A 288,358-nucleotide genomic window follows, 5' to 3' on the forward strand; every position below is an offset into this window, starting at 1 on the left:
CCATGTGGGGCAACCTGATCATGTTGTATCCTCCCCAGCGCTTAGAACAGTGCCTTGCACATAGTAAGTGCTTAACAAATGCCATTATTATTATTATGTAGCTATTTCTTTCTTTCTCTATTTATAGTAATGTCTGTGTCCCCCTCTAGACTGTGAGCTTGTTGTGGACAAGAATGTATTCATTTGTTGTTATATTGTACTCTCCCAAGCACTTAGTACAGGGCTTTGTACACAATAAGTGCTCAGTCTACCAACTGTCAGCTGTGTGACTTTGGGCAAGTCACTTAACTTCTCTGTGCCTCAGTTACCTCATCTGTAAAATGGGGATGAAGATGGTGAGCCCCACGTGGGACAACCTGATCACCTTGTATCCTCCCCAGCGCTTAGAAGAGTGCTTTGCACATAGTAAGTGCTTAACAGATGCCATTATTATTATTATTATTATGTAGCTATTTCTTTCTTTATTTATATTAATGTCTGTCTCCCTCTCTAGACTGTGAGCTTGTTGTGGACAAGAATGTATTCATTTGTTGTTATATTGTACTCTCCCAAGCACTTAGTACAGGGCTTTGTATACAATAAGTGCTCAATAAATATGATTAAATGAGTGAATGAATGATAAATGCCACTGACTGCTACACATGTGAGCTAAGTGTGGCTGATGGGAGGATTTGAGTGGCAAAATGGGGATTAGTACAAAAATGCTTCCTACAGGATATCAATTGATCGATCAATCAATGGAATTTATTAAGCACTGTGTGCAGAGAAGAGTAAACATGTTCCCTTCCCACAAGAAATTATGATGTGATTTTTTTAAGCAAACCACTCATCAGGAGGTTGGACAGATTTGAGGGGTGAGAGATTAATGCAGCAGGAAAGGTATGAGTGATGGGTGAGTCACTTGATTAGTAGTAGAAGTAATAGCCTCTATGAGGTACCTACTGGTTTCAATGAGTAATAATCGGCATTGGGACAATTCAATAGGAACACAAGATAATTTCTCACACCAAAACAGCTCCCAATGTAGTGAGATGGATTTAAAATATTTACAAAATAGTGGAATTGGAAAAAAAACTGCTGAATGCTCAATGAAATTTATGATTACATATGTAAGTGCTAGAGGATGGCTATAAATAAAGGGAAATCAGTAGTAGTAATAACAAGTGTTGACTATGCAATTAATCAGTGGTATTTATTTAGCTTTCACTATGTGCAGAGTCCTGAACCAGATGCTTGGGAATCAATCAGTCATATTTATTGAGCCCTCACTGTATGCAGAGCACTGCACTTGGGAGAGGATAATATAACAAAGTTGATAGCCACATTCCCTGCCCAAAATGAGCTTACAGTCTAGAGGGGGAAAGCACAATAGAGTTAGTAGACAAAATCAACGAAGTTTACAGGCTAGAGGAAGAGGTCCTGAACTCTGAATTGGAAAGAATGTAATCAGATATGGTCTCTGTCTCCAAGGACCTCACAGTCTAGGAATGAGAGAGGGTTTTAGCCAAGCCATAGATGGTTACCAGAATGGTACAGTCCACACCTATCCACCTGTCCAGGGTTTTTTGGAATGATCTGGGGAGTACATGGGTTTTAGTGCACACGGGTGCGTACTTTCCCAAGCACTCAGTACAGTGTCCGGCACATAGCATCAGTTCAGTAGATGCCATTGATTGATTTGGGGAGAAAAACCTCATGGGTGGGCTTTGGGGTGGAGCTGAGCCTCTGTGGTAAGAGAAGACCATCCATCCCCCCTTCTTACCTCCTTCCCTTCCCCACAGCACCTGTATATATGTATATATGTTTGTACATATTTATTACTCTATTTATTTATTTATTTTACTTGTACATATCTATTCTATTTATTTTATTTTGTTAGTATGTTTGGTTTTGTTCTCTGTCTCCCCCTTTTAGACTGTGAGCCCACTGTTGGGTAGGGACTGTCTCTATATGTTGCCAATTTGTACTTCCCAAGCGCTTAGTACAGTGCTCTGCACATAGTAAGCGCTCAATACATACAATTGATGATGATGAAGAGAAAAAGCCTAGCTCTCTTCAGCTGGTACTAGGGAGGAGGTAGCAGGTTTCTGAGTTCTGTACTGGGAAATGTAAGGCCTGTGATCAGCTTTTTCTGTCCCAACCAGCAACATGGGGAATAAAAAAGGAAAGTTAGTGTGGATGAACTTGGTTAGAGGCAGAGCTGGTGGATAATCCACTTTAAACTCAGGTTTTCAGGGATTTATCAAGTAACTCAGGCCTGAATCCACGCGGCCAGCCCATTTAGATGTATTTCTATGAGGACGATCTGTTAATCAGTCGTAAAACCCTACAGGGGTTGCAGATAATTACCTTTCAAGTTTCCCTTTCACTATTCCTTGTTAGCTTCCTTCAGTTTATGTTCTGAATTAAACCTTGTTTGTTCCTCTTGCCTGTGGTACGTTTGCTTCATTATGTCCACTGGAGCATCAGCCAATCAATCTGTGTAAATAGCTCTGTGCCAAGTGCTTGGAAGAGTACAATATAAGAGACCGCATTCCCTGCCCACAATGAGCTTACGGTCTAGGGCTTATATTGCCTTCTTTGCAATTACCACTTGTTATATGAAGAAATACTTCAAGCAGCATGGCTCAGTGGAAAGAGCATAGGCTTGGGAGTCAGAGGTCATGGGTTCAAATCCCTGCTCCGCCACTTGTCAGCTGTGTGACTTTGGACAAGTCACTTAACTTCTCTGTGCCTCAGTTACCTCATCAGTAAAATGGGGATGAAGACTGTGAGCCCCACATGGGACAACCTGATCACCTTGTATCCCTCCCAGTGCTTAGAACAGTGCTTTGCACATAGTAAGTGCTTAACAAATACCATTATTATTATTATTATTATCATTGTTACTATTATTATTATTCCTTTCATGTGTTTAGAACCTACCAACTTTAGGCTTCAATAGGCTCCTTGGTGCTGTGGAATTTGATGAAAAAAAGTCCTTATTCAAGTCTGTCTGCCCATTTGGGATTTGTATACTTCAAACCTGTCCTTTCTCAATCAATCAGTCAATGGAATTCATTACTGTCTCTATGTGTTGCCAACTTGTACTTCCCAAGCACTTAGTACAGTGCTCTGCACACAGTAAGCGCTCAATAAATACGATTGATGATGATGATTGAGTACTTATAGTGTGCAGAGCACTTCACTAAATACCTTGTAGAGTACAAAACAATAAAGTTGGTAGATACAGTCACTGTCCTCAAGAAGCTTCCAAACAAATAAACAAAAAATCCCAAGTTTTATAGCCCATGGTCAAATCCTTCTGGTGCCCATATCTAAAAATCCTCTGAATTTAAATAACATTTCTGATGATAAGAGTATATCAGTATAGGTAGGAATCCAGGTGTGACTGACTGTCCTACTTGTGTGTCTGGAAAGATTGTCTCTTGCTTCACATTGGCATTTGTTGCCCAGAGTGGCTTTTACCCTGAGTTGCCCCTTTTCTGATTACTTTTCACGAGACTGATCCATCTTCTCATAATAATGAAAATGATCGTGGTATTTGTCAAGGGCTCACTAAATCTCAAGCACTGTCCTATGCACAGGGATAGACTCAGGATAATTACATAGGATCCAATCCACATCCCACCCAGGGCTCAAAGTCTAAAGGGAAGGAATGACAGGTACTGAATTCTCATTTTACAGAAGAGGAAGCTGAGGCACAGAGAAAATAAGTGGCATGCCCCAGAGTCACATAGCACATCAATGGAAGAGAAAGCATCAATAATAATAATAATAATAGCATTTATTAAGCACTTACTATGTGCAAAGCACTGTTCTAAGCACTGGGGTGGTTACAAGGCAATCAGGTTGTCCCACGTGGGGCTCACAGTCAGTCCCCATTTTACAGATGAGGTAACTGAGGCACAGAGAAGTTAAGAGACTTGCCCAAAGTCTCACAGCTGACAATTGGCATAGTCGGCATTTGAACCCATGGCCTCTGACTCCAAAGCCCGGGCTCTTTCCACTGAGCCACGCTGCTTCTCTAAGCATGACCTAGTGGATATAGAGTATGTGCCTGGGAGTTAGAAGGGCTTGGGCTCTGATACTGGCTCTGCCACACGTGAGCTGTGTGACCTTGGGCAAGTCACTTCACTTCTCTGTACCTCGATTGCCTCATCTGTAAAATGGGGATTAAGACTGTGAGCCCCATTTGGGACAGGGACTTTGTCCAACCTAATTAGCTTGTATCCACCCCAGCGCTTCGTACAGGGCCTGGCACGTAGCAAGCACTTAACAAATACCGTGATGATGATTGTTATATCCAGGTCTCCTGTTTCTCGGTGCTATGCTCCTATGTTCTTTCTATTAAGCCATACTGCTTATCTAGAGATTCATTTGTTCAATCGTATTTATTGAGTGCTTACTGTTTGCAGAGCACTGTACTAAGCGCTTGGGAAGTACAAGTCAGCAACAAGTAGAGACGGTCCCTACCTGACAACGGGCTCACAGTCTAGAAGGGGGATGGCCACTGTAGAGAAGTAGTTGCACTCGTGAATAGAGTAGCAGCATGGAGAAGCAGCATGGTTTAGTGGATAGAACATGGGCCTGGGAGTTGGAAAGTCATGCGTTCTAACCCCAGCTCTGCCATTTGTCTGCTGTGTGACCTTAGGCAAATCACTTCACTTCTCTGGGACACTGTTACCTCATCTGTAAAATGGGGATTAAGACTGTGAGCCCCAGGTGGGGCAGGGACTGTGTGTAACCCGATTTGCTTGTATCCACCCCAGTGCTTAGTGTAGTGCCTGCCACACAGTAAGCACTTAACAAAAGCTCTAACACCGACAACATAAAGCAATTCTACAATGATTCAAGCTGCTCCCTGACAACATGTAAAACATATCTGGAAGCTTTTCAAACCATCAGGGTGTCAGACCATAAATGACTACTTTAATCCATTAGGCGACTCCAACAGTGCTGAACAAATAACTTGGAGTGGCTTATTCAGTGGGAGAATCAGGCAAGCTATTTATAAGACAAGCTACCCTTGGCACCTTCATTTACCAGACACCAAAATCTCTAAAACTGTTGCTCCATCATCACTGGTGTGCCACACTACCAATCCATGAATGGTATTTATTGAGCACTTACGGTGTGCAGAGCAGACTAGGTAGATGTGATCCTGTCCCACAAGGACCTTATAGTCTAGAAGGGGACAAGAACATTAAAATAAATTACAGATAAGATAAATGGCACAATATAAAGATATATATGTGCTGGGATACTGGGGATAGGGTGACTGCATGTGTTTGAGAGGTATAGTCCAAATGCATATCATAGCGGTTAGAGCATGGGCCTGGCAATCAAAAAGTTGTGGGTTCTAATCCAGGCTCTGCCACTTGTCTTTCTGTGTGACCTTGGGCAAGTCACTTCACATCTCTGTGCTTCAGATTCTTCATCTGGAAAATGGGGATTGAGACCGTGAGCCCCTGGTGGGACAGGGACTGTGTCCAACTCGATTTGCTTGTATCCACCCAAGCACTGAGTACTGTGCCTGGCACATAGTAAGTGCTTAACACATACCAGAATTATTATTATTATTATGGGCAAATAGGGCAAATGGCTTCATCAGATCTCTTGGAGGAGATCTGTTTTTAGAATGTTTTTGAAGGTGGCGAGGAGTAGTGGACTTTGGAATACAAAAGTAGAGGGAATTCCAGGCCAGAGGGAGGATGTGGACAAGGAATTAGAGGCAGAAGAGATGAGATTGAGGTACAGTGAGTAGGTTGGCATTTGAAGAGCAAAGTGTTCAGGTTAGGGTGTCTTAGTTCTGGCCCACTTGCCTGCTGTGTGTCCTTGGCCAAGGCTCCTTACTTCTCTGTGCCTCCATTTTCTCTCTGTAGAAATGTGGATAAGAAAGCACAGGTGGATAAGAAACCTATCTAGATTGTTAGCTCATTACAGGCAGGGAATATGTCTGTTTATTGTTCTATTGTACTCTCCCAAAGTTTAGTATAGTGCTCTGCCCACAGTCAACACTCAATAAATTAGATTGAATGAATGAATGAACCTCATTCTTAAGACTGTGAGGTTGTGGTGGTTCTGGAACTCTGCCTTATCTGCTTATATGACATTTACCACAGTGTTTGGCATGTAGTAAATGCTTGATAAACTATTATTATCGAATTAATGCTGAGCAGAGTTGGGTCATGACTGGCTAGAAATTCTCTCCAAAAATACATCTCTTTTCTTGCAGCCCTGACTGCCCAGTCAAGTGAGTTTCTTGAAGGTAAACTTCCAAGATGAATCCATCAATCAATGGTATTTATTGAGTGATCATTGTATGCAGCGCACTGTACTGAGAGCTTGGGAGAATACAATATAACAGAGGTGGTAGACACTTTCCCAGATAAATGGATACAGAAAGTGATCAGCATACTTAGATAACTGCTCCCAATTATATAATAATAAAAATATTTGTTAAGCACTTATTACGTGTCAAGCACTATTCTAAACACTGAGGAAGATACAAAATAACAAGGTTGAACCCAATCCGAGTCCTTCGTGGGGCTCACAGTTTAAGAAGGAGGGGGAACAGCTATTGAATCCCCATTTTACAGATGAGGGATCTGAGGCACAGAGAAGTTAAGTGACTTGCCCCAGGTCACACAGCGGGCATGTGGTAGAACAGGAATTAGAACCCAGGTCTTTTGACACCCAGGCACATGCTCCTTCCGCTAGACCACACTGCTCCTTATCCTATCTCTAAACTCATTTCAAACTGCATTAGATCAGACCGGTCCAGTGGGCAAGTAATCTGACGGACAAGTATTGACCATTATACAAATCAGAAGCCTTTTGGCCAAAAACCCTACTGGTTAAATTCAATCCTTGCTGCCCTGTGGAGAAAAACACCAGATCAATTTCCATGGGGTCATGGCAGGACAAGGGGGACAGAAATGCATCTTGAATTACCCTGGAGCAGTTAAGGCTGTTAACAAGATGGGCTCGAAGCTGACCACTCTGAAGAAATTAGTGGGGGGAAAGTTTCACTGCATTTGTGATTTGAGCAGTGATTTGAGTCCCAAGGGTAAAATGGGAATAAAGTTGGAAGATTAGAAAGACCCTGAGTTTTACTCAAACCTGATGAATAGTAAAGCAAGGCTTGATTAATAAAAAATACCATAAGCCTCGAGCAGCTGCAGAGACTATAAAAATCACTGAACTAGAGAAAGCTGAAGTAGCTATAAGCAAGATGTTTCCATTAACAGGAACTTTTCTTCTTCTCTACAACATATAATACAAAAAGATTCCATATACATCATGAACTATAAACGTGCTATAAAGCAGGTAAAGCTGTTACAAAAAAAAATACAACTCCCACATACAAATGTCTCTCTTCCCGCAAACTAGAAAGTGAGAAGTAAAAAAGAAAAAAGAAATAGGAGAGTCTGCACCTCCTTTGAACAATTAGGGAATTTTGATTGTCCATTGGAGGGTAAATGTTTTCATCCACCATTGGCTTGTCAATGAGGAGTAAATGGGAGGATAATAATAATGATGGCATTTTTTAAAGTGCTTACTATGTGCAAAGCACTGTTCTAAGCACTGGGGAGGATAGAAGGTGATCAGGTTGTCCCACGTGGGGTTTACAGTCTTAGTCCCCACTTTACAGATGAGGTAACTGAGGCTCAGAGAAGTTAAGTGACTTGCCCAAAGTCACACAGCTGACAATTGGCGGAGCCAAGATTTGAACGCATGACCTCTGACTCCAAAGCCCGTGATCTTTCCACTGAGCCACACTGCTTCTCGATGATGATTGTACCTTTCAACAATATACAATTAAAGAGCAGGAGGGGAACTGAAAGAGTAAAAACATAGATTAAAAGCCAGGAAACATTCAGATCAATAAACAGGTGAAAATCAGACTTCTTTTTTTTTAATGGCATTTGTTAACCACTAACTGCATACCTATCACTGCATTCATTCATTCAATCCTATTTGTTGGGCGCATGCTGTGTGCAAAGCACTGTACTAAATGCTTGGAAGAGTACAATATAGCAATAAACAAGAATAGATACAAGCTAATCAGGTTGGATACAGTCCACAGACCAAATAGGGCTCACAGTGTTCCATTGTACAGATGAGGTCACTGAGGCACAGAGATGAAGTTAAGTGACTTGTCTCACACAGCAGGGAAGTGGGGCCGGGATTAGAATTTAGGTCCTTTGACTCTCAGGACCGGGCTCATTCCACTAGGCTATGTTGCTTCACCTGATTCAAACGATTTGGAAATTCTAGTTGAGAAACCATGGAAACAAGCTCTGATCTCTCCCTCACAAGAATGGAAAGATGGCATTTTCAAATCTTCTGTCTTGGCAAATAAATCTGCACCCAAATACCTCAGCATTACTAAGAACATTTGGTTCAACCTTTCATTGATACACTGAGATTATGTGTGTGTGTGTATGTGTGTGTGTGTGTGTGTGTGTGTGTGTGTGTGTGTGTGTGTGTGTGTGTGTCATCAGTGGAATAGACCCAAAAGAGTCCTTATTTTATTGTCTATGTGTGTGCATGTACATAGACAGTCTTAATCCCCATTTTGCAGCTGAGGGAATTGAGGCCCAGAGAAGTAAAGTGACTTGTCTAAAGTCACACAGCAGACAAGTGGCAGAGCTGGGATTAGAACACAGGACCTTCTGACTCCCACGCCCATGCTCTACCCACTAGACCACACTGTTTCTCTAAACTCCTTGAGGACGTGGAGCATGTGTAACAACTCTATTTCATTGTACTCTTTGGAGCACTTAGTACAGTGCTTTGCACACAGTAAGCACCCAACAAATACCACTAATTGATTAAGACTGGCATTTGAGAATTTTCTTTTGACTCTTTCTCTAAGTGTACTTTACTTGTGATGGAGGAGCCAGCAGGAATACCTGAAATCCACTGATAATCCACAAATCATGTTTTAGCCATAAATTCCAACTGTCTGCCCTGCCAACTTTTTACTAGATCTGCTAAAAAGTAGCAAAATTGCCGGGTCTTGTATTTTCCCTGCCCGACCTTCTGAATCGAACCAGTAAGCACTGAAACCACCCAAAGGCAGATAGCCAGAAGGAAAATGAGCAGTCTATAAACTGACTAATCAGCCTCTGATAAATCAAGATCTGACTGCATTTGCGTAGGCTGCAAAAAGTTATCACGACGATTATTTTTTGGTTTGAATTGCAAATACTGGGAAAGGCATGCATAATGGAGTATATTCAAAGGGGGTTGTTATCTTGTTTGTGAGATGCACCGTGGGCAAAAGTAGCTTCTGGTGGATAATAGCAACAAGGGAATAAGAAAATCTGATTATAATTATATTTAATGATAATAATAATGGCATTTACTATGTTCCGAGCACTGTTCCAAGTGCTGGGGTAGATACAAGTTAGCTTATACACAGTCCTTGTCCCACATGGGACTCTCACTCTTAATCCCCATTTTACAGATGAGGGCTAGAGAAGTGAAATAATTTGCCCAAGGTCACACAGCAAACATGTGGCAGAGCCAGGATTAGAACTCATGACCTTCTGACTCTCGAGCCCATGCTCTGGCCACTAAACCATGCTGCTTCTGTACTTTGTGCCAAGCACTGTACTAAGTACATCTGGGGTACATCCAACTTCACTTCTCTGTGCCTCAATTACCTCATCTGAAAATGGGGATTAAGACTGTGAGCCCCACTTGGGACAGAGACTGCACCCAACCCAATTATTTTGTATCCACTTAAGTGCTTAACAGTGTCAAGCATATTGTAAACACTTAAAAAATTGTAAACACTTAAAAATCATAATTATTATTATCATTATTATTATTCAACAGGGAGAGCATAGATACCATGGCTGGTGGAGAAGAAGGTCTGCAACCCTGGCTGTGACCGTGATGACTGACAGCCAGTGGGAAAGACAGAATTTCTCTGGTCTCTCTCTCTCTCAGTGCCCCTTAGGCATTAAATACAATGAAAGGAAGAACTCAAAGGATAAATGAGCAATCCAGGAGTAATAATCTCTCCCCCACCATCGTATCTAGAGGTGGCAATTTGGGGATGATAGGCAATCTTTTTGCTCTGGAATTTTAGATGGCACCATATTAAATATGTATTGCTTACCAATATTTGCCAAGTGGAAAAATAGCTATTAAAGGTGACTTTTTAAAGTGCTCAATTTTGACTAGAAAATATCAACAACTAAGGAGGTTAGCCTTGGAATACCTTTCAATAATAATAATAATAATAATGGCATTTGTTAAGCGCTTACTATCAATCAATCAATCGTATTTATTGAGCACTTACTGTGTGCAGAGCACTGTTCTAAGCGCTGGGGGGATACAAGGTGATCAGGTTGTCCCACGTGGGGCTCACAATCTTAATCCCTATTTTCCAGATGAGGGAACTGAGGCCCAGAGAAATTAAGTGACTTGCCCAAAGTCACACAGCTGACAATGGGCAGAGCCGGAATTTGAACCCATGACCTCTGACTCCAAAGCCTGTGATCTTTGCACTAAGCCAAGCTGCTTTCAATGACATAGTATTTGATAATTAACCAATTATCCGGTATTAAAATTGCATTTGAGAAATACTGAATTCACAGAAGAACGTTTTGACATATAAAACCTAGAAAAGTAGTCACCAGAATTGAAGACATTTAACAAGTGTATAAAAAGAATCGCAGTGCTTATTGTTTTCTTTGTTTCAAATTAATCCTTTTGGCAAACTAAAATAATGAGACATCATCAGGGGTAATTGGAATTTCATCTTCTAAAATTCAATAAATTCTCCTAATAAATCATTTCTTAATAGATTTCCAAAGCACCAATAATTTACCACTAATCTCAAAAATTCTTGATTTTCCCATCTAAAAGACACCTCACAATCAATCAGTTGGATTTATTAGGAGCCTGCTGTGTGCGGTGGATTGTATTAAGCAAGTAGATCAAGTAAGAGACAATGCCCTAGAGGGGTGTGTGATCTAATGGGGGAAACTCACTGACACAGCTGGAGAAGGTGGAGAAGAATGTTACAGTATCTGAGAGAGAAGGTGTACCATAAGGATAATAAAAAGAGTGTAAGCTCATGAAAGGCAAGAATATCCACAAGTGAAAAGGGAAGGTGAATTAATGGCAGATGGGCGCTGAGTGGGAAGGTGGAACTAAAGCACAGAATATCTTTTCTCACTGGATAGTGAGAAATAGCATTATCATTACTTTCGACTTTGAGGAATTCAGAGAGAGAGCAAGAGTTGAACTTTGGCCACAGGGTAAAACCAAAGTTCAAGATCCCCCAAAGGTGGTTTTGATCTTACGCTCCCACCGATTCCCAAAGCACTTGACATTTTCCCTTGATGCCAATTATAGGATCTTAGGTAGTTTCTTCTTTGGGCACTGCCTAGTCAACCTAAACATTTTAATATTGAATCATGTGAGGAGGAGGATCCGCCCTTTTTGATTATTACTTGCCATAAAACTGCAACCTCTTGGGATTTTTTGCAACACTCAGGGCTACCCGAGTGGAAAAGAAAAAGTTCAAACCAGTCACCGGATCCAAAATTAGCATTTTATTCAGAACGCCAGGGTGAGAGGTGGATCATTTATATTCTGGTACACAATACAGAGGCAAAGCTGTCAGAAGTCTCTCCAGTTTAAAAGCTTTTTTTTAAAACACACATTTAGCCTTGTCACCGGTATCAGGACACCCTCTTCTTCTTTTTTTTTTTTTTGGTACAAATTATGTAAAACATTTGTGCTAAGAACTTTTCTCCCTCCCCAAATCAAAAACAAAACAAATAAAATAAAAAAATTTAAAAAATGAGTATTCTAACTACAGCTCAACAATGAATCAATGTCACTTGTTTAAACCTGTTTTGTAAATACTTTACCCATAACGAAAGCTATAAACATGCAAAAACTGGAATCCAAAGTTCAAATAATACATACATGTTCTGAAGTTTCTGCACTTCTCCATAGACTATGCCAATAAAACATTATGTACACATACCATTTTTACAGTGATGTGAAAAAAAATACAAGAAATAAAAAAGTGTACATGGATTAAGACCAAAATGTCTCTAACATTCTAGTTTACGGAGAAAAAAAATCACAATTCTGCTACACACTGGTGATATGAAAACTCCCTTTATTTGCCACCAGCTGTTTTTAGAATTTTAGTGAAAAAGAAAATCTAGATCTAAAACTAGAAGTGATGTACAATTTTTCTCTCTCATGGCCTCCACCCCATGATAATAAAACCGCTCCATGAGGTGTTTTTTTTTCATAATCTGTATTTTAATAAAAGCAACACAATGTAACAAGAGCACGTTGAAGCATATCACGGTTTAACTTACTGCTTCCCATTTCAAAAGAGCTTCTCTTTTACTCATCATTTCAGAAATCAGTACCATTAAAGCCTTAAACATAAAACTAATTCCGTTCTGAAAAAGGTACAAAAAGGCACATAAAATCCCAGTGCTTCTGTACTGTAAAATTCAAGTGTAACTGAGCTCAATATTTTGTTTTTTTCCAAACGGTATTGGCTTACTGATATTCCACTGAGCCCGAATTGGTTTGCAGCCTATGCCAAAGCCTTTAGCAAGCACTTGTGCTAGTAGACTACAAAGTTAAAGCCTAGCTCTGTACGCTTTTGGGGGAATATCAGTTGAAATGTTTGTACTTGTCCAAAAACCAAGTTCCAGCTGAAGTTCAGTCGTCACCCCCGCCGTACATGTCGGCGAGTTTCTTGAAACGTGGTCCCCAGTCATTTAGGTAATCATAGTCTTGCTCACCGCCGCTACTTGAGGAATTCAGGGAACTTAAAGACCCTGCGGTGGAGCCGCTGCCTTCGTAGTCGAAGACTAGGAGAGAGTCGTAGGGCGGTGCTGTGGGATCGTTGTCCGCTGCTTTCAGTCCCTGCGATTGGGAAGAAGGAGAGGCGTGGTGAGGTGCGAGGGGGAAGACCAATAATAATGCTACCAAGGGCTCTTATTAATCACCAACAGTGGGCTGAACGCTGTGAGAAGGGCTGGGGTTCATACAGATCGCTGTCATGGTCTAGGGGATAGAGAAAAGGCCTGAGAGTCAGAAGGACCTGGGCTGTAGTCCCGGCTCTGTCACTTCCCTGCTGTGTGACCTTGGGCAAGTCATTCTCTGTGGCTCGGTTACCTCATCTGTCAAATGGGGGTAATGACTGGGAGCTCCATGTGGGATCTGGACTGTGTATCCAGCCCAACACTTAGAGCAGTGCCTGGCACATAGTAAGCATTTAACAACTACCATAAAGGGGAGGGGCGGGGGCTCCCTGCAACAGAGAGCAGATTTCATCCCCATTTTACAGAGGAGGAAACTGAGGCACAGAGAAGTTAAGTGACTTGCATGAAGTCACACAGCAAGTGAGTGATGGAGCTGGGTTTAGAAGCCAGATCCTCTGACCCGAAGGCCTGTGCTCTTTCCACTAGGCCTCACTGCTTCCTGAGTCTTCTCTCAGTTTACCTAAGATGGCCATTTTCATCAGATTCCTCTCACCCAGAATCATCCATAGTTAGAGGGTGGGAGGAAGAGGAGGAGCCTGAGAAAGATACTGAGAAGGAGTGTCGGAGAGATAGGAGAAGACCCAGGAGAGGACAGCGTCCGTGAAGCCAAGAGTAGATAATGTTTCCAGAAGAAATGGGTTATCAACAGTGTCGAAGGCAGCTGAGAGGTAGAGGAGGATTAGGATGGAGAAAAGGCCATTGGATTTGTCGAGAAGATCATTGATGACCTTAGAGAAGGTGATTTCTGTGTAGTGAAGGACAGAAACCAGATTGGAGGAGATTAAGCAGAGATTTGGAGGTAAAGAAGTAGAGGCCACTCACTCAGGAAATTTGGAGAAGAATGCGTGAGCATGTCTGAAAGCAATGAGAGAGAAACCATTGGAAAGTGAATGGTTGAAGATAGCAGTCAGGGAGGGAAGAAAGGAGGGGGCAAGTGTTCTGATAAGGTGTGAAGGGATGGAGTCAGAGGCAAAGGCAGAGGGGATAGAAATTCAGAGGATGGTGCTGGGAAAAATGGGAGAGTTGAAGAATGAGCACAAGGAGAGAGAAACCTGAGAGAATCAGAGGAGATTTATTCGGAGACTGAACATGATGGATACATTCTCCATCAACACCCACTTTCTCAGAGAACTCATTCACTCCCATGGCTTTAACTATCACCTTTATGTGGGTGATTCCCAAATCTACCTTTCCAATCCTGACCTCTCTTCTCCTTTTCAGTCTTGCATGTCCCTCTGCCTGCAAGATATCACTGCTTGGATGTCCTGCCGACACCTCAAACTTAACATGTTCAAAACAGAATTCACCTTTGCATCCATACCCTGTCCTTCCCATCTTTCCCAAAACCGCAGAGAGCATTATTATCCTCCCTCTATCCAAAACCCATCAACTTGGCATTATCCTCGTTAATCTCTCTCATATCATCACTAAAATCTACCTTTCCTCTCCAACCAAACAGTGATCTAGGGACTTGTTTTATCCCAACTTGACTACTGCATTAGCCTCCTTGCTGATCTCTTCACCTCCTGTCTCTTCACATTCCAGTCCAAACCTCTCTCTGCTTCCAAAAACAAAACAAACAAACAAAAATGTTCAGCCCTATTTCTCCACTCCTCAAGAATCTCCAGTGGTCACCCATCCATCTCTGCATCAAACAGAAACTCCATACCACTGGCTTTAAAGTACTCCATCACCTTTGTCCCTCCCATATTATCTTGCTGATTTCTTACTGTATCCAGACTATTCACTTCATTATCTCTGTGCCTCAGTCTCATCTACTTCACCACAACCCCTAACCCACTTTCTCTCTCTGGTCCATAACTCCCTTCCACTTCATAGCCAATGGACAACCACTCTCCCCACCCTCCAAGCCTTATTAAAATCACATCTCCTCCAAGAGGCCTTCCCAAAGTAAATCCTCAGTTCCCTTACTCCCTCTCCCTTCTGTCACCCCGACTTGCTCCCTTTATTCACCACCCTTGTCCCCAACCCCAGCTCCACAGTAATTATGTACATATTTGTAAGTTATTTATGTCTGCCTCCCCTTCTAGATTGTAAGCTTGCTATGGGCGGGGAATGTATCAGTTATATTGTAGTGTTGTACTCTCCCAAGTGCTAGTACAGTGCTCTGCACACAGTAAGCACTCAATAAATATGATTGATTGACACTTGCACTTGGATTTGTGCCCTTTAAGCACTTGACATTCACCCCACCCTCAGTCTCACTCACTTGTGTAGATATTTTAAAGCCTGTTTCCCCCTCTAGACTGTAAGCTCCTAATGGGGAGGGAATGCATCTTCCAACTCTGTCGCATTCTACTCACCCAAGCACTAAGTACATGGCTCTGCACACAGTAAGAGTTCAATAAATGCCATTTGACTGATTCATTGATTTAGAGTTCTAAATCTGCCCATTCAAGATAACCACCCAGACACACTATTATTTCCTCTTTCATTCCCTAGAAAAAGAAAATGCCATTCTCGTCCTCTAGACTGATGCTCATTATTGACAGGGGACATGTCACAAATTCTATTATATTGTACTCTCGCAAGCACTTAGTACAGTGCTCTGCACACAGAAAGTCCTCAATGTATACAATGATTGATTGATTGATTGATTGAAAAAGTCTGCCTTTGTGAGATTAATACATGCAGGATGAGGGGCAGGCAAAACCTGGGTAGGCTTTGCAGAGCTAGAAGACTGTCACAATGATCGATCGATTGATTGACGTGAAAGGAAGAAGGTCAATGATGTGAAGTAGAAATGGACTGGGAAAAGGCTTGAAAGCAACATGGAAGACATGAGGGAAAAGCAGTGAAAGAGGGGAGGAGATGGGCAGCGAATGTTTGAGATCATGGCCAGTGTGAGCCTCCATTGATTCATGATGAGCAACAGTAACAACTCTTAATGCAGGTGGTAGGGTTAAGGCTTGGAAAGCAGAGAGTGTGTCCGTCTGTCAGTTTTGAAGTGGGAGGAAGCTGTGTAGGGAGAAATATCAGTTGATTCAAAGGGGGTTTGGAATAAATTCCTATACAAAGAGTCCAAACTAGTGATGTTTTGTTTTTTTTTAAATGGCATTTGTTAAGTGCTTACTATGTGTCAGGCACTATTCTAAGCTCTGGGGTGGATACAAGATGACCAGGTTGGACACAGTCCCTGTCCCACATGGGGCTCACAATAGTTGAGTCCAGGGGTATGCTAAGGATAGGAAATCAATCAATGTACTCATGGAGTGTTTACTGTGTGAAGAACACTGTACTAAGAGCAAGGCAGAGTACAAATATAACAGAGCTGGAAGACATATTCCCTGCCCACAAGGCACTTTCAGCCTCACTAGCCATGAAGATGGCTATCCAGAAAGGGAACCATCTTTATTTACCCATCTTCTGCCCCCGCTGCCCCACACCAAATTCCAGAGGTAAGGGGAAAATCTCAAAAGTTGCTAGGCTAAGTAATAATAATAATGGCATTTATTAAGCACTTACTATGTGCAAAGCACTGTTCTAAGCGCTAAACTCTCTCCTGAGGACCCCTCACTGAGGAAAAGCTAAGTACTTCAGCACCAGGTTCTTAGAGGCACAGCTAATTAAGGGGGAAATGGCAAATGGATGACTGGGCTAGATAATTGAGTTAGAAGCAGTCTCTCTGCTGTTAGTTGGAATTGGTGATGAAAATAGTATTTAAGTACTTACTATGTGTCAAGCTCTGTTTTAAGTGTTGTGGTAGATACAAACTAATCAAGTTGGACAGAGTCCCTGTCCCACGTGAGGCTCACAATCTAAATCACCATTTTACAAATGAGGTAATGGAGGCACAGAGAAAGAAGTTAGCAGCTTGCCCAAGGTCACACAGGAGATGAGTGGCAGAGCAGAATTAGAACCCAGGTCCTTCTGACTCCCAAGCCTATGCTCTATCCACTAGGCCATGCTGCTTCAGGTATCCTTGGGTTAGGATGCAGGTAAAAAGAATCTTCAGATTCTTTTGGTCAATTCTACAGAGCTTTGAAAAGCAAAAATACACTTGGCAACATTATCAGTGGGAGATTATGCTTAGTTTGGAGTACTTTCACTGAGCACTCTAGTTCCATGGATCCAATTAAGAACAGTAACAGATAGAGTGGCACTCCTCAAACCATTTTGCAATTGCTCCAAATAGTTTCCAACTTGCTTACCCCTTAAAGTGAGGAAAATTAACTGGAGATGGCTTAAGCCTCGCTACATTTCACTCCGACTTCTTAAGGACTACTATCTTGAACTAAGACTAAAAAGTTTTCAGATGGAAATTTGAAGAGATGAAGATGGTTACAGCTTGAACTTTTAAAAGTTTTCAGTTCTCAGAGGGGTGCTTCTCAAGGCTAATTAAAAAGAACTCCAACAGACCCGTTTTGGCAATAAATCGAGCTGGGTAAATTGTGATAGGATACATACAAAACACTTCTTGCTTCATTCTGCCAGTTGTGTGTCAGGATTGTATTGATGGAATGTCTTTTTCTCTGAAGAAGTGCAGTGAAAAGAATAGTTACAGCAAAAGCTGGCCCTAATCACTTAGATAAATGGACCAATAGATGATTTCCTGTGGATCCATTTAGACTGTAAGTTTCTCTGCTAGATCGTAAAGGCCTGTTTACTCCCAAGCACCAAGTACAATGCTCTGCACAGAGTAAGTGCACAATAAATACTAATGATGTTCATTAAATACTAAATATTTATTGATTGAGCATCAATCAAATGATGCTCAATAAATACTAACGATTCCACCCACCTCCACCCTACTGAAGCCCACCTCTTAAATGGAGTAGACAACTTAACTCTTCATACCCCACTGTACAATCACTGACATTGTACAAGATTTCATTACATCACTACAGTTTTGGGAAATTGGTAATAAACCACAAGTAACTTGAAGTAGGAGTCTCTCTATTCTGTTGTTAGACTATATGGTCAAGGACAGGGACTGCATCTTTTGGTATAACTGTACTCTCCCAACTGCTTAGTGCAGTGTTATGCACACAGTAGGTGATCTGTAAAAATAATTTAATGAATGAAAAGAGGTCTGAGAACCTGGGTTCTAATACCCTCCCTGGCACTTGCCTAAGATATGACTTTGGGCAAGTTATTTAACTTCTCTGTACAGTGCTAAGTGCTTAGTACAGTGCTTTGAACATAGTAAGCACACAATAAATACGATTGAATGAAAGTACTGCAGAGTCTTCATCTGTAAAATACCAGTTCTCCAGCTTTCTAGAATGTGAGCCCATGTTTCGACAGAGACTGTGTCCAACCTGATTCACTTATGTCTACCTCTGTTTAATACAGCACGTGGTACACCGTAAGTACTTAAATACCACACTTATGAAATATTTTCTGTTTGTTAGAGTGCATTAGAGTCCATTAGAGTGCATGCTCCTTGTGAGCAGGGATCATGAAATTTCATTATTCTGTATTTCCTAAGACCCTATTACAGTCTATTGGACTGGGTGTGGGGGCTGGGGAGAGGGATATAGGGATCAATACATGTACATGCTGCTACTGTTATTACTATTTTTTCTAAAGAAACTGTCCCTTCAGTGACCCTCCTTCATGAAATGGGAGACTACTGCTGGATCAGTCCTAAAGGAATGAAGTTTTTAGTACTTGTACCTTGAGACCGCACCTCTCAGGGTCGCACCTGGAGAGTTTCCAGTCCTCTACCAGTCTCAGCTATGGGAGGGAGAGTCAAGAAGAGGCCTACCCATTCCATTCCGAGCTTGGACAGTGGCTAGCGAGCAGAAGGCAATCTGCTACAAGTCAAAACTCATCTGTGCTGGGCAGCAGCGTCACAGGAGAGTCAAGGGCAGAGACTCGAGTTTACTGTGCGGAAGCCACTTCCAGATTTTCACCAAAAAAATTCTATGGATACACTACCAGAATGATTGCAGATGGAGAGTGGGGCGTTCTGGGAGAGATGTGTCCATGGTGTCACTATGGGTCAGAAACAACTCAACGGCATAAGACAAGACCTTGAGACCACAACCTTGGTTAGCACATTCTCATATACTTAGATGCTGAAGATCTCATCTCCTTTTCTCTCACTCCCTTCTGTGTCTCCCTGACTTCCTCCCTATATTCACTCCTCCTCACACCCTCAGCAACGGGCTAGACTGTGAGCCCATTGTTGGGTAGGGACCATCTCTATATGTTGTCAACTTGAACTTTCCAAGTGCTTAGTACAGTGCTCTGCACACAGTAAGCGCTCAATAAATACGACTGAATGAATGAATGAATAGCACTTTTGTACTTACCCACAATTTTATTTATTCATATTACTGTCTGTCCCCCGCCCACCCCCAGCTTGTAAGCTGTGGGCCATGGGTGTGTCTGTTATATTGTTATATTGTACTCTCCCATGCGCTTAATACAGTGCTCTGTACACAGCAAGTGCTCAATAAATATGATTAACTGATTATGGAAGGAGACAATGCCACGTAGCCTTTCTACATCACTGGAGAATCCCACTGCCAGTAAGGCCCGTGTGAAGGTATTCTTACAAACTGAACATTTCTTTTCAAATATTGTCCCATTAAGAGTTAGCTTTTCCTAGTCCCAATATTTGCTTCCCACAACCAGTGTGTGAAGGACCAAATACCTAGGGGACTCAATGATCATTACATTTATGGGCGCAGGGGATGTTTTCTCCAATCAAAAAGATATATTTCTAGTCCTGAGTACCTAATTGTTTTTGAGTTTCAAATTGGCATTTAACTGTATCACCTATAATTTTGGAGTGCTTGTAAAGCAACCTGCAGAAGCCAATTTAAAAGAATTGGGGATAATAGTTTCATTAAGCCTGGATCTTAAGCTGCTCTTGAAAGAGGTATTTTAAGGTCAGATATTTTAAAATGCGTCAAAATGAATTTTATAAGTTGGAGGAAAATGCAGAGTAGTCCACGTTGACTATGGAAAATTAATTTTAAAAGTATTTCATGTGGACACAGCAGGATTTATTAAATCTTTGCTGCAAGACATTTCTTGACAGAGAGATTTGGTTTTAAATTTTATTTTTCATCTTGTCTGAACCAAATTTGAAACATTTACTAAATATATTGGAATGCATGTTGATATTCACTGTTTAGGCAAAATGAGTTGAAGTTGTTTTAATTTCCCACTCTGAAGGTCATGTTTTAAACCCTCAAAACAATATGAATTCCTACATTTGACATTGACATACAACTTTTCCACTTTGTTTACTGAACTGAAAATAAGTGAGTTATCTCCTTTGGATTAGAGGTGACATATTTATCCAATTAAGTAAGCAAAGCAAGAAACTTCCCATATAAATTTTGCTTATGTCTCAAAAGTATTGTGTTATATTTTTGTTGTAATCCCAAATTGTATTACAGCCTCCTTAGGAACAGGCTTTCTATATGCCTGCATGTGTTTGTTTTAAAAATATTAAATATTTGGATATTTTATGAATTGATAAATCATCCTCAATCTGCCCAGTTACATTTGGATAAAACACATTATAAACATGAAAGAAGATTGTAGGTTCCTTGAGGGGCAGAACCAAGCCTTATTTTTGGTGTATGCTCCCAAAGCACATAGCAAAATGCTCTACACACAGTAGAACTCAATAAGTACAGATGAAGGTGATGGCAACCAAAGAGTTTAGAACATCTTGTCCTGCACAGGGTGTTCAAACTCTTAGTATAGAACTTTGCACTCAATAAGAGCTCAATAAATAGCATGGATTGACTGAGTGAACAGGAGATAAATGACACAAATCTAGGAATACCATGTCTTGAGAGAAAATTGATGGCGTACAAATGAGTCACAAAACATTCTTAGTTTCCAAACCCAGGCCTCACACCCAGCATTAAAAATACCTCTTATCAATCAATCAATCAAGGGTATTTATTGAGCACTATATGCAGAGCACCGTACTAAGCATTTGGAAAGTATACTACAACATAAGTCCAAGGTAATGGTAACCAAATCTGTCATAATAAAAAGATCTAGATCATAAGTAACGTGGATAAATGCATTCAGACATGAGTTTCATTCATTCAGTTCTATTTATTGAGTGCTTACTGTGTGCAAAGCACCATACTAAGTGCTTGGGAGACTATAATGTCACAACAGACATATTCCTGCCCAAGCCTTGTCAGTCTGAGAAGCTTCCTAAGAATCTTTTGAACAAGCCATGCAAATGGATTTATGCATTTATCAGCCCTCCAAAACTGGACCTGCGAAAGCACTGCCACTTATATGGGATGAGTGACAAAGACGCTGAGAGGGTCCAAGAGAAATCAAAAAAGAACGGGAGGGAAACTCTGGTTTCAGGAGCCTGGGGGAAAATGGAGAGTGGTGATGGCCGCTAAAGGAGACCAGCTGAAGGAGTGTTTTCAATGGCTGTGGGGATGAGGCCGGTGGAATCAAAGGAAAGCTGAATTTGAGATATGGAGATGAGCAGGCTCAAGAGGAAAAAAAGGAAGTAAAAAACAGAAATTAGGGAAGAGAGAGAAAGGGATGAAGGACAGAGAAGGAGAGAGGTTTAAAGACCTAAAATAGGTAAAGGGTAGAAGCAACCTGGTTTATTTTTGATTATACTCCCATCCATTTGGGCATGCTTCCAACCTCCAACAAGTTTGCTCACTCATCCACCTCCATCCTTAGAGTGGGTAGAAGAGAGTCTCGGTCTGCAAAATTATGGGAGACTCTTCCCACTAACTGTTACCCACTAGCCAGTTTCTCCTATACCCTCCTGGATGGTAAATTCAGTGTGGGCAGGGAATGTGTCTGAGAAGCAGCGTGGCTAGAGAAGCAGCGTGACTTAGTGGATAGAGCCAAGGCCTGGGAGTTAGAAGGACCTGGGTTCTAACCCCGGCTCTGCCATTTGTCTGTTGTGTGACCTTGAGCAAGGCATTTCACTTCTCAGGGCCTTAGTTATCTCACCTGTAAAGTGGGGATTAAGAGTGTGAGCCCCATGTGAGACAAGGACTGTGTCCAAACTGATTAAGCCAACTCCTCACTCTCAGCTTCAAGGCTCTCCATCACCTCGCCCCCTCCTACCTCACCTCCCTTCTCTCCTTCTCCAGCCCAGCCTGCACCTTCCACTTCTCTGCCACTAACCTTCTCACTGTGCCTCGTTCTCTCCTGTCCTGCCATTGATCCCTGGCCCACGTCCTTCCTCTGGCATGGAATGCCCTCCCTCCACACATCCTCCAAACTAGCTCTCTTCCTCCCTTCATAGCCCTAATGAGAGCTCACCTCCTCCAGGAAGCCTTCCCAGACTGAGCCCCCTTTTTCCTCTCCTCCTCCCCACCCCCCAGCCTACCTCCTTCCCCTCCCCACAGCACTTGTATTTATTTGTACGGATTTATTACTCTATTTATTTTACTTGTACAAATTTACTACTCTGTTAATGATATGCTTATAACTACAATTCTATTTATTCTGATGATTTTGACACCTGTCTACATGTTTTGTTTTCTTGTCTGTCTCCCCCTTTTAGACTGTGAGCCCGTTGTTGAGTAGGGACTGTCTCTATTTGTTGCCGACTTGTACTTCCCAAGTGCTTAGTACAGTGCTCTGCACACAGTAAGTGCTCAATAAATACGATTGAATGAATGAATTAAGTAAGTATCTTCCCCAATACTTAGAATAGTACTTGGCACATAGTAAATGCTTAACAAGGTACTATTATTATTACTCTCCTAAGTGCTTAGTACAATACTCTACCTACAGTAAGCGCTCAGTAAGTACAATTGACTGAATGACTGACCTTTCTGACCAACGACATGCCAGTGGACAGCATATTTTACTGCAGGTGTTTTTAAGGCCTTTCCAGTTCAACTGATGGAATCGCCCAGTTCAATGTGCTTAGTGTCCATTTTCAAGAATGATCCCTTCTTTTCGTTTCAGGAATCAGACACCATCCTGGGTATTCCCAGAGATATTCCCAGGACAGAACTTCTCCGTAGTTCATTAATCTCAGCTGGACATTAGTATCAAATAGACATTGCTTTGGGGAGGTACTGTATTTCTGACAACAAAGCCAAGGAAACATCAATTCCCTTCTAGAGAAACAGCGTGGCCTCGTGGATAGAACACGGGTCCAGGAGTCAGAGGACCTGGGCTCTAAATCCGGCTCTGCCATTTGTCTGCTGTGTGGCCTTGGGCAAGTCATTTAACTTCCCTGGGCCTCCATTTTCTCATCTATAAAATGATGATTAAATCCCACTCCCTCCAACCTAAACTGCGAGTTTCTCGTGGGACAGGGACTGTGTCCAAACTGATAATCTAGTATCCACCCCAGAGCTTAGAACAGTACTTGGAACATAGGAAGCACTTAAATGCCAAAATTATTATTAAAAGACCACACAGCGGGTCTCCCTACCTAGAGGCCTCTCTGTCCAGCCAGTTCTAATCTGGCTTGTTCCCCAGACTCTGGGTCTATTTTTAATCCGGGTCTAGGTTATCCCCTCCAGAGTTGCCCCCCATTAATCAATCAATCAATAATGATATTTATTGAGCACTTACTGTATGCAGAACAGTGGGAAAGAAAGGAGCAACAGATGGAGTAAATAGTCCCCTGCTTTAGACACTGTCTAGATCTCTTTTAGCCAGGTCTGCAGAAGGTGTCAGGAATTCTGGCATATAGTGTCCTAGGTGGGGGGTCTCAGAAGTGGTAATGGGCAGGCGTGTTAGCAAGAGGGGTCTGGGCTCACTATTCACGCCCATGTTCTATTTATAAAAAGGCCCACAAACCAGCTCAGAGAAGAGCTTTATCACTTTTGGAAAAAAAAAGAAAGCTGTGCCACGGGAGAGAAGGAATAGATCTTATTGCTTCATCTATTTCTGCTTTGTGTGACGAAGCTGGATTGTTAAATGTAACGGCGGTCTTGGCCAATGGTGAAAGAAAATGGCCCAATAAGTTTCACAGTGAAAAATCATAACTGTTTTATTCAGCAGAGAATTAGCTTCTGCTCCCAGAGGCTCTTAAAACGCAACAAGACAAGTATTTAAAGCACTTACATAACATTTAATTCGGCTGCTCTTCTCACTAATCTTATTTGATGGAACTCTTTGGTCTTTCGGAAGTGAGCAAATTTCTACTATTCTTGGGATTCAGAGGGTAATATGTGAATCAACATCAAAATGAACGCCTCCCATTATTAAATTAATCTGCACTAATAAGTGAATTTAGAGTACACTAATTTTGTTAGTCTATTTATTACTCGGAACCCAGGGAATAATCCCTTTTACAGATATTGTGGCTGAGTGATAATATATTACGAATGTAATTAATGCAGCTGTATGAAAGTTAATTGATATATAGTCGCTTTCAGTTTCATGATTCAATTAAATTAGCCTGCTTTAAAGAAGACCATATTTACTTCCCGAGGAAGATAAGCTAAAGAGAGGCAGCGGGTTTTTAAATAAACCTTGAGATTCAAGTCCTAATTTATCTATAGGTCAGAAAGAGTTTTCTCTTTGCTGAAAATGGGACTCAACCGATCTTTTGGTTATCTCTCTTTGTCCGCCCGGCGGGTTCTCGGACTCTGTTACCTCATTAATGAAGTCGCCAATGTCACCGGGGTGCGGTGCTGCTGATCTGACCGGATACTGAGGTTCTGCGTGAATGGGTCTCTCATCAAGCCTTCTGATCCCAACAGGTTTGATAGCGTCAGGTTCCACAGTATCAGGTTGCTGCAGCTGGCTTAAGTCATAGTCCTGCAAAATACGAAACCAGAGTCACATCTACTGGGGTTTTAACCAAAAAAGTCCAGGTGCAGAAGGAAGCTGGGAGCCTAATATATAACAGAAACTCTCCAAACCGAAGGCAACTTAGCATAATAAAAAAACCTGCCACTAGGCTTTTTCCGGGTTATGATTAAATGTTTCTTTCACACAGTTCTTTCTCCTGTGTTTTTCATTTCCATGGTCCGTGTCCCATCTGCTTTTAAATGCTTCTCATCAATTTTCCACTAGGAAACAGCAGAGATATGAGGTAGCACTATTAAATGACTAAAACAATTGCCTAGACACTAAAGATTTACAGGATGAAGCACAGATACTAATATAAAATCTCTCCTAGGTTTTCTGAAAACGAAGCTCTTTAACTCAGAGACAGAAACAAGTTCAGAGCCCCACATGCTTTTAACCCACCCTAGAAATACTTCAAAATGGCTTATATGATTGGAAAATGTGGAGGCGTAAAGCCTTATTTTTCCTGACTTGCCCTAAATCTGTCTAGACTAGACATTACCTGATTGTCAGGTATTTGCTTTAGTCAGTTTATGCTTTAGCTGGCTTTTGTTATTCTTCACCAGAGACAGTAGTGAAAACAACAACAAAACAAAAACACCAAAACATCAACAAAAAGTCAGTCCGCGCTATTGTAAATAAAAGCATTTAGGTGTGCACAAAGGGGAAGGGAGTTCCTAAAATAATAACCATGATGATAATAAACAACAACAGCGATAACAGTAATAATGGCTAGCTATGTGCCAAGCACTGGGGAAGTTACAAGATAATTAGATCAGACACGATTCCTGAACCACAAAGGGAAGAGGGAGGGAAAACAGGTGGTTAACAAGAGGAGGAAAATGAGGCCCAGAGAACTTAGCTGAGTTGCTCAAGTTAACACAACAGGCAAATAGCAGAACTCGGACTACGACTCAGGGTTTCTGACACTCAACTTGGTGCTCTATCCATTATACCACTCTGACATGCACTGGGTTTTTAAGCAATGCACTCACACATGATGCAACACTGTCACTTAACAATGGAATTTGAGCTCTTACTGTGTGCAGCGCACTGTACTAAGCACTTGGTAGAGTACAACATAATAAAGTTGGTAAAAAAATCCCTGCCTCTGCTGAGTTTGCAGTCTATTAGTGCCTGTCTCACTCTCTAGACTGTAAGCTCATTGTGGGCAGGGAATGTGTAGGTTTATTTTTATATTGTCCTTTTCCAAGAGCTTAGTGCAGTGTTCTGCACACAGAAAGCACTCAATAAATACAAATGACTGACTAGTGGGAGTTCACAATCTCACTAGCAATCTTCACAATCAAGATATCTGTATATATACACTTGTTTGCCTAACACAGATTTTCAGGATGAATGCTAACCCTTAAGTTTATGGTGTGTTCAAATGATTTCATTCATTAAGAAGCAAACTAAGCATCACTTTACATTTACATTTAGAGGTTTCTGTAGCCCAGAATTCCTGGGATCTATGCAAGACTGACTAACATCGCCAAGATCTGCCCTTTCCTCTCCAACCAAACCACTACCCTGCTGGTTCAATCTCTCATCCTATCCTGACTGGATTACTGCATTGGCCTCTTTTCTGATCGCCCATCCTCCTGTCTCTCCCTGCTTCAGTCTATACTTCACTCTGCTGCCCAGATTATCTCTGTACAGAAATGCTCTGGGCATGTCACTCCTCTCCTCAAAAATCTCCAGTGGTTGCCTATCAACTTTCAAATCAAACAAAAACTCCTTACTCTTGGCTTCACAGTTCTCCATCACTTCGCCCCCTCCTACCTCACCTCTCTTCTCTCCTTCTATAGCCCAGCCCACACACACTGCTCCTCTGCCGCTAACCTCCTCAATGTACCTCATTCTCGCCTGTCCCACCTTCAACCACTGGCCCATGTCCTACCTCTGGCCTGCAATGCCCTCCCTCCACACATCCACCAAGCTAGCTCTCTTCCTTCCTTCAAAGACCTATTGAGAAGCTCACCTCCTCCAGGAGGTCTTCCCAGACTGAGCCTGCCCTTTTTTCCTCTCCTCCTCCTCCCCTCTGCCCTTCCCCCTTCCCCTCCCCACAGCACTTGTGCACATTTGTACATATTTATTACTCTATTTTATTGATGTGCATATAGCTCTAATTCTATTTATTCTTTTGGTATTGACACCTGTCAACTTGTTTTTTTTTTTTTTGTCTGTCACCTCCTTCTAGATTGTGAACTCATTGTTGGGTAGCGACCGTCTCTATATGTTGCTGACTTCCCAAGACCGTCTCTATATGTTGACTGTACTTCCCAAGAGCTTAGTACAGTGCTCTGCACACAGTAAGTGCTCAACAAATGAATGAATGAATGACTTATTGTGAGGCCTTGGGTTAATCTCATCATCAGCCAAATGGAACGGAACATACAAATTAATTAAGAGATAATTCAGGCTTAGTTTTGAGCATGAGTCAACCTTTATATTTGAATTGTCATTCATCCATTCATTCAATCATAATTATTGAGCGCTTACTGTGTGCAGAGTACTGTACTAAGCACTTGGGAAGTACAAGTTGGCAATATATAGAGATGATCCCTATCCAACAACCGGCTCACAGTCTAGAAGATAACAGTAATAACAGCATTTGTTAAGCGCTTACTATGTGCAAGGCACTGTTCTAAGCCCTGGGGAGGATATAAGGTGATCAGGTTGTCCCACATTGGGCTCACAGTCTTAATCCCCATTTTACAGATGAGGTAACTGAGGCACAGAGAAGTTAAGTGACTTGCCGAAAGTCACACAGCTGACAAGCGGCGGAGCTGGGATCAGAACCCATGACTTCTGGTTCCCAAGCCCATGCTCTTTCCACTGGGCCATGCTGCTTCCCCTATAGCATCATTGGATAAAGCCAACTGGTACTGTTCAGTAATCAGTTCTGGTTGAACAAGTTCTAGAACAGCAGACTGCTGTGAGGCTTTCGGAGCCCGACACCTTGATGTCTGATCTTTAAATTTTCAGCTCTGAGCCTGCCGCCTCGGTTCCTGTCACCAAGATCCTTAGCTCTGATGCTGTGCTAAACATCACACTGATCTTGTGGGGGAACGCAAAGATCTTGGAACAAGTTGGGAAGCTCCGAAGTCATTCCCAATCTGAGAAATTTGCTAAGATTGCCGAAAGGCTGTGTTCTTCTGGAAAATGGTGCCTGGGACTTCATCATACTACACTACTTGAACGATGGAACACATGTGATGTCATGAGCATTTTTGTCCGGTCTTGGGTGTGCCTGGCTGTGGAATGTGTCTGCTTGTTGTTGTATTCAGAGAAGCAGCGTGGCTCAGTGGAAAGAGCACGGGCTTGGGAGTCAGAGTTAATGGGTTCAAATCCCGGCTCCACCACATGTCTGCTGTGTGACCTTGGGCAAGTCATTTAACTTCTCTGAGCCTCAGTTAGCTCATCTGTAAAATGTGGATTAAGCCCCACGTGGGACAACCTGATCAGCTTGTATCCCCCCAAGCGCTTAGAACAGTACTTTGCACATAGCAAGCACTTAACAAATGTCATCATTATTATTATTATTGTACTCTCTTAAATGCTCAGTACAGTGTTCTGCACACAGTAAGTGCTCAATAAATATGACTGACTGAATGTCCCCTAATAATAAATACCTGCTTCAACCACTGCTCTCTGTAGAGCACAGTGGGAGGACTAGCTCTACAGGATTGAACATTTCTTTATTTGATGGGATTATTTTCAATACCCACCTTCGTTCATGTGGAAAATATCCTTATGGGAGATCATTTTTACTTTCTAATCACCAAACACTTTGGGCAGTGTAAACTTGCAAATGGGATTTAGAACCTAAAAAAAAAACCCTCAAAAAACCTCTGCAACACAAAGAATTTGAGAATTCCGACACTGCATGGCAAAAATTGTGTATATTTTCAGTGGAGAGGAGCATTATAGAAGCCACCCAATCAATTTTGGGGTTCTCAGATGGAGTTTGTGGCCTGTGGATAAAACTGACTGCCCTCTTAGGCAGGATCAAGGTTGATACTAAGGGCAAGTGTTAGTGGCAACTTGAATGTATTACAATCAATCAATTAATAGTATTTATTGAGTACCTACTCTGGGCAGAGTTCGGGAAAAAGCAATGTTAAAATACAGGATCCCTGACTTCTAGTACAATCCAGCAAGAGGAGACCAACACTAAAATGAATTACAAGTAGTGGGGAGTAGCAGAGATAAAAGATTTGTATGTAAGGCTCACGGGGGGCGGGGGAAAGAGATGGCTATAGATCAATCACTCAATCAATCATATTCATTGAGCACTTACCATGTGCAGAACACTGTATGAATGTTTGGGAGAATACAATATAACAGTTGTTAAATCTATTCCCTGCTCACAGGGAGCTTACAATCTAGAGAGGTTTAAAGGAATTTATATGCCAGTTCTCCCTTTCCTTTTGTGGGACCAGGGGCTCTTTCTGACCTGATCATCTGGTATCTATCCCATTGCTTAGCACAATGTTTGGTCCACAATAGGAGCTTAACAAATACTCCAATTATTGTTATTATGTCTTGAAGAAAGAACTGACAGAGTTTTGTGACTATCGATTAAGGGGGTTGAAAGTGAGAGATAATTGGAAGATAATGCCAGGATTTCGTCTCTGAGAGATGGGGAGGATGGTGATGGTGTCAATAGTGATGGGAAAACCAGGAGGAAGAGAGGATTTGAGAAGGAAGATGAGTGCAATTTTTAACATGTTAACTTGAGATACAATTGGGGCACCCTTTAGAAATGTCCCAGAAGCAGGATACGTGAGATTGCACAGAGGGTTAAAAATCAGGACTGGGGAAACAGATATGGGAGTCACTTATATAGAGGAGGAAGTTGAAGCTGTGAGAGAGGATGAACTCCCCAAAGGAGCAGTGTTGTCTAATGGATAGGGCATGGGCCTGGGAATCGGAGGACCTGGGTTCTAATTCTTGCTCCTTCACCAGTCTGTTGCATGACCTTGAACAAGTCACTTAACTCCTCTGTACCTTAGTTACCTCGTCTATTAAATGGAGATTAAGACTATAAGCCCCATATGGGACATGGTCTGTGTCCAATCCGATTAGCTTGTATCTCCCTCAGCACTTAGGACAGTGCCTGGCACATAGTAAGAACTTAAATACCATAAGAAAGGAAGTGAGTGGAGATTGAGACTAGAAGGGGATATTGAACTGGAAACTGGGGGACCCCCATAGTCAGGGAGTGGGAAACAGGAAAACCTTGCAAAAGTGAACATAAAGGAGTCATCAGAAAGGTAGGAGGAGAGCCAAAAGGGAAATGTAGGAGAAAAAAATGTTCCCAGAAAGGGGTGGACCACAGTATCGAAGGCAGATGAGAGGTCAAGGAGGATTAGAGTCTGTTGGATGTGGTGTAGAAGAGGTCATTGGTGACCAATTAATCGGTCACATTTACTGAGTGCTTACTGTGTGCAAAATATTGGGGAGAATACAATATAACAAAATAATCTTAGAGTCTCTGTGCCCTTGAAAATAACAGTTTCTGGGGAATGGATGGGGCAGAAGCCAGATTGTGGAGGGTCAAGGAGGGAGCCAGAGGACCAGAAGTGGAGACAGTGGGTATAAACAACCTGCTTGAGGAGTTTGGACAGGGATGATTAGATGGCGCAGTGCAAGAGAGGGTTTTTTTTGATAGGATGGGGCATGGCAGCATATTTGAAAGCAGAAGGGAGAGCTCCATCAGAAAGTGAGTGGTTGGAGATAGTGATCTAGGAGAGAAGAAGAGTGGGTGAGAATATATTTATACGGTGGTGGAAGTGCAGGTCGAGGGGGTGGATTTCAAAAGCAAGTGGGAGATCTCCTCTTGAGAGATGGCCTGAAAGGATGAGAGAAGGGAGGAGAGATTAAGAGGGACCTGGGGAGGTGAGGGGGAGATTTTGAGTTCGAGCCTGATGGTTTCAATTTTGGAAACAAAGTAGTTGGTGAGGTCATCTGGGGAGAGAGAGGTAGGGGGTTTAAGGGAAGTGTAAAACAGCAGGCACTTGATAATGGATGACAGTCTTGCTGAGCAGAGAACAGAGTGTTCTAGCAGGATGGAGAGGGAATGCACAAAGGGAATCTGAGACTCTTTTTCATTTCAAAGCATACGGATGACTTTAAGGCTAGCTATGATCATTCTACCCAATTCATTCCCCTCTGAATTACCAACGGATTGTGGTAGATTGTTGAGCGGACAGGTGCAGTAGGGGAGGAGACTGTCCTCCTGTTTTCATGGTACTTAAAGGATGGGAAGTTCTGATTTTATCTGTGGCTTTTTTCCCCAAACACACTGTACCTATCTAACCAGTCTACTATGCTCTCTAGAAAAGACTTTCCCACTTATCTTGTTAAAAGGCTCTAATGACTTTACAGATGGGAAGTTCTTCCTAAGGGAGAGCTTTCTATGCCGAAAGGAAAGCTGCAATGAATTCTTAACGCAAGCTTAGCGACTGCCATGTGGGAAAATCTAATATCAGAAGGACACCATTTTTTTTTAAAGGAAGTCACAACTGCATGATTGCTACAAATTAATTGATTAAAAATGCTCTTTCTGCTTTCATAGCTACTCTTTTGCACCGGTAGTGCTAGATTTTCTGTCATAGCTGCTAACCTTTTTTTAATCCAGTGAGGAAACTGAAAATATCTGTGAATAAAAAAAAAGTTTAGACGTGTGGGAAGCAACGTGACCTGGTGGAAAGAGCATGGGCCTGCGAGTCTGAGGGCCTGGATTCTAACCCAGCTCTGCCACTTGCCTGCTGTGTGACTTTGGGAAAATCACTTAACTTCTCTGTGCCTGATTCCTCATCTGCAAAATGGGGGTTAAATACTTGTTCTCCTTCCTACATAGACTGTGAGTCCACTGAGGTACAGGGACCCTGTGTGACCTAATTATCCTGATCTGCCCCAATGCTTGGGACCCCAATAAGCACTTATCAAATGCCATCATCATTATTTACTTCTAGTAGTGAGATGGCAATTCTTTTTTTTTTTCTGTTAACATTGAAGATCAGTGGATTGAGCATAAACAAAAAATCAACAGCTTGTGCCTGGAAAAAGCACACGCTTGATGAGGAGCCATTGTGTGCCTTAGGAAATCTTTCTCAGAGTGTCTGGTGGTTGAAAGGATAATCCAGTTCTCAATTCTCCTTTAAGGAGTGGGTTTTTGAAGACCTTCACGTCAAGGGACAAAACTCATATTATATCCTGATACTGTATTATACCAAAGGTGCATGCACATAACTGTTTCTATAACAGTATTCTATCTACAGTGCATGGTGAAAACGCGTTCTATAAGAGACTGATTGTATAAGACTGAAAGTAAATAGATGTACTCATAAGAGTTTAAAAAAATCAGTGTCATTGAAATAATTGTACCAAACCAGAGAAAACAGGTTTTATAACCAATTGGGAAAGACTGTCGAAATGCGAGGTATGGGGAAGACTAATTTAAATATTCCTTTTAGCTATAATGCATGCAATCAATCCAGGAACAAGTAATAAATACTCTAATGAGACGCTAACATCATCCTAGCAGTTTCTTCATAATGATGATAATCCAAATGTCTAAGGTAATTCAAAACCTTTAGATTGATGAATTTTTATTAACGATGTCAGTAAAAGAAAGTCTCAATTTTATGCACCATGAAAAGAGAGCCTGAAGAAGAGAGAAAATTGAGTGAGTTCTGAGGGGGGAGAGTTTTGAAAAAAAAAAGTGTGGACTAGGCACAAGGGACTTCTTTATCAAAGAAGGAAGATGTAGCTGGAAGAAGAGGCAGAATCAATCAGTGTTACTTACTGAGCGCTTACTGGGGGAAGAACACTGTACTAAGTGCTTAGGAGTGTACAGTACAATAGAGTTGGTAGACAGTTTCACCACACACAAGGAGCTTACAATCTAGAGGGGGAAATGGCCAACATTGCAGCCCTCTTCTCCACCACCCAGTTTTCCAAGGATAAGGAGGGCTTTATAAAATGCAAGTGGGACAAATGACACCGGATTGTGATATTTTTGCATTGCAAAGCCAAAGGAGTTGGGATTTGGAAGTCACTGCAGTGAATTTCCTCGTGGTTCTTCTATGGTAAATTTTCCTAACTCCTCTGCCTTTCCCCCTCACTGCTGTTGCTGGGCTTCAGGTCTAAAATCAGCTTGACTGTCGAGATGCCATTAGAGAAACACTCCACCGAGATAGCAGGTTGGCACATCTTATGCAATGCTGTTCACACCCCGTTCTTTAAATATTTCTGACACATTTATTGCCAGTCTTGACATTTAATCTTAACATGCTAACGTTTGACACGGTTCCTTTCTTTAATGTTGAGCCTGGATAGCTAACGCTCGGTGAAGATCAAATTTGGTGTGAATTTAGTGGAGAAATACAAACAGCTGCTTGGGAGCGATGCATCGTACTGCTCCCTAGGGACTTAAAAGAGCTAATTCACCAGGACTTCTGCTTTTAGCGGCTGAGGAGAATGGTACCCAAAGAGGATTGGGGTTTCATCATTCATTCAATTATTCATTCAATTGTATTTACTGAGTGCTTACTGTGTGCAGAGCACTGTACTAAGCACTTGGGAAAGTGCAATACAAGGATAAACAGTGGCATTCCCTGCCCACACAATGAAAGTACAGGACCTGATCCGACGTCCAACCACCTCATCATCCAAGCATACTGTGTCTTCAGGAATGGGGGACAAGAAAAGTGGGTTTGAAATGTAATTGGAACATTCTGGCTTTGCTGCTTCTGATGTGGGGAGGAGAGGGCTAAAGTTAGATTTAATGCTTGAAAGCTATCTTTTATGTGTTTCTTCCACCCATTAAATTGCAAGCTCTTTGTGGACAAGGATTATTGTCAATTCATTTGTTTTAGGTGCATCTCCGAGCACATAGTAATAATAAAGTGTAGTGTTTAAATGCTTATTTTATGTCAAGCATCATGGCTCAGTGGAAAGAGCACAGGCTTTGGAGTCAGAGGTCATGGGCTCAAGTCCCAGCTCTGCCAATCGTCAGCTGTGTGACTTTGGGAAAGTCACTTAACTTCTCTGCGGCTCAGTTCCCTCATCTGAAAATGGGGATTAAGACTGTGAGCCCCCCTGGGACAACCTGATCACCTTGTAACCTTCCCAGAACTTAGAACAGTGCTTTGAACATAGTAAGTGCTTAATAAATGCCATTATTATTATTATTATTATTGTTATTATTACTAAGTTCTTGGGTACATACAGGTTAATGAGGACCCACATACAGCTCACAGCTTAAATAGGAGGGATAACAGGTTTAGAATCCCCATTTTGCAGATGATGGAACTGAAGCACAGAATAATAAAAATAATAATAACAATAGTAATAATAATGATGATAATAATTACCATATTTGTTAACTGCTTAGGATGTGTCAGGCATGGCACTAAGTGCTGGAGGAGATGCAAGCTAATTGGGCTGGACACAGGCTATGTCCTATGTGGGGCTCATAATCTTAATCTCCATTTAACAGATGAGGATTAGAACCCAGGTCCTTCTAATTCCCAGACTCTCCATGTTCTATCCACTAGGCCAAGCTGTCCAAGACCGTACAACAGGTAAGTGGTGAGAAGCCCGCTGTGGGCAGGGATTGTCTCTATTGCTGTATTGTACTTTCCAAGCACTTAGTACAGTGCTCTGCACACAGTAAGCAGTCAATCAATATGATTGAATGAATAAATGAAGCAGCATGACTTGGTGGATAGACTACAGGCCTAGGAATCAAAAGGACTTGAGATCTAGTCCCAACTTCACCACTCATCTACTATGTGACCTTGGGCTAGTCATTTCACTTCTCTGTGACTCAGTTACCTCATCTGTAAACTGGGATTAAGACGGTGAGCCCCATGTGGGACATGGACTGTGCCTGACCTAATTATCTTGTATCTACCCCAGCACTTAGAATAGTGCTTAGCACATAGTAAGCACTTAACAAATACCATAAAAAGCATTTGGTTCTATACCAGATGGAAAATTTTCACCTCAGATGCCTCAAGTGATTTTTGACCAAGGAACAGAAAAACTAATATAGTATATCTCCTGGAAATGCATTTGCCTCATTTTATATCAGTGATAAGCCACTAAGTAGTGAGACCTTAAAAATGACCACATCAAAATTGTGTTGGCCTAAGAAATAAATGGGTAATTCAAATCGTGGCCAGAGAATACGTCCATTTCCTAAGACCTGAATGCTTGGTAAGGTCATTTTCTGAGTAAGTTTGGGCATTCTTGAGAGGGTCTTAAACTGGATGTCCTCAAGTAGTCTGAAATTTTAGCTAGGAAAAAAAATAATAAATTGGATTGACGGCTGCACAGATAAAAAGTTGTAATTCAAAACTCACTTTTTTTTTTCATTTTTGATCAGAGCAGTTATGCAGGCTGGTGTGCTACCATGCAAAAAGTATTTTGACACTACACTTTACCCTAAATTATGTGTCCAGAGAACACAAATATAGGTACACTTTATATCATCATATACTGCTCTCTCTCTCTTACACCCGATTTCTGTTTGGTCTAATTCCATCCAAGAATGTTACACAAGAGAACTTGTGTAGTGTTCAGTTGAGAATTGAAAATAGAAGGCACAAGATGGGAGCCTGGAGAGATAGAGTTAAAGATAAGAGAATATTTGCAAAGTAATAGCCAAACCCTATGAAGAGAGAGGATCCCAGGAGACATGAATGATAAGGGAGGAGAGTGCGGGTTACAGCAATTTGATGCGGCATTTAAGTTGAAGCGACTGCTCTGTGGAGCTAATTATAAAGACCACGAAACGATGATCTGTTTCATCATGCGATTGAGGCGGGTGTTTGACTTTGTGAGCCAGAGTGGGCAGAAAGGAACCGGGGGAACTTTTGAAAAAAGACAAAGGACTAATCCAATCCTTTAGATAACTGAAGCTGACCCATATTACCAGGATGAAGGGCAGGTGCAAAGAGGACTGGGAAAGTAGAACATCTGAGGATCTCTAGCTATGAAGGAAAAAAAGAAAAACACCACCAACAAAGTGGTTTTGTATTATGAGAATGCTCCTTCACTCTAGGGAAGAACATCTGCCTTTGCCAAACTATCTGAAGGAAACCAAAAATCAGAAGCAGCATTGTCTAATGGAACGAGTCCTGGTTTGGGAGTCAGAGGACCTGGGTTTTAATCCCTCTTCTGCCACTTGGCTCTTGTGAGATTTTAAGCAAGTAACTTACATCTCTGGGCCTCAGTTACCTCATCTGTAAAATGGGGATTAAAACTGCAAACTCTATATGGGACAGGGACTCTGTCCAACCAACTAACTTGTATCTACTCCTGTGCTTAATACAGAGCCTGGCACATACTAAGCACTTCACAAATATAAAAAAAATTCAAAAATCAATGGGGTGAGAACATGCATGCCAATAGGTAAAGGTAGAAATGTGCTACTATTCCATTCTAAACACTGGTGTGACTGAGGCGGTGAATGAATGTATCAAGGAACAGAGAGAGAGGAGATAGATTGAGGGATGTCAAAACTCAGGTTTCCTAATGGGGCTACCCTAAAAATCTGTGGACAGCCCCCTAGACTGTAAGCCCATTGTGGATAAGGAATGTGTCTACCAACTCGGATATATTGTACTCTCCCAAGCGCTTAGTACAGTGATCGCCACACAGTAAACACTCAATAAATACAATCAATCGATTGACAAGGACATTACTTCTCAGCCTGTAATCAAGGGGAAAATAATGATAAAAAGTTGCCAGACTCAAGCAGGATTTAAGAAAGTTAAAGGATGGAGGTCTAAAGATTGACTGCAGGCTGGGAGTCAGAGGACCTGCATTCTAATCCCTGCTCTGTCTCTTGTCTGCTGTGTGATCTTGGGCAAGTTACTTAACTTTAATGTGCCTCAGTTTCCTCATCTGTAAAATGGGGATTGAGACTAGAAGCCCTATATGGAACAGGGATGGCGTCCAACCTGATTATCTTGTAACAACCCCAGTGCTTAGCCTGGCACCTAGTAAACAATTAACACCACAATTATAATATAATGTATTAATAATAACAATAACCCTGGCTTTGCCACTTTCCTGGCAAGTGACCTTGGGCAAGTCACTTGATTTCTATATGCCTCAGTTTCCTCATCTGTAAAATGGGGTTTAAATCCCAGTTGTCCCTCCCAGTTAAGACTGGGGGCCCCAAATGGGACGGGGACCATATCTGGCCTGCTTATCTTATATCTATGCCAGTGCTTAGTACAGTGCTTGGTATGGGTTTAACAAATGCCACTACTATTATTATTGTTATTATCTGCAGGGGAGATTTGGAGAAATTTGAGAGCAAGGATGACTGACATGTATTTTTTAAACACTTTCCCCAAGATGTATCCAAGACAGGATTATGCAATCAAGGCACATTTTCAATCAATTGATCTCAACTATAAGGCTTAGTGGAAAGATCATAAGACCGGAGTCAGGAGCCTCGGCCATTTGCCTGTTGTATCATCTTGGGCAAGCCAGTTAGTGCCCCAATTTCCTCATCTGTAATTGTTTCTTTGGTGGGGTGGATGTAGATACAAGGTAACAAGATTAGATATAGTCTCTGTCCCACATAGGGCTCACTATCTTAATCCCCATTTTACACATGAGGTAAGTGAGGCTGAGAGAAGATAAATGATTTGGTCAGGGTCACACAGCACATAAGTGGAAGAGCTGAAATTAGAACCCAGAACCTCTGAATCCCAGGCCCAAGTTCTTTCCACTAGGCCATGCTGCCTAGTGAAAGGCCTGGTCTTCCTCCCTCTTTAGATCAGGAGCCCCACATGGGACCGGAACTCTGATTAATTTGACTGTTTATCTACTAAGTTCTTAGAACAGTGCTTATGGTTGTAAGTGTCCAACCTGATTGTCCTGTGCTTACCCCAGTCCTCATTATAATAAGCACACACTAAACACTTAACAAATACCATCATTATTAAATGCTTAACAAATATGGTTATTAACTAGAACTCCCACTATTTACCTGGGTAAGGTACTTGTGCAACTATGACAAGGAAAATGTTATACCTATCGGATCACAGACATCCGTTCTCTCTCACCCATCTGTTCCCACACATTTCTAGGTCTACCAAGGTGAGAAACTGTGTGAATGAACTCTTGGCCATTCTTTACACAAGAGGTTCAGAGCTACCAAGGTGAGACACTGTGTGAATGAACTCTTGGCCATTCTTTACACAAGAGGTCCAGAGATCAACAACTCATATCTGAACCCTTGACTAGGATGAAAGTCTAGTCTGTCTCTAAAATCGAGAGTGCAAGTAGGACCGGATCAGATGCTTTCCAACAGAAATGTGCTTCAGGTTTTTGTATGAATGAGGGCACCCAGTCCTCAGAGAACACGGGAATTGTGTTTTTGTAAAACTCTGCATTAAAGAAAGCTTACACTGCAGCACTCACCCACTCTGATCTAATTTCTCCCGCTACCACAGTGTGCTGCCCTCAAGCAGGCTTACGTTAGCAGATGGACATTTCCCAATCCTCTGACAATGTTCTAGCCAAAATATGCAGTGAAACCACATCTTGCAGCAGAACTGCATAGGAAGCGATGAGACAGTAGAAAAAGCCTGGGCCTCAGAGAGCCTAGGTTCTAATCCCATATTTGCCACTTGTCTGCAGTGAAAACTTGAGCAAATCACTTAAGTTCTCTAACACTGTTTCCTCTATAAAATGGGGATTAAATCTTACTCTCTCCTAATTAGACTGTGAGCCCTATGAAGGACAGTGGCAGTGTCCAACATGGTCATCTTGTTTCTACCTCAGTTCTTAGGACATAGTAAGTGCTTCATGAGTACCATTAACCCCCCTCTCCACCCCAAAAAGTGTATCTTATTTTTCTCTCTTGGAAATCTTTCAAATGGGGTGGTAATAGGTAGACAGATGCACCCTTAGGGAACACAAGAGTTTGGGAGAGGTACAAAGGTACATTTCCATGGAAATACCAAGATCTCTAAACACTAGAAAGAAGGAAGGGAGAATGGAATCACCCAAGCTGGATTTTTGGCCCATAAAGCACAGTCCCCATTCTGGAAACAAGTTAATGTTCAGGCATGGGAAGAGTGGCAGTGGAGTGTGTCTTCGAAATGATGGCCATTTGAGTGAGCGATGGGATGTAACCCAGAAAAAACATACCATTGTGGATTAATGTTCTGTTCTGGGAAAGAATTGGCACCATGTTCAGTGATGGGACAATAAAAAGGAAGGTTTATGGTATTATGAGCCTCACAAAGGACTTTCTGCTTCTGCAGTGACCTGTTGGGGATGAGTCAACAAACATACTCCAAACAACTTAAAAGTTCTCACCTGGTCTTCTTCTCCACCACCTTCCTCGTCATATTTTAAGATATTGTCTCTGACGTCATCTTCAGGATCAATCAGAAGCTGCTTGGCCTGGCGTTCCTTGTCCCGACGCTTCATCCATACAACGAACATCAAGACCAGGACTAGAAAGGATAAGCGGAAGGACACAAGGAGAACAGGGTTACTACTGCTAATTCCTGAGCCGTTCCACAGTGATTATTTATTTATTTATTTATTTTTAAGCAGAGTGGAAGGTATTCCTTTCTTCGATCAAACCATGGTGCTTATCCCAGTGAATAGGCAGAGTTAAGTGAGGGCTGGAATAAAAGCTGAATCCACTCTTCATTCTAGAAAGGCTGAGAGACTTCATGATATCAAAATCAGGTGATGTGACATAACTAATGCAGGAGTCCCAGCTTCCCTCCCTGAGCTCAAACTGACTTATCCCAACTCTAGACATTTAGGGACAAGTCCTGCCTCAGATCAGAGAGCAATTTATCTCTAGAACCTGAAGAAAAATGAAACCCTATTTTAGCATAATTTTAATATTCATCAGAAAACAACACTACCAACTTTTTAAGTAAGACACTTGATTACAATCGGCATTGCTCTTTTGACAAGTCTCTCACGTGTAAGAGTTTAGGATAGCATGTAGGTTTCATATTGCAGCCAAAGTAATCTCCAGGTACAAAGTCAAAACGTCTGTGGCTAACAGTGATTTCTGGAAACGAAGGAATGGAATTTCAATTGCCAGATCCCCTTATAAAGGGAGGAAACATGAAGTTGGGTGCTTACTTTTTAAATGTTTTTCAAGATCCATGTCCAGTAAACCAAATCCCCCTGCTATCCTATAACTCAAGCAAAATCCCTGGAAATTGGTTTTGAATTCTTAGATGTCATGTAAAAAATGCTTTTAACGGGTTAATTTCATATATTCTGATGGCGCCGAAGATTGTAAAATGACTTTCAAATAAGCAACTTGCAGAGAGCAACTGTCCCTACCTTTCCTTCACATACTCTAACTGAGCTCAGCTGGGTAATCATTTCCATTATCAACTGTTCAAGTTATAAAATATAAGTGCTATAATTTTGTTTCCTAATCAGAAGATAAGTGCCGGAAGTTAGGGCTGCTCCACACTTGCTATGAAAGCCACTAATAGCGATCCACATCAGGAAATTTTTTGGCAGCTCCTGAAATCCACTGGCTTGAATACCAACCTCGCATCATTGTAGTTTTTGAGAGTTCAGGGGGAGAACAGCCACTGGGTGCTATGCTATAACCAACGGACACTCTGTCTCTGCTAGGAGCTGATTATAATAATAATAATAATGGTACTTGTTAAGAGTTTACTATGTGCCAAGCACTGTTCTAAGTACTGGGCTAGATATAAGTTATTCAGGTTGGAGGCAATCCCTGTCTCACAAGGGGCTCACACTCTTAATCCCCATTTTACAGATGAGGTAACTGAGGCCCAGAGAAGTGAAGCGCCTTGCCCAAGGTCTCACAGAAGACACATGAAGGGGTTGTGATTAGACTGTAAGCTTGCTGTGGGCAGGGAATGTCTGTTAATTGTTATCTTCATTGAGTTGTATTTATTAAGTGCTTAATGTGTGCTGAGTACTGTACTAAGTGCTTGGGAAAGTACAGTACAGCAATACTTGTACTCTCTGAAGCTCTTATACTACAGGGCTCTGGACACAGTAAGTGCTCAATAAATATGATTGAATTAATGAACCCAGGTTCTTCTCACTCCCAGGTCCCTGCTCTATGGTGGTCAGTTTTGATTTTTGGTAAACTCTTCCGGCTGTGGTACCGGTACCACACATAGGGGTAAACTCTTCCGGCTTTCATTCATTCAATAGTATTTATTGAGCGCTTACTGTATGTAAAGCATTGTACTAAGAGCTTGGGAGAGTATAATACAACAATAAACAGACACATTCCAGGCCACAACGATCTCACAGTCTAGAGGGGGAGACAGACTTTAACATAAATAAACAAATAAACAGATATAGATTCTCAACTGACATTGGAAAACAGTCAAGCATGAGTTCATTCTCAGTGCATGTTTGAATAACATGACTGGGAATCTACTTGGCAGGGTGTCATGGCAACTCATTTTTTACTTGGGAATCTTCCAGCCTTGGTGGGAGGGAACTTGAGAGAGAAGGGGGCAAATTTTCCACAGGGATTTTTGTAACGGGAAAGCTATTTTGGGGTGGGGTTTTCTCCGGAGAGGCACTTACAGGGACCTAGGTTCTAATCCCAATTCTGCCACTTGCCTGCTTTGTGACCTTGGATTGGTTGCTTAACTTCTATGTGCCTCAGTTTTCTCATCTGTAAAATGGGGATTCAATACCTGGTCTCTTTCCTCTTTAGACAGTGAGCCCTGTATGGGATAGTGAGTGTGCATGCCTGACCTCAGGGCTTAGGGCAATGCTTGGCATGCTTAACAAATGCCACAGTCACCATCATTATTATTACTCTGTTGGGAACATTATTGAGCTATAGTTTGTGAACAAAATAATCTCACGGGAAGCTGCAGCCTTCTTCCAGGACTGTCTCCACCGCTCATGAGCAATGGAGTGCAGGTCTCGGTTCTCATAGCTACTCGGTAGAGTGGATCCCTCCCATGGGGCAAAGAGCCAGACCCCATGGCACTTACGTCCATAATTAATTCATTCCTATTAATGTCTGTCTCCCCCTCTAGACCTTAAGCTCATTGTGGGAAGGGAATGTGACTGTTAGATTGTTATATAATGATAATAGTAATTGTGGTATTTGTTCAGTGCTTACTATGTGCCAGGCACTGCTGTAAGCTCTGGGGTAAATACAAGATAATCGGTTGGACAAAATCCCTGTCCCACAATGGGGCTCACAGTCTTACTCCCCATTTTACAGATGAGGGAACTGAGTCACAGAGAATAATGATGAGGATGATGATAATAATAATAATAATAATAATGATAATAATAATAGTTGCAGCATTCGTTAAGCTCTTACTATGTGCCAGGCACTGTTCTAAGCATTAGGGGTAGATACAAGATTATCGATTTGGACACAGTGCCCGTACCACATGGAGTTCACAGTCTTAATGCCCATTTTACAGATAAAGGACTGAGGCAAAGAAAAGTGAAGTGGGTGTCCGAGGTGACAGCAGACATGTGGTGGGATTAGAACTCAGGTCCTTCTGATTTCCAGGTCCGTGGTCTATCTACTAGGCCATTCTGCTTCTCTCCCAAGGGCTTAGTGCGGCTCTGAAGACAGTAAGTGCTCAGTAAATACGATTAACTGTCTGCTGACTGGCAAATCCCCTTCCCCCCAACACTCACTGAGTAAAATGATGATGCAGAGGAGGATGGCGATGATGGCACCAGTTCCCAAGCCCGCCCCCACGATCCGGTCGACATCCGTGCAATCGCCGTTGGAGTCGCACTGGCAGACCTTCACCCGCAGAATCGAAGTGTTGGATTTGGGGGGATTGCCGGAGTCTGTGATGATGATGGGCACTTCATAGATCCCGGCTTCCAGAAACTTGATCTTCAAGTTAAGTTGAGCAAAATCACCTGCCATAAAGTAAAACAAACAAACAAAAAAATGATGTCTTGCAATCAGACGCCTACCATAAAGTGAGTCGTGTATGGAATTAGCCCCACTGAGGACAGATATGGTGTTCAATTTATTCATTCATTCAATTGTATTTATTGAGCATGTACTATGTACTAAACACTTGGGAAAGTACAATACAGCAATTGACACATGCCCTGCGTCTCATCTATAATAACAATGATGACATTTATTAAGCACTTACTATGTGCAAAGCACTGTTCTAAGTGTTGGGCATCATCTCCCAACACTTAATACACCCATGTAGTGCTTAATAAAAAGCACTACTACTACTCCATATTAGCTGTAGTCAGTATTTTTTTTAAATCAATCAATGGTATTTGGTGAGCGCTTTTTTGCAGATCATTGTACTGAGCTTTCGTGAGTGTACAATACAATGAAGTTGGAAGACACATTCCTTGCCCACAGTAGACTAGCGGTCTAGAGGACTATATACAATATATGATAGCTTACATAATTTATAAAATGAATAAAACAGAGTTACCATCTTCCTGGTTCCTCGGCTCTAAGTGTTCTTATCCACCACGAATGGCCCCAAGGAGAGAGTGACTGTGAGAGTGAAGTTCCTGGAACTCGGGCGCGGAGAGGGAGGTAGCAATCGATCAATCATATTGATCATATACAGCACATTGCTAAGTGCTTGGGAAAATACAAGATAACAGAGTCGGTAGACCCGTTCCCTGCCCTCAGTGGGCTACCAGCTTAGAAGGAAAAGAGCTCGGTGTCTCTGAGTTGGAATGTGGGCCTTTGACCCTGCTTTGCCATTTGTAAATTTGGACCAGTACTTTAGACACACCACACCTTACTTTCCTCATCTGTAAAATGGGGATAATAATCCCTGGCAACTCTGTACTCTAAAGGGATGTGGTGAGGAGAAAAATGAATGAATGGGACAGCACTTTGGAAAATTAAACTGCTACATAAAAAAACTCAATAAATAACAATGTATATTCTAGGAGCCGGCATGATTCGCTCTGGCCTCTGTCAGCTTGGAAATCTGGAAGAAAGTAAAAATGGCTATGACACAGGGGCCAATTATCGTTTTTTTTTTCTCTTTGCCTCCTAGCCAAAGTTTCAGCCTTATTCTGCCTCTCAAAAGAATGGCTGGCTAAATCCCTGGGAGGAAGGCTGGCTATTGACTTCCTCCGTCTCAGTTGTCCAACAGATCACTAATCCAGCCTTGGCCTCAGGTCCAGCAGGAGTGAGCCACCCAAGGCTGGTAGCCAGAGTCATGCTTTTGGCTGAGGGGACCTAGATGGCAGCTACAATGAGGACCTGAAACTACAGTCATTGCCAAGGCTGATATTACCCACAGTTCATGCCAACATTATTATCATTATTATTATTATTATTATATGCATTCATTCAATTGTATTTATTAGTGCTTACTGTGTGCAGAGCACTGTACTAAGCACTTGGGAAGTACAATTCATCAACAGAGAAGCCATGTGAGGTAACCGTGACATAAACTCTGGGGAGCTAACAGCTGAGTTCGTGCTGGTCAAGGCAATGGCAAAGACTGTGGCTTCTTAGGTGTTCAATAAATGAAAATGAATGAATTCTCCCACCATTGCTAGTCCATCCTTAGCAAAGGTTTCTACTTTCTGTGAATGCGGAAGTGAAAATGTGTTGTCGAGAGGTATAGCTTGGCCATTTCCCTCTGTAGCTTTTCTTCTCTCATATCAGAGTATATATATATATGCACACACATATACAATTAGACAAATTGTTGGAATCCACTATGGATTAGGTACGTATACATATATACTGCTAGGAGATTTACCTGGGACACACACACACACACACACACACACACACCGCCCACCCACTCACCCACCCCAGGTAAATCTCCTAAAAGCGTTGAATCCAAAGTGGATTCCAACAATTTGTCTAATACTTTAAAAATTGTCCTATTTTTCATGTCAAGAGTGCTTTCTCTAAACCTTTGAAATTCCTTATTGTATTTATTTTAAGCTATGACTTTTTTTAAAAAAAAAATATTAAATTGACATAAAACTAAGCAAAGCACAGAACACTTTTTCTGGGACATCAGCTCCCCAAACTCTCACACTTGCACAGTAACCCTAACCCTTCCCCTCTAGACTGTAAGTTCATTAAGAACAGGAACCGTGTCCACTAATTCTTTTGTAAGGTACCCTTCCAAGTGCTGAGTATGGTGTTCTGCACATGCTAAGTGCTCAATAAATACCGATGATCGATCGACTGGCAATTCATAAGACTTTACCATTGAGACGGGTGATAGTCCAGTTCCTCTTAATGGTAGCAGGATTCATGGGGAGATCAAAAGCAAATGGTCCAGCATTCGGATCAATGTCATAGTCGAGGGCTGTGATGTTAATTGAATTGGGGTCTGGTGTTTCACAGGTTTCAGCTTCTTGAGGTAACACTTGAGGAGCGTTGTCGTTGATGTCCAGCAAATATATCTGTAGCGTGCCAGTTCCACTCATTGGAGGAATTCCTTCATGGAGACAAAAAACAGAGTGACTAGATTGTAAGCTCCTTGAAGGCAAGGATCATGTCTACCAACTCTGTCTCTGCCAAGCGCTAAACACAGTGCTCTGTACTCAGCAAGTGGTCAATAAATACCACTGATTGAATGATTTGAGAGCAAATAGGAGGCAGATAATAATAATAATTGTCATATTTGTTGAGCACTTACCATGTAACAGGCATTGTACTAAGTGCTGGGGTAGATACAAGCAAATTGGGTTGGACACAGTCCCTGTCCTACGTGGTGCTCACAGTCTTAATCCCCATTTTACAGATGAGGTAACTGAGGCCCAGAGAACTGAAGTGACTGGCCAAGGTCATACAGCGAAGAAATGTTAGAGCTGGAATTTGAACCCAGGCCCTTCTGACTCCCAGCCTATGCTCTATCCACTAAGCTAAGCTGCTTCTCTGCAGTTATTATGCAGCCTTGAGAGATGGCTGTATGCACCTCGGGCAATGTTTAGACTTTCGTCTCAGTCATGACTTTTAATGCACCTTTGAACATATGGAGAATTCTAGAGGCCCAGGGCAATGAACAACGCCCTGTCTCTTGTCTCACTTAACCCTTGTCGGCACACGCCATCTTTGGTGGGTAGTGAGACACAGTGCTTCCCAACTGAGAAGCATCGTGGCTCAGTGGAAAGAGTGTGGGCTTTGGAGTCAGAAGTCATGGGTTGAAATCCCAGCTCCGCTAATTATCAGCTGTGTGACTTTGGGCAAGTCACTTAACTTCTCTGGGCCTCAGTTCCCTCATCTGTAAAATGGGGATTAAGACTGTGAGTCCCCCATGGGACAACCGGATCACTTTGTAACCTCCCCAGTGCTTAGAACAGTGCTTTGCACATAGTAAGCACTTAATAAATGCCATTATTATTATTATTATTATTATTATTATTATTATTATTATTATATCAGCAGATTCTCCAGATCTTCCATAGTCCAAGGGCCCCCTGCTCTATTAGTTCCCAACTTCAAGCAACTGTTCTCACACCTTTCTCTTTTTTAATGGCATTTGTTGAATGCTTACTATGTTCCAGGCACCATACTAAGTGCAAGAATAGATACCAGCTAATTAGGTTGAACACCGTCCCTATCCAACATGGGGCTCACAGTCCAGTTTACACTATCTTAACACCCAATTCTAGAAAAGCAGCATGGCTAAGTGGAAAGAACACGGGCTTGGGAGTCAGAGGTCATGGGTTCTAATTCCGGCTCCACCACATGTCTGCTGTGTGACCTTGGGCAAGTCACTTAACTTCTCTGAGCCTCAGCTACCTCATCTGTAAAATGGGGACTAAGACTGTGAGCCCCACGTGGGACAAGCTAATCACCTTGTATCCCCCCAGCTCTTAGAACAGTGCTTTGCACACAGTAAGCACTTAACAAATGCCATTATTATTATAGTTATTATTATTAGTCGCCTAGGGAAGTAGCATGGCCCAGGAGAAAGAGCATTGGCCCGGCAGTCAGAGGACCTGGGTTCTAATCCCTCCTTGTATTTTATACCTGTTCTCCCTCACACTTAGTCCTTGAGCCCCATGTGAAACAAGGACTGTATTCAACCTGGTTATCTTGGATGTCCCCCAGTGCTTGGTACAGTGCTTGGCACATAGGAAGCACTTAACAAATTCCATCATATTATTATTATTATCCCAGATGGCAGCAGAACCCAAGTTCCAATTCTGATGTCTGTCAGCCGAATCCTGGCTGGATGAACCAGCAGTCTGCTGGATAGCAGAGTGAAGTATGGACTGGACAGGGATAGACAGGAGACTCGGAGATTCACCAGAAGACTGATACAGTAATCAAGCCAAGATATGACAAGTGTGAGGGCCAGAGTGGAGTCTTTTCGGGCCCTTTAAATGTAGTAGAGAAAGAAGAACCAATTTCGTCCCCTCCTGCTGTACATTCGCAAGTGCCCAAAACAACTTTCTGCACACAGGAGGTGCTCAATAAATACTAAGGAGCATCCAGTCATAGCATTGGTTGTGTCATTTTCTAGTAAGCTCGGGAAATTGTAAGAGCCAGTGCTGCACTGTGATCATGAACCACCAAACAGATAACACTGCTGACTCTCTCCTGAACTAAGCTATGTTTCCTTTGGGATGAGCTTATATCCTGGTCATGGAGAAAAAAAATTCTCTCCCTACCCTCCCAAACAGGTGAATGCTGGGCAAGCCACCATATCAGCTAGACCGCTGTTAAGAGAATCATGGAAAGTCTGTCCGACAATATGAGCTTGTTTGGATCAAAGATGCTGTGGTATTGAAAGAAACAGGTTTGTTATGGTATTTGTTAAGTGCTTACTACATGTCAAGCACTGGTTTTAAGCACTGGGGTAGATACAAGTTTACCAGGCCATATTCAACATGGGGTTCACAGTCCCAAAAGCTCGTGTGTGTGCATAGGTGGGCTACAGTGTGGGCTTTTGTGAGCAGTCAACCCCCACATTATAGGACAGCTGGGTACATTTCCCCGGTACCCCATCCCACAGGGGGAATTCAGTTATGGAGAGGGAACAAGGGAGGAGACTAAATGATACTCTCTAGTTAAAGGCTTACCATTGTCAGTAGCGAGGAAGGTAGCATTGTACATATTGCTTTTCACATTTGGGGACTCTCTATCCAAAACCGCGACTGTAGTTATTTGACCATTGATAGGATCTATTTTTAGCCAGTTGGCAGGGTCTGACAGCTTGGTATACCTGCAAAAATGATCAGCAATTTGGTTACTCCTCTCTGAACCCCTGGAAAAAAAAAACTGTCAAAGATTTAAGTTTGAATTTTACTGAGTATCTATTCGTATTTACATATGTTGATTTGGATTTCTGTCAAGCATGGATACAAATAGGAATTTTAAACATTAAGACCTTTGGAAACCCAGGAGCCATGAGATAAACAGTTATACATATTGGTAAAAATCATAATCAAATAGGCCATAATGGATATCATCATCATCATCAATCGTATTTATTGAGCGCTTACTATGTGCAGGGCACTGTACTAAGTGCTTGGGAAGTACAAATTGGCAACATATAGAGACAGTCCCTACCCAACAGTGGGCTCACAGTCTAAAAGGGGAAGAATATGGCTGCTCAGCTATTCTTCCCAGATATTCTCTGTAACAGGACAGTAAGACCTTTTCATCTACAGTGCAAGAATAATGTAGAACACTTTCCTAAGCACTTGAAAGAGTACAGGAGAATTAGTAGAAATGATCCCTCTTCTCAAGGAGCTTAAAGCAGAGGAGATCGTTATTAAAATACATTACAGATAGGAAGTGATAGAGTATGTACGATAAGATGATAATGACATGTTAAGTGCTTGCTATGCGCCAAGCACTGTACTAAGGGCTAGGGTAGATATGAGATAATCAGATTGGACACAGTCCCTGTCTCATTTCAAGGCTCACAGTCAAAGTGGAAGGGAACAGGATATTGAATCTCTATTTTACAGAGGGGGAAACTGAGGCTCGAAAGTTAAGTCATTAGCCCACGGCCACACACAGCAGGCAAGTGGAAAAGCCGCATTAGAATTCAGGTCTTCTGACTACCAAGCCCATACACTTTCCACTAGGCCACATAAAGTGCTAGGAGAATGAAGGGTATGAACTGGTTTGTAGTGGGAGAAGGGAGTAGATAGTTGGAGGGAGAGATCAGCTTTTAAAGCGAAGGTCAGGAGTTTCTGCTGGGGGTGGAGAGGAATAGGAAAATATTGGAGATTTTTGAGGAGTGGGGAAACATTCACATGATCTGGACATCAGAGTGAAGTGTGGACTGGACAGAGAGAGACAGGAGACTGAGAGATCAATCAGAAGGCTGATGCAGTAGTTGAGCCAGGCTATGACAAGGTTTGGTCCACTGTGGTTTTGGTTTGGACCTTGGGAATGTTGTGAAGAAAGATTTCTTCTTCAATTTCTTCCGCTAATAGACCTTAGAAGTCTGCAGATTTTTAAAACTTAGCTGCAAGTCATAAACCAGAGATAGGAAAGTTAAAAAAAATCCCTTCTGGTGTTCCTAACAGACGTACTTTTCAGAATTCACAGAGTAACAAACTCTCCCACTTGATTTTGTATTAAACTGTGAAAAAGTATCTTATTCAATTGCCAGATTCTGCCAGTTCTTCCTACGTAATATTTACCAGATCCATCCTTTCCACTTCAGCCAAAGAGCTAACCACCCTGGCCCAAGCTTTACTCACATAACCTCCTCTCTGGTCTCCCTGCCTCTCTCAGCACCCCACATCCTATCAACTCACAAGCCATCTCTTGCACTATGTCACTACCTTTCCTCATCCTTAGGCCTTTTTGTATATACTTCCATTCAACAAAACATGCAATTATTTCTTTTGATTTCTCTGCACTCATTTTGATGTCCATCACCTTTAAAAGAATGCAAGCCCCTTGTGGGCAGGAAATGGTCCCTTGCTTGTTTGCTATTTCCCAAGCACCTGGTAAGGTGCCTGCCACACACTGAGTGCTCATAAATCCTACTATTTTTACTTCCTAGTGGAACATGATGGCTCTCAAAAACTGTGACAAAGCAGTGGGCAATTAGAGCACAGCAGTACTCAGACCACTAGGAAGGCAGCAGTCATGAAAGGACTTTCCTCCTCAGGCTGTGAGTAAAGGCAGCAGACAGATTGGGGAACCAAGAGGTGAGCTTGGGAGGAAAAAAAAAAAGGATTCCATCTGGAACAAGGCCTTTGGTCCAGATGGGATCTGTGCTATGAAAAAAAAACCCACCTATCCTCCCCCTCTAGACTTTAAGCTCGTTATGGGCAGGGATGCAAGTACTGCACTTTACCAAGTGTTTCATATGGGATTCTGTACACAGTAAACATTCAATAAATACCACTGATTGATGAAAACACTATGGAAGGACGTGTCCATCACCCCCTCACGTGTAGGCATGTGCATGTTCTCACTCCCCCCTCTAGACTATAAGCTCACTCTGGGCAGAGACTGCATTCACCAACTCTATTGCACTGTATTCTCCCAAGTGCCTAGTAATAATAATAATAATAATGATAGCATTTATTAAGCGCTTACTATGTGCAAAGCACTGTTCTAAGTGCTGGGGAGGTTACAAGGTGATCAGGTTGTCCCACGGGGGGCTCACAGTCTTAATCCCCATTTTACAGATGAGGTAACTGAGGTACAGAGAAGAGAAGTGACTTGCCCACAGTCGCACAGCTGACAGTTGGCGGAGCTGGGATTTGAACCCATGACCTCTGACTCCAAAGCCCGGGCTCTTTGCAGTGAGCCACGCTGCTTCTCCATAGTAGTGCTCTTAGTAGTGCTCTGTACACAATAAGTGCCCAATAAATACCATTAATGATGAAAATGGAATGTGTGTATGTGCGCTTGCCCACACACATTGGAGCAGAAGCCCTTCATCGGGGTATAGTAGTCTGCTCAGAAAATCTGCCTGGTGATTTACAAAGCTGGTTCATCTGGTCTTCCTCTTTTGGTGCCGTACATCGGTCCAAATGCCTGCCGATGTTTCAGCTCATCCTTGGTGGTCTGCTCAGAGCTCTACCCAACACGGCTATAGTAGCCTCCACATCTTTCATGCTGCTTTGAGAAGCAGCGTGGCCTAGTGAAAACAGCATAAGCCTGGGGGTCAGAGGACCTGGATTCTAATCCTGGCTCCACCACATGTCTGCTGTGTGACCTTGGGGAAGTCATTTCTCTTCTCTGTCACCTCATCTGGAAAATGGGGATTAAGACTGTGAGCCCCATGTGGGACAGGGACTGTGTCCAACCTGATTATCTTGTATTACCTTGTATCTACCCCAGCACTTAGAATGGTGTTTGGCACATAGTAAGCGCTTAGCAAATGCCAAAGTTGTTATTATCACCTTTCAGGTTTCGGGATTGAACGAGGTCATGATCAACACAGAACAGTTGGGCTTGTGGGTGGAACTTTGTCACTGGCCCATTGAGCACACAACAGTGAGGTTCATTGCCACAAGCACAGTAAGCACTCAATAAATACGATTGAATGAATTGGCGGTAATCAGTTATTCAGGGATTAATGAACCAGTTTATGGATGATCCCAGCCCTTTGCTTCTTCCTTCATTCCTCCTCTTAGTTTTTTCCACTGCTCACATGAAACCTCCATCTGTGCACATTGGAGAAATGGAAAAGAGGAGCACTTAAATCCATCAGTTTTGCTACTAGAGAAGCAGTGTGGCTTAGTGGAAAGAGTCTGGGCTTGGGAGTCAGAGGTCGTGGGTTCTAATCCCGACTCCGCCACTTGTCTGATGTGTGACTTTGGGTAAAATCACTTCACTTCTCTGGGCCTCAGTTCCCTCATCTGTAAAATGGGGATTAAGGCTGTGAGCCCTATGTGGGACAACCTGATTACCTTGTATCTACCCCAGTGCTTAGAACAGTGCTTGGCACATAGTAAGTGCTTAACAAATGTCATCATTATTATTACTGCTTGGTCCTCATGTTTAAACTCTGTGTCGGGATGGATGCTGAATCCTTTGCCTACAATGAGAGTTTGGATTATTTTTGGATTATTCCATGTCTTGTTCCCCATGTCTGGCTGCAGGAAATCTGTACTGTCACTCTTCTGAGATCCATTAACTTTTATCCAGGTTATAGAATCATTGCTGGTCTACATACCCAAGTTTCCTTTTTGATAGAATCCCGTTTTTGATAGAATCAGCTTTACAAGGTTGCTTTTTCTTTTTTCTTATGATATATATTAAGCATTTACTCTGTTCCAGGCACTGCACTAATAGCTGGAGTACATACAAGCTAATTGTATCCGTAACTGTAAACTATTTTAGCATCTATCTCCCCGGACTAGACTGCAAGTTCCTCAAGAGCAGAGATAATTCCTATCCATTCATTCACTCATTCAATCATATTTATTGAGCCCTTACTGTGTGCAGAGCACTGTACTAAGCACTTGGGAAGTACAAGTTGGCAACATATACGGATGGTCCCTGCCCAACAGCGGGCTCACAGTCTAGAAGGGGGAGACAGACAACAAAGAAAACATATTAACAAAATAAAATAAATAGAATAGTAAATATGTACAAGTAAAATAAATAGAGTAATAAATCTGTACAAGCATATATACAGGTGCTGTGGGGAGGGGAAGGAGGTAGGGCGGGGGGGGATGGGGAGGGGGAGAGGAATGGAGGGGCTCAGTCTATTATCTCTATTGTATTGTCCCAAGCATTTAGTCCAGTGTTCTGTACTCGGCAGGTGCTCAATAAATACTATTTGTTGACGGAGTCTGGCATCCTGGGGGTGCTCAGTAAATACTGGCTGGGGGAGCCAGCTGGTGGGAAGCGGGTCGATAATTGTAAATTTGTTTTCCTACCTAATGCTCTGCTGCATGTAACGATCTGGATCCTGAGCTGTGAAGGTTGTTAACATGGTGCCAGCCCTGAGTCCCTCCTCCTGACGCACGAGTTTGGGGTTCGGGACAAAATAGGGGTTCTCGTTCACATCGATGACGGTGACAGAGACGGTGGCCGTCGACTGGGGTGGATGCTGAATACCCTTGGCTAACATCACTTGGTTTTCCGCAGCTACAGTAAGTACAAACATTCGATTGGTCTCAAAGTCGATTGGCTGGCAAAGCAAGAGGGGAAACACCATTAGCAATTACACGCGAGCCGGTGAATCTGATGAATATTTTATTTTTTCAGTTTGCTACAGTTGTAAACTACCAGGACAGAAAACGTGGGGACCATAAATGGATCTCCCCCTCCTCCCCCTCTCCCTCCCCCCCCCATTACCTCCTTCCCCTCCCCACAGCACCTGTATATATGTATATATGTTTGTACGTATTTATTACTTTATTTATTTTATTTGTACATATTTATTCTATTTATTTTATTTTGTTAATATGTTTTGCTTTGTTGGCTGTCTCCCCCTTCTAGACTGAGCGCCCACTGTTGGGTAGGGACCGTCTCTATATGTTGACAACTTGTACTTCCCAAGCGCTTAGTACAGTGCTCTGCACACAGTAAGTGCTCAATAAATGCAATTGAATGAATGAATGAATCTCCTCTACAACTTTCACCACTGTTTTAATAACGGCTATTCTGACTCCCGATCTTGAAAGGCAGACAGGGTAATTTCAGGGACACTTTTCTACTCTGGGTAAACATCTCATCCTCTTTCACTTGGATGGAGAATGGCCTTTCCAATCATCAACATCCCCTTTTCCAGATAGAGTAGTTAGATTGCTGGTATGGGAGGAAGTCAAGGGATGAAGGGGTATTGAGGAATAGACAGCTGATTCAGTGATGACCCAAGTAGCCACCGGATCGGGGAGGGGGTTGGCAGAGAGGAAGTCACCAGAACAGTGACAAGGCTCCCGAGTCCTTTATCAAAGGACCCATAAATCCATGACCTGCTTGGATTTTCTTTGTTTCACCCTCTTCCTCAGTGTGTAACCAGAAAGCACTTACAAAAGAAAAAAAAAGGAAAAATTATTTGCTTTTATCTTCTTCCCCCCAACTCTGCCCACCTTATCCAAATGGCAGAGGGAAGAGCAGGAGCAACTAGACCTGGAAAATCCCCGAATTGGATAATCATCCACCGCTAAGATAATTGAAGCATCAGAAGCTGCACCAGAAAGCAAATGACTGGGGATCGGACAATGAGGCAGTGTCTTAGCCCAGACCACCCCGAGAATCCTTCAGTTCCCGGTCTTTTTCTCTAACTACAAGATTGACCAGCTGCAAACCTAACCTTCAATTATGGCTTATTTTATTGAGGCCAGAGAAAGAAAAAACTCAAAGGTAAGATCACGACTGCTATAGGTTGTGGGTTTTTTTTTTTCCACAGAAGTATCAAAAAAGACCCTTTACAAGTCACCATTCCACTCTCTTCTAAATTAGCGCTCTGCCATTTTACACTAGAGTGCTGGCTCCTACATAATGCAGCATTTGGGCACGGAGAAGAAAACAAGGGGGGGTGGGTGTGGGGGAGGGGGGAGAGGGTGCTTATCAATGAGAGACAGGAGGAATGGGAATGTACTTTAAAAGGCTTTTAAATTATAGAGCTGGGTATTTATCATCACTTAAAGAGCGGTCCCCTTCTCTCCAGTAGTCTCTTGGCTGGCAATTAAGGACAAGTGAACCACTCCTTAAAAGGCTTTAAAATGAGGGTTAAAAATATCCACATCATTCCTGAAACCTTTTTTCAAGAGCAACCATCCCCCCTGACCCTCCTCACCCTCTAATCCCCCTCGCCAATGCCCCCCACTGTGATATAAACTGGCCAAGATATGACAGGCCAACCATATAAAAGAAACCTGCGGGTGTCCTAATGGCCGTTCTTGACAACGCTCCTCACAGATATCACACTAAAAAGGAAGAATTCAGTCGACTGACTACGAGAACAATTAATATCCAGCATGGTTTAGTGGATAGAGCATAGGCTTGGGATTCAGAAGAACCTGTGTTCTAATACCAGCTCCGGTACATGTCTGCTGTGTGACTTGGGGTGAGTCACTCAGCTTTTCTGGGCCTCAGTTACCTCATCTCCAAAATTGGGATTAAGAATGTGAGCCCCATGTGGGACGGGGCTGTATCCAACCTGATTAACTTATCTACCCCAGCACTTAGAACAGTGCTTGACAAATAGCAAGCGCTTAAGAAGTACCATAATTATCATTATTAACTTTAACCTTTTCCCAGGTTAAGGCTTCACAGAAATAAATCCATCCAGCCTATATTAAACATAAAACCCCACCCAAACCCATTTTTTAAAAAAATTCAGACAGTAGCTGTGATTACCAATTACCAACAGCAGTACTATAACAACTGATGACAGTCTTACAGAGAAAGTGTACATTCATTTTATTTTAGCATTTACGTAGGCTGACCATATGTCATGAGGTAGTTCGGACAGTTCCAGATTCCTGTCTGTAGTTTTGGGGTATTTTACCGGGATATAATGGAGAAGCAGTGTGGCTTAGTGGATAGAGCACAAGCCTGGGAGTCAAAATAATAATAATAATAATAATAATAAATGATAATTATGGTATTTATTAAGTGCTTATTATGTGCTAATCACTGTTCTAAGCTCTGCGGTAGATGCAAGGTAATCAGGTTGTCCCACATAGGACTTACAGCTTTCATCCCCATTTTGCAGATGAGGTAACTAAGGCCCAGAGAGGTGAAGTGGCTTGCCTAAGGGCACACAGCAGACACGTGGCAGCCAAGATTAGCACCCATGTTCTCTGTCTACCAAGCCCGTGCTCTTGGGTTCTAATTCCGGCTCCAGCACATGTCTGCTGTGTGACCTTGGGCAAGTCACTTCACTTCTCTGTGATTGTTACCTCATCTGTAAAATGGGAATTAAGAGCGTGAGCCCTATGTGGGACAGGGACTGCATCCAACTGGACTGACTTGGCTCTACCCCAGTGCTTAGAACAGAGCTCGGCACATAGTAAGTGCTTAGCAAGTACCATTATTATTATTATTTTAGAAAACTATATGCCTCTCCTGGAAATGGGAATGTTCCAGCTAAACAGGTCAGCCTCAATGGCACCTATCCCCAGGTGCTCTTGATCTCTCTTTACAATGCCCAGGCGACAATTCACTCTGCACACTCTCATTTTAAGTCCCCAGGATTCTGCAACTTGAAGTACAGATATCCTAGAATGCACCGAGGTTACCACCATCACCAAACATGAAGGGGAAAATGCACATGCCCGGTTTGATGTTATGATTTGGAACCAAATGAATGTGGCCATCTTACATAATAATAATAATAATGATGATGATGATGATGATAATGGTACTTGTTAAGCACTTACTATGTGCCAAGCACTTTTCTAAGTGCTGGGGCAGATACAAGGTAATCAGGTTGTCCCACAAGGGGCTCATAGTCTTAATCCCCATTTTACAGATGAGGTAACTGAGGCACAGAGAAGTTAAGTGACTTGCCCAAGGTTACACAGCAGACACATGGCGGAGCTAGGATTAGAACTCACAGCCTGTGACTCCCAAGCCCATTCTCTTTCTACTAAGCCACGCATCTAAGCCTGAAGCGTGTCCCCGGATTCATCTGAACATTGCGGGGTTCAGCATTTACTCCCCCCGGCCCCCCATATGAAGAATAAGAAAGCAGCGTGATAATTACCTTCACAACCGTTACTAAGCCGTCATTGCTGTTCGGGTCGGTCTGAATAGCGAAGCGCCCTGTGGGATCCCCGCCCGTGATTCTGTAAACTGCATTCCAGGCGGGAGTGTGTGGTTGATCCTTATCGGTCACAGTTAGATTGGCTACTATGACATCCACCCTGTTTTCAGGGACTTCACCATAGAACTATATGCACAGAAAAAAAGGACATCAGGAAGAGGGAAACATGCAACGTGACTCTCCCCTTGATGGGACACCGATTGCAAAGCACATTTTGTAGGAGGCCGCGGTTGGGTGGGGAGGGGAGAGGAATTGGGGGGGCTCACTCTGCCTTAGGCAGGGTAACACAGGATCTGATTCAAGTGATCGGAACTCTTTTTACTAGGAAACCTTAGATGCACTTCATTTACAGGCTACACAAGAAATTGGGCAGGATCATTGCTGGGTTAAAAACAGTGGTGCTTTCCAGTCCAGAATGCTGTCTCTGAGAGCAGCAACAGAATGCTGAGAAGAGCTTTGAAATTGTAGCTCAACTGGGCATCCATCTTTGGATAACAATGGGCCTTCAAACATTCCACTCTGAATAAACCCAAATCCTCTTAAACCTACATATAAGAACATAGAAATCATCCCACCAGCTCCTTGTAGTTAAAAAGCAAACAGTTCAGTGCTCTGCACATTTTAAGCACTCAATAAATACCACTGACCGATTGATTGAAATTATTGATCTGGAGCCCATCTGAAAATCAGCATCTTGGTCATTAATTTCAAGGCTTTAGGGGTAAGGGCTTTTTGAACCAGGATTCATAATGCTTCTGGTTCACTAGACTAGAGGAAAATAGATTCCCTTCATGCCCCAAACACTTCTGGAATGGAACTTTTTATGGTTTTTCGACCAAAATTTCTTTAGCGACTTCTCCACTGAACTTACAGTCATAGCGGTGAATTCTGGAGGATTGTCATTGACATCTGTCACTGTGATGATGGCAGTTGCTGTGTTTGAAAGACCATATGTTGGATTTCCTTCCATGTCTGTAGCTTGAATTATTAACGTATACTGCTGCACTTTCTAAAACACAAAGCGACACCAACACAAATTAGCAGAACTAATGTTCCAAGAAGACAACAGGTGCTTATAAATGGTGCTTTATTACTCATGGAGAATAAGAACCCTATTCATTCTATATCATGGCTTGAAATGGCCTGAGTGGCTTTTAAAATACTCAGTGTGGAACTCAAGAATCCAGGGAGAAACATTCTGACATTTTTTGCAGACTCTTGGCTCCCAAACGTACCAAACGGAAGTATGGCACTGACTCAGAGCCACAGATAACACAACACTTCATTCAGACTCTGGTTTCTGCCTTCTTCTCTATAATCCCATATCCTTTTCTGAAACTTCAATTCAACCTATAAGATATGGCACAGCCAGGATGTTGGGTTATCACAATCCAAATGTGGAATCCAGACCATTCCTGAGAATCAAAAGCCAAGGGGAGAATGGGGTGGCAGGAGAGTCTGGATTCTCACCCCAATACCCAAGGCTTAAGCAGTTTTTTTGCTAAAATTACCACATTTTTCTTCCTTTGTGTATCTGTCCCCTCTGCACTACACCTATATTGGAAGTACCCTAAGGGCTAGTTGGCAACTATGCCTGAATCCATCTCCTCATTGCTGAAGAGAAATACAACAATGCTAAAATCATATTTCCTCCAGGAAGTCTTCCCTGACTAGCTTCCCATAACCCCACCCTATTTGCCCTTCCTCTACCCTTTAAGTACTTCATCAATCATCAATCGTATTTATTGAGCGCTTACTATGTGCAGAGCACTGTACTAAGCGCTTGGGAAGTACAAATTGACAACATATAGAGACAGTCCCTACCCAACATTGGGCTCACAGTCTAAAAGGGGGAGATAGAGAACAAAACCAAACATACCAACAAAATAAAATAAATAGAATAGCTATGTACAAGTAAAATAAATGAATAGAGTAATAAATATGTACAAACATATATACATATATATAGGTGCTGTGGGGAAGGGAAGGAGGTAAGATGGGGGGGTTGGAGAGGGGGACGAGGGGGAGAGGAAGGAAGGGGCTTGGATATTAACCCAACCCCAGACCCATAGCACTTATATACTTATCCTCTTGGATCATGTGAGCCCCCTGAGGGGAAAGGACCATGTCTAATTCAGCTGTGTGACCTTGGGCAAGTCACTTCACTTCCTCTGTGACTCAGTTTCCTTAAGTCAGTGCCTGTTCTCTCTCCTAGACTGTGAGTCCCATGTGGGACAATAACCTGAAATAACTTGGATCCAACCCAGTGCTTAGAACAGTGCTTGGCACATGATGAGTGCTTAACAAATACTGTTACTATTATTACTATTATAATTGCGGATTATTACACTGCTTCATTACGGACGAAGCAGCGTGGCTCAGTGGAAAGAGCACAGGCTTGGGAGTCAGAGGTCATGGGTTCAAATCCCGGCTCTGCCACTTGTCAGCTGTGTGACTTTGGGCAAGTCACTTCACTGTACTAATCCTGGCTCTGCCAATTGCTTGCTCTGTGCCCTGGGGCAAATCAGTGCTTAACACTTAGAACGGTGCTTTGCACATAGTAAGTGCTTACTTAATAAATGCCATTTTAAAAAACCACTTCACTTCTCTGGGCTTCAATTACTTCACCTGGTAAATGGGGATTAAATCCTCCTCCCTCCTACTTAGACTGTGAGTCCCAGGAGGGATAGGGACTGTGTCCCACCTGCTAAACTTGTACATACCCCAGTGCCCAGAACAGTGATTGACACGTAGTAAGTGCTTAACAAATAACATAAAAAGGAGAGGATTATTCCTATAAAAGCCCTCTCTTTTCAAGATTCAAACTGATTTTTTAACACTGAAAACCATCTGGGCTCTTTAGCCCATCCAGGAAAAAATCCTGAGAGTCTGCAGTGAGCATACAAGCCTTTCTGCTAGAAAAACAACAACACCACACTACAAAAGCATTATCTGAAATGATTTGAATTCCCCGTGGAAATCTGAACATTTCCATACAGGCTAAAAATATTCCAAGCCACACACTCCTGCCTCTTAGCAGATTTAACCATCACAGCAAATTTCAGTTGCTCATTACCAAATGCAGAAATCTTGCTGAACCTCCAATTCTTAACTCACTGCTGGAGCCCTGCCCAAATATATCAAACTTTAGGCTTAGTTTCAGCTAGGGGAGGGGAGGGAAAGGGGGAAATTCAAATCTCACCAATCAGATCTCAAATTGTGTGCCAGACCACATTACTTCACTTGTAGAGGGAGGAGAATTGTACTTTTCAACAATAAAACACGGCTTCCCGAATCTCCTATGTTTTTCTCCACCTAGAACTTCTAACTGTTATAGTTCTGCAGGTTAAAATGTTTATCAGTGACTTTCATTTGGGATCCAGAATGCCATTTCATCTTAATGCTCTTGTGGTTGGGGGGAAATTATGATAGGGCATTTAGTTCAAGCTTCCGGCAGAAAACCATAAAGACGGGCATTTGTTAGGACTTGGAAATGTCCCTTTTGTTAGCTCTTGTTGCAGCACCAGAGGAAAACTCACAAAAATAAGACAGTTAAGGAAAAAGATCAGGGATTTTTATTTCATAACCTCCAACTGCTTGTTAGATATAGGAAGGATATTGTTAATTACTTTAAAGAAGATGGGGAATTCAATGAGCATTGGAAAATGCAAGACAATTCTTTTAAATGGAAAATTCAGTGAAGTAGTGGTCACTTAAATGGCTTAATTCTCAGGAAGTTTGAGTTTCCCAGTTTTTCTGAAATTTTCCATTCATCCACGTTCCGGAGCACACTGTGTGTGATCAAACGCGAATCTATCCTTCACATTTATATTTTAACGTCCATGTTTCAAGAACTTCCAGGAGTGAGGAGGAGGTGAGTGTCTCAGATTCAGGAGCTCACCCAACCCACTTCATCTAGAGATGCAGGGTAGGTATTTGGTGCCATCGTGCAAAATGTGAGCATATGGGACCTGGTTTTCAAGTCTGCATTTTACCTCTCAACTGCAATAAAGATCATTAGCCACATGGCTCATCACCTTTGTCTTCCCAAGAGTGAAAAGTAAAACATATGGTCCCCTATCACCCTCAGAACATTTGAGGCCAGGGAATTTGGGGGGTAACCCAAAGTCCTGCGAATAATGATAACAACAATTGTGGCATAATAATAATAATGATAATTGTGCCAAGCAGTGTACTAAGAGAAGCAGCTTGTTGTAGTGGATAGAGCCCAGGCCAGGGAGTTGAAGGTCCTGGATTCTAATCCCGGCTCCCCGACTTGTCTGTTGTGAGACCTTGGGCAAGTCACTTCACTTCTCTGAGCCTCAGTTACCACCTCTGTAAAATGGAGATTAAGACTGTGAACCCCACTTGCAATAGGGACTGTGTCCTAATCCTGACTCTACCACTTATCTGCTGTGTGAACTTGGGTAAGTCACTTCACTTCTCTGGGCCTCATTTACCTCAATTTGTAAGACGGGGATTGTGACTGTGAGCTCTACACAGGACAGGGACTGTGTCCAACCCAATTTGCTTGTATCCACCCCAGTGCTTAGTACAGTTCCTGGCACAAAGTAAGCACTTAATACCATAATTATTATATAGGAGGTATTCAGGTTGAAAGCAGTCCCCGTCTCATCCAGCATTCACATTTTCTTTTATGGCATTTCTTAAGTGCTTACTACATGCCAGGGACTGTACTAAATGCTGGGATAGATTTTTTTTTTTTAATATTAAGCACTTACTATGTGCCATGCACTGCACTAAGCACTGAGGTAGATAAAAGCTAATCAGGTTGGACAAAGTCCCTGTCCCACATGAGGCTCAAAGTCTAAATTTCCATTTTACAGATGAGGTAACCGTGGCTCAGCGAAGTTAAGTGACTGGCCCAAGGTCACATAGCGGGCAAGAGACAGAGCCGGGATTAGAATCCATGTCCTCCCAACTCCCAGGCCCATACTTTCTCCACTAGACACACTTCTTTTGAGATTCCCAGAGCAGGGCTATTCCACTAAATCAACAGTAGGGTTACGATATTTATAATAAAAACTAAAGTAGCCCAAGAGAGTAACGAGCCTTGCTCTGCCACAAACTTTCCCAAATAGGTGACACTCTCTTCCTCCTGAATAGGCCTTTACCCCAAATTCCTCACTAATCATTCTTGTTTTCTCTCCCCTATCTTAGTTGGGGGGAAAAAAAATCTTCCTTCTTGAAAGTCTGTATTGGACTATCTTTTACCCTACTGTCCATTATGGTACCTCATTGAAGAACTGAAATCAGCTAGCCACTGTCACCTATTTTGGAGTTTCGATGATCAACTCTTCAAAGGCAGAGGCTGAATCTTGGTCTTCCTTATCTATTTCCCTTTCCACCTCAATTTTAAGTGCTGCATACAAGAGACCCTCAATAAACACACCTCAACTGCCTGATATACCTGATGATTGTTACAGTATTACTTGAATCATCTGTTATTCCCCTTAAATAATATTTTATTTATTTTTATGGTATTTGTTAAGTGCTTTCTCTGTACCAGGCACTACACTAGATGTTGGGGTAGATGAACGTTTCTCATCATCTTCAAATATAAAGGGCAGCTAGCCATGGCACACATCTAACACTGCTTGTGTCCCATGATTTAGAAGTAAACCCAACAATTCCTGGGCTCCCTTTTACTATCAGAGTAGCTTGTGTTAATTCCCTTGCTAATTACAATTCAGGCAATCAGTTCAACTAAAACAAAATGACCCTGAATCTTGTTTTGTAAGTCCTACTGGAGGGCATTATTTTATTTTCAACATCATTTGCTGGGTATACACATCAAATTATTCAGATAGTTCAGTTCCCTCCTATTTAGACTGTGAGCCCCATGTGGGACAGGGACTGTGCCCAACCTAACAATAATAATGAGGGTGCTTGTTAATCCTTACTATGTGTTAAGTACTGTTCAGCTAATCAGGCTGGACACCTGAGGATTACCATTTTACAAATGAGGTAACTGAGGCACAGAGAAGTAAAGTGATTTGCCCAAGGTCATACAGCAGACAAGTAGCAGAACCGGGGTTGGGAACCAGATCCTTCAGACTCTTAGGCTTTGGGCTCTATTTACTAGGCCATGCTGATCTACCCCAGCATTTAGCACAGTGCTTGGGACATAGTAATTGCCTAATAAACACCCTAATTATTCATTATCATTTGTCCCCACCATTGGTTATCAGGCCAAAGTTAGGTTTTGATTTTCCAGATCGTGTGGGTAGAAGTGCTCAGCGTGATGCATGACATGTTCAAACTTTGGGCATTTTCTGTTTCTGCCTTTGTGGTCAGGTGATGGGATTTTACCTTGACATTTAACCAATAAGATGATTCTAGGCTTTAATCACCATGACGAACAACTATTTACCTAGGTGTCAATAATGACCAATCTGTTGATTTCACAGCAAGTAGCGGTGGAGCTCTTAAATAAATTAATCCCAGAGTCAAGGCGGAAGCTCTAATACAGCAGATGGTCTTATTTGTAGCAAATGGCTTGGGATCACTAGCCATTAGAGAGTGAAATAGAAAGATGCCATCTACCCAGACTTTGAAGGCTCCATTTACACAGATTTTATCTCTCCCTGAAAATACTATTATTACAGGTGATCAAGTTTATTGACACAAGACTAAAGTTGAAAATGAAAATTGAAAATGCAGTGATCTTATTTCTAGCCTGACCCCCTGCTCAAAGCCCTTAATTTAAGTCATTTGGAATGATTACCCCTTCTTTTCAATTAGTCCGTGAAAAGGATAAAGGGCTACCATCTACAGTCCTAACAAATAGCCTAAGGTCATCTAGTCAGTTCTTTAAGGTTTTCTATTCAGGACCCTCATGTTTCCTACTGCATTTCTTAGAGATGAATATTCTTACTCTAGACATTAGAATTGGGGACGGTTTATTTGCTCTGCACACAGTAAGCGCTCTATAAACATGATTAACTGATTGACTCTCTTTGGAGAAAAGCAAGTGTGATTCCAAAAATAAAGAATTTAAAATCAAACCCGACGAATCCTGTTTTTGCACTCACCTCTCTATCAAGTCCAGCCGCCACTGTTATAATATCGCCGGTCTCATTGTTGATTGTGAACATGTTTGGGGAAGGGGTGTTTGGAGCCTGGGACAAAATTCTGTACCTCAGCATTCCGTTTTGTGCGTTAGGATCATCAGCGTCAATGGCCGTTACAGTCATCACGTAAGTTCCTAAAGTCAGGACAGAGGTCATGTAAACTCTTTACTTTGCTTACATAGGTTCCTTTCCAATCCAAGCTTTATGGTCTTCCTTTGAGAAACTCCTCTCAATTTAGTTGTGACTCCAAACAAACTTTTTGGCCTGAGTTGAGCAATAATCAACCCGGTTGGAAAGTCCTTGGTTTTAAACCATGTTCACTTTGTTTATGCTCTTAAGACACTGCTTTCCCTGTGGTCATTGCAAAATCTGACACTGCTGACACTCTTTCCTTTAATGAGGAAAAAACACCGCATTCTTTGGCCGATCCGAAACCCTTCAGTTCAGAATGTAAATGTTTATGATGGCTAATGATAGCAAACACATGTGATAAGTAGAGCTGGGGAAAATGTCCTTTGGAAGAAACTTGTGCTTGCTAAGTCCTTGCTTTGGCAGTATTTTACTCCAATTCCTGAGCATTTGGGATGGCTCAATTTTCTCCAGCACCTAAATTACTCTTTGTCAAAATGGCAGGCACTTCAAGATGCCTAAAATGACCCATTTATGACCGGCATCTTTGACAACTAGAAAGACAGTGCCTTGTCCCATAAAAGTTCAAAGGAACATCTTCAGCTCGGCAGACTTCCCAAGGTAACAAAAATCAATCCCAAATTATCCCTGGCAATCAATCACTGTAATAAGTGCTTGAGAAGGTACAATACCACAGAGTTGGTAGATTCCATCCTTTCCCACCAGGAGCTTACATTCTACAAGAGGAGACTACTATCTACAGCCCTAACAAATAGGCCAAAGCCCATAAAAGCAGTCAACGCTTTAAGGTTTTCTATTCACCATTTTTCCCCTAAAGCTCTCAACCTAAACGAGAGGGAAATTTGTTTATTTTAAGGTCTTGGATTGTGGTTTGGAATTCATCCTCTTCAGAGATGAACTAGAAAGTGTCACCTAGAAAATATTGGCTACTTGGTTGGCTGAACAGCTCTTTCTTTAATAAGGAGAGAGGAAGTCACTTTGGAATTTTTTAATCAAACTCCACAAGTAGACACAGTTAGAGCTTAGCGCAAATGAAGAAACACAATCCTCTTGAGGGTGTGAAAGAGGGAGGTTTCTGAATGACAAAGGGAGGTTTTTGAACACCAGGAAGGAGATCAACCTGTGAATTTGTTTCCTACTTCTCCCTCTAGATTGTAAGGGAATGTGTCTACCAACTCTTCTGTATTATACTCTCCAAAGTGCTTGGTACAGTGTTCTACCCACAGTAAGCATGTAATAAATACCACTGAATGATTGCTTGCTTCTGATTATGGTGGAAATGCAAAAACTCTTACAAGCTTCCTTTCAAAGCCACAGACATTTAAGGGAAGAATCATTATCCTTGAGTGCAGAGATCATATCTACCAACTGCACTCAACTCTCCCAAGCATTTAATACGGTGCTCTGCACAAAATAAGCACGCAATAAATACCTCTGATTGACTGATTTTCATTGAGCTTTGATCTTTAATTTGGAAATAATGCCCAATTTTATAGTAGTGACTCATCCACAATAATGACTAAAACAAACCAGAACACCTCACCTGAGAGAGGTCAAGAAAAATCTTCTTCACGTGTTTCCGACCTCTTTTTTTATATTATTTGTTAAGCACTAGGCACTGGAGTAGATACAAGGTAATCAGTTTGGACACAGTCCATATCCCACATGAAGTTCACAGTCTTAATCCCCATTATACAGATGAGCTCACTGAGGCTCATGAAAGTTAAGTGACATACCCCAGGTAATACAACAGATAAGTGCAGAGCTGGGGATTAGAACCCAATTCCTCTGGAGTCCCAGGCCTGTGGCCTATCCACTAGACGATACTGCTTCTCTAATTCTGCTTTGCCAGATTTGAATTTCCCCACCCTTAACAGTCTGTCTGTAAAGGGATGGGTGTATTCATTTTGATGCTTCTTAAACGTCCTACTTCTGGCCTGGAATGCCCTTCCTCCTCACATTCACCAAACTAGCACACTCCCCTCTTCAAAGCCCTACTGAAAGCTCACCTCCTCCAGGAGGCCTTCCCAGACTAAGCCCCCCCTTTCCTCTGCTCCCCCTCCCCTCCCCATCGCCCCAACTCCCTGCCTCTGCTCTACCCAACTCCCTGCCACACAGCACTTCTGCACATATATGCGTATTCATTATTCTATTTATTTTGTTAATGATTTGTATATATGTATAATTCTATTTATTTATATTGATGCTATTGATGACCATTTGCTTGCTTTGTTTTGATGTCTGTCACCCTCCTTCTAGACTGTGAGCTTGTTGTTGAGTAGGAATTGTCTCTGTTGCAGAATTGTACTTTCCTAGCACTTAGTACAGTGCTCTGCACACAGTAAGCGCTCAATAAATACGATTGAATGAATGCATGAATGAAAATCCTTCATAGTTCTATCATTTTTATCACCCAATCCTGAATATCTCAACACTTAAACTGACAATGTTCCTATGAAGCCATTCTTTTCCTAAGGAAGGCAACACTATTCAAATCAACCTGGAATATTGTGGTCAACAGAGGCAGAGGTCTGCCACCTGTTGCTAGACCTGAAAAACTCAAATCGATTTTACTGCAGATATTTAGCTGCCAAGAGGTTCAGGAGTGAGGCTTGTTAAGGTCACCTTTTGAACATCTAGACCAATCCCCAGTAAATAATATCTCTGGGCAACAGGATAATCTAGGTAAAGGCTAAAGTAATTTATTGGTTCTGTTTAAGTACAAAGTCTTAAATCAGTAGAGGAAGCTTACTTTGTGCAAATTTTATTCATATTTACATCTTTTCTGGGTGGAAATAAAAATACTGGTATTTGCTCAGCACTTAGTACATGAAGCAGCACGGTCTAGTGGAAGCAGAACGAGTCTGGGAGTCAGAGGACCTGGGTTCTAATCCCAGCTCTAACACTTGTCTGCTGTGTGACATTGGGCAAGTCACTGAACTTCTCTGTGCCTCAGTTACCTCATCTGGAAAAGGAAGATTAAATCCTCCTCCGTCCAACTATTTTTTATGGTACTTATTAAGTGCTTACTATGTGTCAAAAACTGTTTTAAGCTATGGGGTAGATACAAGTAAATTAGGTCAGACACAGTCTCTGTCCCTCAAGGGACTCACAGTCTGAAGTAGGAGGGAGAAAAGGTATTGAATCCCTATTTTACAGTTGAGGAAACTGAGGCACAGAGAAGCTCACTGACTTGCCCAAGATCACTCAGCAAGCAATTGGTGGGACCAGGATTAGAACCCAGATCCTTTGACTCCCGAGCCCGTGCCCTTTCCACTTGGCCGCATTGCTTCTCAACAATCTCTGAGCCCTTTGTGAGACGGGGATTGAGTCTGACTTACAGTCTCATATCTACTCCAGTGCTTAGAACAGTGCTTGGCATACAGTATGCACTTAGCAACTACCATTAAAAAAAGTGATAATAAAATGTTGGGGTTGACGCAAGATAACCATATCGGACACGGCTCAAGGTCTAATGTGGGGAACTCATTGAACCTTAGGAAGGGTCCAGATGGGGAAGTAGGAGGAATCATGAGAGGAGGATGGAATAGGGAGAGGGTCAGAGCTGGAGAAGGTGACCCAGGGCAGAGCGTGTGGTGATGGTGGAGGGGCCACAGGAGTCATGGGCTGCTTCTGTGGTCACCTTCTAGGCTGTAAGCTCCTTGTGGGCAAGGAGCATGTTTACCAAATCTGTTGTACTATAGTCTCCCAAGTGCTCAGCACACAGTAACCGCTCAATAAATACCACTGATTGATTGCCAACGGAGAAGGCACGTAACTCCATTTTGACTCTGCGCATTCCCACTTTTAAATTATACATATCGAACCACCAGACCAAACTCCTCCCCTAGATGACTGAGACGTCTTCTTCAAGATTATATTGAAATACATGTGTGAATCAACCGGTCCATCAGTGGAGCCGAATGAACACTTTTTGCAGAGCACTAAACTGCTTGGGGAGTGTACAATAGAGTTAGAAGCCACATTTCCTGAACTCAAGCAGTTCACGAGGTAACTGGGGAGACTTGTCAATATGATTTACAGCCAAGGTGTGGGGAAAGAGTGGAAAGATGGATACATGGGTCAATAATAGGGTAGGTTGGTTGTTAGGGACAGAAGTACAGTGTCAGTAGGTCAGTCAGTCATCCTTTGTTATTGAGCACTTACCATGTGTATTAAGCACTTGGGAGAGTATATGACAACAATAAACAGATATATTCCCTGCCCACAATGAGCTTACAGTCTAGAGGGAGAAACAGATATTTATATAAGTAAATAAATTACAGATATGTTTATAGGTGTTGCGGGGCTTGAAGGGGGGATTAATAAAGAGAGCAAGTCAGGAAGACGCAGAGGGGAGTGGGAGAAGAGGAAAGGAGGGCTTAGTCAGGGAAGGCCTCTTGGAGGAGATGTGCCTTCAATAAGGTTTGGAGCAGGGGAGAGTCATTGTCTGTTGGATACGACAAGAGAAGGCATTCCAGGCCAGAGGCCTGGGCATGGACTACAGTTGGGACTGCAAAAGTACTGAGGTGATGGTGGGATGAAATGGTTTGGGGAGAAGGGAAGGCCTCCTGGAGGAAGTGAAGCTTCAGAAGAGCTTTGAAGATAGGGAGATCTGAGGTCTGGTGGATTGTAATGGAGAGGGAGTTAAAGGCAGGTGGAAAGGGGCAAGCAAAGCTTGGTGACAGGAGACACAAAAATAAGGCACAGTGCATGGGTTAGCTTGAGGGAGAATACAGAGTGTGAACTGGTGTGTACTGGGAGAAATCATAAATTACAAAACACAGAATACTGACCCTTAGTACTTACATAGATTAATTCACATAATGTGCAATCTGCTCAGCCAAGCTTTCTTATACTTATTATCAGTTGAATCTCTCCTTTTCCTCCTCTTATTTACCTACAAATAATCTATTGCTATCTGTCTCACCTGTTAGAAAGTAAGATCCTTGGGAACAGGGATCATGCCTTTTTCCTCCACTGAAATCTCCCAAGTGCTTTCCAATTCTGCACTGTTTTCTTTTCTCTCTCTCTCTCTCTCCTCCCTGCCATCCCAAAGCCATTTTCAAACTAAAAAAATACCCAAACACACATAAAATAGCTCATAGCTTGCTTGGATCCAATTCTCCCAGGGTATAAAGTTACTCCCTGGAAGGAAGCCACACATATATGGACAAGCAAGAACATTTTAGAACATTAAGGACCCTTTCCTGAGGACCCTTCAAATGAGAAGCAGCGTGGCTCAGTGGATAGAGCCCGGGCTTTGGAGTCAGTGGTCATGGGTTCAAATCCCGGCTCCGCCAACTGTCAGCTGTGTGTCCTTGGGCAAGTCACTTATCTTCTCTGTGCCTCAGTTACCTCATCTGTAAAATGGGGATTGACTGTGAGCCCGCTGTGGGACAACCTGATCACCTTGTATCCCCCCAGCGCTTAGAACAGTGCTTTGCACATAGTAAGTGCTTAATAAATGCCATTATTATTATTATTATTCATTGTCGAAAAGAATTCACTGTCTATCAATCAATGATATCTGTTGAGAGCTTACTATGTGCAGAACACTGTACTAAGTGCTTGGGAGAGTACAGTATGAGAGGATTAGCAGATATGTCCCCTAAACATAACTAGCTTAAGGGTTTCAACTCCTCTCATGTTAGCCTGTACGTTTCTTGAGAACAGGGATTGTCTAGTGTATTGTCCTCTCCCAATCACTTAAAACAGTACTCTGCACACCATAAATGTTTAATAAACATTGTTAATTGATTGACTGGGAACTCCTTTGAGCCCGGGAGAACTGTATCCAGCATTAATCATACTGAATCATACTAATCATAGAGAAGCAGCATGCCTAATGGTTACAGCATGGCCCTGGGAGTCTGACAGTCACATAGCAGACAGGTGATATAATCAGGATTAGAACCCAGGTCCTCTGATTCCCAGGTCCATGCTCTTTCCACTAGACCATGCTGCTTCAGTGCTTAGTATGGTGCTTGGCACATAGTAAGTGCTTAACAAATACTATTATTATTATTATTATTATTATTATTATAATTATCATTATTCCCACATCTTGTTGTGGGCAGGGAATACACCTACCAACTCTGCTGAACCATCCTCTCCCAAGAGCTTAGTATATTCCTCTGCACACAGTAAACACTCAATAAATACCACTGACTGATCGCCACTTATGGCTTTTCAGCCAGTTGATGACATCATATCCCTGTTGAACTCTGAACCTGGGTAAAACAATTTATTTTCACCAAAGATATATAGCCACTGCTTTTTTTTTTTTTTTTTTTACCTGGTTTTGATCCTTCAGGAACAGTTCCATTCCAAACCTGGTGTAAGAATTCGGGTCTATTGTCATTCATATCGATAACGTTGATGACAATGTCAATGGGATTCTCCACTTGATTTCCATTTATATCCACCGCATGGGCCCTCAGCTGAAAAAGTAATTAGAAAATCTAAGAACTGACCATGATTAAACTTCTTTCAAAAGTCCCTATTCACCTTTAAAAAAGAAACTGTTTAAGATTCTAGTTCCCAAATTTTTAGAATTATTGCTCATAAGAGAAGCAGCGTGGTTCAGTGGAAAGAGCGCGAGCTTGGAAGTCAGAGGTCATGGGTTCTAATCCTGGCTCCACGACTTATCGGCTGTGTGACTTTGGGCAAGTCACTTAACTTCTCTGTGCCTCAGGTACCTCATCTGGAAAATGGGGATTAAAACTGTGAGCCCCATGTGGGACAACCTGATTAACCTTATATCTCCCCCAGTGCTTAGAACAGTGCTTGGCACATAGTAAGTGCTTAACAAATACCAAAATTATTATTATTATGAAAGTGTCTGACCAGACCATGCCTTTTAATGTGACTTCACTTCCTGCAGTGTGAAAAAGAATTCACATCGACTTTGCCCTTGGTGGTTATAATACAATCACATTCTCTTGCTGTTTTCTACTCCTTTGTTTTTTGGTTTACTTTTAAGCTTTGAGCCCAGTACCAGCCAATATGAGGAAAATGTGGGGACCAAGGTGGTAATCCCAGCAGCCAGGATCCAATTGAAATATGGACTATATGGGTTGTGGCTCAGTGCATAACAACAACATCAGCAGTAATAGCAACAATAATAATAATACTATTCTGAATATAAACAGAGCTTTAAAACATTTCCAGACTGCTTTGGCAACAAATATCCCCATTACATCCCTGTAAAGTAGGGGAGAGATGGGCTTTATTATTCCCACCTTACAGATGAGGAAGCTGAAGAGCAGAGAGGGTGAGCGACTTGCCCAACGTCACACAGCAGGCTAGTGGTAGAAGTGAGGTTTAGAATCCAAGTCTCCTGCCTCCCAAATCCCACCCTCTTTCCAATTAGACCACACCATCTCAGGGGAGGGAGATAAGGCTGTTGGAGCCAACCAACCAAGCTCACTCCTACTCTCATCTCTAGAAGGTGGAGACACTGGATAATACCTAAAGAGGGCAAATGCACTTGGGTGGGAATGGAGAACAGGAAAGAGCAAAAAGAACTCGGGCCTTGGAGTCAGAGGATGTAGCTCGCCTCCGCCACTTCTCGGCTCTGTGACCCTGGTCAAGTCACTTCACGTCTCTGTGCCTCGTTTGCCTTATCTGTAAAATGAGGATTAGGACTGGGAGCCCCATGGGGTACATGGGCTGTATCCAACCTGATTAGCTTGTATCAATCCCACTGCTCAGTACAGGGTCTGGCTGATAGTAAGCACTTAACAAATACAATTAAAAAAAAAAAAAGGACACAAAAAAAGCAGGATCTTTAATCAAGATCAAAGGGCCAGAGAAAGTGATACGTCTTCCTCAGCTTTAGTACACCTTGTCCCCCTTTCAAAAGTCCAAGAGCATGCCCTTTTTGACTTTCTTTGGGGGTCTAGTTAGAGCATCAGTCTGTGTGACTTTGGCAAGTGACTTCGTTCCTCTGTGCCTCAATTCCCTCATCTGTAAAATGGGGAGTACGACTATGGGACAGGGACTTTGTCCGAACCCAGTTATCGTCTATCTACCCTAGTGCTTTCTACAGTGCCTGGCATGTAGTAATCGCTTAACAAAATACCAGAAAGAAACAACATCTCTAATCTGTCACCGATGGCCCTGTTCTCTACATGGAGTAAACACAAGGCAAACACATTCAAACCACATGCAAAAATCTCTGTCAGAAACCCCCTGGCTCCCGGAAGCCGACGTCAAGCTCCCAATGGGCGTTTCCCGGCCATCCCAATCTTACGTGAAAACGTGCGATCAGCTCCCGATCCAGAGGCTTGGTGACTGACAACTGACCCGAGATGGGATTGATGATGAAGATGCCCGTCGGAGGTTGGTCCGCTCCAGGTCCGGTTACGCTGTACCGCAGCGACAGATTTTTATCTCTATCCGATCTGATCTGAGGATCAAGGAGACAAGCACGTTAAGCCTGAAAGAAGCTTGACGAGCTCATTAGGAGAGATGCAATGAGTAACAGCGTGGCCTAGTGGGAAGCGCTTGGGACAGGAAGGACCTGGGTTCTAATCCCAGCGCCGCCACTTGTCTGCTGTGGGACCTTGGGCAAGTTGCTTCACTTCTCTGGGCCTCAGGTACCCATCTGGAAAATGGGGATTAAGACTGTTTGCCTTCTGTGGGACAGGGACCATGTCCAAACTGATTATCTTGTATATACCCCAGTGCTCAGTATGGTGCTTGGCCCATATTAAGTGCTTAACAAAATCCACAATTACTGCTAAAGTGCGGCCCTTCTGATGGATTATTTTGGTTAGGAGCTTGCCCAGGGAGCCATGTGACCATGCCAAAATCATTGATGAGAAAATAATGCACTAGTTGCCAAACCTGGACCAACTGGAACTTTACCTACCACTAACCCTGCCTCTGAACTCCAAAACAGCATGGCGTAGTGGAAAGACCATGGCTGGGAATCAGAGGACCTGGGTTCTAATCCCAGTTCTGCCAGTTATCTCCTAATTCCTTAACTTCTCTGTGCCTCAATTTCCTCCCCTGTAAAATGGGGATCCAATACCTATTCTTCAGCATGACTCAGTGGAAAGAGCGCAGGCTTGGGAGTCAGAGGTCATGGGTTCAAATCCCGGCTCAGCCACTTGTCAGCTGTGTGACCTTGGGCAAGCCACTTAACTTCTCTGTGCCTCAGTTGCCTCATCTATCAAATGGGGATTAAGACCGTGAGCCCCACGTGGGACAACCTGATCAACTTGTATCCTCCCCAGTCCTTAGAACAGTGCATTGCACATATTAAGCACTTAATAAATGCCATTATTATTATCATTATTGTTAATTAATTCATTTATATTAATGCCCGCATCCCCATCTGTACTGTAAACTGATTGTGGGCAGGGAAAATGTCTACGGTCTCTGATATATTGTACTCTTCCAAGCACTTAGTATAGTGCTCTGCACAAGGTGAGTGCTCAATAAATTCAATCGATTGATATAAAATGATATTGTCGGATGGCTGTACTGCATCTCAGGGAAACCTAGAGCCTCATAAAGTAATGACCAGAATCCCTATCTTCAAATTTCCAAAATATTTTATGGCATTCACATTCTTCATGTTTAGTTTCATTAAAAGACATTACGATTCAACATTATGAAATCACACAAGCATAATCATAATGCCTAAAGGATCACTATATGTGAAATCATTGATCTATCCTCTGAGGCTGGAAGTCAGGTTTCTGTCATAATGTTGCACTGCCTGGAATTACCAACCGCAAATGCCACCTTCTACATCGCTTTAGGTGATGTCACTGGTGGGTAAAGAGCCTCCAGTTTATTATAGGGCACGCAAGGCAGAATTTTCAAATATTTGCTTACACCATGTCTTAGTGTTTTTCATGGCTTTATAAAAAACCACCCGAGATAATCTCCAGAGGAAGGCAATTTCTGCATTGTTTCATATTTTAAAAGCCCTCAAGTGTTCTGCTAGAAGTCATAACAAAAGATGATTGACTTTTGAAATCCAGCCAAGCACTATAAAGTTTTCCATAAGCAGAGCGGCACATTGCTAAGTTAATCACATTGAACAGATAAGTCTGCTTTTATTTTGGTGAGTAGATCTGCTCTGCTTTTCATGCCTCATATTTCCCTTTTAATAATCGGGTTTCCAGGCTTGCCTTACAGTATAAAATGATTTGTCAATTTCTTTTTAACATTACCCGTTTAGAAGAACTAAAAGGCCTTACGATATTACACTTACTCTTGCCACACCATTGAGGTCATTTTCTTTCCTGAATTTTGCTCCTATTGTTTGGTCTGCCACTTCAAACTCTCTAAATTTTGGCTTGTGGGTGGAAAATAGTACCAGAACATCTCTATAAACTCCAGTAAACCCAGAAAGAGTCTATATTTACCCATAGGGCTTTGTATTAATATGTCTCCAAGCCAAAGGTCTGGCTGTGGAGGCAAAGCTTCATGTGTGGGGAGATGTGGACTAATGAAAGTGGAGACACGGAGGATGGTCTAATAATTAAAATTGTGGAATTTGTTAAGTGCACATTATGTGCCAAACACTGTACTAAGTGCTGGGGTAAAAGCAAGTTGGACACAGCCCCTGATCCACTTGGGGTTCACAGCCTAGTAGGCGAGATAACTAATATTTCATGCTCATTTTGCAGAAGAAGAAACTGAGGCACTGAGAAATTAAGTGACTTGCCCAAGGTCACACAGCTGACACGTGGTGGAGTCAGAATTAGAACTCGGGTCTGTTCTCTTTCCTCTAAGCCATGCTGCTCCCTTAATTGGTCTAGTGGACGAATCCCATGTTGCCCACTTTTTCTCCCATTGTAGATTCTCACATACATCCTTTTATAGGCCATAAAAAATAGGACAGGAGAGCTAAGCTGTTGCTTCTGGATCGTTTTAGGACCGGACAAGCCTCCACTCAACAATCAATGGAATTTATTGAGAGCTTACTGTGTGCAGAGTCCTTTATCAAGAGCTTGGGAGAGTACAATACAGCGGAATTAGTCATCATGTCCCCCACCTACAGTGAGCTTACTGTCTGGAGCTGCACCACAAAACCCAAGAAGAATTGTTCTACTGATGGATTAGAGCGCGCGTTCTGTTTCAAAATGTCTACCACAATTACGACCCTTTATTTTTAGCCACTGGAAGCAACGGATGTTCTTCTCATGCGGCTGCCATGTCGTGTGGGTTTGAAGAGTCTTACCCTAACGAGTTCCTGAGGAAACGGCCCTCTGGAGTTTTCGGGCAAGTTGATTGGGGGGATCACCCAATCTCTCTTCTGCCTCTGAAGGTGGCCAGTCTGCTTCGGTGGTTGGTGTGGAAATACGATTTCTTCAATTTTCTGTCGTTCCTTTCCATTCAAAGAGTAGAGATTAAACATCAGTGTGCATGTCGAAAAAGAAAATACACATGTTTTCCAAAAAGGTTTTGATAGTATGATGCAGGTTCTTGAAAGGCATTCCCGTTGTGACTTTGCAACAAAATACTATGCTGAAAGGAATACGGGAGTCATAGTGCGTGATACAGTAGAAATCAAATTAGGGACATTTTCCCCCTGCTCTCCTCCCTCCCGTTCAGTAAAATATCAGAAATGCTATTATTTGGGAACGTGCTCACTGGGAGTAAATTGAAATATAAGCAATTTATTAGGTGACATAGCTGGGGAAAGTAGTTCCTTCCATTTCACTGTAACCAAGAGCTAGTAGTTAATATTGAGCAAAATTTAATTTTGCGCCTTTATGTATTTCTTATTAGTTGGAACTACATTGCAGGTGATGTGCTACTGTACATTAAATTTAGATTTTAGTGTGCTAAAATATAATTTGAATCCTAAGAGAAGTTTAATACATACTGGTAAGGGATGTCTCAAATATTTATGACCCCATTAAAGCCCATAGAATTAATAGTGTAATTATTTTAAACCTATGTCAGTCTAGATGGATGGTCCAGATGACCCATTTTGCATATGGGTTATTAATCTCTCTTGGGTGCGAACATTTTTTTGGGGGGGGTTCTCACTGCATCTGAAGACATTTTACCTATTACTATTTTACCTATTTACTACTTCTGAAAAAATGCTCGTTAGTTTGCTACAGCATATAAACTGAACCAACAGAAAGACATGGGTTTTCCTCTCCTTTTCCCAAATGAAATATCATCCTAGGACAGGCCAACTTCAGTGTGAAAGGGTTTCATATACAGTCAGTGTTACAACTTCAGGAATGTCTCCTCATTTCTAACAGCTGTTTAAAAATACATTCCCGCTGATTTGTAATGTGTGCTTTCCAAACCCAAACACAGGAAAATTGATACTTTGTTGTAATGCCTGTCTATAGAATTTTAAAACTCAACAACGAAATAGGCTTAGAGTTACTAGCTTTCCCTTAACTCTTTACAATACTCAACGCACCATTAAGGAACAAAAAACCAACCAACAAACAAAAAACTGGAGGCAATAATCAAAATCTTTGAAGGAGACTTAGCGAACTTCAATACACTGCACTTTTGTTGTTTTATCTCCGTTACAGTAGTTTCCACAAGAGGGAGTACATCTTTCCAAAAAGTAGCAATCGTAGATATAAATAATTCACCCTTCCCAATTTGATTATTAAAGGACAAGACAAAGCCAATGCAACTTGCCAGCAATGCTTTCCTGCTCTTGCTGTAAATCTACAGTACCTTTCTAATAAACCTGACCGATGCCATTTTCCCGAGAACAGTTTATTTTGTGGTTACATTTTAACTGCTTGAATAAATACTAAATTGCCTTCAAGAAATTTGAAACAAAGTTATGACTACCCCCATTAAAGCTCAGGTTATAAATCTCAAAAAGGGGAAAAAAAGCAATTCAACTACAGTCAACCCCTGGAAGCTGAATTTGAAATTTTCACCCCTTCCTTCCTCTCCCCGTCGTCCCCCTCTCCATCCCCATCTTACCTTCTTCCCTTCCCCACAGCACCTGTGTATATGTATATATGTCTGTACATATTTCTTACTCTATTTATTTATTTTATTTGTGCATATCTATTCTATTTATTTTATTTTGTTAGTATGCTTGGTTTTGTTCTCTGTCTCCCCCTTTTAGACTGAGCCCACTGTTGGGTAGGGACTGTGTCTATATGTTGCCAACTTGTACTTCCCAAGCGCTTAGTACAGTGCTCTGCACACAGTAAGCGCTCAATAAATACGATTGATTGATTGATTGATTCACCAGGCTCCAAATTACCCCAAATTGCCCCAAATGTTATTGCAGTGAGTACAGTGCGATGGTTATCTATGTATCAGTTGCACGCTTAAAGGATACCCAAGGAAATGAGTCTTAAGTCTGAAATCGGCTGTCCTTCCTAGAATGTGGTTTTTGGATCAGCTGACCTGTTCTGTGGGGTAGAGGTGCATACCATACCTGCAGTGACTTTTCTGGCAACGAGCTTTCCGTGCCCGTGGGCTCCAGGGTCAGCTTTATTGCCATCTGCCACTTTTCCTCGGTTTCAACGTCGTGAGCATAGATGGTGAATTCTGCTTGCTCCGGAGGCGTCTGAAACCCTCTGGCTGCATAAACCACGCCATCTTCGTCCACCCTGAAATCCGCCGGCTCGCTGCTTGCATACTGTACCCTCCTGTCCCCGTTGCAGTTGTTAAACATCGCTGGAAGACACGGAAACCATTGGGAATAATTAGACGGCTAAGGCAGCTGTTGCTAAAACATCTATGCTCACCTGGTTAAGGTTAAGATTCACAAGGAAGAGCAAAGGCACACACAGAGCCATTTTTCCCGCTGTGTCTATTTCAAGAATGGGAGAGAGGGGAGAACATAGTAGCCTCATTCCCCTGGAGTTTCAGGGTTCAAATCCCCAACTATGGGCACCTTTTGGACCTTGTTTTCTAAACTCACAACTCCCCATGGTTTGTCTGGAGATCTTTCAGTACGTGTTTTAAGATTTGTTGGCAAACTCCCTCCTGCTTAGAACTGAACAGCTCTGTCAAACTAAGCCTTTTTTTTTTTTCAATCTGGCAGATGGCAAATAAGTCTCTCTGCAGTCTAAGGACATTCTAAGGTCCTAAGTGGGCTAGGTTCTTGGAGGAATCCTGACTGCCAACCATCTCCCACCTCTGCACTTAGATTGTTTTTTGAGTCATTGCGCTCATTGGATTGAGGAGATCGGCAGATGCTCTATAGTCTCTTTTGCTTCTCTAGGCACAGCTCAGACCGAGGGGATTTTTATGAGCCCTGACAACCAGAAGCAGATCAGATAGCCAATACCTCAGAAGGTCCCGTAGGTTCTGACCAAGGAAGGAGCGTGGTCGGGTACATAAAACCAGGAGTCAGAAATCCCAGATCCAAGTTCCAGTTCTGCTGTGTGACCTTGGGCAAGTCATTTTACCTCTCTGGACTTTAGTTTCCTCATCTACTAACCCTATTATATTGTGCTTTTCAATGTGCTTACTGCAGTGCTGTTCCCAGGAAATCTTTGGTTGATTGATAATCGCACTAACCTACCTCTTAGATAGTGAGTCACAAATGGGACAGAGACAGTCTCATCTCATGATCTGGAAACTACTCTAAGCTCAGCCCAGTGTTTGACAAATAGAGATGATGATGATGATGATGATGATGATGATGATGATTATGATTATTATTATTATTATTATCATTATTATAATTATCATGAGGCCTTCCTGGATTAAGCCCCCCTTTCCTCTTCTCCAACTCCTTTCTGCATCACCCTGATTTGCTCCCTTTATTTCCCCCCCTCCCAGCCCCACAGCACTTATGCACATATCTGTCATTTATTTATATATTTATATTATTGTCTGTGTGTCCCCCACCCCCAAACTGTATGCTTATTGTGAGCAGGGAATGTGCCTGTTTACTTTTGCATTGTACTCTCCCAAGTGCTTAATAGAGAGCTCTGCACACAATAAGCACTCCATAAATATGATTGAATGAATGAATGAAAAATAATGGCATTTATTAAATGCTGCCTATGGGTCAAAGCACGGTGTTAAAACCTGGGGCAGATATTAGAAAAGCAGAGTGGCTTAGTGGAAAGAACACGGGCTTGAGAGTTAGAGGTCGTGGGTTCTAATCCCACCTATGTCACTTGTCTGCTGTGTGACTTTGGGCAAGTCACTTAACTTCTCTGGGCCTCAGTTACCTCATCTGTAAAATGGGGGTTAAGTCTGGGAGCCCTATGCGGGACAACCTGATGACCTTGTATCTACCCCAGAGCTTAGAACAGTGCTTGGCACATAGTAAGCACTTAACAAATACCAACATTATTATATAAGATCATCGGATCAGACACAGACCCTCCGTTCCATATAGGGTCATCTGTAAAATGGGGATTAAGACTGTGAGCCCTGGGTGAGATAGGGACTGTGTCCAAGCTGATTAATTTGTATCTACCTCAACACTTAGTAGAATGCCTAGCACATAGTAAGCAAATGTGTGTATATATATATCTGTAATTTATCTATTCATTTATTTGTTTATATTAAGGTCTGTCTCCCCCTTTAGACTGTAAGCTTGTTGTGAGCAGGAATGTATCCATTGTTATACTGTACTCTCCCAAGTGCTTAGTACAGTGCTTGGCACACAGTGCTAAAATATATGAATGAACAAATACCATTAAAAATGATATAAAAACCATATTTAACATCATTATAGGGGAACATCCTCTGAATCATACCAAGCTGTTTTGAAATGAGGTCCCCACTCAAAACAATTTGAATTTTGTTCACTTAAGCCCATGATCTCTTTTAGGGCACCACAGAGCCCCATCCTGGGAGAAAATCCTACCTATACTGAGCTCTACTGGCCTGTTATATTGGACCTGCTTGGATCTGCAGTTCCAGTCATTTATCTTTGCCTGAAAATAATAGGAATGAAGATAGAGGCCGTCGACATGAAGGAGAGATGGAAAATCTTGACTTCTCCTCCGATCACTCAGATACTTGAACGTTTCAGCAGCGCTCTAGTGCTCTGTCAGGCTAGCTGACCTTTGAAGAATGGACCGCAGAAATGGCCAATGGAAGATTTCAGTGAAATCCAGCAAAGATTTCAGGTTCCAATCAATCAATCAATGGTATTTATCGAGTGTTTCCTGTGTGCAGAACACTGTACTAAGCACTTGGGAGAATACAAAACAACAGAGATGGTAGGCACATTCCCTGCCCATATATCCACATCATATACAGGATACCTTTATATAATTCACCCATACAAGTGTTGTTCACACGGGTAAGGATTCATTCTTTTTTCCTTGCCTCTTCCCAGTAGCAGAGGCACTATATATATATCTCAAGCACCAATGGGGCCATATGACTGTACTAAGCACTTGTTCTAAGCATGGTATTAAGCATTCAGAATAACTTCAGGGGCCTGCATAACTGATCAGCCCGGTCAGTAGTATTTTGCAAAAAAGAGATTGGCAAAAACTCCAAGTTCAGCTTTTCTTAACTTTTACCTGGTCTATCATCCCAACTAAGGATGCAACGCTCCCTTTTGATCTGGAATCTAACCTCCCTTTTCCCCTGAAAAGCTGGGGTCATTTTCCACAGATTCACTTTGAGGCTGCCTTTTCTCAGAACACAGCCCCGGTGTTAAGTGAGGGTCACCTGTACTTCTCTTTCTGCGTGCCTCATTCCAAAATTAAGGTTTTTGATGCAGGAACTATTTTTCAGACCCTTTAGAGGCTCCAAGGGAAACGTCACTCAGGCAAACAAAAGAAGCACTATTTCGAAGGCAGACTGTTCCCCTTTAAAGCAGGCCAAAATCGTGGAAAGAATGCATAGCACCAATGTAGTTAAGGCAACGATATAGACTGGAGAATGCAAAATATAATCAAAATTGCTCCCATAAGCCTAAACCCAAATCTAATTTATAAACTAAAAAGCCACATTTCTAGGATACCGATTTAGAGGGGAAAAATGCAGATACTTAAATCCTGTATTTGCCCCTCATTTCAATTACCATATTTCCATAAAGGAAAGAGCAAATGCATTAACTCTCAAGCTAATGAAATGCAAAGCTGCTCCTTAAAAGAAATGACTTCCAAACCACCTTCAAAACAGAGGTAACAAAAGATTTTATGTTCTACCGATTGTTGACCCTCATTACTGAGAAAGACCCATTTTAAAATGATATAATGTGAATCCTTTCATGTCAGCAAAGCCATCGATAACCTGTCTCCCATCATCTCCCTCCCACAATCTTCCCCAAAAGGTCAGTACCATTTGTCAGCATATACATATATAGAAACAAAGGAAAGGGAAATATTTCTCAATCTGGGGAAAAATATAGATATATTTTGAAAGTGCTTTTTAAAATGACGATCAACTTATGTTTGGATGAGGGGAACCAGGGTAGAATCTTGAAAGGATGATTAGCAAAGTTTCAAAATGTAGGAAGCGATTAATTGCCATTAGGGTATGGGGGATGGGGAGGCAATTCAGAGAAGAGGCCAAACATAGCCAGCGGGCTTAGAATCACGGATCATGGCAAATGATTTTTTTCTAAACCAAGAGTCTTGTAGTTGTCCATGTTTACGGAGAGGCTCACTGGGTAAGGAGTAGTATGTTAGGCATAATAGTATTTCTTAAGACCTTACTGTGTGTAGAACACTGTATTAAATACTGGGAAAGAATATCCAATTGGGAACTAGATATGGTCCCCGGAGCTCAGAGGGCTCGCAGTCTGACATTCTAAGGAGAAACTGGTCAGATACACACAAATGCACAAACGTACCTACACACGAGTACTATTTTTACAAACATAGACCACCAACTATCGCTATGGCAATAAATACCTAAGTTCTGAGTATCTGAATCGAGGAAGTGGTAAGTGAGAAAGAAACAAGGTCGAACTAACTCTGTGAGGGCTGAGACAAGTCCATGGTCTTTAAAGCCCAATCCCTAGGTCTCCGAATGGTCCAATAACTACGATAATGGTATTTGTTAAGTACGCACTATGTGTCCAGCACTGATCTTTGCCCTGGGCTTGAAACACATGAATAAAGTTGGATATAATTCCTGTCACATATGAGGCTCAGAGACTAAGAAGGAGGGAGAACAGGTATCTAATTCCCAATATACAGCTGAGAAAGCTGAAGCACAGATATGTGACTTGCCCAAAGTCATACAGCAGGCAAGTTTTAGAGCTGGAATTAGAACTCAGGTCCTCTGATTTCCAGGCCCTTGGCCTCTCCAGTTGGCCAAAACCAATCCTTGCAGGATTCAGACATTATTTCCCCAAGGCCGTTTAAGGCGCTGGGAGTGCACTGCGCACGTGTCGCTTCTCATGCATGCACAAGGTTTCTGTAAATTGCTGAGACTGTCCCAAGGTCACGCAGTAGACAAGTGGCAGAGCCAGAATTAGAACCCAGGTCCTTCTTACTCCCAGACCTGTGCTCTATCCAGTAGGCCTCAAGGACTGAAATGATAATCCTTGCTGCTGTATGGACAGGCTACATTCAGTGGGGAAGCTGGAAAATGCTAAATGAAAGTCTTCAAAACATTAAAAACCCAGTGCCGTAGAGAGAACGCTAACGCTTTCTAGCTTATCTTGCTTTACCACCTTAAAAAACTGGAATGCTGACTAAAGGACGAATAATGGAAAATCATGGTGTTTCTCCCATTCTCGAATTTACCGAGCATCGCTATTTATTGTCAAAGTACAGAGCCCTGAACTATGCTGTTGGGAGAAAAAAATAATAATAGACATCCGCCTTCAAGGAATTTGCGATCTAATGAGGGAGGCAAACGTTGAACACACAACCTAGACTGTAAGCTCCTTCTGGGCAGGGAATGTGTCTATGAACTCTATTTTTTTTAATGGTATTTGTCACGCCCTTACTATATGTCAGGCACTGTTCTAAGGGCTGGGATACATAGAAGGTAATCAGGTTACACACAGTCCACATCCCAGATGGGCTCACAGTCTTAATGCTCTTTTTACAGATGAGATAACTGAGACACAGAGAAGTGAAGTTTTTTACCCAAGATCACCCAGCAGACAAGTGGTAGGTGGAACCGGTTTTAGAACCCTGGTCCGTCTGACTCCCAAGCCTGTTTTCTATCCGTTAGGCCATGGTGCTTCCCTAAATTGTACTCTACAAGAGCTTAGTATAGTGCTCTGCACACAGTAAGTGCTCAGTAAATACAGTTGATTGCTATGCTGGGAAAAAATGAACAGTAGATAAGAAATAAGTTGTATTCATTCGATTGTATTAATTGAGCGCTTACTGTGTGCAGAGCACTACACTAAGCTCTCAGGAGAGTACAATACAACAATAAACAGAGACATCCCCTGCTCACAATGAGTTTACAGTCTCAGGTTGGGGTGGGGGGAAGACATTAAAAGATATATACGTAAGTGTATGTAGACATATACACATAGGTATGTGCAAGATGTCCGATGAGATAATGTGATCATGGGGGTCCTTGAAAATGCTTCCTGGAGGAATTGCTCTAGCAGGGCTAAATCCAGGCCCTTCTTTCAGTTCACTGCTCTATCCATTAGTTCATGCTGCTTCTGTATGTTAGCAATCAGTCAATCATTCATATGTGCTGAGGACTGTACTGGGCGTATGGGAGCATCCAATATAACAAAGTTGGTAGACATTCCCTGCCCAAAGGGAGTTTAAGGTGTAGAGGGAGGAACTTACAATCAGTAATTCAACTGCATTTATTGAGCACTTACTATATAAAGAGCACTATATTGGGAGAGTATAATTCCACACAATTATCAGAAACCTTTCCTGTCCATAATGAGCTTACAGTCTAGAAGGAAGGGACAAGGTAGCTGGTTCGAATCCCAGTTCTGCCACTGGCCTGCTGTATGGTCAGCTGGTCCGGTCAGGTCCAAGTCAAACATCAGTTGGCAATCTCTCTTTCCTCTATAAAATGGGGATAAGATAACCTACTCTCCTTCCCTCTTTGACTGACAGGCCCATGTGGGACAGGGACTTGATTTAATTTGATTACCTTTTATCTACTCCAGTGTTTGAGACTGAATACTCACTTAAAATAATAACAGCTTTTCTTTGCAGCACAGCTAACCCTTTGGGGGAGATTTTCTTTCCATCCTTTTAGTTTCTGATGGCATTGTTAAGCATTTACTGCGTACCAGGCATGGTACTAATTGCTAGTGTAGATACAAGCTAATCAGGTTGGATGCACTCTCTGTCCCACACAGGACCCATGGTCTTAATCCCCCATTTTACAGCTGAGGTAACAGACAGAGAAGTTAAGTGTCTTTCCCAAGGTGACACAACAGACAAGTGGCGAAGCCAGGATTAGAACTCATGTATTCTGACTCCCAGGGGCAGCAGGGACCCAGAAGCAGGTTATTTGTTAGTTTAAACCCACAACTGAGAATTGACTTGTATCCATTCCTTTCATTGGTATTTCCTGAGTGCTTACCGCGTGCAGTGCACTGAACCAAGAACATGGAAGCGTATAATACCACAGAGGTGGTAGACACATTCCCTGCCCACAACAAGCTTTCTATTCCTCAAGGTTTCAACTATCACGCCATCATACAACGGTATTTATTGAGCATGTATTAATGCTTACTAGCATGAAAACTCCAAATTTCACCTCCACCTTCCAACGTGATACCAGATGGTGTATATTACAACATTCACACATGCTTGAAAATGGTGTAATTCCACAGACCCAATTCAGGGTCCTTAGAGGCAGGCGTGTAGTAAACTAAACTACTGTACCTCTGTCTCATCTTTCTTGCTGCCGACTCCTTGCCCATGTCCTCCCTCTGGTCTGGAACTCCCTTCCTCTTCATATAAAATAGGTCATCAGTTTCCCCCACTCTTCAAAGTCTAATTAAAATCACCATGTCCTCCAAGAGGCTTTCTGCAACTAATCCCGCATTTCCCCTCTTCCTCTCCCTCCTGGGTCACCTATACACTTGTCTCTGTGCCTTTTAAGAACTAGATATTCAACCCACCCTCATCCCACAGAGCTCACACATATATCCATAATTTATTTATTTATATTAGTGTCTGTCTCTCCCTTGGGACTGCAAGCTCCTTGAAGGCAGGGAACATATCTACCAACTCTGTTATACTGGACCGTCCCAAGGCCTTAGTACAGTGTAACGGTGGACTGAGGTCAGTGACCTTAAACCTATGTTCCAGAAAATCCCAAAGAATTGAATTTTCATACTCATAAACACGGGGATGCCTATTGATAATTTTAATTGTTTCATCAAGCAATTCTATACTTGACCAAAACCATGTTATCATCCCCTTGAACTTTTTTTTTAACTTTCATACATTCAGACTGTACAACCCTTCGAATGGACATGAAAGAGCTACTGTGTAGTAGCTGAAGTTCCATGCTTGGTCATTCACAATCCAAATTAAATGTCTGTTTAAAAATTTAATAAAAAAGAATGCATATTCATTCCTTCACAGATAACTTAGGAGTAGCCCAGGGAATTTTCTCCATCTTGCCAAAGTTTCTTTTCTGGATCACAAGGAGATCTTTCAGACCAAGAAGACATGTTTTCAGAAAGTTAGGAGTGAATGGAAATAAGAGGTAATAGAAGAATTTTATGGTATCCTTAACTACACTATCGTGTTTGCTGCTTACAAAAACACCATAATAAAATCTCAATTGCTTGTTAAAGGCATTGTATGGTTAACATGAGGAATTATATTATACCAAGTGACACTAATTAGCTTTGTTCTGTTAGTTCCTGTGCCCTGACTATTTCACCTACACAACTTGACATTAAACTTTAACCAGATATAGAATTAGATTTCAGAAAGTCATTTTAAATGAACTTGTAATCTAAAAATAACAACGTTAAATTAATGCCAACTATCAAGACAGCATTTTATAACATTCATTAAGAGACACCCAGACTTACTAGCAATTAACAGTAGTACTCAGGTGAACTACAGCATCCCCACACATTATGTATAAAGTCACATTCTCTTTACATTTCTTTACATTTCTCTAACCAGGGGTTGATGAATAAGCTCTGTCCACATCAGTAACTTTTTTATGGTACTTGTTAAGCACTTTCTCTATGCCAAGCATCGTACTAAACACTGAGGTAGATACAAGATGATCAGGTTGGACACAGTCTCTGTCCCACATGAGACTCACAGTCTAAGTGGGGGGAGAAAGATTCTAATCCCATTTCATGGATGAGGAAACTGAGGCACAGAAAACTTAGGTAAATTGTCCCAGCAGACAAGCAGATGAATAGCAAACAAGTGGTGGGGTCAGAATTAGAACCCAGGTCTTCTGACTACCAAGCACATGTTCTTTCCACTAGGTCAAGCTGCTTCCCTAACATTTCCCTTTGTTTTGGCTACAATGAGGTAGCAAATGTTAACCTTCTGGAAATTCATGCTTGTCAAACCTATCCAACAGTTAACAGCTAAAATGTTGACTCTATTCCCCCTGTCTAGAAGTCTGTGCGTTGCTAGCAACAAAGAAACCATATTCATTTTAGTCTGGGGCACACCCATTTGTTTGGTTAAACTTTCACTGGTTACATTTGACGGCTCTTAAATGCTTAGTATAGTGTTCAGTACAGCTAAAACACTCAGTGAATACTATTAAGTATTATAGCTGTGTTGCTAAGGCCCTGGAAACCTGTTTGTTAAATTTTTGGCTAAAGAAACAAGCTTTCAGAGAGACGCCTATATGAAACCATTTTTATCCTTCCGTTATGAATCAATCACCAGTAGAGAAGCAGCTACAGACTCTCTAAGTCTTCTTAAAAAATCCATAACTCACTGGTGAAGGAAAGCTTAACCTGGTATGCAACGCTATCTGAACATTCTGCAAAATGAAGAAGCAAAGGACAGAGACGTAAAGGTTTAAAAAAAGGAAAAACAAAGACACACACAACCCCCCCACCAAAAAAAAACTTTGATACATTTAAGTGGTAGCAGAAGGGGGGGAAAAGCCCAGTAGATTCATTCATTCAATCATTTTACCGAGCGCTTGACTGTGTGCAGAGCACTGTACTAAGCGCTTGGGAAGTACAAGTCGGCAGCATATAGAGACGGTCCCTACCCCAAAACGGGCTCACAGTCTAGAAGGGGGAGACGGATAACAGGACAAAACATGTAGACAGGTGATACAGATAGATACATCCCAAAACTCACAAAGTGTTTTCTGAGGAAGCAAGCTTTAGTACCCATCTCAAAAAGGCTTTTCAGGAACTCATTTCCGACACAAATACTTCCTTTCAGGGAAGATTCAAGGAATTCATAAATGTTGCCGATACATAAAGATGAGAGTCAGGAGAGAGCAGTATTAAAAGGCTTCTGATATCCCAGAAGTCGGGGGAAGACAAAATCTAAACTGCACATTTTTTTTTCTTAAAGTTAAGACTGAAAATGAAAGCAGCAGGAGGCATGGTTAAAGAGAAAATGATTAAGACATCAAAGCGATCTGATGACACTCAGATTTTCAGCTGCTCGATAATGCAATGCATCCAATTTCATATATTAAATTGTTGGAGAAACAGAAGGATTATTGCCATTTTTTCTCCTATGCATTCTAATAACTCAAAGAAATTTAAGCTGCTCTTCGCTTCATTGATATTCTTCCTTCAGGCAACAGAACGCTATGAAATTTAATGCAAAACCCTCTCAACAGCACCCCCACTAAAAATGTATAAAATTTTCAGGGCCCAGTAAGATCGTTCTCTTTATGCGAAGGGTGTCCACTGACAAATTGCAATGGCATATCACTACCCATAATTAAATCATTCGGACAGAGTACAGGTTAGGCGATAGTTGCTTTTTCTCCCCTCTGCAGCTTTTGAAATTTGATTCAGTGTAGTTTTTTTATTTATTATGATTAATACTACTACTAATAATGTTATTTACTGAGTCCTTATAATGTGTCAGGCACTGTTCAAAGCATTGGGATACATACAGGGTAACCAGTTCAGGCACAGTCCCTGACCCACATAAGGTTCACAGTCTTATTTTACTTGTACATATCTATTCTATTTATTTTATTTTGTTAATATGTTTGGTTTTGTTCTCTGTCTCCCCCTTTTAGACTGTGAGCCCACTGTTGGGTAGGGACTGTCTCTAAATGTTGCCAACTTGTACTTCCCAAGCGCTTAGTACAGTGCTCTGCACACAGTAAGCGCTCAATAAATACGATTGATGATGAAGTAGGAGGGAGAACAGGGATTGAACCTCCATTTTACAGATGAGGAAACTGGGGCCCAGAGAAGTTAACTGACTTGCCCAAGGTCACACAGCAGGCAAGTGGAAGAACCAGAATTAGAACCCAGGTCCTCTGATTCCCACGCCTGTGTTCTTTCCACTGAGCCATGCTGCTCCCTAGCACTTCGCTGACTTTGATGTCAACAAAAAGGGGATCATGCGTTGAATGGTGGTCGTTTCTTAAAGTTTTAGTTTTTAACTTTAGTAGAGGAATCTTTTTAATCTAGACTTTGGAAAGAGCACAGGGCAGAATCAAAGAGATCGGAGTTTTCATCGTGGCTCTGCCACTTGCCTCCTGTGTGATTTTAGACTTAATCTGAGGAGAAACAGGGTGGTCTAGTGGATAGAGCATGGGCGTCAGAGGACCTGAGTTCTAATCCTGGGCTCCGCCACTTGTCTGCTGTGTGAACCTGGGCAACTCCCTTCACTTCTCCATTCCTCGGTTACCTCATCTGTAAATTGGGGATTAAGACTGTGAGCCCCATGTGAGACATGAACTATGCCCAGCCTGAATACCTCCCATCTACACCATGGCTTAGAACAGTACCTGGAACATAGTAAATGCTTAACAAAAATCATTAAAAATAAATAAAAATCTCTCTATGCCTTAGTTTCTTCATCTATAGAATGTGGGACAGGTGCATCTGATCTGATTGTATTGTATATACCCCATGTGTAACAGAGTACTTGGCACATAGTACTCTGTTCTCCCCCTTCTAGACTGTGAGCCCACTGTTGGGTAGGGACTGTCTCTATATGTTGCCAACTTGTACTTTCCAAGCGCTTAGTAAAGTGCTCTGCACACAGTAAGCGCTCAATAAATACAATTGATTGATTGATAGTAAGTGCTTCAAATACACTACAGTCTCTCAAATGCTTAGTATCATGTTCTACATCCAATATGTCCTCAATAAATACCACTAATTGATCAATTATTAGTAAACATTACACAATAGGGTAAAATTGGATAGTACCCCCATATCTGAATGAGACAAGCATGCTTTTAGAGGGAATTGTGTGGCCAAAATCTGGAGATAGCCTTTACACTGAGAGGCTGATGATCACTGGGAAGCAGCTTGTTCTAATTATTGCTCTACAGCCCAGCACTGATCCCCTGGTTGCTGTCAGTCAGCCCTTATAAAAACCCTTTGTGTGTTCAATTCTAAGTGGACCGCACCTCTGCCTCCCTTCTCTACTGCTTTTTACACCCCAAATACCAGAGGAAAGGAGACGGACAGGGACAAACAAGTAGGAGGTGCTTCTGATACAAACCATCAATCAATCAAACAATGGTATTTATTGAGCGCTAGATACAGACCACTAGACTAAGCTTTTGGGAGAGTGCTATACAACAGAGTTAGCAGACACAAAGCGCTTATAGTCTAAGACTATTATTGTAAATCTTTTCTATCGGTTAACAGTCTCAAAGTCTGAGGACAGCTCCTCCTCAGACACAAACACAAACACACACATACGCCCTCCCCCTTCCATGTCTCCAAGGCACCGGCCTCTAGGGTTCAAGGATGATGGGAATGGAATAAGTGGGCAACTCAGAGCTACTGATGCCCCCGTATCAGTTATAGATACCCCTGGTTCTTTCAGAAGGCAAGCACAAACAGAAAGACACAGCCTAGGGCATGACTTTTTTATCTGAGCTCAAGAGAGTGTCTCCCGCTCTATCTGCCTTAAATCTGAACAAAGCACTACAGTCTTACAATGCCTCCCTTCAGTGGGTTGAAAAACAGGCTGGTAATGATAATGCTAGTAAGCAAGAGACAAACTGGAAACTTCTTTCATCGTTTTCTCAGCCGTTTGGTTCTGGTTTAGTCATCGGAAGCAGCAACACACTAGTCACTTGAAAGACACATTAGACATCTTCTAAACTTTATTAGGATGCTGAAACTGTCCCCGCTACATTTCTGCAACTCTCGCCTAGAATGGAACAGAAGGTTCAATTATTATGAAATAATTTAAGAAGTAGACTTTAAAGGCTATAAAAGAGTTCCTCAATTAGGTCAATTAAGCCAAACACCTTTAAAATGGTAGTTTTAGTTGAGCAGAGATAAGGAAATAAAGCAAGGTTTATATTATAGTCCTTGAAAGTGTTGTCAAAGTCGACCCTTTTTATTTTCCACCAGGAGAAATGTAAAGATCATATAAAATGATGGACAAAATTTGGACAAAGAAGAGAAGAGCTGTATTTCAAACTCTTCTAGATGTCAGTAATAAAAGGTTTCCCCAATACTACAAAGTTGTACTTCAAATTTAACCATCTCATCATTTGGTGAATCAACGTTGAAATTTGTTGGCAATCTGCAACCCACTGTAGCAACCAGATCTTGAAACTAGGCTTCCAAAGGAGGTTGGATGGAGAACTACACTGCAAAGCTACCGCTATCATGCTGAGATTTAGCTGAGGCTGTGGACATGTTTATAAAGATATCCAGGTATCCAGGCAAATAGTCAGAGTCATTTCTGAACTACTATGAATGATTGAACTATTTTACTGTGATAGGACCAGGTACCATCTGATCAACTGTTAATTTGGATTTCCCAATAAGAAAATCAACAGCATAATCTTCTCAATAAAATTACTGTTACTTCTCAACATTAATACTCATGGGGAAACAAATGAAAAACGTTTCAGTATATAGATCATGACTGGGAATTTCTTAGTTTTTTTGTCACTGTTTTAAACCTGAACATCTCCATTTTTTACTTGTATCTTCATTTCACAAATGCTTTACAGTTGCGGCATTGCCCAGTAAATTACGTAATATCAACAGTGTTATTTATTAAGTACTTACTGTGTGCAGAGCACTGTACTAATGTTCACTACATTTTGATTGCGCATAGAGAAGATTGAACCAAAATGCCTGTTTTGTCCCTCCCTCCAAGATGGCAGCCAAGACTGGGCAAACAGACCCACTGTCATTGTGAATAACTGAACAATCCCCACCAGACATCTATTTTTGCATGCTATCATATGCCATGTTGTTCTTTGAATGAAGTTGACATTTTGTGGGGCAGTAGCCAACTTCCCTTCGCAGTTTTTTACTAGGCAGCATTGAAATTTTAGAAGATCTCTGTTCTCTTTGGTTCAGGAAGAATGAAAGGCTAATACTCATCAGCCTAAGGGTTTGGCCAATCAAACTCCAGCTGAGTTTGGACTCCTTCTTTATAATCTATATATGCCTGCCTCAACTGGACTGTAAGCTCTCTGAGGATAGGGACCACGTAATTTACAGCACTTTGCATATTGTTGGGGCTCAGAAAATCCTGCTGCTACTGATACAATTATGCTATGGGTCACTTGAGTACAATTCCTGGAAGCTCCAAAGAATCACCGACCAATCAGTGGTATTTTGTGTGCAGAATACTGTACTAAGAGCCAAGGAGAGTACAATATAGTAGACACACTCTCTGCCCACAACGACCATGCAATAAATAGGAGTGACAAAATGGCCTTATGAGGTAAGGATTTGGATGTCAGGGTCCCAAGTCCAGTACTCAGTCAACCAATGGTATTTACTGAGCACTTACTGTGTACAGAGCACTATACTAAGCATTTATACAAAGTACAAAGAGTACAGAGTTGGTAGAAATGTTCCTTCCCACAAAGAGCTGACAGTCCAGAGAGAGTCATAAATTTCCTTTCCAAAAACTCAGAATTCTTACCATCAGTTTGAGGTACACATGAAATGGCCAGCAGATATGCCTATTGTTAATTCAAGAGATCTCTTTCTTCCCGTCTTTAGAGATGTTATCAACAAGTGACACACACTAAAATAGAATTGGTCACTACGGAGTCGGGTTTCATTAATCCCAACTTGTCCAGGGAAGGCACACACACTCTCCTCCTTAAATTTCAGGAGGTTGCATGTGGCTTTTTGCATTTCCCAGTAAGTCGGAGCTGCAGAGTTTCCCGTCCGCACAAGTTGACCTTTCCAGAGATCTCCAACACCTGGAGGTTTTATTTTTAATGGAAACTGAATTGTTTCCAAACATTTCAGTGTTTCTAAAAAGGGAACCGTTGTATTTGATAAGTCCCTCGGTTCTAGCCGTAGGGCACGCTATTTCATTCTATGAAGTATTATAGGCTATTTGTTCTTGGTCTTGACAAACCATAAAAAGATTCTTTGATTACTACTAAGTGAGAAATGATACCATTTGTCCGTTCTTTCCGTCTCGACTTCCAGAGATTTTATGGTTTAAGTCGTCAGAGTGGCAGGATTGAATTCCTCCTGTTTCACTCAGAGTTGGGGCAAGAGGGAAGTTAATTCATTACACGATTCCTGGTAGTGATAGGGATAGCCTTCACACTCTTCATGTCCACAGAGCACCGGATGTGGGGGGGTGCAGGACCACAGAGGAGAGCAGAAATGAATCAGAGTGCTATGTTTGAATATTGTCTTTTCCAGACGGTGATCTGTAATGAGGAGAAGTCAAAGCCCGCTTGGTAACTAATGAGCAGAGCTTGTAAATACTCTAAACAAACAAACTCCACCTGAATGTGAAGTAGCTGGAAATCCGTTGATCCGATAAGCCGGGAACAGCCACCGTCAGTTGATGGAGTTAACAGGAAAATTCCCTAGTTTCAGAACACCCACGCCTTGGCAGAAGAGTGGGCAAACACAAGATAATAATAACAACCACCAGTGCTGATGTAGTTTGTAAAAAGCAGAATGGTCTAGTGGAAAGAGCATAAGCCTGGGAGTCATAGGACCTGGGTTCTAATCCTGACTCCGCCATGCGTCTGCTGTGTGACCTTCAATCATTCTCCGTTTCAGTTCCCTCATCTGCAAAGTGGGGATTCAATACCTGTTCTTCCTCAGACAGACTGTGAGTCCCATGTGGGACCCGATTACCTCATTTTCTTCTTATTATTATTATGGCATTTGTTAAGCGCTTACTATGTGCCAGGCACTGTATGAAGCGCTGTGGTAGATACACGCAAATTGGGTTGGACCTAGTCCCTGTCTCACGTGGAGCTCACAGTCTCAATCTCCGTTTTACAGATGAGGGAACTGAGGCACAGAGGAGTTAAGTGACTTGCCCGAGGTCACACAGCAGACAAGCGGAAGAGCTGGGATTAGAACCCATGACCTTCTAACTTCAAGGCCCGTGCTTTATCTGCTACACCATGCTGCTCTTCAGCATATCTACTTACATGATAGATTCATTCATTCAATCGTATTTATTGAGCGCTTACTGTGTGCAGAGCACTGGACTAAGCGCTTGGGAAGTACAAGTTGGCAACATATAGAGATGGTCCCTACCAAACAGTGGGCTCACAGTCTAGAAGGGGGAGACAGAGAACAAAACAAAACATATTAACAAAATAAAATAATTAGAATAAATATGTACAAATAAAATAAATAGAGTAATAAATACGTACAAACATATATACATATATACAGGTGCTTTGGGGAGGGGAAGGAGGTAAGGCAGGGAGGATGGGGAGGGGGAGGAGAGGGAGAGGAAGGAGGGGATAAGATAGATATCTTATATCTACTCCCCAGAGTTTAGTAGAGTTCTTGGCCCACAGTAAGCATTAAATACCAGCATCATCATCATTATTATTAAAGTTGTTGCTCTATTCCCTCTCCATTCATATCTGACAGACTACCACTCTCCCGATCTTCAAAGCCTTATTAAAATATCGCATCTCCTCCAAGAGGCCTTCCCTGACTGAGCACCCTCCCCCCACCAAACCTTCCTCTTTACACCCTCTTCCTCATCTATGCAGGTGGGTTTGGACTCATTAGTCACTTTGATATTACCCATCCCTCGGCCTCCAGCACTTATTTACACATTGATCTGCAGTATATTTCAAGGTCTGTCTCCCCCTCCTTGAGGCCAGGGGTCATGTCTGCCATCTCTGCTGTACTGAACTCTTCCTAGCGCTTTGTACAGTGCCCTGCACATAGCAAACACCCAAGAAACAGCAAGTGCTCAAAAATTCCACTGATTCACTGACTACTGAGAATCAAGGAAATGTCCACATGAACCAGCACCAGTGACGGAATCGGGTGGTGGTAGATGAGTAGCAATGGAATGAATGAGAAGCAGTGTGGCCTGCTGGATAGAGCATGGGCTTGGGAGTTAGAAGGAACTGGGTTCTAATCCCAGCTCTGCCACTTTCATTCATTAATTCAATCGTATTTATTGAGTGCTTACTGGGTGCAGAGCGCTGTACTAAGCACTTGGAAAGTACAGTTCAGCAACAGACAATCCCTGCCCTCAATGGGCTCACAATCTAGAATAACAATACTTATGGTATTTGTTAAGCGTTTACTATGTGCCAAGCACTGTTCTAAGCACTGGGGTAGGTACAAGGTAATCAGGTTGTTCCACATGGGGTTCACAGTCTTAATCCCCAGTTTACAGATGAGGGAACTGAAGCACAGAGAAATTAAGTGACTTACCCAAGGTCACACACATAGCAGACAAGTGGCGGATTCGGGGTTAGAACCCATGTCCTCTGACTCAGAAGCCTGTGCTCTTTCCACTAAGCCACACTGCGTCTCAAGAAGTGGGGAAACAGGCATCAAAAGAAGTAAACAGGCACACCTATCTGTTGTGTGTCCCTGGGCAAGTCACTTCACTTCTCTGTGCCTCAGTTTCCTCATCTGTAAATGGGACTTAACTCTGTGAACTCCATGAGGGACAGGGACTGTGTTTAACCTGACAATCTTTTACCTATCCCGGCACTTAGTACAGTAAGTCAGTCAGTCAGTCAATCCTATTTATTGAGCACTTACTGTGTGCAGAGCACTGTACCAAGAGCTTGGTAGAGAACAATATAACAATAAACAGACACATCCCAGTGCCTGGCATGTAATAAGACCTTGGGCAAGTCACTTCATTTCTCTGTGCCTCAGTGACCTCATCTGCAAAATGGGGATTGAGACTGTGAGCCCTACGTTGGACAGGGTCTGTGTCCAACCCAATTTGCTTGTATCCACCCCAGCACTTACTGTGCAGTGCCTGGTACATGGAAAGTGGCTTAACACACCATAATTATTGTTGTTATTATTGTAATTATCAGTAAGTACTTAAATACTGCTGTTTTCTTTTACAGATCTGGGAAGCTTTAGACCAACCTCCTATGAAGAAAGAACCTGTCCCTCAACGGTGATTGGGTTGGAGTTACCCCCCAAGAGTCTCCTCAGCTTGACACAATGCCACGGGCCTCCACTGTTGTGGCTGAACCCCGGGCCTGGGGAATCCCATCCCTCTCGAGAAGCAGGGAGAGCTGCTGCAAATGCTGGGAAACAAGGAGGCGTGGGTGTGAATGAGTGTGCACAGTGGCAGGTCCCAGAGCGGAGAGGAGCAAGTCTCTGGAGATTATTAATAATAATAATAATTATGATATTTGTTACATGCTTACTATGTCCCAGGCACCGTTCTAAGTGCTGGGGTGGTTACAAGATAATTAGTTTTGGACACAGTCCCTGTCCCAGCTAGGGCTCACAGTCTTAATCCCCATTTACAGATGAGGAAAGTGAGGCCCAGAGAAGTGCAGTGAGTTGCCCAAGGTCACACAGCAGACAAGTGGCAGAGCCAGGAATAGAATCCATGATCTTCTGACTCCCAGGGCCATGCTCTATCCACTAGGCCATGCTGCTTAGGACCCCACAGGACCTGTAGCCAATGTCCCAGTGCTTGGCATATAGTAAGCACTTAACAAATACCATCATCATTATTATTATTATTATGTGGAGACCCCCCTTAACAATGGATCGCTTCCAACTCCCTGTTAGCAGGCTCTTCCTAACCCTGATACACCCTTGGTGAGATAAGGAAATAAAACCTTGCAAACCCAGATACCTAAAGGATTTCATCAAGGGTTGAAATTGGACCCGAAAGACGTCAGAGCATACAGATAAGTGAGTGCAAGCACATGCACACCTGATCATGAGGCAAAGCTTCTGCTGCCTTATAAATAAATGACCTAAAAGAAAATTACACCTGGGCACAAGATAAGTATATTTCTGCATCAAATGGGTCATTCCTGTATACTTCTGCTTTTGAGGGACCAAAAACATTACCGTAATAAAGTTTTTTAGTGGCTTGCATTCTATTCTTCATATGGTAAATATTCAAAGTGTACATACTAATGAATGTGAAGCTCATCAAGCCATGTGAGGGACTAAACATACTGTCATTTAAGGGACAGAAGAGAAGCAAACCTTTTCCACAATGATTTAATGATATGAATAATTCATAAATGGCTGTTAGATATGAAAAAAACTAAGCCTGGAAAAGAGGCAAGTTCTAAACTCGTATATTTTACAAATAATCTACAGTGAACCAGTCTCTTTGTACTTTGCAGTACTGTCAATTGCAAGGCAACCTTGAGAAGCACTGTGGCCTAATGAATAGAGCACTGACTTGGGAGTCAGAGGACCTGGGTTCTAATTTAGGCTTTGCCACCTGTCTGCTGTGTGACCTTGGGCAAGTCACTTCACTTCTCTGGATGTCAGTTACCTCATCTGTAAACGAAGATTAAGACTGTGAGCTCCAAGAGGGACAGGGACTCTGTGCAGTCTGTTCCAGTTCTGGCTCCATCACTTGTCTGCCTTGTGATCTTGACAAGTTACTTAACTCCTCTGTGCCTCAGTTTCCTCATCTGTAAAATGGGGATTAAGACTATAAACCCCATATGGGACATGGATTGTGTGCAACTCGATTACCTTGGATTTACTTCAGGGCTCATTACAGTGTAATGATAGTAAGCTCTTAACAAATGCCATGAAAACAAAAAAATCCAGTTAGGGATGGAGGGGACTTTTTCATTTTTTGACTTTTAACATATCCAAGTCATTTCAGCTCTACAGTGCTCCAGCAAGGAGAGTCATGAAAAATTTTAATGATCAAAAGAATCCTGGCAGAAATATTCAAATTTCAACCGCTCCTACTCTATCTCTTGATTAACTGACATTAAAAAATAAAGACAGATAACCAAACAACACTGTGGTTTGACCACATAACCAACACAAACAACTCAGGAAAAACAAATTGTGCATTCTGGATTACTAAACGGTCCATCAGTGACACATTTGAAGCTCTGAAGTTTAATTATGTGACAGCTAAGGTGAGACAAAGCAAAACTCTCTTATCCACCACATCCTTGAGAGAAGAACAGTGGAAGCAAAGCTAATTTGATTTGGAGGTATTGTTGTGGTCAGGGAACATGACTACCAACTTTGTTATATTGCACTCTCCCAAGTGCTTAGTACAGTACTCTGCACACAGTAAACACTCAATAAATATGATTGATTGAACAGACCACAGTCAGAGAAGTGGTTTTGACCTGTAAATGTAGTCATTTCCCAGTGGATGAAATGGACAGCTAATAGAACAGAGTCCCCAGTGCGGTCTTTTTCTGAAGAGCACCAAACTTCTATCAGCTACACTTAACACTTTCCATCACAATTTTCTGGGCAACCTACCTTCTTTTTCCTGGGGCCAAGCAGCCTTTTCTGTAATATGCTTTCCCTCTAAATTCCCTTATGCTCTCTGAAGTAATTTTTCAGTGGTCGGGCAAACTTGGCTCCCACTGATTGAGTGATATAAATTTGGATTGTGTTTTGTGCTCCAATTTCCAAATTGGGTATTTTGTAAAACAAACCAAAATGAATGAGTTTAATTTTAGGTTTCATCTTGCAAAATCCCCTATGGGCTTTGGTTAGCTTTCTCCAAGTCTGAAAAGTTAGCTTAGAAGTACACTTAGAAGATATGATGTTCCATCAGCATACACATAAACAGCAAGAAGAGGTGTTGAATGTTTAGTGAGATAATGCTTTCAAAATAAGGTATAAACATCAATCTTGTTTTGACCCTAGAATTATCATAGATGATTAATCAGAAAACATCCTAAGAATCGTGCAATCCTACAAGTGGTTGGCATTAAGTCCATTCTGGGCAACAGATGTTTTGTTGGCAAGTTTCAAAACTGGATGGCAGTGTATACAGAGCATCATATTTAAAATGTATTCAAGGAAATTTCTCTAGGCTTCCACTGCTTAAGGATTCTGAACGGGGAAAGAAGTCAATGAGGAAAAAAAAAATCCTGTTTCCAAATCTCCTAAATCTGAGTAGAAAGTTTTTCTGGGCAGTTATTTATGAGCTTAATTTCAGAAGCAAGCTCTTTCATTTGCTCTGAAACATTTCTTGTCAAGATTAAAACTAAGTAAAAGTTTCCGTTTAAAGCTGTTTTGTTTCCTTCCCCTGTTAACTCAATCACTGCGGGAGGGAACAAGGCAATTTTTGCTACCTGTAAAAGTAGTACCGCGTGATTGCTGGATCCTTAGATTCACAGTGAAAGACATGCACAGTTCTTCAATAAAGCATGTCTCCTGGTTTCCATTCCCCATAATCCTCCTTGATTATTGAACAAAGTCATAATAGGTATGTCAGAATGAAAATAGGGATAAAGTTCTTTCAAGTCAACGGAAATGCCTATGCAGCTTTTCAAAACTGAAGTACTGGCCATCAGCAAAACACTGATTTGGTGCCTTAAACAGAGCCCATATTACATCTGATCCACTGATCCCTTTCAGAATCCTGCCCCCTACCACTGAGTGACCAAAAATCTTCCTGATCGCTGATGTGCCTTTTGTCTGTTTTTCAAAACAACGTGGTAAACTCTTGGGAAAAGCACATTTATGCTTAGACAAATTGCTTTTGTAGCCATTGATCATTGTAGATTATTCTAGTAGCTTCCATCGTTTAATATACTGTTGATAAGTAGGGGCCTCTATATCCCCGCAAAGTTCCATTGGGGCTTTTGCTAAGTGGAGTGAGTTAGATAATAAACGACGTTTGTGTGCTGAACAGCAAATAATGCATTTATTACTTAGTCCAGAGTCACAGAGGGTTTTTTTTTTAGGAAGGTCTACAGCATGTGTGAGGGAAATATACGTAAAATAACAAATCATTCTATTGTGAACCTGCATCGCAACGACTGAGAATACTTGTTTAAATTCAATTTGCTAAATTCATTCATTCATTCACTCATACTTATTGAGCACTTACTGTGTGCAGAGCACTAGGGAAAGTACAACGCAACAATAAAGAGAGACAATCCCTGCTCATAATGTTCTCACAGTCTAGAGTCATACTCGTAATAATGTGACATTCGTTAGGCACTTGGTGTGGGCAAATACTGTACTAAGCACTGGAGTAGATATAAGATAAACAGATGAGAAAGAGAACCTGTCCTAAATGGGGTTCATACGGTCTAAGTAGGAGGGAGAACAGATATTGAAGTCCCATTATTAATGAGATAAGCACAAAGAAGTTAAGTGATTTGCCAAGGTCACACAGCAAGCAAGTGAAGGAGCTGAGATTAGGCTTTTCCTAAGAGTTAGGAAAAGTGAGTTGGACAAAAACACAGGAATAAATGACATTAGTGTGCTGAGCAGCAAATAATTCATTTATTACTAGGTCTAGATTGACAGACAGTTTTTTGTTAGGAAGGTCTGAATGGCAAGCAAGAAGAAAATAGAATCTGGACACACTTTTCTCTTTTCAGAAACAGAAACTGCTCAAGAGTCAATAAAGTAGTAACTTTTTGTAGAGTTTTAGCTCTGTACTAAGCAATTAAAACAGGACTCAAGTTCTTAATGCAGATCTCAGCACACAGTAAGTGCTCCATAAATACCATTAATGAATTGATTTCAGAGCATAAGTTTTGAATCAGAGAATTCTACAGCTATAAAGCTACAAGGGACCCCAAAAATTGGGGAGACAGAGTACAAAGAGCATGGGGTGAGACCCAGCTCTGCCACTGAAATGCTGTTAACCTTGGACAACCCCCTTAACCCCTCTGTGCCTTGTTTTCTTCATCTGTAGAATGACTATAAAACAGCTCTTCCCCATCCATATGAGTCTCACCTAGGATAGGGATAGTCCAATCTGATTATTCTGTAAATTCCCCTGCACTTAGCTTTAACGAATGCCAGAACAATAATAATTATAATTTGGCCACTTGTCTGACCAGAGAAAATGATCCTGGGTTTTACTCTTAAATGACTCAAGGAAGAAAGCTTCCAAAATTATTCTAAAAGCTCCCAGATTATCCCTTACCAGGCTTGCAATCCAGCCATTTTCTTCATTTTTAAATTTAGATCATTCTTGTTGCAATTTAAATCCACTTACTGCTGATACATGCTCAATAAAAGATGGTGAATAGCTGATCTTGTCACACTTCCCATATAGGCATAAACTGGGTTGCAGCTTGGGGATTCATCCAGCACTACTTACTGACAAACCCAAGGATCCACACACCGCCTCCTCCAAAGTTACATCTAAATGCTGCAGGTAAATTAATCCCCTCCCTGCTCCCTTCCCACATTCCCCTGTTCCGGTCCCCACACCCCCAAATGAGAAGTAATGTGGACTAGTGGAAAGAGCACGGGCTTGGGAGTCAGAGGTTGTGGGTTCTAATCCTGACTCTGCCACTTGTCTGCTGTGTGACTTTGGGCAAGTCAGTTCACTTCTCTGTGCCTCAGTTACCTCATCTGTAAAATGGGAATTAAGACTGTGAGCCCCACGTGGGACAACCTAATTACTTTGTATCTACCCCAGTGCTTAGAACAGTGCATGGCACATACTAAGTGCTTAACAAATATCATTATTATTATTATTATCACCCTGTCTTGTTTCACTGTTTTCTTTTTTGGCTGTAGTGACTCTGTAAGCCATATGTTTGACTCCCTCGCCCTTCCTGTCTGTAGATCAACTACTGCAATTTCTGCAGTCTCACCCCAGGACTCTTTTCTGTCCACTACTGGAGATGGAGCCAACTGTTTTGTTGAAGACAGATATGCCAAAGATTAGAGGACTCCATGTTCTAGAGAATGATGGTGTTAGAAGTAGAGGAGAGGGGTTCATGGGAGGAAATCCACTGCAAATATCAGAGGGGAAGAGAAGATGTGGAGGCAAGGAGGGGTTTACAATATCGTCTATGTTAAACTGTGGTGTTTAGCTGTTAAACTGGGGCTGGTTTTGGACTCGGCCCTAACTGCATGTAAGTCTACAGGCAACTCCTCCCCATGGTCCAGCCATTCAGAATACAACCACCTGTTCTTGCAACATAACCTGGGTAAATTGTGGGACGGGTCTTTACAACCTTGCCTGGAGAAAGATAATAAGACACCTTTCAGCTTCCTGCTCTCCCCTGGGGATCACCTCAAAAATCTCTTCACCTCCAGTGCTCAGCTCATTTCACTGGTTCCATGACAGCTTTGCCAACTCTGCTGTATTGTACTCTCCCAAAAAACTTAGTACAGTGCTCAATGCTCAATCAATACCACTGATTTGATTCCCCTGCACGTATTGTGAGAATCAGCATGGGTCAGTGGAAAGAGCATGAGCTTTGGAGTCAGAAGTCATAGGTTCAAATCCCGGCTCCGCCAACTGTCAGCTTTGTGACTTTGGGCAAGTCACTTAACTTTTCTGTGCCTCAGTTACCTCATCTGTAAAATGGGGATTAAGACTGTGAGCCCCCCGTGGGACAACCTGATCACCTTGTAACTTCCCCAGCACTTAGAACAGTGCTTTGCACATAGTAAGTACTTAATAAATGCCATTATTATTATTATTGTGAGGTAATAATCGTGAGATCTTCATTTCCTTTATTCTTTGTCACTAACTCCACTTCTGCAACATGTCCCCTTGCAATGATTTCCCAGGTGAATCTGCAATTTACATTTTTGGCTACTGGTAATAATAATGGTAATAATAAAGATAATACTGATAAGAATAATGGTATTGGTTTAGTGCTTAGTAAAGGTGCCCTGGGTGAACAGAACTAAGAATCCTATTAATTTGTTGTTTGACAAAGCATTTATTTCCTAGGTCTATTTTATTATGCACTTTCCAGGTTTGTGAAATCATCTTGAAACAATGTCTTTAGGCCTTGGATAGTCTTAAATCAGTTAACTCACTCTGGCCCTTGGTTTTGAAATTCAGTTTCGTGATGTCAAATAGATTCTTCATATGTGGAAGCAAAACTAAAAACAACTCATCTGATGTATTTGAACACGGTTCCACGATGGGTCTTTGATGTTTCCCTGAAAACTTCTAAAAGCTTCTTGGGTCCGGGGAGTGAGCGGAAGTCAATGGGGAGGGTGGGTGGATAGGCAAACCTCACTGTGTCTCTGGTGGATGTGTCCATGGCAACCTAAAATACCATCACAACTGTCAGGCAATGCTGTTAGGCTCAAAGTGATTAGGAATGGAATTATTCAAGTATCAATCTACATTCTCTCACCCTTACAGACGATGCTTTCTTAACAGGGCTAAGGAACAACTAAGGATGCTTGGAAAATCTCAACAAGTCACCGTTCTACCTGTTCTGAGGATCAATAGATGATGTCTTATTTCATAGTGGCCCATCTGCCACCTCTATATAGCACTCTACTTGAAAAGGTCGTGATTCCATGACCTTGGTGACCAGTATATAACACACTTCAAGTCCCCCCTAAGCAACTTTCGCACATAGTCCCTCCACAGCTGTGAAGTTTGGTGAAACATAAATAGTAATGCTCTCAATTTGCAAGGTACCTTTATTCCAAATATCTCCACGATCTTTAGGTATATTTATTCACTCCACATCTCTGCTAATGCAAGGGGTTAACCCCTCACCCTCATTTTACCCATGGGAAAACTTAAGCAGCTAGAGGATTGTCACATTTTCAACATCACACAATCTGGGGTAGAAACCAGGTGTCTTGAGTCAGCTCCACCAGGACTATGTTTTACTCCTAAAAATGTAGACAAGAGGACAAACTGAACAACAAAAGAGCCACTGAAAAGATGATCAGTCAACCATATTTACCAAGTGTTTACTGTGTGTAAAGTGCTATACTAAGCACTTGGGAAAGGATAGTATAACAGAGCAGGCAGATGTGTTCACTGCCCCCAAGGAGCTTACAGTCTAGAGTACGCCTAATACAGTGTTCTGCACACAGTAAGTGCTCATATAAGATTGAGTGACTGATGCCTACATTACAAACCCTGACAGCTGAGGTTTGGATCTGTAAAACGCTAATCACCGTATGTGTAGGTCCAGTTACAGGGTTTCTGTTTTGAATTCAACTGGGGAGCTTTTCAATGTTCTATTTCAGCATTACTTGTGAGAAACTGCCACCAGATCCCCTATAATATGGAAGTTATGGTTTTGAAGAACTGTGCATTTAGGAAAATCCACATATTGGTGCTCATCCAACGGTCATACCTTCTGACCTGGGCTGAGTTTATTCATTCAAACATATTTACTGAACGCTTACTGTGTGCAGAGCACTGTACTAACCACTAGGAAGCAGAAGCAGCATGGCTCAGTGGAAAGAGCCTGGGCTTTGGAGTCAGAGGTCATGGGTTCAAATCCCGGCTCTGTTAATTGTCAGCTGTGTGCCTCTGGGCAAGTCACTTAACTTCTCTGTGCCTCGGTTACCTCATCTGTAAAATGGGGATTAAGACTGTGAGCCCCCTGTGGGACAACCTGATCTCCTTGTAACCTCCCCAGCGCTTAGAACAGTGGTCTGCACATCATAAGCGCTTTATAAATGCCATTATTATTATTATTAGGAAGAGCACAATAGAGCAATAAATAGACACATTCCCTGCCCACAATGAACTTACAGTCTGGGCGTTCGATGGGGATACATTGTAGGAATAGAATTCCCTAATTTGGCCTCTGTGTTCTCCCAAAATAGGGCTGGGAAGATTGCCGTTATGGCAGAACTGCCTGAAAACTGATGATTAAAGAATGGCAGCTGTATCTTCTGATGAACAGAGTATTGATTCTGCGATGGAGGTAAGTGGTTTAGAATGACTTAACCTAGAGCCCAAGAGAAGATACAGGCAACAAAGTCAACAGAGAAAGATGAGAATGGGAACATCAACACTTCAATCAATCAATCAATCAATTGATATTTATGGAGCACCTTTTGTGCATGCATCCTATTAAGTGTTTGGGAACTTACTGAGGGCAGGGAACATGTCTACCAACTCTGCTGCTTTGTATTCTCCCAAGCACTTATTACAGTGCTCTGCGCACAGTAAGAGCTTAATGAAAACCATTAATTGATTGGCTGAGAGATTACAATAGAAGACAAAACCCCTATCCTCTTGGAGCTTACAGTCTAGCAGGGAAGAAAAATTCAAACTGATTAATAGCTAGATGAGGAAAGAAAAATAGATATGTAGATGAATTAAGTGCATAAATAGGAGGGCATATAAACTGACATGAACTGAAATGCAAAGGATGGGGGTGTTTATAGCACAGATGAGCTAAAGTGGTGGCTTAGGCCTAGCCTAAGGAGAAGAAATAAATTTGAAATAATAAGGTCCTTGTGGACAGAGAACAGCTCTGTTACATTGCACTCTCCCAAACACTTAGTACAGTGTTCTGCACACAGTAAGCGCTGCATAAATAGAATTGGTTGATTGATGATACTGACTTGTGGGGTCACTGCATTATGTCCTCTTCCTCAATCTTCTATGAAGGTAAACCTGGGTCACACATCTTAAATGTCGGAATATTTTTCAAACGTCTTCACAGCACTAAACATGATAGCAAAATAACATTACTAAAAGGCACAAACATAGCTTTTCTACAAAGCTAACTTCATAATTGAAATCCTTGAAAGGTAGACAGTCCGGGCATTGCGATTCTAATGAGATTAATTCTGCAAGAGGAGGACATAACTAATACAACTTCTTTGCAAGATGATCATTCCCCTTTAAAGCTACCTGTTAAAGCCTTCAAGACCACAGGGTTAAGAGAAGTGAACTCTAACAGAGAAGCAGCATGGCTTAATGGAAAGAGCCCTGGCTTGGGACTCAGAGGAAGTGGGTTCTAATTCCGGCTCTGCCACCTGTCTGCTGGGTGATCTGCTGGGTGACCTTGGGCAAGACACTTAACTTCTCTGTGCCTCAGTTATCTCATCTGTAAAATGGGGATTAAGGCTGTGAGCCCCACTTGGGGCAAGCTGATTACCTTGTATCTCCCCCAGTGCTTAGAACAGTGCTTGGCACACAATAATAATAATAATAATAATGATAATAATAATAATAGTATTTGTTAAACCAAAACTCTCTCTCTCACAAGTGGGACAGGGATTAGGTCTGCTCTGATTATCTTGTAGCTACCCCAGTGCTTAACACAGTAATCACTGACACACAGTAAGTACTTAGATACCACATTATTGCTACAAAAGTGTAGAAACTGTTAAACATACTATAAGGTGAGAACTCTTTCAAAAAACAGTCAGGCAGTTGGTTTCTTTTATAAAAGCACCTAATTTACCACCAAGGAGAACAATACAAATGCAAGAGTCTGACAATATTTTCAGTCATTATTGTCAGAGATCCCGCCCCCAAGTTTCACAGTTAATTTTCAACTACAAGGCACCCAGGCGACTCTTCTACAGGAATCATTCACCTGATGATCCTGTATTTTGAATACAATGTAATGGTAGTATATAAAAACGATATTTTATTTTCTGTCAAATCCTTCAGGCATTCCACAAAAGCAGTCACTTCAGAGTTTATTTCAAAATAATCCTCAGGCCTGTATTGCTAATCACTAAGGTGCAATTTCCCCTTAAAGTTCAGGAAACTACTTAGTGTTCTATGGATAGGCCCTCAGGTATAAATGAGAGCATTACCAAAAGCTTCAATTCAAGGAGTGTTTTGTTGCTGGAATCAGCTACGGAACTGCAAAACAATAAAAATGGGATTCAAAATTATAGCCTCAAATATTGGTTGGCGGAGAAGAGATAGAAATGTGGTGTCTAAGATGTAAAACTGAGTCACTAGATAACATTGCACTGCCTTGAAATAAATTCAGGTAGCTGCTTCTGGTATACTGGCTATAGACTTAGATCAATTCCTATTCATTCATTCATTCATTCAATCGTATTTATTGAGCGCTTACAGTGTGCAGAACACTGTACTAAGTGCTCGGGAAGTACAAGTTTGCAATCTATAGAGACAGTCCCTACCCAACAACGGGCTCAGAGACTATGACTTGATCGTCACAGATCTGAATGAATGAGTGTTCAATTAGTCACAGAGAAGTATTAAAGCAAACAAACAGATGAGGTGCCATACTTTTTTGTGGGTTCCAGACCCCACCTGTGGTGAATAAGGGACGTTTTTTAACCTGGAATTTTCACTAGGCTTTGCTTAGTGAAGTGGCCCACACATATTTTATTTTGAAATTCAACTTACGTTGGGTTGGGGCAATGGGTGAAAATGGTAGCAAGTGCGATGGATTAAAGTCAAATGAAAAAACCTCTGTTTAAAACAGCCTTCGCTTTATGGAAGGGATTGGAGAGGAAAATCTATAGGCTCTTGGGTAACGCATATTACAACTGATGTGCTGCTGCAGAGTTTTATGAATGTGGTGATTTCTGGAAGCGTTGGAAATATTTTCCATAACCTAGTTGGCCTGTATGAATTGGGGCAGAGGGAGGAATGGGTGAGGAGAACAAAAGTAAGAGTACTTGCTTCACTTGGTTCAGATTTCATTTGCTGGACTGCTAAGAATTTAGACTGTCATCCATTGTAAGGAACTATCTGCTTACAACCTTGATCTGCTTGAGCTGTATGAGGTTTCTGGCCCTTGGCAAATCTGAAATGCCTAACCCTGGATGAAAGACCCGTGAGAAATTTTCCTATTCTCTCCCTCGCTTCAATAAAGGCTGGCCTGTTTGCAACTGGGATGTGGAATGTTGCTTTCTTCAAAATGAACTCGAGAAACCCCTTGCCATCGCATCTCATCAAGGCTAAATGAGTGAATTGGTGGTCTCTGGTGTGGGACTTTTTCTTCGTTATGGGAAAATTTTCTGGAGCAGGGTGCACACACAAATACCCAGACACACAAGCAAGACCAAATGATCTGAGAGATTTGTAGCACTAGTTTTGTGGCATCTATTCAAAAGCACCAGCCGTAATTTATGATCGTCTTGCCCAGGTCCATGAGGGGCTATTCATATTTAATAAATCTGAGGCACTGTAACCATGACAAGAATTTGAGTCCATGAGTAGCATATTTAAATGCCAAACAAAAACACAACAGTCAAACCATTATAGCAGAAGCAAACTCTCTCAGAAACAACAAATGAGATTTTTCTTGAAACAAACACGGCAGAGCGTGAAATAGCAGGCCACCACCAGACACTGGGAATTTGATTTTCATCAATGGCAGCTCAAGCAGCCTTGCCCTTCTCTCTTCTGGTGGAGCAAATTGGCAGTTCCCTCCACATGTACACAGGAGGACAAAACTTGTCAATCCCACCTCCCAAGCAACAACAGTACATTCAAAGCAACTACAGACAGCTCTTCAGGGTCGATTTTGCTCCCTGAACCTAACCGATCCTCTTGGCTATTGTTCATTCAGAGAAATAAAAAGTAATCTTTAAAAAAAAAATCTACCAATGTCACATCACATGCTGCCAAGATTTCCAACCAGAGAGTTTCTGATTGTTTTGCTTGGGGTCATATTGAGGCGAAAAGTAAAGTTTGAAAAATAAGCACTTGGAACATGGAGAGGGGTAAATCGGAGCAACAGGACGAGTGCTTTTCAGAGGCCCAGCCAGTGACGGTTGCAAAATCATGTGCGAGGAGCATGCTCAAAAGCAAAGAAATCATTAGTTCCTCCATGGCTACGTCCCCTTGACATGTCCCTTCTTGAAGAAGGTTCTACACTGGGTAGGAAATGAAAATTCCACTCCAAGATCAGAGAGTGTCAGCTACAATATAAACAGTCGTGGTTGCAAGGAAAACATTCTTGGGGGAAATTGAGTGAGAAAATATACCCCAAAGATCCTGAGCTGGATTTATCTAGGTGTGTGAAGGCCCCATTGGGATTTTAAGATTTTTTTTCTATGGTATTTGTTAACCCCTTACTTTGTGTCAAGCACTGTTCCAAGCTCTGGGGTTGATACAAGGTACTCAGGTTAAACACTGACCCCCTGTGCCACACGGGGTGCCCAATCTAAATATCTTTCTTGGTCTACAATAACATCAAATGGGGATTACCAGGCTAGTGAAAGGACAGCACAGGAAATCTCCCTCTCCTCTTCATCATCATAGTCATAATGATGGTGTTCAAGCACTTACTATGTGCCAAGCACTGTTCTAAGCACTGGGGGAGGTACTAGGTAATCAGGTTGTCCCATGTGGGGCTCACAGTCTTAATCCTCATTTACAAATGAGGTAACTGAGGCTCAGGGAAATTAAGTGACTTGGCCAAAGTCACACTGCTGACAAGTGATGGAGCCGGGATTAGAACCCACGGCCTCTGACTCTCAAGCCAGTGCTCTTTCCACTGAGCCACGCTGCTTCTCATCATCAAGTAATCAATCAGTCATATTTACTGAACACTTACTGTGTGAAGAGCACTCTTGTTGCCTCAATTCCCTCAGTTGTAAAATGGGGATTAAGATTGTGAGCCCCATGTGGGACAGGGACTGTGTCTGTCACTTAGCTGTGTGACCTTGGGCAATTCTCTTTACTTCTCTGTGCCTCAGTTACCTCATCTTTAAAATGGGAATTGAGACTGTGAGCCCTATATGGGACAGGAACTGTGTCCAACCTGATTTACATATACCCATATCCCAGCGCTTAGTACAGTGCCTGGCACATAGTAAGCACTTAAGAAATATTATTATTATTATGAAGGGTGTGGGAGTTCCAGAACAGAGGGAGGATGTGAGTAAAGGGTTGGCAGCAAGTTAGATGAGATGGAGGTACAATGAATAGTTTGGCATTAGAGGAATGAAGCAAGTGGGTTGGGTTGTAGTAGAAAAATCAGTGAGATAAGATTGGAGGAAGCCGGATGAATGAGTGGTCTAAGCTAGTGGAAAGGAGTTTCTATCTGATGTGAGGGAGGAGGGGCAACCACTGGAGGTTCTTGAGGAGTGGGGAAACACAGATTGAATTTTTTAGAAAAATGATCTGGACAGCAGAGTGAAGTAGGGACTAGAGGGTGGAGAGAGAAGAGACAGAAAAGTCAGCAAAGAGGCTGATGCAGGAGTCCAGGTGGGATACGATGAGAACTTGGCTCAGAGTAGCAGCAGTTTGGATTGAGAGGAAAGGGTGGATTTTAGTGATGATGTGAGGACAGGATTGACAGGATTTTGTGATAGATTGAATATGAGGGTTGAATGAGAGAGATGAGTTGAGTATCATGCCAAGTTATGGACTTGGGTGACCGGGAGGATGGTAGTGCTGTCTATAGTGATGGGAAAAGCAGGGGAAGACAGAGTTTCACTGTACTTCATTTTTACCTCTCTCACCATCTACCTCTCTCCCAAACTGGAACTCCCTCCTCTTTCATATTTGACAATCCATAGCTCTATCCATCTTCAAAACCCTCCTGAAATTGCTTCTCTTCCAGAAATTGTTCCCCAATTAATTTCTGATCTCCCCAGTTTATGATCTCCCAAATTTGGCACCTCATTATTTCAACACCATTAATCACTTAAGACTTCTCAATTTCCTGGAGCATTTATACACATTCCAGACATACCCCATTTCTGATTGGTGTAATACTCCCCTTTTTGTCCTTTCACCTATTTTTAAAATATTTTAGTACCTGTTTCTCCCACCTCTGCTACACTGTAATCTCCTGGAGGGCAAGTGTCTACAAATTCTATTGCATTCTTACAAGTGCTTAGCACATGGAAGGCAGTCCATAAATACTCTTGGTTGATTGATGGGTGAAACTGTCCAATGTGATCATTGGAATAATAATAATAATAATTTTGGTATTTGAGTGTTTACTATGTTCCAGGAACCGTACTAAGCGCTGGGGTGGATACAAGCAAATCAGGTTGGAAACAGAACCTGTCCCACATAGGGCTCACAGTCCCAATCCCCATTTTACACATGAGCTGAGGCACAGAGAAGTGAAGTGACTTGCCCAAGGCCACACAGCAGCCTAGTGGCAGAGGCAGAATTAGAACCCATGAACTTCTTAATCCCAGACCTGTGCTCTATCTCCGCTACACCATGCTGCTTACATCCTCCCCCTTCTAGACTGTGAGCCCATTGTTGGGCAGGGACCGTCTTTATATGTTGTTGATTTGTACTTCCCAAGCGCTTAGTACAGTGCTCTGCACACAGTAAGTGCTCAATAAATACTATTGAATGAATGAATGCTTCCAAATTGCATGCTTGGAAGATTGCACCCCTTACCCACAGTTTCCCAGACCTCGCTAATGCTCCATACTACTTTACAACCACTTTATTAATTACTCTTCAGAAAATCTTTGTGAAAGAGAATGAAATTTCTTATTCCTTTACTGAATAGGAAACTGTAGTTCAGGTAATTAGTCAATGATGAACCTCCCTAGTGAAGAAACTAGTTCTCAGTTTTCCAATTTTCACTGTTTCCCAAATAACTATATCTTACAATCTGAGCTCTTTCATTTTGTGTAATAAAAATTGATTGATATATGTAACATTTAACCTGATGCCCATTTACTTGAAAATAAAGTGAGCTCTTGGGCTGTTTTTTAGGGTGATCTGGGTATTTCATCAATTATCTCGAACACATTCAGCTTCTCCATTCATCCAAGCGAGTGCAGTGATGTGACAGACTGGTTTAGAAGGCAGATTTTTTAAAGAGCTGAATGTCGTGATTGTTTTAAACCACTGAGGGCACAAAGTTTAAATAATAGCACAATATTAAGTCCGAAAAGTTTTTGAATAATAAAGTCTTCCCATAGTTTCATAAGGCAAAACCCAGGAATCCTTTGGGAAAAGAAAGTCTACACATTTCTTAACCTCTCTCAGTGAATCTTCAATCCAAGGAAAAGTAGATCAGCAACTGTTTCTTTTCACTGTCAATTTTTTGTCTTGATTTGATTGGCTGAAATATTTGTTGGCCAGAGACTTTTGACTTTTTTCAGAATATCTTGCTATAACCAAGAGGGAAGGAGTCAGAGTGAAATTAGCCCGTAGCGAGTGAGGAATGCCTATGGCCATCATTCCTACTGTTAGTGCAAATTTTTTGACTGTCCCAGCCAGATCCTGGTCCACAATGGATTAAAAAGACATATTTTTTCTTAGTCAGGCCTGATCAATGTAATTTCTCATGGAAACTGAGATGAGGATCATGGTGTTTTCATTATTATACTCACAGTTTGGGAGGAAATAGAATGATTCTGTTCTGAGTTGGAGGAATGACGGCCTCATTTTTTTTTTTTAGCTTGTGTTTGAAGATTGGAACATTTAGAATGCCTGAGTGAAGGAACAAACTAAATAGTTCTCTTCAAACTACATCTGGGGCAAGTGGAAAGTCACAATTTAAAATGTCTCATCTAGCAGCAAGTGCCCAGCAATAAATGAAAAGGATTTAAAGACATCAATGTTTCTGACTAAAGTGAGAGGAGTCGATTCTTGAGAATAGACCTATATCCCAAAATAATGCTTCTGAGGTTCAAAAGTCTTCTGGAAATGCCTTCCTTCTGCATAGATTAAGAGTTTGAAACTCATTCCCACCACACTCAGAAGGGAAAGGCAATTTAGAGAATATTAAACGGAGCTGTACTTTCAATATGTAGCTACCCCTTTGGATCTGATATAGAGAACTACCTAGATCGGCCTCCTCCAAGTAAAAACTGGACTTAAGACTGAGGGGCAAAGAGAAGAACTTGGATTGGTAACTGATGGGAAAAGTGGAGATTATGGGACAGAATTTCAATCAGGTGAGACTGATTGTATAGAGAGAGCTGAGAAATGTCAATATCAAAAGGAGTGGACCAGTCATAGACATAACTCCTATTTCACTTCCTATGACATGGGAGTTGTCTTCTTGGGACATCTCACGTTAAGGAAAACACATGCTAGAACCTACCTGTTGTTATGCCACAATTTCTCTGATAAGAAGGCACGCTGAGCCATGCTGTTGGAAGAACTTTCCCTATCAATTGATCAGTTGCATTTACTGAGCACCTACCGTGCACTAAGTGCTTGAGAAAGTACAATGAAACCGAGTTGGCAGATATGCTCCCTGCCCTCAAAGAGCCTAAGGTCTAGATGGGGAAACAGACATTCCCTAATTCCAGTCTAGGCAAAATGCATATTGAAAACAGGTACCAATGCTCAGGCCACCCAAATATTGCATGGTCTGGAGGAATCTCCTCTCAAAAATACTGAGCCCTAATCTCCCAAAGTCAAAAATTACTCCCTGGGGATCAGTGAGGAACTCTGGGAGGAGCCCAATCTTCATGAGGGTGTGGGGAAGGGAGGGGTGTTGTACATCATTCTCTATATTGTCTATCCATTTCTACAGGTGCTAAATGGTCCTCACATTAGGCACTGCAGAACTGGTGTCAAAGCTGACCCAATTTTGACCTTTAAAAAAAGAAAAAGCAATCTCAACCTAGAAATCACTCAGAAATTAAGTACAGTGGAAAACTTGACTACTCATTTCAATTTACATTATGTTGAACAGAAAAGTGTTGCAGCCCAGCACACTGTAAGAGAAAAACTTAGAAATAACCTTGATGTGTCATTTCATCTTTTTCTCTTTCTCTTGTATAGCTAGTTTTATCCCAACTGGTAAGATTATTTTGAAAAGAAGAAATAATGCAGGTAAATATTTAACAAAGAGGGTGACATTGCCAAATATTGATCTACTGTCCACTAAATGAAAGAAGTGGTCTGCCTTTCTGTCTGAAAATATTTGTTTTAACTTGAAATGCAAACGATTAATCACAATTCCTGATCTGCCTGGATATTAAAATTGCACATCAAACTTCTCTATCAAGCCTGTTTTGTCTGTTTCATTATTTTGATAGTGCACTGAAGATGAAAACTAATTATGGCCTCAAGGTCCTCATAATTATGGGACTGCGTGCTCATGACATCCATTGATTTAGTAAAACAGTCTCCACAGATGAAACAAATGATTTATTGTACAACTGAATGGATAATGTAGGGCAGACCCATTACTAGTGTGAAATTATGCACAAGCACACTGAAAAACCTGCAAGACCATTTTTCTACAAAACAATGTCCAGGACATTCAAGAAACAGAGTAGAATGAAACCTAATCATCTTTAGTGAAACAACGGAAAGTTTTCAAATGGAAAGTGTTACAAAATATTCATTTAATCACGTAATTTTATTCAGTGACCTATCAGATATCCTTCTTTTTAAATGGGGTGGGAGGGTGCTAGTTCTTTCTATTCTACTTCTTGGAAAAGCAGCATGGCTTGGTGGAAAGGGCATGGGCTTGGGAGTCAGAGGCCATGGGTTCTAATCCTGACTCTGTCACTTGTCAGCTATGTGATGTTGGGCAAGTCACTTTACTTCTCTGTGCCTCAGTTACCTCATCTGTAAAATGGGGGTTAAGACTGTGAGCCCCATTTGGGACAACATAATAACCTTGTATGTCCCCCAGTGCTTAGAACAGTGCTTGGCACATTGTAAGCGCTTAAATACCATCATTATTATTATGTCAGTTTAACTAGAGTTGCCTTCCATATTGGCTTAATTATATCTTTGACTTGCAAGAGTAAAATAGTTTTTGGATAATACTCCAGAGGAAGGAAACTAAATGACTGTTGCAGCCCACTAGTCCAGCTAGCAGAGTAACATTCAATGTTCTAGAATACGGTCCTAGGTTTCATGAAGCAGCATAGCTCAGTGGCAAGAGCCCAGGTTTGGGAGTCAGAGGTCCTGAGTTCTAATCCTGGCTCCGCCACTTGTCAGCTGTGGGACTTTGGGCAAGTCACTTCACTTCTCTGGGCCTCAATTCCCTCATCTGTAAAATGGGGATTAAGACTATGAGCCCCATGTGGGACAACCTGATCACCCTGTATTCCCCCAGTGCTTAGAACAGTGCTTTGCACATAGTAAGTGCTTAACAAATACCATCATTAGTATAATTATTATTATGAGACTAGAAATTAAAAAAAGGAAGCAAAGGTTGCCAGAAAAAAAACTTGTAAAAAATTCTGACAAACAGATTACTTGGCAAAAACAATTGTTAGTCTTTTTGTTGTAAGAAAAGGAGATTGAACAGATTCTGACAAGTTATTTAGGATGGAACTCCCTGCCCTAGCTTCTACCACACACACACACACACACACACACACACACACACACACACACACACACACACACACACACACATCTCTGATTGCTGCCCTCCATTGTATGGAACCCTAAAGCTTCATTAACACATCCTAATAAAAACTTTTCACATGCACAGATTCTTTCATCTGCTTGCAAAACTGAATGTCAGCAGGAGTCCTATAGCTTCAGGAAGCCAGAAAGTGAAGCTTGAACCTATTAATGGTGGGCAGCAGGGTGTCTATAGAGACAAACTCACTTTGCCCCAAGAGATCTGAAAGCATTAGTGTGCATGCAGAATTTCACACTACGATGGTGTGTCACTGAAAGTTTGTCACTGGGCTTTGTGAATTAAAAGACTAACCAAACTTCCCACTGATAATAGGTTTCCTGACAGAATTCTGGATTACTCAATGTGAATTACACCCTTTACAGACCAGAAATAGATACTGGTATTAAATATACAGTGCACAGTAAGTATTGATGGAATTTTAAAGCAAATTATGTAAAAGCAATTCATTCAAAGAACACATGAACTTTTACATTTTTTTTCCAGAAACAGCTGTAGATCTCTCCACTGAAGCTACAGAAATGCAGAAAGTTAGTAAACTTCTCACAACACCCACCAGTGCCTGAGACTAAAGTTTCGGTAATAGAAACAACATTCACATTATCAAAGATTCCTTCTTTGATTCCGTCAATAGCTAGTGTTATTTTAATAAAGGCAATGGTTTCAAAAGCTTTTTCAATTTCCAAGTCATCTATCATTTGTCCTGCTCAGCCCTCCCAAAATAATTATTAAATCTTAGGTGTTGCCTTTGACTCCTGAGGTCTGTATTTCAGATAAGTTAACAAGCAGGGGTTTTGTTTTAATAGAAACCATTCATTAAGTGTTGACAAGGAACTGTTTAAAAAAAGACACTAATTTAGTCCCAACAGCTCATGGAATAAAGGAGCTTTAACTTAACAATGCAAACCATAACTGAATTTCTATGTTGAAGGGCACCAAAGGAAATGTGAAATCTAGATCAATATTCAACTAAAATGGACATTTTGTTCTACATCAAAACTGTTATTTTGCGATTTTAAAGTTCCCACTGTTTTTGAAACAGGAATGCTATTGGTGCAGCCAATGACATCTGTGGAACACAAAAGCTTTTCTGCCAAAAGGCTTTCCTCTGGTCTTTACAGTGGGGGCTTTCAGAACAAACGGTGTGCAGAATACCATAACACAATACCATCCTCCTTTCCAGTGCTTCTTGCTTTGCAAAAACAAAACCCTCCCCTTCCAATTGCCTGCCTCAAACATAAGCATATAATTAAAATAAATCTACAGAGCTTCCTTTTGTTCAGGGGCTATTGTGAATCTGGTTCCCCACCACTGGTTGAATCATTCCCATTATGCGTAACCTAAATCCAAAGTCACAAAGGAAAAGTTTCATTCCTGGATGATTTCAGGCACACTAGGATTCACTGGGGAGGAGAAAGTTCTTATCAGGATAGGAAACAGAGGCCGATTATTATGTCTTGGGATGATCAACATGTCCTTGCTAAAACAAACAGTTGGGGAGAATTTAATTAGCTTTCGTTATAGTGATACAGAAATTCCTCAGACTTACAACCTTGGCTCCTGAAAACTGCATCTTATGCTGAAACCTGTAATTCGGAACCACTTTTTCCCATAGGAATGGTGTTATAAATGGGAGGTTGGTTTCTGACCCAAGGTCACATGTCATCCTAGTTCCATCAATATTACCTAAAATTGTAAACTCAATCAATTAAAGATGAGTTATAGAGCTACCTTAATGTATTTATACAGAGTCAGAGCAATTCCCCGATAGGGTCGTCTACTTTTACTGCAATAAAAGTAAAATGGACATCAATCTTCCCTGAGGACTCCAGCTATTGATCAGGTCATTCTCTCCCTCCCCACACCCCCACCCATCTTTTCTTCTCTGACCCCTAAACACTCTGTAAACTCCCCCCACCTCTTTTCTCCCTAATTCACTGATTCATGCAATGTGGCTTTTCAAATTGTTTCTCCCCTCCCTCAGGTGAATTCTCCCTCCACTTTTCGGTTCACATTCCTAGAGGCAATACCATAAAGCAGACTAGGTATAAAGTCAGAAGCAATGTGTGGCAAAGTTGGAAAAGTTTATTAATTTAGAAACGTTCTATGTGCCATTCACCTTAATTGAAAATATGAGGGCTTCCTATGGATTCTATGAATACATAGTAAGCACTTAATCAATACCATAATTGTGATTATTATGGGGTTTGATCCCAAGCTCCTTCTCTGCTAGAATACCCTCTTCCACCCCCCAATCACCACCCCCTTCAAATCTCCCAGACCTCAGCTCTGGCGACCTTCACAACATTCCTCAAAACCTCATCTTCTTCCCAATTACTTCCCATGATACCAAGTCATCATCATCCCAAACAGATTGTCTTTGTCCCATGCATTTATATCCCCCCTCAGCACTATGTGTATATGCGTATTCAATTATTTCTTTCATCGATTTCATTCTTAAATATCCTTGCATCTACTTGTTTGGCCCTTGTTCTTCCTCCTGCTCCCACTATATGTAAATAATTTATTCCTTTTCCATTATACCGTACACTCGTTAAGCATTTAGTATGGCGCTCTGTACTAAATAGGCGCTCAAATTGAATTGTGGGGCTGCTTTACCTTTTAAAAAATGTGCAATTCCCGATGAAGCTTCCATTTCTCTATGGTGGGAAGCAGAATCAGGCACAATGTTCTCATGTTTAAGACATTATGGAAGCCCATGTACCATTCTATAATCCACCAACATGAAAAGTTAGCTATAGGAGCATAAAATAATTTCCCAGAACAAAAGCAACCAATTGGAAATGATGTGTGTCTCTTCCTTCTTACAGAAAATGCTAGAGTACCCAAAATGTATTAAGAGCATTAATAAAAAGTCCTGCATGCTTTGCATTATCAGTGAATGAATTGGAAAACCTGTAACAAGCCAGTGAGTAAAGTAAATATTTGCAAATTCCCATTTTAAGGCCTCCAATATGCTGAGAATTCTCTCAGTTCTTCGAAGGCCCAAGCCTGCCTGCTCCCGTTAGTTCATCCTAAGGTCCTGTAACTTTCAACCTGGATTTTATCTAGTAGCCAGTCGGAATCTAAACAAAAGACCAAATGTATTTTCTGGGCTTCAGCTCCCCGAACCTCCAGAAATTGGCCTTGACAACTTGGAGGAAAACCGTAAGCCCTTTGGAGATTCATTTCTCGTCCCTCAGATTATATCCTCCCAATTACTACTTTTCAGCACTTCTGCTTTGCACTGGTGTATTCACTATCCCCTTGGAGGTCAAGGATTGTGACTACCAAATGCTTAGCACAGTGCTCTGCACACAGTAAGTACTCAATAAATACCACTGACTGGTTGAATGTTTGGGGCACTTCTCGTACAAATCAACTTTCCCTACTATGTAAGCACTAACTCATATACATACCCACTTCTATTTCTTCCTCTTACAAATCATTTTGATGTCCAGGTCCCCAGCTACATTGTAAACTCCTCATGGGCAGGGATTGTGGCTATCAACTCGACTGCATCCTCTCAAGTTCCCACCACACAGTAGGTGTTCCATAAATGCTATTGATTGGCAGGTCATCATGGAGAAAGCCATGATGTGCGTATTTATTACTCTATTTATTTATTTTATTTGTACATATTTATTCTATTTATTTTATTTTGTTAATATGTTTTGCTTTGTTGTCTGCCTCCCCCTTCTAGACTGTGAGCCCGCTGTTGGGTAGGGACCGTCTCTGTATGTTGCCAACTTGTACTTCCCAAGCGCTTAGTACAGTGCTGTGCACATAGTAAGCGCTTAATAAATACAATCGAATGAATGAATGAAAGCCATTTCTCAATTGGAAAATGAGCTAGAGTTATTGCTGTATGAGCATGGGTACAGAATCAAAGGAAAAAGAGATCAATGAATCCGATTCCTTCTAAAAGTCAGGTGAAGTGTGCCAAGTGTTATAAAACCTTGAGATCCAAATGTTAACACTAATACATATTCATTGTTCATTAAAAATGGAGCAACGAGGCTGCCCAATATCACCATGAATGCAACTTCTGAATCCAAGTCATTTGGAGAGAGAAAGTGAGGTACTCAAGGCAGAGATTTTTAAAACTCTGTAATTATCAAGATGGTTTCACTATAGAGCTCAAATGCTAATATATGTGTATATCTGCACCAAATGATTTTGATTGCATGTTTGTCTAGTCTCCTGACTAGATTGCAAACTCTTTGAGGAAAAGGACTGTGCCCAACTTATACTCTCCAATACAACCAGTGGGCACTCAATTAGCAGTTGTTGCTGTTGATGACATCCACACATCTCATGAATTGAAATCAATGGTACGTAAACAGACTGAACTGAAAGACGTCCTGGTACATTTTTGCAAAATAACTCTCTGATGGTTAGGAAGTCTGTCATCTCTGCTTCCTATTTACAATTTGGTATTTCATATTTCTTAATTTCTTAATTTCTATTTACAGGACCTGTGAGGAAAAGCAATCTCATTTATCTGGTGAAAAAGTAGGCATTCAGATCATTAGTGAGGCTGGGTTATTTGTTTTAGAAAAATAAAACTTGATAAGTAATAACAGAATAGAATTTTAATGACTCCAAGGTTTTGGCATGGCTTGGAATATAGATTATTTGCATTTCCTGTGTTCACTTTCTTTCCTTTCTGCATCCATAAAATTTCAGAAAGTAAAGATAAATGTAAAGGGTGCTGAATAATATTCACTCTCTGAAAGAAAAAGGAAAATGGAGAGGAAAATAAGCCTCCCCACCTCATAAATGTGTAAAAAGGGGTTTCTTCATGTTGAGTCCAGTGAAAAGTCCACAAAATGAAACTGGGAACACAGCTGTTTTTAACAGCCACTTCTGTTTTGCCAGAAGGGCCTAGGGGATAGAGCATTGGTCTGGAAGTTGGAAGAACCTGGGTTCTACTCCTGGCTCAGCCACTTGTCTGCTGTGTGACTTTGGGCAAGTCACTTAACGTCTCTGGCCTCAGTTACCTCATCTGTAAAATAGGGCTTAAGACTGTGAGCCTCATGTGGAACATGGACTGTGTCCAAACTGATTATCGAACATCTTTCCCAGTGCTCCGTAAAATGCCTGGCATGTAGTAAGCGCTTAACAAATACCATTAAAAAAAAAAAAAAAAGAGAACCCTGCCTGATAAAACAGAGAGTTTTGGTTGCCTCCTGAGCCGGAGAGGCGTTCAAAACAAGCAGCCTCATGGCACCTCCAGAACTGCTAATCAGTCTCAACATTATTAACATGCACAACTATAAGACCAACCACCCCAGCCTGCCTCCCCGTCCCCCACCCAACACACCCCAGCTTGGTGTAGTAGTAAGCACGGGCCTGAAAGACAGAAAGTCATGGTTCTAATCCCAGCTCTGCCACTTGTCTGCTGTGTCACCTTGTGCAAGTCACTTGACTTCTCTGTGCCTCAGTTACCTCATCTGTAAAATGGGGATTGAGACTGTAAGCCCCGCAAGGGGCAGTGACTGTGTCCAACTCAATTTGCTTGTATCCACTCCAGCACTTAGTACAGTGCCTGGCACATAGTAAGTTCTTAACAAATACCACAGTTAGTATCATTATTATTGTTTTTATTAGATGCTTAACTAAACCATAATAAGGCAGCCTGCTGGGAGGAATAGTTCTAAAAAAAAAATCAGAAGATAAACAGCTAGATGTTTTGACACAAGGAATAGTGGGAAACCATAAATTAGTGATTCATTTGTAGTATTGGAAGATGGGGTAAGTAAGGAAAGAATGGACTATTTAAATAGAGTAGTGTTGACGATCGCTTATAGGTTGGTCATTGTTGAATATCCCTTCCAGTCTCCTGTTACTGCTCTTCCAAATCCCTAAAATGTCTCTTCCACCAGCCCCTCCAGAAAAACAACCTCAGCTCTCTTTCTCTTTGGCAGCCAACCATGTCTACCCACCTGTCGTGCCCATCATCTCACAGAACCTTTTGATCAGGAGTGATTTATGAACATATCTGTAGTTTATTTATGTTAATGTCTGTCTCCCCCTTTAGACTGTAAGCACATTGTGGGCGGGGAACGTGTCTGTTTTATATTGTACTCTCCCAAGTGCTTAGTACAGTGCTCTGCACACAGTTAAGTGCTCTAAAAATATGATTGACTGGCTGAGTGATATGGAGCTTGGGGAATTGAGCTCTTGTCCAGTAAAAAGTGGGGAAGACAAGTTTACCTCATTGGTCAGACAAAGTTACTGCAAAAATTATCCTCATGAGTCCCATTTATGGGCTACTGAAAGTCTCTAGTCAACCATATTGCATACAAAAATAATAACAACGATTTTGTGGTATCCATGGAATAGTGGATAGAATATGGTCCTGGGAGTCATGGGTCATGTGTGCGTTCTTATCCCGTCTCTACTACATGTCTGCTGTGTGACGTTGGGCAAGTCACTTCTCCGTGCATCAGTTATCTCATCTACAAAATGGGGTTTGAGACAGTAAGCCTCACATGGAAACAGGGACTGTGCTCAACTCAATTTGCTTGTATCCATCTCAGCACTTAGTACAGCACCTGGCACATAATAAGCATTTAACAAATATCATCATTGTTGTTATCATTAATGTTAAGCATTAACTATGTGCCAAGTAACATAAGCAGGTAAGACACAGCCCCTGTCCCTGCTGGAGCTCATATTCTAAAGGTGAGGACAGGTATTTTTCCACAGTTTTTCAGATTAAGAAACTGAGGCACAGCGAAGTTGAGTGATTTGCCCAAGGTCACACAGCAGTCAATTGACGGGGTCAGGTCTCTTGACTCCAACGCCTGTGTTCTTTCCATTAAGCCTGGTTCAGTTAGATGTAATTTGTTGTAACTTCAGGATGATTGACTCAACTAGTGGCTTGTTTTTCATCTTATCTAGAGGATGTGGTCTCCAACCAATCCCAGCACTTATCTGATTTCCCTAGATGTATATCTGTTTCTTGCTGTGCAGTCTGGACCTCTAACTCTAATTAAAACAATAAACCAGCAAGAACAACAAAAAACTCAACTGCAATTTGGACAATTCTTAATCTAGTAAAAGATGATCCCCTGAATTGCTAGCATTGGGGAAAGCAGGCAAAGTGACTTCAGGCTTGACTTTTATCAGGATTTCTTGGAGAGGGACTCATCCCATTTTTTTTCTAGATTCAAAATATGTTGGACTTCTTGTTAATACAAAAGATAAGACTACCAGAAATGTGTTGCCAAATAATTTGAGAGAAGTGCTACCCAACAGCTTGCATGCATTACCTAAACTATTGCTCAGCAGATCAAAAACCAGTTTTTCTAAGATGTCAGAATTCTCTGATAACCAATGCTTGTAATGATACTCAAGATACCTTGGATAAAGGCATTTCCCCTCGATTCAACATGCAATTTACACAGTTTCAATGCCTTCTCCCGCAATACTTTACCTAGCAAAGTGTGGCAGCAAAGGATGGCGGGTAATTCAATCAATAAAAAAATCAATGGTATTTATTGAACCCTTACTATGTGCAAAGCACTGTACTAAGCACTTGGGGAATAAAATATAACAAAATTGGTAGACACATTCCCTGCCCACAATGAGTTTACAGTCTAGGGGGGAGACAAATATTTAATATCAATAATTTATAGTAGACAAAAGACTTCTACTTATTTTTTACACCTCCATTACCTGATCCAACACTTCAACAGTTACAAAGTGCCCCTCTGGGGCAATCTATCTGAGGGAGAATATGATGATTCCAATGGTGAACCATTCTCCATGTTTGAGGGATAGCAGAAAAGACATCCATGTGAGTAACTGCATTTTCTGCCTTGCATACACTTGAATTCTATTCTTAGATCTGAGACTTTTGCCACTCTTTTTGGAGACCAGTGTTGGCTTTGACTTTGCCTCCTCGATACAAAACCTGAGCAAAGCATTTGTTATCCCATCCCTTACCACACCCTGAAAGTTTGCTTCAATGCGTGTTAGAATGGAAGCTGTAAACTAAAAAAAAAAAATCCAAAGTTGACACCTACTGCAATTAAAGTAGTTACCTTTTTCTTCTCGAAAAGCTTATGAAATGAAAATGTTTTCACTCAAAGCATTGCACTACATTTGTCCAGTGATTTTTTAAAAAATAACGGAAATTGAAAAATATACCTGTTCCTTTCTGAGTGAAGATAACAAGCTATGAAAGGTTTCCAGAGAAATATCTTCTCATTCAAGAGAGAAGTTGTTAGTACCCCTAAAATCAAGATTACAATCTTGTAATCTCATTTGCAAGTGAGACCAACTCCTGTTTACTAAATCTTACTTTCCCCAAATTGCCAAGAAAGTAGAGAAGCAGGATTGTCTAATGGATAGAGAATAGGCCTGGAAGCCAGAAGGGCTTGGTTTCTGATCCCAGCTCTACCACTTTTCTGCTGTGTGACCTTGGGCCAGTTACTTAATTTCTCTGTGCCTCAGTTGCCTCATCTGTAAAATGGAGATTAAGACTGTGAGCCCTATGTGGGACAGGGACAGTGTCCAACCTGATTAGCTGATAGCTACTCCAATGCTTAGTACTGTGCCTAGAACATAGTAAGTGCTTAATACCATTGGAATAAAAAATACAGCAGGGCTTGGTGTTAGACCCAGTTCTTTTCAACCTATTCTATGAAGCTCTGCATGGAAACACATCAATTAATCAATTAATTTGTGGTATCTGAGTGTTTACTGTATGCAGAGCACTGTACTAAAGGCTTCAGACTGTACAATACAGAAAAGTCAGTAAATGTAATCCCTGCCCACAAGAAATTTACAGTCTTTAGGGTTTTAGAGCTGTAGAGCCCCCCAAAACTAACAATTAAGTTGGGAGATGTAATTTCTTCCCCCAAGGAATTGACAGTCCTACAGCCTTCAGAGCTGACAGTCTACGCATGGATCCTGGAAGCAGGGTTGGGTTGGGATTCCAATCCTCTGTGAAACTGTGATTTGAAAATCAAAAGTCCATGAATCTCTCATACTTGGACTCCTGTGTGTGGTTGAAAATGTTCAGAAATCCCTCCCAAGAAGACATCCAGATGATTCTTGAACCAATTCCCCAGAATTCGCAATGCACTATGGCTTCATCATTAGTCTGAAGAACACTGAGGTAAAGGACCACTCTGCTTATAGAGCAGTGGTGTGTTTTAGTGGTAAGAGCCTGGGCTTGGGAGTCAGAGGTCATGGGTTCTAATCCCGGCTCCCTCACATGTCAGCTGTGTGACTTTGGGCAAGTCACTTCACTTCTCTGTGCCTCAGTTCCCTCATCTGTAAAATGGGGATTAAGACTGTGAGCTCCATGTGGGATAACCTGATTACCTTGTATCTACCCCAGTGCTTAGAACAGTGCTTGGCACATAGTAGGAGCTTAACAAATACCAACATTACTATTGTTATTATTATTATTATGGAAAAACCAATAAACAGTCAAGAATCTTTTAGAGAGCCACACCTAAGTCTCTCACTGAATCCTACTCAAAGCAGCACATTGTCCTGAAATGCAAAGATAGACAAGAAGATGGAAAACCCAACAAGAAGGGCTAATTTGTCCTTTAGGAAACTATAGACAGATGTGTAGTACCAGGGTGACATCAATCAGTGATATCTATTGAATGCTTACTGTTTGCTGAGCAATGTACTAAGCACTTAGGAGAATACTAGAGTTCATCGACATGATTCCTGCCCACAGGGAGCTTGCAGTCTAGTGAAAGTTCATGTTTTAGACCAAACTGCAGGTAGACAGGATAACTACAGTGTTTATGGGAAGCAGCATGACTTAGTGCACGGGCCTGGAAGTTGGAAGGACCTGGATTTGAATCCCGGCTCCAGCACCTGTCTGCTGTGTGTCCTTGGGCAAGTCACTTAACTTCTCTGTGCCCCAGTTCTCTCATCTATAAAATGAGGATTAAGACTGTGAGCCCCATGTTGGACAGGGACTGTGTTCAAACTGTTTAACTTGTATCTACTCTGGTACTTAGAACAGTGCTTGGCACATAGTAAGGGCTTAACAAGTACTATTATTATTATTATTTTATTATTACCATATTTAAGATTGAAACCTAGATTTACTAGACTAGCCATATTCTATGGGCGGAATTTATGATGAACATTTAATACAGTGCTCTGCACACATTAAGCATTAAATGCCACTGATTGATTACCACAGAGTGGCAAGACAGGTTTATGAACCATAAGTTCCTTAAGCATTGAAACATTTCTGTAGCATTTATTTCTGGAGACCCCCTCTTTCTTTACCACATCTCCAATGGGGATGTCATTTGCCAGGACTATCTTCACCATTTTTCACTGGGTAAAATGGAATACAGAGCTTAAAATAAATCAAAATACCCAAAGTTGCCTAGACACTTGAGGATCATTTTGGTAGATTAGGAAAAGACCTAAAGCCTATAGGCACCCAATTCAAGTCTTTTCCCACTCTAGATCAGATTATTTCCCCAAAATTAACAGGGGATACACAGTGTATTAATATCTCCCCAACACAGCTGAGAATCTGAATGACATCAGGCACAGGAGATAAATATGAGTAATTTCTTATTACAAGGATTCAGATGAAATTACAATGTTAAATTATTTTTGGAGATAACTACTTATTATTCATAAGAGACATACAAACATGCTGCTTTTCCAATTATTTTTTTTTCTCCTGTATCAGCCCTTCCATTCCAAAACCCCCAGGTTTCATCTCAGCTTCCTTCAATTATTTGGGAAAGATGATTTAAGCCTTAGGTTCTCCTGCTATGGATCTCCCTCAGATCATCTGGGGAATAGGTTTGTCTATCTTTCGCCTTTTCAGTGGCCCTAAGGAATTTCTTCACAGCTGGAGCAAGGCCTTGCCTTTCAATGGAGATTTAGGAAACAGGAAGGCAATAATTCCAGAACCTAGACAATCTGTCAAGCTCATTTTCCTTCAAGCTTCTTTGCCAATTATTCTCTTCTTCTTCTTCCTCCACTTCCCCTCTCCCTCTTAATGGAAGATCTCATCTCCTTCACTCAGCTCCTACAGGGACTGCCAAAGAACACCTCTAAGGAAAACTACAGGGAGTGGGGGAAGAGTTCCAGTAGGAAAGCTCTCTTTTGTTCCTACAGATGAGAAATTAGGGATAAAGAATTTATGCACTCCCATATATGTGCACATATACACACTGACAACTCTCTGGGAAGTTGAAAGACAAAAGCCTAAGTGGAAAGGAAGCAGAAAGACCAGACAGGCAATCAATAAATCAATAACTAATGTCACTCACAGGATCTTTCCTCTGGACAAAGAATTCATGATGTGAATCAAAATGCAGACTTGGTTTGCTTTTTTTTAAATCTAAGCTTGTTCTTAGTGATTAATTTTTTTGCAGGTTTTTCATTTTTTAATCTACTTCCCTACTTTCTTTGACAGATTTTTTTATACACAGAACAATATTTACTGAGTGCTTACTGTGTTCAGAGCAAAATACTAAGCACTTGGGAAAGTACAGTATAACAAAGTTGGGAGACACATTCCCTCTCCACAGTGAGGTTACATTTTAGAGGAGAGTTTGGAAAAATACTACTCAGTTCAAACCACAAAGCATATTGGCACTAGCAACAATAACAGAGTGAAGCTGAACTGTAACACAATCTGTGTAATAGTAATAATTAATAAATAGTAATAGTGATAGTTAAACATTTATTATGTGCCTCTCAAGCCCCGAAGGAGAATCTCAACTCTCTCTGCAAACTTTAGGATTTTGTGATAATATGTATCTCTCATTCTACAATGGAAGGAATCCCTAAAGTGTCCATTAATCAATCAATCTGTGTCCTGAATTTATAGACACACTAGTATTTGCAATGATATTAAACTTGATATAGGTCTACCTTAAGGTCACCACAACCATGTCGATGAGATCCACCTTCACAAAAAATCTCATCAGATTTTTTCAATGATTCATTTTGCAGAAAATATAAAACTTTCCCCCATATAGCCTACCTCATTTATAGATGAACATACCACTAATGTGGTTAATTAAATCTCTCAAATATGTCAAAGAAGGCTTTGCAGAACACATTTTGCATCCTTCCAAGGAGCATCACCACCCAAGGAGTTTACACATAAAGTCTTTTAAAAATGTCTGACCTACACCGAGTCCTCTTTAATAATGCATCTTCAAGTTGCTCATCTTTAGAGGGGAGAAATCAATAAAAAAAAAAAAATAGTACTTCTCAATTGGGTTACATTTCTTTAGAAAACAAGTCAAGAACATAAAGGTCAGAAGACAAAACTGGCCTCAAAAACCATTGTGGAAGAGTCTACTTGTAATGCATCTTGGCAATTTAAACTTTTTGTCATTAAACAGAAGTTGGGTGGACTATTGAATATGAAATTCCCCTTAATTTCAAGCTTCTAGATGTTTCTAACTTACTAGGTAATTCTACAATTCCACAGGTTCATCTCTCCCCTGTTCATTTCGACTAATTACCACTAGAAAGTAATCTCCCTATGGGCAGGGAACTTGTCACTTCTTGCTTCAAGTTGTTCATCTTAATAGAGGAGAAATCAATTAAAAAAAAACAAAACTAGTGCTTCTCAATTGGATTAGATTTCTTTACAAAACAAGTCAAGAACATTAAAGTCAGAAGACAGTGTAGTGGAAGAGTCTACTTGTAATGCATTTTGGCAATTTAAACTTTTTTATCATTAAACAGAAGCTAGAAGCTGGGTGGTTTGTTTAATATGCAACTCTCCTTAATGTCAAGCTTCTAGATGTTTCTCTCTTACTAGGTCATTCCACCATTCCCCAAGTTAATTTCTCCCCCAGTCATTTCAACTATGTGCCACTGGAGTGTAACATCCTTGTGGACAAGGAACTTGAGACTTTTTTAAGGGTGTACTTCTGGAGGTCTCTGCACCAAGTGGGTGCTCAGTTAACAGTACTACTACCACCAATCAATTATCATTATTATCCTCATATTTGTTAAAAGCTTACTTTGTGTTGATCATTGTTCTAGACACAAGTTAATCAGGTTGGACACAGACCCTGTCTCATTTGGGATTCATATTCTAAGTCAGAGGGAGAACAGGTACTTTGTCCCCATTTTACAGTTGAGAAAACTGATGCCCAGGGAAGTTAAATGACTAGTCCAAGGTCACACAGCAAGCAATTGGCAGAGCCAGGACTAGAATCCTGGTTCTTGAACTCCCCAGCCCGTGCTTTTTTCACTAGGCTGCATGATCGTTGCTTAGTACAGTGCTCTGCACACAGTAATTGATCAATAAATACAGCTGAATGAATGAATCAATCAATGGTAGTTACTGAGCACTTACTGTGTGCAGAATACTATACTAAGAACTTGGGAAAGTGCGCTGTAACGGAATAGTACTATGACTATTTGCACTTAATATATATATCTGAAATTGAATTAATTTGTATTGATGTCTGTCTTCCCCCTTCTAAACTGTGAGCTTGTTGTGGGCAGGGAATGTCACTGTTTGTTGTTGTACTGTACTTTCCCAAACGCTTAGTACAGTGCTCTGGATTCAGAAAGTGCTTAATAAATACGATTGATTGAATGAATGAAGGGATGAATATGTATTTGAGGCTGGGAAATCCAGCGGGCAAACATAAGGGGCCTACCAAAGTAGAATAAGCTGACTTCTTTTCTGGCCGTGGGCTGTGGGGAGGGGCACCAAGTTTTCCCTTCCCCTGGCCTTCCCTTCCCATGGGGGCTAGCCCTGGGAATCTCAAGCCAAAGCAGTCTAACGGTTGTTCCCCAGCCCTGGCCCAAAGCTGGCATCATCACCTGGCATGAAACGTGGGAGCCCTGGGCTAGTGGCTGGGGCCCTGGGAAGTAGTTTAGCCTAGTGGATAGAACCTGGGCTTGGGAGTCAGGAGGACCTGGGTTCTAATCCTGGCTCTGCCACTTATCTGCTGTGTGACCTTAGGCAAGTCACTTCACTTCTCTGTGCCTCAGTTACATCATCCATAAAATGGGCATTATGACTGTGAGCTCTATGTGGAACAGGGACTGTGGCCAACCTGATTAGCTTATTATCTACCCCAGAGCTTAGTATAGTGCCTGGCACATAGTAAGCTCTTAATAAATACTACAGTTATTATTACCATTATTATTATCGTCATTGCTCACTCACTATGGGCTCTGTCCCTTGACTCTCCCCTTTGATGTCAATGTTAATCAATCAGTAGTATTTATTGAGCACTTACTATATGCAGAGCACTGCACTTAGTGTTTGGGAGAGTACAATACAACTGAGTTAAGCAACACACTCCCTGCCCACTAAAAGCTCACAATCTAGGCAGGAAGAATCAATGAGCTGTGGGAGAGCTGTGTCAACCACCAGACTGCAAGCTCATTGTGGACAGGGAATTTGTCTGTTTATTGTTATATTGTACTCTTCCAAGTGCTCAGTACAGTGCTCTGCACACAGTGAAAAACATGATAAATCCAACTGACTGTCTGCTAATGCTAACATACTCTCCCAGGTGCCTAAGTATAGCACACAGCACCTAATAGGGGCTCAATAAATATTGTTGATTGCTTAAAAAAGTACAAAAACCTCCATTTTGTACAAATCAAGGAACCTGTTTTGCATTTCTTTTTACAGGTACATACTGGTTTTTGGCTTTGATATTTTAATTATTATTGTCATGTCTATCGCTGCTCTTATTGTTATTATCAGTAGCATTAGTTGAGTGACTGGGACCTGTGAGAACTCTAAAACAATTACAGTTGCATGGAAAAAAATGTAAATAAAATGTTTAGGGGTTGAAGAGTTGGCAAAGGGGTGTCCTTTAATGTGTGGGGGAGGGGGAGAAAGGGGAGGAGGATAGGTGTGTGGGTGTGTGCATGTGTGTAAGAAGTGGGAGGTCATGAGCAAGGTGTATTCTCCAGTGCCTTCACTGACTGCCCTAAAAAGGTCATACTTAAAAACTAAAGGAAGAGAAAATGAGAAAAGAAAGGAAGAGGAAAGGTTGCAAGAGGGGATCAAGAACCAGAGAGGTAGGGCAATTTGGGGGGCTGAGATTTGGGGGAATGGGGCAAAGGTGAGAGGAAGAAGCTGACCAGAAAGAAGCCAGAAGACAGCCAGGAAGGGTGAGGCAGTGGGATGAGGAAAACTGAGCTCGGGGATGGACCCCAAGCTGAGGAGAGATCAATCAATCAATCGTATTTATTGAGCGCTTACTATGTGCAGAGCACTGTACTAAGCGCTTGGGAAGTACAAATTGGCAACACATAGAGACAGTCCCTACCCAACAGTGGGCTCACAGTCTAAAAGGGGGAGACAGAGAACAGAACCAAACATACCAACAAAATAAAATAAATAGGATAGAAATGTACAAGTAAAATAAATAAATAAATAAGTAAATAAATAGAGTAATAAATATGTACAACCATATATACATATATATAGGTGCTGTGGGGAAGGGAAGGAGGTAAGATGGGGGGAAGGAGAGGGGGACGAGGGGGAGAGGAAGGAAGGGGCTCAGTCAGGGAAGGCCTCCTGGAGGAGGTGAGCTCTCAGCAGGGCCTTGAAGGGAGGAAGAGAGCTAGCTTGGAGAATGGGCAGAGGGAGGGCATTCCAGGCCCGGGGGATGACGTGGGCCGGGGGTCGACGGCGGGACAGGCGAGAACGAGGTACAGTGAGGAGATTGGCGGTGGAGATGGCATGGCAGTCTAGAATTCATACATGTCGAAAGATACACACGCGCACACACACACACACACACACACACACACACACACACACACACACACACACACACACACAGGTACATACATAATGCCCAGACAAACATGGCTACCTCTCAAACAGCCAGCCAAGCCCAAAACACACACAACATCCACCCCCACAGTCACAGAAAAGCAGCCAAGACTAGCGATTCGATCCAGTCTCAAAGAGAACATTTGGACTATTATTTTTACACTTCACATAAATCAGAGACACTTTGGGGATCTTTCTGGAGATTTCAATGAATTCTCCTTTTTCCATGACTTTCCATTTCTTCGAAGTAGTCGAGTCGGAGTGAGGGAGGGAATTGGGAGGAAGTAATCTTTGCTGCTCTAAACCCAAGAAAGATTACAGGAGGAAGCTATTGAAAGTATGATACCTTAGCTACTTCCCTTATTTCCTTAAGCAGAACAAATACAACTCTGAGCTTGGCAAAATTCCAGCTCATTTGAAATATAGATTTAATGAATAAATTGAATCAAATATTTAAGGCCTGGAACAGATGCTGGAGAAAATGAAGGACTTTAATGACAAAAGAGAGAGAGAAAATCGAGTTCAAAATTGAAAGCTTAAAAGGAGGTGGGGAAATTGAAGTTGTTCGGGTCACCGACAGGCTAAACCCAATCTCTAATACTTCAGGCACAACTCAGCATCACCTGCATGTCCGGCAAATATGGTGGCTGGTTTATTACTAGACAGTCCAGGTTTTAGTAGGCCTGCCTACCAGCAAAATGCTTTTACATCATCTATTTAATTTTCATCCCTGAACCACCATCTGCTGTAACTCCTTCCATGATTTGTGATTCAGAAGCTGTAATAGATATCATCCTGAAGCAGTGTGCCACTGCGGAAAGAGCATGGGCCTGAGAATCAGAGGACCTGGGTTCTAATCCCAATTCTACCATTTGCCTGCTGTGTGACCTTGGGCAAGTTACTTAATTTCTCTGTGCCTCAGTTTCCTCATCTGTAAAATGGGGATTAAATCTTACTCTCTCAGACTGTGAGCCCCTTGTGGACAGGGACTTTGTCCAACCTGATTACCTTGCATCTACCCCAGCGCTTAGTAGAGTGCTTGACACAATAATTACTTAACAAGTACCACCATTATTATTATTATTCTTATCTTGCCCTGGGAGGTGAATGAAAAGGCTCTGGAGTAGGTTTTAGGCTCAGGGGTCTCCCAAAAGAAATTCTCTAAGGTGGCATGAGATCTGTGCTCAATCAACCAATCAATGGTATTTATTAGGTGTTTACTATGTGCAGAGTGCTGTACTAAGTACTTGGGAGAAAAGAACAAGAAAACAACAGAATAAGCAGACACATTCCCTGCCCATTACATTCTAGAGGTTGAGCTTTCAGTCTTTGCTCCTTTCCAAAATGGCACCTGGTGTCATCACCTTACTTTCATTCATTCAATGGTATTTATTGATCGCTTACTGTGTGCAGAGCACTGTACTAAGCGCTTGTGTGCCCAGCATATTGCTGGTGACATCACAGACATTTTCTTGCCTGCCACATGAAAGACTTCTGTGGCTACTGGCAAATCAACAACCTTTAGCCTTCGAGGTCACCAATGTGAAAGTTCAAGCTGGGAGAACTGAGCTATCACTCGTAATTACAGTCTCCTTTAAAGAACAACTTGCGTATATAGGTTTTTGAACTAAAAAGAGACCTGAGGGCATTTAGAAACAACTGGAAAGAAAAAAAAAATAATGTTACAAGATTGTGTAAGAATTAGGGATTTTTCTCTGACAAGTTCACAGGAAAGGAGTTGAATGTAGGACCATTTCCCATTTCCATCCGACAAAGGAAATCTATTCACTTTTCCTAGTAGCCATCATCATTTTCTCCCTAATTGATGCACAGATGGGCATTTTGCTTCCTTGGAGCATGTTGTGCTTGATATGGAAGAGATTCCAAAGGCAAATTTCCTTGAAATGAGCTTTCCGCATTATCAGCCTCTGGATTTGATCCCAAGATGCTGAGAGACGCCCCATCAAGCTACAAGCTCATCTTCTGAAGTGAACAAAAGTGTTACATTAATATATCCCTAACAAATCTGTCCACACCCAAGGAGATTCTACAATCGTCCCTTTCTAATAGCCGATCATCCTTTCTAGCCCAAATCTCTCCTGCAGCCACTGAAATCCACTTCATTCTGTTCTGCCCTCTGAGAAGAAGTACATCTGGCCAGCATCAACAGTAACATCTATCTTCTCTAATCCAGAGTAATTAGCCCTAATTTCTTTAAATTATACTCATAGGGTCCATGTTCTAATCCGTTCTTCATTTTCATTGTTTTTCCTCTGGAACCGCTCCAATTTCTCCACTCCTTTCCTCCAAGACCTGACCTTAATTAAGATATGCAAGAATTACTGTGCTCCCTACCTCTTTCAGAACCCCCTGCTGCCAGTGACATATTTGCTTTCTTCAGTAACCATTAATGTTTCCATTGGTAATGGGAATAACATTATCAATCAGTTAATCAATTATATCTGAGGACTTACTGTGCATAGAGCACTGAACTAAGCACTTGGGAGAGCACAATAGCAATATGACAGAATTGGAAGACACATTCCTTGACCACAGTGAGCTGAAGGACCAGAGGATGGGACAAACATTAATATAAATTCATAACCTAGGGAAATTTACCTAAGTATTGTGGGACCTAGGGAGGGGTGAGTAAAAGAAGCCAATCCAAGAGCATTATATCTATTGTCACCATAACACCCCCTTTATTATGATACTAATAACCTTCAACCCCAGCCTCTCTTTGCACTATACTAAGCACTTGGGCATGCTAGCCAATACACTGTCACCCCATTCTTTTACCAATGAGGATGATGATGGCATTTGTTAAGCACTTTGTGCCAAACACTGTTCTAAGAGCTGAGGTAGATACAGCGTAATCAGATTGCCCCACATGGGGCTCACAGTCTTAATCCCCATTTTACAGATGAGGTAACAGACACAGAAAAGTTAAGTGATTTGTCCAAGGTCACACAGCTGATAAATGGCAGAGCAGAGATTAGAACCCACGACTTCTGACTCCCAAGCCTAAGCTCTTTCCACTAAGCCATGCTGCTTCTCTCTCTAATGGTTCTTGGAGTCTGAGGTCTATTCATTAGGAAATAGAATGCTTAAAAAAGAAAGCTTCTGGTCATAGGAATTGAGTGGGACAAAGTCTATCCCTCCTTGTGGGTTTGGTGCCTCATCAGATAATAATAATAATAATGATAATTACAGTAATAATAATAATAATGCTTGTGGTATTTGTTAAGCACTTGCTAGGTGCTAGGCACTGTTCTAGGCACTGGGCTAGGTACAAGATAATCTTATTGGACATAGTCTCTGTCCCTCATATGGCTCACAGCTCACAGCCATTTTACAGATGAGGGAACTGAGGCACAGAGAAGTTAAGTGAGTGGACCAAGGTCACATGGCAGACAAATGGCGGAGCTGGGATTACAAGCTAGGTCCTTCTGACTCCCAGGCCTGTGGTCTATTCATTAGGCCATGTGATTGCAGTGGACATTAATGAGAGCCAATAAAGGATAACACTGACCTTAAATCTCCACAAGAAGCTGATTCTAGGAGCTGGGTCCCTAGAAGCTGCCAACAGAGCCCACAATAAGCATCATGTAAAGAGGAAGATTTATTTTCCCAAAGGAATTTTTCTTTTTCCCCAAATCATGATAGAACAAGAGAATCTGAGGTCCACCAGTAGCTCAGCCACTTAGAATGATCTCGTCTATTGTCTCATAAGCAGCCACTGGGATGGAGAACATGGGGAAGCAGAGTGGGTAAAGGAGAATAATCTTCAAAATGCCATGAGAACTGGCAAATGTCTTCTTACAGCTGACAAATAAAATCCAATCCTCTGAAATGGCTTTCCTAAAGTACTGTCCACAGACTCCAGGAGCCCTTTGTATTTTGGTGGGGGCCCTGTGTCAGGACTGTATTAGGCTAGTCAGGTTAATTCTGTTCTGATTATGCAGTGTCGCTTACCAAAAAAGTGGTCTGAAAAGAAAGATGTTGATTCCAGGAAACTTACCATAGCCAAAACTACTTACAGCAGCTCTCTCCTGAAACGGCGTGTGGCTTTTTGGCCCAAGTACCTCCCCAGTCTGCCTCTAATGGGGAAAAATTATCTCCTCTTCTCTATTTCTTTACTTCCTTACTCACTTCCAGTTTCCCAAGGGTCAGGTGCCCAACAGAGGCATTAAACAGTCACTTCTTCCACTGCCAGGTTTTCAAATGCTGCCCCTTCTGTTTCAGACCAAACAAATTCAGCAGGATGTCCTGCAACTTACCGCTGGTGCCGTAACTATGAGAAAACCTTAAGTCAGATAAATTTGTTCTTTTGATTCTTTTCGTTTTCAAATCTGAATTATTACCATGTGAAGCTAAGTGTTTTCCTTTGATGCTTTAAAGTCTGTCCATATGGCAAACCTCACTGAGCTTGTAGAGCTAATCACCAAATGAGAGTTAAAAAAAAAAAAAGACAGAACTGAATGTTGACCAGCTAGCTGAGGTTTTTTTTTCTTTAACTAATGCTTCTCTGGATGTGTCAGAGTGAAAAGAGGACAGCGCTGGAAGAGAAAGAATGAAGGGGAATAAAGTGAAATCCCATTAGCCTGAGCACATTCCTCACTGACACATTTTCCTGCATCGACTTCTCTTTTCTGATTATTAGTCATGATTAGCACCATCCCACAAACTCAGGGTATCGTTCTATTTACCACCTCTGTTCCCTTCCCAGAAAATGTCCAAGTGAAAGCCGACTCTAGGTCACTGCCAAACTGATGGAGACTAATTGATTTGATTGAATATTTATCGTTTGAGACGAACACCCCATTCCAAATGTTCTCCCTGCCCACTCAGAAAAATGTTATGGCTACCAGAATGTCTGAGGTAACACTTCTATGGTTGGCAAGCTAGAAAGTTAAAATAAATAAACCTTCCCATTTGCAGTATTTTCTGAGTTTGTTTCATTTGACTGAGTTCCTTATCTACTATCAGACAAAAAGTTCTTTGCCTAGGTGGTGCCTGTCTTTTATGAAAATGATGTAGCATTTCATTGTATTAACCCTTATAGGTTTTCTTAAATGAAGTATAAAATGGAGCACTACATATTACCAAAAAGACCCTAAAAACATACAGCTGTTTCTTATGTAAATATGCTTCATTTTATCCTCAGTCTCAACTATCTTGATCTGTCTAGAATTAATAGTTTCCACCTTTAGGACACAGAAGCCTAAAAACCCCGGAAAAAAAAAGACCAGCATGGTTTTTCATAATACAGATGGAGAAGAGGAAAAGTGTTTTAAGTTGGCAGTCTGCTGTCTAGTGTAAGCCAAAAAAGATCAACACAAAGACCTAAAGCAGATCTTACAAGCAGCCCGAGACAAGGAGCACTGTTTTCAGGGTGAGAAGAAAATAGCAATTTTGCTCATTTTCCTCATGCATTTCTGTAGATAATTCCTTTTTTGGAACAGTCCATTACCTCTGATTATAGTGGGACAGAGGCAAGGATAATGAACAGCCACAGATATTTATAACAAAACAAAAACCTAAACCTCATTTGAATTGGCTGCTTCCTCCTCCTCCTCCCTTTCCAAACCTCTACCAGAACCAACAAAGATTCAGACTGACAGGAAAAGGCTTCATTCTCTTCCCACCCAGCCAATGGTCGTGTTAATGAGCACTTCACAAATACCACAATTATTGCTGTTCGTTGAACGGACAAATCAAGTGAAGCACAAGACATGCGTCATCTAAATCCACTCCCCAAAGAGTCAGGATTGACTGTTAAGGTTGAACAGAGGGCAGTAGTTGGTGGTTGGTCAGCTAAGGCATGGAAAGAAGCCAACGGTTACAGAAAGTAAAAATAAATCCCCACACCCTCTTCTCCTGAAGCCCTTTAGACGTGGCATTCTCATCTTGGACCCAACCGCTTGGGGTCCAACGGTCCCTCACAAACAATCTGGCGCTCGGGGACTGATTTATGCAATCGACACACAATTCAACTTCCATACCAATCCTGTGGGTGGTTGGGTTTTTTTATTATTATTATTCATTTATGTGGCTTAGGTTCTATTTCTGAAATCTTGGGTTTGGCTCGTGATGATCCGGACGGGCCTTGGAGGGCTGTGGGAGGCTTGGCCACACTGATGAGCTAAGCAAATCTGCTCTGATGCCCTTCTGACCGACAGATTCAAATCATCAGGCTATAATGTTACTCTCTGCTTATGCTCTCTGGACATACAAAACCAGTCATATTTATCATACTGTGTGGGTGCTTACCACCCCCTGGGCTCATTTAAAAATATCAGAGAAGGACCGACCCTACCATTATAGCTGACGGTCTAAAAGAGCCACATCAAACAAGACAAGCTTTCCCATGCCAAATTCCACCCGTTGCCCAAATTCTAAAGAATTCCTTTGGTCACTTTAGGTTAAGTGGTTACAGGGGGATGACACATTTAATAAGAACTTGGAGGAGGTAGCTTGATCCTTTCTGTATTCCCAAATATCAATTATCCAGAATGTACAGGACCATCCTAGGCACACATATTTGGATATTTCAATTCAACATGTATTTTATCATGTTGTAAAGGAAGGCCTGAAAACTATTACAAAATAGGACTTGAATATAGTCATTTCTACCTTAACAGAGGTTTTCACAACACAATTTGGGTGTAATACGATGGAGGCATTATAGAATGTTCTTACCATAATACAGGTCTGTTGGCACAAGTAATAATAATCATTATCATCATACTAGTGGTATTTATGGTGTAGATAGAAGGTAATCAGATAGGATACAGTCCCTTTCTCACATTGGGCTCACAGTCAGAAATCAGTGGGAGAACAGGCATCTCCATTTTTCAGATGGTAGAACTGAGGCACAGAAAATAATAATAATGATAATAATAATTTTTGTATTTGTTAAGCACTTACTATGTGCAAAGCACTGTTCTAAGCACTGGGGAGGATACAAGGTGATTAGGTTGTCATATGTGAGGCTCACAATCATTATCCCCATTTTACAGATGAGGTAACTGAGGCCCAGAGAAGTTAAATGACTTGCCCAGAGTCACCCAGCTAACAAGTAGCGGAGCCGGGATTTGAACCCATGACATCTGACTCCCTAACCCTTTCCACTGAGCCACTCTGGTTCTCTAAGACAAGTAGTGACTTCCCCAAGGTCACAAAGCCAGCAAGTAATGTCACCAAGACAAATACTCATAGAAAGATCCCGGGCCTGGAAGTCGAGGACCTGGGTTCCAATCCTGGCTCCACCACTTGTCTGTTGTTTGACCTTGAGCAATTCACTTCACTTCTCTGGGCCTCAGTCCCCTCATCTGTAAAATGGAGAGTCAATACCAGCTTTCCCTCCTTCTTAGACTATAAGCCTCATTTGCAAACTGATATCTTGCATATACCCTATTGCTTAATTCAGTGCTTGGGACCCAGTAAGTGCTTAACAAATACCACTTATTATTATTAGGCCTTGTGCTGGCAGTGGATTCACTGTAAGAAGAATGTTTGCTTGCAGAGGGGATTCTGCTGGGTTTCTGTCACTTGTCAATATTTTATATAGTAAAATAATGAGTAGCAAGGGTGCAGTAGGCATGGTAATACAATACCTGAATTCATACAGAAAAATGTGGTGGCAGTATTTTCAAACCATCCATGCCTTAACCCATTAATTCCCATCGAATAATCGGTTACTGTAATATAATTTTCTCATACGTTGTTTTTCAAGAACGCAACTACCGCGCTACAGCAGAGATAAGGGGAGAGCATTAAAATAAGCACATGTTTTGGGGTGTCCACTGTATGTCACCTCCAAAAGCTGTGGTGGAGTACAAACCAAGAATTCCTAGATAGACAATTTCCAGACAGTGATGCTTTGTACATATGTTACGGAGGAATTAGGGAATTTCCTCCATCCCCTGGCTTCATTGACACCAACTGACACTAACACTTCTCCTGCACTTCCTCTCCCCATCTGCTCCATTAGACTAAGCCCTTCAAGAGCAAGGATCTCACCTTTCGCTTCTTTTGTACTTCTCCCAAGTGCTTACTATACAGCTCTTCTCACAGTAGGAGCTCAGTAAATACCATTCACACTGAATCTGCTTCTCATAAAGGGAGCAGAAACATCACCAATAAATGGGCATGTTCACCTCTGTATTATAAAATTCTGCTACAAACTAATGAAATTCGCTGATCTGGAAATAGCATGGTGCTTTTTAGATTGCTTTAATCCCTGCCTAACGGGAGAGTGAAATTATACCTTCTAGCTATCTTCAAAACATCATTTAAAGTGATAAGCAGCAAACATTGCCACCTTCCTCTGAAACAATTTGTCCTGCAGTTGAGAGGTTAACGCAATAGAGGGAAAGCACTTTATAAACTTTTAAAGAAAACAATTAGTCATTTCTGCTCCTTTGACCTATCAAATTAATTTTGGTTTCTGTTCCAGAACCATGCATTTAGGAGAATATTCCCATTAACCCCACACTGTTTCTGGCCTCTTTTTTGATTTCTTAAGAATTTCAATTAAGATTGATCATGGTCTCTGCATTTCCTGCTCAATCCTACCCTCCACCCCTTGCTCTGTAACTAGAAGTTTGGTTTAGCTTGTCCTTTAATCACATTTCCGATGGGGCATACACCATGTTTTTCCTACCACAAAAGAAACGAACACATCATCAGAAACTCGAGGGGAGAGTAGGAAAGAAGAAGGGCTAAGGAAACATTCTGGGCTCTTTGGGGATTTCCTCAGAGGGAATCTACTTGAGATGTGGAATTGGCCCACCCTATCCGCATTTTCTTTAACGTTCAGTCAAAACACAGTAAAGGATGGCCCCAAGCTCAATACTTCCTTGTACTCAGCTGGTTTTCCAGCCTATGTTCTCATCTCATTAAAATCTCTGCATTCTCCGGTCTTCCAGAGTTCCCGTTACCTTCTTTTGTGCTAGGCAACTAAAGATGGTAATTTACGTCTAATTAACGGAACTGAGTCATAATGAGCTCCTTTTTTCTTAGGCCCCATTTGAATGTCCAAAATAACCAGCAAGACTGGGCTTTGAATCCTGCTTCGGCTTAGGGTCTCCTAGCACAATGGTCTTATTCAGGTTTCCTACTCTGCCTACAGTCAGAGGGCTGGAGGTTATCCTCCGTGTTGTGCAATTCTTCAGATGGCATGCACAAAGGGGTTTAACGGCCTGCCACTGGCTTTCACATTTTTTGCTTAAGCGGCCATGTTGAAACCGGCCAGCTCACCATCTCATCCTTCAGCCTGTCGGTTTCCCCCGTACCTTTGAAATGGTATCCTTCTGCCAGTTGCAGAATTTGATAGCATTCTTTATGAAGGATCCATTTCCATGCAAAAGAGAGGAAAGGCGGGATGAAAGACAAGTTGGATCCAGAGCACACAAAGGCCCTGCATCTGTGTAAAGAAAAGCAGGATAAACAGCTCTTCCCCGTGATCTGATGATGAAGGAAGATGTAATGAGGTGAATACAAGACCTCTGAAGAAAGTAAAAGCTCAGACTGATAAGCGGACATGTTCTAAGAGAAACAGCCAACTGCAGAGAAATCCAAATACACTTCAAAGGATCTCCCTATAAACTCAAAACTGAAATATGTTTGAACAAGCTCTACGTAAATAGTCTTCCTAATAACTGAATCTGAGACCTGAATACCATTAGAGAAGTAGCAGAGAAGCAGTGTGGCCTAGCGGAAAGAGCAAAGGCCTGGGACTTAGAGGTTCTAATCTCAATTTGTGTGCTGTGTGACCTTGAACTGAGTCACTTAACTTTTCTGTGCGCCAATTACCTCATCTGTAAAATGGGGATTAAGACAATGGACAAGGACGTGTCCAACCTGATTATCTTGTATCTACCTCAGGGCTTAGTACTTAGTACTGTGACTGGCACATAGTAAGCAGTAAGCACTTACCATATACCATAAAAAAAATAGCACCAGGTCCTTCTATAAATCCAAATTCAAATACAGATATCCATTAGGATCATGCAGCCTATGCATCTCATTTCCTGCAGGGAAATTAACCTGAGCTTTAAAAGCAAAACAAACAAATAATTAGCATCCCCAGGTGAATCCACAGTTTGAAAGAATACCGTCTAAACATTTTCACCCCGATCAAGGCATCTATACATGAAAAGTAATCTTTACTTTTTAGCCACCCCTATCCACATTATCGATGATGCTGTGTCCTATTGATAGTATTCCCCTGTTGAAAAACCTCAAAAGACAGCTCTCTGACAGCATCACCGGTTGCTCAGGGGCCTCTGTTCCACTCCAATCTTTATGTCCTAGCACTGTCCAAACTTTTGGTGCTTGGAGAGCACTGGGAAGGAAACTGAGAGCTGGGGTGGTGGGAGACGAAAGGACAGGCAGAGCTGGGCTATAAACATTTGTTTTTCCTTAGAGAGGGCAGATTGCATAACTTGCACATGAAGAGAAGCTATGCAGCAGATGCACTAGATTTGTCAAAATGGAAAGATGACTTGACACCTTATTAAGTAAATTGGCTGCTTAGTGAAAATATTAAATCAGACAGTAAAGCAGAAAAAACACCCCACCACTACCTGGACTAATTATATTCTTAATTGGTGAGAAGCACCTAATTTATAATACTAAACTGACAAATAATAGCAAGTTATGTAAAATCAACCATTTAGAATCAGACTGAACTGTGATTCGATTCATTTAGATGCCAGCGCTCAATTAATAAGCATTTACTAGTGCTTTTTCTCCCCAAATCAAAAGGCAGTGCCTAAAATAATTTACAGCATTTTGTTTTCTATTGAGGAAAGCAAAATTGTATTTGGATATATATTTTTCCCAAAGCTACTCAGAGAAGCAGGTTCCCTAAATGCGTGAGAAATCATGGCGGGACTTGTGCAGAATCACTTCAAACTCCTTTCCCCTTTTCCTAACTGCTGTAGCGAGTCGATATTCACACCATTGCAGAAAAATAAAAGTCACTGGGCTTTGACCATGGAAAAGAAACACAGATGTCAGTCAGGGAAACATTGGCATTAAAAGTAGTACTAAACTATTGTCCCCTATGGTAGACCCTTTCAGAGAGGCCATGGCGAATGAAGAATCTGACCCCGGAGGATATTTTCAAAGGCTGAGATATTTTACCGTACAGTCCGATCCATTCTACAGTCAAAAGTCCCAGTTCATAGATGCAGAGCTCAAAATAAACCATGTGGCCTAATGGAAAGAGGAGTCAGATGATCTGGGTTCTAATCCCTGCTCTGCTGCTTGTCTGCTGTGTGACCTTGGGCAAGTCACTTAACTTCACTGTGCCTCCATTCCCTCATCTACAAAATGGGTATTCGATACAGATGGCTTCCAGACAATTACTGTCCCCATCTTCAAAGCCTTACTGAAGGCACATCTCCTCCAAGAGGCCTTCCCTGACTAAGCCCTTCTTTCCTCTTTTCCCACTCCCCTCTATGTCACCTTGACTCATTCCCTTTATTCATCCCCCATCTCAGCCTCACAGCACTTATGCAAAGCACTTAGAACAGTAATTGGCACATAGTAAGTGCTTAAGAAGTACCATAATTATATGAGAAGCAGCATGGCTTAGTGGTAAGAGTCCGGGCTTGGGAGTCAGAGGTCGTGGGTTCTAATCCCAGCTCCGCCACTTATCAGCTGTATGACTTTGTGCAAGACACTTAACTTCTCTGTGCCTCAGTTACCTCATCTGTAAAATTGGGATTAAGTCTGTGAGCTCCACATGGAACAACCTGATTAACTTGTATCTACCCCAGCACAGAGTACAATGCTTGGCACATGAAAGTGCTTAATAAATACCACCATTATTATTATTATTCATTTATTTATATTGATGTCTGTTTCCCCCTCTAGACTATAAGAGAGTATAATATTTTATACTCTCCCAAGTGCCTAGTACAGTGCTCTGCACATAGTAAGTGCTCAATAAATACTGTTGACTGACTGGCCTAATGGAAAGGGCGCAGATCTGGGAATCAGGGGACCCGGGTTCTAGTCCTGGCTCTGCCAATTACTTACTTTTTGACCTTGGGTGAGTCACTTCACTTCTCTGTGCCTCAGCTTTCTCCACTGTAAAATGAGGATTAAATAACTGTTCTTCCTCCTTGACAGTGAGCCTCAAGTGGGACAGTGACTGTGTCCATCCTGATTAACTCATACCTATCACAGCACTTAGAGTAGTGCCTGACAAATAGGAAGGACTTAACATATACCATAAGAAACAAATAAAATACATCAGTGCTTAGAACAGTGCTTGGTTCATAGTAAGCTCTTTAAAAATACCATCATTATTATTACCTGAAAAAAAAATCTTGTGGTGGATAACACCTGGAACACAAGGTGTAAAATTCAACAGTACACAGACATAGTGACAACATTTGTGTTTCTTCACTAGAAGTGGCACGTCTGTGTGATAGTAGAAGACAACAGCAGGGAAAGCCAATCAGTATGGCAGGCGGCAATGGGGTGAGGGGCTACTCACTTGAAACAGTCCCTCTAGACTATAAACTCATAGTGGGCAGGGAATGTGTTTATTGTTATATTGTAATCTCCCAAGCGCTTAGTACAGTACTCTGCCCACAGTAACTGCTCAATAAATATTACTGAATGAATTGAACGGGACAAACATTTCAGGAGGATTGGCAGACTCAAAGACCCCCTCCAAAACAGCAACAAGTGATCTGAGCAGAAAATGCAATATCGCAGCTGAAACCCACCTTTCCAAGCACTGGGTGTGGATTGAATCATCACTGATGATGATGATGATGGTATTTATTAAGCGCTTACTGTGTGTCAAGCACTGTTCGAAGTGCTGGGGTAGATACAAGCTAATCAGGTTGGACACAGTCCCTGACCCACATGGGGCTTTCAGTCTTAATCCCCATTTTACAGATGATGGAACTGAGCTGCTGACAAGTGAAGAGATTTGCCCGAAGTCACACAGCAGAGAAGTGGAGGAGTTGGGATTAGAACCCAAGTCCTTCTGACTCTCAGTCTTGTGCTCTTTCCACTAGGCCACACTGCTGCTTCTCAAATGGACACCCTAGTCTAGTCAGCCATACCACACATGTGGCTAGGATCCAACCATGAAGAGTGGCATCTTTAAAAACCAAGACCAGTGTCTTCTGCTGAGAGTGTCATTACATTGCCTCATTCCACCCCCTTTCCTTACCTGTGTGGTAGATACCAAGAAGAGATTAGAAGAAAAACCCATTCAGTACTTCCCATTTTATAGACCTATCTTGCAAATAAAAGAAACACCTTTCTTCCCTCATCAGCCTGCCAACCACTAAAACACTGCAAAAATAGGGAAGCAGTGTGACCTAGTGGATAGAGCATTGGCCTGGGTGTCAGAGGGAGCTGGATTCTAATCCTGGCTCTGCCATTTTTCTGCTGGGTGACCTTGGGAAAGTCACTTCACTTCTCTGTGCCTCAGTTACCTCATCTGTAAAATATGGATTAAGATCATGAACCACATGTGGGACATGGACTGTGTCCAACCTGATTAGCTTATCTACCCCAGCACTTAGTACAGTGCCTGGTACATAGTAAGCCCTTTACAAATACTATTAAACAAAAAAAAGATAATAGGGATTTAGGCTGAAATTCCAGTGACCAACAACAGGATTCTGGAATGGCATTTGTCTTTATCCACTAGTATCCAGCATTTTAGGGCTGGAGATTGTATGTCTCGATTTTGACGGGGAGGGGGGTCATTAATTTTTATTGCAATGTTTGTCTATTTAATTCTCTGAAGAAAGGTATCCACTTAGAACAATCTCAGCCTAGATGTAGCTGGGTTGACAGTTTTAAAATCTACATGCATGGTCTCAGCTCTGCATATGGACCTTGCCCGGAGAGCTTAGGAAACTGAAAACCAAGTTTCTTACTCAGTTTACCCCGGGGGACTGATGCAGGCAGAAGGTATACCCAAGAGCAGTGCAAATATATGTCACAAAAACCCTTTTCTTAGAGGAATCAGGAAGATAATAAAAAAATAACCCCCTGTGCTTTCATAAATCCCATTCTCGGGCAACTTAACTTAATTGCTAGTTCCATTTTTGATGCACCAAGCACCAAAGTTGATCTGACTTTCTAAAATGCTTACTCCTTTCTACCAAAGGTTTCAACATTCTCTAGAATTCATTTGTTCACCTTCTTCCCTGCTGGCCCTGAGCGCTGGAGGGAGAGAAAGGACTGGAAATAGTACCTTGACAGAAAGGAAATCATCTGCTTCAACAATAAATCCAGGAATGCTATCCAGTCACTCCAGGGAAGAAATCCAAGAAAGAAACTAAAAAAAAAAAAAATCCAATAGGTCCTGGGAAAGCAATTATCAAAATGGGGATGACTTTAGGATGCTCTCTGTAAGGTCTAAATGGAAGCTTTATTTAGGGCCTAATAAATGACATTGGTTTCCAAAGAATAATTACTGGCCTCTCTCTTGGGCTGATTAGCTGGGCTAATTAAATAACTCCTATAGCATCAACCCCACTGGCACAACCAATATCTGGAATTCCCAGGTGGCTGTTTGATGTATGATCTTCTCTGACTGACATTTCAGTAGCCCCTGATTCCCTCTTCCCTGGGCCTCAGACTTTTCCGAAATGTCAGAGGGGTACAAATGGGAATGAGGAAATCAATCAATGGCATTTTATTGAGGAGTGCTTACTGTGTGCTGAGCACTGTACTAAGGGCTTGGGAGGGGACAATAAAATACAACTAAATTTTTGGACACTAACCCTGCCCTCAAGTAGCTTAATAGTACTACTACTACCACCTTTAATACATAATAATAACCGTATTTGTTAAGCACTTACGATGTTCTAAGCACTGGGTAGATACAAAGTAATCAGACTGTCCCACATGGGGTTTACAATCTTAATCCCCATTTTACTGAAGAGGTAACTGAAGCACAGAGAAGTAAAGAAGCTTGTCCAAGGTCACGCAGCAAATAAGTGTCAGCAGACAAGGGTATCCCTCCACACATCCGCCAGACTAGCTCTCTTCCTCCCTTCAAAGCCCTACTCAGAGCTCACCTCCTCCAGGAGGCCTTCCCAGACTGAGAAGGCCTCTCCTCTCCTCCTCCCCATCGGCCCCCTACCTCTTCACCTCCCCACAGCACTTGTATATTTGTACATATTAATTACTCTATTTTATTAATGATGTGGATATAGCTATATTTCTTATTTATTCTGATGGTATTGACACCTGTCTACTTGTTTTGTATTCTGTCTCCCCCTTCTAGACTGTGAGCCTGTTGTTAGGTAGGGACCGTCTCTATATGTTGCCGATTTGTACTTCCCAAGTACTTAGTACAGTGTTCTGCACACAGTAAGTGCTCAATAAATACGATTGAATGAATGAATGAATGAATGAATGAATGAAGTGTCGGAGCTGGGAATAGAACCCACGTCCTCTGACTCCCAAACCCGTGCTCTTTCCATTAAGCCATGCTGCTTGTACACATAAGCTTCTCTGCTTACATATATAGGCTAAGAAAAGTGCTTTTTGTTGTTGGTTTATTTGCTTATTTTTAAATGGCATTTATTTAATTTCCTATTATGTGTCAAGCACTTTTTAAAGTGCTGAGGTAAGTACAAGTTTTATCAAGTTGAACAGTCCCTGTATCCCACGGGGCTCACAGTTTAAGTAGGAGAGAGTAGGGCTTATTACTCTATTCATTTATATTACTCCATTCATTTATTTATTTTATTTGTACATATCTATTCTATTTATTTTATTTTGTTAGTATGTTTGGTTTTGTTCTCTGTCTCCCCCATTTAGACTGTGAGCCCACTGTCTCTATATGTTGCCAATTTGTACTTCCCAAGTGCTTAGTACAGTGCTCTGCACATAGTAAGCGCTCAATAAATACAATTGATGATGATGATGATGATGATTTAATCCCCATTTTACAGTTGAGTAAACTGAGGCACAGAGAATATAAGTGACTTGCCCAAGGTCACACAGCAAGCAATTGGCAGAGCCAGGATTAGAACCCAGGTCCCTGATTCCCAGGCCCGTGCTCTTTCCACTAGACCGCATTGTTGCTTCCCAAATGAGCACCAGTCATGAGTATTAGGATCCATAGTGGGGAAGGAAGAGGAGAGATAAAAGTGAGAGCACAGAAGAACACATATTGGATGTGTGTTATGATAGAAATACTTCATATCGTATATATGAGATTTTCAAGTTGTGTATATAGATGAGGCCTGGAGGACCTAGGCTTTGACATTTGAGAGTATTGTAATAATAAATTAAACCTCAGGAAATACAATAAAGCCTGGTCAGGGAAATAAAACAACTAAATGCCTATGGCTTCTATTTTAAGACCAAGGAATGAATAAAATGAAATGCCAGAAACCTAACCATAGACAACATACTTTACTCCCTAATAATTTTTTAAGCCATACAAAAGCTAGAAGGGAGGGAAAGAAAATACTTTTCTTACTCTAAATTACTTCAAACTAGAGACCAGGTGTTGAGAATTTGATCCCTCGGGTTGAGTGTGGGTGAGGCAGAGAGCTCCAGACTCTAAGGAGCAGTTTGAAAACGATGATCTAATCCTGCTCCTTCTGCTTCTCATGCTCCCTTTGGGAATGATACCAGAAGAATTGCTCTGAATCAAGGGCAGGAAATCATCTTGGGGTAGATCACTGGGGAATTCCCTCAAAAGGGGCAGTAAATACACAATTTTTACTCTACCCCCAGATCCAGTTATGATGCCATAAATGGTGAAACTTTCAATCTGATTTACAGCAGAATTTAGAAGATACAATTTAGCTGACTTTGGTACACTGAGTGGCTATATTTGTAGGGATTCCTGTAATTATCTTTGGCAAAAATTATAGGATGTGTGTTCTTTCTCTCTCTCTCTCTCTCTCTCTCTCCGCCCCCCCTCCCCCCCCCCCCCCCCCCCCCCCCCCCCGCCTCAGCTTTTACTTGGCTCCAAAACAGGTGGAAATGGGAGAGCAGAAACTGACTGGGAAAAGGTGAATTAGGGTTTTTTTTTATATTTCCATCTTGACACACCAGGTTTTACCAAGGGGAAATTTGAAATCTAAGTTTGTCTGAGCTTTAGAGCACTAAGTAACCATCCCCTAGAAAACTCTTAAAAGAGGTGAGGGAAATGGGCTTTAAAAGCATCCCTCCCACTTTTCAATACTTTGTCACTTAAGGGGTGGCTTGAGGTCAATATTTCCAAATCCTGAGGCTCCCTAAATGGGCAGTCAAAACTAAGCTGATGCAAATAAGATCCAAAGGATTTAGCAACATAAGGTTAAGGTTGTTTCCAAAACTGTGTCTGCAAAGATCAAGTGAGGTAGAGACCAGAGCAATTAGCAGGTTGATTTCTCCCAGGAATACAGACCGACCTGGTCTTTAAGTGAGTTTTTGACCTAAGCACTCTTGTTAGGTGGTCCTACACAACACAAATCAACCAAATCATTATTGATTGCCCATTTCATTTGGGCTCTGTGACCCTAGATCTTAATGTTTCGGGAAGCATTATATTTTTCCTAATTCTTTGGCTGCTGATGGGAAGTCAGTTAATGACATTTGAGCACATACAGAGCACTGCGCTAAGCGCTTGGAAGTATACAACAGAGTTGGCATACCCATTCCCTTCTGCCTGTGAGTCTACAGTCTAGAGGGGGAGTACTACAGTACTATAATAGCCTCCTCCTCTCTCTTATTCATTCCATCATACTTATTGAGCACTTACTGTGTTCAAAGCACTGTTCTAAGCCCAAGCACTTAGTTCAGTGCTGTACGCATTATATATGTTCAATAAACACCCTTGATTAAGTGATTGACTGATTTATGTTTAGGCCACTTGTAACAGACTGAAAATTCTTCAGACACTTGATTTGAAGCAACGAGCCACTGCTCCACAACATCCCCCTCTACTCCCCATTATAGCCTACAAAACTCCACTCCCTCAGATGAAATTCCAATCTGTGGGTTTGGCGGCCTTTCCCTAAATTACAGAGGGCACTAAACCCAACTGTCTGGGCTATCAACCCCTCTCGAATAATTATTTTGAGAGCAAGATGTGTGTGGTTGAGGCTGAATTCAAATTTGTAGGTAGAACTTCATTTTCAGAGAATTTCCAGGCCACAGAGGATCATAGCCAGTCCAATTCACATTGTGAAAGGCACATAGCCTACCAGCAAACACATCCACAAAAACAGCACTAAAACTCTTTCCAAAAGCACCTGTAATATCCTCCTCTCAAAGAGGACATTTACAAATTTCCGGAATTCCATGCTCCCCGCAGCCAGAGCTAAACGAATTTCCAGTTTGAATGCAGTGACAAGTTGCCTGAGTGGTAGCCAAGTCCTTAAGATGCAGTAAGCAGTCCTAGTGCTTTAAAGGTTTCTGCCCTTCCAATTTCCCCAATTCCCCTCTGTAGGCTACTGTGTCAGCTTTGTCAGACCTGATTAAGACAGATACGTCCTTGTTTATCCTGTGAAAACCAAGCACAGGAGAAGAAACACCAAATCTGTTCTCAAAAAGTTTTCTGAACCTTAACCATAGGTTCTGGATGAAATACTGTGAAAGATATTAGTCACGCCCATCAGCTCATCAAAATTGAACATGATTGGGAAGTGTTTCTCCAAGTGCTGCGGCTGGACTCTGACCACTCAGAGCTTTCCCAATATCCTGAAGCCACCATAATTTTTCCCAGGCCCACTGACTCTCCATTAGTATACTCCAAGGACAGGAAAACCCTCTAAAATACCAAAATAATTCCTAACAAGTGATGTGGTTTGGTTATGGGCATCCTTCAGCCATCATTTTGGAAAAAAAAAATAAACAACAACAACAAAAAAGAAACAGCATCCTGCTATTATTCACTTTATGGCTTTATAATAATAATTATGGTACTTGTTAAGTGCTTACAATTGCCCAGCACTGTTCTAAGTGCTGGGGGAGATACAAGTCAATCAGGATGGACACAGTCCCTATGCTACACAGGGCTCACACTATTAATTCCCATTTTACAGATGAGGTAACTTTGGTCCAGAGACGTTAAGTGACTTGCCCAAGGTCACACAACAGACATGTGGCAGAGGTGGGATTAGAACCCAGTTCCTTCTGGCTCCCAGACTTGTCCTCTATTCACTAAGACACAAATGGTGATCTGATTCTCCAATATTCAAGGGGAAACTAGGGCTTAGGACTATCATCGTGGCTTTGCCCAATGGGTAGAAGAGCTTCGGGCTTCTTCATGCAGCCGTTTGCCGTGTGCCCATAGTGTACCTCATCTAGCCCACTGTCCATTTGTTCCAGGAGACTGAGATTCCGTATTTAACACCTCTGTATCTCAATTTTCTCATCTGTAAATTGGGGATTCAATACCTGTCTCCCTCCTACCTAGACTGGGAGCCCCATGTGGGACAGGGACTGAGTATTACAATGCTTAGAACGGTGCTTGGCGCACAGTAAGTGCCGAACAAATACCGCTATTATTATTATTGGGTCTGAACAAGGATAGGACCAGAGAACCTACTTTCATTATATTGTAATAATAATAATAATAATGATAATGATAGTACCCAGCCCTTAGAACAGTGCTTTGCACATAGTAAGCACTTAATAAATGCCATCATTATTATTATTATCATGTGCCAAGCACTTGTGTAAGTGTTGGGGTAGATACAAGAGCAGCGTGGCTCAGTGGAAAGAGCATGGGCTTGGGAGTCGGAGGTCATGGGTTCAAATCCTGGCTCTGCCAATTGTTAGCTGTGTGACTTTGGGCAAGTCACTTAACTTCTCTATGCCTCAGTTACCTCATCTGTAAAATGGAGATTAAGACTGTGAGCCCCCCATAGGACAACCTGATCACCTTGTAACCTCCCCAGTGCGTAGAACAGTGCTTTGCACATAGTAAGCACTTAATAAATGCCATTATTATTATTATTACAAGGTAATCAGGTTAGATACAGTCCCTGTCCCACATGGGGCTCACACTTTACTGGTAATTTATATGGCACAGTCCCCAGACATTTCCCATCTGGACAAGTATTTTACTATCTCAAAAAAACTTTCCCCAAGATGAAGTACCGCTCCGACTTATTATTAGAACAAATTAAATCTGAGCACCTCACATACCAAAGCCAGAAATTTAGAACACAGTTAACTCCTTGGGGGACAAATATTTTGATCTTCTTTGGCAGATCTTGATCTGAACAGTCAGTGACATTTTGAAAACAATTAAACAATTAAAATAGCAACAATCAATATTTGCTCTTATTTAGCATTAATGTTTAAAAAACTGACAAGCACAGCATGTTATTTACCCAATTATCCAAGATTACTGTACTGGGTACTGTAATTGGAAACAGGCAAAACTGCTGATTTCTTTGGAAAAGGAAATGCCAGCTACCAATGCAGGAGGAGAGATTACTAATCTATGAAACAGAGTAATTTTGTCTTTATCCTTGGGAAAGCTAAACCTGTGACAGTTCAGTCAGGTTGGACATAGTCCACGTGATGATAATGGCATTTGTTAAGTGCTTTACTATGTGTCAAGCATTGTTTTAAGCATTGGGAGAGATATGTGCTAATCAGGTTGGACACAGTCTGTGCCACATGGGGCTCACAACCTTAATTCTCATTCTAAAGATGAGGCAACTAAGGCATAGAGAAGTTAAGTGACTTGCCCAAAGTTACACAGCAGGCAAGTGGCAGATCAGAGATTAGATCCCAAGTCCTTGTGACTCCCAGCTTATGCTCTACCCACTAGGCCACATGGCTTCTCTAATAATAATGCTCTGGGCATGTCACTCCCCTCCTCAAAAATCTCCAGTGGTTACCTGTCAACCTACGAGTCAAGCAAAAAATCCTCACTCTCGGCTTCAATGCTGTCTATCATCTCGCCCTCTCCTACCTCACCTCCCTTCTCTCCTTCTACATTGCAGCCCGCACCCTCCACTCCTCTGCCGCTAATCTCCTCACAGTGCCTCGTTCTCACCTGTCCCACCATCGACCCCCGGCCCACGTCCTCCTCTGGCCTGGAATGCCCTCCCTCCGCACATCCGCCAAACTCGCTCTCTTCCTCCCTTCAAAGCCCTAGTGAGAGCTCACCTCCTCCAGGAGGCCTTCCCAGACTGAGCCCCCTTTTTCCTCTCCTCCTCCCTATCCCCCTCACCCTCCCTCCTTCCCCTCCCCCCAGCACTTGTATACATTTGTACAGATTTATTACTCTATTTTACTTGTGCATATTTACTACTCTATTTCATTAATGATGTGCATATAGCTATAATTACATTTATTCTGACAGTTTTGACACCTGTCTACATGTTTTGTTTTGTTGTCTGTCTCCCCCTTCTAGACTGTGAGCCCCCACTGTTGGGTAGGGACCATCTCTATATGTTGCCGACTTGTACTTCCCAAGTGCTGAGTACAGTGCTCTGCACACAGGAAGTGCTCAATAAATACAATTGAATGAGTAATAATCCTCCCCAAAATCGGTTCCTGAATGGCTCAGCTGTATAAGACACTTTCATTCACTCATTCAGTTATATTTCTTGAGCACTTACTGCATACAGCATTATACTAAGCACTTGAGAAAGTGCGCTACAACAATTAACAGTGACATTCTCTGTCCATCACGAGTTTACCGTCTAAAGGAGGGGACACTTCCTTCCTACCCCACTGAAAAACTGCACATCTTTCTGAAGACCAACATAAATGCTCGCAATCCTACATGCAAGGTGTCAGTTGCTCACGGTACAGGACCACTAAGTGCTCCTAAGTGTACAGAGCTCTGCCCAGAATAAAAGCTCAAGGCATTTTATGGATTGCTGAACCACTAAAGAGCTCCTTTACGGCAGAGGGGATGGAGAGCCAAACTTTCTGATTGAAAAGCTGGGAAAACGAGGCCCAGAGTAGAATCATGGAATGGTAGATATATGGAGACATGATTTAGGCAACGGGTAGGATTGGAAGCCCATTGAGGAGTAGGGACTGTGTCAGATATTTTTTCCCACTGCTTAGAATTCATTTCATTCAATCGTATTTATTGAGTGCTTACTGTGTGCAGAGCAATATACTAAGCTCTTGGGAGATTATAATAGAATAATAAAGAGACTCATTCCCTGCCCCAAACTGGGGAAGCATCATGGCTCAATGGAAAGAGCATGGGCTTGGGAGTCGGAGGTCATGGGTTCAAATCCCGGCTCCGCTAATTGACAGCTGTATGACTTTGGGCAAGTCACTTGAACTTCTCTGTGCCTCAGTTACCTCATCTGTAAAATGGGAATGAAGACTGTGAGCCTCACGTGGGACAATCTGATCACGCTGTATCCTTCCCAGCACTTAGAACAGTGCTTTGCACATAGTAAGCGCTTAACAAATGCCATCAGCATTATTATTATCACAAACTAGCTTGCAGAGCCTATCGGCTCTGCACGTAAGGAGCGTTTAATGAATACCATTACTACTGGGGTTATGAGACCAGGACAGATGCTTAGGCAGAGCAAGTAGTGGCATTAGTCAAATGCTTACTATGTGCAAGGCACTGCTCTAAGCGCTGGGGTAGATACAAGGTAATCAGGTTGGACTTGGTCCATGTCCCACATAGGGCCCCCAGTCTTAATCCCCATTTTTTACAGATGCGGGAACTGAGGCACCGAGAAGTGACTTGCCCAAGGTCATTCAGCAAACAAGTGGCAAAGCTGGGATTAGAACCCAGCCATGCTCTATCCACTAGGCAACTCCGTTGTTCTACTAGTACAGAGGTCAGACCTCATTTATTAGCACTGTCTGGGTTCACAAAGCCTCCTGAAGGAGGGACTTCGACAGTGGATCAGTCTACCGATCGTACTTCTTGAACACTTACCGTGTGCAGAACACTGTACTAAGTGCTTTGGAGGGTATAATACAACAGGCACATTTCCTGCCCACAATGAGTTTAAAGTCTAGAGGGAATAGCAAGAAAGTCAAGGCTATGCCCCCAGCCCTCATGGATTCACAACGCTCAAATTTCCATCTATCTTATTCAAATCAGCAAAGCACTACGATTCAACTCTATTATCTGTTTGACCAATATTTTCTCCATCAGCTCCCACCCAGGTTTATCTGCAACCTGAATCACAAATCTCCAGGAGCTCTCCTTGCCATTTGGAGTGTGCACATACACCCTAAATTTTTTTCTGTGTACCAACTAAAGCAATTTGGAAAATAGCAGCAAATGATACTCATGTTCAGGGACAGAGGGAGGAGAATAGAGAGCATTAGAAAAGTCTCGAGAAGAATCAACATAATGGTTCCTTTGTTAAGAGGAATCCCTTTACACTTTTAGATACTTAACAAATAATAATGACAGCTCCTGGGCATTTATCATGGACTCAGAACCAGCGTAAAACACAGCACCGGGCATACAAATGGCTGATTAGCACAACCCCAGCTTTTCTGAAGGACAAAACTTAAGCACTTTAGACTCTTGGAAATAAAGAAGAATAATGTAGTAGAGGCAGAAAGCATTTCCATAGATTTGGGAAAATGAGCTCTATTTATAGCATGCAGAACACTTTCCAAAGTACAATATCCATTGTGCTGTGTTTGCATTTGTATTCATTTGGGGTGTAAAATGGTTCCCAGTTGTAGAGTTGCACTGGACCTTTATTTCATTTGATTTGTAGATGCCTCTCGTCACTCCCCACCTCCTCCACGGACATAGTGACTAAAGGAAAATCTCACAGATGGCCTTGTTTGGAGAAGCCAGTCAAGACACAGAAGAGACAAAGATGAGAAGAGCAGAATGAGAAAGGGATAATGGAAGCACAAGAAGCATGGCTGATGGTGAAGATAATGATGAGAAGTAATGGTAGGAAAACAAGGTCAACTCCAAGGAGAGCAGACAGCTAGGGTCATCAGCTGGACTCTGTGCTTTTGGTGGAGGAGACAAGGGAGACAAGAACCGTAATGATTCATGGCTTAAGTGGCCTTCAGTATGAACTGGTAGGTCAAACACCCTTGCACTCTTCATTCTGGTAATTACATTATTTTATCAAGAATGTCTGGGTTTGCTTGGAAACCGGTCAACAAAACAACCTTTCTGAGAACTCACATACTGTTTCCAAGCTTTGCCATGAAACCACTCTATAAAGAGTTTGCTTTTTTGTGGAACCACTGATATTACATGAATTAAAGAACTCTGCTAGTCTCAAGCCCCTTTCAGTGCTCTGCACACAGGAAACGCTCAATTAATACGATTGAATGAATTGAACGAATGGATGAATAAAAGGTGCTCAATAAAAATAACTGATTGACTGATCGACAGCTAGCCTTCAGCCACAATATGCCTCGGTGAAACTTGCTTCCATGTCCAGCAGAAAGGCTGCTGAGCTATGGTGTTGTAGCAACAGAAGCCACAGTTCTGTGACATGAAGAAGGAGCCGCATGGCCTGTTGGAAATCACGTGGTACTGAGAATCCAGAGACCAAGATATCAAGCCGAGCTCAGCCATTTGCCGGCTGTATGACCTTAGACAAGTCACTTAACTGTTCTGTGCTTGAACCTCCTCATTTGTAGAATAAGGTTTCTTTATTTATTTAGATATTAATTGTGTTTGTTATGTGCTTATTATGTGTCAAGCACCGTTCTAAGGACTGGGGTAGATGCAAGTTACTCAGGCCAGATATAGTCCTTGAACCACATGGGACTCAGTCATTTAGGAGAGGGAACAGGTACAGTGACCATTTTGCAGTTGAGGAAACTGAGGCACAGAAAAGTTAAGTGACTTGTCCAGGCACGTGGTGGAGCTAGGATTAGAACTCAAGTCTTCTGGCAAGTAGGCCCATGATTTATCGACTCTGCCCTACTGTTTCTCAGGGTTAAATACCAGTTCCCCGTCCCTTATACGGTGAGCTCCAGATGGGACAGGGGCTGTGTCTAATCTTATTGTTTTGTATTTAGCCCAGCTCTTAGTACAGTGCTTGGCACATAATACCAGAGGGAAGCAGCATGGCTTAGTGGAAAGAGCACGGGCTTGGAAGTCAAAGGTCATGGGTTCTAATCCTAGCTCCACCACTTGTCAGTTGTGTAACTTTGGGCAAGTCACTTCACTTCTCTGTGCCTTACTAAACTCATCTGGAAAATGGGGATTAAGACCGTAAGCCCTACCTGGGATAACCTGATATCTCCCCCAGCACTTATAACAGTGCTTGGCACATAGTAGGCCCTTCTAGACTGTGAGCCCGTTGTTGGGTAGGGACTATCTCTATATGTTGCCAACTTGTACTTCCCAAGCACTTAGTACAGTGCTCTGCACACAGTAAGCACTCAATAAATACAATTGAATGAATGAACAAATGAATAATTGCTCTCTGCCAGGCTGTTCTGCCTGTGGCAGTGGTCTTCCAACAGTTCACTGCTATATTTCATTTAAGAATATTTCTTTATAGCATTTATTCTGCCCTGCCTGGTTTATTTCAGCCTTCTTTCAGTTCACCATATATTAGCTGCCTAGGAATCCTGCTGTTATTCAATCTTCTCAGATAGCTGCTTAGTAGAGCTGTGTTGCTGTCAACACTCTTTCGATACACTACTGTTACTTCTGCTGCTGCCAAAAGCCATGCTCTGATTGGTTCCTGTAAACCTCAGATACCTACAAAGTCCTCTTCAGCTTGTTAGAAAACTTCCCAAAACACACACCAGACTAAAAAACAAAACAAAACACTGCCCTAGCAGGAGTCTGGAATATTCTTCAGTCCTCCCTTGAGGACCCTTAAGAAGCAGCATGGCCTAGAGGATAGAGCAAGGGCCTGGGAATCAGAGAGACCTGGCTACTAATCTTGGCTCCACCACTGGTATGCTTCATGACAATGGGCAAATCACTTCACTACTCTGGGTCCTAGTCACCTCATCTGTAAAATGGGGATAAGACTGTGAGCCCCATGTGGGACATGCTCTTTGTCTAACCAGATTAGATTGTATCTACCCCAACACTCGGCACAGTGCTTGGCACAAAGTGAGCACTTAACAAATGCCATGAAAAAAAAAAAGGGACAGAAGAATCCAAAAGCAGAGCTGGCCTGCTGACAGCAATACCCTGGGGAGGCTGTAAGAGTGTTTTGTGTTTACCTGAGAAATTCAAAGAGTAAGAGTGAGTCCAAACTGTAATGAACACAAATAGAGGCATCGGCCTGTGAAATGTGCCACAATGTCAGAGAAATCCCTAGGCCACGCTTGAGAATATGTTCTTCAAGTTTAAATAAGGAATCCAACTCCACCCAACCCATATAAAAAAAAAAAGACCCTGCCCAGAGCCAGACAAAAATACCTCTCCTTCACTTATGCTCCCAAATGCTGGCCAATTTTGTTTCAACTCTACCTATGATTACTAAACATCTATGGGGAAATGCTATAAAATCTGTCCTGATGTTTCCCTGTGATAGCCTTAGGGTCTCTTAACAGTCTGTGAAAAGTTGAACTCTCTCTCCTGTCCCTCTTTAGTAGGAGACTGAATACTCAGTACTGGGATGATAGACTTCAGAATCAAGAAAATGCAAGTGATTATTGCTTTATTAAGAATGGGGCCTCGTGGATAAAGTGAAGATGGTCTAGAACGTTTTTGCTTGCCACCCCTTCTTCAGGCTAGGCAGCTTGGACTATGAAGAGTAAAAAAAATAAAGAAAAGAAAAAAAAATGCCATAAGACTTGTGGCCAAAGTTAAATAGCGCCTCTGAATGATCCTCAGCAAGTGGATATCTGCAAGGCTGTTGTGAATGTAATTCTCTGGTGAAACATCAAAAATCGAAATACAGGGAAAATCAGAAAGCCTCGTTTAGTGATTTCTGTCAACATTTCTCCCCTTCCCAACTGCCAAACGGAACTGCTTAATCAGGAAGTAAAGGATTGCCCTCCCTCCTGCTCTCCAAGGCATGTGCTAATGAGCAGCAAAGTGATCAAACAGACAGTCTACTGACCGAAAGAGGAAGAAAAGCAAGAAACCGGGTTAATCCACCATCTACACGCTATCAATGCTGGAATAATAATTTTTTAATCCTGTAAAATAGTCATCTCTATCTCTCTCCCGTCTTCCTCCCCCTGTATATTCAGATAATGAAACCCAAGCACAAAATCTGGCTTTACTCTGCTAATTTCCCAAGAAAAGTAAAACAGCGTGATTTTACGTGGGTTAGAAAATACCGTAGATAGAATGATATTCCTTGGGTCTTTGTTTTAAAAGGGGAGAGGAAGTTCATAAATATTCCATAATCTTTCATTTACCAAAATGTTACTTCCAAGTATAGAATAACCTTTCATGACACAAAGCCAATGTTATGACAAGATATCTTTCAATTAATGCAAATTTGAAAGTTACATTTTAAGTCATTCAAAAATAGAGCACTCTGTCAAGATGTTGTGATTTTGAATATTTTAGAACACAACATAGTGACGAGCCAATCACAGCGAATGAGGTATAAAAAAACCACAACACAGTTTTTAGAAGGCCTGGACTTCTGCCACCCGCCTTCTATCCTTAAGTCATTTTCTGCATAAATGCTTTAAAAACACAAGCAGGAACCGACAATTAAAAGAACAGAAACATCTGTAAGCATAACGGAGAGAGGCCATGCCCTGGAGCTATTTTCTTTAATAGTAAGCTCTTGTCATTAGCTCGATAAAGTCAGTTTGCGAGTTTCCCGAGTTGAGCGAGATCTTTGGGGTGAGACCGATGGATATTTCCATTGGCTGCCAACATTCAAGAATGGGCTGTGAGAATAGTAAGCGTTACATATTGGCTTCTAATTTTATTTCCATTCAGATTCTTGAGTTGAGCTTGTTTGCAGACAGATGCAGGGGAAAATGATCTGCTACAAATTAATAGGTCACATCTCTGAATTAAAAAAAAGAAACACCTCGACCATTTCAGGTTGAAAACAAGAACATTGAGGAGGGTCTGCTATCTAGGAGCACTAAAGCGTGTGTAGATTTTGAAGTGCAAAAATTAAATAAGTTACCTGGCCCTCTTAGAAAATATCTTTGACTAGCCTGAGAGAACACTATGTGATCCAGCTTTCATTTATACCATAAAATTCTTTCATATCCACTACCTTTGCCTGCAAATAGTTAATAAGATTAAACGTTTAAAGATGTAATGACTGCAAAAAGATCAACTTCACACTTAGTATAGTGCTCTGTACCTAGTGAGCACTCAGTAAATACGATTGACTATAAAAATAATAATGATGCTACTGTTAAGCACTTAGTATCTGCCTCTCTAGACTGTAAGCTTGTTCAATCAATTTATTAAGTTCTTAATGTCTGCAGAGCACTGTACTAAGCATTTGGGATAGTACAACAGAACATAACAGACAGTCTCTGCCCACGAGGAGTCTACAGTCAATCAATCAATCAATCGCATTTATTGAGCGCTTACTGTGTGCAGGGCACTGTACTAAGCGCTTGGGAAGTACAAGTTGGCAACATATAGAGACAGTCCCTACCCAACAGTGGGCTCACAGTCGAAAAGGGGAGTCTAGAGGGGAAGCTCACTGTGGGCAGGGGACATGCCTACCCAGTGTTTAGTACAGTGCTCTGCACACAATAATTGCTGGATAAATAGAATTGTTGGATTGAGTGTCACACATTGTGCTGGGAAAGATACAAAACAACCAAATCAGACACTGTCCCACTCCCACAAGGGGAACAGGCAGCTTGCCCAACCTGATTATCTTGTATCTACTCCAGCGCTTAATACAGTGAATGACAATGTAATTGTAAGATATTTGTTATCTCCCTGATAAATACTACTGCCTAAATTATGCTTATGGAGAGTTTCTTTTAACACTTAAGGTAATGGCACATATTTCAGTTGCTATTTTTGAAGGAAAGCATATGAAACTGTAGATTTAAGGGAAAAAATTTCTTTAGATGACAAAATAAACATTTTTTTCCAATTGAAAAGTGAAACTTTTATCATGCATTTTAATTAGCCAGCTTGCAAAAAGGAATCAGGTGAAGACTACCAATTAACACCTTCTTGCTGCTAGCTTTGTAGTCTAGCAAAAAAAAAAAAAAAGCAGCACTAGCTCCCACTCCAGGCCATAAACACGAGGCTTCCTCCAGCAGACTGAAGCTCCTGACAAGATTTATCTTCAAAGAGCTGCTTGTTTACAATACAAATTGTCTGCTCCCTTACAAATTAAACCCAATTATCCTGCAAACAGTTTCCATAATAAAACTTGGTAGACAGATAAAGCCAGAAACCTTTCCACTGCCTTTTTTTCTCTCCTCCACCTGAAAGGCTGCAGATTTCAGGAAGAGAAAAACACTCTTGTTTGGAAGAGAAGCATATATGTGCTTCAAGAGCATGACACTGGGTCAAATGATAAATAGCCTCATTTTCTTATGTTTCAGTTCCGGCTTTTGAGGGGACTTTGCAGGACTGAAAAAAAAGGTGCTGGAATCAATCGATTGAGCGCTTACTATGTGCAGAGCACTGTACTAAGTGCTTGGGAGACTACAACACAGCAGAATTAGCAGACATGTTCCCTGCCTATTACGAGAAGCTGGCTGCTGATTATTTTATCTGTAAATGCAAAAAAAAAAAAAAGGAAGAAAATTCCTTTGGGATATGGAGGTTTTTTTGTGTATGCCCTCATTAACTATTTCAGCTCATTGGGATCTGGAGGGGTGAAGGGTGTCTGGTCTCCCCTTAATAAGGTCCATCTGTTAAGACAGCGGACAGATGAAATGCAATCACACAAATCCCCTTAGGGCAAAGTCAACTTCCAAGCAGAGTCTGATAGACTGCAACTTGGTCTTTAAAGAAACAGAGCTGACACCAGGCATATCCTGGGTCCAACTGAACAGTCACATTTTTTTTTTATGGTACTTGTTAAGTGCTTACTATATGCCAGGCACTGTTCTAAGCCCTGGGGTAGATATAAAGTAACCAAATTGGATCCAGTCCCTGTCCCACATGGGACTCACAGTCTCAATCCCCATTTTCCAGATGAGGTAATTGAGGGTCAGAGAAGGGTAATGACTTGGCCAAGGTCACATAACTGATGGGTGGGAGTAAAACCCAGATTCTTTCAATCTCCAGACCACGCTCTATCCACAAGGTCACGCTGCTAGGTTATCCAGAAAAAAAAAGATAACGAAAACTCCTGAAAATAACATCCCCCCCCCCCCCCCAAAAAAAAGTACATCTTCAACACCTCCCAGCCTCCTGCATAGATTTGGTTTCACAAAGTGGGTCCACTCCCCAGTCACTCCACTACAAACTAGACTCCTTCCACTTTGGCAAATCAGCTTTTCCTTCTGCTTTCCAATAGCCATTAGGAGAGGCCACGTTCCCTGTCTACTCTCATAAACCTGACCCTAACTGGCAAGAGTCTCAGAGCCAGCTGAATTATTTATGTCTCAGTCAACACCCATGCAAGCGTGTTCAATTTATGGGTTTCATTAGTTGCCCTTTCCTCTTTCCCAGCCCAATCTAAAACTCTGAAACTTCAAGGTTTAGATGGGACCAAATCCGCGGCTTGGGAGGAGGGGGTCTGTCTATTGAATTACACTCCAGACAGAATGGCATCATCAACATCTATTTGGATGAAGCGGAGGAATTTGGCACGGGCTCTGTCTGTGATCACTGGTTGATGCAAAAATGGTATCTTATGCAGCAAAGGGTAACTCAGAAAGAACAGAGATGCTCAGAAACATCCTTTGGAATGCTCCCCAAAATGTTTTTTTTCCAGACTACTCTGCTCCCACTTTTTTTTTTAAGGGGACTTCCAGGCCGCTGGCCTGGAATGCCCTTCCTCTTCATATCCAGACAGACAATTACTTTCCCCACCTTCAAAGCCTTCCTGAAGACATATCCCCTCCAAGAGGCCTTCCATGACTAAGCCTTCATTTCCTCTTCTCCCACTCTCTTCTTAGTCACCCTGAGTCGGTCCCTTTATCCATCCTTCCTCCAGCCCCACAAGCACTTATGTACATACTCGCAATTTATTTATTTATATTAATGCCTGTCTCCCCCTTTAGATTGTAAACTCACTGTGAGCAGAGAAGGTGTCTGTTATTACATTGTACTCTCCCAAGCACTTAGTACAGTGCTTCGCACACATTAAGCGCTCAATAAATTTGATTGATTGTACTGACTGTATTGTGCCAAAGTAAATGCCAGATAGTCAGGTTGGACACAGACTTTGTCCCATGTGGAGCTCTGAGTCTTAGTTGGAGGGAGGAAAATTTAATCCCCATTTTATAGATGAGGGAACTGAGGCACAGAGAAGGTAAGCAAAGAGAAGCGGCATGGCTCAGTGGAAAGAGCACGGACTTTGGAGTCAGAGTTCATGGGTTCAAATCCCGGCTCCGCCAATTGTCAGCTGTGTGACTCTGGGCAAGTCACTTCACTTCTCTGTGCCTCAGTTAAGACTGTGAGCCCCCTGTGGGACAACCTGATCACCTTGTAACCTCCCCAGCACTTAGAACAGTGCTTTGCACATAGTAAGCATTTAATAAATGCCATTATTATTATTATTATAAGCAACTCACCCACAGTCACACAGCAGGCAAGTGGCGGAATCAGGTGGTCTGAAAATAACAATCGGCATACCAGATCCATCCACAAGCTGTCTCTCAAGCACTTATAAGAGGGCCTTGCCCACAGTGTGTGCTCAATAAATACCATTTATTGATTCATAGCACCAAGATCATTTCATCGAGGCATAAGAGGAAAAAAAATAGTAGCATTTTCTCTTTTCCTTTACTCCTAACACAACATAGGGCCCTGTAGTTAGACCACAGGCCTGGGACTCATTAGGACTTGGGCTCTAATCCCAGCTCCACCACTTGTTTGCTGTTTGACCCTCAGCAAGTCACTTCACTTCTCTGTGCCTCAGATATCTTATCTGTAAAATGGGGTTTAAGACTGTGAGGCCCATGTGGGACAAGGACTGTGTCTAATCTGATTACCTTGTATCTACCCTAGTGCTTAGAACAGTGCTTGGCACACAGTAAGCTCTTAGTAAATATCATCATCATCACCATGTTCATCATACTTGGGATTTAAATGAAAGATGATTATTATTATTATTCAAAACTCCAGTAATTAATACAATGGTGCCCAACACAGCCAGGTTTTATTGCTGTGAAAGCAACCTTTCAACAGGCCTCCAGAAATGTCAGCAAGCTTGTCTGGCTTCTTCCTTTCACCTCTTCTTCAGGCTCTTCCCTCGGCCAAAGGCTGAGGGGAAGATTTAATATGGGATACAGCTTTGATTTAACCATCTGTCTCTTTTTTTTAAAAAATGGCATTTGTTAGTGCTTACTATGTGTCAGACACTGTACTAAGTGCTGGGCTGGACAAAGTCCCTATCCCAAAGGGCTCACAGTTTTAGTCTCCATTTTACAGATGAGGGAACTGAGGCATGGAGAAGTTAAGTGACTTGCCCAGGAGAAGTTAAGTGACTTGCCCAGGGTCACACAACAACAAGTGGCAGAGTAAGGATTAGAACCCAGGTCCTCCGAGTCCTAGGCCCATGTTCTCCCCACTAGGCAACTCTGCTTCCACTGTGTCCTCATGTTGCTAATTTCCTTCCTATTTATATGTGCATGGAAAGCACATTTCTCCTGAATTTAGCCCCTACTTTAATCATGGCACCCACCGCATCCTCAACTCACTAGGAAGTGTCTTCAAGGAATTGCTTAAAGAAAAAAAAAAGAAACCCTGAAACCAGGGGCTTAAAGAGCCAAAAATACTTCGAAATAGAACATCTTTCCAAATCCCTGGTGAGGTATTTAGTTGGCCAGCTGCCCAAAAACCCACTGAGTCTGACTCTCCCAGACATTTTCATGAGCCTCTGGGCTTTTAGGTGCAGGGGTGACACTCCTCCGCCTTCCATAAAATGACTCCCCATTGGCACAAAGATCAAGGCATCTGACACAGGAGTAACTGAGGCAGGCTGAGCTGTGATAGAGTCCACTGACAAATTCCTCAGCACTTTCTGCCTGGAGAGCTTTGACAGAGGTTAAGCGCTTACTATGTGCCAAGCACTGTTGGACACAGCCCCAGTCCTCCATGGCTCACATCTTAAGTAGGATGGAGGACAGGTATTAAAACCCCACATTACGTGAGAAGAAACTGAGGCAAAGTCAGCTGCCCAAGTTCACACAGCAGGCAAGTGGGGATGCCAGAATACTTCATCCTCATTATCATCAACAAAGACCGCTGTACTGAGTCCCCCTCTAGACGGTAAGTTCCTTATGAAAAGGAAATATGTCTGCTTATTGTTCTATTGTACTCTCTCAAGTGCTTAGGACAGTGCTCTGCACACTGTAAGCGCTTAATAAATACAATTGAATGAATGAAGCATTTGGGAGATTACAATATAACAGACACTGCCTCCCCAGAGTAAGTTTACAGTCTAGAGAGGGATACAGATACTAATATAAATTATGTGTATATAATTTACCAGTATTAAACTAAATTATGTGGGGTTGAGGCTGGGTCACTATAAAACACTCAAGGGATTAGAACCAACTCCCAGGCCTGTACTCTTTTGAGTTCTAGTCCAGAAGCAGCATGGCATAGTAGATAGATCCCAGGCCTGAGAGTAAGAAAGTCATGGGTTCTAATTCCGACTTTACCACTTGTCTGCTGTGTGACCCTGGGCAAGTCTTTCACTTCTCTGGGCCTAAGTTACCTCACCTGTAAAATAGGGATTGAGACTGTGAGCCCCTTGTGAGACAGGGACTGTGCCCAACTGGATTTCCTTGTATCCACTCCAACGCTTAGTACATACAGGACCTAGCACAAAGCAAGCACTTAAATACCACAGTTATTATTATTCTAGCTATAAATACACAGTTGTTCACTGGTTTGGCTATCAGAGAGACTTTAAGGTCCTGACAGCTCTCTTCATTTGTGCTAAAGAGGAATCTTGCACATCCTGTCTCTCAGAGGTGCTAGATTTTTCCTCGACTCCCAAGGGTGAGGCTAAAGATTTAAACTTACACAGAATGACAGTGACCTTTCCATGATGATGGAACTCCCTCCTCCCTCCCCCAACCCCAACCCAATAAGGAATCACCTTTGAGCCTCCATCTTCAGGACTGAGAACCTGCCCAGAAAAACCGATAAGAGAGCTAGTGGCTTGTGCAGTGTCACTTACACTCTTTGGTCCCACCAGTTATGATCCTGTTGGGTCACAGCAGCGCCAAAAGCAAATAGCAATTAATAATAATAATAATAATAATAATGGTATTTGTTAAGTGCTTACCATGTGCAAAGCACTGTTCTAAGCACTGGGGAGGTTACAAGGTGATCAGGTTGTCCCACAGGGGGCTCACAGTCTTAATCCCCATTTTACAGATAAGGTAACTAAGGCCCAGAGAAGTGAAGTGACTTGCCCAAAGTCACACAGCTGACAGTTGGCGGAGCTGAAATTTGAACTCATGACCTCTGCCTCCAAAGCCCGTGCTCTTTCCATTGAGCCATGCTGCTTAAAGAGTATGGCACAATAATAATCATAATAATTATGGTATTTGTTAAGCACTCACTATGTTTCGTTTTGTTGTCTATCTCCCCCTTCTAGACTGTGAGCCCTTTGTTGGGTAGGGACCGTCTCTCTATGTTGCCAACTTGTACTTCCCAAGCACTTAGTACAGAGCTCTGCACACAGTAAGTGCTAAATAAATGTGATTGAATGAATGTGCCAGAAACCGTACCAAGCACTGGGTGCATATAAGGAAATCAGGTTGGACACAGTTCCTGTCCCTCATGGGGCTCACAATCTCAATCCCCATTTTACAGATGAGGAAACTGAGGCCCAGGGAAGTAAAGTGACTTGCCCAAGGTCACACAGAAGACAAGTGGCAGAGCCGGGATTAGAACCCAGGTCCTTCCGACTCCCGGGCCTGTACTCTATCTGCTAGGCCACACTGCGTCTCATGAGAAGCAGCTTGGGGTATGGGGACAGTGCCAGCCTGGGAGCCAGAGGAACTGGGCTCTAATGCCACCTCTGACATTTGCCTGATGTGTGCCTTAGGTAAGTCATCCAACGTCTCTATGCCTCAGTTTCCTTCTCTGTAAAATGGAGATTCAATACCTGTCCTCCCTCCCCCTAAGACTGTGAGCCCATGTGGAACAGGGACCATGTCTGACCTTTCATTTATTCACTCAATCGTATTTATTGAGTGCTTACTGTGTGCAAAGCACTGTACTAAGCTCTTGGGAGAGTAAAGATACAACAGTAAACTCACATGTATTACATATTATATTATGTGATATATATACATATGTCCCCATAGACCAAGAGAACGGATAAACTGAAGGTGAACAACTCTGTGTCTCAAAGCCAGCGCTGATCTAAAGAGAAGTACGCTGATTAAGACCGAGGCTTCAGTTCCTCAACCAAATCAATCAATGGTATTTATTGAGAACTTTCTGTGTACAGAGCACTATACCAAACTCCTAAAAGAGAATGGGAGAGCAAGTAGACACGATACCTGCTTTCAGGGAGCTTGCAATCTAGTGGGATGGGGGCGTCAAGATGAGGAAATAAATGTCATGGGTTCTGTTAGTGTTTGGATCCTTCAGGGGTATAACCTAGAGGTGGGTGCCAGGAGTCCAAGGGCAAAGGAGCTTAAAAAAACTTTTGGACCTTAAACAACTCTCCTCTCCCATCAAAGTGGGTCTACTGGTTCCAGGGGTGACTTGGTCCTGCATAAAGCCATTCATCCAGAGGGGTCAGGGGGCTCCCCAGTCATGCCGGGCTTGGGGTCACCACCCCATTGGCCTTTACCTATATCCCCCACATCCACAGGGTCTCTTTCCAAATTATGATCCAGGCACACCATTAGGCAGTTTGAGGATGGCAAAGTCTTTCTAGGAGGTGTTTACCCTAGGGTACAGGAGAAATTTGATTTTCCATTCTAGAAATCCTATTTGCTTGACGAGACTAAGCATATATGTTATCTCTTCCCTCTCAACCCCTAAAAATTTCTTTCAAACAGTCCTGGTGGGAAGAGCAAGTTCAAGTTGGCCTAACAATGCCATTCTCATTGTGGGCAGTGACTTTGTCTCTCAACTCTGTTGTACTGTATTCTCCCAAGCACTTGCTACAGTGCTCTGAATACAGTAAACACTCAATAAATGCCATTGATTCTCCTTGGAAGCATCTTTAAGTTTTTCAGTAGCAAGGAAGGCTCATTTGCAAGTAATGACTACAGATGATTGAATTCTTTGGCCAGACTGCCTCCCTTGACATAAAAACAGAAACAAAGGAACTTGATCTGAAGCTAGCAGACAAGCAGGGAATTCTAATTTAAAAAAAATCTCTTTCTAGAAATCTTTTCAAAAGAGAAAAGGTTAATTATCAGAGACTCTTATGGCAGGACAGATGAGGATGTGACCGATATCCTTGGCCATTTTCTCTATCATTTACTGTAAGCTCGCTGTGGGCAGGGAGCATGTCTACCAACTCAGTTCAACTCTACTCTTCCAAGTTCTAAATATAGTGCTGTGCACACAGTAAGCACTCAGTAAAGATGACTGATAATTTAGAAACTGGAAAAGCTTATTTATATTGTACTCTCCCAAGCACTTAGTACAGAGCTCTGCACACAGTAAGCTCTCAATAAAGATGATTGATACTGTAGAACTGGGAAGAGCTTGTTATCAAGTATGGTTATGCTCTGAAAGGTAAGGAGATAATTTCCCACCAACCCAAATGATAAACTTGTGGACAAATGGAAAGAATAATGGTTCGACCACCACTTTAGAGGTGGCTATAAATTCCTCTCACAATTGCCTCAAAACAGCATTGCCAATTGGATGTCTGTGGCACCATCCCACCTCCTCATCCCCCCTACCCTACCTCCTTCCCCTCCCACAGCACCTGTATATATGTTTGTACAGATTTATTACTCTATTTTACTTGAACATATTTACTATTCTATTTATTTTGTTAATGATGCTGTATCTAGCCTTATTTTTATTTATTCTGGTGACTTGACACCTGTCCACATGTTTTATTGTCTGTCTCCCACTTCTAGACTGTGAGCCTGTTGTTGGGTATGGACTGTCTCTATCTGTTGCCAATTTGTACTTCCCAAGCGCTTAGTACAGTGCGCTGCACACAGTAAGCACTTAATAAATATGATTGAATGAATGAATGAATGAACCAGACTCCTTCGAACGATTAGCCAGGCATTTACATCCCGTGCTTCTGGAGAAAATCATTTTTGACAGGAGGAATTGTAATAGCAAGAACATACAAATATGGGGACATATGGTGTCCTTTCTTGAGATGAGGGGGAAGGGCAATAAAACTGACACTTTTACGATTCTATTCACTTTCTGAATTAACAGCTCGCCTCTGCCCGTGTTGAGACCTGAAATGAGAGCCTGCTCATGCTATACTAATTACATAGGGAAATTTTGCTATTATTTCTCCTGCTTAATATTTTCCCATGCATAATGTTCATTTGCATAAAAGCCAGCCAAAGGCTAATAAACAACATTACCTAATATATCATTTTTTCCACATAATCAGCCATGGTCTCCCACTGCATAAATTACTTTCTGGGCATTCTAGGGGGTGCTTTCGCTCTTTTAAATCATGAGGAGTAAATCACCACTATGATGCAGGTGGACTGATCAGGGAAGATTTAGAGAAGTAGCTTGCAGCTGATCTATTTCTAGGAGAATCCTGAAGGTCTGAACCAGTCTGAAAAGGACAGTGTCAGTGGTGGGGATCAATAATAATAATAATAGCGATAATTGTGGTATTTGTTAAGTGCTTACTATGTGCCAGGCACTGTACTGAGCTCTGGGGTAGATAAATCAATGGTATTTATTGAGTGTTTACTCTGTGCAGAACACTGTTCCCCTCACTTGTTTGAAGGGAGGGGAAGGAATATGAGGAAATTCACCAATATTTCACATGGGTCTCACACTCAACTTTGGAATGATTCCATAATTCCTACATCCACCCCAATCAACTTCCTTACTTCCAGCCCTTGTGCATGTGTGAGCATGTGCACAGACCTCTTGAAATATTTCTCTTTTCCAGGGATTAGATGTAGTTCCCCTACCTATCTCAACTCCCAAGAGAGCTAAGTTTATTATTATTATTATTATTATTTTTGGATATTCTCTTGTCTCCAACTAGGCTATTAAGGGTTACTCCACTGCCACTGAAACAGTTACACTGCAAGCATATGTATTTGATGAAGTGTCTACTTCTGACATGATTTGCAATTTATAGCCATCATCCACCCTTAGACCTTGGAATACTAGAGCGAGAATGAGACAGAGAGACCCAAATTGCTTCTTTCTGACCCATTAGTTCTTCAATAAGTGCCCTTTCAGTTCAAAGATGACACCCCTGACCAGATTTTTATCTAGGAGCATAGGTGTGACTGAAAAGATTGATGCGTAACCAATAAATCCCTCCACACTAAGCACATAGAATGACCTTTGTGGCTTATTATTTGCAGTACCTACCTCTGTTATCAGTTTGTCTCCTACTCTCCTGATCTTCCTGAGTTCTCTGCTCTAAAAGCCATGGCTACAGCACCCCAGATGTGTGGGTTCTCACTGAATGGCTTCTGCATATCCATGCCATTACTTGAGATTATACTTCCCTAAATCGATTCCCCAGTTGGTGCTGTAATTGTTTCCTCCTACACTCCACCTCACACCTCTCCACCCACTCATTCATTTCATTCATTCAGTCATATTTATGGAGTGCTTACTGTGTGCAGAGCACTGTACTAAGCACATTCATTCATTCAATCATTTATTGAGCGCTTACTGTGTGAAGAGGACTGTACTAAGTGCTTGGAAAGTACAATTCAGCAACAAATAGAAACAATCCCTACCCAACAGTGGGCTCACAGTCTAAAAGGGGGAATACAGACATCAAAACAAGTAAACAGGCATCAATAGCATCAATATAAATAAACAGAATTATAGATATATACACATCATTAATAAAATGCATCAAATAATAATAATAATAACAATGGCATTTATTAAGCACTTACTATGTGCAAAGTACTGTTCTAAGCGCTGGGGAGGTTATATGTACATATATACACTGGTGCTGTGGGGCAGGGAGGAGGGTAGAGTAGAGGAAGAGAGTCAGCGTGATGGAGAGGGGAGGAGGAGCAGAGGAAAAAGGGGGCTCAGTCTGGGAAGGCCTCCTGGAGGAGGTGAGCTTTCAGTAGGGCTTTGAAGCAGGAGAGTGAGCTAGTTTGGCATATTTGAGGAGGGAGGGCACTCCAGGCCAGAGGTGGAGAATGGGCCAGGGGTTGCCAGCGGGACAGGCGAGAATGAGGCACAGTGAGGAGGTGAGCACTAGAGGAGCGGAGTGTGCGGGCAAACTCATCTTCGCCCCAAGCCTTACTCTCAACCGTTCTAACTTCTACCCTGTGCTTACTCCATTCTTGATTTCTAGAAATTCCACCCCCAGAATCACTCAATGGTATTTATTGAGCACTTACTGTGTTCAGAGCACCGTACAAAGCATTTGGGAGAGAACACTATAACAGAGTTGGTAGACAAGGTCCCTACTCACAATGAGCTTACAGCCTAGTGGTGGAGAAATCTAGGAATCTGCCACCAGAACGTCTCTTTTTTAAAGCTCTCCTGAAATGCCACCCCTGTGATGAGGCTTTTCTCCAATTAATTTCTCATCTCCAAGCCATATCCTCCCAGTGGCAACTCAACAGCTTTTGCATAGAACTGTCATTTTCTGATGGTAAATCAAAATAGGTGCTACCTAATCTATACAAGTCAAAGTAGTTGAAAGGCTGAGGAGAAGAAAGAAGAGATTTAGGTCAGTCTCACCATTATCCTGAGAATATACATGTATCTACCCCAGGGCTTAGAACAGTATTTAGCACATAGTAAGCACTTAATAAATACCACGATTAGTAGTAGTAATATGTGGGAAAGAATTTGAAAAGTTCGCTAAAAAAGAGCAGCATACTCAGCGGGACTAGATTCTTTTAAATGCTTCTGGTATTCCTTCCTTCCTCCCCACAGTTCAGTTACTAACTTGGGCATTTGGCTATCATCCCATGGGCTTGACTGCCAGTTATACTGTGTTCCAAGACCTCACTGTTTGAGATCTTTTTCCCATTTGATATCACCTCAGGTGACCCTGGCAAAATCTGCTTTAGAAGTAGGATGCAACATCTGTGGTTGATGCAAAATCTCACAGCCAAAATAGCCATCACATATTCATCAGTCTATTCACTTGAGTCTATTACCTAGATCTATCTTCTCACTCAACTGTGGTTTGGTCATCAATTTAGAATTTCGATCTCTCTTAGATGCAAACCTCCTTAAGGGACTTTGTAATAATAGTGATAATAATAATAATTATAGTATTTGTTAAGCACTTACTATGTGCCAAGCACTGTCTTAAGCACTGGGGTACATATAAGATAATCAAGTTGTCCTACATGGGGCTCACAGTCTAAATCCCCATTTTACAGATGAGGTAACTGAGGCACAGAGAAGCTAAGTGGCTTGCCCAAGGTCACAGGGCAGACATGTGGCAGAGCCGGAATTAGAACCCATGGCCTTTGACTCCCAAGCCTGTGCTCTTTCCACTAAGCCATGTTGCTTCTCTACAGTGAGAGAGGATTGTACGATCTTTGAGATTCTAGCAAGTGACCTTGGGCAAGTCACTTCAGTTCACTGTGCCTCAGTTCACTCATCTGTAAAATGGGGATTAAGACTGTGAGCCCCATGTAGGACAGGGACTGTGCCCAACCCAATTTGCTCGTATCCAGTACAGTGCCTGGCACATGGTGAGTGCTTCACAAATACCACAATTATTAAAATTATTATTAGCATGGTGCTCTGCAGTCAGTAGGGGCTCAATGCCTATATACTGTTGACAGGTTATTGGACCAGCCGAAAGAGCATAGCTCTGGGAATCAGGACACCTGGGTTTTGGTCCCAGCTCTGCATATAGGGTAGTGCCTACTAGGGTAAGACTGCCACTGGGGTGAAGGTTTCCCATTGAGGGGTTTTCTAGGATGTTCTGGAAGGTGTGAACCGATGCGGAGGGAAGCCTAAAAGTAGCTGACTAAAATGAGGGGTGGTTAAAACCGCAGAGCCGACAGGGAACTACCTACAAGTTCTTGATGTTTACACACAGCATCGACACTGTGCTGAGGTCACTTTATCTGTAAATAAGTCTCGCGTATAAGTCCTGTGTGCGAACTTGGCAAATTGTTGCCATTCTGCCGGCCTACTTGCTCACTGTCAGCCACTCAATAGCATTTATTGAGCACTTATTCTGTGCAGAGCACTTTACTAAGCACTTGGGAGAGATCAGTATAACAGGAACATTCTCTGACCACATGGATCTTACAGTCTAGAGAGGGAGAAAGCCAATAATATAGAGAAATGACAGATAATAATAATAATGATGATGATGATGGCATTTATTAAGTGCTTACTATGTGCAAAGCACTGTTCTAAGCACTGAGGAGGTTACAAGGTGATCAAGTTGTCCCGCAGGGGCTCACAGTCTTAATCCCCATTTTACAGATGAGGGAACTGAGGCCCAGAGACGTTAAGTGACTTGCCCAAAGTCACACAGCTGACAAGTGGCGGAGCCAGAATTTGAACCCATGACCTCTGATTCCAAAGCCCGCACTCTTTAATAATAATAATAATGGCATTTACTAAGCGCTTACTATGTGCAAAGCACTGTTCTAAGCGCTGGGGAGGGTACAAGGTGATAAGGCTTTCCCACGGGGGGCTCACAGTCTTCATCCCCATTTTATAGATGAGGAAACTGGGGCCCAGAGAAGTTAAGTGACTTGCCCAAAGTCACACAGCTGACAAGTGGCAGAGCCAGGATTCGAACCCATGACCCCTGACTCTAAAGCCCGGGCTCTTTCCACTGAGCCACACTGCTTCTCCGTGTACATAAGTGCCCTGGGGCTCGGTTGTGGGGAGGGGGACGAATAAAGGAAGTATGTCAGGGAGACACAGAAGGGAGTAGAAAAGGGAAAAAGAGGGTTTAGTCAGGGAAGTTCTCTTGGAAGGCTTCATTGCACTCCAGGCCACAGCAGGAATACGAACATGGTACTGCTTAGACCAATAGAATTCCTAAAATCGATTCCTTCACACAAGGAGGACTGCATCTGGCCTGATTATCTTGCATCCACCCCAGAACTCAACACATACTAAGCACTTAACAAAGTACCTTAATTTTCATGATTAAGTTCTCGATTCAGAAGCCTTGGGATCTAGGTCCTCCGCTCTTCTTTAAAGAAGAATCAGCTTGCCCCCCGCCCCAGCTTCTTTAATCAGCTTGCCCCCCGCCCCACCTCACCTCACTGCTCTCCTACTACAACCCAGCCTGCAAATTTAGCTCCTTTAATGCTAACTTATTCCCCGTATCTCAACCTCATCTACCTCTCTGACGACCTCTCACTCATGTGCTGACTCAGGCCTGGAACGCCCTCCCTCTTCACATCCGACAGGCAGACACAATTACTCTCCCACCTTCAAAGCCTTCCCTAAATCCTCATTTCCTCTTTTCCCACTCCCTTCTGCTCCCTTTATTCACCCCATCCCCATCAGCCTCACAGCACTTATGTACACATCTGTAATTTATTTATATTGTCTGTCTTCCCCCTAGACTATAAACTCGTTGTGAGCAGGGAGTGTGCCTACCAACTCTGTTGTACTGTACTCTCCCAAGTGTTTAGCACAGTGCTGTGCAAATAGTAAGTGCTCAGTAAATACCATTGATTACTAATAGACTGATCTCTATCATCGCTGTTAAAAAAATACAGTACTGAAGGCTGGACACCACTGATTCTCTGAAGACCTTCAGTTTGGCTTGACACCCCTCTCTGATTTTCAAAGGACTAGTGACCTTCTTGATTTGGTTTCCAACAGGATAATTAATCATAATGATAGGGTTTTTTAAACGGCATTTCTTAAGTGCTCCCTATGAGTCAATCAGCATTCCAAGTAAGCACTGGGGTAGATACAAGTTAATCAGGTCAGACCCATCCCCTGTCCCACATGAGGCTCCCATTCTAAGTAGGAGGGAGAATGCGCACTGAATCCCCACTTTGCCATTGAGAAAACTGAAGCACAGAGAAGTTAAGTTACTTGCCCAAGGCCATCCAGCAAGCAAACGGCAGAATTGGGATTAGAACTCAAATCCTCTGATTCCCAGGCCTGGGCTCTTTTCACCAGGCCGTTCTGTGAATGAATTAATAGTTATAGTTTTGGCATTTGTTACTGTGTGCCCAGCACTGTACTAATAAGCCCTGGGGTAGATACAAGATAGTCAGGTTGGACACAGTCCCTGTCCCACATGGGGTTCAGAGTTTCAGGGGAAGGTACAAATGGAAAAAGACCTGTACCACAGGCGTCAGCTAAAGGAGAAAATGTCAGTGAAGAACTCCACCATAAGCAGCATAACCTGAACAATATTTTCAATTTGTCTAAATGATGATGTGACAACTTCTCCAGCTGATCCATTTTTGAAAGGAAGTTTACTGGTCCCTGCCTGATTCTCCATCTTTTGAAAGCGTTCCATATACCACATTAATACACTACACGTGACCGTGACATTTCTGACTTTGGCTGCGAATATTTGACCGTGCAGTGGCCAGAAATATATTTAGCCCCGAGAATGCACTCCCTCCCTACTGAAAGAAAGAATTTGGAAAGCGTTGTCAATAGATCACACACTCCTTGTCACCGTTAGATAACTTGTCGACTCTCACCCTATACAAGATAGCCTGTTTCAGGGAAGTGGCCTGTTTTATATTTTGGTCATGTAGCCCCCGACTGAATTCCCTGAAAATTCTGCCTCCGCTGTCCTAGGAGCTAGTTAGTGCTATCTGCTTGAAAGATTTCACACGCTGATCTGAATGCACAGAGAAGCATACAAATGCCCACTTCAGCCCAGCGGATGATGAGAGATTGTTGGAAATGCCTTGGATGCAGATTTCTCTGGCTTTGACACTATGGTGATGGTTTTAGTAAAAGACCTACGAGTTTAGATTTCACTTTATTTCTATATTCAGAGGCTAAGCCCTAAAGAAAAAAACATACAAGTGCTTTAAGACGTTAAAACATGACTTCTTTAATGTGTTCTTTTTTTCTTTTTTCCTGCTTCTTCTAAGAACCAAAACGATCACAAATGCTTACTCGACAAAGGAATTGCTCCCGATTTCTCTTGATTATCAAAGTTTTCTTTGCTTTTAAGGGGGAAGCAGCGTGGCCTAGCAGAAAGAGGACATGATTGGGAATCGGGAGAACTGGGTTCTAATGCCATCCTGCTGTGTGACCTTGGGAAAGTCACTTAACTTCTCTGTGCCTCAATTTCTTCATCTGCAAAATGGTTGATTGAATACCTGTTCTCCCTCCTCAAATAGAGGGGCAGAGACTCTCTCTGATATGACTGTATTATATCTAAACTAGCAATCAATGTTTGGCACATAGTAAGTGCTTAACAAATACCACAATTACACAGCAGGTTTTCAATAAATGCAACTGATGCTGATCTCTACACAAAGATGTCAAAAAGTTTCAGTTTAGAGGTAATATAATCCTTTTTAAAGAATAGGTTAAATATTTCACTGGGTGGGTTGTATTTAACTAAGGTAGGAGTTCTCCATGTAACTATTTCCAAACTGAGTTACGCCATTTCTACAAGAACCTGGGATTAGGTTCAAGTCCCATTTAAACTTTGCCATTCATTTTAAGAGTCTGTGTCATGTAGACATGTCAGAGATTTTGTTTTATAATGACACCTCACGTCAAGTCCTAGTAGAAAGCTGTCATTTATCTAAATGAGGTGTCAGTAAAAAAACTTATACTAATATTGTGTCACATCAGACGACAGTTAGGGTTGCTTAATTTTGAGACCTCAGTGCGAGCCTTGGCTCTGCTCTTCACAGGCACATTCCAACAGCTTTCTCGACCTCCATATCTTCAGAACAGCAGACTGCCACATAAATAATAATAATAATAATAATGATGGCATTTAAGTGCTTACTATGTGCAAAGCACTGTTCTAAGCATTGGGGAGGTTACAAGGTGATCAGATTGTCCCATAGGGGGATCACAGTCTTAATCCCCATTTTATAGATGAGGGAACTGAGGCACAAAGAAGTTAAGTGACTTGCCCAAAGTCACACAGCTGACAATTGGCAGAGCCGGGATTTGAACCCATGACCTCGGACTCCAAAGCCCACGCTCTTTCCACTGAGCCATGCTGCTTCTCTCATTTTAGGATGTTTTAGGATGGAGAGTCTTCCCCTCAGGGAAGCAAGTTTTTTTTTTTTTTGTTAAGTGCTTATTATGTTCCAGTATTATGTGCTGGGACAGAAGCAAGATCATCAAATTCATCATCAGAACCAAGTGCAGAGATCAGGCAGAAGGGAGAGGGAGGTGGGGAAGAGAGGGCTTAATGGGAAAAACATAATTTACATTGTGTTACATAAGGAAAGGTGTCATAAGACAAAGGAAATGATGTTCACAGAGTCTGGGTAGTTCTTGAACTGTCATTGGGTGTGAAGCTGATCCCATCTATTGATCTAGAGCTGATAGATTCATTCATTCATTCAATTGTATTTATTGAGGGCTTACTGTGTGCAGAGCACTGTACTAAGCACTTGGGAAGTACAGGTCAGCAACATATAGAGACAGTCCCTACCCAGCGATGGACTCACAGTCTAGAAGGGTGGCGGGGGCTGGGGGGAGACAGAAAACAAAACAAAACACGTAGACAGGTGTCAAAATTGTCAGAACAAACAGAATGATAGTTATACACACATAAGTGCTTAGTAGTGTTCTGCACACGGTAAGCACTCAATAAATACGACTGAATGAGTGAATCATTAACAAAATAAACAGAATAGTAAATATGTACAAGTAAAATAGAGTAATAAATCTGTACAAATATATACAAGAGCTGTGGGGAGGGGAAGGAGGTAGGGCAGCTCAGAGCCAAGTTTGAGGGAGGCTGAGCATTTAAAAATAGAAATACTTGAGATAAAGGTGTCCATGGTGCCCTATCAATTTGGGACTGAGGCCAAGCCATCTGCAAACTGAACCACCTGGTATAAAATGGGACAAAAGGCAGTGAGGCATTTTTAGGCAGTGAGGACTAGGTTGAATCCCAGCTTTTAGCACAGGCCTTTAGCATCTAGTACACTGTGTGATGAATTACAGTTCACTTCAAATAAAAGTAATTATGAGGCAGCAGCATCGACTTCAAAAGTTAAATGGGTTATTCAGATTTCATTTTTAATTATCTTCTGCAACCTCCAACTAAGGAATCTCAGCACTCTACATATTCTTCCTTCCTCAGTCAGATCCCATTTCAACTAATACAGTAAGTCCTCATGGGAGAGACTAGTCAGCTGAAAGCTCAAGTGACAACAATAATAACAGTTGTGGTATTTGTTAAGCATTTCCTATGTGCTAAGCATGGTATCAAACTCTAGGACTGATGTAACAAATGTAGGTAAGGGACAGTCTGTTCCATACAGGACTCACAGTCTAAGAGGGAGAAAGAACAGGTATCACATCCCCTTTTACAGATGAGGTAACTGAGGCACAGAGAAGTTAAGTGACTTGCCCAAGGTCACACAGCAGGCATGTGGCAGAGACGGGTTGAGAATTCAGGTTCTCTGACTCTCAGATCCTCCAAATGGATAGAGTATGCCCCCAGGAGTGAGAAGGACCTGGGTTCCAATTCCAGCTAAGCCACCTGTCCGTTGTGTGACCTTGGGCAACTCCCTTAACTTCCCTGTGCCTCAGTTACCTCATCTGTAAAATGAGGATTGAGACTGGGAGCCCTATGTGGGACCTAATTATCTTGGATCTACCTCAGCGCTTAGTAGAGTGGCTAGCACGTAGTACATGCTTAACAAACACCACAGTTATTACTATCATTATTATTTCCACTAAGCCATGTGGCTTAGAGAAAAAAAATAACAAAAGACTGATTAGCATAAAAAACAAGCTGTTCTTGACATGGGAGACCACCAGGGCATTCACAGAAGGAAAGACAGGTTTTGAGGCTCGGAATCTCATCGGAAATGGTGACATGGGACCCAATTTCCAAGAAGCTTGTGGATGGCCAAAACATCAGATATCTGCTCAATTCGAACACCACGTCCAGCATTCCGGACAGATACCCACTTGGTTCTCACCCTACCTACCTCCAACACCCTGCCACAGCCACTCAAGGCAACAAAAAAAATCTCAGAAATGGACAGACTGTGGTTCCTCTCTTCCCAGAAAACACCAAGTTCCCATGGGATTGAGGGAGTGGCAGAGTCTTGCAGGAAGGCTGCTTACTATGAGCATATTCAGCTTTAACATCAAGACCCACGTTTAACAAGGGTATCATTTTAAGAGAGGTGTAACTCCCTCCCCAACCCAATGCGATGCCGTGTGGAGTTTGGAACTAGATTGTAAGATCCTTGTGGACAGGGAACGTGTCTGCCAAATCTGTTTTATTGTACTCTCCCTCAAGACTGTAAGCTCATTGTGGGCAGGGAATGTATCTGTTTACTGTTGTATTGTACTCTTTCAAGCACTTAGTACAGTGCTCTGCACTAGTCAATAAATACAACTGAATAGCATTGCTTAGTACAGTACCCTGCAAACAGTAAGCGCTCAATAAATATGATTGATTGGCACACAAAATTCTTGCATGTGATTTGCAGTGAGCTCCATCCCTCTGACCATCTCGTTTGTTGAACCCTGGTAGAGATGAGAAAGTGCTATTGAGACTGTCACCAATAACGTGGTGCAGGATCTTGGCTCTGAAATATAGGACCAAGATTCCCTTTCACTTTTCAATGGGAAAATCCATCAATAATGTCCTTATCGTCATCATCTTCATTTATTGAGAAGCAGCGTGGCTCAGTGGATAAAGCACAAGTCTGGGAGACAGAAGGACCTGGGTTCTGGTCCCAATTCCGCCACTTGTCTGCTGTGTGACCTTGGGCAAGTCACTTAACCTCTCTGTGCCTCAGTTACTTCATCAGTAAAATAGGGATTAAGATTGTGAGCTCCATGTAGGACAGGGATTGTGTCCAAACAGATTAGCCTGTATCTACCCCAGCACTTGGAACAGTGCCTGGAACATAGTAAGTGGTCAACAAATACCATTAAAAAAATAAAATCTTCATATTTTCCTTCTTCATTGTTAGGTTGTTAATAGGAAGGGAAGTGAGAGATATGAGTCCAGAAGGAAGGGAGAGAATCTAGAAATAGTAGTATTAGTAAAGGTATTTACTGAGCACTTATTAAGTGTAATGCTCTGTATTAAACCCTTGGCAATGTACAATTGAAGGATGAGATATGTTTCCTGCCAACAAGGAGCTTACATGCTAATAGGGGAGATGGACATAAAACAGGCCACAGATGCACATTTAGTTTTCTAATACAACAGACAGATCAGTGGAGTCATCAATCTCCTGACTAACGGGAGCTCCGATATCCAGGTATTAGTCATCGTTAGCCCACCGCAATTAAATAATCAGAGAAAAAGAACTGATTCAAACAAGACACTGATAACACGGCAAAGACACCACTGTTAGCATTATCCAAGCCCCAAAAGTGGAAATTAAAATTGGGTGCTGAGTTCTCTCTCATTGTAAGAAAAACTCTTTTTTTTTCCCTCCTTTGATTCTATTTTTTTGTGCTGACTGCAGGTTGTGAGGCAGTAATGAGCACTTGCAGGTTTCTGCTGTGTGGGGGATTTTCAGAATAAAAACCAAACAACACACCTAATGAAAGCTAAGCCAGTACAACCTAATGGTTATTGATGTGTTCCATTATTAGGTATCAAAATCAGCCTTCCGTTTCCTAAGTCTCCTCATAACCTGAAAGAAAATCCAGACCTGTATGCTTTGACTTTTAACAAAACAAGTCTTAACAATCTGAAATGCCACGAGGGAGCGAATATTCAGTCACTAACAATCCTCTCTAAATCCTTTTCTTTAAAGAAGAGCTAGTTATCTTCCCAAAAGAAATCTGCAGGCCAACCATCACCAATATTGCAAATACATTTCTACTCTTCTTACTACAGGAATAACTTTGATGAAAACATGACAGCTGGATCGCTTTATTTTACCACAAAGATACAATCAGTTGCATTTATTGAGTGCTTACTGTGGCAGAACACTATCCTGAGAGCTGGGAGAGTACAGTATAACAGATTCGGTAGACACATTCCCTGCCCACAACACGCTTACCGTCTAGAGACTGTATCACACGGGTCATGGGAAAGACTATAGATACGACAAATCCTCATTCAGATTGTAAGCTCAAATCTAGACTCTGAACTCGCTACGGGCAGGGAAGGTGCCTACCAAATCTGTTGTACTCTCTCTAGCACTTAGTACAGTATTCTGCACATAGTGAGTTCTCAATAAATACCATTGACGATGATGATTTAGAACAAGCTTTTTGGGGGAATTTTATAAACCTCATAGAGCTTTGTTTATGACTCTCCTTCATGCACCTCGTTTGAGATGTCTTTTCTTGTTAAAACGTGTCTGGTTTAAAGTCAGAGTGCTGAGATTTCTCAATTGTCTTTCTAATTAAGAAGAGTCTTATTAAACGTTTTGTCTGTTTAGCAAGAGCTTACTGCCACCAAAGTGTGATGAGCATATAAACCCCCAATACCACTGGATTCTTCCCAAAACTCAGAACGTCATGGGAATCTGTCACTCAGGTTACTACCCTCCCTCTGCACATCCACCAAGCTAGCTCTCTTCCTCCCTTCAAGGCCCTACTGAGAGCTCACCTCCTCCAGGAAGCCTTCCCAGACTGAGCCCCCTCCTTCCTCTCCCCCTCCTCTCCCAGCCTTACCTCCTTCCCCTCCCCACAGCACCTGTATATATGTATATATACATATATGTTTGTACATATTTATTACTCTATTTATTTTACTTGTACATATTTATTCTATTTATTTTATTTTGTTAATATGTTTTGTTTTGTTGTCTGTCTCTCCCTTCTAGACTGTGAGCCCGCTGTTGGGTAGGGACCATCTCTATATGTTCCCAACTTGTACAGTGCTCTGCACACAGTAAGTGCTCAATAAATACGATTGAAAGAATGAAGTTACTGTCATTCAATCATATTTATTGAGTGCTTACTGTGTGCAGAGCAGTGCAGTGCAGAGCACTGTACTAAGCGCTTGTCAAATGGTGTCACTTTCTCTTTCTTCAGATATCAGTCATATTGATTCAGTGCTTACTGGGTGCAGGGCACTGTACTAAGCACTTGGAAGAGTACAATGTAACAGACACATTCCCTGCCCATAACAAGCTTACAGCCTAAAGGCGGAGACAGACATTAATATAAATAAATAAATCACAGATAATGTACATAAATTCTGTGAGGCTTGGAGGAGGGCTGAATAAAGGGAGCAAGTCAGGGTGACCTAGAAGGGTGTTGAAGCAAAGGAAAAGAGGGTTTAGTCAGGGAAGGCCTTTTGGAAGAGATGTGCCTTCATTAAGACTTTGAAGTGGGAGAGAGTAATTGTCTAGGAGCTATCCTTTCCTCTCCATTCCATCTTTCAAGATCTTCGCTGTCACTGGCTTGTATCCCAAGTTCTCCTATGATGTGGGCTCTGCATCCTTGCAGAAATCCTCATCAACAAAGCCTCGCCCTGCAGAAGAACTGTTTCTTTTGCTACCGTTCCGGGCTGCATACCCAATGGTCAGACGAACGCACCTTAATTCGGCCACCCCATTCTATCCAAAGGAAAAACACACCCTGGAAGGACTGAGTGTATTTCTGCACTCTCCTCTTCCACCAACCTAACCCCCAGCCCCACCTGCCCCTCCATGCTTTCTTTTAATTATTGATTTCAATTCTCCCAGGGCAGAAAGGGGTTGCTTTTAAAGAGCTTCGACCCGTTCTATAGACAGAGGAGGGGATGGAGCATGGGGAGGGAGGGAAGTGATGTGGGAAGGGGGTCAGAGGCCATGCTTAACCATCCTCAAAGAGCCCCCTGCTCCTCCCCAGTGACACAACTTGGGGGGAAGGGAGATGGAGGCAGAGACCTCTCCCCAGAACTTAAGTGGATTAGCTTGGGGCTCAGACCAGCTTTGCAGGAACAGCCTCCTTCATACAACCGGCTTCTTGGAGGGAAACTGGCCCAACTTGGAGACTCCAGGAAAGGCGGAACATACCGTTAATTCATTCACTCGGATTTATTGAGCGCTTACTATGGGCAAAGCACAGTACTAAGCACTTGGGAGAGTAAAATATAACAAAAAACAGACATGTCTCTGCCCACAGCAAACTTTCAGTCAAGAGGAGGAGACAGACATTAATATAAATAAATTGCAGATATGTACTTAAGTGCTGTGGGGCTGGGTGAGGGGATGAATAAAGGGAGCAAGTCAGGGCAACACAGAAGGGAGTGGGAGAAGACAAAAGGAGGGCTTAGTCAGGGAAGGCTTCTGGGAGGAGATGTGCCTTCAATAAGGCTTTGGAAGGGGGGCGGCAAGTCATTGTCCCTGCTTTAAGGGCACAGAGTCAAGAAGTTAAGTGCTTAGTACAGTGCTTTGCACACAGTAAGCACTCAATAAATACAATTGAATGAAAGAACCCAAGGTGCTCAATCAAAATTTGAGAAGTGGCTTATTAACCTCCACCCTGTCCTTCCTTTAATCCATTTTTTTTTAAATTGTACTCATCAAGCGATTACTATGAGCCAGGCACTGTTCTAACTGCTGAGGTAGATACAAGCTAATCAGGTTGGATGCAGTCGCTGTCCCATGTGGGGCTTGTAGTCTTACTCCCCATTTTACAGATGAGGGAACTGAGACCCAGAGAAGTGAAGTGACTTGCCCAAGGTCACACAGATGACAAGCAGCAGAGCGAGGATTAGAACACAGGTCCTTCTGACTCCCAGCCCCACCCATGCTCTATCCACTAGCCACACTGCTTCTTAAATGATCGTCAGCTATCCATCTTATTCAACATGCCAGCCCTTTATTCTTAAAACCCAACAATGATTCCACTCTTCTTCATCTTCCTCACCATCACCATCTCATTCACTCGGCTTCCCTCTGCCCCTAGAACTCTTCTGGGTTTAACAACTTCCATCATAGCCCTCCTTTTCCAGAAAAGAGAACATTTCCTTTTTAACCCCTCTCAAAAGCTCTTGTACAGTTTTCCAGTCTGGAATGGGATACTCACTTCGACTGTGAGCCCCATGTTGGACAGGGACTGTGAAAGACCCAATTATCTTGTATCTATCTTGCTGCTTAGTACAGTGCTGGGTTCATAGTAAATAATTAGCAAATACCATTATTATCATCATCACTCCATGCCTGAGGCATCTCTATTTCAATCTGCCAAGGCCTTATCCTTCCTATACTTAAAAATAAAATCAACTCAAAACTCCCCTCCCTGAAGACTTCCCAGTGTAATAACCCAGCCCCAAGGATTCAGTGAGGTGCTTTCTCCTGAAGAGGTTGGCATTCCACAAGTGCTAAACTAGGAGTCACCCTCCGACAATCCCCACTATGTCCATAAATACACTTGAGAAGCTGTATTTTTGTAATGAGATCTCTCTTTCTGTCTTCCCTGCAAGAGGATTTTCTGTGTTGGATGAACTTCTGTCTTCTCTGCCTCCTGTGCTGGATTAATACAGAATTTGGGTGAAGATCAGGAAAGAAAAGTGCTACTTGTAAAAATCAAGAAATGGTTTGCTAAAAATGAGTTTGAAACACAAATGATCCTTAACAACCATCAGAAAGTGAAAAAACAGTCCATACCCACATAAGCAAAACGTAAACTGATTTGCATCATAAGTAGTGTGCCAGCCTGCATATTAAGCGTGATGCAAGCCCTATAACCATATTTTAAATGCATTAAAGAGTCAGGATTTGGCCCATGGAAAAAAAGACAGAAGAACAAAAGAAATGAAGACACACACCAAAAATAAAAAAGAAGTGCCATGTCCCTACATAGCGACCAAACATATGGCTCTTTAGGGACCACATCCATCCCAGTAAGAATTCTAAACATAGAAGCAAAAGCATATTGTTAAAGAAAGTATCAACCACCCCACCCGTCCTCCAGGCTGGAACAAAAAGACAGACTGTAGTCATACACAGTCATTTTTATTGTGACCAAGGAAAACTCTTTCCCACTTAGAAAATTTAAATGATTGACAATCACTACAATGTACTGCACAGACAAAAATCCTTTGGGCCCAGCTATCCTTCTGGCATTGGGTTTTGCCCAAAGGCATTGCGATGCGTGGTAGCTCATTATGAGACAGGGACAAGTAGAGAAATTCAAGGAAACCACTATGAGAATCACTAATTGTCCTGGGTTCAGATTGCACAGCTGCACATCCAGCTCACCAGGACTCACCATGCTACTTCAACAAACACCTGCCTTTCTGTGAATTGGAAAGACCCATTCACTCTTTGGCTTTCTCTGGCGTTAGCAATGGGAAGAGAAGTACCGTGAAGTATTGGAAAGAGCACAGGCCTGGGAGTCTGAGGATCTGGGTTCTATTTCTGGCTTGTCAAATGCTTGCTGTGTGACCTCGAGTGTGTCACAACTTTTCCATGCCTCAGTACTCTTGTTCTCCCTCTTACTTAAATTGTGAGCCCCATGTGGGACAGGGACAGTGTCCAACCACTTGAGTCTACCCCAATGCTTAGAATAGTGTTCGACACAAAGTAAATATTTAACAAATACTATTGAGAAACATGGCAGAGCTGGGGTCAGAACTCAGGTCTTTCTGGCTCCAAGGCCTATGCTTAATCCACGAGGCCGCACTGCTTTTTCACTTCAAATAAGAGTTCAGACCCCAAACAGCTGATCCCATGGATCTTCTGAAACCTTGAACAAATGAAAATCCCGCATTCATTTTCATCAGAATTGTGAAGTTTGAGTGATGAGAAATCCCTCTTCACCTCTAGACTGCAAGCTCATTGTGGGCAGGGAACATGTTTAGCAAGTCTGCTGTAGTTTGCTCTCCCAAGCACTTAGTTCAGTGTTCTGCACATTGTAAGAGCTCAATAAATACCACTGATGCATTGAACATTAGCATAGTCACTACTCCTGGTTCCACTGTCTAAACTTTTTGGGGGTTGTATGTCAATTAATGGTACCAATTGAGAGCTTACTGTGTACACAGCCCACTCGGAACAGTACAGTACAATCACACATAGTGAGCCCTTACTATGTGCAGAGCACTATCCTAAGCAGCTGGGAGAGCACCATACAACAGAATTAGCAGACATCTCTCCTGCCCATAACAAACTTACAGTCTAGAGGTGGAGACAGACATTACTATGAATACTCATTTTTTCATTCAATCCCATGCATTGAGTACTTACTGTGTGCAGAGCACTGTACTGAGTGCCTGCGAGACTACAGTATAGCAATAAACAGACATTCCCTGCCCACAAGGAGCTTACGGTCTAGAGGGGATTAATAAGTATAAGTAATTTACAAATAAATGCAATATACAAATAATTTATAATGTATATTTTAAAGATATGCATTTAAGGGCTGGGGGTGGGTTGGATATCAACTGCCCAAAGGTCACAGATGGAAGTGCCTAGATGAATGCAATGAATGCAATCCCTGCCCACAAGGCAGTTAAAATGATATGTACATACTGCTGGGGTGTTGGGAGTGAATATCAGGGGCCTCAATCTGTTGTATTGCACCTCCTGAGTGCTTAGTATAGTGCTCTGCATATAGTAAGTGCTCAGAAAATGCCAATGATTGATTAAGGTGTGCAGATCTGCATGCACAGGCAATGCAGAGGGGAGGCCTTCTCTAGTACAGGCTGATGCATCCCTTCAATCAATCAGCCAATTGTATTTATTGAGCACTTACTGTGTGCCAAGCACTGTCCTTTGGATTTTTCTATCTCAATCATCAGCTTGTAGCTCTTGGGTGATTCAGCGAAGAGCTTTAGAATCGACTGCATGTCCTTGTGCAAAATCTCCTATCTACCCCAAAACTTAGTACAGTGTTCAGCACATAATAAGCACTTAACAAATACCACAATTATTAATTATCCTTATTATTCCTGTGCACAGTGGTTCTTGAATGACTGTTTCCAAGCTTTGGGATGTTTCTCTATGACTGTTGAAATGAGTTTCCCACGTGAGCGAAAGCCCATTCTAATACCTCTATCCAGGTCTTTTGAATACTTCAGCATGGTTGTAACAGACAGGTTGAACAGGTGGAGCATGAACTATACGCCCATGCTTTCCTCCACTAGTCTCCATCCCAGACAGCCATGCCACCCGAAGCAATCTCAAGATCTCAATGAGCTTTAGGGCAGCCAAATTTGCTTCAGAGTTTCCGGAGCCCAGATATGCCGATGCTTGGTGATGTCTATGAAAACTGTAACGTCCTAACGCCACCCTCCGCGCTTCTGCATCTGAAACGCACCAAAAAAATCATGTCCGCTGAGGTCTGGAGTCTCGTCACGACTCCGGGAGTGACCTGTTGATGATATTTCTTAAGCAGGTGATCTAGGACACTGGTGAGGCTCTTGCCTGCAAAGCGATGGGACATGGCGATAATTGCTGCAATCTGATCAGTCGTCTCTCTTCTTGAAGATGGTGATGATGGGGGCATCTTTGAGATCCTGTGGCATTTCCTCGATGGTTCATATATTGAGGAAGGACTTATGCAGGTGTTTAAGGGGCTGTTCCTTCCATGTATGAAGACAAACAGGTATGCTATTGGGTCCGGGGGATTTTCTGATTTGCCTGGCCCTGAGTCCTGTGTTGACTTCTCCAATAGTTGGTACTAGTCATGTCATCACATGTTGGCAAGTTCCGCATATTTTTCAAAACCAAGCAAAATTCGAACAGAATTCCAACAGGGATGGTCCCAACATCAAAGGCTGAATGTGTTGCTAATTCTATGGTGACTAAAAAACAATCAACTGGTGATGTTCATCTCTGGACTTACTGATTCCCCTCATAAGTCATACTAATGATGGCATGTATTAAGACGTTTACTATGTGGCACGCACTGTGCTAAGTAAGCACTGGGGGTAGATAAAAGAGAATCAGGTCAGACATAGTCCCTGTCCCATACATGGGCTCACCATCTAAGCAGAAAGGAGAATGGGCATATTATCACCATTTATTGAGCATTTACTGTGTGCAGAGCACTGCACTATGCACTCAGGAGAGTACAATGCAACAGAGCAGGCAGACATACTATAAGCAGGAAACAGAGCTCCAGGGAAATCAAGTGGCTTACCCAAGAGCACACAGCAGACAAGCAGCAAAGCTGGGACTATAACCAGGTCACTTGACTCCCAGGCAATCAACCAACCAGTGGTATATATCAAGTGCACACTTTGTGCAGGGCACTGCGCTAAGTGCTTGGGAAAATACAACAGAGTTGGTGGGCACAGTCTGTGCTCACAAGGGGCTTACAGTCCATGAGAAGACACAGACATTAAAATAGATTAGGGGCAGGGGAAATCATAGAGTATAAGAATATCTATGTAAATATTGTGGGGATGGCCCCTGCTCTTTCAACTCTGCTATGTAGTAATGGCCCCTGGTCCCCTAAACATGTTTAAAGCTGAAGAACACGCTCACAGGAATTCCTGTCCTTTTAAATTCAAAACGCCAAGATTCTCAACTCAAAAGAGGCCGGTGAAACGATATCGAAACCAGTTCCCGAATCCATCTGCCTCGATCCTATTGCACAATACAGGAACTGTTTGAAACACAGACAGGCTCACAGTATTCTGGGGTTCATGAGTGACCACACGCTGACACTGTGGAAGGCCGGTCTGATTGAGTATCCATAAGCAAGGTGCTCACCAGAGAGCAATCTGCCACCGACCGCTATGTGTGTGATTTAATTAAATATCTGCCAGTAACATTCAACTCCCATGTTCAAACCAGACCTGTTAATTGATAGGATGCTTTTTTGATGCCTTTCCTTCTCCTGTTTTTCAGGCACGTGTCTTCCAGTGGCTTTACTTGAAGCCACTCTCTCCTAATGTGTGGTCACAATGAACCATCACATGAAGGTCGAGAAGCAGCGTGGTGTAGTGGGTAGAGCATAGGTCTGGGAATCAAGGTCATGGGTTCTAATCCCAGTTCTGCCACTTGTCCTTGGGGAAGTCACTTCATTTCTCTGTGCCTCAGTTCCCTCATCTGGAAAATGAGGATTGAGACTGTGAGCCACACGTGGGACAGGGGCTGTGTCCAATCCAATTTGCTTGTACCCACCCCAGAGCTTAGTACAATGGCTGGCACATAGTAAGTGCTTAATAAATACCATAATAAGGTCATAAAGCTGCTACTATAGGGTGTGTGTGTGTGTGCATGTGTATGCGCAGGTGTGTTGAGTGGTGTTGTGCACAGAGTTCCTGTGTATAGAAGTATAGATATATGATTTTTCCAAATCAATGAAATGGGGACAAATAAAGTATAATAGGGAAAACCTTCAAGCGTAATTTTTATTGCGCTTTATAACAGAAAAACTGATCCTTCTTCTCTCCCCGTAGTGATCCTTAGCAGGGAATTGGAGCACAGACTTCATTATGGTGTATTGATCTCTCTAAATAAAGGGTTCTGAGCATATCGATCAGTTCAGACCAAACCCCTAACTGTTTGTAAGGCCATGCGTGACGTGCAGACCGGGCTGACTAAGGGAGGGGATAACAGAAAGCATTTTTACTCTCAGGCAATCAGTCAACAGCACTCTTTTACAGTGCACAGTGGATTAGCATGGTTCAAATAAAAGGCCACATTCAGCGCTAAGGGAACAGGGACAAAACGATGAGTTGTTTTGAACTCAAAGGCTCCTCAGTTTGCAAAATGATGCAACACATAAGCCAAAGGTTAGGCTGACCTTAAGGAGAAGGCACATCGACTTTAAGCGGTCGTTAAAAAAGAAATAATTGCAATTGACTTACTCAATAATGCATGAGTCCCCACATAAGCTATCCCAATTGTCTGTCTGGTTGACTGAAATTGTCCCTCAAGTTTGCACGGCATTTTTTCCCCCTAATCTGTCACTTTGAATATTATCATAAAGTGATGGTGAAGGGGGAGGGGGCAAAATTAATTTCAAGGTTCGTTTTGTACATCTGCTCATTTCCATTCCCATTTGGGAAGGACATGATTTTCTTTAGTCAAACCCAATTAAGCTGGGTTTTCATTTTTAAAAAAGCCTGAACATACTACCAATTGATCAGTCCTGCCAGAACCCGTTTTTGTCACTAGGCATTTTGGATAGGATGTGATGACAGAAATGGGGAATGTTTTTCCAACAATGTGCAACCAGCTAGAAAGCGGTGTGGTGTCAGAAGCATTCTCTGTGCACATGCCTGTGGCATTGGATAGGGAATGAGTACTCTAATGCCTGCTGTCCAGACTGCAGGTCTCTTCATCCCAACTGCTGCTATGCCGATCCAAGCACTTATTAAATCCCACCTCGACTACTGCATCAGCCTCCTCGCTGACCTCTCTGCCTCCTCTCTCTCCCCTAGTCCAGTCCACATTTCACTCTGCCGCCCAGATCGTTTTTCTTAAAAAGAAAACAACCAACATTTAGTCCATGTTTCCTCACTCTTCAGAAACCACCAATGGCTTTCCATCCACCTCCACATCACACAGAAGCTCCCAAACACTGGCTTTAACCCTGTCATCTTGCCCCCAACTTTATCTTATCTCTAATTTCCTGCTACCACTCATCACACTCCACTGCTTTACTGCTAACCTACTCACTGCATCTCCATCTCATCAATCTCACCACAGACCCCTGGCCCACATCTTCCTCTGGCCTGAACCTCCCTTCCCCTTCATATAGGAAACACCGCCATTCCCCCCACCTTGGACTGGTGGAGGGAGAACAGGCAGTGAATCCTCATTTTACAGGTGAGGAAACTGAGGCACAGAGAATTTAAGTGATTAAAAGCAATCAATCATATTGACAGAGTGCTTACTGTGACTTGCCCAAGGTCACACAGCTGGTAACTGGCAAAACTGGGAGTAGAACCCAGGTCCTCTGACTTCCAGGCTTGTGCTTTTTCCATTAGGCTAAACTGCTCCATATATCTATATCTATATAGATATAGATGCATATCTCTCTCTCTCTCTCTCTCTCTCTCTCTCTCTCTCTCTCTCTGTATATACAGAGAGAGAGAGAACACAAAACATAGGTATGTCCTTCATTTTCAAAATAATTTTGGAGTCAATGGAGACAATCTTCCCATGTACAAGGTGGCTGCAGAGATCTGTGGATTTATCGTACTCCCCACCACATTTTTTCAATGACAGATTATTGCTGCACAAATGGGCTTGGAATAAGTGTTCCAATGCCTTTGAATACGGCACATCTTACCCAAACACTGGGGTTGTGTGTTCACAAAATCCTGGTTCAGGGAAATTTTGTAGGTCTCACAGAACCTCAATCAGGGAACTTCCATTTCTAATAATAGTAATAATGATAATAATTATGGTATTTGTTAAATGCTTACTATGTGCCAGGCACTGAACTAAGCACTGGGGTGGATTCAAGTAAATCGGGTTTCTGCAATCCAATCAATCATTCAATGATATTTATTGAGTGCTAACTGTGTATTGAGCACTATATTAAGACCTTGGGAGAGGACAATACAATAGAGTTGGTAGAGATGATCCCTGCTTTCAAGAGGTTTACAGTCTAGCAGGAGCATATACGTTATTCCCTGCCCACAACGGGCTTACAGTCTGGAAGGGGGGGAGACAGACATCAAAATAAGTAAACAGGAATCAGTAGCATCATTATAAATAAACAGAACTATAGACATACACATCATTAATAAAAATAAACAAAATTATAATTATAAATATGTACATACATACAGAAGAGCTGTAAGGTGGGAAGGGGGTAGAGGAAAAGGGGGACTTAGTCTGGGAAGGCCTCATGAAGGACTGAAAATTAGTTTTACAATATAATAATAATAATAATGATGACGGCAATTTTTAAGTGCTTACTATGTGCAAAGCACTGTTCTAAGTGCTGGGGAGGTTACAAGGTGATCAGGTTGTGCCACGGGGGGCTTACAGTCTTAATCCCCATTTTACAGATGAGGTAACTGAGGCACAGAGAAGTTAAGTGACTTGCCCAAAGTCACACAGCTGACAATTGGCGGAGCCGGGATATGAACCCATGACCTCTGACTCCAAAGCCTGTGCTCTTTCCACTGAGCCACGCTGGCTTGTGTTTTGGGGTGAACGTTCCCGAAACCCCTAACCACATTCTCGCCAAAACCAACCGTGAGAATACACTTTCTTACAGAACCATACTAAGTATTTTGTGCCCTGCCAAGTGCTTAGAACAGTGCTCTGCACACAGTTAAGTGCTCAATAAAGATGCTTGATTGACTTCTCCTTGCCTCAGTTACTTCATCTGTAAAATGGGGATCAAGACTGTGAGCCCCACGTGGGACAACCTGATCACCTTGTATCCCCCCCAGCACTTAGAACAGTGCCTCACACATAGTAAGTGCTTAACAAATACCATTATTATTATTATTATTACTACACAGAATAGGAAATAGAAGTATAATACTCTTCTAACCTTCTTGGTGTCCTTTCTGCAAAATTAGATTACACCAAATTTCTTCCCCAACAGGGCAACCCCCGGGCTAAAGCACCCCCTGCCCTTAAGTTTGTTGAGCAAAGCCTTACCTGGCTCCTGTTTTTCAGTGCTTTTAGGACAGAATGCCATTTAAATCACTAAGAGGTTGGGGACACAAATTTCAGGTCGAGGTTAAGTAAAGATCTGTTTAGTTTAAGATATGAATCAGAGGAGGGAAAAAAGGTGTTTAATGGTCAGATCTCAGGCGCTTGGTCTAAATATCAAAGGACGGCTCTAAGCTTTAGCCACATCAGCGTGGCTCAGTGGAAAGAGCACAGGCTTGGGAGTCAGAGGTCATGCGTTCAAATCCCAGCTCTGCCACTTGTCAGCTGTGTGACTTTGGGCAAGTCACTTAACTTCTCTGTGCCTCAGTTACCTCATCTGTAAAATGGGGATGAAGACTGTGAGCCCCATGTGGGACAACCTGATCACCTTGTATCCCCCCAGTACTTAGAATAGTGCTTTGCACATAGTAAATGCTTAACAAATACCATTATTATTATTATAATTATTATCATTATTATCAGACCTTGTTGTTGGGTATGGACCATCTCTATATGTTGCCGATTTGTACTTCCCAAGCACTTGGTACGGTGCTCTGCACACAGTAATCGCTCAATAAATATGACTGAATGAATATCAGTGACCTTACTAGCAACTTTCCATGAACTATGAATTAAGGGGCCCAGTCTGGCTGCCAATAAAGATAGCAATGTAACACTCTTTATGAGAGTTAGGTAGTTCTGAACCAGCATTCCCTCTCGAACTGTTCCCCGACTTAACAATTTTAACGTTAAATGAAGGCTCACTTACTGGTTAACATCTGCTTGAAGCGCTGCGGATCCAGCAAAATGAGCCTTTTTGCAGCAACCTAAGCACAATATCTACTGCAGACAGACCGTTCCCAATGCACAGGGATAGACAGGCCCTGTGAAAGCACCCAGGTGGTGGTGGATCACAGAAATAGTTGCTGAACCGTCAACTTCCTTTAGACATCAACCATTTTTCTCGAATATGCTGTGTGCAGACCTTTAGAAGGTGGAGGAGGAAGCAACCACTCCACTGAAATTTCTGAGTGTTAGCTTGCACCACCTTTAAATGATGCACGGAAATGAAACACTGGCTTTTTCAGGCCCTTTTGTTCTGGTCCTTTGAAGTGACAGTTTGGTTTAACCCTTCTCCGATGTTCTTCAGAGAGTTCCACCAAACTCCCGTTATTGGGTTAAGTTGGCTGCATGGCCTTCTGCAACATTGTTTATTCAATGCTGCCATCGGTATGCTAGAGGCAATGACCACACATCCATTTGCATAAGGTTTTCTGTTCCCATTTGAAAGCCAATTTGCAAGTTAATTTTAGACACTGTTAAGAGAAACTGTAGAGATAGGTCAATCAGTCAAGTCCATCAAACTCTGAATTCCGAAGATGGAACAAGGGGTTCAACTCTGCTCAAAACAATTACTAAACATTAGTTCCCCATTTTCAATGTGTGCCAGATCCATTTTTTAAAAAGCTTTTTTATTGGAACAAATCCTGGCATTATCATTCTGTCACAGCCTTTGGGTTACAAATGTGTTTCACTGGGATTTGTAATTTGTCCTCTCAAAATGGTTCTGAGTTGAAACTGGCACCCATGATGAATCTAAATATAATATTTTTTTCTGCAAATTTTATTTTTATCAGTTTGGTCCCTAAAAAAAAAAAAAATCACAGCTGCACAAATTGAACAAACAAACACAAACAAAACACAACCACCTGCATGTGAAGCCCTTTCTGTCTGTGTCTTCTGCTAATTGGCCAATTCTGGAAATTACCATAACATTTAGAGAGAGGTGCAGTTCTGAGATTCTTGGCAAATATAATCCAGTTCTGAAAGTATTGACTCAACTTTCCCATAACTCAGTGGGATCAGTCGGATTATGGGGTACAGCACAGATTCATCCAATTCAGAATTGATTCCTATTGCATTCATTCACTCATTCACCCACTCGAATGATCAAGACAATTGAACATTTCTTTGTGCAGAGCTCTGCAATAGGCTTTTACAGTTTGCAGAGGACTGTACTGACTGTTTGGGAACTTGATATAAAAGGTAAAGACAGTCCCGGATCAACTGGTCAATCAATGATATTCATTGAGCGCCTTACTATGTGCAGGCACACACTACCTGCTTCATACTACAAACAACCCTACAAGCTGAAAGTGAAGATCTGAAGGGCACATTATTAAAAGTTAAGGAACAGAGCCGAAAGATGGGCCTACATTTGAAAATCAAGAAAACAAAGATCATGCCTAATGGAAGTTTTAACACACTTGTACTGGATGGAGAGAAGATTGAAATAGTTGAAAATTTTTCTCTCCTGGGATGGATAATCAATAAGGATAATAAGGAACTAGTAGCCAAGAAATACGCCAACGATTAATGTTAGGAAGACTTGTTATGGAGAGCCTGGGAAAAGTCATGAAATGTGCTGATATAACAATTGCAACAAAAATACAAATTGTCAACTCTATGGTGTTGCCAGTGACAATGTATGGATCCGAAAGCTGGACAGTGAAATAAAAGGATAGAAAGAACATCAATTCTTTTGAAATGTGGTGTTGGAGAAGGCTTTTGTGAACACTGTGGACTGCCTGAAAAACAAACAAATGGATTTTGTAGCAAATTAAACCAAGGTGGTCTTTGGAAGGCCAAATAACTATACTTAGATTAGCATATTTTGGAAACATCAGGAGGACTAATTTTCTGGAGAAGACACTACTGCTAGGAGAAAGTGTATCCATGGAGTTTCTATGAATTGGAAACGACTTGACAGCACTTAATAATAATAAAAACTATGGGCAGAGCACTGTTCTAAGCACTTAGAGTACAGTTAGCAGACAAGTTCCCTGTTCATGATGAGCTTACAGTCTAGAGGGGATCCAAAGAACTTCTAGTCTATATTGCCCTCCAGGAACTGAAAATAGTTGCAAAAACTAAACATGATTATTTCAGCAATTCTTTTGAATGAAATTAAATCCCAAATCCTTCTTTCTGCCTACATTTCTAAAGAATCTACTCCTGCACACCCCAAAAGTGCACAAGAATGAGGAGGTTTCTGAAATACCTGAAGTATTAGTGCCTAAATAAGCCATTTGAAAAAAATAAGCCAGCTGAAGTCTTATTTTCAGGTTCTTCGAACTTAAAGGAGAGTGTACAAAACTGCTGAACTCATTAGTCCTGTGCTTGCTAATTTAATCTGCTATACTAATCAGTCAGCTGCATTTATTGGGTGCTAACCATGTTAAGAGCACTGTATTGAATACTTGGGAAAGTACAATATAACAATAAACAGACACATTCTCTATCCTACATGGAGCTTACAGCCTAGAGTGGGGCTATATTATTTGAACATAGGCTCAATTATGTGAATAAACACCTAGTCTAAATTTAAGAAAATCTTATCCATTAGAATGTAAACTCTCTGTGGACACGGATCGTGTCGATCAATTCTATTATATTGTAATCCCCCAAGTACTTGATACCGTGCCCTGCACATAGTATGCTGTCGATAAATACCACTGATTGATTGTCTTTTCCGAATCAATATCTTCATTATTCACCAGGGGAGATGAAAATCCAGAACAACTTCATTTCAAACATCAGATTTTTGAAGTTGTAAAGATTCAACAGATTGTTTGTTAAACCTAGATTGAGGGGAATTGAATTGATTATGTGATAAAACACAAAGATGTGTCATTGTTGAATAATATATCTAGCTCTGATCATATACCATATGAGGTATGAAATTCTACACTAGAGTAGCAACCTGGCCTAGTGGGTAGAACGTAGGCCTGGAGTCAGAAGGAACTAGGTTCTAATCCTGGCTTCGCCACTTGTCTCCTGTGTGATAAGAGCCATGTCCTGATTGATTCCCAGAAACCTCGTCCAGATACCTACAAAGCCCTCTTCAGCTTGTTAGAAAACTTCCCAAAACACCCAACAGATAAAAAGCACTATTAAAGCACTACCCTAGGAGGAATCTGGAATATTCTTGGGTCCTCCCTTGAGAACTCTTAAAAAGCAGTATGGTCTAACGGATACAGCTTGGGCCTAGGAGTCGGAAGAACCTGGGTTCGAATCCCACTCCAGCGCTTGTCTGCTGTGTGATGGCCCAGGTAAGTCACTTCAATCAATCAATCGTATTTATTGAGTGCTTACTGTGTGCAGAGCACTGGACTAAGCACTTGGGAAGTACAAGTCGGCAACACATAGAGACAGTCCCTACCCAACAGCGGGCTCACAGTCTAGAAGGGGGAGACAGAGAACACTTCACTTGGGAAGCAGCGTGGCTCAGTGGAGAAAGCACAGGCTTGGGAGTCAGAGGACATGGGTTCTAATCCTGGATCCGCCACTTGTCTGCTGTGGGACCTTGGGCAAACCACTTAAGTTCACTGTGCCTCAGTTACCTCATCTGTAAAAGGGGGAATAAAACTGTGAGCCCCCCGTGGGACAACTTGATTACCTTGTATCTACCCCAGTGCTTTGAACAGTGCTCGGCACATAGTAAGTGCTTAACAAAGACCATTAATATTATTATTCTCTGTGCCTCAGTTCAATTCAATCACATTTATTGAGTGCTTACTGTGTGCTTACTCAGTACTGTGTAACTGACTTAGTTACCCCATCTGTAAAATGGGGATTAAGACTAGAGCCCCATGTGGGACAATGGTTTACCTTGCATTTATCCTAGCACATTGTACAGTTCCTGACTCACAGTAAGCATTTAAATACCATTCAAAGAAAAAAAAAATAAATTTATTGAACACTTCCTGTGTGCAGAATACTGGACTAAGTGCTTAGGAGAGCACATTACAACAGAGTTGGAAGATACTTTTCCTGACCTCAACAAGTTTACAGTCTAGAAGGTGAACATCCAGTAAGTAATCCTGATTGCTTGATTGGTTGATAGATTGGTAACCACACAAACCCTGCAAATTTGAGGAAATTTGGGGAGGTGGGGAATCCCTGGCCTTGGAACAATGTCTAAATAGGGGAATAATTTCACTGCTCTAGGAGTCTTAGAGATCTAATCCTGGCTCCACCACTTGTCCACTGTGTGGCCTTGGGCAAGTCATTCCACTTCTCTGTGTCTCAATTACCCCATCTGTAAAATGGGGATTGAGATTGTGAGCCCCTTGCGGGGCAGGAACTGTATCCAACTCAATTTGCTCATATCCACCACAGTGCTTAGTACAGTGCCTGGCACATAGTAAGCCCTTAAATCCCACAATTACTAAAATGTACTAGACCCTCTTTTGATTGAGGTACATAGAGCTTGCCCCTTCCTTAACCTGCCTCCCTGCCTTGAACTCCTCAGGGAATTTCATCTTTCTTGGTCCCACTTCCTGCCCCACCTCCATTTCTGTGGACCCTTTCTACTACTGTCCATCATCTTCCTCCTTAACCTCCTGGATGCAAAGTTAGGGAGCTGGATTTGGGCGGGAGGGCCAAGGCAACAAGCAGAAAAAGAAGAGGGGATTAGATGTTGAGCACAGAATCCGGGATTTAGATCTCCACCTCTTCCACTGCTCCCCTCTGCCATCTCCCCATCCTTCCTCAGCCCAGTCCCCAGTCTTGACTCCCAGACTCTTCATTCCTGGGAGGATTGAGGAGGAGGTAGAAGGGAGTTAGGGAGCATGGCTAGGGGACTGTAGGAAGCAGAAGGAGCAGAGGGCTGTGACAACAGCAGCAGTGAGGTTCAACTGTGCTGAAGGAAAAAAAAGTTACAAGGGTAGGCTTAGAATAGAAGGGTGCATGGGGTTAGGAGGAGGATGGAGAGACAGACAGTGGCACAATAGAGAAGACTGGAGAATCAGTGTGGCCTAGTGGAAAGGGCACGGGTCTGGGCATCAGAGGGCCCGGGCAAGAGCCCAGGCTTGGGAGCCAGAGGTCATGGGTTCGAACCCCGACTCCCCCACGTCTGCTGTGTGACCTTGGGCAAGTCACTTCATTTCTCTGAGCCTCAATTCCCTCATCTGTCAAATGGGGATGAAGACTGTGAGCCCCCCGTGGGGACAACCTGATCACCTTCAGTGCTTCGCACATAGTAAGCACTCAATAAATGCCATCATTATTATTATTATCAGCTCTGCTGCTTGCCTCCTGTGTGTCCGTGGGCAAGTCTTTTACCATCCCTGGGCTCGGTTTCCTCACCTGTAAAATGGACATAAAATACCTGCCCTCCCTTTACTTAGATTGTGAGCTCCACAAGGGACAGAACTGTATCTGCCCTGGTTATCCTATATCTACTTCAGCGCTTAATCCAGTGTTTGATACACAGCAAGTGCTTAACCTATACCACAATTATTATTCTCATCATCATGAGTATCTCTTCAAGTTTGCAGAATTCAGCCCTAATCTCACTCCAAATGTTGCAGGAACAGAGAGTTATTTGAGACAGAGTCCACTTGGGCAAAAACAGAAGTCTGGAGATAAAGACAAGGAAGAAGGAGGGAGAGAAATGAAAGGAGCATTTTAAGAAGAAGTGTTTTAGGGATACAGGCTGGGGAGTTCCTCCCATGGATGTGAGGTCTAGTGAAGAAATGGAATGGAGACATGAAAATCCAACCCAAGGAAGGGCCAAGAACGAGATCGTTGGAGGAAATGCCTTCAAAGCAGATATCGGACAGTGGTTTATGCTGAAGACAGTGATGGAACAACAGTGTTTCAGAGTGTGAATTACACCAAATCAACTCTCTTTAAATCAAATCCACCCTATTGTCCATCCAGAAACCAGAATCAGAGACCCATCCATCTGGTATCAGGATGGCTGTCCCTGGAGGCAAACTTGGCAAGACTTTCCCCAGAAAACTAAGCGCACCGTCTGGACTTTGTCTGGGGGAAGTGCACTTTGGATCTCAAGAGCCCCTCATTTGGCTGGAATTTTGGCTTCAGAGCCAAGAAGCAGGAGGTCACTTGGCAAAGGGACCCACAGGCCAATGAGAAGAGATGGGATGGAGGAAGTAGCAGGGAATAGAACCCTGTACAGAATGTTAATAATTCAGAAAAAGAAAAGTGGCCTAGTGGATAGAGCACAGACCTGGGAGTTGGATTCTAATCCTGGCTATGCTACTTGTCTGCTGTGTGACCTTAAGTGGGCAAGTCACTTCACTTCACTGTGCCTCAGTTACCTTATCTTTGAAATGGAAATAAAGACTGTGAGCCCCATGTGGGCCAGGGACTGTGTTCAATCTGATTGGCTTTTATCTATGTCAGTGCTTACTACAGTGTCTGGCACATAGTAAGCACTTAAATACCATTAAAAGAAAAAAAAAACCTGGTCATTTATTCGTAAATTTCTGTTCCTTTGTCTGTATATTCTCAATGTGCACCGAGATCGCTGTTTCAAAAGACAGCACCCAGCACCATGTCACAAATAAAGGGAAGTTTAATGATCTGCCTACCCCAAACCCTGGCAGAAAAACTAGTTGCCCAATTTTCTAGTTGGTCTCTCATCCGTCCGATACTGATATAGCCCAGCACACCTTAATCAATCAATCAGTGGTATTTAATTTACATTTACTGTGTGCAGAGCACTGTACTAAGTGCTAGGGAGAGTACCATACAGAGATGGTAGACATGTTCCCAGGCCACAAGGAGGGAGAACAGCCTAGAGGGGGAGATCAATCACTGGTGTTCACTGAGTGCTAATCGTGTGCACAGCACTATATTAAGCGATAGAACAGTTTAGTAGAAACCTTCCCTGCTCACAAGGAGCCTAGAATACAGTCTAGATTGCCTACCCTCTTCTCCACGTGATATCTGTCCCTTGGAGGACAGAGACTATGTCTGATCTGATTGTACGGCTACCTACCATAGTTCTCAGTACAGTGTATGATACATATTAAGCACTCAACAAATAACACGATCATTCATTATCAATATCCCTGCCTCGGAGTTTGGAAACAGTGTTTGCGATTCAAGGGGGCTTGGAGGGGAGCTCCTCAGTTACCTCATCTGTAAAATGGGGATTCAATTCCTCTTCTCCCTCATACTTTGTGAGGCCTGGGTGTGGGACAGGGACAGTACCCCAGCACTTAGCGCAGTGCTTGACGCACAGTAAGCACTTAACAGATACCACAGTTATCATTACAGTTGTTATGATTTTGGCACTAAAGAAATCCACACTACCCCTGCTGACCCTGTATTATAGCGAACTTAAGCAATAAATCAGTGGTATTTATAGAGTGCTTACTAGGTACAGAGCATTGTACTAAGCACTTGGGAGAGTACAATATAACAAAATTAACGTTCCCTGCATATAAGGAGCTTTCAGTCTAGATGACTGTAAAGAAAAGGTGTCATAAGGATACATACATGGGAAAGTTTTTTGTGCAAGGTGGCACAGTCTTAGGTTCTGACTTGCCAGAGGTTCCCCTGGCTGACATGCTCAGAACCTAAGACTATAAGTTAAATGACTTGCCCAAGGTCACAGAGCAAACAAGTGGCAGAGCCAGGATTAGATCCTAAATCCTCTGACCCCCAGGCTCTTTCCACACTGACCAGGATTTGCAAAACAACACCTAAAGCAAAATGGTCATTTGACAGATCCTAAAACTATGGTCTAGAACAGTCTGGGCATATTAGACGGAATAATGCAGCTTCCCACATCCCCCTCTCCAAAGACGTCATCCTATGTAACTTGGATGAATTGGTTGGGCTGAACTGCCTAACAGTAGTTGTAACAGTAGGTGTGGTATTTGTTAAGTGCTTACTATGTGTAAAGCACTGTTTTAGTCACGGGGGCAGATACTAGACAATCAAGTCAGACACGGTCCCTGTCCCGCACAGGACTTACAACCTACGTAGGAAGGAGATTACTATTATCAAATGCCGTCACGTTGTTTCCAATTCATAGCAACTCTATGGGTGTACTCTCTCCAGAGCACCCTATCTTCTGCTATAATCTGTAACCTTGCTAACGGTTCTTCTGTTACCGTTGTTATGGTTTCTATCCATCCAGCTGCTGGTCTTCCTCTTCCACATTTTCCCTGGACTTTTCCTAGCACTAGTGTCTTCTCCAGAGAATTAGTCCTGCTGATGATGTGTCCAAAATATGCTAAGCTAAGTCGAGTCATTTGGCCTTCCAAAGACCACCTTGGTTTACTTTGCTCCAAAACCCATTTGTTTGTTTTTCGGGAAGTCCATGGTGGCATTCGCAAAAGCCTTCTCCAACACCACATTTGTAAAAAATTGATGCTCTTTCTATCTTTTTTCACCGTCCAGCTCTCGGAGCCATACGTTGTCACTGGAAACACCTTAGAGCTGACAATTTGTATTTTTGTGGCAATTGTTACAGGAGCACATTTCAGACATTTTTCCAGGCTCTTCATAGCAGATCTTCCTAACATTAATCTTCGGAGTATTTCTTGACTACTAAAGGGATTGAATCCCCATTTGATAGATGAGGTGACTGAGGCTGAGAGAAGTCAAGTGACTTGCCCAAGGTCACACAGCAGGCAACTGGCAGAGCAGGGATTGGAACCCAGGTCCTGTGCTCTTTCCACTGGGCCCTGCTGTTCCACAGTTAATGAAACCATTTAATGAAAACTCCCAACTGATTCAACCCCTCATCCCCTTTCCTCCACAGGCATTATTTACAGCCAGGAACACAGCAGCATTTGGCGGAAAGAAGAAAACGAAGCATTTCTTCCTGGATGTAATTAGACCTTGTGTACCACCTTCTTCCACTGAATTTATTTGTACTAACTGTCAGGTATTCAAGGACATTAACTTCACCTAATTAAGAGTTTCAGTAGGATAGGACCTATAATTGGGTATCTGGCTAAGTAAACCTTTCCAAAAGTTTGCCAACAGAAGGAGGAAAACAATGTGATTCACAGTTTGGAAACACATACTTTCCAACAGATCAATAAGACCAACATGGACCTTAGAGTTTGCTCCAAATGTTTGCTCAGCTAGAGACACACAAGAGCTGCGCTCTGGCTTCAACAACAGAACTTACCTCAACACTTCCATCTCACTCACTCCCAGAATGATGAGTTTGATAAGCACTTAGTTCAGTGCACACAGTAAGTGCTCAATAAATACTAGTGAATGAATGAGGAACCATGCTGGAACTAACTAGATAGATGGTGGAAACAACTGTTAAAAACAAACAAATCCAAATCAAAAACATCCCTGTGTCCTTTAGAAACATTCATTCATTCAATAATATTTATTGAGTGCTTACTCGGTGCAGATCATTGTACTAAGCGCTTGGCAGAGTACAATCCAACAATAAACAGACACATTCCCTGCTCTTGTGAGACTGATCACTGAGTGGAAATGACCTCATAACATAAGCTTGGAGAGCTACATAAAGTACACTAAAAATGAGTAATTTCCCCAATCTTGAGGTAAAGATGAACTCACATTTGGAACATTTTGGAACTCATGTTATTTTTTTCCTCAGAGCTACCATTATTTACTGTCTTCAGTAAAGGATATTTACATCAAGGGTGGATTTTGGAACAAACTTGAGGACACTTGGGAAAGAAAACCCTGATAATAATAACAACAACAATAATAATGATAACAATAACAATAATGATATTTGTTGTGTTTAATATATGCCAAACACTGTAATGAGCACTTGTCTTATGCCGTCGAGTCATTTCCGACCCATAGCAACACCACAGACACATCTCTCCCAGAACGCCCCGCTCTCCATCTGCAATCGTTCTGGTAGTGGATCCATAGAGTTTTCTTGGTAAAAATATGGAAGTGGTTTACCATTTCCAACTTGAATCTCTGCACTAGACTCTCTCCTGTGCCACTGCTGCCCAGCATGGGTGAGTTTTGCCTTGTAGCAGATTGCTTTCCACTCACTAGCCACTGCCCAAGCTAGAAATGAAATGGACAGGCCTCTGCTTGACTCTCCCTCCCCGTAGCTGAGACTGGTAGACTGCTGGAAAATCTCCAGGTGCAACCCTGAGATGGGTAATGAGCACCAGGGTAGATAAAAAAAGATAATCAGGTCCAATATGGGACTTGCATTCTAAGAAGAGGAGGAGAACAAATATTGAACCCCATTTTGCTGATGAGGGAATTGAAGCACAGAAAAGTGAGTTACCCAAGGGCCTACTTGTATTGATAACCTGAAATCACAGGCTGAAAAAAAACATCTTTTCACAAACTATCTGAGTGTCAGTAGGCCTGGAAGAACAAAAGGTGAAATCTAGAAGATGAACAAAGAGGTATTTGAGGTGGAGTTTGAAAGGAAAAGCAACTTTCTCCTGGTGTGGACAACTGTGAGAGGCCTCACTGGATGTCTCTATTTAAATTTTGGAACACCAGAAGACACAATCCATGAATATTAGCACCAAAATTGCTCCCACTGGGAAAGAAGCTTGAAGACAATCCATTTTCAAACACGTCTGCAACCCAAAGCACACATAAAAAGGTATCCGAACCCCCTTGGAGATGAAAAAAGAATCAAACATTCAGGGATTTGCCCATGCCAGCTCACTGAAATCCCAACAAAAATAAACTTAAAATAGATGGAGCTCTGAACAATTAAAGCAGAACACCTAAAAGCAAAGCATCCCATTTGGTAGATATTCATAAAGAGAGTTCTGAAGGGGCTTTAGTGTGTACTCAAAGGCTATGGTGGAAACAAAGAGTAAAGGAAGAAAATGGAAATATCTGTGACAGCTAAACCAAGTTTCTATCAGCTGGAGAGAGGAGAGAGTAAAGAGAAAAGGATAGTAGTAACGCAACTTCATGTTAGCAAAAACCTGTGAGCTAGCTGCAAAAAGTGTTTTGATAAATATAAGTCAAATCGGGTTGCTTCTGATTTTTAACAAAAATTATATTTGAATAACAAAAATATACATTTTCTGTTTCCAGCTTCATGGTCTTCTTTCAGGCACTGCCCTATGCATTTAATTCCTCCCCTGACCAAAAAAAAAAAAGTTATCCCAAGACACTTTATTTGGAAAGAATAATGACACATCCATTGTCAGAAGTCATCAAGTACGTGGGAGAGTGAAATGGACTAAGAGATCTTAATTGCATCAAATTCCCCTAGAGAACAGGTGGGCTGGGCCTCTCCATCACCCCTTACCATTAAACCATAAAACCTGCTGAGAGGTCCCCTATCATTCATCATTCATGTTGGGACATAAACGGTGCGAACTGTTGGCAGAGAAACATTTAAATGCAATATATCTTAATTCAGGCCCCAGGAAACTACGATAATAAAGAGAGGTAAGCAGAATGAATCATTGATCACAACTTCTCAATGGTCTTCGGTTCTTTTCTTTTAAAACACAACAAAGGAGATATGGCTTTCCTAATATAATACATTCATGCAGACGGTGAAGGGTCAGTGGGGTCTAGTGGAAAGCTCACAGGCTTAGGAGTCAGAGGACTTGGGATCGAATCCCAGGTCTTCCCACAGTCTGTTGGGTGACTTGGGGCATGGTATAACACATCTCCTCATCTGTAAAATGGGAATAATCATACCTGCCTTTCCTTCTCTCAGAGGGATGATGTGAAGATGAATCGTGAAAGTTTTGAAAAAACCATATTAAAGCACTGCACAAACTTAATGACCACTCAATTCTGCCAAAGAACATCTTCCATACTTATTCTGACTGAAATGCTGCTTCTTTGTACAACCCAAGCTTGTTTGCGTTTTGAATATTTTGAATATTATTGCTGCATTGTTGTTACATTGTAATCTCCCAAACGCTGAGCACAGTGATCTGCACACAGCAAGCATTCAATAAGTACTATTGAATGATCAGAATGAATAAAAAATGCTTATGCTTGTGAACGTGGTGTCAAAATGGGTATTTCAACAAGTTTGCTTGAGCAAAATTTCACCAGAGCACTGCCCTTGTGTAATAGGAGAATGGGTGTATTAAGGGTCAGATCAAATACAAAGATGCCGGTGAACTTCAAAATGACCCTAGAGTTGCCAGACAGAGGATCTGACAACGAAGACAACCTGTGCTACCTAGAAGCCTTTCATTCTGTGGCGCATTTGTTATTCAAAATGGATTCTGCATGCAAAATGAGCTATTCAATCAACCAAAACTGACAACTGAAAATTTTCTTGCCTCTGAATCCAGTTCTCAGTAGTGAACTGAGATCATCATCATCATCAGGTCACTTAAATTAATAAGTTAATAATCATATCACCGCTGAAAGACAGTTGCATTCCCCCTTTAAAGATTATACAGATCTTTTAGACTGTGAGCCCACTGTTGGGTAGGGACTGTCTCTATATGTTGCCAATTTGTACTTCCCAAGCGCTTAGTACAGTGCTCTGCACATAGTAAGCGCTCAATAAATACGATTGATGATGATTACAATTTTATAGTACACTCAAAGTCGCAATAAAAGTGTGCTTTCTAAAAAGCCTTATTTGTACACATACATCAATCATTCAGTGGTGGACTAAACTGTGAGCTGGTTGTGGGCAGGGAATGTGTCTGTTGTACTGTACTCTCCCAAGCACTTAGTACAGTGCTCTGCACACAGTAAGCACTCAATAAATAAATACGATTGAATATGATTGGATGAATGAATGAACAAATGCTTGGAAGAGCACAATACAATGGGAAGAGAGAATGACCGATCACCATCGCGGTCACCGCCACTTGTCAGCTGTGTGACTTTGGGCAAGTCACTTAACTTCTCTGTGCCTCAGTTACCTCATCTGTAAAATGGGGATGAAGACTGTGAGCCCCACGTGGGACAACCTGATCACCTTGTAATCTCCCCAGCGCTTAGAACAGTGCTTTGTACATAGTAAGTACTTAATAAATGCCATTATTATTATTATTATTATTATTATTATCATCCTTAGGTCACTGATTCAATCTGTCTCAAAGAACTCTTCACTTCATTTAGTCCTCCTCTAGTCTGTAGGCTTGTGTGGACAAGGGATGTGTCTGTTTTACTTTCTCCCAAGTGCTTAGTACGGTGCCTTGCACGCAGTAAGCACTCAATAAATATGATTGTGTGGCCGACAACCTATGGTTTGGCGATCACAGGGAACAGAGGCAAGCCACTACAGACAGAGACGTTTTCAAGCCATTGCACAGAAAAGCTGGCAGGGCCGAAGCCTTACGGACAACAGGTAAAATCTGTGGGCCAGTTGTCCAGCCTAACGGTGGGTTTCTCCCCCATCCTGAGGTCCCATCTAATGGGATCAGGATGGCACCCTTGCCCTCCCCTTAGGCTTTATGCCCTCCCCCTCGACCCGAGTACTCAATCATCTTGCCTCTCCCTCTCTCACTTCTATCTCACCACCAACCTCTGGCCCACATCTTGCCTCTGGCCTGGAAGGCTCTCCCTCCTCTCTCCCGTCAGTTCGTTGTGGACAGGGAATGTCACTGTTTATTGTTGTATTGTAATAATAACGATAATAATGGTATTTGTTAAGTACTTACTATGTACCAAGCACTGTTTTAAGCACTGGGGTAGATACAGGGTAATCAGGTTGTCCCATGTGGGACTCACACTTTTAATCCCCATTTTACAGATGAGATAACTGACACAGAGAAGTTAAATGTAGTTAATAGTACACTATTAAGTGTACTATCCCAAGCACTTAGTATAGTGCTCTGCACACAGTAAGTTCTCAATAAATATGACTTAATGAATGAATGAATATCTGACAGGCAATTATTTCCCCCTCCTTCAAACCCTTATAATAATAATAATGGTATTTGTTAAGTGCTTACTATGTGCAAAGCACTATTCTAAGTGCCCGGGGGATACAAGGTGATCAGGTTGTCCCACGTGGGGCTTACAGTCTTAATCCCCATTTTACAGATGAGATAACTGAGGCACAGAGAAGCTAAGTGGTTTACCCAAGGTCACGCAGCTGACAAGTGGCAGAGCTGGGATTCGAACCCATGACCTCTGACTCCCAAGCCCGTGCTCTTTCCACAGAGCCACGCTACTTCTCTATTGGAGGCACATCCCCTCCAAGAGGTCTTCCCTGACTAAACCCTCCTTCCCTCTTCTCCCACTCCCTTCTGCATCACCCTGACTTGCTCCCTTTATTCATCCCCCGTCCCAGCCCCAGAGTATTTATGCGCATAGCTGTAATTTATATATATTTTATGTCTGTTTCCCCTCTAGACAGTAAGCTCACTGTGGGCAGAGAATATATTTATTGTTCTATTATATAAGTGCTTAGTTCAGTGCTCTGCACACAGTGAGCACTCAGTAAATATAATCCAATGACTGACCATAAGGGGAAATTTATGGCTTTGATCCTGGGTAAAAAGGGGCTTGTCGAGTCGTGAGAGATGACTTTCTATGCCAAGAAAGCATGGACCTTCAGGTAGCCCTCAGCCTTCTGTGTTCCCTGCCCACAGTGAGGGAGTAAAGTCTGGAATCTCTTTACAGCATTCATGTTCACCATGCTGGCAGACATCCTGAGATGTCCATGGCGTTCGTATTTAGAAAGCAAATGCCGGGCAGCTCTGCTCTATTTCTATTGTCATCAGCATCATCTAATAACCAGAAAATGGGCTTCTGACAACGACAGTATTTCAAGATGACAACGTAATTAAATTTAAGTCTGAGGCAGGGAGTGATGGACTATATTTCTATGGGTAACCAACAAATTATACGCTTCTAGGCACCTCAGGATCTGGGGGAAGAATTAACCATTACAATAATTCTAGGGAAGACTTGCCCTTCGGTGTTTCGCAAGTTTATCTAAAATGTCTGGCCCTTCCAAACAGCCCCCCAATGTGTGCACAAACACACATAAATACACACATACACACACACTTCTAGGGTTTGGCATAGAACCAAGATGATAAAACTGCTCTCCTACCATAATTTGGAAATGCAAGTGCAGAAGCAGGCATGGCCTAGTGAATAGAGCACGATCCTGGGAGTCAGAAGGACCTGCTCCACAACTTGTCTGCTTTGTGACCTTAGGAAAGTCACTTCACTCCTCTGTGCCTCAGTTACCTTATCTGCAAAATGAGGATTACGACTGTGAGCCCCATGAGGGCTACAAACTGTGTCCAACCTGATAACCTTGTATCTACCCCAGCGCTTCAAACAGTGGCACTTAGTAAGGGCTTAACAAATACCGTAAAAAAACGAAGTGGAGAATTTACATTTTTTCCGATCCATTCCTCCTCAAAAATAGTGTACCCTGACTGGCACCCTTCTGTCAGGGCAGGCTATAAAACACACAAAAAAATGCCCCCATGTTTAAGCAAACTCTAGCCAGGTTAGAACTGAAACATGAGACTAGTAGGAGAAAAGGACTGATTTACAAGAGGCAGAAAGAACATGGCAAAACATTTCCTCAGTGTTGATTTTCTTCATTACACCGGTACCACACCAAATCCACCTCTCAAATCTGCAGGATCCTGCAGAACTATTACAATATTTAAAATTGGGATGTGTGTTAAGGCTGGAGGTTAGTGGAGGGATTTCTAAAGCAATAGTAATAAAACAGCCTCCGAGATAGGCAGCATTCCTCCTGTGTAACTCAATTTTGAATGCAATTAGGTTAATCAATTCTTTCAAGATTCAATGTTGCTGTAGTTATCAAAACACAATAGATCTGAAAAAACTGAGTAGGAAGCTATATATATTCCAAGAGCTGAAGGAAGACTGGGACTTATTTCCCCTTCCCTTTTATATTTCATCTTCTTTGGGGTTTGCAATTGCATTTGAAAGTCTTGATCTGTTTAGCTGGATTTATTAGAAAGGCAGGCAAAGTAAGGAAAAACAGTCACTGAGAGTTAGTTCTCATCAACGAGGTCCTAATTTTTAAGTTACCTAATTAATAATGTCTTCGGATATTTATATATCACAACAGAAAAACCGGAGTCCTATAGTTCTCTCTGTCTCCAGTCTCCTCATTCCCTTTCGTATTTGTGTAAAATTGCCACCAGGAGATGAGATCCACTATCATCATGGTTTAAAAACGCTTGAATTTGAGCCAGCTCAAAAAAGAGCCCATTTTTGAATTCTGCATATCAAGAAACAAAGCGTCACAAAAATATAGTTGGCTAAATAATATGGTATTCCACATTCTAACTACAGAGTGGATAGATTAATAGCTCACGTTAACGTGAGGTAAACTTGCTGTAGGAAATTATGACAGATTTGAGGTAAAGCTTACAAGAACTCACAAACCTTCCAATTAACTACTATAGGAGACCTGTGAGCTACCATAAAGTTAAAGCAAGGTCTCTCCAGCCTCATTATAGTGACTGTGGAAAAATCCATTCTGGTTCATGTAACAGGGATAATTTACAGGTGTATGTGTGCTCTTAGTGTACTTCTATTCTACTGACTGATGTACTTCATAAACACAGAAATTTAAAAAAAAGCAAATTATTTTTGAATAGTACCATTGAGAAGACGTTGTCCTTCACGCATGCCTCTCGATAAGACAGCATTGTAAACATCTTCAGGAAATCCTGTCCTGCAGAATGCTCCTTCACCAGTTGCCTCTACTGGGGCCTGAAAAACAAGATGAAATTTGTGTAATACTTGCAACCCCCTTAGGCCCAGAAACATTCCATTTAGTATAAAACCCCGTTTCTCTACTATCTTGTACAAACACGCCCTTTGTTTCCAAACAGCAGCAATTAGAACACTGAGGGCAAAGGGTTAATCTTTTTGATAACCAGAATGTTAGGAACAAATCTCTCTTGTCCGGTAAGATCTAAATAATCTGGATTCTTCTCCCAACAGTCAAAGCAGCCAAGGAAATTGAAGCAGCATCAGAGGAAAAAGCGTCAGCTTTCCCCCGGAATAAATGTAGCCCACAAGAGCATCACAAACTTTACAGGAATAAGTGGATTTTTAACTATCACTGTGCACCTGTAGTAGCTAGGCAAAAAAAAAAAAAAAAAAAAAAATATATATATATATATATATATAGAAACAATATATAGCTACATATATATATATAAACCATATATCTATATACTATAGTATAGTGTGCATATATATATATATATATATATATACTATATTTATAGTATACATATCCTGCATGGGGGTGCTTTTTATTATTATTATTCCTGATGGAAAGTAATATTTCTTCTAACCTAAAGACCCTAAAGAGGTAGCAGAAACATCTTTCGTCCACTCATTCAATCATACTTATCGAGTGCGTACTGTGTCTGAAGCACTGTACTAAGCACTTGCTCCCCTTCATTTACACATTTGTGCAATCAGCTGTGTTCCTAGTTTCCTTGCATGGCATGGGGTCTTTGGAGATTTATTTAACCAGCTGGCAAAATCCTAAGAAACAGTTTTTCTTAAATGCTGATAAGCATTTACAAGTGTTCAAATAATCACACCTAACATTAGAAATAATCCCACTTAACTTGGCTTCAAATGCCTGAGGTCCCTGGTTACATGCTTAATATAAAGTTAAAGAGCACAGATAACTTATGTCCAGCCACATGAACCAGTGCTTGGAATTCTGGAAGGTCTGATTAGTGTAACTGTCATGCAAATTTTAGTATTTACATTTCATGATAATTATGGTAATTATTAAAAGGTGACTTTGAGCCAGACACTGTTCTAGGTGGTGGGGTAGATCCACGATAATAAGGTTGGACGGAGTCCCTGTTCTACCGAGGGCTCTCAGTCTAGGTAGTAGGGAGGAAAGATATTGAAGGCCTTTTTTGCAGAGAAGGAAGCTGAGGCACAGAAAAGTTAAGCGACTGGCCCGAGGTCACACTGCAGGCAAATTGCAGAGCTGGAATTAGAACCCAGCTCCACTGATTCCCAGGCCTGAGCTCTTTCCACTAGACCACACTTCCATTTTTTTTTTAATTTTAGAAGTATTTGTTAAGCACTTATTGTGCACCAGGCACTATACTAAACATTAGAGTACATAAACACTGATCAGGTTCAGTACAGTCCATTTCTCACCTGGGACTCACAGTCTTCATCCCCATTCTACAGATGAGGTAACTGAGATACAGAGAAACTACATGTCCTGCCCTAGGTCACACAGCAGACAAGTTCAGAGCCAGTATTAGAATCCAGGTCTTTTGACACCCAGGCCTGTGCTCTATCCACTAGGCCATGCTGCTTCATCATCAGTATTTATTTACTGCCAACTGTCAGTAGACACCATACCAGGTGCTTGTGAATACACAGCATTCAATCATATTTATTAAGCGCTTACGGTGTGCAGAGTGCTGTACTAAGCCCTTGGGAGCGTACACTGTAACAATAAACAGACACATCCCTGCCCAGGAGGATCTTACAGTCTAGAAGATGAGCTTCCATGCCTGCCATGCCTCTTGTCTTTGAGGAGCTTACACTGCAATTTAAAAAAAAATCATATCCTCACATTGGGACCTTGAGGATTTTATAAATTCTCACTTCGCTCTTTTTTTAATCTTGACGATATGGACAACTAAAGATTTTTTTCCAAGTAATGTCCATGCTGTGGACTTGACTCCTTGAGCAAGGACCCAGTGTCACTAAAGGTTGATGTTACTTCACAGAGTGCTGAAGGGATAAATTGGACAGGAAATGAACTAGTGAAAGGGAAGGGGCATAAGAACAGAGAGGTAGGAGACAGAGGAAGGAAAGAATGGGGCCAAAGAACAATGCAATGACAAACCCAAATCATCATACTGTGTGATTCCTGATAGGAGAGAAGGGTTACCAGAATATACACCTGATCTGTGGAATCTATATCCAGATCTTAAATTCCCAATATTTTAAGTTTAATCTCACGGGAAACAAAGAAAAATGTACCTATGACCCAGACAGGCAGGGATTGTTTTAAATACCTTGAACTTTGACCTGTAAAACCTCCCTAAGCATATTAGACTGTGAGCCTTATTTAGGACCTATCTTATATCTACCCCAGCACAGTGTTTCGCACACAGAAGCAGTGAGGCCTAGTGGATAGAGCACGGGAATTGGAGTCAGAATTACCTGGGTTCCAGCTTTGCCACTTGTCTGCTGTATGACTTTGGACAGTACTCTTTCCTCACACTACCCTGGCTTAAATTTCCTAACCTTGTCCTTACCCAGCAACAGAAAACAACAAAGTGAGTCAGAAACCATTCTCCTCTCAATTGCTAATCTCACTGACTTCTGTCTCTCCCCACTCCGGGCCATATTTCACTCTGCTCTCTGTATCATTTTTCTAAAGAAAAGTTCAGTCCACATCTCCCCACTTCTCAAGACCTTCCAGTGGTTGCCCATCCACCTCCATAGCAAACAGGAAATTGGGTATTCGCTGGTCACCCCACCCTCTGAATTTCTATATCCAGAAATTATTTACATTAATGTCCATCTCCATCTCTCAACTGTAAGCTTGTTGCGAGCAGGGAACGTGTCTACCAACTCCCTTGTATTGTACTGTCTCAAGTACTTAGTACAGTGCTCTGCACACAGTAAGTGCTCAATAAACACCGCTGATTGAACTGTCTCTCATTTTTGAAATCCTTAAAAGTGGGATTTTTAAAGTATCTTTCTGTCTTTCCAACATGTTATGAGACAATGATAGAACTTATGATACTTTTTTGGTGGTCACAACTATCATTCAAATTTACAATCAATAAAAATGATCGTGCTTCTTGCTATGCCAGAGGAAGGCAAAATGATAGAACAGCAATAAACTTTTACTATAGTAAAGACTCCAGAGAGGACTTAGGGAGCTGATATTTTTAACAAGTGATGAGCATCTATTGATCAATCAATCAATTGTATTTATTGAGCGCTTACTGTGTGAAGAGCACTGTCCTAAGCACTTGGGAAGTACAAGTTGGCAACTTATACAGTCCCTACCCAACAGTGGGCTCACAGTCTAAAAGGGGGAGACAGAGTCACTTGATCGCTGTTAACACACAACTGTGTAGTAGCCTAACTACAGTGCTCTGCACCCAGTAAGCACTCAATAAATACCACTGATTGTTTGACTTTCACTGCTGAGGTCTATGAAATAGAGCTCTCAGATTTTCCAATGACATAAGCCCCAACTCAGGTAATCACTTTCAGGAATAATGAAGTGATCTAACATATTGATGAGGCATTCTTCTTTTGGTTCTACTAGTTCCCTTATCTTTCAGGAACTGCTGGTGCATGCGATCCACCACTCCACAACCTTGTGGTATAGAACACCTCAGACCACCTGAGGCAGGTGCCGCGTGGCCTTAGTGAAAACAGTAGGGGATTGGGAGTCAGAGGACCTGGGTTCTAATCCTGACTCTGCCATTTATCTGCTGGGTGACTTTGCACAAGTCACTTCACTTCTCCGTGCCTCAGTTCCCCCATCTGTTGAATGGAGATTCAATACCTGTTCTCTCTCCTTCTTAGACTGTGAGCCCTATGTGAGACCTGATTATCTCGTATCTATCCCATCATTTACTACAGTGCTTGGCATATAGAGGCATCTAGGCCTAGTGGATAGATCCTGGTCCTGGGAGTCAGAAGGACTTGGGTTCTAATCCTGGCTCACCCACTTGTCTGCTGTGTGACCTTGGGAAATTCACTTCACTTTTCTGGGCCTCATCCATAAAATGGGGATTAAAATGATGAACCCCATATGGGACAGGGACTGTGTCCAACCCAATTTGCTTGCATCCACACCATTGCATAGTACAGTGCCTAACACATAGTAAGCCCTTAACAAATAGCGCAGTTGTTGTTATTAGCATTATTAACAATAATGATTATAATATTTGTTGGATCTGATATAACAGTAAGAATATAGCACTATATAACTATATAACATATGTATAATAACAATATAATTCTAATAATTATTAACAATAATAATAATAATCATAATAACCAGAATTTATCAAATACCTTCATTGGTATTAATGCAGTCCTCTGTGTGCTCATATTGGGACACAGGGTCAGAAGAGAGGGGAGCTATTACAATTATATATATATATAATAATTATAATTATAGTATTTGTTAAATACTGTTTGTTAAATTTGTTAAATGCTATGTGCCAATATATATGTGCCAAATACTATCTCCCCCTCTCCATCCCCCCCGCCTTACCTCCTTCCCTTCCCCACAGCACCTGTATAGATGTATATATGTTTGTACATATTTATTACTCTATTTATTTATTTATTTTACTTGTACATATCTATTGTATTTATTTTATTTTGTTAATATGTTTGGTTTTGTTCTCTGTCTCCCCCTTCTAGACTGTGAGCCCACTGTTGGGTAGGGACCGTCTCTTTATGTTGCCAACTTGTACTTCCCAAGCGCTTAGTACAGTGCTCTGCACACAGTAAGTGCTCAATAAATATGATTGATTGATTGATTGCCAAGCACTGTTCTAAGCACTAGGGTAGATACAAGATTACCAGGTTGGACACAGACCCTGTCCCACATGGGGTTCAGAGTCTTAATCCCCATTTTATAAAGTAACTGAGGCCCAGAGAAGTTAGGTGGCTTGCCCAAGGTCACACAGCAGACAAGTGGAGCTGGGATTAGAACCCACATCCTGTGACTTCCAAGCCCTGGTCTTGCCACTAGACCATGCAGCTTCTCTACTAAGCCTCGTTGCAATCTTAGTGAACCCCAAGAAGCTAATGCCCAGCTCTGGACTGGAGTTACATTCCTCCTGGAGCTTCTCTTTCAACCATGTAGATATTCTAAGTCACTGGGAAGCTACTGTGGAATAGCCACAGAAACAAGAAGAAAAAAACTCCAAAAAACTCTCAGGATCAGATAGATGTGAATCAGTGTTCCTTCTCAGAGAGGGAAAAGGGAATCCTTCAGGAATTCATAAATGCCTCTATATTCACTAAGTTTTCAAATTCAAGGGGGAGAAAGCTCACTGCAGCCACAACAACCAGGCCATCTCACAGCTGGTCCCAGCCAGTCAGATCCAGATCAGAGGCTTAGGGTCAGATGCCTCCCAGTGTGGACAACTGTGTCTTTGGTGACAATGTCTCTAGCAGCAACAAGGTCGTGATGGAAGTGATTTTTGCAACAGTGCAGAAAGACATCAAGAAACCCACAATGTATTCATTGGCTTTACAAACATCCTGGCAGCTATTTATTTATTTTATTTATGATATTTGTCAAGCACGTAGTTTAGTGGATAGAGTTTGGGTCTAGGAATTAAAAGGACCTGGGTTCTAATCCCAGCTCCTCCACATGTCTCCTCATGATATTGGGCAAGTCACTTCACTTCTCTGGGCCTCAGTTATCTCATCTATAAAATGAAGATTAAAAGTGTGAGCCCCACATGGGACAGGGATTATGTCCAACCTTATCTACTTGTATCTACCCCAGTTCTTACAGCAGTGCTTGGCACATAGTCTGCGCTTAATACCGTTATTATTATTGTTATTATTACTATTTGTCAAGCACCATTCTAAGCAATGGGGTAGATACAAGTTAAGTCGTATTCAGTCGTTGTCCCACATGGGGCTCACAGTCTATGTAGGAGGAAATAGGATTTAATTCCCATTTTACATATGAGAAACAGCAAGTAAGTGACTTGCCCAAGGACACACAGTAGCAAGTGGTGAAGCTGGGATTAATACCCACGTCCTTTGACTCTCAGGCCTGTGCTCTTTCCATCAGGCCACTTTGCTTTCTAGTACAGTACATCAGGATTCTGGAAACTCTCAGCGTTCTGCTCTCTTTCATTTCTAACATTTCTGTCCACATCATGATTAATTTCATAATCAATGGTAATGATTACTTTAATGATTGAGTACTTACAGTGTGCAGAGTGCTGTACTAGATAAACGGTTGGGAAAAGTGCAGTACCACAGAGCTGGTAGACTGTAAGCTAACTGTAGGCAGGGAAATGTCTACTAACTTCTGTTATATTGTAGGTAAACTCTTAGTATTGTGCTCTGCAAACAGTAAGTGTTCAGCAAATACCACTGAGTGATTTACACAATCTCTGCCTACAGGAGCTAACAGCCTACAGCCATAATATGAGAAGCAGCGTGGCTCAGTGGAAAGAGCCCGGGCTTTGGAGTCAGAGGTCATGGGTTCAAATTCCAGCTCTGCCACTTGTCAGCTGTATGACTTTGGGGAAGTCACTTAACTTCTCTGTGCCTCATTTCCCTCATCTGTAAAATGGGGATTAAGACTGTGAGCCCACCATGGGACAACCTGATCACCTTGTAACCTCCCCAGTGCTTAGAACAGTGCTTTGCACATAGTAAGTGCTTAATAAATGCCATCATTATTATAATGTGTCCAAACCACTTTCTATTCAAACTCAAATCACAATCCTCAAAACAGTCCAAGATTAATTGTCTGAAGCTTATTATGGACAGGGAATGTGCCTGCAAGTTGTGCTGTATTTTCCCCAAACAGTACAGTGTTCTGCACACAGTAAGTGCTCAATAAATATCACTGAACCACTGACTGATTGAAGGTGAAAGGAGTAAAAAAAGGAAAACTTTTTGTTGTTGTTGTTGGAGAGCTCCAGAACATGAGTGGTAATCTCTGTGGAAGTCAGCTCTTTCCCTCTCAAAAATAGTCCATTAACTTTCCTCTTCCAAGAAGATATGCTCGCTCCCAACCACAGCATCACCACTTCTGTACATATTCATCCACTCTACTATCCAGACACTGATTTACTAACACCCATCCTTTCTTTCTTATTCTCCCAAGTCAGTGAGGAATCAATCATATTTTCTGAGCACTTACTGTGTGCAGAGCACTATACAAAGTCCTTGGGAGAAGACAACACATCAATATAAGACACATTCCCTGCCCACAACAAACTTACAGTCCAGAGGGGGAGGAGGAGTGTTTTTTCTGTCTCTCTACCTCTCTTTCTCTTTCCGCTCATCTGCCCCTCCGACCCCTGAGGATTATAAACTCCTTGAGGGAAGAATTTATTTCTGTACTCTCCCAAGTGCTTACTTCAGTACTCTGCACATGGTAGGGGCTCAATAAATCAATACTATCGGTTGGTAGACTGAAGGAGAGTTTATTCAAAGCAGCAATTATAGAGTGTGACCTTCCAGGTGGAAATGATATCTGAGGAGTGTAGTTAAGGCTTCATGGCCCACTTAGTGAACCAAAACTTCAAAGAGTGAGACAGAATGACAACCAGCTAAGAGACATCAGGAGTAGACAGGTCAGCCTGGCATGCAGCAGTCTAAAATAGAGTTCCTGTCTTGAGAAGCAGCTTGGACTAGTGGATGGAGCACGGGCATCACAGTGACCTGTGTTCTAATCTGGCTCTGCCATGTGTCTGGGCCAGCCACTCAACTTCTTTGTGCCTCAGTTACCTCCTCTGTAAAAAAGGGATTAAGATTACGAGCCCTCTGTGGGACAGGGACTGTGCCCAAACTGATACACTTGTATCTACCCGAGGCTTAGTATAGTGCCTGACACGTAGTAAGCACTTAACAAGCATCATTAAAAAAAATACAACAGATGGTAATATCAAGAGGGAAAAATATAACCAGCACCAGGCACTGTGGGTAATAATTTAACAGTGCAGCAAGGAACAATCTTTCCACACCCTCAAGAATATGCAAATTGCTTAAACTACACTTGGCAAAAAACACTTTTTTTTAATACTCTGGCTGTACTTTTCTTTCCTCTATCGCTGTAAGTTTCCTTCAGGACAGTGTCAGGCTTTTGTTTAATTTTCTATAGCACAAGTATAATTCTTGGTGCTCAATACTTAAGTTGTTCTTAGAGCTTTAGCTCTAAATTAAACACCTTGGAAGCTCCTTTATCTCGTTCAGAAAGCGGACAAACTGCAGTAAGTTATTCCTCGGGAACAAAACCTGTAGCCTGTTATATAGCACCCTGAAAGAGATCATGATGATAATAATACTAGTAATATTCATACTAATAATAATGATGATGATGATCATTGTTGTGGCATTGAAGTGCTTTCCCTGTGCCAAGTCCGGTATTAAGCATTGGGTTAGGTACAAGTTCATAAGGCCAGACATTCATTCATTCACTCAATCGTACTTATTAAGCGCTTAATGTGTGGTCTCAGAACACTGTACTAAGTGCTTGGAAAGTACACCGTGGCTCATTGGAAAGAGCCCGGGCTTTGGAGTCAGAGATCATGGGTTCAAATCCCGGCTCCGCCAATTGTCAGCTGTGTGACTTTGGGCAAGTCACTTAACTTCTCTGGGCCTCAGTTATCTCATCTGTAAAGTGGGGATTAAGACTGTGAGCCCCCTGTGGGACAACCTGATCACCTTGTAATTTCCCCAGTGCTTAGAACAGTGCTTTGCACATAGTAAGCGCTTAATAAATGCCATCATTATTATTATTATTACAATTCAGCAATAGAGACAATCCCTGCCCACACTGGGCTTAGTCCCTCTCCCACAACCAGACTCACTGTCTAAGTAGGAGTGACAGCAGGTAATGATCCCCATTTTGCAGATGAAGACACTGAGGCCCAAAGAAGAAGTGAAGTCACTTGCCAAAGTAAGACTAGGCAAGTGGCAGAGCCCAGATTAGAACCCAGTTCCTATGACTCTCAGGCACATGCTCTTTCCACTAGGCCACACTGCTTTGAGTTGGTGTTCCTTCTGGGGGTAACACGCTCACAGCCAGGAAAGAGTTCAGAGTCCTGGGGAAGTTGGGAGAATAAATATTTTTTGAAGGAAAAGATACGACGGAGGAGGAGGGTCTTGAGGGAATGAAGAAATGGAGATGGGCCTACTCTGCATCCTCTGGGCAAATGCAAGACATTTCATATCTGAATAAAGACTGAAGCCCACATTTATATACATTTTTTATAGTATTTGGCATTTTAGTACTTGTGCACTGGGGTAGATACAAGCTAATCAGGTTGGACAAAGCCCATGTCCCACATGGGGCTCACAGTATTACTCCCTTTTTTCAGATGAGGTAACTGAGGCCCAGATAAGTGAATTGCCCAAGGTCACACAACAGACAAGTGGCAGAGTCAGAATTTGAATCCAGGTCTTTCTGGCTCCCAGGTTTGTGCCCTAGCCACTGCTTCTCACCCATCACAAGATCTGTGAAGATAAACACAGCTAATGCAGGGGTACTGTCATTATGCAGGGCTAAGAAAGTCAAAACCGCTCCAAAACCAACTACAAATCCCATTATTTAGAAAGCATCAAACCTTTAAAAGTATAGGGCACACTGGATCTTGAGTTTAACTGGCTTTTTTGTTTGTTTTAATGGTATTTGTTGGAGCTTACTCTTTGTCAAACACAGTTCTAAGCACTGGGTCTCATCCTAGCTCACATTTCCAGCCTATATTCAGTGACTTAAATCTGAAACATTTTATGAATGTGTTATGTACTTATTCCCTGGTTTCTATTATATGATCTCTGCTCCCTGATTCCTGCTAGGTGAATCAATTGATAGTATTTCCTGAGTGCTTACTGTGTGCCGAAGACTTCACTAAGTGCTTGGGAGACGACATTACAATAAAGACATGATCCCTGTCCTAGAGAAGTTTACAGTCTAATGGTGGATATACTCATCAGTTTTTGTCTACTCGTTATCACTGATGGTATTTATTGGACACTTCCTATGTGTACAGCACTGTACTAAATGCTTGGGAGAGTACAATAGGAGAAGAAGCGTGGCTTAGTGGAAAGAGCATGGGCTTGGTAGTCAGAAGTCATGGATTCTAAACCAGGCTCTGCCACTTGTCAGCTGTGTGACTTCGGACAAGTCACTTACATTTCTCTGTGCCTCAGTTCCCTCATCTGTAAAATGGGGATTAGGACTGTGAGCCCCTCATGGGACAACCTGATTACCTGGTAGCTACCCCAGCGCTTAGAACAGTGCTTGGCACATAGTGAGCACTTACCAAATACCATCATTATTATTACAATACAGAGTGGAAAGACATGTTCCCTGCCCACACAATGTGCTTATACAATGGTAAGGATTTCATCTTTTGGTGATTTTATTTTATTTTTTTTTGGTTCCTCACTGCCCCAGCACAGGGGCTTAGTTTCAGCTCACTGAGGACAGGGACTGTGACCATTTACTGTCATAGCGTACTCTCCCAAATGCTTAGTACAGTGCTCTGTTCACAGTAAATGCTCAATAAATACGATTGAATGAATGACTTCAATGATACAATTCAAAGTTTAGCAAATGACTGAAAACTTCTGGTCTGTGTATCAGACTAGATGCAAATATGCTTAAACACACAGAATTACCTTTGCTCTTTAAAAGTGTAAACTCATTCAGAGTTACAACATGAGGGGAGAGAGGAGAGAGAAGAAAGGGAGGATGGGGAGGGAAGGCGGGGGAGACAGAGTGGGAGAGGAACAGATGGAGGGAAAGAGAGGGAGAGGGTGTGATTAAGAGAGAGAAATCAGGGAATCCAGGACAAAGCATGAAGAAAAAAAAGAGAGAATTACTGAATGGGTTATGGAAAAGTGACCACAAAAGCAAACCCCAAAATGGAAAGAGGGAAAACTGGTCATTACAGCCACCCTCAGAGACACAAATCCTGGGAAGGCAATTGTGTCCAGAGCAGGTTTTTCACCCCCGCATCATTATGCCTGGGAATCCTTCACCAGACAGAAGCACTATATGTTCCAAACAACCATTATAAACTGAAACAATGCCTGCTGAAACAAAGAGCTGGAGACACAAATAAAAGGAGTTCTTTATTCTTTTCCAGACTGCCCTTCAGTATTTTCTTTAGAAAACAAAAGGACACAACTCTGTTCTCAAATACCAGTGTGTTGAAAAGACCTTCCAAACACAAAAGCCCCTAGAGAGGTGTGTCATACTTTTGAGCAATATCTAACCCTCTTAGTGTAATTGTCTTTTAAATTAAATAAATAAAAAAATCTTATCTAGAGCCTTAGTAAGAACTGGGTCATATTAAGCTCAGTCTGAGCATTAAGCAGCATCAGAAAGCTGACAATCTGTTATCTTCCAACACTGTAACCTGAAGTCTCCAGGCTTCTGGTCAAAGGGGTATCTATTATCATCTTCTCTTTTGGGGCTATGGGTAATCAGATAGAACATGTCAGAATTAAGGGTTTTGCTCGAAGACAGTTCTACAAACATTAACAGAAACATCAAGGCAGTCATCTGGGAAAGGAAATTACACTCAGTGGTCCAAAGTGCTTTGTAAACCTCTGACCCTGTAAATATGCAAGTGACCCTAAACTGAGGTTAAAGAATCCTCCTCTGTCAACAAGTAACTCTGACCAACTACCTGGAACTATTCTCCTCAGGTTTTCCTTCCTCTCCCTCTCCCCACTCTTTCCCTTTCTGCCTCCTCCACACTCCCCTCCCACCTCATCTGGAGAGGTCTCAATAGATTTTTTTCACTTTTGAGCCCATGTCCACTTTTAATCTCCTGAAATCTGACGTGGAAAACTAGTTCATAGGACGCTATGGGAAAAAGCCAGCCATGGACTGCAGAGGGAAGGGGAAAGTTCAGAGGTTGGTTGTAAAACATTGTGCACATGCTATTTAGGGAAGCGGAGTTCCAAAATGAGATACCTTCTCCCCATAGCTGCCTTAAACACAAACTCCAATCTATCTCCTCTACCTTGCTGCTGATCTCTGGCCCACATCCTGCCTGCCTCTGGCCTGGCTTCCAAATACTCTCCCCGTCTTCAAAGCCTTTTGGAAGGAAGATCTCCTCCAAGAGGCCTTCCCTGACTAAGCCCTTCTTTCCTCTTCTCACTCTCTTCTGTGTTGTCCTGACATGCTCCCTTCATTCACCTCCCCTTCCAGTCCCATAGCACTTATGTACATATCTGAAATGTATTTATTCATCTTTTATCTGTCTTCCCCTCTCAACTGTAAGTTCACTGTGGGGAGGGAATGTGCCTGTTATATTGTACTCTCCCAAGTGCTTAGTACAATATTCTGCACAAAATAAGCACTCAGTAAATACTGTTGACGGACTCCAGTAGCTCCCAAGTTCCCAAATTGGAGACTTTTTTGTAAAGACCATTTTGTGCTTTGACAAAATTGAGTATTTCCTAAAAGAAGAGAATTTTCACACATGAATATGCCACTTCAAAGCCTGCTTAATATTGCTCTGAAATGTCACTGATTCCCCTTTAGTTAAAGACCGCAACTTCAACTGGGGGAATCTGCCCACAAGAGGAGAGATCATGTTACAAAGTATTTCCAATACAGCAAACCAGTGTGTGTGCACCTCATCTATCGTCGCAGTGCAGTCACCCTGTTTCTGCAGGATGACAGAAAGACTTACAGGGATAGGGCTGATTTCAGAGAGGACCAGTCTATTTCATTTGAGGAAGGAAAAACCAAAACCAAACAGAAAACCCTTCAATCTGCACACAGTTCTGCCATAAAGTTGTTGCTGTATTGCTGAGTTAGCTTGTATTTTTTGTATTAAGGCCTTAACATCGGTGGTATTTACTAATTGCTTACTATTACTAATACTAATAATAACAATAATGATAATGATTGTAGTATTTGCTAAGCACTTACTGTGTGGCAGGCATTGTACTAAGCCCTGGGGTGGGCTCAAGCAAATCAGGTTGGACATGGTCCCTGTTCCACAGGGGGCTAAGATCTTAATCTCCATTTTACAGATGAGGAAACTGAGGCCCAGGGAAGTGAAGTGGCTTGCCCAAGGTCACACGGCAGGCACGTGGCAGAGCCAGGATTAGAAAACAGGTATTTCTGACTCCAAAGCCCATGCTCTATCCACTAGGCCATGCTGCTTCTCATCCTGTGCTACTTATACTGTGCCCAGAGCACTGTGCTAAGTGCTTGGGAGAGTACAACAGAGTCAGTAGACCCGTTCCCTGCCTTCAGCAAGCTTACAGTCTAAAGATGCCATTTCTGTGCTCGTATCATTTTCATTCTACAGCAAAAATGAGCCTGGAGAATAGAAACTTTGAGAGTTAAACAATCATTTGAGCATTTAAAGAAGAAACTTCCTAAGAAATAGTTGTGGCTTAGTCATACTTACTGTGTGCAGAGCACTGTACTAAATGCATGAGAGAGTGTAATATAACAATATAACAGGGTTTATAGACACATTCCCTGCCCTTCACAAGCTTACAGTTTAGAAGGGAGAACAAACAAAATAACATACTGGCTTTCCCTCAGACTGCCAAGTCACCAAAGCTGACTGGACAGATAAATCATTGCATTTTCTAAACAAAACAGTCACTGAGAGTTCATAGGCAATCCCACACAAACATACAAAAGACCCTGAAGAATAATGTCTTTTATCATATTAATCAAGCACTAAATAACCTCACCAGCACACTGAACCAAAGCAAACCATTTCAGCCACAAAAATAAATCTCCTCAAAGCTCTTCAGAAGTGTAGACTCAGGTGACCATTTTAAATGATTTCCTAAATGCCGTAACCATTCTTTCAATAGTAAGAAGCTGAGATTTGACCTTAAAGTTGCAGGTGCCTTATTAATTTTCCTTAAGCTCACAAACACAAACAGAACTGAATTTTTTTTTTTTAAAAAGGAAAAAGTTAGTAACTAGCATGCATCTTTTCAGGTGCTCTTTTGCCCCCTGCCTGCTCTGGTACTAAAAACTATATTGGTAGCTGGATGGGCTGATTCCAATTACTGCAAAGTAGGGTGTATAATTCTCAGAATTCCCTAAAGAAATCTAAATCCAAGTAGGGGAAACTTCATAAAACCACAGGAAATGAAGGGACACCCAAAAAAAAGCTTGCCAAAGGCTTTTGTTCAAATTAGTGAACAACTTAGAAATCTTGTGAATCATTTTACCTTCCCACCACCTTTTAACAACCTCTGAAATGGGAGATCTTGAAAGACAGGCATTTACTGTGTGTTCCTGCTCTAAGAGCCTTTTTACATTGCTTTTCTATAGGACTAAGGAAAGGGTCCTGGCTGGCCCATGATAAAGTTTCAAGATTTATGATGGTGACTGAGACTATCCCAGCAGTTTTTCAAGACAGGCAAACGCCCTAATCAAGCTCTTAAGGGGAAAATCACGTTTACCTGTAAAAATCCTACCATGATTTTAATGGTGCATAGACTCCTTCACTTCTTACCAACCTCTAAATTCTTCTGTACTGCTTTTATTGCTATCTTAATGCATCCATCCCAGACTCAAAGGTGGGTACATTTTGGTGTTCCAAAGAATGCATAATTTCATTAAGTACCTTTGAAAGCACTTCTGATACTCTCCTAGCATATAAAACAGAATGGAGTAAAAACAGACCACCTGGTATTTCTAATATCAAACTTTATCTAAACAGTGACATAGTCGGTGCTTATCACACACACACACACACACACCTTTGGTGTTTTGAACCAAGACAAAAATTACAATGCATCTTTAGAACTAAAAGACATGCAAATTAACTGAGAATCTCCAGTAAAAATGGAAAAACGAAGCTGTGAGCTTCTAAGTAGCAGCAGTAATAGTAGCAGCAGTAGCAACAGTATCTGGCACCCACTGCAGTACACAGTACGTCTTAATCAAATGTATTTGAGCTTACCCCATGTAAAGCACTATAGTAAGTGCTTAGGAGAGAACAATGGTTAGAGTTTACAATCCAGTGTAATGTACTAGGTGCTTGGGAAATTACTGAATAATGAAGTCTCATGTATCCTACCCACAAGAGCATTATCCTCTTTTAGAGGAGAGAAACATAAAAATAGTCATGATATTTTCAGAATATACTGAGTGGATAGGCATGCTTGCGCACACACACACACACACACACACACACACACACATATTCATTCAGGAGGGTTTGGATAATAATGCTGGAAATAATAATCATCATCACTGTGGTCTTTGTTGAGAGCTTTCTGTGCCAAGCACTGTCCTAAGTGTTGGGATAGATACTCAGACACAGTCCCTGACCCATGGCGGATAGGGGGGTCTTAAAGTCTAAGGGGAAGGGACTACAGGTATTTAAATCTCATTAAAGATAAGGAAACTGAAGCACAGAGAAGTTAAGTGACTTGCTCAAGGCCACACAGCAGGCAAGTAGCAGAGCTGGAATTAGAATCCGGGTCCTGACTCCCAGTTCTATGCTTGTTCCACTGGGCCATGCTGCTTTCCTAAATAAATTCATAAGCACTAGTTTAATAATTGTTTAATAATGAGGATTTCTAAAATTCAGGTAATAAACACAAATGAGGACTTATCATTAGTGCACTCCTTAAATTAATACCAGGTGCACATGCATTTATACATCAGTCTGTTTCCCCCTTCTAGACCGTGAGCCCGTTGTTGGGTAGGGACCGTCTCTATATGTTGCCGACTTGTACTTCCCAAGCGCTTAGTACAGTGCTCTGCACACAGTAAGTGCTCAATAAATATGATTGAATGAATGAATCAGTCTTTGTGCTGAAGCATTTAATGTACTTTAAGAACACAATAGCTTAAGCTTGAATTAAGTTCAAAGACGAAAGGTTGGGGCTTCCTTAAAAAAATGGTACCATATTCCAGAGAAATTCCTTTTGAAGACTATCCTCCCTGGTTCTTATGGTACACAGTTGACCGGTTTCCTTTGTGTTTGAGCCTTTTTTTATGGTATTTGTTCAGCACTTACTATGTATCACCACTGGTCTAAGGGCTGGGGTAGGTAAAAATTAATCAGGACAGACAGAGTCCCCATCCTGTATAGGTCTCATTAAGTAGGAGGGAGAAGAGTTATTGAATCTCCATTTTTCAGTTGAGGAAACCAGCACAAAATAATAATAATAATGAAGGTATTTATTAAGTGCTTAAAAGCACTGTTCTAAGCGCTGGGGAGGTTACAAGGTGATCAGGTTGTCCCATGGGGGGCTCACAGTCTTAATCCCCTTTTTACGGATGAAGTAACAGGCACAGAGAAGTTAAGTGACTTGCCCAAAGTCACACAGCTGACGGTTGGTGGAGCCAGGATTTGAACTCATGACCTCTGACTCCAAAGCCCACGCTCTTTCCACTGAGCCACGCTGCTTTGCCCAAGGTCATACAGCAGGTAACTGGCAGAGCTGGGATTAGAATCCAAGTCCTCTGATTTTCAGACCTGTGCTCTTTCTGCTAGGCCACGCTGCTTCCCATGGCAAAGCATAAGGTTCTGACTATGACAATCAACTCCAGACCAACCACTTGTGAGTAATACCTGACTTAATTAGCTAATTTGCCAAAATCTGAAAAGTCATATTTGCAAATCAGAAAAGGCTGTATAATGGGCACTTATTGAAATAATGTTGCAGTACAATTATTTCACCTTGAAATCCTTAAACCTATTTGAAACTACAATATTTTCCAAAAGGCGTTTTACAGCAGAGAGATAAAACGTACTTGCTCAAAGGAAAAGTTAAAATCCCAAGTGGAAGCTGAATCACCATCTAGTTGTTCTAACTTGATTACTATTTATATTAAGAACCAACATTACCTGATTGCCCATGTTGATTTGGGTAGTTATTATTGGTTACAAATATTGCTTCCCAAATGAGGATTCCATTTGAAAAAAACAAAACAAAACAAAAACCTTAAAGCTTAACACTGACTCAGGAATATGCCTTTTAAAAGCAGACCGCAGATTTGAGTCATTTTGGTTCTAACATGTATTCTAAAGCAAGCTTTACTGTTGCTTTAATTCTTGACATTTTCTGATTAAAAACCCTCCAGCTTAATGAGGCACAACAACAGATTTAAGAGTTGAAGAATTTTAATGAAAAAAGAAAATTGGGGGCAGTTCAACGGAACACATTGACTAGCACCAGAAATCCTTCCTGGGACAGGATCTTCAAAAGGGGAGCTTGTAAAACCGTAACAGTTACAGAAGGAAAATATTTTGTGTGCAGTCACAGTCCAAACTTGATTATGGAAGATCATAAGTGGAAGTTTAGTTTTGGAGGAGGAGGTAGGGAAAAGGGGAGAAGGATGAATGGGAACACCAAAGTGTTTTCCTCAGCAAACAAGGACACAATGTTCCAAAAGCTAGGTTCTTGAGCCAACACCCCCAACTGCAGTTTCTCTTCTTAGAGGGAATTTTTACTCCTGCTAAATGTGGCCTACTTCTGCAGCATGCCCCACGAACATTTTTACACCCTGAAAAATAAGATTTTCCTCAGCAACCTCTTGTCCCTGTAATACTTATTATGCAACTTATCTTGAGAGCTGTTTAAAACTATTTTTCAAAAACAGTCTACCGAACTCCGCTATGTTAGTTAAAAATACTCTAAGACATCCAGAGTAGATATATGTCAATAATTCATTTTCACATACCAGTGAGAAACACCTGCCACAAAGTGGGTCGACAACTTTGCATGACCATTTCAAGTAAAGAAAGTGAAATACATATTCACTCCTAACTTCAGCAATTTGATTCCCCCTTCATCCACAGGCATATAAAAGGTATAAACAAATCCAGGCACTAATATCAAAACTCAAAATATGTCTATCACCTTTATTATGACATGTCAGAGCTAACTTTTCTACTTGAGATTTTCATAGCCTTTTCAGGATGTTTTTCTTCACTGACATATTAAGGATACAGGATAGAATTAGCAAGGGGCCGATCTGAGTTCCATGTTGGTAATATTGTATCTGAAAAACAATCTTGCTTTAAACATCTACATTTCCTAGGATACAGAGTTTTTGATCACTCAAGGCCATAAGGGATTAAATGTAGACACAGAAGGAGGTTAAAATAGGGACTTTAATTGTATATTTATGTGGTCATTTCCTTAGAGTCAATTCTGTGTATCCTCAAATGGGCGTGCATTAAGGCAGGGTACCTAGGTAATTAAGGAATGAACTAGAAAAAAAAAGAGTAGTGATTTATCAACATGATATGGATATTAACAATAAATGGAAATGCATGTAGGCAAGCAAGCCAGTAGTTTTGAAAGTCAGCTTGATTCATGGAGAGTGAAAATCACCATGTTTTGCAAAGTGCTTTCAATCTAACCTGAAATTTGCGAAGACTAAAACTCAGATGGCACCTTTCCTTTGTAAGATTTTATAGCATTATTAATTCCTTAATTATTAGAGAGAGAGAGAGAGAGAGAGAGGCTATTGCGGATCAAGTTCCTATTTAAGGGATGGTACAATCTAGAAAACCCACAAAGCAAAGGTAGAAATTAGCTAGTATGCCTGGGAAGTTTTTGGAGGCCTTTAAAGGAATGGATTGTATGCTGAAATCCAGCACAGCTTATGCTGATTTTAAAATCTTTAACAGGAAAAGGAGAAACCTACCCAAGCACTTCAGATGACTATTAACAATTTACAAAGACATTCTTGGAATGCCCACATGCTAATCCTTTACTCCTCACATAATAGAGGGGCGGTTTGATATTTAACTCAATTTCTTTCACCATCCGGACATCACACCTGCATTCTCTCTTTGCTCTCCCATCTCACGACCAGCGTCTACAGATCTGCGCCCATTCCAGGAGTTTTAAAGGGGAGAATGGATTTATAGAGAAGGCCACCCTCACCTTGAAGCCAGAGATTCCTGTGTGCTTGGGTGTAAAACAGACCATTAGAGCAGATGGACAGGATACAGGACACCTCTGATTCCCAAGTTGCATAAACCGAGCACACTTCCACTTTTATTACCTTTCACATAACTCAATGTTGATTGCTTCATTTACATCACTACTGAGCTAGGAGATCGTCAAATAACTGTGGGGACTGGGGGAAGAGGCTGGAAACCCTCTCACAGTTGCGGTTACAAGGGGCAAAATGCGAAACTTCGGGTGGAATTTGGGATTCCAACTCGGTGCTATCTGAAGCAAAGTTTTTGAGGTTACCTTTCTTCGGCTCACTGTTGATGAGCCAAACCCTGAAGCCTGAGAAGAATACATAAATTGAAAGCCGATTTCTAGGTTCGGATCTAGAAAGCAAATAATAATAACGCTATTTATCAAATGCTTACCACGCTGTCCCAGCCGAGCTCTGGGCCAGATACACGATCGTTAGATAGGACAGTGCCCCAGTTACAGCGGGGGCTCACCGTCTCTAAGAGAGAGAGGGAGTCTTTTAATCCCATCTCAAAGTGAGGAAACTGAGGAAGTTAAGGGAGTTACCCAAAGTCACACGACGGGAAAAGTCGCAGAACCGAGACAAGAACTCGGGTCCTTAGACCCCCCCAACCCCTGACCCAGGCCCTTAAAAAGCCACCTTGCTTCCCAAATTATTTTACCAAGAAACTATCAATAGAGGCCAACAACCACCACAAAACTCCTGACGGATACCTAATCCAGAGCCCCAAACAGGGGGAAAAACTGGATTCTCAAACCTGACCCACTCAGCAATGCCTCGGATTGTGAGTCATCGACAAATCAGCAAGGCCAGCTCCGGCTCTTAACTCCACTCACGCTTGGCTTTAAATTAAAACTGGCCTTGGATTAAAAGAAAAGGTAGGACCGGCTGCTTGGGGGAGGTAGAGAGGGAATTTGTGCTTTAAAAACATTTAATAAACGACAAGCTGCTAAACACAAAGGCAGGAAGAAGCGCCCTATGTTAGGGAGACTAAATGCACAGAATACAGGACATATATTGTTGAGCGTTGATCTCGGCAAGAAAACAAAAAAGTATTCACTTGTACCAGTCATTTCCAAAGATCTGAGATTTGTGTCCACCAAAGTTTTCTTTTTTTTTTGGGGGGGGGGAATCTGTATAAGTCACCCTGACCCCCGAATTGTCTCTCCTCATCTGTCCACGCCAAGGAGGAAAATAAAGAAGCAGCAAATGAAGTTTCAGAGGGAGGGGGAGATGGAGGAGGAAGGGGAGGAGATGGAGAAGAAAGAGGACGAGCCGCGGACCGTTTGTCCAGGAGTCTGGGCAGGATGGCCTCTGAGCCTCTGGCCGAATGGGCGAGATGAAAGGGGGCGGCGGGTCGATGGGGCCGGCCAGGAGCCCCCCCGATGGGTGGGAGGGAAGGGGAAGAGGGGAAGAGGAGAAGGGGAAGAGGGGAAGGGGAACAAAAACTGGGGAGAGAAAGGGAGGCCGCCCAGGCTGGGGAGGGGGCGATGGCTGCACCATGGACAGAGGCTCAGCCCGGGCCGAGCCCCCGGAGGAGGGTGGCAGCGCTGGGCACTGCGGCTCAGGATCCCAGCCCGGGGAGGGAGGTGCCCCCTGCTCCCCCTGCCCCCCCCTGCACCCCTTGAGCCGGGCATTAGTCGGCGGCGACCCTGTCCCGGATTCCTGGGTCCCTCCCCTTGGCAGGAGCCCCCGGGGCCCAAAGTCAACGGGGCAAGGCCAGGCCCCGGGCGGCTGGACCAGTATCCCCAGCATCCCTGGGGGAGCGGGGAGGGACCAAAGTAGCGCCCACAGCAGCGCCGTGCCAAGGCAAGGAGATGCCCGAGCCCCCGGCCCGGGCAGTGCCAGCCGGTCCTCGCTCCATCCTTCCCTCCAGCGGCTCGGTCCCCGCCCCCGCGGCTGGGGAACAAAGAGAGCCGGGGGGCCCCGGCGGCCCCCACCCCGGGACAGCGCGGGCTGCGAGCCCTCACCTGGTGCACAGCGTTCAGCAGAAGCAGCAGCAGCAGCACCGGCGGCGGCGGGAGCCGGGTCCGCCGGGCTCCCTTTCCCGGGCACATGGAGACGGCTGCAGGAGGAGGAGGAGGAGGACGCCGACCGAGACCCCCGAGCCACAGAGGGGAGAGAAGAGCAAGGCTCCCACGGGCCCTCGGCCCCCTCCTCGCCCCCAGAGACGGAGAGAGAAAAGGGGCGAGAAGGGGGAGACCCCACGCAGACAGACAGACACACACACACACACACACACACACACAGAGACGGAGGGGGGCGCAGCGGGTCCCGCAAGGAGCGCAGCCAAAGCGGGTGTCTGTCTCTGTGTGTGTGTGTGTGTGCGTGTGTCTGTGGGATGCAGCGGCGGGCAAGACAGCAGAGCCGGTCCTTTTCTGCCTGGGCGGCGGCAGCGATGCTCAAAGCTGCTGTTCTTCCTCCTCCTCCCCCCTCCTCCTCCTCTGCTGGTGCTCCTCCTCCTCCTCCCCTTGATGCTCCTCCTCCTCTACTGCTCCTCCCCCTCCTCTTGGTGCTCCTCCTCCTCCCCCTCCCCTCCTCTGACACCAGCAGCAGCTGCTGGTGCTCTCTCTCTCTCTCTCTCCCCCTCCCCCTCCCCCCCTCCCCTCTCCCCTCCATCTCTCTCTCCCTCCTCCTCCCCTCTCCCCCTCCCTCTCTCTCTCTCCCTCCTCCTCCCCTCTCCCCCTCCTTCTCTCTCTCCCTCCTCCTCCCCTCTTCCCCTCCCTCTCTCTCTCCCTCCTCCTCCCCTCTCCCCCTCCCTCTCTCTCCCTCCTCCTCCCCTCCCCCTCCCCTCCCCCTCCCTCTCTCTCCCTTCTCGTCCCTCTCTTTCTCTCTTCCCTTTCTCTCTCTGTGTCTCTTTCTTTCTTTCTTTCTGCCTCTTCGTCCCTCTCTATTTCTCTCTGTCTCTCCTTCTCTCTCTCTCTGCCTCTTTCTTTCTCTCTGTCTCTCCCTCCCTCCCTCCTGCGTGGAATGCTGATGCTGCGGTCCCTCTCCCACATCCCTGCCAGCCCTAGGACGGGGGTCCTGTTTTCTGGGGCGGGGAGGGGGGCTCCCTCTCCCTCTCCCGCAGTACTAGGGGTGTGGGGGTCCCGTTTGGTCTGGCGGGGCTCCCCCCCTCCCCGCCCCTCTGCCCCTACAGCCCAGGGTGGGTGGGGGTCTGCCATCCGCAGAAGGGGCTCCCTCTCCCGCAGCCCAGCCGGCCCAGGGTGTGTGGTGCGGGGGGGGGAGGATTTGGGGGGTGGTCCCCCGTCTCTCGCGGCTAGGAGAGCCTGTGAGGGCTGGCGGATGGGCACAAAAGGGCAGAGAGGAAGAGCGGCCAGGACGGCCCGTCTCCTCGCCCCCGGGCTACCTTCGACCTGCGGGGAAGCCCAGTGAGCCCGCTGTTGGGGAGGGACCGTCTCTCTATGTTGCCAACTTGTACTTCCCAAGCGCTTAGTACAGTGTTCTGCACATAGTAAGCGCTCAATAAATACGATTGAAAGAATGGAGGCGACGCCCTGCTCTGGCCAGGCCCGGGGGGAGGGGGCTGGTCCCCTCTTCTCGCTGCTGGACGCCCCCCTGGCCCCAGTGCCCCCTCCCATCCTCCTCCTTCACCCCCCAGCCCGGCTCCAAGCAGGATAACAAAACCAAACCCGCCCATCACTCCCTGCCGAGACTACCCTCACCCTGGCAATCTTTCTTTCTCCTCCTCCTCCCCCTGGCACGTCCAGGGCAGCGATTGCAGCTCGGGTTTTCCCGCACCCCAATTTTCCTGCGGCCCAGGACCCTCCCTGGATGGGGGGGGGGGGGATTTCGGGTTTTGGAAAAGGGGGGACAGAGAGGCCCGGGAGGAATGTCTGCATTCTTTGCAAATAACAAATGTCCCTCCAGCGCAGCTCTATTGTATTAAATCGTAGCAACCCCGGAATGGGGCGGAGATTAGCTGCTGGGGCCGGGCCCAGACGGTCCCCTTCCGCGTCATTGTCTGTGGCTTTTTTTTGGGGGGGGTGGGCTGGGGAAAAGGTCCTTGGACCCCAGCCGGCCAGCTGAGCCACCTGCCGGGCGACCCCGAAGGCCGAACCGGCCAGGACCGGGCCGATCAATTTTATATTTATCAATTTTAAGGACGCATCTGGGGAATCCGGACTCATGCACACACAACTACACGTTTACATCATCATCATCATCAATCGTATTGAGCGCTTACTATGTGCAGAGCACTGTACTAAGCGCTTGAGAAGTACAAATTGGCAATATATAGAGACAGTCCCTATCCAACAATGGGTTCACAGTCTGTTTACACCCACTGACACACACACACACACGCCCTCTCTCGCCTACTCTTTCCACCTAAGGCATTTATTCCCAAAGGGAAAATGAATGAAAAGGGTTAGGGTAGCGGACAATTCCTCCCGTAAACAAGAGCAGAACACGTTGGCATTTTCCCTTCCTCTCGTTTCAGGACGTTTCAAAACCCCAGAGGGGAACAATTTTTTTTTTTTTGAGGGGACTTCACAAGTTTGTGTTCCCCACTGACAGTTCTGTTCGAGTGGCAACTCGTGTCACCTTTTTCTATTGAAATTTTTAAAGTGTGTGTGTGTGGGGGGGAGGGATTTTCTTAATTTCAAGTAATTCAAAATGATTCACATCGCCACGTAATTTAGAACAAATTTACCATCTGCTTCTACTTCTCAATACCGCAACAATGGATGCGTTTCCCGGGGTCGATTTCCCATTATATTACACTGGTCTTACGGAAACGAGGATGAACCTATAAGAATTATCATTCAAATGTCTCTGTGACATAAATGATGACGTTTTAAAAACAGGCCGTACAAACTCGGGAAAGGAGGGGGGAGGCGGGGGATGTTAGAAATTAAACTTTCATAGGGAGGTTTATTCCATTTTAATTAATTGAACCAGAAGTTGTGAGGCCTCTTAAAAGTAAGATTACATTTTCAGTGTTTGGTTCCTGAGCTAATGAGGTTACTGTTTCTAACTCGAAAGCTTCGGCGAGGTTATCTTGATTCAATTAAAAGAGAAAATGCTAAGGAAGGATTGCAGGAGGTAGGACAATGGAAGGGTCCTGTTATCTGCTGATTCCCGACACTGCCCTTTTCCTAAGTATCTTCACACCTAGACGCTTAGGTCATTCAAATCAACAATTGTCCTTTCTGCTAAATGATGCCTTCAGGATCGTTTGGCGCGATAGCAGGGCGAGCACGTGGAATTTGAGCCCATCACCGACAGCGCCTCTTGACAAGACTCATTTCCTAGGCACGCAGATGTGGGTTTGCAAGATGAATGCATGGCCGATAGCCCTCAACACACTCGGTGCTCAGGTCAATCTTTCGCTTAATGTCCTCAGATGCTGCTTGCACGCTCCGTTGCGGTTTAAGACCCAGCTGGCCTGCCTAATGGTCAACACGCTATTTTTGCTCCTCCTGAGCAGGTCTCATTATTGCACGCCACGCTCTCTGCCCGGTACTATCAACTCGTCCCTAGCTTTCAGACATCAAGAACTATGTAAGTAAACCAAAGGATCACCGCTTCCAATTCCACTTCGGAATATCCTTCGGAGCGTTTTCTTCCCTCCTTCGGATCATTAGTCCTTTACCGTTTCGGGATCCTTGGTGGCTTTCATCTCCTCACGTGATCAGCCAGCATTGCTGATGTGCCCCTGAAAAAGGCTTTGATCAGGTGGAACGTCTCTGGGACTCCCTAAATCTTGTTTTTGGAGACCCTGAGCAGACATTTTCAAGTTGAGGAGTGAATTCAGGCCACTTTTTAGAAGCTGAGCCCGAGGTAAGCAATAGATTCTGATTTCACACCTAACACAGCTAAGATGGTTAATTGAAAGTTGTCTAGACACCCTAGACAGGCCAGGGGGTGATTAAAGTATGACCAGCCACGCAGAACCTCCTGACTTCCTCACCTGAAGAGAATCTAGCCCAATTAGCATCATCACAAACCCTCGTGACTTTCTCACCTGAACGGAATCTGGCCCAATTAGCTTCATCTCCCAACCTGGTTGGAGGTTGGGCCTGGAAACGCCCCTCTTCCTCTGCCAATCTGGTCATTATTAGCCCTTGGGGTTAGAGCAATCTTCTGAGCCTAGTGGACCACAACTTTCTCTTCTCCTCCTTCCTCCGACTCAGGGAAGAGGGTGTCCATTAAGCTGTTGGAGCATTAGGGCGTCACCTCAAAGGTAAGCCTTCTTGAGTCGTTTCTGTTCTTCCCACCATAAAGACTTAAACAATTATTTTTTATGGAGTACTTACTCTGAGTCCTACCTTCTTGGGAGAGTGCAATCTAACTCGATAAACATGCTCCCTGCCTACAAGGAATTAAGAAATGCTTATATATAATTATAATTCTATTTATTGTATTAATGATATATATAGTCATAATTTTTCTTATTTACAGTGATGCTACTGATGTCTCTTGATGTCTGTCTCCCTCCCCGCCCCCCCAGACTGTGAGCCTGTTGTGAACAGGGATTATCTCTTCCGAATTGTACTTCCCAAACACTTAATACAGTGCTCTGCACACAGTAAGTGCTCCAATATGAATGAATAGAGGAGATAGACACGAACATAAATCACAGAGATGTACATAAGTGCTGTGGCATTTAGCGTTAAGGACACTGCCCTCTGATACTTCTTATGTGAACTCTGCTTCCCAGGTAGAGTACTATTTGAAGAAACATTAATTTTGGGTTCAGGAATCATAGTCACATTTGGGTATGATCAGTAGGCCTTAATGCTTAATAATCAATCGTATTGAGCGCTTACTATGTGCAGAGCACTGTACTAAGCGCTTGGGAGTACAAATTGGCAGCATATAGAGACAGTCTCTACCCAACAGTGGGCTCACAGTCTAAAAGGGGGAGACAGAAAATAAAACCAAACATACTAACAAAATAAAATAAATAGGATAGATATGTACAAGTAAAATAAATAAATAGAGTAATAAATATGTACAAACATATATACAGGTGCTGTGGGGAAGGGAAGGAGGTACTTTAAATCCCACTTTGAAGTCAGTACTAGAACAGTGCCTGACACATAGTAAATGCTTAACAAATTCTATTTATATAGTTTCCAACTTTTGCCTCCCTTGAACTTCTCTCTCCGAAAGTCGTCAGAGAGGAGTTTTCCTCTAGCTTTTTTCTCATTTATTCACTAATTCAGTTGTATTAACTGAGTGCTTATTGTGTGCAGAGCACTGTAATGGCGCTTGGAAAGTACAGTACAGCAATAGACACACCCTGCCCACAGCGGCTTATCTAAACTTGTTTTTCTCCTGACAAAAAAATTAGCGAAAACAATGCCCCAAATGATGATGATGGCATTTATTAAACGCTTATGTGCAAAGCACTGTTCTAAGCGCTGGGGAGGTTACAAGGTGATCAGGTTGTCCCACGGGGGGCTCGCAGTCTTAATCCCCATTTTACAGATGAGGTTACTGAGGCACAGAGAAGTGAAGTGACTTGCCCAAAGTCACACGGCTGGCAATTGGTGGAGTAGGATTTGAACCCATGATTTCTGACTCCAAAGCCCGTGCTCTTTCACTGAGCCATGCTGTAATCACACCTGTGCTTCATGGACAGCCAGCCATAGGTCCAATCTAGAAGATGTCAGCAGGAGTTTTGTTACTAACTTGAGTAGACTGGGACATGTTTTTTTTGAGACTGCAGAAAAACTCTGGTTACCAACCAGCCCCTCTCAGTCCTGTGCTGCACCTGGCCCTTCTCCCACACCCCACTAAGCAGCATGGCCTAATGGATAGAGCAGGGACCTAGGAGTCTGAATGTCATAGATTTTAATCTCAGCTCTGACTCTTTTCAGCTGTGTGACCTGGGACAAGTCCCTTCACTTCTCTGGACCTCAGTTACCTCATAAAATGGGGATTGAGACTTTGAGCCCCATGCAGGACAGGGACTGTGTCTAAACAGATTTGCTTGTATCCACCCCGGGGCTTAGTACAGTACCTGGCACACAGTACTTAAAAATACTACTATTATTATTATTGTACTTCCCCCCCACCATGGCTCAGCCTGGGTGAAGATATTCTCCCAGTCTCAACATGAAACTGGAAAACGATGTTCCTGAAGCAGCATGGCTCAGCGGAAAGAGCCCAGGCTTTGGAGTCAGAGGTCATGGATTCAAATCCTGACTCCACCAATTGACAGCTGTGTGACTTTGGGCAAGTCACTTAACTTCTCTGTGCCAGTTACCCCATCTGTAAAATGGGGATTAAGACTGTGAGCCCCACCTGGGACAACCTTGTAGCCTCCCCAGGGCTTAGAACAGTGCTTTGCACATAGCTCTTAATAAATGCTATCATTATTATTATTAATTTATTAAGTAGGCACCATTGTAAAACATAATAGAAACAATTAGTGTGTGTTGAGGTGTTTATGGAGCAAATTAAAAAATAAATCCTGATCTCATTTAACAGAGGAAATGAGAAGCAGCGTGGCCTAGAGGAAAGAGCACAGTCCTGGGAGTCGAAAGTCCTGGGTTCTAATCCTTGTGACTCCACCTCTTGTCTGCTGTGTAACCTTGAACAAGTCACTTTTCTGTGCCTTAATTACTTCATATATAAAATGGGCATTAAGACTGTGAGCCCCATGTGGGTCATGGACCGTGTCCAAATTTTTTAGCTTGCATCTACCCCAGCACGTAGTTCAGTGCCTGGCACTTAACAAGTGCCTATCAAATGCAATTTTAAAAAAAGCGCAACTGACCTTTCAACACAAAGTTGGGATTTGCAATGATAATTTTGGTCATATTTAATTGGACTAGTTGAATTCATCTGAGTAAGATGGCTTCCCACAGAGAAGTTAAATGACTTTCCCAAAGTCACCCAGCAGGCAAGTTGGTGGAGCTGGAATTAGAAACCATGTCTCCTGATTCTTTGGCCTGTGCTATTTCTTCTAGGCCAAGCCATCTTCTTAGGGTATTGGTGTCTCCCCACTCCCACTGACTACCTGCCTGGACTTTAGGGGTGCTCTGCTGGTTCTCAGAGTGGCAGTAGGTTTGGGGTATCAATGTTGGGGCTTGGGAAAGCCCTGAACACTATCTCTTAGACTGACATGTTGATATCATGGTTTTCTAGTCAATTATGGTAATAATTGTGATTATATAAGCACTTGCTATGTGCCAGGCACTGTATTAGTGAAGCGGCATGGCTCAGTGGAAAGAGCACGGGCTTGAGAGGTAAAGGTCATGAGTTCTAATCCCACTCTACCACTTGTCAGCTGTGTGATTTTGGGCAAGTCACTTAACTTCTCTGGGCCTCAGTTACCCATCTGTAAAATGATTAAGATTCTGAGCCCCACGTGGGACAACTTGATCTCCTTGTATCTACCCCAGCGTTTAGAACAGTGCTTTGCACATAGTAAGCACTTAACAAATACCATTATTATTATTATTAAGCGCTGGAGGAAATACAAGCAAATCAGATTGGACACAGTCCCTTCTCCACATGGGGTTCACAGTCTTAATCCCCGTTTTACAGTTGGGGTAACCGAGGCACAGAGGAAGTGAAGTGACTTTTCTGAGTTCACACAGCAGACAAGTGGCAGAACAAAAGTTAGAATTCAGGACCTCCTGGCCCCCAGACCCATGCTCTATCCCCTAGGCCATGCTGCTTCTCTGGTTTTGCCTGGAATCCCAATCCTCAAAAAATGATTTTTCTTTCTGTAAGATGCTAACACTTCCTCTTTAAAATGCACTTGCCCCACACAGTTGTATGATCTTTTGTTTTGCTCATCCAAACTATTCCAGTAAATGTCACACCTAAAGAGTTACAGCCTCACATCACGTATGAGGTCTCAAATTGAACTTGTGAGAAGTATGTTACTCCTTTCAAGACTGACATTTATTCTCACTCAAAAACTTTTGCTCTAAATTGCTTTTCTTCAGGGAAGGAAAAAAAGGGGGGAATGTGACTTGGTTTATTGATCTATTGGCATGTTTCACTCAACTTTGACATGAACAGTGAACTCAGCCGGGTAGCATAGTTGTTGTGTTTTGTGAAACATCAAGATTTTGCGGGGAGGCCTTTGATGCGCCCTTATAAAACAAACATTACACCATCCTTGAAAACAGATACAGGTCCATGTTCAGGACCTAAGAAAAATCAGGATGAGTTTAATAGAAATGAGACAATAGTCCAAAGAGCAATTAAATCTGGTTTATTCAAGGTAACTGTATTTTTTTAATGGTATATAAGCCCATACTGTGTCAGTGTTCATTCAGTCATGTATTGAGCACTTACTGTGTGCAGAGCACTGTAGTAAGCACTGGGGAAGTATGTCTGCAATGTATAGAGACGGTCCCTACCCAACAATGGGCTCATGGTCTAGAAGGGCGACACAGACAACAAAACATGTAGACAGGTGTCAAAATCATCAGAACAAATAGAATTATAGCTATATGCACATCATTAACAAAATAAATGGAATAGTAAATATGTACAAGTAAAATAGAGTAATAAATCTGTACAAATATACAAGTGCTGTGGGAAGGAGAAGGAGATAGGGCAGGGGGGATGGGGAGGAGGAGAGGAAAAAGGGAACTCAGTCTGGGTAGCCTTCCTGGAGGAGGTGAGCTCTCAGTAGGGCTTTGAAGGGAGGAAGAGAGCTAGCTTGGCGGTTGTGTGGATGGAGGGCATTCCAGGCCAGGGGAAGGAAATGGTCCAGGGGTCGATGGCTGGACAGGTGAAAATGAGGCACAGTGAGGAGGTTAGCAGCAGAGGGTGCAGGCTGGGCTGTAGAAGGAGAGAAGGGAGGTGAGGTAGGAGGGGGCGAGGTGATGGAGAGCCTTGAAGCCGAGAGTGAGGAGTTTTTGCTTAATTCGTAGGTTGACAGGCAGCCACTGGAGATTTTTTGAGGAAGGGAGTAACATTCCCAGAGCATTTCTGGACACGGTTCCTATCCCTCATGGGTGTCCCAGTATAAATTGGAGGGAGGAGGATTGAATTCCCACCTTATAGATGAGGTAACCAAGGCACAGAGTAGTAAAGTGATTTTCCCAAGATCACCTTGCAAGCAATTGGCATAGCCAGTAATAGAACCCAGATCCTCTGTCTCCCAGGCCTCTGCGCTTTCCATTAAGCCATGCTGTTGCTCTCTTCCCTGCCTGCCTTGTCTACCTCATGACTCGACCTGTATTTGTTTTTGATGGCATTTAAGTGCTTACTATGTGCAAAGCACTGTTCTAATCACTGGGGAGGATACAAGGTGATCAGGTGGTCAGCTATTGATCTTATTTTATCAGTGTGGTAAATGATGATCTCACCCAAAGCAGTGTCATTTTAGACCTGAAAGCCTGATACACATGCACACTATATGCACATATACATACTCACTATTATTTCCCTCAATTGCTTTGCTTCTTCCCAGAATGAAGTTTAAACTCCCCATTCTCTCTTCCTCCCCTTTCCATTACCTCATTCCCTATCTCTAAGCTCTCCTCTAAGTTGGACATGCTCAGTTTCATTTGCAATTAAGAATCTGAAAGAGTAATTAAGTGTTTATTGTTTTTATTTTTTGTTAAGTGCTTACTATGTGCCCAGCACTGTTTTAAGTGCTGGGGGGTATACAAGGTAATCAGGTTGTCCCATGTGGGGCTCAGTCCCCATTTTACAGATGAGGTAACTGAAGCACAGAGAAGTGAAGTGACTTGCTCAAGGTCACATAGCGGACAAGTGGCGGAGTGGAGATTAGAACCCATGACCTCTGACTCCCAAGCCCATGCTCTTTCCACTGAGCCATGCTGCTTCCCTATTGATAGGGCATCACTGATGGGCTCCTAAGCTAAGTAATAATAATGGTTTTTAAGTGCTAACTCTGTGCCAAGCACTGTACTAAGCACTGGGGTACAAGATAATGAGATTGGATACAGACCCTATCCCACATGGGACTCTCAGTCTGAGTGATTTCTGTTCCAGATCCCACTTTGACAGATCTGCCAGGTAAACCAACCCTTCTGCCTCTCCCAGCCCCATCTAAGTCCCATCTGTATCTTTCCCGCAACATTTTTCGCACCCAGATTTACCCCCCTTTCTCTCTGCTACCCTCATCCATCCTGTGGGATTTATATTTTCCTTACATAAATAAAGAAGCAGCATGGTGTAGTGGATAGAGCACAGGCCTGGGCATCAAAAAGTCGTGACTTCTAATCCTGACTTCATTGCTTGTCTGCTGTGTGATGCTGGACAAGTCACGTCACTGCTCTGGGACTCAGTTACTTCATCTGTAAAATGGGGTTTGGGACAGTGAAACAGGGACAGTGTCTAACTCAATTTGCTTGTATTCACCCCAGCACTTAGTACAGTGCCTGGCACATAGAAAGTGCTTAACAAATGCCATCATTATTATTATTATTATTATCATTATTATTATTATTTCTATTTGAAACTTGCCAGTATTTTTTCAACCTGCTGCTGCAGCCTGCACTGCCAACCACCACTAGTGGCTCCTTCTAAACTTTGAAAGATGACTATCCAGGGCCACTGCGTAGGAACAGGGGGCCTGGGCTGGACTGTGCTCTGTCCACTGTGCCATGCTGCTTCCTACAAATGCTTTCTACAGCACTTATAGATATGTACTTAAGTGCTTAGGGGTGATGGAGGGATGAAAATTCAAATGCAAGTGTGAGGCAGAAGGGAGTGGGAGAAGAGGTAAGGAGGATTTAGTCAAGGATGGACTCTTGAAGGAGATGTACCTTCAATAAGGCTTTGAAGGTGGGGAGACTAATTGTCGGATATGAAGAGGAAGGGCATTACATGCCAGAGGCGGGAAGTGGGTAAGGGATTGGTGGTGAGCTAGATGAGATTAAGGTTCATTCAATGGTATTTACTGAGCGCTTACTTTAGCTTTAATTCTATTTGTTCTGACAACTTGACACCTGTCCACATGTTTTGTTTTGTTGTCTGTCTCCCCCTTCTAGACCATGAGCCCATTGTTGGGTAGGGACCATCTCTATATGTTTCCAGCTTGTACTTCCCAAGCGCTTAGTACAGTGCTCTGCACACAGTAAGCGCTCAATAAAGACGATTGAATGAATGTAGGGGGAAAAAGAGGAGGTCAGTAGGGCAGTCACTTTCCAGACCTCCTCCTTCTTCCCCAGCTGACCTCCTCCCCCATCCCCAATGACCACCCACTCCTTTTAATCTGTGGATTTAAGAATTATAATAATTGTGGTATTTAAGTGCTTACTGGGTGCCAAGCACTTTACTAAGCAGATTGCATTGGACACAGTCTCTCATAAGGCTCACAGCCTTAATCCTCATTTTACAGATGAGGTAACTGAAGCCCTGAGAAGTGACTTACCCAAGACCACACGGCAGGCAAGTGGCAGGGCTGGAATTAGAACTCATGACCTTCTGACTCCCAAGCCTGTGCTCTATCCACTATGGCATGCTGCTCCATCCTGGTACTGACCCCACCAACTTTGCAGCTCAGAAAGTTAGTCAATCATACTGAGTGCTTACTGTGTGCAGATCACCCTACTAAGTTCTGGGGAGAGTACAACACAGACACATTCTGTGCACTTTCCACTGAGCCACGCTGCTTCTCAATATCTAGAAGGACAGACATTAATATAAGTAATATATAATATCATTTAAAGACAGATACGTAAGGACTCTGGTCTGGAAGAATTTTGACCTGCTTGAAAGAGCACAGCCTGGAAGTCAGAGGACCTGGGTTCTAATCCCTGATCTGCCAGTTGTCAGCTGTGTGACCTTGGGCAAATCACTTCACTTCTTTGGGCCTAAGTTCCCTCATCTGTAAAATGGAGATTCAATATGTGTTCTCCCCGCTACTTAGAAGGTGGGACCTGATGATCTGTCACCTATGCAACCTAGTAAGTGCTTAATAAATACCATTATTATTATTATCATCATTATTATAACTTGACGGGCAGAGAAATTGGAGTGGGATGGAGTGAGAGGGTGGGAGTGAATCTAGGGGATGGGAGTGAGAGTGTCCTTAGGGAACGTTGGGTGAGGACTGTTAATGTTGCTGGTGTATGTCTATGATCATTTCACAAATAGAATTTCAGGAAAGGTTATTGGCCTGGTTGGCTTATATTGTAGTGCTGCACCCCAAGGCTAGCCACATAGAGAAGCAGAGTGGCTCAGTGGAAAGACCATGGGCTTTGGAGTCAGAGGTCATGGGTTCAAATCCCAGCTCCACCAATTGTCAGCTGTTTGACTTTGGGCAAGTCACTTAACTTCTCTGTGCCTCAGTTACCTCATCTGTAAAATGGGGATTAAGACTGTGATTTCCCCCCCCCCCCCCGTGGGAAAACTTGATCACCTTGTAACCTCTCCAGCGCTTAGAACAGTGCTTTGCACAGAGGAAGCACTCAATAAAAGCCATCATTATTATAGTTCTGGGGGAATGTGCTGCACTACGCATGCTGATACAATGTCACCGATGATGTGGATGTTCAATAGCTGTGAATTGATAATAACAGAATGGAAATCTGGCATTTGTGGAGGGGCTAAAAGGAAAACTCCACAGTGGATTTCATGGATCTTCCCTTCTTCCTTTACATAAACTTTGTATCATTGGTCAGAGTTGCTGTGCCCTGTTTTTCAAACATGAGTGACTTCCTCATCTCTTAAGCATTTAGTGCTGGGCTCTTATCAGCAGAATGACTCTGGTCTGGAGTTCAAAGTGATGGCAGTCCTGGGGAGGGGGTGGAGAGGCATTCAACATTTCACCAGGGGTTCATTCACCAGAAAATATGTTCAGAGAAATACAATCAACGTGCCCGATAACTCAGGGTAAAATCATACAGGTCCATCCCATATTACAACTCACAGTGGAACAGCAAACACACATCTAGCCAGAAAAACAGAGGCTGATGTTATTTTTCAGGGTGGAAGAAAAGAGCGAAGAAATGACACTTCATAAAACAGTGAAACATGTTTTCTGCCTTGCAAAGCTGGGGAGTATTGCAGACGGAGAATAAAGCACATGAGTTGGGCTGCTTATGAATCCTTCCTCAGGGACAGAGAACCTTTGGGAGACTGGAGATGGGGTTTTTGGCACTGTATTGTGTAATAATAGAAATAATAATTGGAGTATTAAGCACTTTGTACAAAGCACTGTGTTAAATGCTGGCTTAGATACAATACGTTTTGTTCAGACATGGTCTTTGGCCCACTTGAGTCTCACAGTATAAAGTGGAGATATGCTTAGAAAATGGAGGACTATTGGATTCTAGCACTTCTCAATTTACACTCTCTCCTCAGCCTTGATCGTATTTATTTCAACAAATCATATTTTTTGAAAGCCTTCTCTATGCAGAGCACTGTACTAAGTGCTTGGGAGAGTACAATAAAAGAGTTGTTTTCTAGCACTTCAGCATTTACACTCTCCTTAGCCTTGATCAATTTAATCAGTCATATTTATCGAATGCTTACTGTATGCAGACCACCGTACTAAGCTCTTAGGAGAATACATTAAAACAGTGGATAGACACAGTCTCTGCCCACAAGGAGTTGATAGTCTAGAAGGGGAATGAATATGTATGTTCACTTTATTTTTAACCTCTTAAATAGTGATTACTTTTGTTTCTCTCCTCCATTAGCATGAACGCTCCTTGTCGGTAGGGGATGTCAGCTTATTTTTGTATTATAGTCTTTCAAGCTCTTAATACGGTGCTCTGCGCATCCACTTTCATTCATTCTTTGTCGTATTGAGTGCTTACTGTGTGCAGAGCACTGTGCTAAGCAGTTGGGAAAGTACAATAGAGTTGGACATAACTGCCCACAAAGAGCTTACAGCCAACTACTACAGGAAGCAGGGGTTGTCAGCTAACTCTAGACTTTCCTTAGCTTTTTGTGCAATCCTCTGTACAGAATAAGCATCCGATAGATACAATTGATCAATCACTTCTACTCATGAAGTGGCGGAAAGAGTGCAATTGAACAATCCACTTGGTCAGCTTGAAGGCAACCAAGAAGGAAGGAATTAGGGCCAGGGTCTTGAGGTAAAAATAAAACTTTGAACAGGTTGGGGATTATAAAGAACAGCCCCTGAATGGAAAGCAGTTTAGGTCCCTTCCCCACCGTGGAAAATCAACCTCCCGTCGTCAGAAGAAGAGTGAATAACAACCTGGGGAATGCAGCACCACCCAATAAGCACATAATTTCACCAGAAGTTGCCTTTAAGTCCCTCATTTTTGCTAACTCATTTCTGAGGTCTCCCTCTGTGATACTCGAGTTTTCTAGAGTCATAAACTCAGACCTGTTGGTTGCACGTGGGTGAACCTTCTGGAGGTTACACAAATCTCCTCCAGTTTCATAGTCAGCCTGGACTTTCTGACACCAGTGGTGGCAGCATGGATCAGATTCCAAATCAGAGGTGAAGATCGTTGGAAGTATTTACTTGTTTCGTTTTATTAACTTACAGCATTTTTTAAAAAATTCTGAGAGATTTTTATCTTTTCAGTCTCCAAAGCTACAAAAATTACAACCAAGCAGAGCTGTATGATTACATTTTGGGAAGAAACTATAAATATTAGAATTCATAAAATATCTGTTGTCGGTTAGAAATTCAGTTCTTTAATCATCATTATGACTGTGAGCTTAAAATACTGCTCATTGAATTTTTGGTTCAAGGAATATGGAAAAGATTATTAGATTTCCTGGCTATCACTTGTCACTATCCCTTTATTTAGAATCTTTAACTTTGTTTTTTACCCCACACATTCTCTCAGGAAACATTTGTTTCTGTCATCGTTCAGCCACTCCTTTAGAAAAACATTGCTAAGGTAATGTATTTACTTTCCATGAGTGCAGAGAATTTTATCTACATTTTTATTGTGAGTGAACCTGATTATTATAACACTCTGCCTGCTGAGATGGCCGGCATAAAATTACTGGGAAAAGAAACTCAGCTACTTAAACGCTAGCTTTTTCAGACGCATTTTTATTTACTTCTCTACCTGTCAAGGGTGTTGTGTGCGCTGATGTTGAAGAGGTGTACCCACATAGTACAGGATATCAATCAGTCTGTGGCATCTATTGAATGCTATGATGATAGTCCACTTGCTTAGTTTTGTTATGCTGTCTCCCCCGCTCTAGACCGTGAGCCCATTGGGTAAGGATTGTCTCTATTTGTTGCTGAATTGTATTTTCCAAGTCAGTACAGTGCTCTGCACACAGTAAGTGCCCAATAAATATAACTGAATGAATGTGCTGGGCACTGTACTAAGCACTTGGGAGAGTGCAATGCAACATGTTTCCAACTTTAACCTTGCTTACCGCTTTTAATTTGGGCAGTTTGGGAATTTGCTCTTTAATTTTGGAAACTTGTTTTTGCTTGATCTTGCTTTTGCTTGTAAAAATTGTCAGACTGTCAGCACTGGAAACTGAAGTTATTCAAAGGATTCCATGGTACTTCTCACTAGGGGACTTCTCTAGGTCTTTATGAAAAACAGGTTGCAACGAAAAGGTGAATTTGGAAGGGGAAAAAACCCCAAAACTTAAGCCTTTTTACATCTGGGCCACATTTAGTACTAATTAGTTTGGAGCAGTGGCCCTCGGGGATTTCTTGAGGATTACCTTCTGGTTTGTGAAATACTTTGGTAAGTGGATAATGCCCCCTTAGCCCATGCCATCTTTGCTCAGGCAATTTTTAAGGGGAATGTTCTCTTTCCTACCTCTAGGTTGTTGTTTTTTAAATGCTCTCACCTAGTAGGCAGAGCATGGGACTGGGCATCAGGAGGCCTGGATTCTAGTCCTGGCTCTGCCACTTTCCTGCTGTGTGACCTTAGGCAAGTCACTTGACTTCTATGGGCCTGTTCCCTCATTTGCAATGAGGGGGTTAAATGCATGTTGTCCCTTCTGCTTACCTTGGGAACCTCATAAGGGGCAGTGACTATGCCTAATCCGAGTATTCTGTATCTACCCCAGAGCCTAACACAGTGCTTAGCACATGGAAAGCACTAAACAAATACCACAATTGTGGTTGACTGTTCTTTTCCCTCTTCTGTTTTACTCACCCATTATAACTGATTGAGTCCCCATCCTAGAAATGCACAGTGGACACCCGGAGCTGGTGAGATAGGGAGGGATGTAGCCCAGGTTTCAGCACAGAAAGGACTGGGGGGAAACTGTGAACTCACTGTGGGCAGGGAATGTGTATGTGTATTGTTATATTGTACTCTCCCGAGCCCCTTAGTGCAGTGCTTTGCACACAATAAATACAACTGAATGAATGAATGACCTGGTCTTCGTCATGAAGCAGTGTAGCTTCTGGGTGTTTAAAGATAATTTTGGCTTTTTTTAATTGTTGTTAGACACTTAGTATGTTCCAGGCACTGTACCAAGTGCTGAGGTAGATATGAGATAATCAGGTTGGACACAGTCCATTCCCTACAGTGGGCTCAAGTCTTAATTTCCACTTACAGATGAGGTAACTGAGTCACCGAGAAGTGAAATTAGTTGCCCAAGGTCACCCACCAGAAAAATGATGAACCTCTGATTAGAACCCAGCTCACCCTGGCTCCCAGATTCATTCATTCATTCATTCAGTCGTATTTATTGAGCATTTACTGTGTGCAGAGCACTTTACTAAGCGCTTGGGAAGTACAAGTTGGCAACATAGACCCTGCTGTTTCACCATAACCTGACACTACAACACACGCTAGCTCTTTCCTAAAACATGTTCCTTTCTTGCATCGTCCCCATCCCCTCCCCACACAAACCTCTCTTCTCAACACCCACTCATTTATTTTGCTTAACAAAACAATGTAAATTATTAGGGAAAATAGAAGATATTAATTTCAATTTTACAGAAATAACAGGATGCTTTAATGATTGAGACAGTGCCATTTAGAATGTCATTGCAGGATAGTTATTTTTTTTCCCCTGTGGCTTAAGTCACTGAGTGTGTTGATTGCTACTTCAGATGAATAGTTTTATGTTTACTGTCATGTTTTACTTTAGACATAAAATTCTAAAAGTATATGGAGGCCTTTAGGTCAGAAGGCCAATATTAATACAGCAGTTTTATGTAGCTAGACACATTTTCTTGATCCATACTAATGGTAATTGTGTATTTGATGGCTGAAGAGTGAAGGTGAAGAGCACTTACATATCTACTTACATATTTTTGTCACAATATTAATGTGATAATTTCCTTATCCTTCGAGGTAAACACACTCATTGTCTCCTACTCTACACTTCTTATGGGCAGGAAACATCATGCCTATGATTCTACTAAACAGTACTGTGCTCAGCACATAGTAGACACTCATAAATACCACAGTTCATTTCCCAACTTGTAGATTTTGTGTTTAATAATAATAATGATGGTATTCAAGTGCATACTATGTGCCAGGCACTGTATTAAGCACTGGAGTGGATACAAGCAAATCAAGCTGAACACAGTCTTGTATCCCACATGGGGCTCACCCTTCCAATCCCCATTTTACAGATAAGGGAATTAAGCCCCAGAAATGTTAAATGACTTGCTTAGTATGTCATTTATTTATTAAGTACTTATTAAGTATATTAAATACTTATTAAGTATTAAGTACTTATTAAGGTACTTAAGTCACACAGCAGACTTGACACACATTACATTTTCTGGTATAAATTTACATATTTTAGGAAAGTTTGGATAGGTATTTCTCAAAGCCCACTGAACTCTGAGGCTTTTATAAAACACAAACTTGGAAATGCCCTTTTTGGCCATAACATTTGGGGCTTTGGGGGGCCGGGGGCACTTGCAGGGTTCATTGACCTAATCAGGGCAGGAATGTATTTTATGCACAGCCTAATACTACTTTCACAAGTGAAATGTCTAGGACAGCGATATCTAATCTCGGTCTTTAAAGTGGCAGGCAGCTTTTTCAAAGTCCAGAATGTGGCTCTTACTGGAGTCGTTTGGTTTTAACAGAGATCCTTTCTCTCTAATTTGTTGCATGGCCATATGGGGAATTCCAAACAAGTGGATCTTTCTCCAAACTGAAAAGCTGCCAGGATGAAGGAAGGAAAAAAGGAGATTTGAAAAGGAGGCACAGAGTACCACAAAATGATCTTGCAGCAGTGCTGCACTGCAATATTTCCATGACGGAATTGTGTTGATCGGAAGTGATATTGGAGGATTGAGTTGTGGTCACAATGCCAACATTGTAATGTAAAGTCAGGGTAGCACTATGGATGTCCTTTATCATACTTGGAGAGTCAGAGAACTACAAAAATATTGACTGTATCTGACCTAAGTAAATAATGAGATCATTATTACTTCAATCGATGGTACTTAAGTGCTTACTCTTTGCAGAGCACTGCACTAAGCACTTCGGAGAGTACATGACAATAGTATTGGTAGATGTGTTCCCAGTCCACAGTCTAGAGGGGGAGATGGAATGCTATGAATATGTACTGTTGGTTGTCTTGTACTCTTCCAAGCCTTTACTACAGCGTTCTGCACAGTAAGTGTTCAGTAAATGCTGTTTTTTTTTATTCATAAGTGCTGTGGGGCTGAGAATGGGATGAATGTCAAGTGCTCAATGGGTCCAGCACTTAGTATATTGTTTGGTACTTAGTAAGCACTCAAGAAATAGAACTGTTATTATTATTATTACAGATCCAAACACATAATTGATGCAGAAGGGATTGGGAGTAGAGAAATGAAGGCTAGATTAAAGAGTTTAGAAATGACTATTTAAAAGAGCCCAACCCTTTATTCATTTCTTTGGCCCTAAAGATTTGCACCTCCTATCTAATATACAAAGTCCTCATACTGAGGGCTTGTTTAAATTTTGTTTTGAGGGTTTGTGAGCTGTTGTAAACATAACCTATTTTCTTTGCTACAAAACCCTATCATGAAATGTGCAGAATATAATACTCAGAAATGTATGCTCTTCTAGACACATAAGTAGAGCACTGTGGGTCAAGGCATACAGTGCCCAATGCGTACAGTGCCTGGCACCAAAAAACCCTTAAAAAATATCATCATTATATTATGAATATTCTACAGAATCCAGGGCAAGGTTGACATGACTTAATACCACTTGATATGGAAAATCCCCCAAATCATTCTAGTACCTATATTTAAGTTTATTTTCATTTTTTAAAAAGAAATGGACATGAAACATATTACTGATGAATACTCTCACTGATCCAATTCCAAAGCCAGATTTTAAACTTTCTATTTCCTAAAATACCTTCTCTCCTGGGGTCAAATGGAATATTTTTCTAGGTAGTAACAGTCCTCCCCACTGGATGATTGTATTGAGGGAACGAGGGGCAAGTCACTTAACTTCTCTGTGTCTCAGTTACCTCATCTGTAAAATGGGGATTAAGACTGTGAGCCCCTCCATTACCTGATCACCTTGTAACCTCCCCAGTGCTTAGAACAGTGCTTTGCACATAGTATTAGTAAGCGCTTAATAAATGCCGTCATTATTATTATTTCAAATGCTTTGTGATGAATCAACACCTTAGCCTGAAGGATCCTTGACTGGATTCTAGTCTCCATTATGCTTCCCTGAACATTGGCAAATCAGCTAAACTTGCTGGGATTCAGTTTTCCTGTTTGAAAAATCTGTTTGCCTCTTTTCCCCCCTCTGGCACACCCTTAATCCCAGGATGTTGTAAAGACACATGAGGCAGATTGTCTTCAGCGGGGTCTAGTGGAAAGAGTGTGGACTGGGAATCAGAAGATGTGGGTTCTACTCCCTGGTCAGCCTCTTGTCTGCTGTGTGACCTTAAGCAAGTCACTTAACTTCTCTATGCCCCATGTAGGATGTGATCATCTTGTATCTACCCCAGTGTTTGGCACAAATCAAGCACTTAACAAATATTGCAATTATTACTAACATCATTATTGTCCTCTCTTTCATGGTATTTAACTGCTTACTATGAGAAGCAGCATGGCTCAGTGGAAAGGGCCCGGGCTTTGGAGTCAGAGGTCATGGGTTCAAATCTCGGCTCTGCCAATTGTCAGCTGTGTGACTTTGGGCAAGTCACTTAACTTCTCTGTACCTCGGTTACCTCATCTGGAAAAGGAGGATTAAGACTGTGAGCCCCCCATGCGACAACCTGATCACTTTGTAACCTCCCCAGTGCTTAGAACAGTGCTTTGCACATAGTAAGCGCTTAATAAATGTCATCATCATTGTGCGCAAAGCACTGTACTAAGCTTTGGGGAGGAGACAAGCAGATGGTGCTGGTCATAATGTCTTGTCCGACACGGGGCACACAATCTTTATCCCCATTTTACAGATGAGGTAATTGACTCCCAGGCCTGGGCTCTTTCCAGTAGTCCACATGGCTTGTGAAGGCACATTTTTCTGAGGCTGCCCACTTGGGAGTCTAATTTCAGCTGCCAGTCTACTGATTCTGCAACCAACCTGGAAAATTGGGAAGGGGAATGTACGTCATATGGTAGGAAGACAACACAGCAACAGAGGAGAAAGGAAAAAAAAAACGTGGAGAGGATAGTTTTTCAGAAGTTCTGGGAGACAACAGGATCCTGTGGTTTAGCGAAAATAGAAAATCCCGGATGAAAATTGTGGTAGGATATGAAAAGGCCACTATGGAATGTTGTTGAGAATTAAGTAAAATAGCCATCAATCAGTTGTATTAAGCACTTTGTTCAGAACACTGTGCAGAGATGAGAGTAGAATTGTAGAATTGCTGGGGACAGAAGAGGGTGACGGGTAGGAAAATGGTGTTGTCCCAAGATTTTGAGAACCCCCAAAATCTCTGTCACAGTTGTTGGCAGTTCATTCTTGTTAATGAGAGGTTTTTCAAAATCCTTTAAATTAGCAAACTACTGTTGATTTGTCACAATAACAAAGATTCATCGTTAACTGATGTCAAGTCCTTGGGTAGGGGTAGGGGAAAAAAATAGGCTTGGAACTGTGGCCTCATTAGATAGAGAAATTTGTTAGTGATTCCACTTGAGATTCTTCATTTTTCTACTTCTACTTCCAACTTCTAATTTGAAAATTCCTCTGGAATTTCCTTTGAGAAGTGACAAATTTATTTTAACATGAACCCAATCCATTCTTCAGTACCTCAGTTCATTTCTACTTGAGCTTCCTTTCATTGCTAAAGAACTGCTTGTCAAAGTGGCTAGGTCTTATAATGAGCACACAAGGTTGTCTTTCTCATTCTGGAGGCCTCCTGTTAAGGATTTCACTGTATTCCTTGGGATAAGAGATGACAGCTCATACAATGGTTCATTTTCAAGAGGCAGCAAGGCTGTCTTTTTTTTTTTTTTATGGTAGTTAAGCATTTACTGTTCCGGACACTGTACTAAACTCTGGGATAGATCCAAGGTAATCAGGTTGGACACAGTCCATGTCCCACATGGGCCTCACAGTCTTAATCCCCATTTTACAGGTGAAGGAACTAAAACCCAGAGAAGTGACTTACCCAGGGTCACACAGCAGACAAGTGGCAGAGCCAGGATGAGAACACAGGTCTTTCTGATGCCTGGGCCCATATGCCACTCTGTTTCTCAGGATCCTATATTATTGTTTGTAAAAAGCACAAAAGTTGGAAACATGATTCCCAGTTCCCAGCTGTTCCATAAGTCTGGGCAGTAAGACCTACTAAAATGAGTTTTGAAAAACTGCTGTTCTTGACTTTTGGGAATGTGGCTTTAATTGTTTTTGGCCTTTTCTTTGTCGTTCTTGAGACCTTCTGAGGTATGGGTTTCCCAAACTGGAATGTTTTCAGTACAGTCATTCTTGGTAGCTAATTCTGGGTTTTAAAAGCAGGGTGATCACCATTGCCAAGGCATCTGACCCCCAGGGTCTGGATCTGAGAGTGGATTGAAAATGACTGTCATTAATCTGTGTCAAATTCAGTGGTAGTGAAGAAATATCCCTTGAAATCAAGTATTGAATGTAATATCTCAATTGTTCATTCATTCAATTGCATTTATTGAGGGCTTACTGTGTGCAGAGCACTGTAAATGCTTCATTTGCTTATCAATTGATCATATTGAGTACTTTGTGCAGAGCTCTATACTAAGCGCTTGGGAGAGTAGAATACAACAGGCACATTCCCTGCCCACAATGATCTTACAGTCTTCAGGGGAAGACAGACATTGAAATAAAATATGGCTAGGGGAAATAGTAGACTATCAAAGTGCTTAAGGGGAACAAGATTAACTCTTTGTGGTGAAGGTTTCCCACTGTCCCCTTCAATGATGTCATGATAGTGTCCATGTGAACTTAGAACTTCTTCATTTAATAATGGTGGTAGTTGTTAAGCAATTACTAAGCCCTGGGGTTAGGTACAAGAGAATCAAGTCAGATTCAGTTTGACAAAAATTTCACATCATGTTAAAATAGAACAACAATAAAATCCTGGAATGCAGTCAGTCCATCAGTTGATAGACTGCTAGTGCTTACTTTCTGCAGAGCATTTGTACTTGGGAGAGTGCAATGGAGTTACTAGGCATTATAGTTATTGAGCACTTAGTGTGTGCAAAGCACTGTACTGAGTGAGCACTTACACATGATCTCTGCCCTCAAGCAATTGACTATTCAGCAGGGGAGGCAGATGCTAAAATAAATTAGAAGTAGGAGGCAGCAGTAGAGCCTCAAGATATGTAACTACAGGGGTTAAGGTTGGGGTGGTGCATCTAAGTGTTTCAGGGCTGAGGGCACAAAGAGCACAGATGACAGAAGTAAGAGAAGGGCGGGATGAGATCAGACAGTTAGCCCTCCCCCACAACCCCGGCCTCAGTCAAGCACCAATAAAACAAGGCTCATTAAATCTCACTGATGGGTATCTCCACATAGTCAACCCATCACTAAATCCTGTCAGTCCCACCTTCACGACATCACTAAAATCAGCCCTTCCCTCTCCATCCACACTGCTACCACGTTAATGCAATCACTTGTTCTATCCCACCTCATTTACTGCATCAGCCTCCTTGCTGACCTCCCAACCCCCTGTCAATTCCCACTCCAGTCCATACTTCACTATGCTGCCCAGGTCATTTTTTTACAAAAACAATGAGGACATGTCTCCCCACTCCTCAAAAAAAGCTCCAACGGTTGCCCATCCACCCCTGCATCAAACAAAAACTCCTCACCACTGGCTTTAAGGCAGTCAATCACCTTGTCTCCTCCCCACCCCACTACCACCTCACCTTTCTACACTCCTACTATAACCCAACCCAGACACCTCATTTCCCTAATGCCAACCTTCTCACTGTGCCTCAATCTCACCACTAACACTCCTGCCTCTGGCCTGGAATGACCTCCCTCCTTAAATCTGACAGATCTCCCCTCCTTCAAGGATTTATTGAAAGCACAGCATTGCCTAGTGGATGGAGATGGTCCTGGGAACTGGGTTCTAATCCTCACTCTGCCACTTATCTGCTGTGACCTCTGCTGTTCTCTGTGCCTCTGTTATCCCATCTAAAATGGGGATTAAGACTGTGAGCCCCATGTAGGATAAGGATTGGGTCCAACCTGATTAGCTTGTCTATCCTAGTACTTAATATGGTGCCTGGCATAGAGTAGGAGCTTAACAAATACCATAAAAAAACAGCTGAGCGGTATCACTAAGGAGAACACTTGCGGGCGGGCTATACTTCTAGGCAGCAATTAGAAATGGGATGACTGTTTGAGGAAAGGCTCTGAGGAGATTGTGACATAATAATTGTCAATCATATTGAGCACTTACTGTGTGCAGAGAACTGTCCTAAGCACTTGAAAGAGTACAGTATGATCCAAGATATTTGGTAGACATGATCCCCACCCATAACGAGCTTACATTCTACAGGAGTAAACAGACATTAATATAAACAAATTACAGATATGTACAGAAGTTGTGTGGTATTTTTTGAAGCACTCACTATGTGCTTATATTAATGTCTGTTTCACCCTCTAGAATGTGAGAATGTTGTGGGCAGGGAATGTGTCTGTTGTTATACTGGGCTCTCCCAAGTGTTTAGGTCAGTGCTTTGCACACATTAAGGGTTCACTAAATACAATTAAATGAGTGAATGTGCCAAACACTTTACTATTTCCCTGGATAGACTCAAGGTAACTAGGTTGGACAGAGTTCATGTCGCTCATTGGGTTCACTGTCTAGAATGGAGAAAAGGCTTTTAATCTCCTTGTTACAGATGAGGAAAGTCAAGAACAGGGATGTTAAGTAACTTGCCTCAGGCCACAGACACATTCTCTGCCCACAAGGAGCTTGCAATCTAGATAAACTGTAGGTTCCACATCTTCAGATATTCAGGTTCCTGGTCTTGTCCAGGCCATGCTGCTTCTCCTGACCTTGAGAGGCATAAAAGAAACCGGTGACAGGGTGAATTCTTCAATGCATGTGTTATGGACGGGACTGACAATTAGGCATCAATCTTATTAGACCTCTCTTGCACCCAGATAAAATCTCCCTGTCAATAATGTCTCCTGGGAGCCCAAAGAGGGATGAGATGAACTCTCTGGCTTGGTGAAGCAAGGCTCTCAGTCATGAGAATGTTTCTAAACTATAGAATTTAGTTCTGAAGTGATCTATGTTGAAATGGGGAATGAAAATATTCTAGGCAAATTTAATCAGCTTCAGAATAACAAAGCTTAATTTATCATTGCCCTGGGGGAAAAAAATCTAGGTCTAAAGTTCATTCTACCCTCAGAGACCTTAAAAGAAATACATTATTTTTTCTGCAGGGGTGGTGGGGGATTGAAACTTCTTCAAACGGTCAGCCTGGTACCATTACAGACTCTGACAGATCATCATTTTTTCCCTAAAATGACACACAGCACTTTTGCAGAGCCTGGAAATAAACTAAATCCATTATAATAATGTTCCCTTTCCCATTTGTGTTTTTGTGCAAAGTAGAATCAATAAATATTTACAATACCCTCCGGTCCTTCATCAGAGTTAAATTTGCCCATTATTTCATTCAGCATTAATTTCTATCAGCACTGCCCACTGGTGACTCCTTTCTAATTCAGCAGTATATGCTGATGGAGAGACCACCTGGTGAAATACTTTGCCAAAAACTGGGAGGCCCATGGGAGAGCAGAGTAGGGAATTATTTGGGCTGGGCCTGGTAATAATGATAATAATGGTATTTGTTAAGGAATTCCTATGTTCCAGGCACTATTCTAAGCACTGGATATGTTAATCAGTTTGGACACAGTCCCTGTCCCACATGGGGCTCAAGTCTTTATCCTCATTTTACAGATAAAGGAACTGAGGCATGAAGAAGTGACTTACCCAAGGTCACATAACAGACTAGTAGAGTGGGGATTAGAACCCAGGTCTTTTTGACTTCAGGCCCACACTCTATCCACTAGGCCATGGTACTTCTGTATCTGAGTGAGGATTCATTCAATCAATCGTATTTATTGAGCACTTACTGTATGCAGAGCACTGTACTAAGTGCTTGGGAAGTACAATTCAGCAACAGAGATAATCTATGCTCACAACGGGCTCATATTCTAGAATTGGGGGGAGACAGACATCAAAACAAGTAAACAGGCATCAGTAGCCTCATTATAAATAGAATTATAGCTATATACACAACAGTAATAAAAATGAACTGCTCAACTTGCCTGGATTGCAGAGGAAAGTGGGGAAGGGAATTGAAAAGGGTTTCTGGCCTGGGGCACTCCCTATCTGGTCACTTAGCCAACTGTGGGTACAGATGGTGACCCCTGCATGCTAGGGCAGCAAGAGCAGCCATGGGCAGGGGTTGCCAGTTGTCCTATTGCTCAGTTGACTGTGGCCACCTTGGGTACAAGTACGGCTGGGTCTGCAAATGGATTTGCTGCTTAATAACGATAATGGTATTTGTTAAACACTCTGTATGCTCCAGGCATTGTTCTAAGCATTGGGATAGTTATGGGATAATCAGATTGGACACAGTCTCTGTACCACATGGGCTCACAGCCTTAATCCCCATCTTCATAGATGAGGGAACTGAGGCCCAGTGAAGTGACTTGCCCAGGGTCACACAGCAGACAGGTGGAAGAGATGACACAAGCGAGGGGTGAGAGGTGGGAAGGCGAGGGTGGCGTGTGCCCAGGAGGTGAACTTGGGAGGAGCCAAGAGGGTGAAGCTGGGGAGAAGCAGGTGAGGAGAGACAAGGTGGAAAGAGTTGATGATAAGCCTTAAACTCAGTGATAGGCTTGGCGCAGAAGTCAGTCAGCCAGTGTTACTTATTGAGGTCAACCCCACAGCACTTACATACGTATCCATACTTTATATTAATGTCTGTCTCTCCCTCTAGACTGTAAATTCCTTGTTTGCAAGGACCATATTTACCCTCTCTGCTAGGTTGTACTTTCCCAAATGCTCAGTAAGTGCTCGATAAATACGATCGATGAGAGCTAAGAGAAAGTGGACTATGTTCTAACACAAGAATAGATAGAACGTGACCCTTTGGTCCAGAAGCAGCATGGACTAGTGGATAGAACATGGCCCTGGGTTCTAATCCCTTGTCTGTTACTTGTCTTCACTTCTCTGGGCCCCAGTTCCTTCAGAAGTCATTAATACTTGTGGTATGTGTTCATTTGTGGCTTACCATGTTCCAAGCACTGGGGTAGGTAGAAGATTATTAGGGTCCATACAGTACGTATATGTGCCACTGGAGTTTGTGAGGATGTGAATGCAAAAGTAGTGCTGAAATGGCAGTTGATGGGAATATAATTTGGGGAGATTTAGAATTTGAAAGGGGTGGACTTCTGGGAGGAGGGGTGTTGTCAAAAGAGCTTTCCTGTGGTAAGGGTGGGGACACTTGGGGTGAAGGTAGAAGAGTTGGACTCTGGGTCACAGTGGGAATAAGTGCTCATCTCAGTTGGCAGGGCCTGTTCACTGTGAGGGGCACAGAGTAATAATAATAATAATAACAATATTTAAGTGCTTACTATGTGCCAGGTACTGTACTAAGTGCTGATGTGGTACAAGCACTTAGGATGCCACCAGAGAAGCCACGTGGTCTAGTGAAAGAGAACTGGTCTGAGAGTCAGAACACCGTGGCTCTAATCCCGGCTCCGCCAGTTCATTCAATCATTTATTGAGTGCCTGCTGTATGCAAAGCACTATACTAAGCAATCTGGCTGCTGTGTGATCTTGGGCAAGTCACTTCACTTCTCTAGGCCTCAGTTACCTCATCTGGAAAATGGGGAGGAGAACCTACTCTTGTCTACTTACACTGTGAGCCCCATGCTGGACAGGGACTGTGTCTGACCTGATCATCTTGTGTCTAACCCCCTGCTTAGAGAAGCAGCTTGACCTAATGGGTAGAGCACAGGCCTGAAAGTCAGAAGGACCTGGGTATTAATCCCAGCTCCACCACCTGTCTGCTCTGTGACCCTAGGCAAGTCACTTCACTTCTGTGCATCAGTTCCTTCATCTGTAAATGGGGATTAAGCCTGTGAGTCCCATGTGGGATATGAATTGTGTCCAACCTGATTAGTTTGTATCTATCCCAGCACTTCATACAGTGCCTGGCACATAGTAAGTGTTTAACACATACCGTTTAAAAAAGGGCTTGCTACATTGTAAATGCCTAGTGAGTACTTAAAAAAAGAGGGTTTTGTGGAGTAGAGCTGGGACAAGACAGCAAATGTGGCCCACAGGCTTTTGAAGAAAGGTGGAGCCAGCTATCTTGGGGAGCGGAATAATCATAATAATGATGGTATTTGTTAAGCGTTTATTATGTGCAAAACACTGTTCTAAGCTCTGGGGGGATACAAGTTGATCAGGTTGTCCCACATGGGGCTCGCAATCTTAATCCCCATTTTACAGATGAGGTAACTGAGGCACAGAGAAGTTGTGACTTGCCCAAAGTCACACAGCCGATAAGTGGCGGAGCTGGGATTAGAACCCATGACCTCTGACTCCCAACCTGTGCTCTTTCCACTGAGCCACGCTGCTTCTCAAGGATCCCCCCGGGGGTGGCCAGAACTGGAGAAGCCAGGCCAGGTTATAAAGGCTCACAGCCATACTTGGGGCAGGACACAGCCCTTCACTCTCTGACTGGAAACAGGTGATTCTGTGGCTTTACCACGGAAAGCACATTAGTTCCCCTGGACGCAGTGAGGAACAGGGAAGAATTCAGGCCATTTTCTTTCCACTGAGTTGCCCCCTGTGCCCCTCATAATGAGTAAGGCTTATAATGGTCACAGGTGCCTAATCATTGATGTATCTGCCAGATTTAGAGCGGTCTGGGCAATAATGCTGGGCCCCGAATCCATCTTGTCTCATTTTCCTCAGTACTCTTTCCAACATTCTCCATCTTTCTTTGAATTTTCTCCATCTAGAGGCTCCTGAAAACCCGAGTAGCAGCCCTTCTCCAGAGTCTGCGAATGGGTAAGTCTGTGACACTGGTGGCTTCTTAAACTGTCAGTCTGAGCTGAATTAATCAAGTGCAAATGGGGAAGATGATTGAAATGAAATAACAAAATGTTCAGACAAAAGAAACGGTTTAACTTTGTCATGATATTGCTTTGTGCTTTCTCTTATAATTGACTTTAGTATCTGGTCACTGCTGGAAACATCCTCAAAAATTAACCCTTTTAGGGGAAATTCCTCATGTTTGATCTTTACCTCCATGACAGTTTGATAGGGGTAAAGCATTATGAAACATCCTAGCAGCATCCAGGCTATTTTCTTTGTTGTTGGTTTTTTTTTTCCCTTCAAGCCTTCATAATGTAGTTTTAATGGTAGCCTTAAATGAGAATTTCCTGTTTTCTGCCCCTCACTAATGTGAAGTTGTACTGTATCTTGTGCCAATGGGAAAGGCAAGAGACAGATATTTGATCTCTGTTCCAGGCCCTATCTTTAAGTACCAGTTTAAAATGACAATATTTCCGTTCTCTAGTTAGTGTTTGTTTCATGCATGCCTTATCAAAGATTCTATTTTAGTTCCCCACCACCCAGTGCTGAAACAAAAAAAAAATTTCTAATCAGAAAGTCCGTGATCACACACGGGTACATAGCCTGATGAGATATTGGGCGGAGGACAAACGTCACAGCCTCATGGGAGTATGGGCCATGGTTGTCCAAAGGCTTGCCTAGCCCCTCCTACATAGACCCAACACCTCCCTCTCAATCCCTGAGAACCATCACAGGGGTGGTAGTGGGAAAGAGGGAGGAAGGAGAGAGACAGCAGGCCACCGTGTTGCTTTTCACCTCAGAAAGCAGGCTCAGGATGGGGTGGGAAGAATGGGGAGTGGCAGTGGACACTTGGGTGAATGAGGAGGTGGCAGGGGGTGGGTCTGCCCTGCCTGGCCCCCACTCAGAAACTGGCTTCCAGACACCAGGAGAGACCACAAGGGTGGGAACGCCTGTCTCTGCCCGAACCATTTTTCATCACAGGAGTGGCTGTTCTGAGATTCTTCCTTAAACCAGAGCTGCATTTCAGCCTGTCCTGGCTTGTGTTCAGCCCTGTGAGCTCTTTGTACAGTGTTCTGCATACAGTAAGTGCCCAATAAATATGATTGACTGCATTCCCCTTTCCTTTCTGCTGAGCAGCAAATCCCAGAAGGCATATCACCTAAAGATGCAGGGTGCGTAATCTTTCCTCTCTTCACCCTATTTCCCCCTACTACTACCCTTCAGCACTTCCATGTCCTCTAAATATTTGAGTACTCCCTCCTGCCCCACCATACAATGTTAAACTCTGTTGCCTCCCCCTAATTGTAATTAATTTTGTCTATCTCTTCCACTGGATTGTCAGTTCCATGAGAGCAGGGACCATGTCTACTAACTTCTTTATGCTATATGCTCCACAGAGTAAGCACTCAATATTATTGATTTACAGTTCTTGTGAAATGGTGTAGCAGCATGCCCTGGTGGAAAGAGTGAGAGGACCTGGGTTCTAATTCTGGCTCTGTCACTTGCCTGCAGTGTGACTTTGTCAGCCACTTACCTTCTGTCATCAGTTACCACATATGTAAAATGGGGATTAAGTAAGACTGAGTCCCATGTGGTCCAACCCGATTATCCTGAATCTACCTCAGCAGTTAGTACAGTGTCTGTCACAAAGAAGTGCTTAGCAAATACTATAAAAGGGGGGGAAAATGTAAACAGTAAGAAATGAAAACCAAAGAATAAAAATGGCAATAAGAATTATATAGCCATTTCCCACTGGAAAGTGACAGGAGTATCAGTAGGTGCTTTGCAGGTGAAGGCAGATGTTAGCTGGGGGATTTAACCTGGGAAGAAGAAAATGATTTGAGGAAGGTCTGTTGGAGGAGGTGGGCTTGACAATGTGTGTGCTGGCAAATATGAAAGGTTATTCCCAATGGGATGTGGGAAAGGAGACAATAAGTGAGGAAGCTAGTTGACAACCGACCATTAGTAATGGCCTTGTATCAATTGTTCTTTTACCTTTGGGCACTACCCTCAGACCCATGGTACTTTATGTACATATCTGTAATGATTTATTCATAATAATGCCTGTCTCCCCCTCTAGACTGTAAACTACTTGTGGGCAGGGAAAATCTCTACCAACTCTATTGTACCGTACTCTTCCGAGTGCTTTGTGCTTTGCACACAGTAAGCACTCCAGAAATACCACTGATTAACTGGGCCTAGATATAAGGTTAAGTGGCTATTCTCCTGTAAAGTAAATTATCTACTGTAAAGTTTTTGAAGAACCAAATTCATTATGCATTTCTGGTTCTAGACTCCCAACATGGATGCCCCAACTATGGACACCTAGCTCATGAATGGAACAGTGGTTCAGATCTGCAGCTCCTAAATAGGGAGATGGACAGCTTGCCTTTCCATGGGAAACATTATGCTTGTAAGAACAGTTGTCATGCTAAAAATATTTCTGGTATGACTCATTATTGAATGAACATATAAAAACTGCAGACCTCTTAGGAGTCATTCCTTATATCATTAAAAACAATTTCTAATTCAGTTGGAGGATTATTTAGAACAAGCTGTCAAGATCAAACAAATCAGTTTAGAAGACTCAAACTTTAAATGTTTGTCCAGTTTGGTAACATTGACTTTTTCCCTTTTTTTGTTCTCATATATCAGTTTTATGGAAGTTTTATAATTTAGTTGAACAATTCTGTACCTTCCAAAATATTATCTCTTTGCCCTTCGACTTTAGTTTTAAATCTGATTGTCTTTGCCGACACCTGCTCTTTGTTGGGGGAAAAAGAGAATCCTTGAAAGAAGTGTAGAGTTAATTGAGTAGAAATTTTGGACAAAGGAACCTGCAGTGTATCTCTTATTTTGCTCATTATCTTTTACAAAAATGGTAATTCACCTGGCCCTCTGGTAATCTCACAAGTCCAGATTGCTGATATGGAACAACTAAAATCTGCAAAGATGGCAAATGGAAAGAGTATAAGTCTGGGAGTTGGGAAACCTGAGTTCTAATCCCAACTCTGCCACTGGCCAGATGGGTGACCTTGGGAGTCACTTAATTTTTCTGAACCTGTTTCTTCATCTGTAAAATGGGGGAAAGATATCCCGCCTCTTAGACTGTGAACTCTGGGTGGGGCAGACTCTGTGTCTAATCTTGTACCCACCCCAAGGCTTAGTACATAGTGCTTAAAATATCATTCAAAAATTATAATGGCTCTTAAACAGTCCTTATATTGCCGTAAGCTCCTTGTGGGCAGGGACCGTGACTACCAACTCTGTTATATTGTACTCTCCCAGGCACTACAGTGCTCTGTGATCAATGGAATTGAGCACTCGGTATGTGCAGAGCACTCTACTAAGCACTTGAAAGAGTTCAATACAACAATTAGCAGTCCCACAACAATTAGCAGACCCACAACAAGCTTACAGTCCAGAGGTGGAGTCAGACATTAATATAAACTATATATGATTTAAAGATTTGCACGTAAGTGATCTGGGGCAAGGGGTCCAAAGTTTATGGATCCAAGTGCATAGGGAGAGCGAGCTGGGGATAAATGTTCAATAATGAGAAGCGTTGCAGCCTAGTGGATAGACCACAGGCTTGGGAGTCAGAAGGAACTGTGTTCTAATGCCGGTTCTGCCCCTTATCAGCTGTGTGACCTTAGGCAAGTTGTTTCACTTCTCTGTGCCTGTTACCTCATCTGTAAAATGGGGATTGAGACTGTAAACCCCATGTGGGACAGGGACTGTGTCCAACCTGGTTAGCTTGTATCCACCCCATAGCTTAATTCAGTGCCTGGCACCTAGTAAGCACTTAGCAAATACTATAATTATCATTATTATTATTATACTCAACATGGTAAATACCACGTACAGTGGTACACTGCTAAGGATTGCTAAAATGAAGGGTTATGGGAAATTAGATCATCTCTACTGGAGTCATTTTGGGTTCTAGGTGTCTCCATTTATGCTAATTTCCTCAGAAATGGTGCTTCGAAGTTATTATGGCTTTTGAACAAAGTGTCAGATAGCTTTAAAGGCTGGCTATAGGTGCTACTTAGCTGGAATATGGACCTATAAAATTGAGTATGATGGTCTCAGTGGAATCTGAGTTTCTTCAGCAAGAATTCATTTAGCTGGCTTTTGGCATGATAAAGGGCCATTAACTTCCAGACAACAACGATGAAAATAGTAATAATCTTTATACCGCCACCAAAACTAAAATAGTAATAATGTATTTGAATTTGTAGAAGACATTTTTATTCTTCCCTAGTGGTTTCACTTCATTGATTTACTGTTGTCTTCACAGCAGACCTGTGAAGAAAGGCCTGTATTATTATCGAAGGACATAATACGGAGCATTCTACCTGGTGGGCGTTCAATAAATACCACTACTATTTCCTAGTCCACAGATGGGGAAGCGAAGCAAAGAGGAGTTAGAAGCCCAAGATCACACACTGCAGGTCAATTGCAGGGTCATATCTATCTGTCAAAAGAAGGGAAGTAGCACAGCCTAGTTGAAAGAGCATGGGTCTGGGAACCAGAGGACCTGTGTTATAATCCTGGTTTTGCCACTTGACTGCTGGATTACCACGGGCAAGTCAATCAATAGTATTTATTGAGCGCTTACTGTGTGCAGAGCACTGTACTAAGCTCTTGGGAAGTACAAGTTGGCAACATATAGAGACAGTCCCTACCCAACAATGGGCTCTCAGTCTAAAAGTCACTGGATTGGGCAAGGAGGTCACTGGGGACCTTTGAGAGGGCGGTTTCTGAGGAGTGAAGGGGACAGAAAATAGATCGGACGGGGTAGAGGAGAGGAAGTGGAGGCAGTAGGTATAGATAACTTGTGGAGACTAGGGGTCAAGGAAGAAGAGGTGACTTCCCGTGAATAATAGAATAAGATGATAAAAAAAAATATTTACTCTTTTAGCTCTTTAGTACTTTTTGGTGGAATTTTACAGGAAAAGTGAAGCCCAGCATTGCGGAAGAATGCATGAGGCAGAAAACTTTTCATCAAGTAGATGTCAAGATGCTTTAAATTCATATAAATATCGACCTACTGATACTAGATCAGTCTGATGGGGTCTTATGCACTTTTCTGTAGTTTTCACACATTTTATTTACAAGGTATTTCATAAACAATATTTTTCTACAATTTGATTAAGGAGTCTTTACTATTGAATTCAGTTTCCCCAACTCTGAATACCAATGAGAGTATATCTTTAACATGTCCTAGAGGGCAGACTGTGTTTAGTGGGAAGGACACTTCAGGGTGAATACTGAATACTAACACCAGGATCATAAAATAAATAAAACAAAATCTTGTTCTCTGTTCAAAATATTTATTGCTCTTAAATTTGGCACATTATTTTTGAATTACCCTCTTACCGTTAAAAATTTGTATTGAGTTTCCATCAAGAGCTTTAGTGATTGTATCACATTTCAAATAACTAGGGTTCCACAGGCCAAACTGTAACCCAGTCACTGTGATTTGCAAAAAAAAAAAATTAGCCCCCTCTTTCTTTTGAAGTCACCTCATGGGTCAGAGAAATGGACTAAATATTAGAAATAATTATTGGCAATAATAGTATTTAAGCACTTACTATGTTCCAGGCACTATACTAAGTGCTGGGGTGGATACAAGCAAATAGTGATGGGCAGTCCCTGTCCCACATGGGGCTCACAGTCTCAATCCCCATTTTACAGCTGAGATAACTGAGGCACAGAGATGTGAAGTGACTTGCCCAAGGTCACCCAGCAGACAAGTGGCAGAGCTTGGTTTAGAACCCACAACTTTCTGACTCGCAGGCCTGCACTCTAACCACTATGCCATGCTCCCCATGTAACCTCGGGCCTTTGTCATCTCCCCCTCTGGGATGTTGCCTGGCTTTTAAATGGATTCTTTCAGGCCACATAAATATTGAACTGCTTGATGGTACTAATTAGTCCTTTTTAAAAAAAAAAAACTACAACCCCCCCCCCCCCCGAAATTATGGTATTTATTAAGCATTTGTCAGGCACTGTACTAAATGCTGGGGTAGATACGAGGCCATCAGATTGGGCACGTCCTTTTCCCACCTGGGACTCTGTCTTAATCCCCATTTTATAGATGAGGTAACTAAAATGGGGATTAAGACTGAGCCCCCCGTGGGACAACCTGATCACCTTGAAAACTCCCCAGCGCTTAGAACAGTGCTTTGCACATAGTAAGCGCTTAATAAATGCCATTATTAAAAAAAAAAGAGAAGTGAAACGACTTGCGCAAGGTCAAACAGAAGAGAAGTGGTAGAGCTGGAATTAGAACCCAGGTCCTTCTGACTCCCAGGTGCATACTTTATCCACTAGGCCACACTGCTTCTCTGATTCTTTAAGTTTCTGAATAAGACTAATCCAGAGCCCAAAGTTTCTGAATTGCTCCTAAAGATAGTAATCGTGGAGCACACTGACATCTGCTTAAGAATAACAGTAATAATGGTACTTGAGCACTTTGCCAAGGACTGCATTAAGCACTAGGATAGATATAATACGATCAGATCAGATATAGTCCCTGTTCCACAAGGGGCTTATAATCCAAGAGGGAGGGAGAACAGATATTTTCCAGGTGAAATAACTTAGTCCTAGAAAAGTTGTGACCTATCCAGGGTCACTCAGCAGGCAAGTGACAGAAGCCTAAAGCCCTCTGTCCCCTTCCCCCTCCCCTTTCCTAGTGGCATTTGGAAGACTCCCAAGACCAATGCGGAAAGCCAACATAGTTGAATGCCCATCAACTCCCACAAACTCTGCTGAATTCTACCATTTTGATCTCAAACTTGGTTTGGTTGTGCTGGGACAGCTGAGTATCTGCAGATGTGGGGCTCACACGTGTCCCCAGGGAGGGGGATCCTCTCCTACTATTCACCTTTGCCCTCCTCTCTCCTCCATCTATGGGATCAGGGTTAGCCTTTCCTTTGACTCTCTCATGCCCTGAATGATGGCAGGTGGGGACTCTGGGAGCAGGTGCAGGATATAGATGGAGGGAGGGATGGGATGGGAAACTGGGGGCTGGATTCCCTCAATTCCAGACTGTGATGGAGATACAGGCCAGGAGGGAATTCAGCTTTGCTTTCCACCTTCTTACCCCCATCCCCCAATGTACTGAACCCCAGAAACCCAAAGTAAGACAATGTGAGCAAGACAGATTCCATTGTTTATTAATTACATGAAACACACGCTATACAATCTACAATCCTATTCATAAAGCAGAAAAGATACAGAAAAATTAAAAAAACTCACTGGATGGATGAAACAAACCAGATAACTGCAGCCGTTAGGGATAACAGAATAGGGAATTTAAACTTCTTACTTTTTGCCTCTTCCCTTTCCTTTGTCTCTTGCTATTAATCTCCTGCTCACACACTCCTTCCCAACTGGAACTCCTCCCTCTTCCCCACACTCCCCACTTAAAAGCCCATTTTAAAATCACATCTCCTCTAGGAAGTCTTTCCTGATGAATCTCTTATCTCCCCTCCCTAGGACAGGAATCAAGGGATCATGTCTACTTTATTGTATTCTCCCAAGTGCTCTGCACAGAGTAAGTGCTCAATAAATGAATCTGTCCATTTCTTTTGGGAAGGATTTCTTTAGACTGTAAGCTCATTCTGGACAGGGAGTGTTTGTCACATTGTTATATACTTTCCCAAGCGCTTAGAACAGTGCTCTGCAAATAGTAAGTACTCCATAGATACAATTGCTTGGGTGTCTAACAGTTGATTTTTTTTCGTTTACTTTTTGGAAAGATGTTCAAGAAAGGCCAAGGATAATTAGGCTTTCAATTGGACTTAGAGGAGGGGTGTGATTTTTCTCCCAGTCACTTGTGGGCAAGGACATCTGGGTGATGTGTGGGCCCCATCTGTCAGTTCAACCTTCGCCTGGCAGGAGTCTGACACGGGGAGAGGTGTGCAAAGAACATCCTCATTTTTAGTTCTCCAGTCGGTCAGTTTCCCCTCAGATCAATAAGCACGTCGTTTAGCAATTGTCGGGAACATCAGCCACATCACGGCCTAATCATCTGTCTTTTCACCATTGTGATAGAGTCCCCTGTTCCCCAAGGACCTAAAAGCTACATGAGAAACAAACGGTGCTCTTGGAGGTACATATTTGGTATGAAAAAGCATCTTGGCAAGGGCAGCAGGAGCAGGAACAAATGCAATTAGTAGGGGCAGCAGAGGTAAAATGCTGAAACCCCGGCTTTCGTGCTTTAGTTCAGTGATTTTGTTCAAACTGAGTTTCCCAATTCCTCCTTCTCCAGGTGTTCTCTATTACCTCTCCAGCCCTGATTTTTCTTCAGCACATTATGTGCCATTGGAATATTCGAGAAAATGAGTTCAGCCCTCAATGATTTGCAGCTTCAAAGAGCATAATATCCTATGATGTTTTCATATAGGAAGGTCTGCTTTTCCCTCTGAAACCCTTTTTCTGGTTTTCTGATAACGCTATTTGGCACTTACATAATTCCTTTCATCTGAGGAGCTTGTCAAGCATTACAAAGATAAACTCATTAATCCCCCAAACATTAGTTGGAGGTAATCATCCTGCTCCTCGTTTCATGTAGGAGGAAACGGGACAAGAAGATGAAGTCACTTAGTTGGGAGTAAATGGCCAGAATTGGGATCATCAAGCAATCAGTGGTATTTATGGAGTGCTGAGATTGTACTAAGCACTTGGTAGAGTACAATATAACAAAGTTAGTGCTCATGAGGAGCAAGTCATATGGCATTCTTTCAAACCACAACTCCTGATCTGCCAAACCTAAAGCTCTTATCCATTAGACTGCCTGTTTTCTGGGGTTACACCAAGGCCCAAGGAGCTATCAGTAGATCCATTGTCTCCTCAGGCAGCAAGGAAAAAGGAGCCGTGTAGGGAAGCAACGTGGCCTCCTGGATACAGCACAGGCCTTGGAGTCAGAAGGAGCTAGGTTCTAATCCCAGCTCTGCACTTGCCTGCTGTGTGACCCTGGGCAAATCACTTGAGTGGGCCTCAGCTCCCTCATCTGTAAAATGGGGATTAAGACTGTGAGCCCTGTGTGGGACAGGGACTGTGTCCAACCTGGTTATCTTCTATCTACCCCAGTGCTTAGAACAGTGCCTGGCACATAGTAAGCACTTAACAAATACCGCCTGGTTCAGTGGAAAGAGCCCGGGCTTTGGAGTCAGAGGTCATGGGTTCAAATCCTGGCTCTGCCAGTTGTCAGCTGTGTGACTTTGGGCAAGTCACTTAACTTCTCTGGACCTCAGTTTCGTCATCTGTAAAAAATGGGGATAAAGACTGTGAGTCCCAAGCGGGACAACCTGATCACCTTGTAACCTCTCCAGCACTTAGAACAGTGCTTTGCACATAGTAAGTGCTTAATAAATGCTATTATTATAAAAAATACCATGAAAAAAAGGGAGGATTGCTGGCAGATTGCTTATACCTAAAGCGAGGACAGAATGAAAAGATCCCAGGTTGCTGTGAACCACGAGGGGTCACCCCTGGGATGTTGCCCAAATCAATCAAGCATTCAATGTCCTGGTCAATGATTGTGCAGAAGACCACACTGATTCTCTGAGGGAATCAGAACACTGACCTGGGTGTCAGAAGGACCTTGATTCTAATTCCGGATTCCACACTTGTCTGCTGTGTGACCTTTGCAAGTCACTTAACTTCTCTGTGCTTCCATTACCTCATCTGTAAAACACAGCGTGGCTTAGTGGAAAGAGCACAGGCTTGGGAGCCAGAGGTCATGGGATCTAATCCCAGCTCAGCTATTTGTCAGCTGTGTGACTTTGGGCAAGTCGCTTAACTTCTCTGTGCCTCATTACCTCATCTGTAAAATGGACAAAGACTGTGAGCCCCACGAGGGACAACCTGAATACCTTTTATCTACCCAGTGCTTAGAAGAATGCTTGGCACATAGTAAGCACTTAACAAATACAATTGTTATTATTATTATTTTTAAAATGGGGATTAAGGCTGCGAGCCCTATGTAGGACAGGGACTGTGTCCAACCTGATCTCGTATCTACCCCAGCATTTAGTTCAGTGTCATGTAATAATAATAATAGTAATAGTACAGTAGTTCCTCATAGTACAAAGTAAGCACTTAACAAATACCGTTGAAAAAGAAAGAGGATACTGGGACAGTGAACTACTTTCTCAAATCTGATTTGCCATCAGGTCTGATGAGCAAGGAGTGTGGCAGATTTTGGACAGGCAATTTTGCCCACTTATCTAGTCTGGGAAACCAGTGACAGGAGGCGATGTTCTTTGACACAGGAGGCAGGGTAGCAGACACACCACAAGCAGATTTGTCTACCAATATAAATTATACTAACGCCTGTCTCCCCCTCTAGACCATAAGCTCAGTGAGGACAGGGGGTGTGTTGACTAACTCTGTTATATTGTACTCTCCCAAGCGCATAGTACAGTGATCTGCACACAGTAAGAACTCAGTAAGTATGATTGCTTGAATCAGATTCAGATAGGGGAACCCTTCTGGGGAAGAGACAAGAGGGATGAATCATAAACTAATATTGGGTTTAGAGATAACTGAATAACAAGGTGGGCAAAAGCTTTTCAATTTTAAGGATGTTGCTCTTTTGCAATCTGTAATATTGTGATGTACTTGGAGAAAATGATCATGCTCAGCAGCATGCTGCTTTCCCTCCAACGACATGTTCTCTCAGTCAGTGGTATTTATTGAGCACTTACTGTGTGCAGAGCACAGTAATAAGCCCTTGATAGAATACAATAGAGCAGAGTTGATAGACATGTTCCCTACCTACTGTGAGCTTCACATTTAGAGGGGGAGATGGATTATACATCAATAAACCATTGATAATACATAACTTATAGATATGTACATAAGTGCTGCAGTGCAGAGGGTGGGGTGAATACCAAATGCCCAAAGTGTGCAGGTCCAAGTGTATAGATGATACAAGAAGAGGGAACAGGGAAAAAGAGGTTTTAATCTTGGAAGGCCTCTTGGAACATATGTGACTTTGATGATGAGGGAGAGTAGTGGTCTGATGCATGGGGAAGGCGAGGGAACTCCAGGTCAGAGGGAGGAGATGGGAAATGGGTTGGCAAGATGGATGAGATAGGAGCACAGTGAGTAAGCTGGAGTTAGAGAAGCAAAACGTGTGGACTGGGCTGTAGAAGATCAGTGTGGTAAGGTAAGTGGGGTAAAATCAGAGTAGATCAGTGAGGTAAGGAGAAGACAAGCTGATTGAGTGCTTTAATACTGATGGTAAGGAGGTTCTGGTGGATGTGGAGGTGGATGGGCAACCACTGGAGGTTCTTGAGTGGTAGATCTTTTTCTGGGTGTGTTTTTGTTTTTTCCCAGGAAAACAATCCTGGCAGTGGAGTGAAGTATGGACTTGTGTGGGAAGAGACAGGAGACAGGGGGTGAGCGAGGAGGCAGGTGCAGTAGTCAAGACTATAGTTGAGAATATTATTATTACCATTATTAAGACAGGATGGGTAAGTGCTTGGATCAGCATTTTAGCAGTTTGGATGGAGAGGAAAGGGCAGACTGTAGCACTGTTGTGGAGGTGGAATCAACAGGGTTTGGTGAACTTGTCCTTCCATTAGATTATACATTCTTTGAAGTCAGGGAAGTGTGTTTGCAGTAGCTGTACTGCAATACAGTGCTCAATAAATGCTATTTATTGCCTATGGTTTGTAGATAATGCCGATAAAATGGCTCTAGCAGCTTGGATCTCTCTTAGTAATAGGTTCACATCTCACAACTATACAAGTTGTCGGGCACCACAACTGGCTTTAAAAAAAAAAAAAAAACACCCTGTATTTAAGTGCTACTTTATGCCAGGCACTATAATAAGTGTTGGGGTACATACAAGATCATCAGGTTGGACACAGTTCATATTCCACATGGGGCTCACAGCCTTAATTCCCATTTTACTGTGGAGGTAACTGAGGCTCAGAAAAATTGTGGGTTGCCCAAGGTCACCCAGCAGGCAAGTGGCAGACCTGGGATTAGAATCCTGGGCCTCTAACTCCCAGGCTTGTGTTCTTTCCACTTGGCCATGTTGCTTCTTAGAGACCCTGAGCTGGTGGCACTTCATCATCATCATCAAACTCTGCATTGTTTATTGTTATGGTATTTGTTAAGCGCTTACTATGTGCCAAGCACTGTTCTAAGCACTGGAGGAGATACAAAGTAATCAGTTTGTCCCACGTGGGGCTCACAGTCTTAACCCCATTTTACAGATGAGGTAACTGAGGCACAGAGAAGTGAAGTGACTAACCCAAGGTCACGCAGCAGATAAGTGGTGGGGCTGGGATTAGAACCCTTGTCCTCTGACTCCCAAGCCCATGCTCTTGTCGCTACTGCTTCTCAATTTTAATAATAATAATGGCATTTATTAAGCACTTACTATGTGCAAAGCACTGTTCTAAGCGCTGGGGAGGTTACAAGGTGATCAGGCTGTCTCGTGGGGCTCACAGTCTTAATCCCCATTTTACAGATGAGGTAACTGAGGCACAGAGAAGTTGTGACCTGCCCAAAGTCACACAGCTGACAAGTGGAGGAGCTGGGATTTGAACCCATGACCTCTGACTCCAAAGCCCATGCTCCTTCCACTGAGCTATGCTACTTCTCTACTGGGTCATGGAGGGGCTTAATTAGTTTGGGCAGTCAATCAACTGATGTTGTTTGAGTGCTCAGGATCATCAGTGTTCCACTGGGCATCTTACGATATGGGTATAAGGGATGACCTGCAGATCCGAAACACAGATAGTCCAAGCGGAAGCATTTCAGACCTGCCAGGTCATCCACTGTCCATGTGTAACTGGCTCGATGTGTGGTTCTTTGGCTTTTTTGTTTAGTTAGAAGCTTAATTTCACCACTGGAGTCCTTACGTTCCCTCCTAATAAGGTCACAGCAGAATAAAGATTGTCAAATTTATAGTGCCACAGTTCAAGCCTCCTTTAAAGCCTCCCCTGAGTTCTGGGGTCACTGAAGATGATGAGGGGGAAACAGCAGCCAGCTAAGTGACTTCAGAGAGTGAAGTTCAGCTTCAAAGCAATTTTTGTCCATTTTATCAGCCTGACTCTCCAACTTTGGCATCAATCACCTTCTCATGTGAGAACACAAACTAGTCAGTGATGAAGCACAAACATGGAGATTATTTAAACCTCTAAGAAGAGAATAACATATATTGTTTTTCCCCTCCTCTCAGGAGCACTTAGAAAGATGTGATCTTTAGTGTCCCTCAAACTTATTTTCCTACTAACATTATCACTGTTAAACTTTAGGGATCCTGAGTGAACTAGTGGAAAGAGCATGGACTTGGGAATCAGAGCACCTGGGTTCTAATCCTAGCCCTGCCACTTTCTAACTGTGTGACCTAGGGCAAGTCACTTAACTTCTCTGTGCCTCTGTTCCCTCATTGGCAAAGTGGGAATTCATTATGTTTTCTCCCTCCTCAGACTTTTTGCCCTAGGTAGGACCTGATTCTCTGGTCTCTAGCTCTGAATACAGTGTTTGGGACTTGATAAGTGCTTAACAAAATCTAGTGTTAATATTATATAATGAAATTTTATAGGTTCTTGTCAGAAATCCTGAAAAAGCAATACACTTTTTTCCCTAAACATTTCTTCTCTGTTTTTACTTATGCTGCATAGCATAATTAGGTTCAGTTGACACATTTACAATGGGATGTTTCTTTAAAAATATGGGGAAAAAAAGGGAAGATTTTTAGCACCTCAGCCAGCATGCAAGGTAACACAGCTAGGTACATTGTATTACAAAACACGGTGTATTGTTTTCAAATCAGTATCAGTACTCAAATGAGTATCTATACAAGCAATGCAGAAGCAGCCCGGCCTAGTGAAAAAAGTTTGGACCTGTGAGTCAGATGATCTGGATTCTAATCCTGCCTCTGTCACTTGTCCGTTGTGTGAACTTGGCCAAGTCACTTAACTTCTCGGTGCCTCAGTTGCCTCATATGTAAAATGGGGATTAACACTGTGAACCTTATGTGGGATTAGTAACTGTGTCCAATTAGCTTGTATCTACTCCATCATGGAACAGTGTCTGGCACATAGTAAATGCTTAAGGAGATACCATCGTATATAACAATTCAAGCAGACAATGTGAGTCATTAAGATCCAAATTTAGATTTGTATTTTCTGACCTAATTTTCTATTTTAATTCATGTATTTTAAGAACACAAACAAGGTTAAGATTTTTCTCTTACTGATTGTATTAACCTGTTTCATTGTCCTGTCTCTACTGCCTATGGGAAACCTACTGGGGAACCTCACATTGTATCAGAGACCATGGTCTAGGTAAGGTTGGAATGAAGCGGAGTGTTCCGCCGGCAAAGAATATAGGAATGTTCAGTGTGGGAAATGCTGGATCTTTTATATGGAAAGATGGGTTGATCGAGATTGTCCCTAAATTGGTAATACCCCATCAGCGATTCATTAAAGATACAGAACCAAAGCAATTAAAGACCACAATGCAAATTAAACTGGAAAACTAGATTAAAATCCTGTTAAATCACTAGCTCAGATGGAAATGTTAAAGCACTAAAGGACTGACCTAAGATGAACTCACTCTATTCTGCTGCAATATTGTGAAGCAGATGCCTTGTGTTTTGATCCAATGATCAGAAGAATCAGCACTACTGGAGCCCAAGAGAGGTGAATTAGAGGAAAAAAAAAAAGAAATCTCCATTGCTGAATTTTTCTGCTCCTGTCACTTTGTCAGATTTCTGACATTAGTTTAGTGCAGTTTCCTTTTATGCATCTTCTCAAAACACTGCTTCTGAAACGAATTTAGAAAGCTGAAAGCTCTATACATTTCACCCTGATCTTTTACCAACATGAAAAAGAGGACAGGGCTATTTGACAGTGGTGCTTTGAATATAGATTTAATAGAGGCAAACACATAGAGTTCCGCTCAAGATGTGTGAGCCCCAGTATCCATCTCAAAATGGCGGAGCATTTATCTCCATAATTTTAAAAGATGTGTGCATAAGATTTCTGGGTAAAAGACATTTTCTGAAAAACATGGTCATCTCAGCTTTTACACTGCAGTGCCAAGCAAACAATGTATTTTTATAAAGTTAAGTAAGTGTCCCCAACAGCATAGCTGGAACCTTGCATTTCTTTAAACCTTGCCAGCCAGATTTCCATCCTCAATCCTGCAGGCTTTTTGCCCGTGGAATGGCTCGAGATTCTGGCATCACCACACCCCTTTTTGAGCCAGAATCAGCACCCCTGGAAGAAGATGTTTTTCCCATCTTCTGCGAAGGATCCCTGCTTCACATTTTGATTCTTTTTTTTTTTTTATTTTGAACAACACAAATAGACCCGACCTACTGCCAGAATAAATCATGTAGAATTCCTAGCCGTAGAGAAGAATGAAATCAATTTAGGCTGCGGGAAGAAGGGAAATGTATCGATTGGAGAATGCCTGGTGCACGGATTGTGCTCGGGGCAGATGGAAATTTCTGTGAGGGACTGCTCCTTCGTGATACTGGAGGATGTCATTCTAGGTCCTAGCTTCATAGGGCATGACTTCTGTACTCTCTTTCTCTGGAACATCTCCCTTTTCTCCCTCTCAGATCTCTAGACTGTAAACTCATTGTGGGCAGGGAATGTCTGATGTGTTATACTCTCCCAAGCACTTCGCATAGTACTCTGTTCACAATAAGCTACCATTCAATAATTGACTGACTGACCTGCATGCACAGCATATGGATACATAATTTTTTAAAAAATTATATTAAGCACTTACTATGTTACAGGCATTGAAGTAAGTGCTGGGGTGGATAGCATGGAGAAGCAGCATGGCTTAGTGGAAAGAGCATGGGTTTGGGAGTCAGAGGTCGTGAGTTCTAATCCTGGCTCCCCCACTTGTCTGCTGTGTGACCTTTGGCAAGTCACTTAATGTATCTGTGCCTCAGTTACCTCATCTGTAAAATGGGGGGAATGACTGTGAGCCCCAAGTGGGACAACGTGATTTCCTTGTATCTACCCCAGCGCTTAGACCAGTACTTGGCACATAGTAAGCACTTAACAAATACCATCATTATTATGCCTGCTATATGAGTTTGGGGAAGTCATTCAACTTCTCTGTGCATTAGTTACTTCAACTGTAAAATGGGGATTTAATACCTGTTCTCCTTCCTACTAATATTGTAAGCCCTGTGTAAGACAGGGACTATCTGACCTGATTAACTTTTATCTTTCCCAGAACTTAGATCAGTGCTTGATACCTAGTAAGCACTTAACAAATATCACTATCATTTAAAAAAAAATTATTATTTGAGGAGTTGGATGGGTAACCCCTGGAGGTTGTTGAAGGGTGGGGAGATGTGGACTGAACGTTTTTTTCAGGAAAAAAAAGTATTTTGGTAGCAGAGCAAGTCAATCAACAGTATTTAAGAGTTTACTATGTGCAAGGTACGGTACTAAGCGCTTGGGAGAGTACAATACAATGGAATTAGGAGACCCAGTCCCTGCCCATAATGGTTTTACAGTCTAATATGAAGTAAGAACTAGAGTGAGGAGAGACAGGAGGCAGGGATGTCAGTGAGAGGGCTGATGCAGTAGTCAAGGCAGAATATATGTAGTATTTGGATAAGAGTAGGAGCTTTTTGGATAGAGAGGAAAAGGTGGATTTTAGCGAGTAAAATGAAATCTGCAGGTATCTGGTGGAGGATTAACAGGCAACTCTGGGTTAGGGGGTTTCTAAATGGAAGATAGAACCAACTCCCCTCCTTTACTTGCTCACCCATCTTCACTTGCCCAGGATTCTGCCAACCCATAGTTCTCTAATCACCCATTATGATACAGTTTAAGGCTAATTTAAATCATACTCATGGAAAAGATCCTTAAGAGGGAAATACCAATGGAAATACTGAATACAATTTCTGCAAGTGCTTTAAAGCTTGAATCTGAGAAGGTTTCGGCAGAATCAGCAGCAAACCTGATTCTGTCTGTAAAACCTCAGTTGCCAAGAGGACAAATCCAGTTTTGAATTCAGTGTGGCCAAGTAGAAAGAGCCCGGGCCCGGGAATCAGAGGACCTGGGTTCAAATCCCGGTTCTGCCACTTGTCTGCTCTGTGACTTTGGGCAAGTCACTTAAATTCTCTGTGCCTGTTACCCCATCTGTTAAATGGGGATTAAAGATTGTGAGTTCTCTTTGGGATAGTGACAGCATTCAACTCAATGTACAGTGTTTGGTATAGAGGAAGTGCTTCACAAATACTGTAAAAAAAATGTATTTCATAATTCCATTGTGTTATCTCTGGGATTCCAAGTGAGTGAAATAAAATTGTTTTGGATAGTCTCTTCAGCCCTAATGAAGACTCAATCAATCAACATTTATAGAGTGTTTTGTGTGCAGAGAGCACTGTACTAGGTGCTTAGAAAAATATAGTTCAATACAGGAGGTAGGCACATGGAGCTGAAGTATAATAGTTGGTTTCTTAGCATTAAGGGTCTGATAGTGTTAATAATAATGGCATTTATTAAGTGCTTACTATGGGCAAAGCACTGTTCTAAGCACTGGGGAGGTTACAGGGTGATCATGTTTTCCCTCATAGGGCTCACAGTCTTAATCCCCATTTTACAGATGAGGTAACTGAGGCACAGAGAAGTTAAATGACTTGCCAAAGTCACACAGCTGACAATTGGCGGAGCTGGGATTTGAACCAATGACCTCTGACTCCAAGGCCTGTGCCCTTTCCACTGAGCCACGCTGCTTCTCTACCATTATGTCATTCAGACTTTACTAATTCACTCAGACATAATGTAAGGGTTCAGCCTAATTGCAGAGGATGGAAATCCATAGCCAGTGGTATATGACTATAATTTACGGCACAGAAAAATCTTAGATTGCCCAGGGATTCATCCTTTGATTAAAAAGGAGAAAGGAAAATAAAGAAGTCCAAAGAAAGATACCAGTAACACCTCAAGCATCTTTTCTCCACTGTAAAATGTATTATAATGATAGTAATAAAAATAATAATAAAATAAGTGCTTACTGTGTCAGACACTGTTCTAACCCTTGAGGTAGATACATAGTAATCAGATTGGACACAGTCACTGTCCCACATAGGGATCACAGTATAGGAAGGAGAACTGGTATTGAATCCCCATTTTACAGTTGAGGGAACTGAGGCTCAGAGAAGTGAAGTGACTTTCCCAAGGTCTCACAGCAAAGACGTGGAAGCACTGGGATTAGAATCCAGATCCTCTGATGTCCAGGCCTGTGCTTTTTTACCATGTGCTGTTTCCCTGAAGGATTCCAATCATTTAAGGAAAATGAAATTGTTCTATGAGTTTTGCATTGTCAAAAGAGATGGATTAGCTAATTTTAGAGGAGATGGAAAAGCTAATTGGTCCAGTCTTTAATTTAATTGGCCAAAATCACCCACTGTGCCTTTTACTTTTGTGGACTGCTCATTAATTAGAATAAGTGAGGACTCTTCAGGCAGAAAGAGATTCACATTGGACAAATGAGGCCTTTCACTTTAACACAGATTTCAAAATACATTTTCACTTCTTACCCTATGCAGTGAATTCTTTTCCTTTACAGTGGAAAAAAAAATTCAAGTTTGTGTTGCCCCTTAGTAGTCTCTCTAATTCAGCTGGTACTTAAAGCATCGACTATGTTGGTATTGAGGTATTGCTAAATGATAATGGTATTTGTTAATCACTTACTATGTGCCAAGCACTGTACTAGGCACTGGGGTAGATGCAAGATAAACAGATCCCACATGGCGCTCATAGTCTAAGTAGGAAGCAGAGCAGGTGTTAAATTCCCATTTTGCTGCTGAAGGAACTGAGGCATAGTGAAGTGACTTTCCCAATATCGCAACAGCAGGCAAGTGGCAGAGCCAGGATTGGAAACCAGGTCCTCTGACTTCCAAGCCTGTGCTATTTCTACTAGGCCACATTAATTTCTACTGATTCTAAAGTCACTCCTCTTACTTTCCTTTTGGGAGAACAGTGTTGTCATTGCTGGTGCTTGGTTTGTCCTGTTTTTTTATGTTCACAGTGATTTTTATTATAAGTTCTGAAAAGGAGTAGACAGAATTTATTGAACTTTTTCCCTCTGCACAGAGCAAACTGGTGGCCAAACATGAATGTTTGGGGAGGATTACTTGGTAGGTGGCCATCCCATAGCACACTGCCAGCTGAGGGGCAAGATTTAACTGTGCAAATAAAAGCTGAGTTTTGGTGGGATCAGAGCAGTAGAATCCCGGGCAGCTTTTTCAATAACCTCAAAGCCTAAAATTATCACCAGTCCAGAAGTTAAACCTGTTCTTTCTCCAATAGATTTAAATATTGAAAAATCAGATAAATTTGTGAGATTTTAAAAAAATGGACTGACACAAAAGTTTCAAAAATTTTGAAGGAGAAAATTGGAGTTTTTCCTGTGCCGTTGAAGGTGATACTCTGGTATTGTAAATAGAGCATTTTCATAAAATGGTCAGGAAAAAAATGCCTATGAGGGGCTCAGATCTACTCAGTTTCTGCCGGAACATGCATTTTCCTTCTGGGCTTTGACTATGATGGCAGAAGTAGGGAAAATTCTCCCAGTGATACAAGCTTGTGTGAATACACCGAGAAGAGGTGTCATGAAACACACCTTCAGGAACCCCACATCCAAAGTGGTGGGATTGTGGGGGTTTGAAGCAGTGTGGTATAGTGGATAGAACATGGGCTTCGGAGCTGAGAGGGCCTCTTCTAATCCCAGCTCTGCCACTTGTCTGCCTTATGACCTTGGGAAAATCTCTTTGCCTCAGCTATAAAATGGGGATTCAATACCTGTTCTCCTGCCTATTTAGACTATGAGAACCCCATGTGGAACAAGGACACTATCCAGGGGGATTAACTTGCTTCTACCTTAGAATTTAGAACCGTGCTTGACCCCACAGTAAGTGATTAACAAATACCATGAAAAAACAACAAAATAAAACATCTTTGATGCAACTTTGGGCAAGTGGCTTAACTTCTCTGGGCCTCCATGTCTTGATATGTAAAATGGGGATAAATGCCCTCTCCCTCTTCTTTTGATTCTGAGTCCTGTATAGAATAGGGACTGTATCTCATGATTATCTTTATCTTATCCCAGCGCTTAGTACAAGGAGAAGCAGCATGGCCTAGTGGAAAGAGCATGGTTCTGAAAGTCAGAGGACCTAGATTCTAATGCTGGCTCTGTTATATATCTGCTGTGTCTCCTTGGGCAAGTCACTTAACAACTCTGTGTCTGTTTCCTCATCTGTAAAATGAGAATTAAGACTGTGAGCCCCATGTGGGACAGGGACTGTGTCCAACCCAATTATTTTGTATCTACCCCAGTGCTTAGTACAATGCCTGGCACGCAGTAAGCACTTAACAAATACCACTGTTGTTGTTGTTATTCTTGGGAGATAATTAACATAAAATAGTGAGTGAACAAATAAAGAAAAAGAGCAACACAATAAGTTATAATAAATTAGATAAAGGGCTAGTTTTCAAGTTCTTCACTGCCCCAGCAAACCTGTAATCAATCAATCAGTGGTATTTATTGATCCCTTACTATGTGCAAAGCCCTAAGCTAAGAGCTTGGGAGAGTACAACAGAATTAGCAGTAAGAGAGTTGCCCTTAAAAAATAATCCCATCTTTCAGACCTGGTTAAAAATTGTGACATTTAACATTAACTGAAAAAATGCTTAATGATGCATTGTGGGTTTTGGCACATAAATCTAATGGGCCATGGCTTCCAGACATGGGAATCTGGAACCCCATTCATCTGAGCTGGAGTTTAGTGGTAGGATCATTTAGTAAAAATGATCCATTTGATATTGAAATTCCAGGAATCTTGAAGATGATGAATTTAAGTTTCTAAGAATTAAATGAAAGAATGAAAGTGCCCTTCATGGAAACTCATTTGATCAGCCTTAACCAGTAAGAGGAAAAAGTGTAATACATCCTTAATTGTTCCAAGCTTTTGCTGAGTTCAAAGAAACTAGCTACTGCAATGGGATGTTGTTTTACTTAAACAGTGTGGCCTAGTGGCAAGACCAGGCTTGGTAGTCAGAGGTTGTGGGTTCTAATTACGACTCTGCCACTTGTCTGCTGTTTGACTTTGGGTAAGTCATTTAACTTCTCTGTGCCTGTTACCTCCTTTTTAAAATGGGGATTAAGATTGTGAGCCCCATGTGGGACAATCTGATTACTTTGTATCTATTCCAGTACTTGGAACAGTGCTTGGTATATAGTAAGTGCTTAACAAATATCATTGTTATTATTATTATTAATTTTCCTTCACGGTGTTTGATTACAGAAGTATAATACCCCACCCAGCATGGGGATGTTTTCCATAAAGTAACACTGAGTAACAGGTTTTTATGGCTAAGTTTTATTATTTGCACACAGGCTTCTATGGAAACCCCAGACTCCAGGAAGAGGTGGTGTTGATTCAGTAAATGCCATTCTTTCTTCGGAGTTAGTGTTGAATCAGTTTCCCTTGTCAAGTGTCAGGGGAGCCCTGTTAATTAGAGGTGTTGTCTTTCAAATGAGATAAGAAGGTAGATCTGGCCACTTGAGGCCCTAGGTGGTTTCATTACACTTTCAGAGCAGAGACTCCTTTTTGTTGCCCTAGCCAAGGTCTTCCCGTCAGATTTCTTCCTCGGGGCAGCTGATCACAGCTCCCCAGAGAGCCAGCCCAGTCTCAGAGTTCCAATGATGAACCACTATCATGTTCCCCACCTTCAGAGGCTCCTGGGATTTTAGCTGAGGATGAAATTGTGAACTCTTGGATGCTCTTGGCTAATTTGCATGGTCAGTGGATTCAAAGTGTCTTTGGATTTAAAGGAGCTTTATAGGACTGCCATTTGGAAAATTCCATTATAAAGCCACACGATTGAAGGACGAGGATGTGTTTAGTGCCTCTGATGAAAATTCCTGATGTGGAGTTGGCCTTCAGGAAGTTTGTCATCCTCCCTCCCCATATGCTCCAGAGCCATGTTTTCCCCCATATACTTACCACTGTGTCAAGTTAGCATTACTCACTGTACCTCAATCTTGTCTACCTCCCTGCCGACCTTTCACCCATGTCCAGCCTCTGGCTTGGAACATCCGCCCTCTTCATATCCAACAGACATCACTCTTCTCACCTTCAAAGCCTCATTTCCTCTTCTCCCACTCCCTTCTGCATCACTGTCACACTTGGATTCACACCCTTTATTCACCCCACCCTCAGCCCCAAAGCACTTTTGAATATATCCATAATTATATCAAAATCTATCTCATTCATTCATTCAATCGTATTTATTGAGCGCTTACTGTGTGCGGACCACTGTACTAAGCGCTTGGGATGTACAAGTTGGCAACATATAGAGACGGTCCCTACCCAACAACAAGCTCACAGGCTAGAGGGGGAGACAGACATTAATATAAATAGATAAATCAATAAATTACAGATATCTACAGATAGATACATATGTGCTGTGGGGATTTATTCATTCACTTGTATTTATTGAGCACTTACTGTCTGCGGAGCACTGCACTAAGTGCTTGGGAAGTACAATTTGGCAACATATAGAGACGGTCATTCATTCTTTCATTCAATCGTATTTATTGAGCGCTTACCATGTGCAGAGCACTGTACTAAGAGCTTGGGAAGTACAAGTCTCCCCCTCTAGACTGTAAGCTTAATGTGGGCAGAGCTACAACTCCGTTGTTTTGCTCTCCCAAGCACCGAGTTCAGTGCTCTACATATAGCAAGCACTTAAGCATGATTGATTGGTTTTGAAGATTACCCGTTCAAAGGCAGAAGGTCTTCTGAGTAGGGAATTTGTCTGTTATTGCTAAATTGTACTCTCCCCACTGCTTAGTACAGTGTTCTGCACACAGCAAGAGCTCAGTATAATTGACTGACTGACCGGGGAATTTCAGGAACCTGATATTTAAGCAGCCATCACGATAGAAAGGAATTATTACCAGAGATAACAGAGAAGCAGCAGGGTCTGAGACAGACCATGGGCCTGGGAGTTAGAAGGACATGAGTTCTAATCCTGACTCTGCCCCTTGTCTGCTGTGTGACTTTGGGTGAGTCACTTAACCTTTATGTCCCTCAGTTACCTATTCTGTGAAATGGGAATTAAGACGATGAGCTCTTTGTGGGACAGAGGTGTCCAACCTGATTAACTTGGATGTACCCCCGAGCTAGTACAGTGCCTGGCTCATAGTAAGTGCTTAACAAGTACCAGAAGAAAAAAGAAAAAAAATGGGAGGGAATTTGAGTCTATGGTTTGGTCCAAGGCAGAAAGCATCTACTGCAACAAATGTGGCCTTAAGGAACAGGCTTCTGAGGCCAGAGGGCTGATTGTCACCACAGGCTTGGGTGGAGGCAAACTGGCTGAGTCCGGATTCTGTGGTTTTTACCCATTCCAAGGTGAAAATGTTGGCCTTGGACCCCTCTTGTGTTCCAATTCTGTTATTTTGTACTCTCCCGAGCACTTAGCACAGTGCAGTGCACCCAATAAGCACTCAGTGAATACCACCGATTGCCCAGTGCAGTATTGTTGCTTTGTGTTTGTGCTATTTCCCTTTGACACAGTAGGATCAGAAAATCTGTTCAGTGCAGCGTGGCTCAGTGGAAAAGAGCCCAGGCTTTGGAGTCAGAGGTCATGGGTTCAAATCCCGGCCCTGCCACTTGTCAGCTGTGTGACTTTGGGCAAGTCACTTGACTTCTCTGGGCCTCAGTTACCTCATCTGTAAAATGGGGATGAAGAATGTGAGCCCCCCGTGGGACAACCTGATAACCTTGTAACCTCCTCAGCGCTTAGAACAGTGCTTTGCACATAGTAAGCGCTTAATAAATGCCATTATTATTATTATTAGGACATATATCTATGAATAATATATCATAAGTTATATTAATGTCTGTGGCCCCCTCTAGGATGTAAGCTTGTGGTTGGCAGGGAACTAAGCACTTCCTGACACATAGTAAGCACTTAAAGACCGTTAAAAAACAAAACAAACAACAAAAAAAACAACAACAAAATACTCTGACTGGAACACACCAAGAGAATGAACCACTGCAGAATACCCAAACGACTGCTGCATGAAGAGGTGAAATTGGGAAACTGAAAGCAAGGTGGATAGAGGAAACATTTTAAAGACGTACAGAGGAACACCTCAGGCAAGACTCTGTCCCAGGTGAAAACTGGGAATCAATTGCCAAGGACAGCATGGCTTACTGCTAACAAGAAAGCAGAGACTCTTTTTGAGCAAAAGCTTTGTAAAGAATGAGAAACAAGGAGGCAAAAACAGCACCATATTTGTCAACATCAAATACGACAACACAAGAGACAGACAGCCTTTTGGTGGTAGAGACAAGATAATTAGGTTGGACACAGTCCATTCCCTACATGGGGCTCACAATCAATCCCGTTTTACTGCTGGGATAATTGAGGCACCAGAGAAGTCAAGTGACTTGCCCATGGTCACACAGCAGACAAGCGATGGAGCTGGGATTAGAATCCAGGTCCTGCTGACTCCCAGCCCTGTGCGCCATCAGCTAGGCTGTGCTGCTTCTCTATACTGACGTGAGCATAGCTGATTCCATTTCCACCTTGATAGATTTTCATACTGTCACACGTGATACAAACTCCTAATACGCTATTTTCCGGAAAGATCCTTTGATTCCAGATGTCGGTCATCGGAGACATGCGTGCTAGCACTGATAATGATAATAATTGTGTTGTTAAGCCCTTACTCTGTGCCCAGCACTATACTATACCCTGGGCTGGATACAAGTTAATCAAGTCAAAGTCCTTTCTTCACCTGGGACTCAAGTATTCAATCAGTGATTTGTGTTGAGCATTTACTGTGGGCGGGGCACTGTACTAAGCAACTGGGAGACTGCAGTGCAGCAGAATTTATAGACATGTTCCCTGCTCACAATGAGCTTGGGGTGGGGGGGGGAGACAGACATTGATACAAATGAATAATTCATAATACATAATTTGTAGATCAATACATAAGTGCTCTGGGGGGTTAAGGGCGGAGCCAATAGCCAATTCCCAAAGGTCACAGGTCCAAGTGCATAAACCACAGTAGGGAGAGTGGGCATTTAATCCCCATTTTACAGATGAGGAAACTGAAGCACAGAGTTGTGACCTACCCACGGTCACACAGCAGGCAAGTGGTGGCGTCTGATTTAGAACAGAGGTCCTTATGCTCTTAGGCCCATGGTTTTGCCACTAGGCCACCATTTTTTATATTCCTTCCTGCAGGTCACTGACCTGATTCTCCCTCATAGATAAGACTGAGAAATAGCATGGTCTAGTGGATAGAGCACGGGCCTCAGAGTCAGAAGGATCTGGGTTCTAGTCCCAGCTCTGCCACTTGTCTGCCGTGTGATCATGGGCAAGTCACTTCACTTCTCTGTGCCTGTTACCTTATACGTGAACATTATGGAAAACCCACCACCAATCCAACCCTTCATTTCCATCTTAGACCATAAAGACCTCTGTCCTCCCAAGAGTCTCCATTGGTGCGGATTGCCCCCTTGGAGCAAGAAAGACCTTAGCCCTCACACATCCTCATCTTTCCTCTTGGAAAATTGAAATAATTTTATTTTAGTCTTAGTCTCAGGCACTCAGGCAGTCTAATTGCATTTGGAAAGCACTGGAGGAAAAGTTTGCCAAATCTTCAGATGATTCCCTCTAGATTTAAAAGCAATGTGTTTACTGTTCTTGCCAGATAAGAATCCATCTTCCTGAAGGCTTGTTTTAAACACGTGTCATTGTTTGTCTTTTTAAAGAACGATACTATGTTCAGAACCATCAACTTTCAAGTGGCTCGAAAGAAAAATTGTCATGGGGAATGTTTGTGTGTGGTGGATGCGGGGAAGGAGGCGGAGATAGGCAGACGGTCAAGGGATTCTGTCCAGTCGTCTCTATCCCATCTTTCCGTAGTCTTTATGGATAAAGCACTGGTCTTCTTAGCCAGGGACTGTGGGTTCACTTCCCACCTGGGGTGCAACAGATTTTTCCCTATAGACTGTAAGGTCATTGTGGGCAGGGAGTGTGTCTACCAATTCTCTTACACTTTTATACTGTACTCTTCTAAGCGCTTAGTATAGTGCTCTGCACACAGCAAGCCCTCGATATTTATGATGAATTGATTGATTAATGGCTCAGCACATATCTGTAGGTGTGAGATGGTAGGGGGTGGTTTAAGCTCATGGGCAGTGAATGTTGTTGTGTTGTATTTTCCCAAGCACTTAGAATAGTGCTCAACACACAGTAAGTGCTCAATAAATATGATTGATTAATTGATTTGGAGGAGGATCTAGGGAATTTCATTTCTAAGAGGTGAGAACCTCAGAAGACAACTTAGGAAATATATTTAAGGATCAAAGCATCTTTCAGCAAAGGTGTGGACAGTTGTTTTACATTCTAAGGTAACACTCCTGCTGGAAGACTTTCATCATCATCATAACAATAATAATGATAATCATGATAGTTATTTAAGTGCAGGGCAGCCTTTCCAAATGGTCAGTGCTCACCCTGAGGAGATATGGGGCAAAAGACTGTCCCTACTGTATTTTCATACTTGGTGTAAAAGATGTTGCCCTTTAAATATACACATGGATAACATTGATAAAGCAGTGTGGACTTGTGGATAGAGCATGGGCCTGGGAATCAGACAGATCTGACTTCCAATTGTAAATCTGACACTTGTTGGCTGAGACACCATGGGCAAATCACCTAACTTCTCTGTGCCTGTTACCTCATCTGTAAAATGGGGGATTCAGTACCTGTTCTCCCTCTTATTTAGACTGTGAACCCCATGTAGAACCAGATAATCTGACACTTGTTGGCTGAGACACCATGGGCAAATCACCTAACTTCTCTGTGCCTGTTACCTCATCTGTAAAATGGGGGATTCAGTACCTGTTCTCCCTCTTATTTAGACTGTGAACCCCATGTAGAACCAGATTATCTTGTATCTACTCCAGCGCTTAGTCCAGTGCATGGCACATAAGCATTCAGAATACCACAATTACTTATTGTGTGTGTGTGTGTGTGTGTGTGTGTGTGTGTGTGTGTGTGTGCGCGCGCACGCACATTACTGAACCCACTGATACTTTGGGAAATGGGAGTAATTTATTCATTCATTTAATCACATTTATTGAGCGCTTACTGTGTGCAAAGCCCTGTACAAAGCACTTGGAAATGGAGTCCTTACCCAACAATGGGCTCACAGTCTAGAAAGGGAGAGACAGACAACAAAACAAGTAGGGAGGCATCAATAGCATATATTTATATTTAGTGCTTAATGCTATTTATATGCTCTGTACGTGCTAGGTGGGTGAACAGCTAGTTTCCTTAGGGTTTGAGATGACTTTGCTAAAATTTTTTTTCTTTTTTAATCCCTGTGGGCATGTGGGGCTGATGGTGCCTGAATCTTGCTGGGATGGATTTTCCAAAAACTAAGTCATTCTGTTCCTGTGAGTCACAAACAAATTCAACATCCAAGAGTTCTGGCTGCTGCAACGGCACAAAGCTGATTCTGCCCTCACACATCGGAGACATTTGAAAGTCTCAAAATTGATCCACTTCTGTTGTTCAGAAACATTTTGGGTGAAGGCGATGAAATGTCTCTTGGAAGCTAAGCTATCTTGCTCGTGACTTAATTTAGTAACGCTGGAGATAGTCTTGGGCTGAGTGGCCACATCTTGAATGAGGACAGTAGTTTTCTGGCTTTATAAGATCGAAGAAAACGGTGCTTTTTTCAGAGAAAGAAAATCTGATACTGAGCGAGCTTTGCAAATACTTTCTAAGTGTCACTGGGCCCAGAAATGTTTGACTAAACTATTCCAATTCCTTCAGCTCCTTCTTCTCTTCCTCTTAACCTTCCCAATGACTTTCTGTCTGAACAACATATTTGCCTCCACTGAATATCCTCAATCTGGATGTTCAAGCTAGATAATAATAATAGTAACATTAATAATGTTGACAACTAAATAGCACTGAGTTAGATGCAGTACATCATATCGGACACAATCCCTGTCCCACATGGAGAGCACACTCTGAGGGAGAGGGAACAGATATTTAATCTCCAGAGAGGTAAAGTGACTTATCCAAGGTCACATAACAGGGAAGGGGCAGAACGCTATTTAGAATCCAGTTCTCCTGACTCCCAGTTCTGCGCTCTTTCCACTGGGCTATACAGCTTCTGTGTGGTCTAAAGTTAATTTTCATGTAGCAAGCTCTATTTGCACGTAACAGGGATAATCAAACAGTGGCACTTATTGAGTGCTTATGGTGTGTGGATTGTTCCAAGTTCTTGGGACAGTGCAATGAGCTAGACTCTAGACTGTAATACTTTATTGTATTGGACTCTCCCAAGTGTTTAGTACTGTGCTCTGCACACAGCAAGTACTTAATGAATACCATTGATTGAGAGACACAATTCTTGTCCTTGAGGATCTGACGGTCTAATGGAATGTGGGCAGACTCTCTTGCCTTGCCAACGATTGCTAGGGAATATTGGGTTGTGGGGTTGGGATTAGCATATTGGTTGATAGAGGGCATGAGAGCCTTTTCCATTCACCACCAGCTGTGCCCCATTACCACCCACTCTTCTGGCTGCAAGCCGAGAAGCAGCGTGGCTCAGTGGAAAGAGCACGGGCTTTGGAGTCAGAGGTTATGGGTTTGAATCCCGACTCCGCCACGTGTCTGCTGTGTGACCTTGGGCAAGTCACTTAACTTCTCTGAGCCTCAGTTACCTCATCTGTAAAATGGGGATTAAGACTGTGAGCCCCACGTGGGACAACTTGATCACCTTGTGTCCCTCCCCCCCCCCAGTGCTTAACGGTGCTTTGCACATAGTAAGTGCTTAACAAATGCCATTATTGTTATTATTAGGTACCCGTTTCTGTCAAGCTCCTCAGCCTGTCTTAGGAGGATATGGGAAGGAGAGTGTGTGTGTGTGTGTGTGTGTGTGTGTGTGTGCATGTGTGCAAGCATGCGAAGGTGTAGGGGACCCATAAACACTATGGGGTGAATTACTGTCTGTTCTCCAAAGCAGATCCTATTTAATGTACAAGCTGATGAATATGCAGAGCATGGAGATGGCAACTAAAAAGACAAAGTTGGGCCATCTGGTTTATGCCAACAGGAAGTAAACTTTCAGAAGCTGTGTGGTCCATTGGAAAAAACATGAGCTTTGGCGGGGGTCAGATGATCTGGGTTCTTGCTACTTGTCTCTAGTGGGACCATGGGCAAATGATTTAACTTTTCTGTGCCTCAGTTACCTCTTCTGTTAAACAGGGATTCAATCCCTCTTCTCTCTGCTACTTAGGCAGTTAGTCCCATGTGGGTCAGGGACTGTCCAACCTAATTATCTTTTATCCACCCCACTGCTTGAGATACTATATGATTATCAGTATTGCCTAGGTCCTTCCAAATACCATTTTACCCAGAATAGGAGAGGAATCCAGAGTGCCCTGAATCTCTGGAGGAAATTCACTTTGTCATACCTATTTCAATTAGCCAACTGACATTTGAGAAGACATAATGGGGGAGGGGGGCAGTCATCATCATCATCATCAATCGTATTGAGTGCTTACTGTGTACAGAACACTGTACTAAGCGCTTGGGAAGTACAAGTTGGCAACATATAGAGACAGTCCCTACCCAACAGTGGGCTCACAGTCTAAAAGGGGGAAGGGACCCTCTCCCTCTACCATAAAAAGCATTTGGAGGAATAAATTGGAAATGGATCAGAACCAAGCAGAGCCCCTGAATCAATGAGTTAAATGTGTGTGGTTGATCCCTCATTTTCTGACCCTAATTCATCCTCCCCTCTGTCATCTGTGCACTTGGGTATGTTACTACTGAAGCACTTTTTTCCAGTATTTAAGTGCTTACTATTTGCCAGGCACTGTTCTAATAATAATAATAATAATGGCATTTATTAAGCGCTTACTATGTGCAGAGCACTGGTCTAAGTGCTGGGGAGGTTACAAGGTGATCAGGTTGTCCCACGGGGGCTCAGAGTCTTAATCCCCATTTTACAGATGTGGTAACTGAGGCACAGAGAAGTTAAGTGACTTGCCCAAAGTCTCACAGCTGACAATTGGCAGAGCTGGGATTTGAACCTCTGACCTCTGACTCCAAAGCTCATGCTCCTTCCATGCAAAGCCATGCTGCTTCCCCAAACAATGGGGTAGATACAAGTTAATCAGGTTGGGCATAGTCTGTGTCCCACGTAAGGCTCACAGTCTTAATCCCCATTTTACAAATGAGGTAACTGAGGCATAGAGAAGTTAAGTGACTTGTCCAAGGACACACAGAGGACAAGTGGCAGAGCCAGGATTAGAACCAGGTCCTTCTGACTCCTAGTCCCATGTTCTAGTCACTAGGCCATGTAACAGTTTAACATTCGCCTCCCCCTCTAGACTAGAAGCTCCTTGAACAAGGATCATTTCTACTGACTCTATTTTATTAGTCTCTCCCAAGTGCCTAGTACAGTGATCTACACCCAATTAGCACTCAGTAAATACCATCAATTAATTGTGACTTTTGCCCTGGTCAATTGATTGTGACTTTTGCCTGTGGAGAAATCAGCCACTAACCCAGAGAGAATAAACAGAAGCCTCACTATACTTCTGTAAATGGCAGGAGTGGGGACTTGAATGAGCGGGTAGGATCTTCTGCTTCAAAAATTGCCACTTCGAGCAATCGGAAAGCATGCCCGGGAGGATTGTCGGACACGACGACAGATTTTAAGGTTTGACGAGGCCACGATGAGAAACCTGAGCCAGTGGAAAGAGTAACAAGGTGACATGGGCCCAGAAAGTTATAACCGAGCCAGTACATGGGGTTCGGGAGCAAGTGATTGAAGACAACTCTCTTGGCAGTTATTTTTATTGAGACTATCCTGGTCTT

General features: G+C 42.3%; 1 protein-coding gene and 1 non-coding gene across 2 annotated transcripts; both read right to left on the reverse strand.

Annotated features, from left to right (window-relative positions):
* Positions 1-11,562: 11,562 nt before the first annotated feature.
* Positions 11,563-229,243, reverse strand: CDH2 (cadherin 2). Its single transcript, XM_038766512.1, has 16 exons — positions 229,031-229,243; positions 208,021-208,132; positions 77,135-77,376; positions 74,936-75,082; positions 71,987-72,142; positions 70,028-70,172; positions 63,541-63,713; positions 57,357-57,494; positions 56,426-56,611; positions 52,644-52,897; positions 47,859-48,001; positions 45,032-45,265; positions 42,492-42,725; positions 39,162-39,301; positions 24,600-24,764; positions 11,563-12,930 (listed from the first exon to the last, which is right to left on the reverse strand). The coding sequence occupies exons 1-16, from the start codon at positions 229,115-229,117 to the stop codon at positions 12,724-12,726; spliced, it is 2,763 nt and encodes a 920-aa protein (XP_038622440.1). The 5' UTR covers positions 229,118-229,243; the 3' UTR covers positions 11,563-12,723.
* On the reverse strand, positions 201,473-201,611 carry LOC119945613. The gene has a single exon (XR_005456274.1). It is a non-coding gene; the product is annotated as a small nucleolar RNA SNORA7 (small nucleolar RNA).
* Positions 229,244-288,358: the final 59,115 nt, after the last annotated feature.

This window comes from Tachyglossus aculeatus, chromosome 25, assembly GCF_015852505.1.
Source record: "Tachyglossus aculeatus isolate mTacAcu1 chromosome 25, mTacAcu1.pri, whole genome shotgun sequence".
NCBI lineage: Eukaryota > Metazoa > Chordata > Mammalia > Monotremata > Tachyglossidae > Tachyglossus > Tachyglossus aculeatus.

Excerpts from the sequence above, each read along its gene's own strand:
- CDH2 (XM_038766512.1), bottom strand. The coding sequence starts at position 229,117 with ATGTGCCCGGGAAAGGGAGCCCGGCGGACCCGGCTCCCGCCGCCGCCG. Across the intron at positions 72,143-74,935 it reads TTCCTCAGGAACTCGTTAGG|ATCAGATCGGATAGAGATAA; the intron begins GTAAGACTCTTC and ends CTTGATCCTCAG. Across the intron at positions 57,495-63,540 it reads CGGCTGGACTTGATAGAGAG|AAAGTGCAGCAGTATACGTT; the intron begins GTGAGTGCAAAA and ends TTTGTGTTTTAG.